The sequence below is a fragment of the Pristiophorus japonicus genome, chromosome 2, assembly GCF_044704955.1.
Source record: "Pristiophorus japonicus isolate sPriJap1 chromosome 2, sPriJap1.hap1, whole genome shotgun sequence".
NCBI classification, from domain to species: Eukaryota; Metazoa; Chordata; class Chondrichthyes; family Pristiophoridae; genus Pristiophorus; species Pristiophorus japonicus.
In genome coordinates, this window is record NC_091978.1 from 88714836 (window position 1) to 88982335 (window position 267500).

A 267500-nucleotide genomic window follows, 5' to 3' on the forward strand; every position below is an offset into this window, starting at 1 on the left:
CCCCCCATCTTCTCTTCCTCCCCCCCATCTTCTCTTCCTCCCCCCCATCTTCTCTTCCTCCCCCCCATCTTCTCTTCCTCCCCCCCATCTTCTCTTCCTCCCCCCATCTTCTCTTCCTCCCCCCCATCTTCTCTTCCTCCCCCCCATCTTCTCTTCCTCCCCCCCATCTTCTCTTCCTCCCCCCCATCTTCTCTTCCTCCCCCCCCATCTTCTCTTCCTCCCCCCCCATCTTCTCTTCCTCCCCCCCCATCTTCTCTTCCTCCCCCCCCCATCTTCTCTTCCTCCCCCCCCCATCTTCTCTTCCTCCCCCCCCCATCTTCTCTTCCTCCCCCCCCCATCTTCTCTTCCTCCCCCCCCCATCTTCTCTTCCTCCCCCCCCCATCTTCTCTTCCTCCCCCCCCATCTTCTCTTCCTCCCCCCCCCATCTTCTCTTCTCCCCCCCCATCTTCTCTTCCTTCTCCCCCCCCATCTTCTCTTCCTCCCCCCCATCTTCTCCTCCTTCTCCCCCCCATCTTCTCCTCCTTCTCCCCCCATCTTCTCCTCCTTCTCCCCCCCATCTTCTCTTCCTTCTCCCCCCATCTTCTCTTCCTTCTCCCCCCCCCATCTTCTCTTCCTTCTCCCCCCCCCCCATCTTCTCCTCCTTCTCCCCCCCATCTTCTCCTCCTTCTCCCCCCCATCTTCTCCTCCTTCTCCCCCCCCATCTTCTCCTCCTTCTCCCCCCCATCTTCTCTTCCTTCTCCCCCCCCATCTTCTCTTCCTTCTCCCCCCCCATCTTCTCTTCCTTCTCCCCCCCCATCTTCTCTTCCTTCTCCCCCCCCATCTTCTCTTCCTTCTCCCCCCCCATCTTCTCTTCCTTCTCCCCCCCCATCTTCTCTTCCTTCTCCCCCCCCCATCTTCTCTTCCTTCTCCCCCCCATCTTCTCCTCCTTCTCCCCCCCATCTTCTCTTCCTTCTCCCCCCCCCCCCATCTTCTCCTCCTCCCCCCTTCCCCATCTTCGCTCTTGCCCCCCCCTTCTCCCCAGTGCTGCAGTAGGTGAGTAGAAATAGTTTTTTATTTATTGAGTGATTTTTTTTTTTAATTAACTTTTTTGAATTGATTTATTGGTTTATTTATTTATCATTTATTATTGATGATGGCTCTTTATTTGTAAAAGTGAAGTGTTTAATGTTTGTAAACTCACCTCCCCATCTTTCGTTCCCTACGCCTGATTTCTAAGTGTAGGCAAGGTTTTTCTGAGCGTGCAAAAATCTACACATACTTCATTCTAAGTTAGTTTGGAGTAAGTTTTCGCTGCCTAAACTGCAAAACAGGCGTAAGTGGCTGGACACGCCCCCTTTTGGGGGAAAAAAAAATCTGTTCTAAAATGAAACTGTTCTAACTCACTGGAACTGGAGCAAACTAAAGACCGAGAATTGCAATTTCGAAGATACTCCATTCTAAACTAGTTGCTCCAAAAAAAATAGGAGCAATTCGGGCCGAAACTTGACCCCTTCAAGTAGCTGGAAATTGGCCCGGTTCTATTCATTCTTTTCTCAATCATCACTCCATTCGAACTGTCAGAGTTTCATCTTCGCTGATATTTCACTATTTGCCAGATTCCTGCTTGTCATCTGCTAACTCAACAGCCCCTCTGACAGTGTTGCAAGGGGTGACCTTTCATGGTACCAAATGCGTAAAAACATTTATCAGCTGCATGTCATTAGCTGCTAACTCCAATATTCTTCCTAGAAAATACCACCGTATCCAATGGAGGTGAATGAGAGACCTTCTGTTTCCTGATTGGAGCCCACATGATCCCAGGTGCGCTTACGCACATGGTGCACTCCTGGTATCCATGGGCCACTACGCTGTACTCAACTCTGCAGCGTCTGACATCAACTTCTTGAAGGAGGGTTTCCCAGCAGTGCACATTCCATTCTGATGCTGGCAGCGTAATCCTTAGTTAGGCCGCCGACTGCAAAATCCGGGCCAATGTGATACATGTTCCTATCTCTGCTCTGTGCATTACTGTACTGATAGTCAGTATCACCAGAGAATGCTGGAAATTTCAGTGTGTCACCTGCTGCAATTTCCAGCATTCTCTGTTTTTATTTCAGATTCCAGATTCTGCATTATTTTGCTTTTGTGTTAGTATCACCATGCCACTTGGAAGAAACCCATAAAGTGTTGCAGCCACTGTTAAATTCTGAGCCCAACCTCAGTGATTCTTTGTAGTAATTTGAGTTGGTTTCCAGAATGCTCCATTTCTGTGGTTTCCAACCAAAACATTTAGACCCCTTGGAGTATTTCTGTTCAGCTGTAGCAGGAGACTGTTGAGGACACTTGGCAGGCAATTGTATTATGTTAACTATTGCCAACTTTTAAATAAAATGTAATTTCCTTTTTAGGAATCTTTAAAGAAGCCTCAATCGTGTATTCCAGCATCCTTGATATAATGATCAACATTCCATTAGCCTTTTTGATTACTTTTTGTATCTATGCAGTAGACTTTAGTTATTTGTGTACGTGGACACCCTTTGCTCCTCCACATCGCCTAGTCTTTCATCATGAGGAAAATATTCCAATTTCTCTTTTTTTTGATCAAAATCTTCATAACCTCGCACGTCCCCATATTGAAGTCCATCTGCCATAGTTTTGCCCATGCATGCAAATTACTGTGCCTCCTAACTTCGTGTCATCTGCAAACTCTCTATTCCCTCATCCAAGTCATTAATATATGCGGTGAAAAGCTGAAGCTCCAATATAGATTCCCTGGAAAACACCACGTCACATCCTGCCAATCAGAGAACGAATGTTTTATCCCTATTCTCCATTTCCCACTTGCCTATCAGTTACCAAATTTGTCTCCAATACTGTATGCACTCATTTTGCTAATTAGCTCTTGTGCAGAACCTTATTAAATGACATTATCCATAGACACTCATCTATCCACCGTATAATGAAAAAAATAACTAAATTGGTCAGACATGACCCACTGTTCACAAATCTTTTGATCAACTGGCATTTATCAAAGTGTGCAGTTACTCTGTCTTTGATGATGGATTCTAATAACTTCCCCTCAATTATCTATTAGTTCATCCAAGTGCGTATTCTTCATGTTGACTGGCTACTTGATCCTGGGGCATCACAGCTGAGCCTGATGTCTGCAGTTCCAGCATGAATGAAATCTCTGGATGATTTTCTCCTAGACTAGATTAATAGAAGAAGAACTTGCATTTATTTAGTGCATTTCATGACCTCAGGATGTCGCAAAGCGATTAACAGCCAGTTAACTACTTTTGAAGTGTAGTCACTGCTGTAATGTAGGAAACATACTTCTTATGTTCTTATGACAGTCTGTTTCTCACCATGCATTTTAGATTGTAAATTAAATTGTACTTTTATATTTTCAGTGGCAGGACTTGGATTTGGAATAATGAGTGGAGCTTTCTCTGTCGTCAACATACTTGCAGGCTCTGTGGGACCAGGAACTGTCGGAATCTTTTGGGATTCTCAGTATTACTTCCTCACATCAGGTAAGACTCTTTCGTATTTCAATCACCCTGCTATTTTTTTTTAAACTGCTGCATACAAATTTCTATTGAATATTGAATTTTCAAAAGAATAAATGACTTAATAACAGACTATTAGAAAGTTCTAATAAAACTCCTAGTTAAACATGAAGTAAAATATATTGGCTCTGAAATTCCGGTCGGAGGGTTCTTTCAGACGAACACCTCCAACCGAAGAACTTTTACGAAATTACCTGGTGGTCCCAGAGGTGCCTGTGATTTGGTGGGGAGGCCTTCTCTTCCCACGCTGCGAAGGGCACTCCTGTCCTTGAGGTTCCAATGCAGAAGGTGCCAGTCACGTGTGACTGTTCAGCTAATCAGGTGCAGTATTCCACAGCTTTCTCATTAATAGCAATGAGAACTCCATATCTACGAGTTCTCACTGCGATTAATGAGAAAAAAACAAACACTAAACACCATAATAAAAAATAAAAAAACACACCTCACATAATTAAAATTAATTGAAATTAAAGTTAATAAATGTCTTTGTAAAAAAAATCGGAAAATCATTTTTTTCTAAGTTTAAAAAAATTATGTTTTAAAATAAACTTACTGTAGTGGGCAGGGTTTTTATGTGTCTTTTAAATTTATTTTATTATGTTTTTGTGTGTTTTAAAACTCTCACACCTGTAAAAGGAGGCTAAGCGCCTGCTTTTATCAGGTGCAAGAGTCTTCAGGACATTTGCCGGACAAAATTGCGGTATTTACCCTTGCTCCCGAGATACGGAGGATCTGTCAAGCTTGACTGATCGGAAAAGCCGGTTTTCAGCGCATATGCATTGTGTGATGATATGAAGGCATCGCAAAAGCCGGCTGAGTCCGTACACACTCTGTATGGACCTGGGGAGGCCGGGATTTCTGGGCCATTTTGTAATTGGCTCTATTTCCACAAACTACCTCAAACTAGAGGGTCCATGAAGTGCATTTAGATGTAATTGTAGACAGTGATATGATTGTTATATTGCTGGTGCTGGAAATGCACCAGTTATAAGGGCTGATTTTATGAATGCAAGCTACCAATAGGAACCTTTACCTCAACACAAAAGCAAAATACTGTGGATACTGGAATCTGAAATAAAATCACAAAATTCTGAAAATCTCAGTGGGTCAGGCAGCATCTTTGGAGAGAGAAACAGAGTTCACATTTCAGGTCGAAGACCCTTCATCAGAACTCCAGTTTTACCTGATGTCCACATCATGGACATTGACCAATCTGGATGTGTTCGAAGAATTCAGCCCTAGTGGGGTCAATCACTTCACACATCCCTGTTGGTACCCCTAATAACCTCCAGATCAATGAAGCACCAATACGTAGACATACCAGATTGCTTGTTTACTCCCTAGCTTCTCTGGTCTTTGCTATGAAAAGGATTGCGCACAGATCTAGATAAGGCAGGACATATTTACGTCACCCTTAATGAGCCGTCTCTGGGTCTGTAGTATTGAAGGCTTGACATCAAGCCGTGATGAGAAATATTTTCTTTGTATAAGCCTTCATTGTTTAATTAGCATTAGTTCTTTCCTTTCCTGGCATTCAGACTGACTAACAAGTCTATTTTGAGGACACATTTAAGTTGATTCTTTTGGCATTTCTCCTACACAGTTATATCTGATCTGACTAGGGTTGCCAACCATCCAGGATTGTCATGGAGTCTCCAGGAATTAAGATTAATCTCCAGAACACTGCTGTGACTAGTCCAGGAGAAAAACCAAAGCACCATTTAAAAAAAAACAATTATGTTTTAAAATTTTCTTTAAACACTTTTGTTTGTTAGTTATAAAAATATTGGAGAAGGGGAAAAAAGCTGTTTGGCTGACAGTCAAGAATCATCCAATTGGGTAACGAAGAGTCTGTTTTCTTTCCAATTGGCCTGGGAAGGGGTGTGCCGTGATGGGTGTGTTAGGCATTCAATGATGGGAGCATAGGGGTAGGCCAGTTCCAGACAGAGGTCATGTGATGAAACCTCAAGGAATGCATCCAGCCAGAGTTGTTAGCCCTAGATCTGTTCATTCACCTTTCCTCTTCACAATTCCATCCCATGCTTGTGACTTATTCTTCAATGGAGCATTTGACTACCAAACAGTGTTTTATCAACACCCTGTCTGGAAAACAATTGATACTAATCCTGTGAAGCGGAGGGAGCTTGATAATCTCAAAAACGACATCTCCGAATGAATGACCAGCACCACCACAACTTGCATTTATTTAGCGCATTTAACGTAATAAAACATCCCCAAGGCAGTTCACAGGAGTGTTATCAAACACAATTTAACAACAAGCTATATCAGGAGATATTCAGACAGGTGAGGTAGGTTTTAAGGAGCATCTTAAAGGAGGAGAGTGAGGGATAAAGAGGTTGAAAGGTGTAGTGAGGGAATTCCAGAGTTTATGGCCTGAATGCACGGCCGCCAATGGTGGGGTGATGAAAATCGGGGATTGCAGGAGGCCAGAATTGAAGAAGCACGTAGATCTTTGAGGGTTCGAGGGGCTTACAGAGACAGAGAAAACAGGGCACCAGTACACCTGGATTTATTAGCCTCAATTGTGTTGCTGGAAAGCTAGTTGCATAATATTTTGCTCCCTAGCTAGTTGCAACTGTCCAGCCTTTGGCCTTCCATTCACCACGACATTTCTTCAGCTATCGATCTGCTCAATCACACCCTCACCACTACCTTTGATGCCCTAGTCTCTATTAAAATAATTACTCTCTTATCCTGGCCGTTTCCACTGCTACAGCCCTGATCTTCGCTCCCTTAAGTCCAAGAGACGCAGACTTGAATGGATTTGCGGACAACTGGTTTAACCATTCACCGCCAGATCTGGCTGGACCACGTAAAGCATTATCGGGTCCTGCTCTTATCTGCCAAAATTGCTCACTATTCCAGAATCATTCCGAATGTAAAGATAAACCCTGGCTTCTATTCTGCACTGCTAACCGTCTTTACCCTCTCTACCCCATTGTCCCAGTCTCTACCCTCACCTCTGAGAATAAGTGTGAGGAGCTCATGGACTTCTTTGTCTCTAAGATTGATACCATCCGTTCGACTGCCTCTGCCTCTTCCCTTCCTTCCTCTAGCGCACACCGGGCCAAACTTGCTCTAAGGATTCCCCCCTGCCCTAGTCCTGACCTCACACCTTTCTCCAGCTACTCTCCGATCTCCCCTCATGACCTTTCTGAGCTCATCCTGTCCATGAGACGCACTTCCTGCTCCCTTGACCCTATTCCCACCAAACTGCTGACCACCCAATTTCCTTTTCTGGCTCCCATGTTAGCTGACATTGTTAACGGGTCTCTCCCCTCAGGTCCTGTCCCGCTCTCCCTCAAATCTGCTGTCGTCATCCTGCTCAAAAAAACAACCCGCGAGCCCTCCGTCCTTGCAAACTACCACCCCATCTCCAACATCCCTTTCCTCTCAAGTCCTTGAACGTGTTGTCGCCTCCCAAATCCGTGCCCATCTTTCCCGCAGTTCCATGTTTGAATCCGGTTTCCACGTCCGCCACAGTACCAAAATGGCTCTTATCAAAGTCACAAATGACATCCTTTGTGACTGTGACAAAAGCAAAATATCCCTCCTCGTCCTTCTTGACTTGTCTGCAGCCTTTGACATGGTTGACGACTCCATCCTTCTCCAATACCTCGCCACCATCGTCTAGCTGGGTGGGACTGCACTCGCCTGGTTCCATTCTTTTCTATCTAATTGTAGCCAGAGAATCACCTGCAATGGCTTCTCTTCCCACTCTGCATTGTTACCTCTGGTGTTCCCCCAAGGATCTATCCATAGCCCCCTCCTATTTCTCATCTACATGTTGCCCCTTGGCGACATCATCTGAAAACACAGCATCAGCTTCCACACATATATTGATGACACCCAGCTCTACCTCACTACCACTTTTCTCGACCCCTCCTCGGTCTCTAAATTGTCAGACTGCATGTCCGACGTCCAGTTCTGGATGAGCAGAAATTTTCTACAATTGCATATTGGGAAGACCAAAGCCATTGTTTTCGGTCCCCGCCACAACTCCATTCCCTAGCCTCTGACTCCATCCCTCTCCCCAACTTCTGTCTGAGGCTGAACCATACTGTTCGCAACCTTGGTGTCATATTTAACCCTGAAATGGGCTTTCGACCACATATCCATAGCATAACTAAGACTGCCTGTTTCCACCTCCGTAACATCACCTAGCTCCGCCCTTGCCTCAGCTTAGCCACTGCTGAAGCCCTCCTCCATGCCTTTGTTACCTCTAGACTTGACTATTCCAACACACTCTTGCTGGCCTCCCACATTCTACCCTTCGTAACCGTATCCTAACTTGCACCAAGTCCTGCTCACCCATCACCCCTGTGCTCGCTGACCTACATTGGCTGCTGGTTAAGCAATGCCACAATTTCAAAATTCTCATCCTTTTTTTCAAATCCCTCCATAGCCTCGCCCCTTCCTATCTCTGTAATCTCCTCCAGCCCCACAATCCCCTGCGATGTCTGCGCTCCTCTAATTCTGCCCTCTTGAGCATTCCTGATTACAATCGCTCAACCACTGGTGGCCATGCCTTCTATTGCCTAGGCCCTAAGCTCTGGAATTCCCTGCTTAAACCTCTCCGCATTGCTACCTCTCTTTCCTCCTTCAAGATACTCCTTTAAACTTACCTCTTTCACCAAGTTTTGGTCATCTGCCCTAATTTCTCCTCATGCAGCTTGGTGTCAAATTGTTATCTCATAACGGGCCGGAAATTGCGGCCTTGCTGGGTCCGTGCTGGGAAATGCGCATGCACCCGGCGAGGCCTAGCAAAAGCCGGTTCTCGGGGCACGATGCGCATGCACCGAGAACTGACTTTTCCAATCTGTCAAGATTTCTTGAGACCGATTCTACGCATTCCCGTAGGAAGGACATCCGCGCGGCAGAGATTGGGCTCTTTGCCCAACTCATGCCCAGCGAAAGTCCTTCAAACTTTTATGCCTGGTAAAATCAGTGTTACACTTTTAAAACATAGAAAAGTTCAATTTAATCATTCATTTTTATATTAAAAGCCCTGTCCATTAAGGTAAGTTTATTTTTTAACCCTATTAACACATTTAAAGAAAATTCCAAAAAATATATTTTTAAAAACATTTTTAATCACATTTAATTTCAATTAATTTTAAATATGTGAGTTTAAAAATTTTTATTGTGCTGTGTTTGTGTCTTAGGGGTTATGCTCATTGATTGTAATGGGAGCCCATACAAACAGAGCTCCCATTTTTATCAATGAGAATACTAGATAGTGATTGGTGGTCCAGGCCCACGTGATTCCAACAGATGCGTTCGTACGTGGAAGACATCTTCCTGTATGCTGTGCAGTGAATGAAGGCCTCCGACCGGAATCCTATGTTCTTCCGGGATCAACAGGTAGATTTCTTTCGGGTCCGAGATGTTCGTCCGAAGGAAGCCCCCGACCACAGTTTTCGGCCCATTACTCCTGTGAGAAGTGCCTTGGGACGTTGCACTATGTTAAAGGCGTTACATAAATACAAGTTGTTGTTGTTGTTCATTGTAAATCTTTCAGCTTTTCAGTGACAAGCTATGAAGATAATCATTACAGCATACATTTTGAGTCATAAATGTATTGCTGGAAAACCTGTTATTAGTCATTGATGGCAACTGTAGAATAAAAGCTTGAAAAGATTATATCTGAAATTTCCAGGACTTTATAAATCAAAAAGGTTCAATTTTACCTCCCTTCCCTGGAGACAGTAGGCAATAAAACTGATGCGATCACAGACTGGTTGAGACGATTTCTTCCTATTCAGCTGATAACTTTATCAGGTTTTCAGATGTGTATTACAGACTTTTTGGCATCCTACAATTCTAATGGTTTCCATCAGACTTTTATTTGGAACCGCAGCATTTATATTTTGAAAGGTCATGAATCATTGTGTGTGTTGTATGGGGAGAATTTTAACAGCAAAGAGTGAGTAGGTTTGGGAGCGGGTGGGTGGTTAAATGTGCTGGAATTGTCCTCGTGTCGGGAAGCCGGCTTCAACCCGCCGACTTCCGCATTTCACTCGGGCGAGTGAGAAATCCTCTCTGGAGAGGCGGGTTACCAATTTAAAGCTATTAAGAGGTGGTTAAGAGTGTTTTTACAGGGGTTTTCAACTTTAACTGTGTGTGCACGTGTTTCCTGAGCTTCCTGGACCTCACCAGTGAAAGCAAGGCGGGAGTACAGTGGCAGTTGAGGGAGCTGAGCAAATGACAGTCAAAAAATCACTCAAGTACTGAGACCTCACACCTGCTTCATTGCAAAAGTGAAAGGCTTCTGCTCACACCACTTGTTCTGAGAGTTTGCTCTCAGTACTTTCCAGGTGATTTCTACAACTTTGGAGGTGACTTTCACTACATTGGAGGTCACTCGCACTACTTTGGAGATTGTGCATTTGATCTCTACTTTCCATCTGTCATATATCAGATCAGCATGGGTGCCGCGTATGCTGTTTCACCTTGGACCTCTGATGAGCACCAAGATGAGCACCACCACCCTTCTTACCGACCTGCCGCACTACAGGAGAGAGGGGATGAGCATGAGGTGCAGCTCGCAGGAGGCAATACCCCCAGGGCAGCGTATATAGGCAGAGGATCAGCATCCTGGACATGACTGAACAGCAGCATCTCAAGAGGCAAGGGGTATCGCGTCAGGTCATGACAGACATTTGTAGTCTGCTGGAACAAGACCTGACGGAGACACGTTACCAGTGACTGTCAAAGTGACCAGTACGCTCAACTTCTTCGCCTCAGGCTCCTTCCAGGGATCTGCAGGAGACATTTGCAGGATTTCACTCACACTTCCATCTCCCAGGTGACTGATACAGTTTTTTCCAGGGAAAGCAGTTATACACTTTGCCACCGATGAAGCAGGCGTTCGGGTTTGCGGCTCTAGCTGGCTTCCCACAGATGCAGGGCATCGTCGACTGCACATGTGACGATCAAGGCACCCTCAGATCACCTAGGAGTGTAAAGAAATAATTTTATATGTGCATCAAAACTTACAGAAACTTATTGTGACATGTCCAGAACCCCCATGTGCATACCCTTTCATCTTCCTTTTCCTATAACTCCTACGACGTGCAACCTCTGGCTTCAGCAGAAATAGAGTCAGGCTGCTCATTTCCCTGCCCTGACTACTCAGAAGCTTTTGGCTGACATCCTGTGGGTTTTGGAGCCTGTGAGGGCCCCTCCAAAGACTGCTCCACTTGCACCTGTGCAGGGGCAGACTCAGCCATCGGGACAGAAGGCACCATGTGGGGCACTGACTGAGGTGGGGGTGGGGGGGCAACTCACTCGGCACTCCACTTATTTCAACTGCCTCCTCCTCTAGCTATGAGCGTGGTGATGACTGGAGGGTCACCTCTGGTTCTCTGCCTCTCCCGTGTGTTCCGTGCTCTCTTCACCTGCAAGGAGGGAAACAACAGACCTTTGAGTGAGAGTGGAACGGATGGATGGGCAAAATCTGTAGAGGGCGACTATGAAGGAAAGGCATGACATCGCATTAAGATGAGGGTGAGTGTCCGTGTTGGATAGTTAGATGGGGATGTGAGGAAGTGCATAGACCGAGAAGGATGGGTGCATCTGCAAGGTACATTGGTGTGAAGAGTGATGTGCAGGAGTAGGCTTGGGAAGGCAGAGTGAAGGGTTTGGGGTGACACAACATCAGGATGCAGTTCAATGTGGCATTGCACTCACCATTCCTGCCCTCATGAGGTCATTAAATCTCTTCCTACATTGTATCTAGGAACGCCCCACCACTTCCTCCGCTATCTGCAGCCATGCCTTCTTTGTAATTGAGTTTTACTTCTTGCTCTCATCAGGGAATAAAACCTCCCTGCGGGCTCTAAAATCTCGCATCAGGAGATCCAGGGAGTCATCAATAAAGCGAGGGGCAGTTGCGGTACGTTGAGAATCCATTTTTATCTGCAACCAATCTTTCTCTCACCTCCACAAACCTTTAACTGTCATCTTTGCAGTGTTTCTTTAAATGCCTCAGCTGAAATAGGCCCCTGCGTGATGTCGTCTCACCCGCTCACATTGATTGGTCGGGAAACCCAGCAGTCAGATTAAAAAGTGTGTGTGTTGCGGTCTTTTTAAGAGTATACATATTTAAATCTCTCTTTTGAGCCTTTGGTAGTGGATAGAATGCAAGTTTTATAAAGCGGGATGAACTTGAGGTACGTCAGCAACAATAACAACTTACATTTATATAGCGCCTTTAATCTAGTAAAACATCCCAAGGTGCTTCACAGTAGTGTTATCACACACAATTTGACACTCAGCTACATGAGATATTAGGGAAGATGTCAAAGAGCATCTTAAAGTAGGAAAGAGGAAGAGTAGTTTAGGGAGAGAATTCCAGACTTTAGGGCCTCAGCAGCTGAGGGGACTCGCAGGATGCCAGAATTGGAGGAGTGCAGATACCTTGGAGGGTTGTAGGGCTGTAGGAGGTTTTTTGTTGGAGTTTTTTTTAATCCTTCTGGGATGTGGGCGTCGCTGGCAAGGCCAGCACTTATGGTTACTGAGATAGGGGTGAGGCTATGGAGGGATTTGAAAACGAGGATGAAAATTTAAAAATTGAGGCATTGCTCAACCGGGAGACAGTGCAGGTCAGTGAGCACAAGGGCGATGGGTGAATGGGACTTGGTGCGAGTTAGGATATGGGCAATAGAGTTTTGGATGAGCTTCATTTTTGGAGGGTGGAAGATGGGAGTCCAGTCAGGAGTGTGTTTGAATAGTCAGGTCCATATGTAACAAAGGCATGGATGAGGAGTTCAGCAGTAGATGAGCTGAGGAAGGGACGGAGTCGGGCGATACTGCAAGGGTGGAAGTAGGCGGTCTTAATTGTGCGATTATAAGAAATAGGAACAGAAGTAGGCCATACGCCCCCTCGAGCCTGCTCTGCCATTCAATAAGATCATGGCTGATCTGATCATCGACTCAGCTCCACTTCCTTGCCTGCTCCCCATAACCCCTTATCCCCTTATTTAAGAAACTGTCTATTTCTGTCTTAAATTTATTCAATGTCCCAGCTTCCACAGCTCTCTGAGGCAGCGAATTCCACAGATTTACGACCCTCAGAAGAAATTTCTTCTCATCTCTTTTAAATGGGCGGCCCCTTATTCTAAGATCATGCCCTCTAGTTCTGGTCTCTCCCATCAGTGGAAACATCCTCTCTGCATCCACCTTGCAAGCTCCCTTGTAATCTTACACATTTCGATAAGATCATCTCTCATTCTTCTGAATTCCAATGAGTAGAGGCCCAACCTACTCGATCTTTCCTTATAAGTCAACCCCCTCATCCCAGGAATCAACCTAGTGAACCTTCTCTGAACTGCCTGAATGTGGTCGGAAGCTCATTTTGGGGTCAGATAGGACACCAAGGTTGTGAACAGTCTGGTTCAGCCACAGGGAGGGGTGGAGTCGGTGCTAGGTAATGGAGTTTGTGGCGGGGACCGAAAACAATGGCGTTCTGTCAAATGCATTATGCTCACTTTGCACCTCCTTGACTCGGTGCTGTTTTAATGGGCCCAAGTTTCCACATGATTCGTGCCTGATTTTTAGGAGCAACTGGTGGAGAACGGACTATTTTAGAAATCGCAATTCTCCACATTTTTTTTTCTGCAGTTCTAGTCAGGTAGAACAGTTCTAGTTTAGAACAGAATTTTTTCTTCAAAAGGGGGTGTGTCCGGCCACTGACGCCTGATTTGAAAGTTTCCACAGTGAAAATGTACTCCAAACTAAAGTAGAATGGAGCCAGTGAAGATTTTTGTAGAACTGAAAAAACCTGTTCTACACATAAAAAAAAATCAGGCGCAGGTTACAAATTAGGCGTCCAGAACGAGGGGGGGGAAGGGAACTCATTAAATTCGACAATAAATCCTTATTTATACTTCTACAAATATTATACAAATAAATCCAACCTGAATAAACATTTATAAGCCAAGAAAAGATTAAATAAACCATCTTCCTATCTGTGTGAAAGTGCTTCAGCCAGGGAGAATTCTGCAACCGTTCGTGCCGCTGAGAGAGGAGGAGGAGGAGGAGGAGGAGGAGGAAGGAGGAAGGAGGAGGAGGAGGAGGAGGAGGAGCCCCGTGAGGCCATCTGCGTGCCCCGGGCCCCTCCCACACAGTTCGGCGCCTGGACCTACTGCACGTGTGTGCCGACTGTAGCGCGCATGTGCAGAGGTCCCAGCACTGTTTCCAGCGCCAGGACCTGGCTCCGCCCCCCCACAGCTCGTGCTGCCTGCGCCGAGGGCCAGAGGCGCCCGTTTTCTCTCTTGTGGAAACTTGGGCCCAATATGTGGTTGAAAATAGCAGATTTGTCTTCATTGCTGTTGTGCAGCCTCTCTTCAGTTTGACATACTTTCCTATGCAGAGACAGCTATCAAATGTTTTTTTTTTACTACATATCCAGCTACTGCTGAAATAAGAGATGTGCAAAGGACATATTTATCAGTTTAGCAGATGTGCCGAAGAGATGTCAATTGTGACATGGAAAAAGCATATCCTGTACATTGTGAAAGGATTTATGTTGTACAGTACAGAAAACATTTCCTCTTGTGATTGTGTCCTACTTAATCAGCTGTAGATTAACTGTTTGAATACTCCAATATCCATTGGAATGTAGGTTAAGACTGGGATATTCTCCATGCTACAGCATTCTTGGAAGTATGTCATTTCATTTTAATTATACCTTTCGCGACTGCCTTGCTTGCGCTAAAAGCGGGGCGGTAGTGAACACAAAATTAAGTGCCTCAAGAGGTACTTAATTACCAATGCTTTAATGTCCATTCCAATTTTCAAGCAGACATGAATCCTGGCAATCAGATTCTGTAGTAAACTGGCAAGAGCCTCATGTATACATGCAGAAAGGAACCTTGTGACGTAATTTAGACAAGGACACATTTTTGTCCGTCACTGCCTGACCAGTTCCTATCCCCACCCACCAGCCATGGGCAGTACAATTCAGGAAGCAGCCATTTAAAAGGATTGTCAGCTGCTGTCAGGTAAGGTTGTAGGGAGCTTTTGGAGACATTGGGTAGGAATTCGTTTCGCAAATCAGGCAGCATCGGATCGGCTGTCTTGTTCAATATTCAATACCTTTTTCTGCAGTGGAACTGAATATTGGGCGGTGCGTCTACCAAGCGGCCGATGCAATACTGCACGTTTTGCGCGACCGCCCAAGACTAAACTCTACCCCATTTTTCTGGCGTTTGTTTAGGGGATTGCACTGTAACGGATTTGATAGTTTATGTAGCTGCTGCTGTAGATTATGAACTCATGTTGCTTGCTGCAGTGTTCCCTCTGCTCCTGATGAAATATACACCTCCCCTTTAAGCTGCTGCTGCTGCTGCAATGACTTGAGAAGCAGCTGCACTGCCTGATATCCCGCCTCCCTAATCGGTGGGCTGTCTGCAGGAAGGGCTTTTCGCGCTTGCAACTTGATGACCGCATGTTAATGAAGGGCAACCAGAAAATCTCACAGGTACCCCGCTGACTTCTTCCCATTTCCTACATGCACACAAAATTGTCACGTAGTCATTGGGATTTGGAGCGATTGTCAAGAGTCAATCCAATCCCAATTATCCTCAGGCAACATAAAATAGAACCATATTAACCCGCAAAACATTGAGTAGAATGGGCCTATATTCTCTGGAGTTTAGAAGAATGAGAAGATTGAAATGTATAAAATTCTTAGAGGGCTTGACAGGGTAAATGCTGAGAAGCTGTTTTCCCTGGCTGGACAGTCTAGAACTAGGGGTCATACCTGAGGATAAGGGGTCAGCCATTTAATACTGAGATGAGGAGAAATTTCTGCACTTAGAGGGTTGTGAATCTTTGGAATTCTCTACCTCAGAGGGCTGTGGATGCTCAGTCGATGAGTATATTCAAGACTGAGCTCAATCGATTTTTGGACACTAAGGAATCAAGGGATAGGGCGGGAAAGTGGAGTTGGTGTAGAAGTTCAGCCATGATATTGAATGGCGGATGGAGCAGGCTTGAAGGGACCGAATGGCCTACTCCTGCTCCTATTTCGTATGTTCTTAAAATATTTCCTAAGTTCTGGTACTATTTTATAATTAGTTTAGTAGTTATGTTACTGGCCTAGTAATTCAAAGGCCTGAAATAATAATCCAGAAAATGCGAGTTCAGATTCCACCATGGCAGTTTGAGAATTTTAATTCAGTATTTTTTGTAAATACTGGGATCAGTATAAGTGACCATGAAGTAGACGGATTGTTGTAAAATCCCAACTAGTTAACTGCCCTCTGAAGTGGCCTAGCAAGCCACTCGGTTGTATCAAACCTGCATGGTTCAAGAAGAACTTCTTGTGATAACTTGGGATAGGCAATAAATACTGGCCTTGCCAACGACGCCTATGTCCTGAGTATGAATTAATAAGCAAATAAAACTACAGACTTGAGTCTTGGAGCTGTGGAGGAGGTAACCAGAAATTGGATATACTTCTAAGACCTTTTCCCACTGCAATCACAGGAGTACATGTAAAGCATTAAATGTGTGCTAAAGTACCAGCCTCAACATTGAAGTCTATGAATCAAAATCAAGTTTTAGCTTTCTGTTTTCTGCATTCTGTCGGAGAATATTTCAGTTTGTTATCCTTCCAGCTACAATCACATAGCTATTAAGAATTGTGAGGGGGAAAAAGGGAGTTATACTGAGTATGTAAGGGATATTGCATAAATTTAAAGGTAAGTGATTGTTAATCAGCAAAAAATATTGTTGCAGTCTTTTCACAGGGCTGTATATATTTTAGTCTTTACCAAGGCTTCAAGGGGAAAAGAAAGAGACTGGCAAAATAAACATGGAGACGTAAAACAATGTCTTGAATCAAAGTCAGTGCAGCATCTGAACAAGCACCTTGTTTGATGGTTGGTGAAGTGGGGATGCTGTTGCACAAGGTGGTGCGAGCTTGACTTGTTTACCATTCTAGAGCACCCTCCTAAAAGGATGGCAATGCAGCCATTATCTGCACTTGATACTGTGTCTGCAGGATCTGAGAACAGGTCGAGAACAAGATGGCATGCTAGAGGGAAGTTGCCAAAGTAAGACTACCCAACAGTATTGTTTACCAGGTAGATGGTCCAATTATGCATCCCACAAAGTGTTGCCTGTCAACATTTACTACTGGCCTGCGCTCTGATGCAGCTTTTTCATTGTATTCCAGCAGACCACATATTCAAGCTGCAACTTACAACTGGCATCCCTGCACACTTGCACCTTTAAAGGGCTTCACCCATAAAATCATTGTGATACAATTGACCTGCATGATGCATGGATGGACACATGAGATGGACTGCAGATGGCCATGTGGCTGTCACATGATCCATCTGCTTTGGGAAATACAACAGTGTGTGTTGCATTCAGTGGGAAAGAAAATTATACTGCTGACCATACTGAACCATCGGCTGGATTTCCGAGGGGTTTACGGGGGGGGGGTTTGTGCGAAAAGAGGCACACAATATTTTGCGCCCGGGCGGAACTTTCGCCAATGGTTTTGCGGCAGTGCTAAAACTTAGCGCCCACCTGATATTTTCACCGTTTGGATGACGTCAATCGCTGTGCTAGCGCCCTGGGTGGAACTTTCAAGCTTATTGCCCGAGTTATCGTCCGCCCGGGAATTCGCCAGCAAAAAGCAGGCGCACCCAGCGCTAACGGCGACATCTTGAAAACGGAGCAGAAGTTGAGTGCATAAAAGGATTGGGAGAAGGCGGCTGCGTTTTTCATACTCTAGTATTATGTGAGTTTATAGTTCATTTTAAAGGACATTTTAAAAGATGGGGACTATACTATGTCAGACATTATTCCTGGCTGCCATATTTATATGGCGTCGAGCTGCAAGGAGGCTTATTGATGATTTTGAACGTAATCGAAGAGGTCGCAGACGTATGGGGAGGAGGCCTTACCCCCAACGAATTTACAGTGAACAGCGCTCACACCTGCAGCTCTCTGAGACACAGTACGTTAGAAGGCTGCGCTTCTGAAAAGAAGTGCTGACAGAGATATGCCAGCTCATAAAGGCAGACCTACAGCCTATCCATCCATTCATCATCATCATCGTCATCGTCATCCATCATCATTCATAGTCATCATCATCATCCCCTCGAACGAGGATGACTTGCTTTCACATGAGGTCACAGATGTTTCAATGAAGGACCCAATATTCCAGTCCTGAACTCCATTTGAAAGGGTGGAAAATGCCTGTGCATGATTTTTTTTTTAACGTGTGGTGACCGTTGCACATCAGCTACCACATGGGCTTGACGGAGCGAGGCCTTTATCCAGTGGCAAGGGTTAACCAGGATGACTGGAGACTTGCTCTGCTGCACGGAGCTAATGCGCACACATATCGCAGTGTGGGCTGGCCCGTGCTGCCCCTGGGCTCTTCTGGGCCCCGTACCCTCATTTGCCGCACCTTCGCCACGATCTGTCGCCACTCCTCCTCCACAAACATTCGCCGCAACTCCACTGCGATAGCTCATCAAGTGGCATCAAGAGTTCATGCGACAAGGCGGCTACAGTCGTGCTGATTTGGGGGGAGGGACATTGGAGACGCCGCCTGGATCTGCTCGAGGCGTAGAAGTCCCGGCATCTGACTGACGAGCCTCTTGATTGGCGTTGCCAGTCACAGGTGCTGTGGGGGGTGTGTCTGGGTGTCACACTGGAAACTGCAATGTGACTGGTGGAGGCCATCAGTAACGTGTGGGCATTGATAGCCTCGCAAAATTCGCGGCCCGCACCAACAATCTGTGACCCTAGCTCCGTAATGATTGCTTTCAGACTGTTGATGCTCGCGGGAATCTCTTCAGGACATCAAGGAGCTGACGGATGAGCTGGGTGCTCTCCCTGGACAGTGCCACTGTGCCCAGTTTTGCGTCTGCCTGTCCTTCAGCAGACAGACTTTGCCGACTCACCCTCTGGAGAGATGGCATACGGGATTCAACCCCAGAACTGCGTTGCTGCACACTACTAGTCCCAGCAGCCTCCGAGATCTCAAAGCCCGGGATGTTTGATCATCCTCGGACAAGATGTTTGCCGGTGGCAAAAGAGGTCATGTAGCACAGGCTCATTTGAAGGACCTCCGCTACTCCATTATATCTAGTCCACAGACACTGCATGACATTGCCCCAACCCAATTCACAGGCACTGCATGACATTGTCCCAACCCTAGTCCACAGACACTACATCACATTGCCCCAACCCAGCCCAGTGAATGTGCAGGACATACCATCAGTATTCAAGAGAGGTCTCCCATGGGCAGTTGCCCGACCTAAGACACTGATTAGACCTGCCACACTCTCCTCCAGGTCGGTGAGTGGCAGGGACCGAGGCGGACCGTCTCCTGTCCGCCGGTGCTCCTGACGGTTGTAGGACTTCTTTGCCTGCAAAGATGAAAATGGGAATGGTTACCAGAGGGTCCATCTGCTCTTGTAGCACACACAGATAGCCACCAAAGCATTTATACTATATTGTGTGATATACTATACTATACAGTCCTCTGTTTAATGGCCTTGGAAGTTGCACATGGTTCGTCAGGAGGACATTTGAAGTGCGGAAACATCTTTTGAGATCTCAGAAAACAATCTTAATAATGTGTAAAGATCATTCATGGCAAATAAGATGCCACATTAAGCCTACCTATGTGTCATGCATTTTAGGAAGCAACCCACAAAGTGCTCACAGCATGAGAACAAATAGTGTGTCAGATTTATATTTTAAGTAATGAAGGAGTGTATCAATAAAAATTGTACTCAAACGACCCTCGAATGATCGTTGAATTTTTTTCCAGCACTGTGTTGCAGTTCTTTGCACAGTGTCGGAGGCAGGGACTTCCTCTGCACTTTGCCTCCATATCTTCTTAAATACTGATGGGAGGGGTCTAGATCCACTCGTCCTGTACAACTCAGGCCATCTACGCTCCACTGCCCCCACGAGAGCCTCAGTTGTCTCTGGGCTGAATCTTCAAGCACGCTGCCTGTTATTTTCCTCCTCTATCATGAAAATCAAAAATAAAATGGCTGAATCAGCCCGGGGTGTACTGCGCAAGTGCGTGACCGCGCCTTGCATTAACGTTTGCGATCGGACAGCAGACCAGAAAAGCCGGGGGGGAGGGGGGGGGGGAAATTTGTGCATGCGCAGAATGACCGACTTTTTTTGGTTGCAACTTTTGGCTTTGCCGCACAAATTTTGTCGTGCAATGCTGGAGTTAGCGCTAATGCCCATCGTGAACTTTGATTTGGCGGAAGTTGCGCGCTCTGACGCTAACGCTAACCCGCCGCTAAAAAAAAAAAAATTGCCGCGATTTGCGCCTGGAAACTGGCGAAACTGCTAACTCCTGAAAATCCAGCCCTATGCATCAATCTTTTTTGCACTTTACATCCCCACCGGCACCTGGAAAATCCCTGGCCCAAGACTGCCCTAAGTGGAGGAAGAGCATCCGGGAGGGCATAGAGCACCTTGGGTCTCGTCGCCGAGAGCATGCAGAAACCAAGCGCAGACAGCAGAAGGAGCATGCGACAAACCAGACTCCCTACCCACCCTTTCCTTCAACCACTGTCTGTCCCGCCTGTGACAGACTAATTCCCATATTGGACTGTTCAGTCACCTGAGAACTCACTTTGAGTGGAAGCAAGTCTTCCTCGATTTCGAGGGACTCCAATGATGATAATATGCGTGGGGAGCATATTGCAATGATCTGCTAAGCCTGTAGAAGGTGGAAGCAAAAGTTGAGGAAGGAGATGATCTTAATTGCCCTGGCATTGTGCATGTTTGTTACAGGTGTTCTTAGAGCAGGTAACACAGATTTACAAGTGGCTTTTTGCTGATCCAGAACTTCCTGGCAGTCATTGCCAAGTCGGTGTGCCAATGGCTACAGATAAGGTTGGTGGCATAATGCAGACAATGCTGCTCTGCTGCTGCCTGATCTTGATGGCATGCCTTTTATCTTGTACCTTTTCAAGATACCCTGTTTTGTGATGCTTCAATACCAACCCTCATAATTAATTTTAATTTGAGGAGCGATGAGGAGAATTTTTGTTTTAACGCAGTGAATTGTTAAGATCTGGAATGTACTGCCTGAAAGCACGGAATTAAATTCAATAGTAGCTCTCAAAAAGGAAATTGGATATATTCTTGAAAAGGAAAGATTTACAGAGCTATGGAGAATGAGCAGGGGATTGGGACTAATTGGCTGCCTCTTTCAACGACAGGATCGGTCGACAGTCCTGTCCGAAGCAGATAGAAAATTGAGTAGTACTTTGTTTAAATAAATTAGAATATTGAAATGATGCAAAAGGTCTTTTTCAGTAAATCTCTAAATACTTACCAAAAGATTGCTCTTGGCACTAAAATGGCACTGATTTGGGTATATGGATGTACGGCGGATTTTTTATGCACTTTCCTTTTTATTTCATTCCTTCGCGACTTTGTGACTAGAAAATCTCTTAAATGAGAGAAGTCCCCATACTCACTCGGAATTTAAGAGCACAGGCAACTTGTTATATCTGGGTCTTGAACTTTGCATATCCTGTACCAATAGATACATCACAGATCGAGAAATTGAGTGCCACTTAGTGTTACTTAGACACAAGAATTTTGAATTTAAAGAAAATACGGTCTTCATAAAGTTATGCATTCTTCTGTGTGCGTTCTGTGACAAGTAGAAACTGTAGCTAAATATCTTTTATCAAGGTTATGCTCAGTTATGTTTCAATACATTACAAAATTCATCTTCAATTCTCCCACAAGACACACCGTTTTGGGTCAAAACGACATTTTTATTCTCTCGTCTTTTTCAGTCAATGTCATGATGCAGCAGTTTCTTTAACCTTTGCAGGAAGAGGAGCTTTCAGAGCAGCCATGACTTTTTTTAAGATGCGTGTCTTGGATGAGAAGCATTTTTACTGCACGGGGCTCCACAATGTTCTGGGTGTTGGACTGAGGTGTGTGGGCAAATTGGAAATTTGCAAAGTAAAGCTCTGATTCATCCAACTTTTCCATTTTAAAACAAAAGGTCTACATGATACAATTGTGGATGCTTTTACCTTTTAACTTTTTTTAATGGTAGTTGTCCATTCGTACTGGTGGAGACTCTGTTTTGCTTTTCATTTTATCATATTTAATTCAAAATGAATGTCTTTATAAGTAAAACAGTCATATTTACTCACTGCCAATGTTTCCTACTAAAATATATATTTGTAGTAACAGCTTTTAAGGTTTTGTCTGATAAATCAGCAAGCTGTTGATTTTCTACGCGTAATCGGGCAACACAGAAACATAAAAATATAGATTGTAAATAGTTGAGGTTCCTTGTGGCACCACACTAGATTGTCAACCAGAAAATGACCCATTTATCCCGATTCTCTGTTTTCTGTTAGTTAGCCAATCTTCTATTTAACAAAGGGTCTTCGACCTGAAACGTTAACTCTGTTTCTCTCTCCACAGATGCTGCCTGACCCACTGAGATTTCCAGCATTTTCTGTTTTTATTTCAGATTGCGGCATCTGTAGTATTTTGCTTTTGTTTACTTCATCTATCTATCTTCCTTTTTATGTACCTGTAGAAGCTTTTACTATCTGTTCGTATATTTCTTGCTAGTTTACTCTCATAATCCATCTTTTTATCATTTTTTTAGTCATCCATTGCTGGTTTTAAAAAAAAATCCCATCCTTTTCCCAATCTTCCACTAATCTTGGCTACATTGTATGTCATTGTTTTCAAACATAGAAACATAGAAAGTAGGTGCAGGAGTAGGCCATTCGGCCCTTCGAACCTGCACCACCATTCAATAAGATCATGGCTGATCATTCCCTCAGTACCCCTTTCCTGCTTTCTCTCCATACCCCTTGATCCCTTTAGTCATAAGGGCCATATCTAACTTCCTCTTGAATATATCCAATGAACTGGCATCAACAATTCTCTGCGGTAGGGAATTCCACAGGTTAACAACTGTGAGTGAAGAAGTTTCTCCTCATCTCAGTCCTAAATGGCCTACCCCTTATCCTAAGACTATGTTCCCTGGTTCTGGACTTCCCCATCATTGGGAACATTCTTCCCGCATCTAACCTGTCCAGTCCCATCAGAATCTTATACGTTTCTATGAGATCCCCTCTCACCCTTCTAAACTCCAGTGTATAAAAGACCCAGTTGATCCAGTCTCTCCTCATATGTCAGTCCCGCCATCTCGGGAATCAGTCTGGTGAACCTTCGCTGCACTCCTTCAATAGCAAGAATGTCCTTCCTCAGATTAGGAGACCAAAGCTGATCACAATATTCCAGGTGAGGCCTCACCAAGGCCCTGTACAACTGCAGTAAGACCTCCTTGCTCCTATACTCAAATCCCCTAGCTATGAAGGCCAACATGCCATTTGCGGCCTTCACCGCCTGCTGTACCTGCATGCCAACTTTCAATGACTGATGTACCATGACACCCAGGTCTCGTTGCACCTCCCCCTTTCCTAATCTGCCGCTATTCAGAAAATCTGCCTTCGTGTTTTTGCCCCCAAAGTGGATAACCTCACATTTATCCACATTATACTGCATCTGCCATTCATTTGCTCACTCACCTAACCTGTCCAAGTCACCCTGCAGCCTTATAGCATCCCCCTCACAGCTCACACTGCCACCCAGTTTAGTGTCATTTGCAAACTTGGAGATATTACACTCAATTCCTTCAGCTAAATCATTAATGTATATTGTAAAAAGCTGGGGTCCCAGAATTGAGCTCTGTGGCACTCCACTAGTCACTGCCTGCCATTCTGAAAAGGACCCGTTTATCCTGACTCTCTGCTTCGTGTCTGCCAACCAGTTCTCTATCCACGTCAGTACATTACCCCCAATACCATGTGCTTTGATTTTGCACACCAATCTCTTGTGTGGGACCTTGTCAAAAGCCTTTTGAAAGTCCAAATACACCACATCCACTGGTTTTCCCTTGTCCACTCTACTAGTTACATCCTCAAAAAATTCTAGAAGATTTGTCAAGCATGATTTCCTTTTCATAAATCCATGCTGACTTGTCACTGCTTTTCAAATGCGCTACTATTTCATCTTTAATAATTGATTCCAACATTTTCCCCACTACTGATGTCAGGCTAACCGATCTATAAATTACCCGTTTTCTCAATCCCTTTTTTAAACAGTGGTATTACATTAGCTACCCTCCAGCCCATAGGAACTGATCCAGAGTCGATAGATTGTTGGAAAATGATCACCAATGCATCCACTATTTCTATGGCCACTTAAGTACTCTGGGATGCAGACTATCAGGCCCCGGGGATTTATTGGCCTTCAAATCCCATCAATTTCCCGCCTAATAAGGATATCCTTCAGTTCCTCCTTCTCACTTGACCCTCAGTCCCCTAGTATTTCCGGAAGGTTATTTGTGTCTTCCTTTGTGAAAACAGAACCAAAGTATTTGTTTAACCATTTCTTTGTTTCCCATTATAAATTCACCTGAATCCGACTGCAAGGGACCTACGTTTGTTTTCACTAATCTTTTTCTCTTCACATATCTATAGAAGTTTTTGCAGTCAGTTTTTATGTTCCCAGCAGGCTTCCTCACATACTCTATTTTCCCCCTCCTAATTAAACCCTTTGTCCTCCTCTGCCATATAACAAAATTCTCCCAGTCCTCAGGTTTGCTGCTTTTTCTGACCAATTTATATGCCTCTTCCTTGGGCAATGCACAGTTTAGCTTTCTAGTGCCAAGTCTATTGTGCTACCAGTAGAGACCATAGACTTTAAAATAAATAAATAATTGGTGTTTGTCAGGATGATGGTTGTGAATTTCCATAATCCCTGTTTTCCACTGATAGCCTTGTATTTTTACTCTTTCCATTTACTCATCTATTGTGGTTCTGACTTGTTTCCCACTTATACCTTAGTACATAGAAATTACAACACGGAAATGGGCCATTTGACCTAGCTAGTCCATGTTTACCCTATATGTGAGCAAATACATCTAATCACATTACCCACCGTATTCCCATAATCCCTTCAACCACTTTTCTTTCGTTACCTAGCCAATGTAATCTTGAATGTTGACACAGTTTCTGCCTCAACCACTAATTAAGTGAATTCCACAGCCTCTCAACTCTGTGAAAAGTTTCTCCTGTTGGAAGTTCTAATTCTCTTAATCATCTATCTATTGTTCTTCATTCCTCAACTACTGGAAATCATCTGCTTCTATTACCCTATCCCATCCTCTCATAACTTTAAACCCTTCTATAATATTGTCCCGTAATCTGCATTGTTCTGACAAAAATAGACCCAATTTTTCAAGTCTTTGTACTTACCCAAACCAGTCAGCATCACTACAAATTATTTACATTGTCGGCAAGCATGGGGACCTGGAAGAGAAGTTGGGTGGTCAGTAATTTATGTTGCAAGTACTAAAAAAAATGTTGGTTAATGCACAGAACACTTGTAATTTTTTTCTCAACAATAATCCATTTTTATATTTATGTACAACAACTTGTATTTACATAGGATATATGGCACAGAAACAGGCCATTCAGTCCAAGCAGTCCATGCCAGCCTTTAATCTCCACTCGAGCCTTCTCCTGTCTTTCCTCATCTAAATCTTATCTGCATAACCCACTAGTCCCTTCCCCCTCATACGCTTGTCTAGCCTCCCCTTAAATGCATCTATACTATTCGCTTCAACCACTCCCTGTGGTAGTGAGTTCCACATTCTTAGCACTCTTTGGGTACAGAATTTTCTTCTGAATTCACCTATTGGATTTCTTATATTGAGGATATTGAGATGTGTAAAGGAGCAGAGGGTCCTTGGATTCTATGTCCACAGATCCCTGAAGGTAGCAGGACAGGTAGATCAGGTGGTTAAGAAGGCATATGGGATACTTTCCTTTATTAGCCAAGTCATAGAATATAATAGCAGGGAGGTTGTGCTTGAACTGTATCAAACACTAGTTAGGCCACAGCTAGAGTACTGCATGCAGTTCTGGTCACCACATTGCAGGGAAGATGTGATTGCACTAGAGAGGGTACAGAGGAGATTTACAAGGATGTTGCCAGGAATGGAGAATTTTAGCTATGAGGAAAGATTGGATAGGCTGGGGTTGATTTCTTTGGAACAAAGGAGTTTCAGGGGAGGCTTAATTGAGGTGCATAAAATTATGAGGGGCCTAGATCGTCATCACAGGCAGTCCCTCGGAATCGAGGAAGACTTGCTTCCACTCCTGAAGTGAGTTCTTTGGTGGCTGAACAGTCCAATATGAGAGCCACAGACTTTGTCACAGATGGGACAGATAGTCGTTGAGGGGGCCCAGGTAGAGTGGATAGGAAGGACCTATTTTCCTTAGCAGAGAGGTCAATAACTAGCGGACATTGATTTAAAGTATTTAGTAGAGGATTAGAGGGGAGTTGAGTAGAACTATCTTTCACCCAGAGGGTGGTGAGGGTCTGGAACTCACTGCCTGAAAGGGTGATAGAGGCAGAAACCCTCATCACATTTTAAAAAGTACTTGGATAGGCACTTGAAGTACCATTACCTGCAAGGCTACAGACCAAGAGCTGGAAAGTGGGATTAGACGGGATAGCTCTTTTGTGGCCGGCACAGAAACGATGGGCCGAAAGGCCTCTTTCTGTGCCATTAATTTATAATATTCTATGATGTTTGCTGCATTTTATCAATAGTGATGTATTGTGTTAAAATAACAATGGGGATTACAAATATCAAATAAGGAGAAGCGTACAGCTTGCTCGAGGAGATCCTACACCATTTTCTGTTTTACCTGATGTGTACTTCTGGCATTCTGTGTTTTCAGATTCCCCGTATTTGCAATCTTTCTCTTGTAGCCTTTCTTTAATTGCCTTAGCTATTGGAATTATCCTATGCCTCTAAAGGGTCCTTCCCTAGTTTTCAATAGAGTATCATAACTTCAGACCTTATTTTAAGTTTAAACTATTAAACATATTTATTTTGCAAAAGGTGAACAAGTTGAAAAACTAGCATGATATAATATCCACGTGTATTTAATAGAAATTATTCTGTCTACTCAAAGTGAATGATATCATACTGTATAATTCTTTTCTAGAGTACTTTTTTGTATTCACAATATTTATTTTCTTGTATTTCTAACCACTGAGGCAGCTGATACAGGCTTAGAATTTCCTTTTGAGAATATCAAACTGACTCTCGAATTCAAACAGCTACAGTCCTTAAATGTCCCTAAAAATAGTTACCAAGAACTGTCCACCCTATTCAGAAATAGCTGCTCACTATGTATGACTGAACAAATCACATGGTCTGTTCAAAAGTAGTTTGGCTCATGTAATGAGCTTTTCAGACAACTGAATAAAGCCGTAGTATTGCATTAAGCTAGGTACAAAATTCTGGTTGCTCTTGAATTCCTTGGGGGTTAAATTAGTTAGCCCCGAAAACGGATGCAAACATCCCATTCAATGGAATGCAGGCAGGACGCCAGCTTGTGCTGCCTGCTAATTATAATGATTTCTGCTTGCAGCCAGCGCTTACCCACGCTGTTCATTAGCTGCACACATAGCAGGGGGCCCAATATTGTTATTAACGTGCACTACTTAAAGCTAGCCTGCGCCTCTTAAAGTGGGTATGAATTGTAGCTGGAGCAGGTGCTTGGAGTCGTTCTTCAAGTGAATCTGACCTGGGAAACAGTGAAGAATGGCTGACCATCAGAGAGCGCAGGGACCCAGGTTTTCAGACGCTGCACTAGAGGTCTTCGTGGAGGAGGTGGAAATGAGCAAAGGTGTTCTGTATCCTCGGGGGCAGGAGACCCTCCAGACACACGATGCGAGGTCGTGGGAACAGACAGCTGCGGAGATTAATGCCAGGAGTATAGCCCCAAGGACCTGCATGCAGTGCCGCAAGAAATTTAATGACCTCACAGGAGTAGTCAACGTCAGTGAATACATCTTCAAATACCATATCCTTGCAACTGCACCACTGCTCAATTTACCACACCCTCATCACTCATCTACCAACAATCTCTATCAATCAGGACTCATACCTAACATTCATATGCTTCGCCTCACCCACTCACACTTAGCACTGTTGCAAGCCTCACACCCACATCTCACAGCTTTCACATACTGTCAGCTATTCAACCATGACCAGCCACATCACCCAAACATATTGCATGGCACTCACTGGCACACTTCCCTCTCTCTTGCTGGAAAAGGTGGCGCGCAACCAAGGCAGCAGGAACTAACCGGAGGGTGAGAGGCGTTCCTACTTGTTCTAACCCCCATGGCGAAGACGGCATTGGCCATCATAGGAAAGCTCATTGCTGAGGCCATGGCCACCGACAGGGCTGAAGCTGTTGAAGATGACGGTATTCTCATACCTAATCCTCCTTCTCACATCCCACTTCTCCCTCATTGCTAACTCTCTTCTGACTTACAAGCAGCAGATGGTGTAAACATGCACTTGTAAATTTCTCCTCTTCCCCTCACCACAACTCAACCCTTATCCCATTTTTTATTTCAAATACCCAAGAACTGAAACCTGCCCAGGCATTGAGGGAAGAACAGAAAGACAGTGAAGATGAAGACATACCGTCACTCAATCTAACACTCACAGCCACCAGCTCAGATACTGACAGTGCGTAATTTAGACAATAGCATAAAGGAGGGATCTGCACATGGTGAGACACCTGGCACAAATGTGCTTCAGCCAGGGCAGGGGGAAAGGAGAGCATAGGTGTGAGGTTGCACATGAGTTCTGCTGCAAAGAACTCCGACAAGGCTACAGAAAAAGGGTGATGGTTGTACATAACAAAATGTTTGTTGCACTGGAAACCCTGCCAGAAAGCCTGCGTTCAATGTCAAGGAACATGGAGGAGTCCAGCACCAACTTAGCACAGGGCTTTGTGCAGAGCTTGGAGCCCATCCTTTCCAGCATGGAACTAGTGGCCAACTCCATCAACACCTTGTGGAACCAACCATGATGCAGCGTCTGATGACCGATGACTCGGCTTCCATTGCAACACAAGCAGCAGCCACCCAGCATCTGAGTGTTGCACTGGAAGCTCAAACTGCTGCCATCATGGCCATGGATACCAGTGTTCAAAGGGGCCTCCAGGGTGTCACAGCAGACCATCAATCAGTCCTCCAACATATTACTAGGATTGCTGAGGCTCTGCCTCGGGGGGTGCCTCAGGATGACAGTATCCGTCCTCACACCACTGCCACTTGGCAAGTGCCATTGTTGTTGCCTATTAGCCAGCCAGCCCAAACTGTTGCCCCAATGCAGAGATGGTGCAGTCTGAAGCTGGGCCTTCTAGGCCCAGAGCTGCTCGAGATCATCCTCCAAAGCCATCTGCAGTCTCTTCCAATGAAAGTCTGCAGCCTTCCACCAGCCAGGCTGCGGTCACTGGGGGAGCACAAGGACAGGCAAAGGCCCACGGAGGACAGGCACTAATATAAAAACAAAAGAACATAAGAATTAGGAACAGGAGTAGGCCATCTAGCCCCTCGAGCCTGCTCCGCCATTCAACAAGATCATGGCTGATCTGGCCGTGGACTCAGCTCCACTTACCCGCCCGCTCCCTGTAATGCAATGGACAAGGGTGATTCATTTATTTTTGTATGCAATGTGGCATAATTTAATTTATAAATTTGGATTGGAATGTGTATTTCGTGTTGGCTTTTATTTTTTCATGTGAGCAAGTGGACGATATGATGGTCAGTGACAGAGGGAAGGTAAGGAATGTGGGACTGTTGGGTGAGTTGGGGTTGAGGTTACTGGTATCGCTCTTGAAATAGTTGTTCACATAGAGCCCGTGTGATACTCTCTTGTAGTCCCAATATTTCATTGTACTTCCCTTTTTTGCAGCTTTTATGACCATGGCCATTATCCTGCTACATACATTCTGGAGTGTATTATTCTTTGATGGATTTGAGAAAAAGCGATGGTGGGCTATCGTAGCAGTTATTGCAACACACTTGCTAGTGTCAGGACTGGTGAGATTTCTACTCTTGGATCTGTTTCAGATATTATGCATGTTAAAGTATGTCTGAACTTCTCCAGTGGTTTGAGGGTTTCTTATTGTGAAATTTATACCTAGTATAATTTAAATATTTTCATTATCACAGCATCATAGAATAGCTTCGTAATTACAGAAACTGCGCATAATCTTCATATCAAATAAAATGGTCTGTCTGCGGAAAGAATGGATTACAGCACAATTACAGTGCCCTTCGGTATATATGAAATTGGACAGGAATTTTGACGGGCTATTTGACTATGGGTGTGTCACAGTTGAGCCTGATCTTGTTCTCATATGACATCCATACAGGTGCACATTCCAGCATGGATTGTCAAGATGTCATTTGACAATTATGAGTGGGAACCTTAGTGGATTTCCCCCCTCTCTCCATAGCTCGAATATGATTAGGTTGATTATACCATTCCTACTGCCCACTCTGTATGAGATCAATTAACTGAGACCAAGGATTAAGTCACTGTGCCATTTAAATGGCATTATAGTATTGAATAACCAATACTGAAATACCTTGTACATTGAGCATCCTCTGTGCACAGACACGATGGGCCGAATGGCCGCCACCTATGTTCTGAATTTCTATGATTACAATTACATTGGTTTCCTCTCCCTAGGGTAGTAATGGTGAGGTCAAATTTAGTGTCCACTTGGCCCCTTGTCAACTAACAGTGCAGACATGGATCACATGTTGGATCTTCCTGGTCTGCATGCCTCACTACAACACCCCATGCTTCTTTTACACATTGTGCCATTGATGAAATTCTCTTTAAAACATTTCAGGTGTTCGGTATCTATTTTATATTCTGTTGCATGTTTTTTTTTTGCTCCATAACGCAATGTAATTATTTGATATTGTATTTGTAGCCCAGCAAATAGACATAACTATACAAGATGTAATGTCAAACATAACTATACTACAGTATTTGTTCTTTCCTATCCTGCAGACATTTCTGAATCCAATGTATGAAAGCAGCCTTATTCCAGCATATGTGATCATGGTCATTATGGCAACTTGGACTTACTTTACAGCAGGTGGATCATTACAAAATCTTCAACACTTCTTCATGTGTAAGTCCATCTTATTCAAATCATGGATCAAAAATGAAAATCGCATTGGGACTACGTATACCAGTTTTAAGTAATAGTCTGCACCATATTTATATTGTAGCAATAATTTAAGCATGCTCTGCAGAAAACAACATTCCAATTTTTACAGAGGACATGAAAATAGAGAGCAATACAGAGAGGATGCAGTTAATAATTTGCAGAAAGATTGTCAGTTATGCAATTGGGCAGACAGATGGAAAATTATGTTTGCTGCTGACATGTAAAGTATTGCACGTTAAGTGCAAAACTGAGACATAAATATACAAAGGAAGAAACTGAATTAGCTTGGAGAGACAGTATGTTTGTCACTTTCAATGTCAAAACAATGTTAAAAAGCAATGAAAAAAAGCAAAAAGAATATTGGTCTACATAGCTAAAATAGTGGAATGCAATTTTCCAGATGTTATACTGAGACCATTATAATGTAATGGTTAGACCATGTTTGGAGTACTGTATGTAATTTTGATCACTAAGCTTCATTGGTGAAGATGCAGAGAAGAGCAACAAGAGTGTTCAATATAAGGGGAATGGGCTATCCATAACAAGTAGATGATGAGTGGAATACCTTTAAAGGAATAATGCTGAGCATGTAGGATAAATACATTCCTGGAACCAACAAGCTCAGACGAAACAAATTATAGAATCCTAGAAATGTACAGCATGGAAGGAGACCATTTCGGCCCATCATGTCCGCCCCGGCCGACCAAGAGCTATCTAGCCTAATCCCACGTTCCAGTTCTGGTCCGTAGCCTTGTCAGTTACGGCACTTCAAGTACATATCCAAGTACTTGTTAAAACTGGTGAGGGTTTCTGCCTCTACCACCTTTTCAGGCAGCGAGTCCTTACCCCCACCACCCTCTGGGTGAAAACATTTCCCCTCAAATCCCCTCTAAACCTCCTACCAATTACTTTAAATCTATGCCCCCTGGTTGTTGACCCCGCTGCTAAGGGAAATAGGTCCTTCCTATCCACTTTATCTAGGTCCCTCATAATTTTATACACCTCAGTAAGATCTCCCCTCAGCCTCTTCTGTTCCAAAGAAAACAAACCCAGCCTATTCAATCTGTCCTCATAGATAAAATTCTCCAGTCCAGGCCACATCCTCGTAGATCTCCTCTGTACCCTCTCCAGTGCAATCCCACCTTTCCTGTAATGTAGTGTCCAGAACTGCACACAGTACTCTAGCTGTGGCCTAACTAGTGTTTTGTACAGTTCAAGCATAACTTATTCTATGCCTCGGCAAACAAAGGCAAGTATTCCGTATGCCGCCTTAACCACCTGATCTACCTGTCCTGCTACCTTTATGGATCCATCAAGGTCCCTTTGTTCCTCTACACTTCCCTGTGTCCTACCATTTAGAAACATAGAAACATAGAAATTAGGTGCAGGAGCAAGCCATTCGGCCCTTCGAGCCTGCACCGCCATTCAATAAGATCATGGCTGCTCATTCAACCTCAGTACCCCTTTCCTGCTTTCTCTCCATACCCCTTGATCCCTTTGGTTGTAAGGGCCATATCTAACTCCCTTTTGAATGTATCTAACGAACTAGCCTCAACAACTTTCTGCTGTCGAGAATTCCACAGGTTAACCACTCTCTGAATGAAGAAATTTCTCCTCATCTCGGTCCTAAATGGCTTACCCCTTATTCTTAGACTGTGACCCCTGGTTCTGGAACTCCCCAGCAACGGGAACATTCTTCCTGCCTCTCTAACCTGTCCAATCCCGTCAGAATTTTATATGTTTCTATGAGATCCCCTCTCATTCATCTAAACTCTAGTGGATACAAGCCCAGTTGGTCCAGTCTCTCCTCTTCTGTCAGTCCTGCTATCCCGGGAATCAATCTGGTGAACCTTCGCTGTACTCCCTCAATAGCAAGAACGTCCTTCCTCAGATTAGGAGACCAAAACTGAACACAATATTCCAGGTGTGGCTTCACTAAGGCTCTGTTCATCTGCAGTAAGACCTCCCTGCTCCTGTACTCAAATCCCCTAGCTATGAGGCCAACATGCCATTTGCCTTCTTCACCGCCTGCTGTACCTGCATGCCAAACTTCAATGACTGATGTACCATGACACCCAGGTCTCGTTGCACCTCTCCTTTTCCTAATCTGTCACCATTCAGATAATATTCTGTCTTCCTGTTTTTGCCACCAAAGTGGGTAACCTCACATTTATCCACATTATACTGCATCTGCCATGCATTTGCCCACTCACCTAACCTGTCCAAGTCACCCTGCAGCCTCTCAGCATCCTCCTCACGGCTCACATCGACACCCAGCTTAGTGTCATCTGCAAACTTGGAGATATTACATTCAATTCCTTCATCTAAATCATTGATGTATATTGTAAATAGCTGGGGTACCAGCACTGAACCCTGCAGCACCCAACTGGTCATTGCCTGCCATTCTGAAAAGGACCCGTTTATTCCGACTCTCTGCTTCCTGTCTGCCAACCAGTTTTCGATCCATTACCCCCAATACTATGTGCTTTAATTTTGCATACCAATCTCTTGTGTGGGACCTTGTCAAAAGCCTTTTGAAAGTCCAAATACACCACATCCACTGGTTCTCCCTTGTCCACTCTACCAGTTACATCCTCACAAAATTCCAGAAGATTTGTCAAGCATGATTTCCCTTTCATAAATCCATGCTGACTTGGACCGATCCTGTCACTGCTTTCCAAATGCGCTGCTATTTCATCTTTAATAATTGATTCCAGCATTTTCCCCACTACGACTGATGTCAGGCTAACCGGTCTATAATTCCCTGTTTTCTCTCTCCCTCCTTTTTTTAAAAAGTGGTGTTACATTAGCTACCCTCCAGTCCATAGGAACTGATCCAGAGTCGATAGACTGTTGGAAAATTATACCAATGCATCCACTATTTCTAGGGCCACTTAAGTACTCGGGGGTGCAGACTATCAAGCCCTAGTAGAGTGGACAAGGGAGAACCAGTGGATGGTGGTGTATTTGGACTTTCAAAAAGCTTTTGACAAGGTCCCACACAAGAGATTGGTGTGCAAAATTAAAGCACATGATATTGGGAGTAATGTATTGACGTGGATAGAGAACTGGTTGGCAGACAGGAAGCAGAGAGTCGGGATAAACGGGTCCTTTTCAGAACGGCAGGCAGTGACTAGTGGGGTGCCACAGAGCTCAGTGCTGGGACCCCAGCTCTTTACAATATACATCAATGATTTAGATGAAGGAATTGAGTGTAATATCTCCAAGCTTGGTGGCGGTGTGAGCTGTGAGGAGGATGCTAAGAAGCTGCAGGGTGACTTGGACAGGTTAGGTGAGTGGGCAAATGCATGGCAGATGCAGTATAATGTGGATAAATGTGAGGTTATCCACTTTGGTGGCAAAAACATGAAGACAGAATATTATCTGAATGGCGGCAGATAGGAATAGGGGAGGTGCAACGAGACCTGGGTGTCATGGTACATCAGTCATTGACAGTTGGCATGCAGATACAGCACGTGGTGAAGAAGGCAAATGGTATGTTGGCCTTCATAGCTAGGGGATTTGAGCATAGGAGCAGGGAGGTCTTACTGCAGTTGTACAGAGCCTTGGTGAGGCCTCACCTGGAATATTGTGTTCAGTTTTGGTCGTCTAATCTGAGGAAGGACGTTCTTGCTACTGAGGGAGTACAGCGAAGGTTCACCAGACTGATTCCCGGGATGGCAGGACTGACAAATGAGGAGAGACTGGATCGACTGGGTCTGCATTCACTGGAGAAGAATGAGACAGGATCTCATAGAGACATGTAAAATTCTGACTGGACTAGACAGGTTAGATGCAGGAAAAATGTTCCCGATGTTGGGGAAGTCCAGAACCAGGGGTCACAGTCTAAGGATAAGGGGTAAGCCATTTAGGACCGAGATGAGGAGAAACTTCTTCAGGGAATTGTGAACCTATGGATTTCTCTACCACAGAGAGTTGTTGAGGCCAATTTGTTAGATATATTCAAGAGGGAGTTAGATATGGCCCTGACGGCTAAAGGGATCAAGGGGTATGGAGAGAAACCAGGAAAGGGGTACTGAGGTGAATGATCAGCCATGATCTTATTGAATGGTGGTGCAGACTCGAAGAGCCGAATGGCGTACTCCTGCACCTATTTTCTGTTTCTAAAAACATCCATCAACCATTACCCTTTGCTTCCTGCCTCTGAACCAATTTTGGATCCAACGTGCCACTTTGCCTTGGATCCCATGGGCTTTTACTTTCGTGACCAGTCTGCCATGTGGCACCTTATCAAAAGCCTTGCTAAAATATACACTACATATATGCTAAAATCCATATGCGCTATCCTCATCAACCCTGCTTGTTACCTCCTCAAAAAATTCAATTAAGTTAGTCAGATATAAACAAAGGTACATCATTAGCAGTCCTCCAGTCCTCCGGCACCACACCTGCAGCCAGAGAGGATTGGAAAATGATGGTCAGAGCCTTTCTATTTCCTCTCTTGTTTCTCTTAATAGCCTGGGATACATTTCATCCGGGCCGTGGGATTTATCCACTTTCAAAGCTGCTAAACCTCTTAATACTCCCTCTCTCATTATGTTTATTTCATCTGATATTTCATACTCCACCTCCCTGATTGCAATGTCTGCATCGTCCCTCTCCTTTGTGAAAACAGATGCAAAGTATTCATTAAGAACTATATCTATTTCTGGCGCCTCCACGTACACATTACCTTTTAAGGTCTCTAATAGGCCTTACTCTTTCTTTAGTTATCCTCTTGCTCCTAATGTATTTATAAACCATCTTTGGGTTTTCCTTGATTTTTCATGCTCTCTCTTTGCTTTCCTAATTTCCTTTTTAATTTCACCCCTACACTTTCTATACTCCTCTAGAGTTTCTGCAGTATTTAGCCCTCGGTATCTGTCATAAGCCTCCCTTTTTTCTTTATCCTACCCTGTATGCCCCTTGACATCCAGGGGACTCTAGATTTGTTAGTCCCACCCTTTTTCTTTAAGGGAACATACTTGCTCTGAACCCTCAAGATCTTCTTGAATGCTTCCCACTGCTTTTGTCACTGATTTACCTTCCAGTAGCTGTTTCCAGTCCACCTTGGCTAAATCACTTCTCAGCTTAGTAAAATTAGCTTTCCCTCAATTGACAACCTTTATTCCTGGACTATCGTTGTCCTTTTCCATAACTACCCTAAATCTAACTGAATTATGATTACTAGCACCAAAATGCACTCCCACTGATGCCCCTTCCACCTGCCCAGCTACATTCCCCAAAACTAAGTTCAGAACTGCCCCCTCCCTTGTTGGGCTTGGCTTGCTACATACTGGCTAAAAAAGTTCTCCTGAATGCATTTGAGGAATTCTGCACCCTCTATACCTTTCACACTAATTCTATCCCAGCTAATATTAGGGTAGTTGAAATCCCCTACTGTTACTGCCCTATAGTTTTTACACCTCAGATATTTGCCTACATTTTTGCTCTTCTATCTCGCTCTGACTGTTTGGGGGTCTATAGTACACTCCCAGCAGTGTGATCGCTCCTTTTTTGTTCTTCAGTTGAACCCATATGGCTTCATTTAATGATCCTTATATAACATATCATCCCTCCTCACAGCTGTAATTGTTTATTTAATACTGCGACCCCCCCCCTCCTTTTTTATCCCCCTCTCTATCCTGTCTGAAAATCCTATAACCAGGAATGTTGAGCTGCCCTTTCAGCCATGTCTCAGTAACAGCTATAATATCATACTCCCAAGTGTCTATCTGTGCTCTCAGCTCATCTGCCTTATTCCTTAGACTCCTTGCATTGAAGTATATACCATTTAGCAGTGCCAAACTCCCTTGTTGTCTGTTGCCTTTGCCTTCCAAATTCACTTTCTAATTTCTGCTTTCCAATTCCAGCTTTGCTTCTCTCCCTTCTGAATCTATTCTCAGGTTCCCATCCCCTTGCCAAGCTAGTTTCATCATCATCATCATCCTAGGCAGTCCCTCAGAATCGAGGAAGACTTGCTTCCACTCTTAGAATGAGTCCTTAGGTGGCTGAACTGTCCAATACGAGAACCACAGTCCCCGTCACAGGTGGGACAGATAGTCGTTGAGGGAAGGGGTGGGTGGGGTAGGTTTGCCGCACGCTCTTTCCGCTGCCTGCGCTTGATTTCTGCATGCTCTCGGCGATGAGACTCAAGGTGCTCAGCGCCCTCCCGGATGCACTTCCTCCACTTAGGGCGGTCTTTGGCCAGGGACTCCCAGTTGTCAGTGGGGATGTTGCATTTTATCAGGGTGTCCTTGTAATGTTTCCTCTGCCCACCTAGTTTAAATCTTCCCCAACAGCACTTCCCACCCACCTGTGAGGATATTGGTCCCGGCTCTGTTGAGGTGCAACCCATCCGGCTTGTACAAGTCCCACCTCCCCCAGAAACGGTCCCAATGTCTCAGGAATCGAAAGCCCTCCCTCCTGCATCATTTCTCCAGCCACACATTTATCTGCTCTATCCTCCTATTTCTGTACTTGCTAACACGTGGCACCGGGAGTAATCCAGAGATTACTGTCTTTGAGGTCCTGCCTTTTAATCTCTCTCTCCTAGCTCCTGAAAATCTGTTTGCAGGACCTCGTCCCTCTTTCTACCTATGTCATTAGTATCAATATGGACCACATTCTCTGGCTGTTCATCCTCCCGCCTCAGAATATCCTGCAACTGCTCAGTGACATCCAGGAGCCCATGTATGCAGCCCCAGTAACACCTGTCTGCTCCCCTAACTATCGAATCCCCTACCTGGAGTCATGTCTGTGGCCGGAGAAACGCCTGTCTGCTCCCCTAACTATCGAATCCCCTACCACTATTGCTCTTCCACTCTTCCTCTTTCCCCCTCCCTGTGCAGCTGGGCCACCCATGACCCTAAATGATTTATGGGGGAAAAAAAGTAAAGTGAAGAGGAAATATAGCCTGGACAAATTCTGTGTGGAGAAAGGAGAATGGGTCCACTGCAATTTATAATAGAAAATATAAAAAATTGTTAAAAGGGTGATCAGAGTGGCAAAGAGTAGTTTAGAATAAGTGCAGCAGCTAAATGTAACAGTAAAAAGGTATTTCGGTACCACAACAGGAAAAAGACAACTGGAGAAAAGGTCAAAAGTATAACAAATACAAATGGGTTTGAAAGTGAGGATGAACATAAAATAGTAAATATTCTGAATGATTACTTCCTCCAAATATTCACAAGGAAAAATATGAACAATATCTCCTCCCTAAACCAAGATAACCTGAGCAAAATCAATGATTTTGTTAGAAATGAGATGGAAGCCTTAGACAGGTAAAAAGGCTCAAAACAAATCAGTCTCCAGGGATAGATGTTATTTACCTTGGAGTGCCGCGAGAGACTAGGAAAGAGGTTTGTGTGGCAATGACAATCATTCTGAATGAATCACTGGATACTGGAAAGATACCAGTAGATTGGAAGCAGGCACATCTTCAAAAAAGGGGAGAAGACAATCACGAACAGTAAAGACCCATTAGTCTTGCTTGCATTCCATGTAATGGAACCAATTAGCAGAAGTGATCTTGAGGACTATTTTGTAAGAAATAGAAAGATTCAGAAAAGGAAGATTTTGCCTGAGCATACCTCCTTGACTTCTTGGAGGAAGTGATGACCCAAGTGCATGAAGAAAGTCCTGGTGTACTTAGACTTCCAAACGATATTGGACAAAGTTCCACACAAAGGGCTATTGGTTAAACTCACATCTGTAAGGACTCTTGGTAAACCTAAGAATAAATACAAAATTGACTGAAGGGTATGAAACAACAACTTATATTTATATAGTGCCTTTAACATTGTAAAACATGCCAAGACGCTTCACAGGAGCGTTCTCAAACAAAATTTGATACCGAGCCACATATGGAGATATTAGGACAGGTGACAAAAAACTTGGTCAAAGAGGTAGGTTTTAAGGAGCGACTTAAAAGAAGAGCGAGGGGTAAAGAGGTGGAGACGTTTAGGGAGGGAATTCCAGAGCTTGGGGCCTATGCAGATGGAGGCTTGGCCACCAAACAACAAGTACTCATTAGAGGACATGTATGGGCAGGCTGAGTGTGGGGGGAAGCAATGTCCCAAGGCTTGGTGTTGGTGTCGATTTTGATTTTCTTTTACATAAATGATTTAAATTCAAAATATCAATGCAAATTTGCAGAAGATCTAAAACTAGACGGGCCAGTAGAATCAGAGGTGGCAGTTCAGAAGTAGAATGTGTTTGATAAAAAATATAATTGGGTAGAAAAATGGCAGATGAAATTTACATAGGCAAATGTAAGATTGGTAATCAAAAATGAAGTGGCAAGTACTTTGTTGTACAGCTTTCTTGCTCTTTTCACATTGTTGCTTTAAACATTGGAGTTATACACACACTCAGTTGTAGTAATGGCAGCATCAGGTCTTTTATTTAAACATTCATACTAATACAAACTAAGTATGAAAGTTACTGAGATACTTCATAAGGCCAGCTATCTGCTTGTTCTGATTTCCAGCAGCTGCTTGTGAGACACACCTTTCGAATTTCCAGTGTCTGGTGTCTAGTGTGTTTCAAACAGCCTTCCTTCTCATCTCTTGTATCAAAAAAGCCTTTGAACTCTTGTTTCCTTGCATAGTACATACATATAATTAACATACAGATGATATGAATTACTGTACACAAACCAGTTCGTTTCCTTGCACAGTAACAAATCATACATCATCATAGGCAGTCCCTTAAATCGAGGAAGACTTGCTTCCACTCTAAAAGTGAGTTCTTAGGTGACTGATCAGTCCAATACGGGAATTATAGTCTCTGTCACAGGTGGGACAGATAACGTTGAAGGAAAGGGTGGGTGGGGAGTCTGGTTTGCTGCACGCTTCTTCCGCTGCCTGCGCTTGTTTTCTGCATGCTTTCGACGACTAGGCTCGAGGTGCTCAGCGCCCTCCCGGATGCACTTCCTCCACTTAGGGTGGTGTTTGGCCAGGGACTCTTAGGTGTTGGTGGGGATGTTGCATTTTATCAAGGAGGCTTTGAGGACACCCTTGAAACGTTTCCTCTGCCCACTGGGGCTCGCTTGCCGTGTAGGAGTGCCGAGTAGAGCGCTTGCTTTGAGAGTCTTGTGTCAGGCATGCGAACAATGTGGCCTGCCCAATGGAACTGGTCGAGTATGGTCAGTGCTTCGATGCTGGGGATGTTGGCCTGATCGAAAACACTAACATTGTCCTCCCAGGGGATTTGCAGGACCTTGCGGAGACATCGTTGGTGGTATTTCTCCAGCGATTTGAGGTGTCTGTTGTATATGGTCCACGTCTCTGAGCCATACAGAAAGGCGGGTATCACTACAGCCCTGTAGGCATAAGCTTAGTGCCAGATTTGAGGGCCTGGTCTTCGAACACTTCAGGCGGCTGAAGGCTGCGCTGGCGCACCGGCGGCAGCGTTGAACCTTGTCGTCGATGTCTGCCCTTGCTGATAATAGGCTCCCGAGGTATGGAAAGTGGTCCATGTTGTCCAGGGTCGCGTCATGCCGTGGTACATTCAAATAATTAACATACAGACGATATCATGAATTACTGTACACAAACCAGGTGATTGGCAAAGGAGTTTCTTTGATTCCATGCATAGATAGTATTGATGATGCATACAAATTAACATACAGATAAATGACCAGCTACCCAGACAATGCCAGGCACGAGACTCCCAAAGCAAAGCACTCTACTCAGAACTCCTTCACGGCAAACAAGCCAAAAGTGGGCAGAGGAAACGTTACAAGGACACCCTCAAAGCCTCCCTGATAAAATGCAACATCCCCAGACAACCTGGGAGTCCCTGACCAAAGACCGCCCTAAGTGGAGGAAGTGCATCCGGGAGGGCGCTGAGCACCTCGAGTCTCATCGCCGAGAGCATGCAGAAATCAAGCGCAGACAGCGGAAAGAGTGGGCGGCAAACCAGTCCCACCCACCCTTTCCCTCAACTACTATCTGTCCCACCTGTGACAGGGTCTGTGGTTCTTGTACTGGACTGTTCAACCACCTAAGGACTCATTTGAAGAATGGAAGCAAGTCTTCCTTGATTCCGAGGAACTGCCTATGATGATGATGATGATGATGATCCTGGAATCAAGTCTCACTGCTTCAATCGACTCCCACCATGAAGTACTGTAAACAAATTAGATAGACACATTTGAATGGCTAAATGGCTCCATATCGTCTAGCAGCCTGTTTTGATCCAAACATCCTCTGTTTTGATCCAAACTTTCATCTTTAACTTTTAACCCTTTCGATTTCTCTAGACTGCGCCGAAGCAAAGTGTTTCAGAAATACAAGCTTTCGCTCCTACATACTTCACTTGTGGATATTAAGTGAGGTTACTGTCTTGTAATGTGTTTAGTTCTTGAATGAAAATATCTCCCACAGCTTATTGGGAAAATTCAACTTACGGTATGGTACTAAGGTCCTTGGTTCAACTCCAGATCTGTGTTGAATTAGTTAATCTCAGCCAGATGTCAGCTGGAGCATTAGAGTTGACTTCAGGGAAAAGACTGAGAGAAAAGAATTACATTTTAACTTATACAAAAAATTCAAGGGAAAACAAGTTGCATCATATGCGAACAAAAAAAAAGGAAGTGCATGTATTGCAGTGCTCGGAGAGTATGAGAAAAAATTGATGTCACAGAAAGATTTAGATTTAATAGCAGTGGGGCTTGGATGGGAGTGGAAAAGGAACGTATCGATTTATAGTATTTTTTAGGAGAGACAGAATCGGTAAGAAATAAGGAGGAATGGCAATATTAATGAAGATGGGAATACGTGGTTTAGAGAGTACTAATGAACATAAAAAAATATGGTTAGAGATCAAAGATTTTAAAAAGAGATTGTTAATGGAAATGAAAGAGGAAAGTTGTAGCCAGATCAGGGAGACGAGTAGAAATAACTAAAAATAATTTTTCTAGGACATTTTAATTATCCATACATTGGATAATGATTGATGATAAACACTGATAAACATTGCAATAACTGGAAACATTGCAACAGCTGGAAACTGAAACAACTGGAAACATTTATCTGGTCATTATCACATTGCTGTTTGTCGGAGTTTGCTTGTGCGCAAATTGACTGCCGTGTTTCCTATATTACAACAGTGGCTACACTCCAAAAGTACTTCATTGGCTGTAAAGCGTTTTGAGATGTTGATGGTCGTGAAAGGCGCTATATAAATCCAAGTCTCTTTCATTAATTGGGAAATGGAGCGAGTAAATAGAGAACGGGGAATAGAATTCTTAAAAATATGTGCAAGGCTTCTTCCTTAAGCAGTATATTTGTATGCCTGCAAGGGGAGAAGCATGGCTAGATCTAGATTTCAGTAATGAAATAGATGAGGTTGGTTGATGAGTTAAATGTTGGCACTTCTTGAGCAGTGACTGAATTTTAAAAAAAAATGTAATTCACTGGATGTGGGCGTCTCTGACAAAGCCTGCATTTATTGCCCATCCCTATTTGCCTTCAAGAAAGTGGTGGTGAGCCACTTTCTTGAACCATTTCATTCCTTGTGGTGAAGGTACTCCCACAGTGCTGTCTTTGTCATAGCAATTTAGCACAACTGAGTGGCTTGCTGGGCCATATGAGGGCAGTTAAAAGTCAACCACATTGCTGTGGGTCTGGAATCACATATAGGCCAGACCAGTTATGGATGGCAGGTTTCCTTCCCTAAAGGAAATGAGTGAACCAGGTGGGTTTTTAACAACAATCCAGTAGTTTCATGGGGCTCAATTTTGGCCAGGAGTTGCTCTGTTTTTTTTTGGAGTAACTTGTTTTTTTTTGCATAACTTAAAAATCCCCATTTTGCACATTCAATTTGCACCAGTGTAAGTGAGTTAGTTACGATTTTTTTGGTTTAGTTTTTTTCTCAAAAGGAGGCATTACCAGCCACCTATGCCAGTTCTACCCATTTAGGCAACTTTGGCCAGCTAATAGTTACTCCAAATCTACTTAGGCCAGCGTATGTGGCCACTTCAGAAAACCCTTGTGGAGAGTTAAGAAATCAGAGCAGGTACGTACGTCGGAGGCCATTCGGCCTGGTATAGGGGCGGGAAGGGAAGCGGAGAGGACCTGCACCTAAAGCACCGAGACTTTCAAAGCACTAAACCTTGGAAACAAAAAGCAATAAGCATTCAGTAAAAATTAAAAATTGAAGTAAGTCCTACCTTCATCTTAAAACTTGGCCCGGGAAGGCAGCGGGCCAGCCGGTACGGGAGGCCACTCGGCCAGGGCTAGGGGTGGGCAAGAGAACTGAGAGTGCTCCTGCCTGGATGATTTCGATCAGTTCTCTTGCCTGCCCGCCCCTAGCCCTGGCCGAGTGGCCTCCCGGTGCGGTTTCTAAGATTAAAGTGATTAAAGCTTCAAATCAAATGGAACTAAGCAGTCCGTGCAATTGCCACTCCATACCCGTACTCACAACAACATTTGGCCAGCATCGGGTCCCACACAGCGACTGCAGCAAGACACGGAGAGGCTGGGGGCGAGGAGCTACTGTGCATGTGCGGACAGTCCACTGCACATATGCAGATGTCCCGCCACTGTTTTCGGCGCAGGACGCTGGCTCCACCCCTGACTCGACTGGCCATGCTGCACGAACACAGGGAAGAGGCCGGACAGCGGCCAAAGTGGGAAGGACATTTTTCAGCGCACTTCTGAATGGAGAAAATCGACGCATCTCCGGTAAGTGCGCCGAAAAACGGGCTGGGCCAAAATTGAGCCCATGGTCACTATTACTGATACTAGCTTACTAATTCCAAAAACGTATTTAATTAACTGAATTTAAATTCCCCCAGCTGCTATGGTGGGATTTGAACTCACATCTCCAGATTATTAGTCCAGTAACATAACCACTGTGCTACCATCCCTGCTATCCTGACTATAATATGATCAGGCTCATGGTCCAAATAGAAAGGGGAAAAGTTAGAGTAGTCAGGAATGTCAGGGTAGATTTTAGAACGATGAGTAGTGAGCTAGCTGAGGTGAGGTGGCTCACAGGACTGTGGATCACGATGAGATATTTTTAAATAGGGGATTGCAAAGGTACAGAATAAAGATATACAATAACAAAAATTCAAGAGGACCTATAGTTATTATTAAAAATGGGTATGAATAAAAATGAGTATAAATAAAAATGGTAGAATATAACAAAATAAGTAAAGAAGTTAAGAGAGAGTATGAGGGGAGCATCTTAAAAAAAACAGCAAAGTATTCTACAAACAAAGCAGTAAAAAGAGAATTGTTAAATGTGAGATGAGGCCCGAGAGGAAAGGAAAATATAAATTGTCAGGTTGCTTAACAAGTACTTCACGTCAGTGTGTACAAAGGAGAAGGATTTTATGGAGGAAGAAATCCTAAATTGGTTAAAAGAGAGATGAGAGATTTTATAATAAATAAAAATAAAATATTAGAGAAATTATAATAGAGAGTTAAGCTAAAAGAGGACAAAGTACTGGTACCTGATGGAATACATACAAGGATCTGGGGGAAATGGAAGCTCGAAGTTATATTGGGGAGAGTGGATGTGTGCTAGAGAACTGAAGAGTGGCTAAAGTAATACCCATTATAAAAAGGAAGACGGCTAACCTTGATAATGAGGCCAGTTCGTCTAACATCTGTGGTAAAGAACAATGTGAAATCTTTAATTAAATATTAAATTACTAAATATCTGAAGAGAAAATAATTCAAAGCAGCCAGCATGGATTTTGCAAAGGAAGATCATGCCTCAGCAACCCGATGAGGTGGCAGATATGCTGGATGGGGAAATACAGTAGATGTTATGCATATAGACCTTCACAAAGCTTTCAACAAGGCACCACATAGGAGACTATTAGAGAAGATTAATGAGTATGGAATTAGCGAAGGCTAACAACTGTATTAAACACTGATTTGAAGGATCAAAAGAGAGATTAAGAGTTAGGGGCAGCTTCTCAGCGTGGTTAGGAAGTGGGTAGTGGTTTCCCACGGGGTTCTTTTGTGGAACCACTTCTGTTCACTGTGTACATCAGCGATTTGGATATCGAGCTGGAGTAAGTAGAGGCCCAAAGCAAGCTGCAAGGGGATACTGATAAGATAGTGGAATGGGCAAAAATGTGACTATAATTCAATATCACTAAATATGAGGTGATACATTTTGGTTTAAAAAAATAAAAATAAAAATTCCACTTTGGGGTAAAGCTGGGTGCTGTGGAAGACCAGTGCCCCATATCCATTAAAACACATGTTTAGTGAAATGTATGAAGAAATAAGCCAAAAGAATGCTTACACACTGCATCAATAATGCCACACTCAACCAGCTCCGTTGGGCGGGCCACATTGTCCACATGCCCAGCACGAGACTCCCAAAGCAAACGCTCTACTGGGAATTCCTACACGGCAAGCGAAGGCCAGATGAGCAGAGGAAATGTTTCAAGGACACCCTCAAAGCCTCCTTGCTAAAATGCAACATCCCCACTGGCACCTGGGAATCCCTGGCCCAAGACCGCCCTAAATGGAGGAAGAGCATCCGGGAGAATGCTGAGCACCTCGCATCTCGTCACCGAAAGCATACAGAAACCAAGCACAGGCAGCAGAAGGAGCATACGTCAAACCAGACCCATCCCCCTTTCCTTCAATGACTGTCTGCCCCACCTGTGACAGAGACTGTAATTCCCGTAATTGCACTGTTCAGTCACCTGAGAACTCCCTTTCAGAGTGGAAGCAAGTCTTCTTCGATTTTGAGGGACTGTCTATGATGATGATGAATAAAGTTAAACCCTATCACAATGTACTATGCTTAAATAAAACTGATCCAGTGGTTGTATGCAGTTTTTCTGCATATTTAGCTGGGGCCCCTGCGCACAGACTTTGTAGGCCCATATGTTAACCCACCCTTGACTAGAAGGATGTATTGTTGAAGGACAATATTTTGCTAATGAGGCAGACAGCTTCGAAAAGAGCTTTTAGTTTCCCTGTCTACAAGCTTAATTCATAATGTCTGAACAGAAAGTAACATGTTAGTTGCAAAGGGTTTATTTTTTGTTTTTCTGCCACATATGAACATTGAGGCTAGAATGGAAGCTAAGAAAAGACCAGAAGTGTTTAAGTGGAAATGTAAAAGTTAGTCTTGCAACAACAAAGCAAAAGTGAGAAAGTAGTATTCACTTTTTTTTAAACCATTCACATCTTCAGGATGTGGCAAAGCACTTCACAGTCAATGAATTGCTTTTAAAGTGTTGATTTTAGGCAAACATTGCAGCCAATTTGCATACTTCAAGGTCCCATAAACTGCAGTGAGGTAAATGAATTTATACCTTGGGCAAGATCAGCATTTATTGCCCATCCCTAACTGTTCTTGAGAAGGTGGTGGTGATCCCCCTTCTTGAACCGCTGCAGTCCCTGTGGTGAAGGTACTCCCACAGTGCTGTTAGGGAGGGAGTTCCAGGATTTTGACCTAGCAACAATGAAGCAATGGCAATATATTTCCAAGTCAGGATGGTGTGTGACTTGGAGGGGAACTTGGCGGTGATGGTGTTCTAATGTGCCTGCTGCCCTTGTCCTAGGTGGTAGAGGTCGCGGGTTTGGGAGATGCTGTTGAAGAAGCCTTGGCGAGTTACTGCAGTGCATTTTGTAGATGGTACACACTGCAGCCACGGTGCACTGATGGTGGAGGGAGTTGACCCAGGACACCAGGAGAACTCCACTGTTCTTTTTCCACCACCTGTACAGGCAGATAGGTGCTCGGTTTTAACATCTCATCTGAACGATGATACCTCCAAGAATGCAGCACTCCCTCAGTATTCCATTGAATGTCACCTCACACGGGGCTTGAACTAACAACTATCTGACTCAGATTGTGCCAAGCTTGCGCACTCATGATTAAGAACATGCTAACATTTTTTCCCTTCTCCTTTGCTTCAGGTAAGAAAAACAAATAGTATTGCTACACAGGCTGGCTCCTGATAGAAACACATGCAACTGTTCCAGGATGAGATCTTGCCAGAAACTGCACAGTGCTGGAATACTAACAGCAGCCTCGATCACAGATGAAGCACTACCACAGCAAATGATAGTTACAGGGAACAATTCTGAACAGAAGACAGGAGTCCATCGTTCTTCTGTTTGACTCTTGTGGGACTGCCTGCGCACTTGTGTGTGTAGGTGTGTGTGTGCAAGAAAACTTTTTTACTGAACAGAAGTTTGCAATTACAAAGCATTGTGCCATGATTGGGGATGGGAAATTTTAGGTTTTGCGGTAATTGATGCGCTATTGCTTTTTATAAATTAGAAATGTAATTCTTATGCAACCTGGAAATGGTACTCTCTATAAAATGTGTTTATGCAGTGCTCAGTATACCAGGTTAAATGTATAAGGTGTATTGTGAACCTGGAACCATTCATGTACCAGGATTTTATTACAGTTTCATCTTTAAAGTCATTTTTTTGACATTATCATGAGTCATGTTTATCAGTGCATTAAAATAATAAAGTCTGGTTATGAAATACTATGTCTTGAGCATTCTTCAGCTGGATTATTATCGCAGCGTTCACATGCTGCCTCGAGGTATCGGAACTATTCCAGGCATTTGGACAGAGAGAGAGCAGGAAATTGAGCTCTGTGGTTCTCACCCAGATACTGCTGTGCAGCCCCTGGCCTGCGAGCACCATCGGAGCAGCGTGGAGACTTAGCCCAGCAATCTGTGGGCCCCCGGTCTGCGAGCACCATCAGAGCAGCGTGGAGACTTAGCCCAGCAGTCTGTGGGCCCCCGGTCTGCGAGCACCATCTGAGCAGCGTGGAGACTTAGCCCAGCAGTCTGTGGGCCCCCAGTCTGCGAGCACCATCGGAGCAGCGTGGAGACTTAGCCCAGCAGTCTGTGGGCCCCCGGTCTGCGAGCACCATCAGAGCAGCGTGGAGACTTAGCCCAGCAGTCTGTGGGCCCCCAGTCTGCGAGCACCATCAGAGCAGCGTGGAGACTTAGCCCAGCAGTCTGTGGGCCCCCAGTCTGCGAGCACCATCGGAGCGGACCGGGGAGTGCAAGGAGCAGCGTGGAGACCTGGCTCAGCAGTCTGTGGGCCCCCGGCCTGCGAGCACCATCGGAGCAGGCCGGGGAGTGCAAGGAGCAGCGTGGAGGCATACCACTTCAGGGAGCGGCACGAGCTGGAGCAAGAGAGCAATGGCCGTGAAGAGTGACGTCATCAAGGTCCAGGTGATTGGAGAGTGGGCAGGTACAGCAGGAGCGATGTGATCAGAGCCCAGGAGAGGCACGAGTTCGGGGCCCGGAAGAGGCGAGGGCCCAGGGGCAGCACAGGCCAGCCCACACTGCGATATGTGTGCGTACTAGGTCCGTGCAGCAGAGCTGGTCTCCAGTCGTCTTGGTTAATCCTTGATAGAGCTAAGTCTTGGTCCAGTAGCAAGGCCATGTGGTGGCTGGTGTGCAACGGTCACCACACGTTAAAAAAATCCAAGCACAGGCATCTTCCACCCGTCAAGATTTAGTTCGGACCTGGAATTTTAGGTCCATCATTGAAACACCTGTGAACTTTTTGACGTGGAAGCAAGTCATCCTCGGTTCGAGGGACTGCCTATGATGATGATGATGATGATGATTGATGATGACTGCTGGAACCATGGCAGTTTAGATTTTGTGATTGGGCTATATGAGCCAGTCCCAGATTTTTTGGGTTATTGATCCCACAGATTACACCACATTGTAAAAGGATTAATGATAAACACAAGATGCTATTTGGTCTCAGTTTTACTCATCAGAGTTAGTATCAAGCTCGTGAGTTAGCTCAGTGGTAATACTCCTGCCTCTGAGCCAGAGGGTTATGAGTTCAATCCCCACTCTAGAGACTGGAGCACATAATCTGGACTGACACATCAGTGCAGTACTGAGGGAAACATTAATCATCATCATAGGCAGTCCCTCGAAATTGAGGAAGATTTGCTTCCACTCTTAAAAATGAGTTCTCAGGTGACTGTACAGTCCAATACGGGAATTACAGTCTCTGTCACAGGTGGGACAGACTGTCATTGAAGCAAAGGGTGGGTGGGGAGTCTGGTTTGCCGCACACTTCTTCCGCTGCCGGCGCTTGATTTCTGCATGCTCTCGGCGACAAGACTCGAGGTGCTCAGTGCCCTCCCGGATGCTCCTCCTCCACCTAGGGCGATCTTTGGCCAGGGACTCCCAGGTGTTGGTGGGGATGCCACACCCTATCAAGGAGGCTTTGAGGGTATCCTTGAAATGACTCCTGCCCACCCGGGGCTCGCCCGCTATGTAGGAGTTCCAAGTAGAGCGCCTGCTTTTGGGAGTCTCGTGTCGAGCATGCGGACAATGTGGCCTGCCCAACGAAGCTGGTCGAGTGTGGTCAGTGCTTCGATGCTGGGAATGTTGGCCTGATCGAGAACACTGACGTTGGTGCGTCCATCCCCTCGGGACCCGCAGAATCCTGCGGAGACATTGCTGGTGGTATTGCTCCAGCAATTTGAGGTGTCTGCTGCACACGGTCCATGTCCCTGAGCTATACAGGAGAGCGGGCACCACCGCAGGCTTGCAGACCACCAGCCTGGTGTCAGACCTGAGGGCTCGAACACACACTTCCACAGGCTGCGCTGGCTCACTGGAGGTGGTGTTGGACCTCATTGCGATGTCTGCCCTTGCTGATAATAGACTCCCAAGGTATGGAAAGTGGTCCACGCTGTCCAAAGCAGCGCTGAGGATTTTGATGACCGGGGAGCAGTGCTATGTGGCGGGGTCAAGTTGGTGGAGGACCTTTGTCTTACGGATGTTTAGTGTAAGGCCCATGCTTTTGTACGCCTCACTGGAGATGTTGAAGATGGCTTGGAGTTCAGCCTCTGTGCACAGATGCAAACGTCGTCTGCACACTGTAGTTCGACGACAGAAGATGGGACAGTCTTGGATCTAGCCTGGAGGTGACAAAGGTTGAACTGGTTCTATAGTTTAGTTCCACTCCAGTGGGGAGCTTGTTGAGCGCGAGATGGAGCATTGCAGCGAGGAAGATCGAGAAGAGGTGCTGTCTGCCCCCTCGGATGTAGAAGATCACATTCCACTCTAGGAACATTTATCCCTTAGCAAACAGATTATCTCATCATTTATCTCACTGCTGTTTGTGGGACCTTACTGTGTGCAAAAATGGGTTGCCATGTTTCCATATGTTACTTCAAAAAACAACGTACTTGGGTGTGAAGTGTAAGGTAAAGACTACTCCCCTCCTACCACAATAAAAACAGGATGGTTTGTAGCAGGCAGTATGTCTCCCATTCCCAATCATTGGTTGTTCCATTGAACACAATCTAATCTGAAGCTTTCTGATTAGGAACGTTTTGCATTATTTTTAGCTGTGAAAACATTGCAGTTGATTTCACACTCTTTTCCTTCCTGCATTTAAGAGCACTATAAAACCTGAAAATCAGGAGGCCCAACCATATTGCGTGCATCTCTAGCTGGCGTGCTCCATGGAAGATAGAAACAAACTACAAGTGGTTAGGAGCACGCACCTTCTGTTCCCTCCATCAGAAGCAACAGTCCTCCTTAGCTTTTAAATTTGCCATCGACATCTCTCAAACTTCATTGGACAGACTGCTGGCAGGAGGATCACAGTATTAGTGACTCTACTGTCAGCAAATGCCGCCTACACCATTCTGCTCCTTTCACCACTAAAACAGTGTTAGAAATAATAAAATCTGGAACAAAGTATACAAAGGTTTTAAAAGAATTCTGAAAAGTCAATCAAAGCAAATATAAACTACAGGAAATGGCATATTACATTAGAGAATAATCATACTTTGTGCTGCTTCAGTTCTTAAACAATAAAGGGTTATGGGGAGCGGGCGGGGAAGTGGAGCTGAGTCCATGATCAGATCAGCCATGATATTATTGAATGGCGGAGCAGGCTTGAGGGCCGTATGGCCTACTCCTGTTCCTATTTCTTATGTTCAGATGGAATAATTCTATTGCTTGCCTGGATCAGTACTCGCTTGTAGCCTGTTCAGAGGCCTTGTCTGTGACAGTGATGGCTGTGGGAAGTACCAGTGGCAGCTGCAGCTATTGAGTGGAAATGAAGAGGCTAGCACTAGGAATCAGCACCATCTCTAGTACTCCCATACACTGTACCCAGGTGACAAATGTATCTTAAAAATCTTGAAATAGATAAAGATATTTGGGGTGATTTTCACCGAATAATTTAGGTGCTAGAGAGGTAAAGAAGTGGCCAAGATGGAGCTCTTAAGCTGAAACGCCGGTTTAGCCCACATTTAGCGCAAGATGCCCTCTTGGTAAAGGAGTTGTAGCCAGCGCTAGAAACAGCTGTCTGAACAACTGATTGCCACTTAAAATGCCTGCTAGCGCTCATTCAAGAGGCTGCACGGCATTTTTGTGGCTGGCATTTTAACTACCGTCCTCTCCAGCTGTTTGGGAATAAACACGCCGTTGATGTGGATTTCAAGTGCTACTTAAAGGGATACTCATCATTTCATGTTCATTGCTACTGGAGTCCGAGGACCTCTGAAACAAATCATGAGACTTTCAGGGACACTGTCAAAACTTCACCAACACTTGAGCAACATTTATTCCGGAAATTCTCTGAGGACTTCACCTAAAAAGATTAGACATCTTATAAGAGTCACCAGGAGAAAGGGCTTGCTTCTTCATGGGCATCTTGTTAGAGGTCCCCCTTGGTCTAGACGAGGAATGGGGGGAGGACATGAGACCAGGCAGAGCAGCACCAGCTGTTGCAGGAGGATGAGGTTGTGTCCTGCATGTACAGGACATCCCTCTTCTAGATCTCCTCCACTAGAACCTCCATTATCGCGTCCAAGAACCTGTGCGCCCTCGGTCCCTGAGCCATCCTGAAACATTCCCCTGTGTGCCAGCCCGAGTACTTCACACCATCAGTGGAAGTGGATGCGAGAAGTCCACATATACTACTCCACGACAATTGCGTCTAATCAGCAACTGAAAGTAAAAATTGGATTAGACCCAAAAACAAACGTGGGGATTTTGATTCGCAATCAGTCCGCACAAGCAATGCAGGCATTCGTGCTGCCTGCTAATTACACTGATTACAGCATTCAGCACAGCACTAAATGTGCTGCTGAGTGGCTGAACACTCAGCAGGGGGCCGAAGTTTGTGTGAGGCCATCTCTAATTAAGGCTTGCCTCCACTTCTTAAAGGCAGTCTGCACCTCTTATAAGGGAATGCATTCTGCCTGCAGTAGTTGCTGGAACTGATTGTGGAGGCAAATCTGAGAAAGAAGACTGAATAATGTCTCAACAGGCCAGAGATAGGGCTCCAAGGTTCTCGGATGCAGGGAGTGGAAAGGAAGAGATAGGTCTTCTATCTACAGGGGGCCAAGAGGCCCTCCAGACCCACAGTGCGAAGACAGTGAGCAGATAGCCAACGCGGTCAATGCTCTGAGAACATAGATGCAATGCTGAAAGAAGTTCAATGATTTCACAGGAGTGGTCAAGGCCAGTGAATGTATCTTCAAATGCCGTCTCCCAGCAACTGCATGACTAGCCTCACACATTGCTCAAACATAGAAAATAGGTGCAGGAGTAGGCCATTCGGTCCTTCGAGCCTGCACCACCATTCAATAAGATCATGGCTGATTATTCACCTCAGTACCCCTTTCCTGCTTTCTCTCCATACTCCTTGATCCCTTTAGCCGTAAGGGCCATATCTAACTCCTCTTTGAATATATCCAATGAACTTTCATCAACAACTCTCTGCGGTAGGGAATTCCACAGGTTAACAACTGTGAGTGAAGAAGTTTCTCATCTCAGTCCTAAATGGCTTACCCCTTATCCTTGGACTATGTCCCCAGGTTCTGGACTTCCCCTCAATTTAATACAGTCCCATTACTCACCCACCAACAATTTCTATCAATCACGACTCATAGCTCACATTCATAACTTCACCTCAGCCTCATACACTTACCATTGTTTGGAAGGACAGAAAGAAAGGAAAAGGAGGTGAGGTAGCTCTATTAATAAAGGATGAGATCAGTGCAGTAGTGAGAAATTATATTGGCTCAGAAGATCAAGATATAGAATCAGTTAGGATGGAGATAAGAAATAATACAGGAAAGAAGTCACTGGTGTGAGTGGTCTATCGGCCCTCTAACAGTAGCTACACTGTCGGACAGAGTATAAATCAAGAAATAATGGACGCTTGTAAGAAAGGTACGACAATAATCATGGGCGATTTTAATCTTCATATTGATTGGACAAATCAAATTGGCAAAGGTAGCCTTGAGGAAGAGTTCATAGAGTGTATGCGGAATGGTTCCTTAGAACAATACGTTGTGGAATGAACCAGGGAGCAGACTATTTTAGATCTGGTAATGTGTAATGAGACTGGATTAATGATCTCTTTCAAATTTAGTTTGAGGGTGAGAAAGCTAGGTCTGAAACTAGTGTCCTGAACTTAAATAAAGGTAATTACAAAGATATGAAGGCAGAGTTGGCTAAAGTTGGCTGGGAAAATAGATTAAAGGGTAAAACGGTAGATAACAATGACAAACATTTAAGGAGATAATTCGCAACTCTCAGCAAAGATATATGCCAGTGAGAAAGAAAGCCTCTAAGAGAAGGATGAACTATCCGTGGCTAACTAAGGAAGTAATGGATGGTATCAAATTAAAAACAAAGGCATGTAATGTTGCGAAGAATAGTGGAAGGCCAAAGGATTGGGAAATGTTTAGAAACCAGCAAAAGACGACTAAAAAAAAATGAAGCGAAGATAGTTTATGAGAGTAAACTAGCAAGAAATATAAAAACAGACAGTAAAAGCTCCTACAGGTATATAAAAAGAAAGAGAGTAGCTAAAGTAAACATTGGTCCCTTAGAGGATGAGACTAAGGAATTAATGGGAAATGGAAATGGCAGAGACTGAACAAATGTGTTGTATCGGTCTTCACGGTAGAAGACACTAAAAGCATCACAATAGTGGATAATCAAGGGGCTATTGGGAGGGGGCAACTATCACTATTGCTAGAGAAAAAGTACTAGGCAAACTAATGGGACTAAAGGTGGACCTGATGGCCTGCATCCTAGGGTCTTAAAAGAAGTGGCTGCAGAGATAATGGATGCATTGGTTATAATCTACCAAAATTCCCTGGATTCTGGAGAGGTCCCAGCGGATTGGAAAACTGCAAATGTAACGCCCCTATTTAAGAAAGGAGGGAGACAGAAAGCAGGAAACAACATCTGTCATTGGGAAAATGCTGGAGTCCATTATTAAGCAAGTAGTAGCAGGAAATGTAGAAAATCATAATACAGTCAAGCAGAGTCAGGATGGTATTATGAAAGGGAAATCATGTTTGACAAATTTGCTGGAGTTCTTTGAGAATGTAACGAGTAGGGTCGATGGGGGGAATCAGTAGATGTCGTGTATTTGGATTTCCAGAAGGCATTCGATAAGGTGCCACATAAAAGGTTACTGCACAAGATAAGAGCTCACGGGGTTGGGGTAATATATTAGCATGGACAGCGAATGGGTTAACCAAAAACAGAATTGGGATAAATGGGTTATTTTCAGGTTCGCAAACTATAACTAGTGGGTTGCCACAGGGATCAGTGCTGGGGCCTCAACTATTTACAATCTATGTTAATGACTTGGATGAAGGGACCGAGTCTAACGTAGCCAAATTTGCTGATGATGCAAAGATAGGTGGGAAAGCGATCAGCAGCAGCGGGCTTAATGTGGACATCAACAACAGCAACAACAACTTATACATTTTACTATGCCTTAACATAGTAAAAGGTACCAAGGCGTTTAACAGGAGCGTTATAACGCAACATTTGACACCAAGCCACATAAGGAGATATATAAGAACTTAAGTACATAAGAAATAGGACCAGGGGTAGGCCATTTGGCCCCTTGAGCCTGCTCCACCATTTAATAAGATCATGGCTGATCTGATCTTGGGCTCAGCTCCACTTCCCTGCCCACTCCCCATAACCTTCACTCTCTTATCATTTAAAAATCTCTCTTATCTCCATCTTAAATATATTCAATGACCCAGCCTCCACAGCTCTCTGAGGCAGAGAATTCCACAGATTTACGACTCTCTGAGAGAAGAAATTTCTCCTCATCTCAGTTCTAAATGGGCGACCCCTTATTTTTAAACCATGCTGCCTAGTTCTAGATTCCCCCACGATTGGAAACATCCTCTCTGCATCTACCTTGTCGAGCCCCCTCAGTATCTTATATGTTTCAATAAGATCACCTCTCATTCTTTTAAACTCCAATGAGTATAGGCCCAATCTGCTCAAACTTTCTTCATAAATCAACCCCTTCATCTCAGGAATCAGCCTATTGAGACTTCTCTGAACTGCCTCCAATGCAAATACATCCCTCCTTAAATAAGGAGACCAAAATTGTTATGTCTTGAATAAAGAGTCAGGCTGGATACTGCGAGCTCAAAGTAAGGTGTGACCGTAGTCCTTTATTGCAGATCTCAGAGTGCCCCTCCAGCCTGTGACGCCTTCTTATATACAGGTGCTCCCAAGGGATTGTGGGATCCCTTGGGACTCCAGGGGATAGGCCCTCTGGTGGTTAGACATGATATTTACAGGTTTACATACATAACAACACCGACCTCCCCCCAAAGTCAATAGTGTAACTATTTACAAACTGAGTCGATCTGGGGCCTTCCTTTCACTGGTTGATTGTCTCAGCGCAAATGCTGGTTTTGGTGAGTCGTTTGTTGGGCCCTCGCTGGGCTGCTGCGCTGCTGGCCTTGCTGGGCTGCTGGGGGTGGTGGGTTCTGCTGGGCTGCTGCGGGTGATGGGTTCTGCTCCGTGGTCAACCGCTGGTTCGGTTGCCACTTGTGTGTGTCTTGGAGGGTTGAAAAAGGTGGAGTCTATTGTGGGTTGTTCTGGATAGTCCGTAAATCTGAGTTTGGTTGGTCCAAATGTTTCCTGCAGGTGAGTCCATTTGAGAGTTTGACCACAAACACCCTACTCCCCTCTTTGGCCAAAACAGTGCCAGGAAGCCACTTGGGACCTTGTCCATAGTTCAACACAAATACAGGATCATTTATCTCAATTTTGCGTGACACATTTGCGCGATTATATGTATTCTGTTGAAGCCGCCTGCTCTCTACCTGTTCATGTAGATCAGGGTGGACTAACGTGAACCTTGTCTTAAGTGCCCTTTTCATGAGCAGTTCAGCGGGAGGGACCCCAGTGAGCGAGTGGGATCTTGTGCGGTAACTGAGCAGGACTCGGGATAAGCGAGTCTGCAGTGAGCCTTCAGTTACCCTTTTCAAGCTCTGCTTGATTGTTTGAACTGCTCGTTCTGCCTAACCGTTGGACGCTGGTTTAAACGGGGCAGATGTGACATGTTTGATCCTATTGCAGGTCATGAACTCCTTGAACTCGGCGCTGGTAAAGCACGGCCCATTGTCACTTACAAGGATATCAGGCAGGCCATGCGTGGCAAACATGGCCCGTAGGCTTTCAGTGGTGGCAGCGGACGTGCTTGCCGACATTATCACACATTCAATCCATTTGGATTATACATGTACAACCACTAAGAACATTTTTCCCAAGAATGGGCCTGCATAGTCGACATGGACCCTGGACCACGGTTTAGAGGGCCAGGACCATAAACTTAGTGGCGCCTCCCTGCGTGCATTGCTTAACTGTGAACATGTATTACATTTGTACACGCAGGACTCTTAAGTCTGCATCGATACTGAGCCACCACACGTGGGATCTGGCTATTGCTTTCATCATTACGATGCCTAAGTGGATACTGTGGAGATCATTAATGAAAGTGTCCCTGCCCTTTTTTGTCACCACTACCCGATTACCCCATATGAGGCAGTCTGCCTGTATAGACATTTCATCTTTGCGCTGCTGGTACGACTTTATTTCTTCCTGCATCTCTAACGGGACACTGGACCAACTCCCGTGGAGCGCACAGCTTTTTTTACTAAGGACAGTAAGGGGTCCTGGCTCGTCCAGGTTCTAATCTTTTGGGCGGTAACAGGTGATTGCTCACTCTCGAATGTTTCCATTACCATCACTAAATCTGCAGGCTGTGCCATCTCCACCCTGTGGTGAGCAATGGCAGCCTACTGAGAGCATCGGCACAGTTTTCTGTGCCTGACCTGTGGCGGATGGCATAGTTGTATGCGGGCAACGTGAGTGCCCATCTCTGGATGCGGGCCGATGCATTCGTATTTATCCCCTTGCTTTCCGAAAAGAGGGATATAAGCGACTTATGGTCAGTTTCCAATTCAAATTTGAGCCCGAACAGATATTGATACATTTTCTTTACCTTGTAAACACACGCTAACGCTTCTTTTTCGATCATACTGTAGGCTCTCTTGGCCTTAGACAGACTTCTGGATGCATAACCAACCGGTTGTAATTTCCCAAATTCATTAGCTTGTTGCAATGCACACCCAACCTCGTACGATGACGCATCACATGCTAGTACCAAACGCTTACATGGATCGTACAACACAAGCAATTTGTTTGAACATAACAGCTTCCTAGCTTTCTCAAAGGCATTTTCTTGGCTTTTACCCCATACCCATTCATCTCCTTTACGCAGTAAAGAGTGCAGGGGTTCTAACAATGTGCTAAGCCCCGATAAGAAGTTACCAAAATAGTTCAAGAGTCCTAGAAATGACCGCAGCTCTGTGGTCTCAGTGCGTTCTTGATTGCCTCCGTCTTCGAATCGATGGGCCTGATTCCGTCTGCCGCGATTCTTCTCCCCAGGAGCTCCACTTCAGGCACCAGGAAAATGCACTTCGAGTGTTTTAGCCTGAGCCCCACACAATTAAGCTGACTAAGAACCTCCTCCAGATTCTGCAGGTGCTCAACGGTGTCCCGACCTGTAACCAAGATGTCGTCCTGGAAGACCACGGTGTGCGGGACCGACCTCAGCAAGCTTTCCATGTTGCTCTGGAATATCGCCGCGGCTGATCGAATCCCAAACGGGCATCTGTTGTAAATGAAGAGACTTTTGTGCATGTTGATGCAGGTGAGGCCTTTCAATGATTCCTCCAGCTCCTGCGTCAAGTAGGCCGAGGACAAGTCCAGCTTCGTGAATGTTTTCCCTCCCGCCAGCGTCGCAAATAGGTCATCTGCCTTTGGTAGTGGGTATTGATCCTGTAGTGAGAAACGATTGGTAGTTACTTTGTAATCACCACAGATTCTGACAGTGCCATCTCCCTTGTGGACTGGAACAATCTGACTGGCCCACTCATTGAATTCGATCAGCAAAATGATGCCCTCTCGTTGCAGCCTGTCCAGCTCGATCTCCACCCTCTCATCATGTAAGGTACCGCTCTCTCCTTGTAATGGATGGGTCGTGCCCCCGGAATCAAATGGATCTGCACTTTTGCTCCTTGGAACTTCCCGATGCCTGGTTCGAACAGCGAGGGGAACTTGTTTAGGATCTGGGCACATGAGGTGTCATCGACGGACGAAAGCACTTGGACGTCGTCCCAGTTCCAGCGTATCCATCCCAGCCAGCTCCTGCCGAACAGCGTGGGGCCATCGCCCGGTACCACCCAGAGTGGTAACTCGTGCACCGCTCCATCATAGGAGACCTTTACGGTAGCATTGCCGATTACGGGCATCAGTTCCTTTGTATACGTTCTCAGTTTAGTACGAATGGGAGTCAGGACTGGCCTTGAGGCCTTGCTGCACTGCAACTTGTCGAAAGTCTTTTTGCTCATTATGGTCTGGTTTGTGCCCGTGTCCAGCTCCATGGACACCTAGAGTCCATTTAATTCAACCTTCAGCATTATCAGGGGACACTTTGTGGTAAATGTGTGCACCCCATATACCTCTGCCTCCTCGGTCTGAGGCTCTGGTTTGTCATCATCCACTGTGGATCTGTCCTCTGTAACATGGTGGTTTGCAGGATTAGCAGGGTTTGCAGCTCGCCTGCACATACGTTGTCCTACAGCCCTTGCAAAATTATCCTTTGAAGTGGCATGAATGGAAACGATGATCATCCCTGCAGCGCCAACAAGGTGTTAATGGCCTTGTATTCACCATGTTGTGTATCTGTAAAGCATGCACTCCCATATTCCGCCACCAGGGAGCGCATCCCCTGAAATCCCAAGGGATCCCAGAATCCCTTGGGAGCACTGTATATAAGCTGGCCCCTAAGGCCTGTTCCTCACTCTGGAGTGTCTTAATAAACACTGAGGTCACTGTTACTTTAACCTCCCTGTGTGCAGTCTCATCTGTGTTAGGAACACAATAACTGGTGACGAGTACACGAATCCACCGCAAAGATGCAGCAAACTGTGGGCATCCTGGAGAAGTTCTCAGAGGGTGAGGACTGGGAAGCCTATGTCGAATGGCTAGACCAGTACTTTGTAGCCAAAGAGCTGGACGGAGAAGGAAGCACTGCAAAAAGGAGAGCGGTCCTCCTCACGGTCTGCATGGCACCGACCTACAGCCTCATGAAGAATCTTCTGGCTCCGGTGAAACCCATAAGTCGTATGAGGAGCTGTGTACACTGGTCCGAGAGCATCTTAACCTGAAGGAGAGCGTGCTGATGGCGAGGTATCGATTCTACACGTGCCAGCGATCTGAAGGTCAGGAAGTGGCGAGCTACGTCGCCAAGCTAAGGCGACTTGCAGGACAATGTGAGTTTGATGGCTACCTGGAGCAAATGCTCAGAGACCTTTTTATACTGGGCATTGGCCACGAGACCATCCTACGAAAACTTTTGACTGTAGAGACACCGACCCTCAGTAAGGCCATTGCGATAGCACAGGCGTTTATGTCCACCAGTGATAACACCAAACAAATCTCTCAGCACACAAGTGCTAGCAATGTTCTTAAAATAACTGGAACTGTGTTTGCGAGCAGAAATGTACAGGACGGAAACCACGAGTCTGCAACTGCCAGTGGCCTCAGGTGACCCAGATGACTCAGAGTCCGCAACAAAGGATGAATGCTAGGCAATTCACACCTTGTTGGTGTTGTGGAGGCTTCCATTCAGCCTATTCATGCCGCTTCAAAGGGTATGTTTGCAAGAGCTGTGGAACAATGGGGCACATCCAACGAGCTTGCAGACGAGCTGCAAGCCATGCAAAATTGCTAACCACAACGTGGCAGAGGAAGATCGGTCCATGGTGGATCAAAGCAATTTCGAGCCTCAGCAAGAGGAGGCAAGTGCTGAAGTACACGGGGTGCACACATTTTCGACGAAATGTCCACCTATAATGCTAAATGTAAAATTGAATGGCTTACCCGTAGCTATGGAACTGGACACTGGCGCTAGCCAATCCATCATGAGTAAAAAGATGTTTGAGAGACTGTGGTGCAACAAGGCATTCAGACCAGCCCTGAGCCCCATCCACACGAAACTGAGAACATACACCAAAGAGCTCATCACTGTCTGGGCAGCGGTCACCTACGAGGGCACAGTGCATGAACTGCCACTCTGGATTGTCCCGGGCGATGGCCCCACACTGCTTGGAAAGAGCTGGCTGGGCAAAGTCCGCTGGAACTGGGATGGCATCCGAGCGCTATCACATGTCGATGTGGCCTCATGTACCCAGGTTCTTAACAAGTTCCCTTCCGTCTTTGAGCCACGCATTGGAAACTTTTCCGGGGTGAAGGTGCGGATCCACTTGGTCCCAGAGGCACGACCCATTCACCACAAAGCGCGAGCGGTACCTCACATGATGAGGGAGAGAGTGGAAATTGAGCTGGACAGCACAGGCTGCAACGCGAGGGCATCATCTCCCCAGTGGAATTCAGCGAGTGGGCCAGCCCGATTGTTCCAGTACTCAAAAGTGATGGCACGGTCAGGATTTGCGGCGATTATAAAGTAACTATTAATCGTTTCTCGCTACAGTACCAATACCCGCTACCTAAGGCAGAGGATCTATTTGCGACGCTGGCAGGAGGCAAGCCGTTCACCAAGCTCGACCTGACTTCGGCCTACACGACGCAGGAACTGGAGGAGTCTTCGAAGGGCCTCACCTGCATCAACATGCAAAAGGGACTGTTCATCTACAACAGATGCCCATTTGGAATTCTGTCGGCGGCAGCGATCTTCCAGAGAAACATGGAGAGCCTACTCAAGTCGGTACCACACATGGCGGTTTTTCAGGACGACATATTGGTCATGGGTCGAGACACCGTCGAGCACCTACAAAACCTGGAGGAGGTCCTCCAGCGACTGGATCGCGTAGGGCTGCGGCTAAAATGTGTCTTCATGGCAACAGCAGTGGAGTTTTTGAGGAGAAAGATCGTGGCGGACGGCATTCGGCCCAGAGACACCAAGGCAGAGGCTATCAGGAACACGCCCAGGCCACAGAACGTCACGGAGCTGCAGCCATTCCTGGGACTCCTCAACTATTTTGGTAACTTCCTATCAGGACTAAGCACCCTTTTAGAGCCTCTACATGTGTTATTGCATAAAGGTGAGAACTGGGTATGGGGAAAAAAACCAAGTAACTATTTTTGAGAAAGCCAGAAACATTTTCTGCTCCAACAAGCTGCTTGTATTGTATAACCGCCGTGTAAAAGACTTGTGCTAGTATATGATGCGTCGTCGTACGGAGTCGGGTGTGTATTACAACAAGCTAACGTTGCGGGGAAGTTGCAACCTGTCGGCTATGCCTCCAGGAGCTTGTCTAACGCCGAGAGGGCCTACAGCATGATTGAGAAAGAGGTATTAGCGTGTGTGTTCGGGGTAAAGAAAATGCATCAGTACCTGTTTGGCCTCAAATTTGAGTTGGAAACCGATCACAAGCCCCTCATATCCCTGTTCGCTGAAAACAAGGGGATAAATACTAATGCCTCAGCCCGCATACAAAGGTGGGCACTTGCGCTATCAGCGTATAACTATACCATCCGCCACAGACTAGGCACCGAGAACTGTGCGGATACTCTCAGTCGGCTACCATTGCCCACCACAGGAGTGGAAATGGCGCAGCCTGCAAACTTGTTGATGGTGGTGCAGCCCGCAGACTTGTTGATGGTCATGGAAGCGTTTGAAAATGATAAATCACCTGTCACGGCCCGCCAGATTAGGACTTGGACCAGCCAAGATCCTCTGCTGTCCCTGGTAAAAAAACTGTGTACAGCATGGGAGCTGGGCCAGCATCCCCGTTGAAATGCAAGAGCTAATCAAGCCGTTCCAGCGGCGAAAGCACGAACTGTCCATTCAGGCAGACTGCCTGTTGTGGGGTAACCACGTAGTGCTACCTAAAAAGGGCAGGGAGACGTTCATCTCGGATCTCCACAGCACACACCCGGGTATAGTAATGATGAAAACGATAGCCAGATCCTACGTATGGTGGCCCAGTATCGACTCTGACTGAGAGTTCTGTATACAGCAGCGTATGTGCTCAGTTGAGCAACGCGCCCAGAGAGACACCACTAAGTTTGTGGTCCTGGCCCTCCAGACCATGGTCAAGTATCCATGTCGACTATGCGGGCCCGTTTCTCGGTAAAATGTTCCTGGTGGTGGTGAATGCTTTTTCAAAATGGATTGAATGTGAAATAATGTCGGGAAGCACCGCCACTGCCACCACTGAAAGCCTGAGGACCATGTTTGCCACCCATGGCCTGCCTGACATACTGGTGAGTGACAACAGGCCATGTTTTACCAGTGCCGAATTTAAAGAATTCATGACCTGCAATGGGATCAAACATGTCACCTTGGCCCCGTTTAAATCAGCCTCCAATGGGCAGTACAAACAATCAAACAAAGCACATGGGATTGGGGGTGGATTGAGAACTGGTTGTCAGACAGGAAGCAAAGAGTAGGAGTAAATGGGTACTTTTCAGAATGGCAGGCAGTGACTAGTGGGGTACCGCAAGTTCTGTGCTGGGGCCCCAGCTGTTTACATTGTACATTAATGATTTAGACGAGGGGATTAAATGTATCTCCAAATTTGCGGATGACACTAAGTTGGGTGGCAGTGTGAGCTGCGAGAAGGATGCTATGAGGCTGCAGAGTGACTTGGATAGGTTAGGTGAGTGGGCAAATGCATGGCAGATGAAGTATAATGTGGATAAATGTGAGGTTATCCACTTTGGTGGTAAAAACAGAGAGATAGACTATTATCTGAATGGTGACAGATTAGGAAAAGGGGAGGTGCAACGAGACCTGGATGTCATGGTACATTAGTCATTGAAGGTTGGCATGCAGGTACAGCAGGCGGTTAAGAAAACAAATGGCATATTGGCCTTCATAGCGAGGGGATTTGAGTACAGGGGCAGGGAGGTGTTGCTACAGTTGTACAGGGCCTTGGTGAGGCCACACCTGGAGTATTGTGTACAGTTTTGGTCTCCTAACTTGAGGAAGGACATTCTTGCTATTGAGGGAGTGCAGCGAAGATTCACCAGACTGATTCCCGGGATGGTGGGACTGACCTATCAAGAAAGACTGGCTCAACTGGGCTTGTATTCACTGGAGTTCAGAAGAATGAGAGGGGACCTCATAGAAACGTTTAAAATTCTGACGGGTTTAGACAGGTTAGATGCAGGAAGAATGTTCCCAATGTTGGGGAAGTCCAGAACCAGGGGTCACAGTCTAAGGATAAGGGGTAAGCCATTTAGGACCGAGATGAGGAGAAACTTCTTCACCCAGAGAGTGGTGAACCTGTGGAATTCTCTACCACAGAAAGTTGTTGAGGCCAATTCACTAAATATATTCAAAAGGGAGTTAGATGAAGTCCTTACTACTCGGGGGATCAAGGGGTATGACGAGAAAGCAGGAAGGGGGTACTGAAGTTGCATGTTCAGCCATGAACTCATTGAATGGCGGTGCAGGCTAGAAGGGCTGAATGGCCTACTCCTGCACCTATTTTCTATGTTTCTATGTTTAAACGAGTCACAGAAGGCTCATTCCAAACCCGCCTGTCCTGAGCACTGCTCAGCTACCGCACGAGACCCCACTCGCTCACAGGGTGCCCCCAGCTGAGCTACTCATGAAAAGGACACTTAAAACCAGATTCTTGCTGGTCCACCCCAACCTGCATGATCAGGTAGAGAGCAGGCGGCAACAACAAAATGTAAACGATGGTCGCGCCATTGTGTCACGGAAAATTGATCTGAATGACCCTGTGTATGTGCTAAACTATGGACATGGTCCCAAGTGGATCGCGGGCACGGTGATAGCTAAAGAAGGGAGTAGTCTAGTCAAACTAGACAATGGACAAATTTGCAGAAAGCACCTGGACCAAACGAGGCTGCGGTTCACAGACTGCCCTGAACAACCCACAGCAGACACCACCTTTTTCGAGCCCACAACACACACCCAAAGGATCAACGACACCACCCCGGACCAGGAAATTGAACCCATCACACCCAACAGCCCAGCAAGGCCAGGCTCACCCATCAGCCCTGCAGGACCAACAACACGCCTGCCCAGCGAGGGCACAGCCAACACACCAGAACAGACATTTGTACCGAGGCGGTCCACCAGTGAAAGAAAGGCTCCCGACCGCCTCACCTTGTAAATAGTTTTCATTTTAACTTTGGGTGGGAGTGATGTTGTGTATCTGTAAAGCATGCACTCCCATATTCCGCCACCGGGGAGCGCATTCCCTGAAGCCTCAAGGGATCCCAGCATCCCTTGGGAGCACTGTATATAAGCCGGCCCCTAAGGCCTGTTCCTCACTCAGGAGTGTCTTAATAAACACTGATGTCACTGTTACTTTAACCTCCCTGTGTGCAGTCTCATCTGTGTTAGGAACACAATACACCACCCTTGATGGTGGACTCTGTGTCATCTGTGGACATGCAGCTGCAGGCGTGTAAGCCCTGCCCTGCACATTTCGATTCGAAAACAACATTACTTTGTTCACGGTACTTGCAGCAGCACTCGTGTGCTGAGAAATTTGTTTCGTATTGTCATTGGAGGGCGATAAACGCCTGGGCTATCGCTATGGCTTTACTCAAGGTCGGGTCTCTACAGTCAAAAGTTTGTGAAATATTACTTCATGGCCAATGCCAAGTACAAAGAAGTCCCTGAGCATGTGCTCCAAGTGTCCTTCAAATTCGCAATGTCCTGCAAAGCGCCTTAGCTCAGCGACGTAGCTCGCTACTTCCTGGCCTTCAGACCTCTTGTACGTGTAGATCCGATACCTCGCCATCAGAACGCTTTCCTTCGGGTTTAGATGCTCCTCCGGACCAGTGTGCACAACTCATCGTATGACTTGCCTGTGGGTTTCGCTGGAGCGAGCAGATTTTTCATGAGGCCATACATTGGTTCCCCGCAAACGGTGAGGAGGATCGCCCTTCGTTTGACAGTGTTCACTTCTCCTTCCAGCTCGTTGGCCACGAAGTATTGATCGAGTCGCTCCACGACGGTTTCCCAATCATCTCCCTCCGAAAATTTCTCCAGGATGCCCATGGTTCTCTGCATTGTTGTGGTGGGGTTCGTCATTTGTATCTCGTCACCAGTTGTTATGTCTTGAATAAAGAGTCAGACTGGATACTGCGAGCTCAAAGTAAGGTGTGACCATAGTCCTTTATTACAGATCTCAGAGTGTCTCTCCAGCCTGTGAGGCCTTATATACAGGTGCTCCCAATGGATTGTGGGATCCCTTGGGACTCCAGGGGATAGGCCATCTGGTGGTTAGACATGGTATTTACAGATTTACATACATAACAAAAACTGTATGCAGTACTCAAGGTGTGGTCTCACCAATACCCTATACAGTTGTCGCAGGACTTCCCTGCTTTTATATTCCATCCCCCTTGCAGTAAAGGACAACATTCCATTTACTTTCCTGATTACTTGCTGTACCTGCATACTAACTGTTTGTGTTTCATGCACAAGGACTCCTAGGTCCCTCTACTGCAGCATTTTGTAATCTCTCTCCATTTAAATAATAATTTGCTTTTTTATTTTGCCTGCCAAAGTGGATAACCTCACACTTTCCCATATTATACTTCATCTGCCAAATGTTTGCCCACTCATTTAACCTGTCTATATCCCTTTGCAGATTCTTTGTGTCCTCCTCACAACTTGCTTACTCACCCATCTTTGTATCATCAGCAAACTACATTACCCCCCGGTTCCTTCATTCAAGTCATTAATATAGATTGTAAATAGTTGAGGCCCCTTGTGGTACCCCACTAGTTACCAATTTCCAACTGGAAAATGACCCATTTATCCCGATTCTCTGTTTTCTGTTAGTTAGTCAATCTTCTAGTTAACAAAGGGTCTTCGACCTGAAACGTTAACTCTGTTTCTCTCTCCACAGATGCTGCCTGACCCACTGAGATTTCTAGCATTTTCTGTTTTTATTTCAGATTGCGGCATCTGCAGTATTTTGCTTTTGTTTACTTCATCTATCTTCTTCCTTTTTATGTACCTGTAGAAGCTCTTAATATCTGTTTTTATATTTCTTGCTAGTTTACTCTCATAATTCATCTTTTTATCATTTTTTTAATCGTCCTTTGCTGGTTTAAAAAAAAATCCCAATCCTTTTCCCAATCTTCCACTAATCTTGGCTACATTGTATGTCATTGTTTTCAAACATAGAAACATAGAAAGTAGGTGCAGGAGTAGGCCATTTGGCCCTTCGAGCCTGCACCACCATTCAATAAGATCATGTCTGATCAGTCCCTCAGTACCCCTTTCCTGCTTTCTCTCCATACCCCTTGATCCCTTTAGCCGTAAGGGCCATATCTAACTCCCTCTTGAATATATCCAATGAACTGGCATCAACACCACTCTGCGGCAGGGAATTCCACAGGTTAACAACTCTCTGAGTGAAGAAGTTTCTCCTCATCTCAGTCCTAAATGGCCTACCCCTTATGCTAAGACTATGTCCCCTGGTTCTGGACTTTTGCAACATCGGGAACATTCTTCCCTCATCTAACCTGTCCAGTCCCGTCAGAATCTTATACGTTTCTATGAGATCCCCTCTCATTCTTCTAAACTCCAGTGTATAAAGGCCCAGTTGATCCAGTCTCTCCTCATATGTCAGTTCTGCCATCCCGGCATTCAATTAGGTGAACCTTCGCTGCACCCGCTCAATAGCAAGAACGTCCTTCCTCAGATTAGGAGACCAAAAGTGAACACAATATTCCAGGTGAGGTCTCACTAAGGCCCTGTACAACTGCAGTAAGACCTCCCTGCTCCTATACTCAAATCCCCTCGCTATGAAGGCCAACATGCCATTTGCTTTCTTAACCGCCTGCTGTACCTACATGCCAACCTTCAATGACTGATGTACCATGACACCCAGGTCTCGTTGCACCTCCCCTTTTCCTAATCTGTCACCATTCAGATAATAGTCTGTCTCTCTGTTTTTATCACCAAAGTGGATAACCTCACATTTACCCACATTATACTTCATCTGCCATGCATTTGCCCACTCACCTAACCTATCCAAGTCACTCTGCAGCCTCATAGCATCCTCCTCGCAGCTCACACTGCCACCCAACTTAGTATCATCCGCAAATTTGGAGATACTACATTTAATCCCCTCGTCTAAATCATTAATGTACAATGTAAACAGCTGGGGCCCCAGCACAGAACCTTGCGGTACCCCACTAGTCACTGCCTGCCATTCTGAAAAGTACCCATTTACTCCTACTCTTTGCTTCCTGTCTGCCAACCAGTTCTCAATCCACGCCAGCACACTACCCCCAATCCCATGTGCTTTAACTTTGCACATTAATCTCTTGTGTGGAACTTTGTCGAAAGCCTTCTGAAAGTCCAAATACACCACATCAACTGGTTCTCCCTTGTCCACTCTACTGGAAACATCCTCAAAAAATTCCAGAAGATTTGTCATGCATGATTTCCCTTTCACAAATCCATGCTGACTTGGACCTATCATGCCACCTCTTTCCAAATGCACTGCTATGACATCCTTAATAATTGATTCCATCATTTTACCCACTACCGATGTCAGGCTGACCAGCCTATAATTCCCTGTTTTCTCTCTCCCTCCTTTTTTAAAAAGTGGTGTTACATTGGCTACCCTCCACTCCATAGGAACTGATCCAGAGTTGATAGACTGTTGGAAAATGACTGTCAATGCATCCGCTATTTCCAAGGCCAACTCCTTAAGTACTCTGGGATGCAGACCATCAAGCCCTGGGGATTTATCGGCCTTCAATCCCATCAATTTCCCTAACACAATTTCCCGCCTAATAAGGATATCCTTCAGTTCCTCCTTCTCACTAGACCCTCGGCCCCCTAGTACATCCGGAAGGTTATTTGTGTCTTCCTTCGTGAAGACAGAACCAAAGTATTTGTTCAATTGGTCTGCCATTTCTTTGTTCCCCATTATAAATTCACCTGAATCCAACTGCAAGGGACCTACGTTTGTCTTCATTAATCTTTTTCTCTTCACATATCTATAGAAGTGTTTGCAGTCAGTTTTTATGTTCCTGGCAAACTTCTTCTCGTACTCTATTTTCCCCCTCTTAATTAAACCCTTAGTCCTATTCTGCTGAATTCTAAATTTCTCCCAGTCCTCAGGTTTGCTGCTTTTTCTGCCTCTTCCTTGGATATGCCTCTTCCTTGGATTTAACACTATCCTTAATTTCCCTTGCTAGCCACGGTTGAAACACCTTCCCCGTTTTATTTTTACTCCAGATAGGGATGTACAATTGTTGAAGTTCATCCATATGATCTTTAAATGTTTGCCATTGCCTGTCCACCGTCAACACTTTAAGCATCATTTGCCAGTCTATTCTAGCCAATTCACGCCTCATACCATCGAAGTTACCTTTCCTTAAGTTCAGGACCCTAGTTTCTGAATTAACTGTGTCACTCTCCATCTTAATAAAGAATTCTACCATATTATGGTCACTCTACCCCAAGGGGCCTCGCACAACAAGATTGCCAATTAGTCCCTTCTCATTACACATCACCCAGTCGAGGATGGCCAGCTCTCTAGTTGGTTCCTTGGCATATTGGTCAAGAAAACCATCCCTAATACACTCCAGGAAATCCTCCTCCACCGCATTGCTACCAGTTTGGTTAGCCCAATCAATATGTAGATTAAAGTCGCCCATGATAACTGCTGTACCTTTATTGCACGCATCCCTTATTTCTTGTTTGATACTGTCCCCAACCTCACTACTACTGTATTGCACAACTCCCACTAGCGTTTTCTGCCCTTTGGTATTCCGCAGCTCCACCCATATCAATTCCACATCATCCAAGCTAATGTCCCTCCTTACTATTGCATTAATTTCTTCTTTAACCAGCAACGCCACCCCGCCTCCTTTTCCTTTCTGTCTATCCTTCCTAAATGTTGAATACCCCTGGATGTTGAGTTCCCAGCCTTGGTCACCCTGGAGCCATGTCTCCATGATGCCAATTACATCATATCCGTTAACTGCTATCTGCGCAGTTAATTTGTCCACCTTATTCCGAATACTCCTCGCATTGAGACACAGAGCCTTCAGGCTTGCCTTTTGAACAAACTTTGCCCCTTTAGAATTTTTCTATAATGTGGCCCTTTTTGTTTTTTGCCTTGGGTTTCTCTGTCCTCCACTTTTACTATTCTCCTTTCTATCTTTTGCTTCTGCCTCCATTTTATTTCCCTCTGTCTCCCTGCATAGGTTCCCATCCCCCTGCCATATTAGTTTAACTCCTCCCCAGCAGCACTAGCAAACACTTCCCCAAGGACATTGGTTCCTGTCCTGACCAGGTGCAGACCGTCCGGTTTGTATTGATCCCACCTCCCCCAGAACCGGTTCCAATGTCCCAGGAATTTGAATCTCTCCCTTCTGCACCACTCCTGAAGCCACATACTCTTCTGAGCTATCCTGCAATTCCTACTCTGACTAGCACGTGGCACTGGTAGCAATCCTGAGATTACTACTTTTGAGGTCTACTTTTTAATTTAGCTCCTAGCTCCCTAAATTCATCTCGTAAGAGATACCATCCTTTACTTCCTTAGTTAGCCATGGATGGTTCTCCCTTCTCTTATAGTCTTTTCTTCTCACTGGAATATATTTTTGTTGAGAATTATGAAATATCTCCTTCAATGTCTGTCACTGCTCATCAACCGTCTTACACTTTAATCTATTTTCCCAGCCAACTCTGCCTTCATACCTTTGTATTGCCAAGATACTGGTTTGAGACCCAACATTCTCACCCTCCAACTGAATTTGAAATTCAACCATGCAATGATCACTCTTTCCTAGAGGATCCTTTACTATGAGATCATTTATTAATCCTGTCTCATTAAACATTATCAGGGCAGATGACCAAAAGCTTGGTCAAAGAGGTAGGTTTTAAGGAGCGTCTTAAGGAGAAAATTTTGGTAGAGAAGCGGAGAGTTTTAAAGAAGGAATTCCACAGCTGACTGCCTTGGAAGCTGAAGGCACGGCCACCAATGGTGGAGCAATTAAAATCAGGGATGCTCAAGAGGCCAAAATTAGAGGAATGCAGATATGTCGGAGGGTTGTGGGACTGGAGGAGATTGCAGAGATAGCAAGGAGCGAGGCCATGGAGGTATTTGAAAACAAGTATGAATCATAGAGTCATAGAGGTTTATAGCACAGAAGGAGGCCATTTCGGCTCATCATGTCTGCACCAGCCAACAAGAGGCCATCCAGCCTAATCCCACTTTCCAGCTCTAAAATGAGAATTTTAAAATTGACGAGTTGCTTAACCGGGAGCCAATGTAGGTCAGCGAACAAGGGTGATGGATGAACGGGACTCAGTGTGACTTATAAATTTCGTCAAGTTTACAGATGGTAGAACGTGATCTCAACTCCAGTTTTTAAAGGGGCAATCCAAACATGCAAGTGGAAGGAGTTGGGAGTTGGCTGTTCGAGAACTGGAAAAGTGTTGCAATGGAGTCGAGACAGGCAAAGGCTGTGCCCCGCTTTACACACACCTCCCCGGATGTGTTGCTGGAGGTTGTGAAGAATTGGAACGAAGAAATCTGCAGCAAATACAAAGAAAACATGGTTGGAGGTTGCCGAGGCAGTCAGCAGCAGGAGCGTGGTGCCACATCCCTGGATTCAATGCAGAAAATGAATTAATTACATAAGCAGGGCAGGAAAGGTGAGTACAGTGCCACATTCACCTGCATCCTGCAGTGCCCATCATCCCACCCCCTGACTCTGCCTTCTCAAGCCTAGTCCTGCTACAACTGTACAGAGCGTTGGTGAGACTACACCTGGAGTGCTGCGTGCAGTTTTGGTCTCCTTATTTAAAGAGGGATACACTTCCATTGGAGTCAGTTCAGAGAAGGTTCACTAGGTTGATTCCTGAGATGAAGGGGTTGTCTTATGAAGAAAGGTTGAGCAAGTTGGGCCTATACTCATTGGAGTTTAGAAGAATGAGAGGTGATCTTATTGAAATGTAGAAGATTGTGAGGGGGCTTGACAAGGTAGGTGCAGAGAGGATGTTTCTCCTCGTGGGGGAATAGAAACATAGAAACATAGAAAATTGGTGCAGGGGTAGGCCATTCGGCACTTCGAGCCTGCACCACCATTCAATAAGATCATGGCTGATCATTCTCTCAGTACTCCTTTCCTGCTTTCTCTCCATACCCCTTGATCCCCTTAGCCGTAAGGGCCATATCTAACTCCCTCTTGAATATATCCAATGAACTGGCATTAACAACTCTCTGCGGCAGGGAATTCCACAGGTTAACAACTCTCTGAGTGAAGAAGTTTCTCCTCATCTCAGTCGTGAATGACCTGGCCCTTATCCTAAGACTATGTCCCCTGGTTCTGGACTTCCCCAACATCGGGAACATTCTTCCCGCATCTAACCTGTCCAGTCCCGTCAGAATCTTATACGTTTCTATGAGATCCCCTCTCATTCTTCTAAACTCCAGTGAATAAAGGCCCAGTTGATCCAGTCTCTCCTCATATGACAGTCCAGCCATCCCTGGAATCAGTCTGGTGAACCTTCGCTGCACTCCCTCAATAGCAAGAATGTCCTTCCTCAGATTAGGAGACCAAAACTGAACACTATATTCCAGGTGAGGCTTCACTAAGGCCCTGTACAACTGCAGTAAGACCTCCCTGCTCCTATACTCAAATCCCCTAGCTATGAAGGCCAACATACCATTTGCCTTCTTCACCGCCTGCTGTATCTGCATGCCCACTTTCAGTGACTGATGAACCATGACACCCTGGTCTTGTTGCACCTCCCCTTTTCCTAATCTGCCGTCATTCAGATAATATTCTGCCTTCTTGTTTTTGCCCCCAAAGTGGATAACCTCACATTTATCCACATTATACTGCATCTGCCATGTATTTGCCCACTCGCCTATCCTGTCCAAGTCACCCTGCAGCCACTTAGCATCCTCCTCACGGCTCACACCACCACCCAGTTTAGTGTCATCAGCAAACTTGGAGATATTACACTCAATTCCATCATCTAAATCATTAATATATATTGTAAAGAGCTGGGGTACCAGCACTAAGCCCTGCGGCACTCCACTAGTCACTGCCTGCCATTCTGAAAAGGACCTGTTCATCCCGACTCTCTGCTTCCTATCTGCCAACCAGTTCTCTATCCACGTCAGTACATTACCCCCAATGCCATGTGCACACCAATCTCTAGTGTGGGACCTTGTCAAAAGGCTTTTGAAAGTCCAAATACACCACATCCACTGGTTCTCCCTTGTCCACTCTGCTAGTTACATCCTCAAAAAATTCCAGAAGATTTGTCAAGCATGATTTCCCTTTCATAAATCCATGCTGATTTGGACTGACCCTGTCACTGCATTCCAAACGCGCTGCTATTTCATCCTTAATGATTGATTCCAACATTTTCCCCATTACTGATGTCAGGCTAACCGGTCTATAATTACCCATTTTCTCTCTCCCTCCTTTTTTAAAAAGTGGTGTTACATTAGCTACCCTCCAGTCGATAGGAACTGATCCAGAGTCGATATACCGCTGGAAAATGATCACCAATGCATCCACTATTTCTAGGGCCATTTCCTTAAGTACTCTGGGATGGAATCTAGAACTACTGGGCATAGTTTCAGAATAAGGGATCTCCCATTTAAAACGGAAATGAGGAGGAATTTCTTCTCTCAGATGGTCGTGAATCTTTGGAATTCTCTACCCCAGAGAATTGTGGAGACTGGGTCATAGAATATATTTAACGTGGAGATAGACAGATTTTGAATGATAAGAGAGTCAAGGGTTATGGGGAGCGGGCAGGGAAGTAGAGTTGAGGCCAAGATCAGATCAGCCATGATCTTACTGAATGGCTGAGCAGGCCTGAGAGGCCAAAGGGCCTAATCCTGCTACTTTTTCTTATGTTCTTATGTCAGAAGGGAGGGGAAAAAGAGGGGAAGGGAAGGGGAGGGGGGAGAGTTTCAACAGCGAGTGAAATATGATCATCTTCATCATGATAACTTGCAACATTCTTACCTTGCCACAACTAATTCATGTCTTTTATCTTCCACATGGCCTTCACGCGTGCAGCAGGTGTCGGTAGATGTGGCAGGCGACAAGTCCTCCCCTCCCCTCTTTTTCCCCTCCCCTTCCCTCCCCTCCCCTCTTTTTCCTAGGAGGCAGCAGATGTCTGCCATCACCTGATGTGACATCCTGAGCCTCCTGAGACACTGATGTTCAGACATGTCAAAGAAACTCAGTCTCTGCCTGTAGACCCTGTTTCGTGGGTATCGCCTCCGATGAGCTGCACCTTTCTGCTTTGCCCTCTCTGCTGCTCCCCTCTCTCTTGTGGAGCTACAGGTCTGTGAGCAGCAGCCTGCTGTGGGTCATGTTGCTGGTCATCTTGGTCCTCATCTGAGGTGAATCTGATGTGATGGAGCAAACCTCCAAAGTGTAGAAAGTAACCTCTCAACAAAAGTACTGTGAACAAACCCTTCCCCAGAAAGCAACTGTGAGTACTGAGTATTTATTGGCATATTTCTCTGAAATTGATTCAGCCCCCTCAATTGCCGCTGTGTAATCATCTTGGTTTCACTGGCGAGTTTCAGGAAGCCCAGGAAACCCATGGCTCTGACATTAAAGTCAAAAGTACATGTTAATATCGCTCTAATTGAACGATTAACAATTGTCAAATCACCTCTTCCGAGGGGGTGTGCACACACAGCCTAACGCGCTCAAATTAAATTTGGAAGTCAGCGGGTTCCCGATGCACTGACAGTTTTCCTGAATTTAATCTTCCCGCTCCCAAACCCATGCAATCTTCCAGGTTAAAAGCCCAATGCATCAGTATTTGGGAATTTCCTCCCTACATTATTAACCTGGATACCCATATTATTTGAGGCAAAGGTCAAAATGCAAGCAAAATGAGTAACTTTTCAAGAAGATGTTTTTATTAGTTGAATGCTTTGTTCAACCACAGTCACTAACATTGCCATGAAACACCTTTTATCTTGAAAGCGGAAAGTTTCATTGTTCAATTTTGAAACAGTGCTCAGAAATATTTCCTTTAAAAACTCCCTTGAAATCCATGTAAAGTGACAAATTGTGGGAGCAGCATAATTAATTAAAGCTGCTCCTATCCGTCCGGCCCATCATGTTGATCTTTATTGATCTACATTGGCTCCCTGTCCCCCAACATATTAAATTTAAGCTCCCCATCCTTATCTTTAAATCCCTCCACAGCCTTGTCTCGCTGCACCTCTGCAACATCCTCCAGCCTTGCATCCGTCCCCACACCCTCTTCATCCCTCTGGCTCAGGGCTTTTGTGTCTCCCCCTCTTCCTTTTGCCCCACCATTGGTGGCAGAGCCTTCGGTCATCTTGGTCCCACTCTCTAGAACTCCCTCCCTAAAACCTTTCAGCACACCATTTTACCTCCCCCTTTATAAGCCTTCTCAAAACGCATCTTTGTGATCAGGCTTGTGGTCAACCCTTCTACACTTTCCCTCCTCGGAGTCCATTTCCCTGTCTAGTTGAATTTGTGAAGCCCCTTGGGACTTTTTGACATAAAAGGCACTCTATAAATCCAAGTTGTTACCCTGAGGGACAGGGTCTTCTCTCTTGGTTTGTGATTATAGTTGTCCTTTACTCCAAAAAAGCCACTTTATTTTAGACTGTAATAGAAATGGCATTGATGCAATTTTTGCCATTTATGGTTCGTAATAATTTTTTTAAAAGGATTTCTCTGTGCCAATCTTGCCAAATTTTTCAGCACAGATTAGTACTGACCTTATAAAATATCATTTCAAAGATAAAAAGCACAAATATCTTTTTGTGCTCCTCCTTTCCCACCCTGTCACAAAATGACACTTGCACCACCAGACAGATATTATTGAGCCCCTTTGTGTAATCAATGTTGCCCACATTCAGTAAATATGCCCAAGCACTCTTCAACAATATTCCTTTCCCTACCACCACCAAGTATATGTGTGACATCCTGTGTCACACAGTAAAACAGATTACAGAACTTGCCCTTATATAGCACATTTAGTGTAGAAAAATAGATAAGCACTCACTAATTCACTTAAAATTGATTAAATGTTTTATACAACTGATCAAAATTGTTTACCATCCTTCTAGTGTACGAAAAATCAACAGCCCGAGTGGAATAGCTTTAGTGCTGTACACTCAGATTACAACATGTTACAATGCAGTATTTTATCAAAGGTTTACTTCCTCCTAGTGCTGCACAGAACAATCTTTATTCATAAGCAGTTTCAAACTGCAGCAAGCCACATCTGAAGCTCCGATGACCGCAGATAATAAACAAGTAATTTGTTCTCTAGAAATGAATAACTTCTGCTCGAATACCCAGGTTCAGTTCGAGATTTCCAGCTGGTAAAGTTATTTGCTGTGATCTCATGCCTCCGTTGTAGCAGCAGGTTTGTAAATCACTTTCTGTCCTGTTTCAGTGTTTGACCTGTAAAGGGTAAAAAATAGTTTGCAATATAAGTGACAAATCACTGTGAAGGGAATTAGAAAGAGAAAATCTGGTAGGTTTTTACAAAGGACGCAGGTTCACCAATTTGGTTTATGATTCAATCACCAAGGCTGTTTCATGTTCAAAACATGGGTGCAAACTTTTAGGCTGCAAAATTCGGTACTGCCCAGTTTGGGGGGGTGGGGGGTAACAGCCGCGAGGCAGGAGTTCCTGTGCCAGGCACAGAAGTCCCACCTCACGACCTATATACGGGTTACCGCCCCGGGAGGAAGTGGAGCACAAAATATCGCACTCCACTTCCTCAGTGGGGTGGGAGCGGGCGCAAAGCTTCCGTGACGTTCGCAGCGGTATGTGGTGGGATATGTAGCGCTGGCGCGTAGACAGGGCCCTCCTCTTCATTAAAGGAGTGCCTGGCTGCAAGATCGCGGCATGAACCCCGCACTCGACCAACAAAAAGGCCGCAACCGGTATGTCGGTCATTTTTTTTTTTACGTTCCACACCTCCCCTTTAATTATCGCCCTGCAAGCGGCCTACAGCCGGTAGGCCACCATGAAGCTGTCACAGGCATCACCGGTGGCATCACCCATGGCAGCTACCGAATTTTTGCTCTGGTGCAAAAACGGGTCACTACGCACGGTGATGACGTTGTCATCGCCAGCGCAGCGGAGTGGGGTGCTACCGGTTACCGCCACCGCTAAGCTCCCACGGGAGTCAGTAGCGGCGCCATGCCTGGGCGAAAAGTTGCTTGCGCCCCGAATTTCTCCCCTTAATTTTACTATTCTTTCTCTTTCATAAGAAATACTTTCAATAGATAAGCATTATAAACATTGAAGGACATTATATTAAAGGAGGCTTGCCTAAAGGGGCTGGTGCAATACCAAGGCATATAGGCCAGTAGGGCCGTCGATTCCTGGTTTGTGCTAAATCAGCCTCCGACAGCTGACGCAGTGCTATAACAAGTCTCAATGCCTCTGGGCTAGGAAAGGGGGACAATCAGCAAAGGACTTGCTCCTGCTCACTAACCAATAATCCCTGCTGCATGTTGTGAGAGAACATGAACATGCTTGGCTGTGATGCCATCTATGTTCAAATAGTCTGTTGGCATTCACTTTCTAGGCTCCCATGGGAAAATGGCACTTGGTCAAGGTACCAGAGGCCTGCCATTACCTGTGCAAGTGCACTCAGCGCCTTCAAGAGAAGAGCAGAGAAAACGGGCGAGAAAATTAGAGAACGAAGAATCTCATCATAAATATTCTTTTCAAAGGGGAAGTTTAAAAAATTGTGATCACCTTTAACCCCCTAGCCCTCCATTCTCCTTGGCCCAGCGTGTGTGCTCTCCACAAGCAGTCAGCTTGCCTTTGGCTGAACCCATTCAGTTTTTGGTGTTCAGCTGATATAAATATGTTGGTCGAGCGCTGGATGGAACTACTGCCTGAGAACTGCAGATCACTTCAAATCAAGCCTGGAAAATTGTACAGATCTTAAGGCCGGAATTTTCCGTAAAAAGAATGGGTGGGATTGGAGTGTGGGGGCAGTTAAATTGTTAAAAATGGGATTCTTGACCTGATCCTGCCTCCAACCCGCCCATTTCCAGTTTTGCCGGAGGCGGGACAGGGGGCAGGCAACCAATCCACTCCCAGGGGGCGTTACCTCAATTTAAATATTGTAATGAGGCTGGAAGCTTCTTTTTCCCCGTCCATTTTGAGTTTAACTGCATGTGGACAGGTTTCACACAATTTGTGAAACTCAGCAGTTAAACCGAGGCGGACACTGTTGCATCCAGGTGGTAAGTGGCTTTATACCTACCTCCTGGATCTAGGGTCCTGACTATACCCACCCCCCACAATCAGCGACCCCCCCACGAGGCCTTCAATTGCTTTCCCAGAACTCCCCGCCGCCCCCCCCCCCAAGCCTCTCTCTCCAATGGTGATGACGTGGACAGCCATGATCATCCGGTGGCTGTTCCCAATCCTCCGGCCCCACCTGCCGATCCTCTGACCCCCGCAATCCCCGGCTGACCCCCGCAATCCCCGGCTGACCCCCGCCCCCCCCCCCACAACGATCCCTGATTCCCCTTCACCTCCCAGCGACCCCGGTCACCCCCACCTGATCCCGACCACCCCCCATTACCTGCCGATCCTGCAACCCCCTGCCGATTCTCTCTCTCCCCCCCTACCGCCCCCCCCCCCGCCGATTGCCAACTTACCTGTTTGCCGATCCCGTCCCGCAGATTCCCTAATCCCCCAATTGCTGACCCCACCCCAATTCCCAACACCTCCTCCCACCGATTCCCGACTCCCTCCCACCAATTCCCTCCTCCCCTCCTGCCGATTCCTGATCCCCCCCCCACCAATTACCGATGCCTTCCCTATTCCCGACCCTCCTCCTGCCAATTACTGCTCCCCCCTCCCCCCACCGATTGCCACCCCTTCCCGATTCCCGACACCCCTCCCGCGATCTCTCCCCCAGACCGACCCCTCGAAACTTGAGGCCTACCCTGAGAGACTGGCTGGGTGTAGGCGGGAAACCAAGGCCTCACATTCAAATTAGGTCCTGCCATTAAAGTCGACAGGTCCTGCAGGAAACCGGGCCTCCAGGATTTCCTGCCTGCCCCGGACATCCCCCCGCCCTCATCTCGCCACTCCGAAGAAAATTCCAGCCTAAAGATCTGTAGCAGTGTTAACAGTGTTAATGAAAGAAACTAGCCCTGAAACAGTCCTGTGGATCCCACTTATTCAGCTTTGAAGTACTGTCCACCTACATTTGGCAGATCAGGGCAGAGTTCCGGCATGACTAGGCTCAGCCCAATTTACCACCCCACTAATCTTCAGCAACTCAGGACATGGCCCTTGGATTGCCCTCCCTCCCAGTGAGGAAAGTGCCTGGTCTCTGCTCTGCACCTCCCCCTAGTGGCACAGTTGAGATTGCAGTTAGCATTGCAAAATAAGTCCAATTTTCTGACTCTTAATTTCTATGCTGACTTTATGCTAGATTTAACTGAGTGATGAATGCGTACCATTGAAAACATCATTATCAGGGGCTACTAGCTCATGTCTGAAAACAATTATTTTATCTTTGGCCAGAGGGTAGAGTGAATATATAATACTGGCTAGGGTGGACAATCGTACCAGGAATGTTAGGTCATAAGAGAATAATTATACTAACTGTGTCAAATCAAGATTGCTGTCTATAATGGTTGACCCTCCAGAAAGGAAAGCAATGTTTCAAAACTAACAGCTGTGACATGAAAAGCGTTGCTTCTGGCCTGACCTAGTAAACGTTCCCCATCTACTCAGGTGATAGAAATACGTTACATTATGATTACCAGCCTGTTGAGAAAGAACTAGCAGCGTCTTTCAGGAAGCCAACCTCTACTTCAAAGGAAGTGGTAAGAATGTCTGGGCAGTAGCCCTGGGATGTTTAGTTCACTTAATTCAATGGAATATCTACATCATGATGGAAAGACTGGAGCTGTATACCAACATAAAGAGTCTGAAAAGAGGCTGAGGTTCAAAATAGATTCTGAAAATTGTGTGTGAGTCTAAAATTGCTCCACTGTAAACAGGCTCACTGGGCTAAATGGTCTACTCCTGTTCCTGTGTGAATTTCTTTTAGGTAATAAACTTGACTGGTAGCTTAGCCTGAACTGCAATACATGACAGTGCAGTGCTTTTCCACCTATCAAAAACATAAGTGTGTGGTGAGCCATGTTTTTCTTTCTTTGATGATTTATAAATACATTTATTATAACTATGATTCTATGAAATGCTGTGTTCAGTTTTAAGTAGATAGTTTGGCGATACTGTGCCATTCTCTATACTTATAAAAGTAAAACTCTCCTAATGGACTAATACATTTGGTTAAATCTGTATATGCTGTTAAATTGCTGTTAACGGTCTCTACTTATTTATGAAGTGGATAATAACTGTTCTCATCGTTCTCACCTTTGTCTTTTCCTTTGTTTCATCACATAAATTACAAAGGCCAAAGCAGTACATCCAAACAGGATCCCAAATATAGTGGCCAGCATATCACCTACAGATACATAACAGATAATTGATTAGAATGCTCATTTAAAAGCAAGAGGCACCAAATTTCCTTTGGGCCAGTGGACGATGGGGGCTTTGTGTTGGGGAATGGTGGGCAGAAGTTCCGCCATCTGCTATTCTTCCTCCTAAGCCCGAGAAAGCTGGACAGCAACCAGATACCAGCATCCCGTTCAGTGGAGCAGAGTAAGTGGGGCTCACAGCGGTGTTCCAGGCTGCAGTGATGGCCTTGAAAACTCCAGGTGATAACAACCAGCCAACGGAATAGGCCCTCTGAGAACAATGTTTCTTCATTTTTAGCTGGTCCTGCCAGCTTTGAGCCCATGTGGCTTTCAATCGCCATATTTTGCTCCCTGCCCCCTGTAGCAATGCTGAAGATGTCCAAATACTGGTACAGGTGTCCACCTGATTTATGGTATTGCCCTATCCCTGCCCTGACCATGAAAACTCTGGCTTATGGTCAACAATTCCCACTCCGCTGTAGTTATGATGTCAGAGTGGAATATTTGGGACACACGGTTAATACCTTCACACACATGGATATATTCGCTTCACAATTAACTCAGTTCTCTTGGTTACAGCCCCATTGAAGGGGCCTGTTTCAGATTGCCATTGAGTCAGCAAACAAAGGGAGCTGTCTAAGGATTTGAGTCCTAAGATTGCTTGGCTTTTTGAATGGATTCCTGCCATAGGTTTAGCAGGGGTTATCTGGAATGGCTGTAAATTTGGCCAGGACCTGGATATGCCTTGTAGTAGTGGTTCCTGAATAGTCTTATGGGGCAGAACCTGCACTTGACGAGGGACATGGGATGGGGGAACAGGAACTCCATAGGTCAGGAGCACCAACTCCTTACTCCTCAATCACGACCCAATGTGGCATCAGCATGGGTCCAAGAACAATTTGGGGACTAGACCCCAAAGATGGTTGGTGTGAGGAGTCAAGATTGTTTTGCTACTTTTTAAGGTCACCTTCTTTGTAAGAGGACTGTGGGACAGTCAGACTGTTTTACTAGGGGGTATCTGGCATACCCCAGGTCAGCCAACTGCTACTGGTGTTTCTAGTAACGTTGGTTGGATTGCCACAGATGCACTCCCAAACCACCAAAAGCCTGTTCCTTCCTCCTCACTACATGAACTTCAGCGGGATGGAGTTCCATGGCATGCATGCTCCCAGTAAGGTTGGTGCAGGCTCGAAGGGCCGAATGGCCTACACCTGCACCTATTTTCTATTTTTTTTCTATGTAACTACTTTTGTGATTTTTGTGGATTCCAGATTTCAAAGGTTTGAAATTTGCAACGATTCACTCAATATTTGGGTCATGCTGTTTTTTAACGCAGCAAATCACAAAGCTGAGTCTCAACTCAAACCCCTGTATCTTCAGAAAATGGTAAAATAAAAATAACAACTGGGTATAGTTCGCAGGTGGAAATGACTGTACAAACTAAAGAAGCCGCATACTGCAGATGATAATTTGCGGAATAGATCGTTACCTAGGTAATGAAAGGCAATTCACTTGAAGTATTCAAAAAAGGGCAGGACTCATTCCAGATTCAGCAGGCAGGGAAATATGGGTTTGGGTCAGGAGACTGGCATTCTCGGTCATGCCAACCATGGCACCCAAAGCAGCAACCTCATTGTAGATGACTCCATTCTCATTCTGGAGCTGAGCAAAACATGGCTCATGGATGGCAATTCCTGCCCCCTCATTGAAGTCTTGTCACCTGGCAATATTTTCCTTCATTTGCCCCATCCAAATCACCACAGTGGCCTCTATCATCTCTCTAGCATCTTCCATTCCTTCAATCACTTTATCCTGTTTCATCTTCTCACCCCAGGCTCCATGCCAATTTCTTTACCAAGATGTCCTCCCTTCTCTCTTCCATTAGCCTTTGCATCAAGCATCAGCTCATCCTTCATTTCACACCTGAACACCTCTACTCCCTCTCCTCTGTCTTTCCATCATTTCATCATCCTAGAAAGGAACATTTTAAATTTACCTGGAAAGGCCTCTTCGGTCTTCAGAAATGGTTGTAGCTGCTGGGGACGGCTGTTGCGGGTGCATCATTTTCCTCTGGGTTAAGATGGCACCAGGGACATTGGCCTTTACGAGACTCTTGCCTGAGTCAGGCAGGTGCCTCATGTGTCTGAACTATCAGGCATTCTAAAATCGAAACCGAGTGAGTATTTTAGCCACTCCATTTTCACTGCACCCTTGTTTGGTTTCCAGTGGGCGCAGGGATTTAAAATTACTCCCAATTATTCCAATGTCCTCCTTTCTGCCCTCCCATTCTTCACCATCCACAAATTCCAAGTTGTCAAAAACTCTAACTGGCTGCCCATCCCCCAACGTACTAAATTTAAAATCTTTGCCCTTATCTTGAATTTCCTCCATGTCTTTTCCTCCTCTTCTCTCTGCTCCTCTACATTTTTCTCTCCTCTTTTAAAAACAACCCATCCTGCCCCACTCCCTTTGGTCTTTGGTCTTTTGCGTGTGAACTCCTCCCTTTGCCCCATTATTAGTGACAGAGCCTTCAGCTGTCTGGAACTCCCTCCCTAAACCTCTCTACCTTTCCACTTCTTTCTTTTCTTTTCCATGTCTCTCTCATTTCCTTTAAGAACTTTCACAAAACCCATCTTTTAAATCAGGCTCACGCAGCCCTTCTAATTCCTTCCTCCGTGGCTTGATGTCTATTCCATTTGTGAATTTCCTTGGGATGTTTTTATGTTAAAGGTGCTATATAAATGCAAGCTTTTGGTATTAAGGGAAATTAAAAATGGCTAGTGCATTTCTATTTAGTTATTTGAACAAAAAAGTTTCCACCTTATTTTGCAACCCCAGTTGACCAGTTTAAGTTTGTCCTAATTGCTAATGTTCGTGCAGTCTTTGAAGTTTATTAAGATATTGTATAAAGTTTGGATTTTTTAGTTACGAGTTCACTGAGTAAACATTATCTGTTCTAACAGGAATATGAGACATCTGTTAACATGTAGCTTTTAGTCAATTCAGGACATGATTTTATCAGCAGCACTGAGTTAGAATCACAAGGACTGAAGAAATGTTTTCTATCAAAAAAACATAGAGAATAAAAACATAGAAGCTTAAAATACTTACCTAAAGTGAAATAGCTGCCATCGACTGAATTAAAAGAGGAAGAAAGAAACAAAAGTTACACATTGTAGAAATAATATGCTAATATAACATTTACCAATAAACATCACAAAGAAATCATTATTTGCCAAGTTTTACTGTTGAAAATAAAATACGCTTTTACACAACACTTTTATAAGAAAGGAAATATCTGGATCATGCCAGCTAACGACAGATACAAATAGCTAAAGCACTTCAGAACTGAGAGTACATTGTGGATTTAGTAAATGATGCAATCTTAAGGTCCAACCCCTGTCAGGAATCAGAATAAATAGCTTTTTTCTGGCCAAGCTTTCAGACCCATGGATTTAGATCAGTAATTTTACATTTTTAGAGGTAAATTTTCCAGTTGTTCTATAAAGTTGTCAGATGTTAATAGCAATGTTTTGAGAATTTCAATGTTTAATTATTTGAGATGTGGGATACTATATATTAAAAAAAAACTACAACTGACTCGCAGTGGCTCAATGGGTAAATGTATTACATAATGTGGTACTGAGCTTTACATACAAAGCTCTCAGGTTTCCTCACTGGCCTGTGTTCACTGAGCTATTTGATCCCATCTGCAGGTGTTGTTGGGGTACTAGAATTGGGAAAACACACAAAACAAATCACTAGGCTTCCCGTTCCTGGCTGTTTTCCAGTATCGCCTGCAAGAAGTTTATTGCTGATCCTGGAAAAGGATAGCATCCGGCTCAGCTTTGACACTTCATTCAGGGGCTCACTGATACTCAAGCCCAGATTTTCTGTTTGGGATCACTCAATTTACAAGTACAAATCGGGTGATCCTTGTAATATAGAGCTCCACCTAGTGGACTACTGTGGTAACGCAACTGCTGATGTATATAATAAAAGGATCATGTGCCAAGGTCGCATGACAAGTTCCTGCAGAGCCATCTTGAGTATGTGCGTGTTTGAGATGTCATAAAGAATATATCACAATCCTGATCCGAGAAGTAGATGAAGATGTTTGCGTTGGATCTCTACTCACTTTGTGTCACACACAATTTCACTTGGATGGTGGACAGTGGGGTACAAACACCCTCCTCGAACAGATGGGCACTTGATTTAAATATTAATTTGAATGCGACGACACCCTAACATTTCATGATGCATGTGCATTTAGACATGGATGTCTAGGATTTTTAGGTAATGGTACTTTCAGTATTTCAGCCATTTCCTAACCATTATTCCTCATTTTCCCCCTTTGATCCTGCTGGCATTTCACATTCACCTAAGCCTTTGTCCCCGTGGTTGGAATGCTTATTTTAGCCCCAAGCATCATAACCCGCACCAATGGGTTTCCCGATGGGAATTCCCTAATCTGAGGAAATAGAAGACCAATGAAAAAATGCCAGATCAGGCTGCAAGACAGGTGCTTTGTGTCCACCCATCAGTACTCACACACCTGTATCTGCAGGCAGAGGTGAACAGACATAAGGACATAAGAATTAGGAGCTTGAGTAGGCCATACGGCCATTCAACACGATCATGGCTGATCTTTGACCATAACTCCACTTCCCTTCCCTTTAAGGGAGAGAAGGACTCTTTGGACACGGTAGCCCAGTGTGCAGCACTGCTGAGGCATCCACCCTGTTAGCACTCCAAGGAGGAAGTGAAGCGCTTGATTTAGAGCTCCACTTCCTTCCAGGGGCGGTAACCTGAATCTTTTGGGAGGGGCAAAACTTCTGCGCCTGGTGCCTCCCAACTGTTACCGACCCCAAACAAGGTGACAGTGAATTTCACCCCCAATCCCTTTTGGTCTGTAGGTTATGATAAAGCAATTTACCTGGAGGTGAATGGTTACAGGACAACCTCTGGGAAATTTCTAACTGTAATTAAGAAGCTTTTCAGGACAGCATTCTGTTAATCTAACATTATTTGATTGCGTTTCACAGACACAGATCACAGACGTTTAATGTCTTATCTCGGGTCTCCTGTCATAGAGCACTACTGAGTAATTGAAACTGAAACACTTCTCATGGCCTGACATTTAGTATCCAATCAGAAACGACAGCATGTCTGACTCTCAAAGTTCCAGTTTGAAAGGGTTGTAAACCTGCACCTAGCATGATAACAGCTAGCACAATAAAACTATTTACAGAAACTATAATAATTCAATAAAGCTGACATCAAGACTGCAAAACCCACTAAACAAAACATCTCTGCCCCATTACACCGCAGAGAGCAGTAGAAGCATCACTGTATTCAGCTTACCAAAAGTATGATTTGCAAATCGCTCTAACAGTGATGTATACTACCTAAATTAACCCAGAACTCTTCTTCTCCTCTTAGGCAGTCCCTCGGGAGTCGAGGATGACTTGCTTCCACATTAATATGAGTTCTCAGGTGACTGCTGAGTCCAATGCAGAACCTACAGTCTCTGTCACAGGTGGGGCAGACTTTGGTTGAAGGGACGGGTGGATGGGGTGCTTGGGTTGTCGTGCGCTCCTTCCGCTGTTTGCGCTTGGCTTCCGCTTGCTCCCGGCGAAGAGACTCGAGGGGTTCGGCACCTTCCCGGATACTTCTTCTCCACTTTGAGTGGTCTTGGGCCAGGGATTCCCAGGTGTCGGTGGGGATGTTGCATTTTTTCAAGGAGACTTTGAGGGTATCCTTGAAACGTTTCCTCTGCCCACCTGAGGCACGCTTGCCGTGTCGGAGCTCTGAGTAGAGCACTTGTTTTGGGAGTCTAGTTTCGGGCAGGCAGACGATGTGGCCCGTCCAGCGGAGCTGATCGAGCATGGTCCATGCTTTGATGCTGGGGATGTTGGCCTGAGTGAGACCACTGACGTTGGTGCACCTATCCTGCCAAGGATCTTGCGGAGGCAGCGGTGGTACTTCTCCAGTGCTTTGAGCTGCCTGCTGTATATTGTTCATGTCTCTGAAGCATATAGGAGGGCAGGTATCACTACTGCTCTGTAGACCATGAGCTTGGTGCCGAGTTTGAGGTCCTGATCTTCAAACACTCTCTTCCTCAGGCGACCGAAGGCTGCACTGGCACACTGAAGGCCGTGTTGGACTTTGTCATCGACGTCTGCCCTTGTTGACAGTAGGCTCCCGAGGTATGGAAAATGGTCCACGTTGTCCAAGGCTTCGTCATGGATCTTGGTAATCAGGGGTCAGTACTGTGTGGCGGGAGTAGCATTTTCTGAGGATCTACTTATATTATTGATAATGTTGTCCTGCAAGGTACATTTTAGACACTGCCTGGGGTTGAACTAAGCCATATTGACCAGATGATTCCAGCTTCAATCGCTGGCCTGTGTTGAGTTTGCTGATCTGTTTGGGATGCTACACTCACCCCTAGTAGGTTAGGAAGGGAGAAAATCAGCCGAGAATTATATAGCATTAAATTCCATCAGTGGCACTGTAAGTTTATCTCAATAATATGTAGCTGCGTTATAAACGGGAGATGGTTTGGATGTTCAGCCTTCCAGTGCTGATCCTGCTAGAGTCTGAGTAATCTATTCATAATAAAGAAACAATTACATAATCTCCAAAGTTCACAAGTCCAGGTGGCTCTCCCCTTCCTCCACCCCACGCACAATGGTGAGGCCTGCTTGTGCCTTTTGGAGACCGGTAACTTCATCTCACCTGTGCTAGCCAACGCCATGCCAGGTCCCTTACAGATCAAGGAAGTGGGAAGCCTGGTGTAGAGAGTCCCCACCACCCAGGAACTAAGGCATAGATTTAAAGTAAGTGGTAGGAGGTTTAAAGGGAATTTGAGGGGAATTTTTTCACCCAGAGGGTGGTAGGGGTCTGGAACTCACTGCCTGAAAGGATGGTAGAGACAGAAACCCTCACCACATTTTAAAAAGTACTTGGATATGCACCTGAAGTGCCGTAACTGACAAGGCTACAGACCAAGAGCTGGAAAGTGGGATTAGGCTGGATAGCTCTTTGTTGACCGGCATGGACACGATGGGCTGAATGATAAATTTCTATGATTCTATGAAGGAAAGTAAGGGATATGGAGATAGTGCGGGAAGGTGGAGTTGAGGTAGAAGCTTAGCTATGGTCTTATTGAATGGCGGAGCAGGCTCAAAGGGCCATGTGGCTTACTCTTGTTTCTATTTCTTATGTGTCAGTGCCCTCATAAGGAACAAGCTTTTATCAACTATGGTCAGGAGCTGGCGCACCTGGGTTCCGATCTTTATCCAAGCCACTCTGCCAAACTCCCACTGAACTACAGCAAAAGTCCAATGTAACAGCCAAGGGAATTTGGCCCCATATGCTTTTTCCCACATTTTTTTTCTGCCAGTAAGACAATCCTGGAATGCTCAGTTCAACTATTATTCATATTGTGTGTCAGATTCTCTAATGTGTAACAAGCTAAAAATCCTCTTACCTCGGTTATTACTGTATATACCTGATTCACCAGATTCTGAGCCTGTTAAAACATTAAACAGAATATTAAGTGTTGGGGAATGCACTGGACAGGAGACTTGAAAACTAATACCAGTTTGAATGTTAAAAGTATTTCACCCAATAATTACAATATCCTTGTGCAGATGAAGATAATGACAAAACGGGTTGGATTTTCTAATCCAGTCTGAGTCCCACAGATCATGGGCAGAACCTACCCATCTCATGGACTACTGACCCTGACCCATCATCCCAGATCAGTGCTATGTACATAACAGAGGAGGGTTGCTGGCAGTATTCCAAGCTGTGCATTGTTGGCCATTTGCAGGGGTGAGGAAAATGTCTGTGGCTGGCTTTGGCCGCCTGCTGCGGAGTCATGTGGTTAGCAGGCTCCAGGGCTGCAGAATAACATTAATTTTTTGATTTTTTTTTACAAACATATTGTGCCTTGCCGAGTGCAGTTGATTGCTCCTCTGCCATTTTAGCAATGCTGGATGCCATGAATGCAATGTCATTTGAATAAGCCCACACAAATATGGGTAGAAGTATTCTGCATTGGCCAAAATCACAGTCGTGGCTGTCGATGCCGGAGACCCAGCAGATGGCGCCTTGGCCCATTTCCCACTACTAACTGCCTCACCTCCAGCTCCACCTGTATGGAAAATCTTGCTCAACCAGTCACCCTTGCTCACCGACCTATTTCTCTGCTATTGACTAGCTTTGACTTGATGAATATGCCTCAGCCGGGGCCAGAGAGAAACGGCTGCAGCAAACATGTAACAGCTTTAACATCGTAAAACATTCATCCTCCTGTGTTTATCTTGAGGCAAAGTCCAAGGTACGTTTTACTGCCACAATGAACTTATTATATGACATCCCACTCGCTTCAGCTATGGCACAGCAAACAACCTATATAAAGTCATAGCCTTCATATAAAAAAGGCTTGTTCTGGCCTTGTTCTTTCATCAACCCTTTGGCCTTGTACCTGAGTGTCTCTGATAAACACTTTACCTATAAAATATATAACTGCTTCAGCACACAAATGATTGCCATATCCGTGCTGGATGTATATTTCGATAGAATTCATTACAACTCTATTAGACTATCTATTATGGTTAATATAATCTTAAGATTAGACCACACGATCGAATATAATCTTAAAATCTGCTTTTGATTTGATTGGTAGCATTTTGGTCTCTAACTCAGAAGGTCATGAGTTCAAGTTACTTGTCCCTGTGGTTCAGGTGGGCTGCATAAGACACTATTTGAATAAGAGCAGAGCGTTCTCCCAGCATCCTGGTTAATATTCCTCCCTCAGTCAACTCCACAAAAACTGGCCATTCATCCAACTGCTGTGCACAAATTGGCTGCCACATTTCCCTACATAACAACAGTCAACACTTCAAAATAATTAATTGTATGTGAAGCACTTTGGGATGTTTCTGAGACATGTGATAAGGGGCTATAAAAATGTAAGCTGCTTCTTTTCAATTTGGCTACATATCTGTAATATATAATATGCTCAGGGGCACAATTACATTTAAAGAGTTGGGGCAGAGAAATTGGGGCAATTTTGTGATTTGGGGGAAGGGCAAGAGGAAGACATAACTCCTGCCACAACAAATCTGTGTGGGATACGTTGCCCTCAATCCCTCCACCATTCTCCTCTCACTAAACTATTTACAGCCATGTGTGCATGCTTAATTCATCCTAGAGGTGAAAAATATATCAATATAATAACTATATTTGAACAATTCTAACATTTTATGCAAATAAACTGTTTATCAATTGTATGTCAAAAATCAAAACAATTTGTTTTTGCTGTTCAAATGCCCTGCAACCACACACACATCTCGTGCAGTCTCATACTCTCTTACTGCTAAAATGCACTCACTTACTAATTAATTTTTATTGTGTTTTCACTGATTTATTCTCACTATTCCAACTTCAAAACTGGATCCCTGGGCAGCTGAATAAAGTCCTGCTCTTTCATTATAATTCGTTCATGCACCATTTTTCTCAATAAGTTTATGGGAGAGCAAGGGACATACTAATTGACATTGGGATTCTAATTGGCTGAAACTGATTTTAAAGTTTCTCAGCGAATCAAAAGGGCAATTTTGAAAGTTTGACCTCAGGTCATCTTGAAGGTAAAAACTTGATGTGATATTTTGGGCACCAGAAACAGAAACAACACGGTGGAACAAAAAATACTTGTTGGTAGCTAGCTTAAAGATGCTGTCAAAATTAATTATTTCATCAGTGGCGCTTGGAGCTTTAAATAGAATGCTCAGAATGATATAAAATTACAGGTTATATTCACAAATCAAAAAAAAGTCCCAGAAAAGCACAATTCAACCGTAACGATTTTTGTGTCATACTGGTCCGTAAATCTGGAAATTATTGTACCTGATTTGTCATCTCCCTCGGATTCAGTGGAGTCTTCCTTAGGAACTGTGGGCACAAAAGTCACTATGTTATTTGAAGTGCTAGATGGCGCTCTCAACTTTTGCTCTTGACTACTAATATCAGATTGAATATTCAGCACATTTAATCTGTAAAACATTCACAATATCATTAAGCAGCAATAAGCAAAGTTTCCATTTGGAGTCCTAGTCACTGTCACTTATCTGCTCATATTTGATTGGTTTATTAGCTGGATCTTAATGGACTAGGATCAGCCTGTCAAAATAACTGAGGCAAACTCCTAACAGCTACGAGGTTATAAAATTTGCATTTTAACTAACATGACCCTGTGCATTTGCCTCAAGACAAAGTCCAATAAAGGTAAACTTTTCCATCACAATTGACTCCGTTTGTTCCATGCAAATATAAGAAAATATAAAGCCATATGACCAATTGACCCTGTTCCCCTCCACAGACCTTGCAAAATACACTCTCTTGTGAACAAGGGATGATTCTCAGCTTCCTTTCCGTCATTTTGGTGATGGTTCTGGGACAGGCAGGGGTGGGAGATAAACTGGGAGAATTGTTCTGCTTAACACCACCACTAACAGGATTTCCTGCCTGAATCAATGGCTGCCTAAGGAGGAAGCGACATGAATACACCCATACAAATTTGGGTGGGAATATTTAAATTAGTCAGCAATAATAGATTGACATTATGGGGTCCAAATTCAGTTACGCCCGTTTGGGGACGGTAACCGAGGTGATGTGGGACTTCCTGCACCCGGCGAGAAAGTCCCCCCCCCCGGCCGCGAAATTGGGGATACCGCCCCTGAGGGGAAGTGGAGCACAATTTTGGGCGCTCCACTTCCTCTCGGGGGCAGGACCGGCGGACTAAGTGGGGGAATTTTCCAGTGCTACGGGATCATTAAAGGAGAGGGCACACTGCGAGCTCGACAGTGGGGCGAGGGGCCTCCACTTCACCACCGAGGATACGGGGTACCGTGGCATTAGCCCGGCACAGAATCGGAGTGCCGGTCTGCATCATCATGGCACGGACCCCGTGAAATAAACATTGGAAGGCCGGACTAGTAAATCAGCCAAGAAAAATAATGGCGCCGCGCACCTCCCCTTTAATTTTAGCCCCGCGAGTGGAGGCGGCTCAGCTTGCGGCCCACGAGGCAGCCTCACGGGGCGCTGCCCAAATTCCGCTGCGCAGCAAAAACGGGTCATTGCGCACGCCGATTATGTCATCATTACTGGCACAGCGGCCCACGGCGCTACCGGTGGGAGCGGGACGCTGCCGGTTTTGTGCCTCCGCTAACTCTCACGCAATTTCACGGGAGCTGGTAGCGCCCCTTTCCTGGCGCAAGACCTCCTCCCCCGGGTCGCAAACGATGCGAATTTCTCCCCCACTGTCTCATTTCTTGTCATTACCGCCATAGCGCTGATCACTCACCAAATTATTTTATTGTATTTTTCCTACCTGGAACTTTATTCTCACTTATCCTCTCTTCAGAACTGAAATCCTGAACAGAATGTTACTGGTGCTCAGCATTGCTAAATCCAGTGAACCCACTTTAACGTTTAAGTCCGCCTTCACAAGTGGAATCAATTCTTGGCATGCCCAGTGAAATGTAACTTTTATTTAAAGAAAAGAGCCTCTCTGGCAACATTGCCAGCTCCGCATCACTGCTGTGGGGGCTTGCAGCCTGTCATACCCATTTTGCAACCTCATTTGAGGCAGGTTCCCTGGTGCAGGCAGGAATCCTACTGGTAGCCCTCCTGAAACATGCTAATTAGGCTGACCCCAAGAATCTCGTTGGGGTCAGTGACAATGAAATTGGGCAGGTGCAAAGCCCACCATGCCAACTTTACATCGGGTATCGCCAAAGCAGAAAATCCCAGTCACAGTCCCAATATTTAAGCTTCTTGTGGTTTTTCAGACTTTTTAAGTCATGTCCCACAATCTGACAACATGTAATGTCATAAAGTCAAAAAATACTACACGACTTTACCACTTTGTTCCTTTACCACCCTTATTTAAGTTAGTCCTTGACGTGGAGCCATTCACATCTTTACTAGCATTGCCCCTGCCCTGCACTACCTTATACTTGTAGATCACTGTTTTGCAAAGCTGCCCTAAAATCACACTGGAAATACAAAAGGTAAAGGGGGCCATTTTAACCCTACTGACTCGGCAGTTAAAATTGCCCAGTTTACTTACTCACCAGAAAGCTACCCTGATCCCGCCAACCGTGACTTTTACTTAGGCTTCTGGCTAAGCCACCCACCCAAATCCTGCAGGGTCCTTCTTCGAAAATACAGACCCGGGGTTCAATTATGTCATCAGGCCCAAAATACAATTTAAACTCGGGCCTGAATGGGGAAACTGGCACATTTTTCCTGCCAGGTGAAGGCCAGTCAGAACCTGCCGGGAAAAGGAAGAAGCCACAAATGTACGATTTACACTTTTGTTGATGGTCCAGAAGGAGCTGGAGTGCTCCTCCGGAACCCACAAGAAAAGTTTAGGTCTCTCCTGTCCTGGACTCTGGCTTCCCTCCCCGAGACCCTCTCAGAGCTCCCTTCCTCCCATCTACCTCCATGCCAGCAGGCGCCAAGGACTGCTCGATTTTCCAGAGCCGATAGCCGCTTCCCGCACACTTGCTGGCAGGGAATTGGCCGGTTGCATGTTAATGAGGCCTGCAGGTTAAAATTGTTGTAGCTTCATTCTCAAGAGGTGGGTGGGAAATTGACGCGCCAGTGCGATTTTCTGCTGGAAACCCGCTGTGAATTAAAATCTACCCCAAAGTATTTTCCCCCTCCTGTAGGGGAGGACGAAAACCCCCTCATTTTACCCAGAAGGAAAAGGGCTGTGGGATCGGTCTGTGCTGTGAATTGAAACCGAGACGGTTTGACCTTGGCAGAGCAGTGATTGGACCGGGAAGGACACCGGAGAGCCAATGGTGGGACAGAGTCAGCCCGAAGCATGGGGCTTTCAAGCCAATGGGAGAGCACTTGCTCGAAAATTGTGGGACTGACTCATCGCCATTATCGGGCTATTGTCTTCTCCATGTTTACACTATGGAAGGAAATTATGCAGACCTTCAGAAAACTAGGGAACCCAAAACAAACCAAGGGTCTACACAATGGCTACAGGAGGCCAACCCAATCAATCCCTACTCAAACCTTGAGAATGTTAACATCAGTGGAAAAAAAACCCGCAATAATCTAAAACTGCTGCATTTTTCAAAATCACAAAGCCCACCAATGGGAAGGATTGATTTCAGCAGGAGAGGCGGACTGGATAATCTGGCTATAAAAAGGGGTTTCTGACGCAGTGTGTGTGGTTCCCTGCTCTCGTGATCCAACAACCAGCAAGCCTCTCGACACTGAAGGAAAACCAGTGTCCGAAGACACCTAAGATAGAAGAAACAAACCACCAGACCTGCAGAAGGCACAGTAGTGAGTATAACCTCTGGTCCCCGGAACTCCCAACTCAGTTAGGCCAGGAAAGGTGGGAGGTTGGGCATTGTACTGCTAAACTTGTGTAAAGATTTTCGTTGTGTCCGGTTAGTGGGATTTAGGGGGATTGTTTTGTTGGTGTATTGCTGTTTGTTGAGATACACCTTGTCAAATAAATTGGAAGCCTAAGTTCCTCTTGGAATCACCTTGTCTCAGTTCTATTGTATTACATCTCCTGATTGTGAGTCTTATGTCAGAACAGTGTAAGGGAAGCTAGGAGTGCCTCGAAAACACTCAACTGTGTGTCACAGGCTAGGGAAGAAGGGGTTAGGAGTGTTTGACACTCACAGGTGCCTCACAGGCTAGGCATAAGCTGTGGGGACGCACAAGTCTCAAAACCCCCTTCATAAGCTGTGGACACAGTCTCTCCAGGGGTGCTCTTGCAGCACTCAGGGTACCTCACAGGCCAGGCATTAGCTGTAAGGGCAGAAGCCCAGAGAGAGACACCCAAGGCACAACAACACTCCCCGAGAACCCCTTACAGAACATGGTGACCGTGGCAGGACATAAGCAAACAGGAGATGTTAATATAACAGATGAAGTGATAAGAGAGGAAACTAAAATGGAGGAGAGAATTTCCTCATACATTTTTGGCAAGGTGAACCTCACCAAACCTTGGGTGCAAGCATTCACACAGGCAGAGCGCCCAGTGGATGCTGCTGCCCAGTGGACAGCAGGGAAGGACGACAACCGCAGGGTGGAAAAGGCCATCTGGCTTATTAGCTTCACCCGCCAAGTCCGAAAGCTCGACCAGCGGGTGAAGGACTTGGAACAGAGTCTTCAGAAATCAGAGGAGCTCTCTGCTATCCGGGATGCGGTTGGGGACAACCTGCTGGCCGAATTAGCTGAGGAGCAGCAAGAGAAGAGGCAGTTGGAGGAGACCTTCTAAAATAGCCGGGACTATCTTCAGTGTCAGGTCACTGAGGCCAAGGATAGTGAAGGGTCCCTCCGGAACAGAACTCTCGGTACACCCAGAAAATTTGAGAACTAGAGAATAAATTAAAAGACGTGAGGCAGCCTATAAAGTGGCCAGCAGCAGTGAGTTTGCAGATCACGGTCCCTGCCAGGAGAGGATTAAAACTCTCACCCACACTCTATCCCAGGCAAAGGGGATGGTCGCCCTGATAGGACCTGGCGGGTCCACAGGGGACAAAGGAGAGTATTGGGGGGTAGAGGAGAATCCAAAGGCAAGAGACGCCCGACCACCTCCTGAGGCACCGGTGGTTTGTCCGGTGGGGTACCAGGAGGAGCGGGGTGCGCAGGTAGTAGCATACCCAGGGCTGGGGGCAGGACCAATGTGTCCCGCTCGGCAGTAGGGATGTGAGGCTCCCGCCGAGGGTCAGTTAAGGGCTGGATCAGGTGACCAGGCACTGTCTGCTGCACCGGGTATGGTGGGACAGCCGGAGGTAGAGGGACCAGTGCAGAAAGATCCTGAACCAGGACGAACCCGGTCAGGCAGCGCAAGTACGGTCCTCCACAGGGAGGTGGCCAAGGTCAGGGAGCGCTGGAGAGCGACTTCATTATTCCCCATGGAGTTCAATCACTCAGGGTCATGGTGGCCCATTTGGCCAAACTCACTCGCAGCGGGGACCCGTCTATCCACTTCATGGAGATGGTGCAGGCAGGGGAAATTAATGGGTGCGACGAGGAAGAGACAGCCAAGCCGCTGCTCTTCTCCCTGGACAGCAAATTGTACCAGGCCCTACTGGTAGAATGCCGGAGGGGGCAGCGCACATTTACTGAGGTCCAGAGGGCCGTACTTGAGGCTATGGGCTTCGATGATGGCAGTACTTTCGAACGGGTCGAAAGGACAAGGCAGCTCACAGGGGAAACCCCGCAGGCATTTGCGGACAGGCTGTGGGTGGTATACCACGCAGCCTGTGGGGAGCTCCTCGACCGGGCGAATCTTTCCGCGGTACAGACTGGCCGCTGGCTGAGGATGCTGGTGGCAAACTGCTTGCCCCGGCTCAAGGCCAGGGCAGAACTGTGGTTCGATTCCCGGGACCCCAACCTCACCGAGGAAGCAGTGGTCAGGCAACTGGCACTGGTCCAACGGAATGGAGGAGGGGAGGAGGAGAAAACCTCCAAAGGTCGGGTAAATGAAGTAAAACCCAACTCGATTCCCAAAAGGGAATGGCACCAGGAGGGTGGCCGCTCGTCTGATAAGGAGGGAGTGTGCTTTGGGTGTGGGAAAGCTGGGCATTTAAAAAGGGATTGCAGGAGCCCAGTAAAGAGATATGGGGGGAGAAGTTCTTCAGGAGCTGCCCAGAGTGGGGGAAGTGGAGAGAGCTCCTCACCATCCCTTGACGAGATAGTAGCTGCAGTGAGGACAGCGCTGGAGGGGACTGGGAAGGTAGCCACGGCAACAGGCAGGGAAGCACCAGCAACCCTGCCTGTACAGAGGCCGTGACTAGCCCAGACCCAACCTGCATACCTGTGCCCACTAGAATACGACCCCTGGGGACGACCCTGGGTCAAGATGGAGGTTGAGGGTGTATTGGGTACTTACCTTTTGGACACTGGTGCTTCCAGCATGATAGTCCATTCGGAGGACCCCGCAACCTCACCCCTATCAAACAGAGTGCCGAATCAACTAGTTGGGTTCACAGGAAATGAGAAGGCTAGGTTTTTCTCAGTCCCGCTCGCAGTTCGTTTAGGAGCACTCCAAACAGAATGGAAGTGCGCCCTGATGAACTGGGAGCAGGTGGGAAAAGGGATCTTGGGGGCTGATTTCATCATCTTGAGGAATCACTGTCTATGGGGCACAGTGGGCACGGGAGCAGAGGGAGAAGTCGTGGTTATTGATAAGAAACAGGGAAAAGGGACTCTGTGTACAATTAAGCCAAAAGGGGGTTACGACCTGGAGTTCTGGCCGAGTACCGGGTCTATGTGCAAGCAAATCTTGCAGCATTTGCCACCCATAAACACGATTGTGGGAGAGTCACAGGAGCGGAGGTTAGAATAGATGGGGATCCCATGTCCCACCCGCAAAAGCAGTATGGCTTTCCCCGAGAGGCAGAAGCAGATTTGGAGACAGCTTTAAGCTCGCTTGTCGAGCAGGGTGCTTTGAGACCAATAGCCACCCATGTCAACTCTCCGCTTTGGCCGGTTAGGAAACCGGACAATTCTTGGAGGGCTACGGTAGATTATAGGGTGCTCAATAAAAACATCCCAGCTTGTGCCCCCACAGTAGCGGTGGTTGCAGATCTGATAGGGGAAATCCCTGCATCCGCAACCACGTTCACAGTGTTGGACATATCCAACGGGTTCTGGTCTATCCCTGTACGGAGGGAAGACCAGTACAAATTTGCCTTCACCTTCCGGGAACAGCAGTATACATGGAGCTGCCTCCCATAGGGCTTTCATAATAGTCTCAGCATCTTTCACCAATGCATGGCGAACTGCTTAAAAGGCTTCAGCCAACCACACCAGCTGGTCCAGTATGTGGACGACCTGTTGTTGTTCACAGACAGCAGTGAGGAACACGGTCCACTGCTGGCCGAAGGCTGGTCTTACTGAAGAAAGGGGGTTTTAAAGTTAACCCCAAGAAAGCCCAGATAGGTCTAGGAGAAGTAAAATTCCTGGGCCTGACGATAAGGGCAGGAGAAAAGGGCCATTGTTGAGGCTAGAAGAAAGGCAGTGCAGGAACTCCCTGTCCCTAGGGATGTGTCGGGGGTAAAGTCTTTCCTGGGAATCACTGGCTACTGTAGGGACTTCATCGAGGACTATACAGCCACTGCCGCCCCTCTGCTCAGACTCCTACACAAGGGGGTCGAGTGGGAATGGGACGAGGGCTGTGAGGCAGCATTTGTCCGTCTTAAGAGAGACCTGCAGGTAGCAACAGCCCTAGGGGCAATTGATGGTGGGGGAGGAATTCTTCCTGGAGGTGGCAGCCAGTGGCGACAGCTTAAGTGCAGTGTTGCTCCAGGAGCGAAACGGTCAGCTGAGACCAGTGGTGTACTCCTCCAGGGTCCTCACGGAGGTAGAAAAGGGATACTCCAATTGTGAGAGGCACTTGCTTGCCACCCACTGGGCAGTAAAGAGAGCTCAGAACTTTACCGGAGTATCCCCCATTACACTTCTCACCCATCATACCCCGACGCAGATGCTGTTGGACGGGAGGATTAAGGACGGGACAGTGAGCAGTGCTAGAATCACTCACTGGATCCTCCTCCTCTCCCAAATGACTTTAAAGGTCAAGGGCCTCTGCGAGCCCAGGCTCGCAGCAAATTTAATCTATCCAGGGCAGCCGCATAGGTGCTCTATGGAGGGGGTATGGGACATCAGCTTTGGATTTCGGGCAGGGATACACCCCACAGGCCGCGAGATCTACGTTGATGGCTCCAGTTCAGTGTCCGCGGGTATAAGACTCACGGGCTGCGGAGTTTGGGATCCCAAGGCAGGGATTGCCTTGGCTCTTAAACTCCCATGCACCCTGAGCGCCCAGCAGGCGGAACTCTCGGCGGTGATGTATGTGGTCACACACCCAGAGGAATTCCCTAACCCATACACGATTTGCTCGGACAGCATGTTCACTTGCAATTCATGTACAGAGTATCTGGCGATTTGGTCACGCCGGGGGTACACCTCTGCGGATGGGAAGCCCCTTTTGACCAAACCCCTGCTAGAAAAGATTGTGGCTGCAGTGGGAGAAACCGGGGATATATATATCCATAAGGTAAAGGTTCACTCCAAAACTGAGCCATGGGGGGAAGGTAACCAGCAGGCAGACCTGCTGGCAAGGGAAGGTGCTCGTACAGGTCGGCCATGGGACCCATACGAGGCAGGCAGGATAGCAGCAGCAAGAAGCAAGCCAGGGACACAAGGGAGCGTAGGGGCGGCTGCGGCCCCGGACCTTAAAGTAGTCCAGATGCAGGATCTGGTCCTGAAGGCTGCCTTGGCTGCTATCAAAAAGGGGGGAAAAGGCGGAGGGCCCATACAGTGCTGCAGATATTGCTGTGCGGGAAGGCATGTTGTTTAAAGGGGACAAATGGGTAAGTGCCGCCACAATACCGGAGGGAATTCCTTCAGCTGGCCCACGAGGGTCCAGGTGCGGGACACCCTGGGCCGGAATCTACCTGGCAATGGGTAGAACCCAGACCCTCAGAAAAGGAAGGTGTCTATGGGACACGTCAGGCGGGTAGAGGGACCGTGGCAGTCGATCCAGATCGATTACATCGGACCCCTACCGGCCGCCAAGGGAGGTTATAAATACTGCCTCATCCTGGTAGATGTGTTTTCCAAGTGGGTGGAAGCCTTCCCTTGCTGAACAGCTACCGCGGTGTGGACTGCAAAAATCCTGGTGAGGGAGGTGTTCTCTCGGTGGGGTCTACCTCAAATCATGGAGTCCGACCGGGGAAGCCACTTCACCGGCCAGGTGATGCAGGCCACCCTAAAGGTACTGGGGATAAGAGCCAAATGGCATGTCGCCTACAACCCTCAGTCCTCAGGCCCCGTAGAACGCCTGAACCGGACCCTAAAGGAAAGGCTGCGCAAGGAGATGGGAGACTCACCGAACAAGTGGGTGGAGGTCTTACCGTTGGTCCTCATGGGAATCCGGGCCAGTCAGTCAAAGAGCACAGGGTACTCACCCCATGAGCTGATGACTGGCCGGATCATGAGAACCCCAGTGCATGTGTTGGCGCCGGTTCTCACTGAAGGGCAGCTTCGAGAGGTGAACCGGGACCACTTCGTCAGGAATCTGTTTGAACAGCTTCAACAGATTCACTGGCAGGTGGCCAACAACATGGGTAAACAGCACCGTGCCAAGCGGCTGCTGCTGGAACCCCGCAGTCACCATGATTGGGAGGTGGGCGACCAGGTGATGGTGAGAAGCTTTGCCCGGGTCGGGGTATTTGAACCACTGTATATGGGGCCATACAGCATAGTCGACAAGGCTAGCCCTATGGTCTATGCAGTTCAATTGCCTCGCCGGGTGAAGTGGTATCACATTAATCAGTGTAAATTGTTTGACCCCAAAAGAGGTAAAAAACAGAGGGGACGAGCAAGGGAAGAGAATCAGGCACTGGGGGAAGAACAGGCCCCGGTTGATTTGAAGGCTCCGGAGGAGGCAGCGGGCCCCGAAGCTCTACAGCCAGGGCTGGTTCATTGCTCCTGTAAGGCTATCCCACCACTGGGTAGAGGTTCCCAGCCCACTAACAGAGGTAGGGAGAAAGGCTCTACCATTAGCAAGGTCCGAGGGGAAGCTGAACCTCCCATGGTGGATCAGCTTGGGCTAGCCCAAGAGGTGGAGGAGATAGCATTGCAGCCCATAATGTGAGACTGCACCGACAGTAAGGAGGAGTGACAGAGTGCCACAGCCCAGGGCGCCGTAGTCCCCTGTTTACTTAGCTCCCCGCCCCAGACCGAGAAGGCGAAAGACAACAGGGAGGGTGCTCTGTTGCGCTAGCAAGGGTCTCCCACCGAATATCCGGGGCTCGGGAGGGCTTTGGAGGACAGCACAAGACTCATTAAGGGGGACTCTACGAGCCCCTCAGCGGAGGGCATCCTGGTCCTCAGGGTACGGTCAGCCGAGTGGTCGATGACGCCTGTACAGTGACAGGATGTAGCCTGGCCACCCGGGGACGGGTGGCGGTGTATATATATTCCCTTCCTGTTTTGTTACTTTGTGTTGTGTGCATATGTGTTTAGGTAAGGCAGTGACTATTGGGTACAGCATTTTTGTGTTTGGAACATGTTACGCGGGCCGAGCCTGGAGAAGTCTCTCAAGGCAAGACCACGTTCTTCTTGCCTTTCAGATGTCAACACCTCCCTACTGGACGTTAGTGATGCTGGTATCGTTAAGGATTTGCACCGGGCACTGAGGGGACACCGAGGACTCCCTGGTTTTCGGATGCTCCGGGGGCAGAGCGTCGACAGTGACCACAGGAAAAGGGACTCCGGCGGCGGATGGCCGGGTCACCTACTCCCACGAGGGGAGATGGCCTGGGTGGTTGGGATCGAACTCCACCAAGTACTCCAACCATAAGGACAATACCTACAGAGAGGCCTCCATCCCCTGCCCGGAGATCACTGTGGCCACTTCCAGAGTGAGAGTGACAGAAGGCAGTAAGGTATGCCTAACTTGCCAAGGGGACATACCTCTGGGACGGTGGTGGTGGCTCAGAAAACATAGAAAAACATAGAAAATAGGTGCAGGAGTAGGCCATTCGGCCCTTCTAGCCTGCACCGCCATTCAATGAGTTCATGGCTGAACATGCAACTTCAGTACCCCATTCCTGCTTTCTCACCATACCCCTTGATTCCCCTAGTAGTAAGGACTTCATCTCACTCCTTTTTGAATATATTTAGTGAATTGGCCTCAACAACTTTCTGTGGTAGAGAATTCCACAGGTTCACCACTCTCTGGGTGAAAAAATTCCTCCTCATCTCAGTCCTAAATGGCTTCCCCTTATCCTTAGACTGTGTCCCCTGGTTCTGGACTTCCCCAACATTGGGAACATTCTTCCTGCATCTAACCTGTCTAACCCCGTCAGAATTTTAAACGTTTCTATGAGGTCCCCTCTCATTCTTCTGAACTCCAGTGAATACAAGCCCAGTTGATCCAGTCTTTCTTGATAGGTCAGTCCCGCCATCCCGGGAATCAGTCTGGTGAACCTTCGCTGCACTCCCTCAATAGCAAGAATGTCCTTCCTCAGGTTAGGAGACCAAAACTGTACACAATACTCAAGGTGTGGCCTCACCAAGGCCCTGTACAATTGTAGCAACACCTCCCTGCCCCTGTACTCAAATCCCCTCGCTATGAAGGCCAACATGCCATTTGCTTTCTTAACCGCCTGCTGTACCTGCATGCCAACCTTCAATGACTGATGTACCATGACACCCAGGTCTCTTTGCACCTCCCCTTTTCCTAATCTGTCACCATTCAGATAATAGTCTGTCTCTCTGTTTTTACCACCAAAGTGGATAACCTCACATTTATCCACATTATACTTCATCTGCCATGCATTTGCCCACTCACCTAACCTATCCAAGTCCCTCTGCAGCCTCATAGCATCCTCCTTGCAGCTCACACTGCCACCCAACTTAGTGTCATCCGCAAATTTGGAGATACTACATTTAATCCCCTCGTCTAAATCATTAATGTACAATGTAAACAGCTGGGGCCCCAGCACAGAACCTTGCGGTACCCCACTAGTCACTGCCTGCCATTCTGAAAAGTCCCCATTTACTCCTACTCTTCGCTTCCTGTCTGACAACCAGTTCTCAATCCATGTCAGCACACTACCCCCAATCCCATGTGCTTTAACTTTGCACATTAATCTCTTGTGTGGGACCTTGTCGAAAGCCTTCTGAAAGTCCAAATATACCACATCAACTGGTTCTCCCTTGTCCACTCTACTGGAAACATCCTCAAAAAATTCCAGAAGATTTGTCAAGCATGATTTCCCTTTCACAAATCCATGCTGACTTGGACCTATCATATTACCTCTTTCCAAATGCACTGCTATGACATCCTTAATAATTGATTCCATCATTTTACCCACTACCGATGTCAGGCTGACCGGTCTATAATTCCTTGTTTTCTCTCTCCCTCCTTTTTTAAAAAGTGGGGTTACATTGGCTACCCTCCACTCCATAGGAACTGATCCAGAGTCAATGGAATGTTGGAAAATGACTGTCAATACATCCACTATTTCCAAGGCCACCTCCTTAAGTACTCTGGGATGCAGTCCATCAGGCCCTGGGGATTTATCGGCCTTCAATCCCATCAATTTCCCCAACACAATTTCCCGACTAATAAGGATTTCCCTCAGTTCCTCCTCCTTACTGGACCCTCCGACCCCTTTTATATCCGGAAGGTTGTTTGTGTCCTCCTCAGTGAATACCGAACCAAAGTACTTGTTCAATTGGTCCGCCATTTCTTTGTTCCCCGTTATGACTTCCCCTGATTCTGACTGCAGGGGACCTACGTTTGTCTTTACTAACCTTTATCTCTTTACATATCTATAGAAACTTTTGCAATCCGTCTTAATGTTCCCTGCAAGCTTCTTCTCGTACTCCATTTTCCCTGCCCTAATCAAACCCTTTGTCCTCCTCTGCTGAGTTCTAAATTTCTCCCAGTCCCCGGGTTCGCTGCTATTTCTGGCCAATTTGTATGCCACTTCCTTGGCTTTAATGCTATCCCTGATTTCCCTTGATAGCCACGGTTGAGCCACCTTCCCTTTTTTATTTATTTATTTATTTATTTATTTATTTTTTTTTTACGCCAGACAGGAATGTACAATTGTTGTAGTTCATCCATGCAGTCTCTAAATGTCTGCCACTGCCCATCCACAGTCAACCCCTTCAGTATCATTCGCCAATCTATCCTAGCCAATTCACGCCTCATACCTTCAAAGTTACCCTTCTTTAAGTTCTGGACCATGGTCTCTGAATTAACTGTTTCATTCTCCATCCTAATGCAGAATTCCACCATATTATGGTCACTCTTCCCCAAGGGGCCTCGCACAACGAGATTGCTAATTAATCCTCTCTCATTACACAACACCCAGTCTAAGATGGCCTCCCCCCTAGTTGGTTCCTCGACATATTGGTCTAAAAAACCATCCCTTATGCACTCCAGGAAATCCTCCTCCACCGTATTGCTTCCAGTTTGGTTAACCCAATCTATGTGCATATTAAAGTCACCCATTATAACTGCTGCACCTTTATTGCACGCACCCCTAATTTCATGTTTGATGCCCTCCCCAACATCACTACTACTGTTTGGAGGTCTGTACACAACTCCCACTAACGTTTTTTGCCCTTTGGTATTCTGCAGCTCTACCCAGATAGATTCCACATCATCCAAGCTAATGTCCTTCCGAACTATTGCCTTAATTTGCTCCTTAACCAGCAATGCTACCCCACCTCCTTTTCCTTTTATTCTATCTTTCCTGAATGTTGAATACCCCTGGATGTTGAGTTCCCAGCCCTAATCATCCTGGAGCCATGTCTCCGTAATCCCAATCACATCATATTTGTTAACATCTATTTGCACAGTTAATTCATCCACCTTATTGCGGATACTCCTTGCATTAAGACACAAAGCCTTCAGGCTTGTTTTTTTAACACCCTTTGTCCTTTTAGAATTTTGCTGTACAGTGGCCCTTTTTGTTCTTTGCCTTGGGTTTCTCTGCCCTCCACTTTTCCTCATCTCCTTTCTGTCTTTTGCTTTTGCTTCCTTTTTGTTTCCCTCTGTCTCCCTGCATTGGTTCCCATCCCCCTGCCATATTAGTTTAAATCCTCCCCAATAGCACGAGCAAACACTCCCCCTAGGACATTGGTTCCGGTCCTGCCCAGGTGCAGACCGTCCGGTTTGTACTGGTCCCACCTCAAGAGGGACTTGGGAGACCGACACTCGGACTGGGACCGTCTGGATAATGATACCTACCGAACCATCATGTGGTCATCTGGCGGGGTCACGGTGTGCTGGGAGAAATGGTGGGCGTACGACCAAGGAATTTATTTGTGTATGTGGGGATCCACTCCCATGTGTTCAGAGGGGGTCTGCATTGCTTTCTATAGGTGGTGGTCAGGATGCCCGTGATGGGGGCGTCCCCACGACCAGCACCCCTGTACCGAGTGGAGAATGTGGGAGTCATTCGTGGAGGGGTGCATGTTCTATTTCAAGAGGTCCCAACTTATGTCACAATGTGGGAGCACACTGTGACAGGTACAGACCTCTCGGGTTGTCGGAGCAGGGGAGCACAGGTAATCCTTTGCCCCTAGCACTTGAACGCTTTTGCAAGGCCACAATGCGGGTTCAGCACTGCTGGGGCAGAGCCTATCAATTGCACAATGGAGATAATGGCCCCTAACCACATGCCTCCACAGGTAGCATATGTAGGCGGTGGGACATATTGTGACGTATGAACACGGACCGGGAAGGTGATGTCCAATACCGTACAGCAGCTTTTGCTTTAAACCCAGGGCAGAGGTTCAAGTGGCACACACCAGAATCACACCCATCCCTGAACCTTCAAGGATTCACCTCACGGTACAAAACAACCTCAGCCACCTACAACAATATGTCACCCATTTTGGCTATCCCATTGCCCCACGACCTGAGAAACTTACAGCCCTCCTCCAGGCAGTGGATTTGTCTCAAAAACATTTATACACCATGGAGCAGAAAACTGAAATTTTAGCAGGGGAGATTGCCCAGATTAAACCCCCAGCATGGTGGAATTTGGGGATATGGGCAGACATACCTGCGTGGATCCGGGTGGGATCGCATGCCTTAGTAATCGGCCAACTCCTGATTGTAGCATATCTGCTAGTTACAAGCTGTAAGCTCAGGAGAAAAAGAAAAAGAAAGCAGTTCCTCAGGCTACTACACAGACAGGAGAATCGTTGCTAAACACTCAAGGCGTGTAAACAAAGCTTGACCGCGACACTTAGACGGTTTTGTTATTCCCAGGGATGACTGCGTTTTCATACATGGCCCCTGGGGAGTTTGCAGGGCAGGTTTCTTTGTTTTACGGTTAAGACTGAAATGAGACTCAATGTACAATTACTGCTGTAACCTTAAGTACATATATGTATATTGCTGTCATATATTGTAACCTGTTGGGATTCTGTGTTTTGTACCGCGTTAAAAGGAATTACAATATATATCGACGGGATCAGTTTAGAGTTAAACTGGGGAAAGTTGGGCAATTTGCGAGACCAAGGATTTTCTCACCACCCTGAACTTTGACACACTCGAGTGGTGCCTGACTGTGTCAGATGGGGGATTATGTAGGGGAGGACGAAAACCCCCTCATTTTACCCAGAAGGAAAAGGGCTGCGGGATCGGTCTGTGCTGTGAATTGAAACCGAGACGGTTTGACCTTGGCAGAGCAGTGATTGGACGGGGGAGGACACCGGAGGGCCAATGGTGGGACAGAGTCAGCCCGAAGCATAGGGCTTTCAAGCCAATGGGAGAGCACTTGCTCAAAAACTGTGGTACTGACTCATCGCCATTATCGGGCTATTGTCTTCCCCTTATTTACACTATGGAAGGAAATTATGCAGACCTTCAGAAAACTAGGGAACCCAAAACAAACCAAGGGCCTATACAATGGCTACAGGAGGCCAACCCAATCAACACCTACTCAAACCTTGAGTAGGTTAGAGAAAACTGAATTGGAGGGAAATTATGCAGACCTTCAGAAAACTAAGGAACCCAAAACAAACCAAGGGTCTACACAATGTCTACAGGAGGCCAACGCAATCAACACCTACTCGAACCTTGAGTAGGTTAACATCAGTGGAAAAAAACCCCACAATAATCTAAAACTGCTGCATTTTTTCAAAATCACAAAGCCCACCAATGGGAAGGATTGATTTCAGCAGGAGAGGCGGACTGGATAATCTGGCTATAAAAAGGGGTTTCTGACGCATTGTGTGTGGTTCCCTGCCCTCGTGATCCAACAACCAGCAAGCCTCTCGACACTGAAGGAAAACCAGTGTCCGAAGACACCGAAGATAGAAGAAACAAACCACCAGACCTGCAGAAGGCACAGTAGTGAGTATAACCTCTGGTCCCCGGAACTCCCAACTCAGTTAGGCCAGGAAAGGTGGGAGGTTGGGCATTGTACTGCTAAACTTGTGTAAAGATTTTCGTTGTGTCTGTTTAGTGGGATTTAGGGGGATTGTTTTGTTGGTGTATTGCTGTTTGTTGAGATACACCTTGTCAAATAAATTGGAAGCCTAAGTTCCTCTTGGAATCACCTTTTCTCAGTTCTATTGTACAACATCTCCTGATTGTGAGTCTTATGTCAGAACAGTGTAAGGGAAGCTAGGAGCGCCTCGAAAACGCTCAACTGTGTGTCACAGGCTAGGGAAGAAGGGGTTAGGAGTGTTTGACACTCATAGGTGCCTCACAGGCTAGGCATAAGCTGTGGGGACGCACGAGTCTCAAAACCCCCTTCATAAGCTGTGGACACAGTCTCTCCAGGGGTGCTCTTGCAGCACTCAGGGTACCTCACAGGCCAGGCATTAGCTGTAAGGGCAGAAGCCCAGAGAGAGACACCCAAGGCACAACAACACTCCCCGAGAACCCCTTACACTCCCCTTAAAAAAATGTTTTGGAAGTGACTGCACTTCACCCTGTTATGCTGTTGGAAAATGGGAAATCACCAAGTATAGAACCATTGCATGTTGCCAGTCTATGCATGACCTATTGGCACAGTAACACAAGTATTGTCAGATTTTAGACTGTTGGCTAAAAGTTAAATAAAATCTGCTATTTATTTTTTAGGAAGATGATTTAATTTTGAATTACTGGAAAAAGTCCTACAATGCCATTAACTAATTTGCTACAAGTCTTTTATGTGATACCTGTATTCCAAATTCCTGTTGTAATACTTTCAACACACTAGGTTCAGAAAGGAACAAACCATTTTGTTTCATGGGCTATAAATATATTGCAAAATATATTAAATAAATGGTGTCAAGAATCTAGCTGCAAATTTCAAAACTGAATGGCGGCAATGTCATTGTAAACATTTTAAAGAGAACGGTATATGTAATGTTGCAAAAAAACTTCTTGCTTAAATTTTTTTATAATTGACATTTTCAAAGTTCTTCTAAATAAATCAAACACATTTGTAAAATTTCTAAAATTTGTATAATTATATAGGCGTTATATAAAGAGCCTGGGAGTCCTGGCCCAAGACCATCCTAAGTGGAGGAAGAGCACGGGAGGGCGCTGAGCACCTCAAGTCTCGCCGAGAACATGCAGAAAGGAAGGAGCGTGCGGCAAACCAGACTCCCCGCCCACCCTTTCCTTCAACCACTGTCTGTCCACCTGTGACAGAGACTGTGGTTCTCGTATTGGATTGTTCAGAGTGGAAGCAAGTTGATTTTGAGGGACTGTCTATGATGATGCTGATGATGATATAAAGAGGGCATGACGCTGAGATGTTTAAAATAACATCTGTTGTGTGAGTGACAAAGGTGACAGCTGAAAGAGGGGCCAGAACAGCTCAGGGAGACTCAGCTACTCACTTACCTCCCACTCTCCCTTTGCTCAGCACTTCTTCCTGATCAAGGACCAAATCCTGGATAGAATTGTGAACAAGGAGTTCCCTCCTGCCATTCTGCAGTTTAGAAATTGTGTCGTTGCAACTGGGCTCCTTTATGCATTTCGAACCTGACACACTATAGTCAACACCACAGTTGGCCTAATATGCTTCAGCAGTTGGGTACTATACACATTACTGCTGCAGGTTAAGACAGGTTCATGTTAATGGAGGTGAAAGTTACTTGTACTTATCAGTGAGGCCTGCTACAGCAAAACTCCAACCCCAATCTGTCTCAATTCCTCAGCAGAGGCAAGGGAGCCTGCCTGCCAAGGCCAGAGCACAGTGGCAGAGGATGCCTCACTGCATTTACCTTAACGTGGTAAAGGCACAAAGGCACACTCTGGTTCATAGGAGACTCCAGTTCCATTTACGTGAGTTGTCCTTGATATGGAAGGCAAGTAGAATATCTAGCGTAAAAATCGAAAGTGTAAAGCCCAATTTTAACTTCCCGTGCTCGGGGAGAACGGAGTGTTAAAATGATAGCAGCACGCACATTATCAGGTCCGTGCTGACCTGGCACCACATGCCATTTTAGCAGGAGTGTTTTGGCCACCCAGCAAGGCCCTTTCCCCAAGCACTGAGGCTCTCATCGAGTTTAAAACTTCTGGTGCAATCGGACCCTGACTCTAATTTAACCTTACATTGTGAGGTGGACACCTGGTGCCAGACCTGTCAGGGTAGCTCGGTGCCATGGAGGGCCAAGAAACGTAAGTATAATTCTGTTTTATGACGAAAGGCAGCAGAATTTGGAGGGAAAAACACTGGAGTGCTATAAAGTAAAGCAAACAGAAGTTTCCTGTAAATGCAGGGCATTTCGCAAGATGAATAAAAGTCCTACTAAAACCCGACAAGTGCTGTGCGAGCAGATACTTATCAGTGATAGTAAATCCATGGAACGTCATAATTAGGAGCCTAACCCAAGAATTGTGAAATGTTTATATTTTCTGATCCTTTTTTGCATTCAAGCACAACTTAAGATGAAATACAGAGTACAGTTTACTCAGTCTGTTGCCACAGTATGTAAATCATGCAACACACCCAGTTATTTCAAGGTAATGGTCTTACAAGCATTATAAAAATTAGAGAGTCTGAATCACAGGTTTGTAAAAGGATAAGAATCATGGGTCATTTTCTCAATCACGCCTTAAACTGTACTTGTATCTAAATGATTTAGGAAAAGGGGTGTGGAAATGATACAGTGCCTTAATATGGGAAAGGAAATTAAATGTATCATTTATCATTTAATTTCCCTTTATTGCTACTATAAATAATCAATGACTTCATTTTTAGCTACTGATTGGATAAATGTACCCATTAAGGGCCATACGATGTGCTACAGCTGTATTACTGATAACTGTCAGTAGTACTGATTGGTTACAACATGCTAAATGGTGATAAACTGAAACCTAAGCTCACTGATGGCCTACCGAGTAAAGGCATTGTCTAGTATAACACGAAAGGAGTAATTTTAACTGCCCGCCCACCCAGCGGAAATCAGGCTGTTAAAATCACCCGTGAGACATAACTGCCGAGGTTCTGGTCTCTTCCTGCAGGTGCCGATTTTAACCAAAGAGAAGTCGGGGCCAGAAGAGGCCCAAAAAGTTTTCTTTCAATTTGTTTGACTTTCTTTGTGGGGCCACGAGAACCGGGAGAGCTCTTCCCACCCCACAACACAGGTATTCTAATTTATCTGGAAAAAAACAACATTTCAGCTTGCCCTTCCTCCCAGTTGCAAGGCCCTCCCAATCCCCCTCACCGGTGACATACCCGAGTGCCGGGCGCCCTTTGAGTGCCTGGCTGGAGCTCCTGTCACCTGATATTCCGCTTCCACCCGCCAGCCAGCTGCCGCTTCCCGTCGGATTTGGGTGGGAACCTGACTCAGCCTATCCAGGTAATGCCTGGGAGTTGAAGTATTTCTGGCCTTGCGCTGCCGAGGTCAGGACGGTTTGTCGCCCATCTCGATGCCCCCCCCACATCCCCCCCCCCCTCCCCACACCCGATGCCCCTCTCCTCCCCCCATCACACGACTCCTGCCCCAAGTTAAAATTGGGGCTTAAATCATACAGGCCAGAGGTGCAAAGTTCAGTTCCTGAGCCAGCTGATCTCCACCACAGCAGTAATTGAGGTGTTACAGTTGGCTTCATCAACCCTGAGCTAAGGAAGGGAAAATTCAGACAGATTTTTCATTTGTAATTGCTATCCAGTGACCCCTGTTAGCAAGGGAATGTGTGGACATTGTATGAAAACATGATCTACCTTGGCTGTTGATGTTATATAGCCTGTTGGTGCCTGCTGTTAGGCTCGTACATTTGGACAAGGGCATTTCAAAGAACCGGCACAGGCATGAAGGGACAAATGGCCTCCTTCTGTGCTGTATGATTCTATGAAATAGGAAATGGAAACTGACAGCATTTAACAGAACTGCGCCCCAGCAAGAGGCAGGAGTGGAGGGATGAAAATTTAATTTAAAAAATGACAGAAACCAAGGCCTGAGTTCAAATTACAGTCCAGTCTCAATCATGTCATTGGGCCGTAACATGCATATGTAAAGAAGGGCCCTGTTGGCTCCGGGTGCATGCCCTTTCTGCCTGCTCAGGAGAGCAGGTTAAAATTGCAGATGTTGTGTTCATGGCAGGTAAGAGCCAGGGCGATTTTAACTGCCCAACCGCCAGGTTTCTGCTGAGTGAGTAGAGTTAACATTGCTGGGATCCCTTCCACCAGCACAAGTGCAATGGAATGGAATCCGTTGATGCACATGCACAAAGACACAGATCCAATGCCAAATTGGAAGCACATGTTTATTTTTATGGCTGGCGCAGGTGCATTGTGCTTGCACCTGCGCCAGCAGAATTCGCCCTTGTAAGGTTTGAATGGCCTAGAGCTGCTCTGCCTGAGGTAGGTTTGTCCGGGAGTCCCCGGATAGCCCAGGACGCTCCTGGAATGGGGGATGGACTTCCCGAGTGCTGCTGTATTTTTTGCAGAGTCGGGAGCAACAGCAACAGCAACGTGATGAGTGGGAGCAGCACTGAGAGAGGAGCTACCAGTAAAGGCTGAGTGAAACCTGGGGACTTTACTGTGGATAAATAGTGAAAGATTGTTTCCACTGGTGGACAAATGGGGAATAAGGGAACGGAGATCGATAATTCTCCAAGGGGAAAGGAAGAAGAAATGTTTTTCAACTGAGGGCTATTAGACCACGGGATGCTTCACTACGAGTGGCTATTGAGGCAGGGCCCATAACAAAATTTAAAAGGGAATAGGATAAATATTTGAAAAGGAAGGATGCAAAAGGATCTGGGAGGATGGGTTTGCAGGAGAGACACCAACATCGGAAAAGGCAGTGGGGTTGACTGGCCTCCTCCAGTACAATATTAAAACTCTCTTTTATGAGTCCAAACCCAAAGAGTGGTTTGGAAATGTTGATGCTGAGCTGAGTTTAGGACAATGCTCCCTGTGAGAAGTATCCCAAACACTGAGCCTGCTGTCCTTTGTGCAAGCTCTCGGTTTGCTTCAGCTCGCTCTGTGCCGGCCAGGTTTAGAACATAAGAAATAGGAGCAGGAGTAGGCCATTTGGCCCCTCGAGCCTGCTCCACCATTCAATAAGGTCATGGCTAATCTGATCATGGACTCAGCTCCACTTCCCTGCTCGCTCCCCACAACCCTTTACTCCCTTATCGCTCAAAAATCTATCTATCTCTGCCTTAAATATATTCAATGATCCAGCCTCCACAGCTCTCTGGGGCAGAGAATCCCATAGATTTACAACCCCCTGAGGAAGTCCAAGTACAGATGGGTTCTGACCGAGGTTCCCAGTTCAGAGTGTCACCTTCACACAGAATCCTAGTCCAAATCAAGGTCCAAGGAGATTGGGCCTAATAAAAGTGTCATCGACTGGGGAGCCTGAGCGGACCTTGTGACTTGGAAATATATTGCTGTTCCTTCATCGTCGCTGGGTCAGAATCCTGGAACCCTGCCTAACAGCACTGTGAGAGCACGGACTGCAGCGGTTCAAGGCGACGGCTCATCTCCATCTTCTCAAGGGCAATTAGAGACGGACAATAAATGTCAGCAACACCCACATCCCATGAAAGAATTTTTTAAAAATCTGTATTTGAATAAAAGTATAACAAACATTATAAAGTATTCCTTATCTTTCCCAATCTATGATAAATTGTAATATTTGTTTTGACTGAAACAAAAAGTGTTTCATCATTTCCTCAACTGAAATTTGATAAATGCGTTTATGATTTCATTACACAATTAGCACATTCAGAAAATCTCCCCCCAATGAGTCAGAGATGACTCGATTGGTAGCTGGGAGTAAATCGATCCTTATTCTTTATCCCTAGTGACTAATTTCCATATCCAGTATTTTCAGATCGTTTTTCCTCCCAGAAACCGGTGAGTGAGTCTCATCTGATCTGTAAATGATCAGAGTTGAAATGCAAACAAGAAGGGGTGAAGAAATAAAAGACATAATCATTAGCTAGTTATTTATTTACCTATTCTCCGTGACGATGCCAACGATGAAAAAGAAGCGAACACAGTCCTTCCATTGAGTGGTTGGACATGTCGAAAGTTAGAATCCAACGTGCGATCACCTGTCTTCAAACTGGTCTCCAATTTGTCCAACTGAAGAAAGGACAGGATAGAGCTTCAGCAACCATACTCATAACTAGAGCTTCAGTAACCATTCTCAGATAACCAGAGCTTCAGTAACTATTCCCAGATAACCAGAGCTTCAGTAACCATTCCCAGATAACCAGAGCTTCGGTAACCACACTCAGATAAATAACAGAAAATTCATTTGTGGGTAGAAACAATAAATTACTATAATGATCACTATAATGGATTCTTTCTTAAACTTCATGCTCAATGAATCAACATTGTTTTTTAAAGGAGTCAGGTTTGTAAAGACAAGTGTGTGACTACTTTATTAGACTATGGATTCCATGGGGGTAATTTTAACCCCCAAAAACGAGTGGGTTGGGGGTCGGGTGATATCGCTCCCGGGAGTCGGGTTGACCATTCCATTATTATAATGAGGCTAGGAGTCTTACATTTAATGTGTCTTACAGGTTTAACCCTGGACAGCTGGGTTTCCCACGCCTCGGGAAACTTGGCAGCTCAAGGGAGGTGAGGACAGCTTTGGGGAAAAGATAAGTGCCCCAACAGCACTGCTTGTGGGGCAGGAGGAGCAGGAGTGCTTCCTCCCAGCCCATCAATATATCTTCTTCCCTGCCAACGGATCATGACCTCTGCCATCGGACCCCCTCCATCCAAAGACCCCCCACCCCCCACTCCTGGGTCAAACCCCAGCCCTGAGACCAAGGATCAGGCCACCCCCAGGATTGGTGATTCGATGCCCCCATCCCATCAGGATCCAACACCCCCTCCACTGAGATCAGATATCAGACAACCCCCTCCCCCGGGATCGGAGCCCCACCTCTGGGGTTCGGAGATCAGATCCCCCTAAGATCCAGAGCCCCAACTCGCTCACACTAACACAGCAACAGGCTCCTTACCTGCTCCTGTGGTTGTGGCCTCCTCCAGAGCATTCCCTGCCCAATAGGGAGCTGAGCCTGTCAATCAGGCTGCCTTCCAGGAAGGGAACGTTGAAAAAAGACCCAGATTTTCGGGTTTCCTGTCCAAAGCTCCGCCTACACAACTCACCCCCTCCTCCCCTGTCAATATTGGGGTCCATGAGTTGATACATTTTTAGACTGATTATTGATGATTCTTACAGACACACATCAGCACAATGGTTCCTCCTTAAAGCATTTGTCCACCACCAGTGTGTCTAATTATAATTATGTCTTTTGGCAAATCAGGTTCCACTTCTAGGTCTGGGTTTGAATCCAACCCAGACTGTTGGGATGAAACTCTCCCTTTGTTGGACAAAACAGTCCTAACTAAAAAGAGCTTCATCAATCTGGCTGCAGTTCGTAGTGATGATTGGTCCAGCGCACAAAACTGCCCACAGTTTAGCACAAACAGGTGACACTCTCACACATAGGGGTGGCTGCCATGAAATGTATAAAAAAAACCTGAAGTCTGCTAAAGTTTACACAGTAGTTCCATTCGATTAATTCGATCTGCATTGCGATTAGATTATTATAGTATTAAATTAAAATGAATTATTATTATTGTTAAGCTATGTCTAACATAATACAGTACAAGATATAAAGAAAATAAGGAACAAGAAAGCAGGTACTGCATAAGAAATATGGCCCCTGGGGCCCACTCCATTATCACTCTTTTTGATTTGTAACCACACCATTGTTTTTATTTGGCACAAGACTCACGGCAGAGCACTGGGCTGCTGAATGCACGACTTGCACACACCTTCTCATTCATTAATGCCTGAGTATAAAAGGCACTGGCTGACGACTCTCGGTGCTTTTGCAGTGTTTCACTGTTAGAAATCTAACTCCTAATTGCCTCATAGCTGTATACATACCTGTGCTTGGGAAATTTGGACGGTTTCGTTGAATACAGTCCAAGTAACCGTTTGAAAGCAGGGTGGAGTTGTCAGAGATCCATTATATCGAAAAAAGTGGTACAGCTGACTCGGTAACAACGTGTTTATATCAAAACCAGGAATGTGTACATTAACACCTGAAATGGAATCAAAGCAACACAGTGGGTTCTGTGTAGAGAGCATCTCGAGAAAGATTTAAATATCAGAAACTGTACAATCCGAGGGCAAATCACAATAATTTATTTTAATACACAATAATTTTGGCTTTGTAAGTAATCTTAGATAATTACTAACCTTTCACCCCAAATCAATCCATGTTAGAAATACTTTTAAGTTATTCACATCAAATGAAATGTAATAAATTAAAAAAAAATCTAAAATACATAATGTCGCCGCAGTTACTTTTTAAAAAGAAGGGATTTATTGTGTGAAATAAACTTGTACTAGGACTACAAAATGTAATGTGGTCAGGTGTGCTAACATCTTTCATCCAAAATGCACACCTTTATGTACATTTCATCCGTGCCAGGTAATGGAGAGGTTTATAAGCAGGTGTGGCAAGTGCTGAATGGGAGAAGCTATCTCCTGAGATTTGAACACGGCTGTATCCTGAGAACTCCTAAACTCAGGCTTTGGGCCAAAATATTGTGCATGAGTCAGATAACTCAGGGGAGGAGGGGAGAGAGAATGGTCAAGAACAAAAAGGAAAAGAAATACAAAGAGGAAGAAAAGGAACGCAAGACAGAAAATATATGAAGTGCAGGAGCTAGAGAAGAGACATGGCAGGCAGAAAATAAAGGTGCAACTTGCTTTCCCCACAAGAAGGGAGAAAATCTGAGGCAATGTCTCCTGAATCCATTCCCAATACCTCCTCAGAGCTGGCTAAAGACCAGGGGGGCATAATTCAGGCATGCCAGAAAGCTGGCGCACCAACAATTTCTTGTCTGGTTTCACCGCCGGGAGCGATGAAGCGAACTCTGGATCGATTTTCGAGATTTTGTACTTTTTTTGACGTCAGACTGGAAATCGGTCATAGTGGGGGCAGAAGTGCGACGGTAAGTCCTGCTGAGGGGCGGAAGTTGGGGCGGGATTGAGTCTCCGCCGCTGTCACTCAGTGGCGGAGCGGTGGTGACATCACCGCGTATGTGCGTCACCACACTCTCTCCCCTCCGATAAAGGGGAGAGAATCGGGCATTTTTTAGCTTCGGCCACTGTGCCACTAGGGAGGGTTTCGGCCGGGCCAGCGGCCTGACACCCAAGATGGGGTGCGAGGCTGCCTGTTGGCGGCCCGGCCGAACTCGTGGGCAATATTTTGCTGGCCGATCAGGAAGTCGGCCGGCAAAAATAAAACCATGGCGGCTGTGGTAGTGCTTCCTCCCCTTGAAGGGCCGCCGCGCTGCCGGGCTGCACATAGGAGAAGGCGCACCGACAGAGAAAGCTGTCGGGGAAACCTAGCGGCGGGGCAACGATTTTATTACTTGAATTTGGGTTGGAGTATTCTGGAGAAGCGGGAGAGCGGTGGTGTGCGTTTTGATGATGCGCTTGCGGTGGTCAGCAGCAACGGGATGGAAGTGGGGACAGGCCGCAAAATCCCCAACCTGAATTTGGGACAAGGTGGCCAATGGACTGCAACATGGCGGCCACTCGATTCCACCACATGGCCGCCGCAAAATGGTGGAAAGGGGTCTTATACGGACCCTGAATTTCGGCCCCCAGAATGGGCAAAGAGCTCGGAGAAAATTACAGCCAGGCTTCTCGGTGGAGGAAACTGCCAGGAAGGCTACGGTTGAAAAAATTGTGATAAACTGATGAGATACATTGTAAAGAAAAGCCATCGAGAATTAAAAATATATGCAGACAGCATTGACAATGCTCTGTATTACAGCAGGACTAACAGCTGACAACACCTGTTAATTTAGACTAGAGCCATATTTAGCTGGGCGGAATGTGCCTAACCTCTGTTTAAGGCCCTTATATCTGCTGCCACTCACACTGTTTGTCAGGTACAAATCAAACAAAAAGTACCTGAACGAGAAAAAACTGAGATGTTCTTTATGGAAATTCAATGCCCCTATCTCATGGCTATTTGTGTCCACAATAACATGTTATCTATCACATTATCACTGCTGCAATCCTGACACTTAGTATCAGCATTCTTAATTACCCCGCACTCAATAACAAATTGCTTTTGGCACACAGGCAGTGGAGCATGAGTGACACTATCAAAAAATGTATGTTTGACTCAGCAACTGTATCCAGTCATCATCATAGGCAGTCCCTCGAAATCGGGGAAAACTTGCTTCCACTCTAAAAGTGAGTTCTCAGGTGACTGTACAGTCCAATATAGGAATTACAGTCTCTGTCACAGGTGGGACAGACAGTCGTTGAAGGAAAGGGTGGGTGGGGAGCCTGGTTTGCCGCACGCTTCTTCCGCTGTCTGTGCTTGATTTTTACATGCTCTCGGCGACGAGACTCGAGGTGCTCAGCGCCCTCCCAGATGCTCTTCCTCCACTTAGGGCGGTTTTAGGCCAGGGACTCCCAGGTACCGGTGGGGATGTTGCACTTTATCAAGGAGGCTTTGAAACGTTTCCTCTGCCCACTTGGGGCTCGATTGCCGTGTAGGAGTTCCGAGTAGAGCACTTGCTTTGGGAGTCTCGTGTCGGTTATGCGGACGATGTGGCCCACCCAACGGAGCTGGTCGACTGTGGTCAGTGCTTCGGTGCTGGGGATGTTGGCCTGATCGAGAACACTGACGTTGGTGCGTCTGTCCTCTCAGGGGATTTGCAGGATCTTGCGGAGGCACCGCTGGTAGTACTTCTCCAGCACTTTGAGGTGTCTACTGTATATGGTCCATGAATCTGCACCATATAGGAGGAGGGGTATCACTACTGCCCTGTAGACCATAAGCTTGGTGCCAGATTTGAGGTCCTGGTCTTCAAGCACTCTCTTCCTTAGGCAACCAAAGGCTGCGGTGGCACACTGAGGCAGTGTTGGACTTCGTCGTTGATGTCTGCTCTGATAGTAGGCTCCCGAGGTATAAGAACATAAGAAATAGGAGCAGGATTAGGCCATACGGCCCCTTGAGCCTGTTCCACCATTTCATACGATCATGGCTGATCCGATCATGGACTCAGGTCCACTTCCCTGCCCGCTCCCCATAACTCCTTATCAGTTAAGAAACTGCTCTCTCTTAAATTTATTCAATGACCTAGCTTCCACAGCACTCTGAGGCAGCGAATACCACAGATTTACAACCCTCTGATAGAAGAAATTCCTCCTCATCTCTGTTTTAAATGGGCGGCCCCTTATTCTAAGATCATGCCCTCTAGTTCTAGTCTCCCCTATCAATGAAACATCCTCTCTGCATCCACCTTGTCAAGCCCCCTCATAATCTTAAATGTTTCGATAAGATCACCTCTCATTCTTTGAATTCCAATGAGTAGAGGCCCAATCTACTCAACCTTTCCTCATAAGTCAACCCCCTCAACTCCAGAATCAACTTAGTGAACCTTCTCTGAATTGGCTCCAAAGCAAGTATATCCTTTCTTAAATATGGAAACCAAAACTGTATGCAGTATTCCAGGTGTGGCCTCACCAATACCTTGTATAACTGTAGCAAGACTTCCCTGCTTTTATACTCCATCCCCTTTGCAATAAAGGACAACAGTCCTTTGGCCTTCCTGATCACTTGCTGTACCTGCATACTAACCTTTTGTGTTTCATGCACCAGGTCCCGCTGCAATTTTTCTCCATTTAAATAATAACTTGTTCTTTGATTTTTTCTGCCAAAGTGCATAAACTCACACTTTCCAACATTCTACTCCATCTGTCAAATTTTTGCCCACTCACAGCCTGTCTATGTCCTTTTGCAGGTTTTTGTGTCCTCCTCACACATTGCTTTTCCTCCCATCTTTGTATCATCAGCAAACTTGGTTATATTACACTTAGTCCCTTCTTCCAAGTCATTAATATAGATTGTAAATAGTTGGGGTCCCAGCACTGATCCCTGCGGCACTCCACTAGTTACTGATTGCCAACCCGAGAATGAACCATGTATCCCCACTCTCTGTTTTCTGTTAGTTAGCCAATCCTCTATCTGTACTAATATATTACCTGCAACCCTGTGAACTTTTATCTTGTGCAGTAACCTTTTATGTGGCACCTCATCAAATGCCTTCTGGAAGTCCAAATACACTGGTTCCCCTTTATTCACCCTGTTTGTTACATCCTCAAAGAATTCCAGCAAATTTGTCAAACATGACTTCCCCTTCTTAAATCCACGCTAACTCTGGCTGATTAAATTATGTTTTTCAAAATGTCCTGCTACTGCTTTAATAATGGACTCCAACATTTTCCCAACCACAAATGTTAGGCTGACTGGTCTATAGTTTCCTGCTTTTTGTCTGCCTCCTTTTTTAACTAGCGGCGTCACATTTGCAGTTTTCCAATCTGCTGGGACCTCCCCAGAATCCAGAGAACTTGGTAAATTACACCCAATACATCCACAATCCCTGCTGCTACTTCTCTTAAGACCCTAGGATGCAAGCCATCAGGTCCAGGGGATTTATCTGCCTTTAATCCCATTGTCTTACTGAGTACCACCTCCTTAGAGATTGTGATTATGTTAAGTTCCTCCTCCCCCCCCCCCCCTATAGCCCCTTGACTATCCACTGTTGGGATATTTTTAGTGTCCTCTACCGTAAAGACTGATACAAAATAGTTGTTCAGAGTTTCTGCCATCTCCATGTTCCTCATCACTAATTCCCCAGTCTCACTTTTTTCCTTTTTATATATCTATAGAAACTCTTTCTATCTGTTTTCATATGGAAAATGGTCCACGTTGTCCAACGCCACTGCCGGCCAAGAACGGGGAGACACTCATTAAGGACACCAAGGCAATCAGGGCCTGCTGAAAGGACCACTTCAAAGGTCTCCTTAATCGAGACTCTGCCTTTGACATGAGTGTCCTCGACTCCATCTCATGGCATGCTACCCGCCACCATCTCAGCAAAACCCCAGCCCTGCACGAGGTAGAAAAGGCCATCTGTCAGCTCAAGAACAACAACGCATCAGGAGCAGATGGAATCCCCGACGAGGCACTAAAGTATGACGAAGAAGCAGTATTGGCATGAATGCATGATCTTATCTGTCTTATCAGGAAGGAGGAGAGCATGCTGGGAAATCTCAAGAGATGCCGTAACCGTGACCATCTTCAAAAAAGGGGACAAGTCCGACTGCGGCAACTACAGAGGAATCTCCATGCTGTCAGCCACTGGGAAAGTCATCGCTAGAATTCTCCTCAACTGTCTTCTCCCTGTGGCTGAAGAGCTCCTCCCAGTCACAATGCAGATTCCATCCACGAAGGAGTATAATGGACATGATCTTCACCTCACGACAACTACAAGAGAAATGCAGGGAACAGCACCAACCCTTGTACATGGCCTTCTTTGACCTCACAAGGGCCTTTGACACTGTCAGCCATGAGGAACTATGGAGCGTTCTCCGTTTCGGCTGCCCTCAAAAGTTTATCACCATCCTCCTCCTGCTCCACGATGACATGCAAGCCGTGATCTTGGCCAACAGATCCACCACAGACCCAATCCATGTCATCGAGCCAATGCTTTTCTCAATCTTCCTCGCTGCAATGCTCCATCTCACTCTCAACAAGCTCCCAGCTGGAGTGGAACTAAACTATAGAACCAATGGGAACCTGTTCAACTTTCGTCGCCTCCAGGCTAGATCCATGGTCGTCCCATCCTCTGTCATCGAACTACAGTACATGGACGACACTTGTGTCTGCGCACATTCAGAGGCCAAGCCATCGTCAACATCTTCACCAAGACGTAAGCATGGGCCTTACACTGAGCATCCGTAAGACAAAGTTCCTCCACCAACCTGACCCCTCCTCACAGCACTGCCTCCCGGTCATCAAAATCCAGTGTGTACACAAAACAAGCAAATCTATTTCCACTCCCCCTCGGCAATCTGTTCCCTCTGTCAAACATCCTGTCCATTTCGAACCGGTTTGCCCCGCTTAACTCTGAACACCTAAAGCACAATGGATATCTGCTTCTTCAACCAATTAGGAAGTTGTGCTTTTACGGGCAGGATTTCTCACTTTCGTTATCTGACCGCTGGGCCAGGTTTTAGAATGGACAGGCAGTGTTTAAGCGCACTGTCTAAAGTTCTAAAATGTGAACTGCACATTATTTTATGCTTTTGGTCATTTTGGGGCTTGGAAAAAGATAGCTAACCTAATAATCTCATCAGGAAGGAAATCCTGCCCCTACTCACCCGGAATGGCTCACTGACAGCCATTGCATCAAAGCAGGTCGCAGTAGCTGGCTCCAGAAATAAATATACAGTTCAGGTATCGCCAAATAGTTTCCAGTTTCAACATAATGGCCCTGAATTTCCATGGGGGTTCTCCTGATCACTAGGCGTAACTTTGGTGAGAGACCAGCAGAAACTCCAGAGAAACTGTGTGAACGGCTGAAAAGAAAGTTATACTGTAGTAGGAATTCAGGACCAATAGCATTAAACTGGAAATTAATGGAACATTTTTCATGCAATTTAATAGCATTTATTATGAAAAATGAATTCACGTACTGGGCTATTCAGAGCTATGTTAGAATAAATAAGAAATCTTAATAAATTTAAAAATGATCACTTTCAGTAAAACCCCTATTTTTCATAGTTGGATGTTTAATAAGGCGACAGGCTAACACTGAAGAGGAGACAGGAAAGACAGTAGAGGACAGACATGAATGCGTCTCATTGGAGAACTCAACATAGCAGATAGAAAAATAGGGGTTGATTTTGCACGACAGACATGGAGTCCTGATGCTTGACGTGTACCCATTGCACATAACTGTGCTTAGGGCCTGTGCACCAGGTGGGTGCAAGGTTCATTAAAGTCTCAAAAACTATGTTAATGTGGTGAAGCTTCAAAATGTGGTTCCTAGCACCTAAACTGCACTACAGTTCCTCAGTACCGATATAAAACAGGCACTAGATGGTAGGCCCTAAAGTCAGCCATTTTGGGTTTCCTTTCTTAGAGGGGAGTCCGCTTGGTATTTGTAGCAAGTCGCTGTATTGAGACTCAACTATTTGTTTGCTTATTTATTGGTTTATATTTGCCTTTAAACCTTCTTAAATCCGTACCACATCTCATATCTGTGGTTGTTTGCCAAAGTAAGGGTAATTCTACTAAGCCCAGATAACATCTCTGGTTGTCCCTATTCAACTGCTGGTTGTAGAAGAGGAAAAGGAGGATTAGAGGAGGCCTGGATGGCAAGTGGGTTTACACCATAAACACTGAAGAAGGAGCTACCCCTACCATGTATACTGGTCAAAGCATATGTAGCTTGACATGTCTAAGGACAATTTACAAGGAAGCTGTGATAGGACTATCATTCCTTCAGCTGCTTGTCACTGTCTCAGCATGCACAGAAATGTGTGTGGGAGCAAGCTATATTCCAATAATGAGGTTGTTTAAAATCTTATGTTATGGTAGCCTTAATATGATTCCCCAGCATGGTGAATCTAGACAAACTAGACCGCTAAAGGTCCAAGGGGACAGATGTTATATACGGCCGTCCAGTGAGGTAGTAGCAGGCTGAAAATGGTATTGGGTCACTTACTGCCAAATTTACACTGGTGTTCCGGCCAATGCTGTCTTAATGGGGGCTTTTAGATGAGTGGTCGGAGCACATGCCTGTTTCAGGCAGGAGGCCACAATTATTGTGGAAATAGGGGTCCTATGATGTATATAGGACTCTGAGTGAAATATTATAGAATCATAGAATCATAAACATTTACGACACAGAAGGAGGCCATTCGGCCCATCATGTCTAATATGTCCTTACTATACAGTATAAATGCACACGAGGCCCGTACTTGAGAAAAGACATTCTGTGACCAGTTACCTTTATTACCAAGACCTCAAGAGGCAGATGGTGGGTGGAGCTTCCCCTTTGAAAACCTGAAAGTTCAGGTTAGGAGTGTCTCCCACAAGTTCACTCTTGTGGTCAGTGTTCTCAAGGTATACAACTTAGGTCAGCTTATACATGGGTTACAATGACAGTTGAATACATGACATCACCTCCCCCTCAATGTCTAATTGGGATCACAGGTTAAGTCTCTCTGGTGGTTTACGCTCCCTTGTAGAGCGCCTGAGTTGGGGCTCCGGTTGTTGGGCGCTGGCCTGAGTGTCTTCTGTTTGCGGTGCCTCAGGCCTGTCTGAACTGCCCAAAGTGACTGGGCTCTCCTCCACTTGGTTCCGGCGTTCGTTCACTCTATGTCGTGTTCTTCCTCTGCTTCTTCTATGGGGTTGCTGAACCTCCTTTTAGTTTGATCCACGTGTTTGCGGCAGATTTGTTCATTGGTAAGTTTAACTACCAAAACCCTATTCCCCTCTTTGGCAATCACAGTGCCTGCAAGCCATTTGGGCCCTGCAGCGTAATTAAGGACAAAAACAGGGTCATTGACATCAATACATATCGCCCTCGCATTCCTGTCATAACGCCTGCTCTCAACAATTTCTTTCAGAGTAGGGTGTATAAGGGATAACCTGGTTTTGAGCATCCTTTTCATTAGCAGCTCTGCGGGTGGAACCCCTGTGAGCGAGTGTGGTCGGGATCTATTGGCCAACAGGAGGTGTGATAAGCGGCTTTGTAGGGAACCCCCTTGGATTCTGAGCATCCCCTGTTTGATTATCTGCACTGCTCGCTCCACCTGGCCGTTTGAGGCCGGCTTGAACGGTGCTGTTCTGACATGGTTGATTCCATTGTCTGCCATGAAGTCCTGGAATTCAGTGCTTGTGAAGCACGGGCCATTGTCGCTGACCAAGACATCCGGTAGACCATGGGCGGCGAACATTGCCCGTAGACTTTCTACCGTGGCAGAGGATGTGCTTGAATTTAAAATGGCACACTCAATCCATTTGGAGTAGGCATTTACTACAACCAAAAACATTTTTCCCATGAAAGGACCTGCGCAGTCCACATGGATGCGTGACCATGGCTTGGCGGGCCAGGACCAGGGGCTAAGGGGGGCTTCCCTGGGTGCGTTGCCCAGCTGAGCATACGTGTTGCACGTGTGAACACAAAGTTCCAGGTCTGCATCTATCCTTGGCCACCAAACATGTGACCTGGCAATTGCCTTCATCATGACAATGCCCGGGTGCTCATTGTGAAGTTCTCTGATAAACACCTCTCTGCCCTTCTGGGGCATGACTACTCGGTTTCCCCACAGTAGGCAATCGGCCTGAATTGAGAGTTCATCCTTGCGCCTATGAAACGGTTTAAACTCCTCAGGGCATGCCCCGTATGTGGCTGCCCAGTCCCCATTCAGGACACATTTCTTAACTAAAGACAGTAGCGGTCTTTATTTGTCCAGACTTTAATCTGACGGACTGTCACAGGTGAGCCTTCGCTTTTGAAAGCTTCAACAGTCATGACCATCTCAGCATCATGCTCAGCTGCCCCCTCAGTGGTGGCTAGTGGTAGCCTGCTGAGTGCATTGGCACAGTTTTCAGTGCCCGGTCTGTGCCGAATTGTGTAGTCATAGGCAGCTAACGTAAGTGCCAACCTCTGTATGCGGGCCGATGCATTTGCATTTATGGCCTTGTTGTCGGCCAAAAAGGATTTTAGGGGTTCATGATCTGTCTCCACCTCAAATTTCCTGCCAAACAGGTACTGGTGCATTTTTTTTACTGCATATACATATGCTAGCGCTTCCTTTTCTACCATCCTGTAGCCCCTTTCTGCCTGGGACAGACTTCTGGAGGCATAAGGTACCGGCTGTAACTGACCATTGGCATTCACATGCTGCAACACACACCCGACCCCATAGGACGACGCATCGCACGTTAAAACAAGTTTCTTACACGGGTCATATAACGTTAACAGTTTGTTGGAGCATAACAAATTGCGTGCTCTATCAAAAGTCCTTTCCTGGCTGTGCCCCCAGACCTAATCGCGACCTTTGCGTAGGAGCACGTGTAGCGGCTCTAACAGCGTGCTCAATTTGGGAAGAAAGTTAGCAAAATAGTTCAGGAGCCCCAGGAACGAACGCAGCTCTGTCGTGTTATGGGGTCTGGGTGCTCTCTGGATCGCTTCCGCTTTGGACGCAGTAGGTCTGATCCCATCTGCTGCTACCCTCTTCCCCAGGAATTCTACCTCTGGAGCTAAGAAGACGCACTTCGCCTTTTTCAGTCGCAGCCCTACCCGGTCCAGTCTGCGTAGCACCTCCTCCAGGTTGTGGAGGTGTTCTTCAGTATAGTGACCCGTGATGAGGATGTCGTCTTGAAAAACCACCGTCCTTGGAATCGATTTGAGGAGGATTTCCATATTTCGCTGAAAGATCGCGGTGGCCGAACGAATCCCGAACGGACATCTGTTGTACTCAAACAACCCCTTGTGCGTCGTGATGGTGGTCAGCTTCTTCGACTCACTCGCCAGCTCCTGGGTCATGTAAGCTGAGGTCAGGTCCAATTTTGAAAAAAGTTTGCCACCGGATAGCGTCGCAAAGAGGTCCTCCACTCTTGGTAGCGGGTACTGGTCTTGGAGTGACACCCGATTGATGGTGGCCTTGTAGTCGCCACATATCCTGACCAACCCATCCGCCTTGAGCACCGGCACGATCGGGCTCGCCCAGTCACTGAATTCGACTGGCGAGATGATGTCTTCCCTCAGCAAGCGGTCCAATTCGCATTAAACCTTTTCCCACATCACGTATGGCACCACTCTGGCCTTGTGGTGTACTGGCCTGGCATCCGGGTTTATGTGAATCACTACCTTGGTCCACATGAAAGTGCTGATGCCGAGTTAAAATAATGAGTCAATTTTGTCCAGGACCGGTGAGCATGATACTCATTCCACAGAAGAAATTGCATTGACATCGCCCCATTTCCAGTTCATGTCAGCAAGCCAACTCCTCCCCAGTAGTGTGGGACTGCCCCTCGGGACAATCCAGAGTGGCAACCTGTTCTCTGAATTTTTGTGGGTCACGACTACCTAGCACTGGAATGATCTCCTTTGTATATGTCCATAGCAGTGCGTCAATCAGCAATAATTTTGGCCTCCTGGCATTGGATACCCACAACCTTTCGAACTGTTTGATACTCATCAGGGACTGGCTGGACCCTGTGTCTAGCTCCATTAATACTGGGATGCCATTGAGGAGCACTTTCTTCATTATCGGTGGCGTTCTGGTATATGAACTGTATATGTGCTCCACATATATTCAGCGAGTTCATAGATAGATTCTATCTATGAACTCGCTGAACTTCAGCTTCCAGCGATTTCCCCCAGTATTCATTTGACCTCATAGGGCTTACATCGGGCCCGTCCTCCTCGTACATCAACCTGGCTGCAGGCTTCCTGCACATACATGCCAAGTGACCGCTGACGTTGCAGTTTCTGCAGGTATATTGCTGATACCTGCAAGCTCTGGCTGGGTGTTTTCCTCCACACCTCCAGCATGAGCTGGAGGCCCTGTTGTTGGAAACAAAAGGTCCATTACCAGTCGATCGCCTCTGACTGTCTCTGTTACTGTCCTTAAGCGCACCATTAACAGGTGTTGATGGCCCCATGACCGGCCGCATTGTTCATTGTGATGGCATGAATAGTCGTTCAGCTAGCCATTGTCTCTGTTGAATTCCCCCTTTGGGTTCGACTGCATGCTGGGGCATGTCCGATTGCCCTTGTCTGCCTAGAGAACTGTGTGCCACGTTAACAATGTTGACTCCCTGGTTGTTTGCCACATTTGAGCCAAGATTTTTGCCATAAATCATTCTGGTCTCTTCCTCCCCTGAAATAAATGTCTGGGCTATCATAGCCGCCGCTTCCAAGGTCAAGTCTTTGGTCTCAATCAGTTTCCTGAAAACCCCAGCGTGCCCGATGCCCTCAATAAAAAAGTCTCGCAGCATCTCCGCTCTGCATGTATCTGGGAACTTACATAGGCTCGCCAGTCGCCTAAGATCTGCCACGAAGTCTGGAACACTTTGCCCTTCTCGCCACCGGTGCGTGTAAAACCGATGTTTCGCCATGTGCATGCTGCTTGCCGGTTTAAGGTGTTCCCCGATCAACTTACTGAGCTCTTCGAATGTCTTGTCCGCCGGCTTCTCTGGCGCTAGAAGGTCCTCCATCAGGGAGTACATTCTGGATCCACAAACCGTCAGGAGATGAACCCTGCGTTTGTTGGCCGAATCCTGTCCCAACCATTCCTTAGTGACAAAACTTTGCTGTAGTCTCTCAATAAAGTCGTCCCAATCATCACCAACACAGTACCTCTCTTCTGTGCTGCTAGTGGCCATGCTCGCGTGGTTTAAATCCCAGTTTCTCGTCGCCAATAATATGTCCTTACTATACAGTATAAATGCACACGAGGCCCATACTTGAGAAAAGATCACTCTGTGACCAGTTACCTTTATTACCAAGACCTCAAGAGGCAGATGGTGGGTGAATCTTCCCCTTTTATACCGGAAAGTCCAGGTTAAGAGTATCTCCCACAAGTTCGCCCCCTGTGGTCAGTGTTCTCAAGGTGTACAACTTAGGTCAGCTTATACATGGATTACAATGACAGTTGAATACATGACAGTGTCTGTGCCGACCACACAAGAGCTATCCAACCTAATCCCACGTTCCAGTTCTTGGTCCGTAGCCTTGTAGGCTATGGCACTTCAAGTGCATATCCAAGTACTTTTTAAATGCGATGAGTGTTTCTGCCTCTACCACCTTTTCAGGCAGTGAACTACAGACCCTCACCACCCTCTGGGTGAAAAAAGTTCTCCACACCTCCCCTCTAATCCTTCTATCAATTACTTTAAATCTATGCCTCCTGGTTATTGATCTATCTGCTAAGGGAAATCGTTTTTTTCAATCCACTCCATCTTGGCCCTTCATAATTTTATACACCTCAATTAGGTCTCCCCTCAGCCTCCTCTATTCTAACGAAAAGCAGCTAAAATTCGCCATGCCTAGCAACATCCTCATAAACCTCCTTTGTAACCTCTCTAATACAATCACATCTTTCCTGCAATGTGATCACCAGAAATGCAGATCCAGAAAAAGGCACCCTTCATCATGTTGTGTGACATTACCACTGTGCTAAATGGGATAGATTCAGAATAGATCTAGCAGCTAAAACAGGGCTTCCATGAGGCGCTGTGGGACATTAGCAGCAGCAGAATTGTATTCCACCAAACCTGTAACCTCATGGCCCGGCATATCCCTCACTCTACCATTACCATCAAGCCAGGGGACCAACCCTGGTTCAATGAGGAGTGCAGAAGAACATGTCACGAGCAGCACCAGGCACACCTAAAACTGAGCTACCAACCTGAGGAAACTGCAATACAGGAATACATGCATGATAAACAACGGAAGCAGCATGCTATAGACAGAATAAGCGATCCCACAACCAATGGATCAGATCAAAGCTCTGCAGTCCTGCCACATCCAGTCATGAATGGTGGTGGACAATTAAACAATGAACGGGAGGAGGAGGCTCCATGAACATCCCCATCCTCAATGATGGCGGAGCCCAGCACGAAAGTGCAAAAGCCAAGGCTGAAGTGTTTGCAACCATCTTCAGCCAGAAATGCTGAATGGATGATCCATCTCGGCCTCCTCCTGAGGTCTCCACCATCACAGACTCCAGTCTTCAGCCACATGATATATAGAAGTGGATGAGCGCACTGGGTGCAGCAAAGGCTATGGGCCCCGATAACATCCCAGCTGTCGTGCTGAAGACTTGTGCTCCAGAACTAGCCATAAGAACATAAGAACATAAGAATTAGGAACAGGAGTAGGCCATCTAGCCCCTCGAGCCTGTTCCGCCATTCAACAAGATCATGGCTGATCTGGCCATGGACTCAGCTCCACTTACCCGCCCGCTCCCCATAACCCTTAATTCCCTTATTGGTTAACATAAGAACATAATAAGAACATAAGAATTAGGAACAGGAGTAGGCCATCTAGCCCCTCGAGCCTGCTCCGCCATTCAACAAGATCATGGCTGATCTGGCCGTGGACTCAGCTCCACTTACCCGCCCGCTCCCCATAACCCTTAATTCCCTTATTGGTTAAAAATCTATCTATCTGTGACTTGAATACATTCAATGTGCTAGCCTCAACTGCTTCCTTGGGCAGAGAATTCCAGATTCACAACCCTCTGGGAGAAGAAATTCCTTCTCAACTCGGTTTTAAATTGGCTCCCCCGTATTTTGAGGCTGTGCCCCCTAGTTCTAGTCTCCCCGACCAGTGGAAACAACCTCTCTGCCTCTATCTTGTCTATCCCTTTCATTATTTTAAATGTTTCTATAAGATCACCCCTCATCCTTCTGAACTCCAACGAACAAAGACCCAGTCTACTCAATCTATCATCTCCGGAATCAGCCTAGTGAATCGTCTCTGTACCCCCTCCAAAGCTAGTATATCCTTCCTTAAGTAAGGTGACCAAAACTGCACGCAGTACTCCAGGTGCGGCCTCACCAATACCCTGTACAGTTGCAGCAGGACCTCCCTGCTTTTGTACTCCATCCCTCTCGCAATGAAGGCCAACATTCCATTTGCCTTCCTGATTACCTGCTGCACCTGCAACTAACTTTTTGGGATTCATGCACAAGGACCCCCAGGTCCCTCTGCACCGCAGCATGTTGTAATTTCTCCCCATTCAAATAATATTCCCTTTTACTGTTTTTTTTTCCAAGTTGGATGACCTCACATTTTCCGACATTATATTCCATCTGCCAAACCTTAGCCCATTCGCTTAACCTATCTAAATCTCTTTGCAGCCTCTCTGTGTCCTCTACACAACCCGCTTTCCCACTAATCTTTGTGTCATCTGCAAATTTTGTTACACTACACTCTGTCCCCTCTTCCAGGTCATCAATGTATATTGTAAACAGTTGTGGTCCCAGCACCGATTCCTGTGGCACACCACTAACCACCAATTTCCAACCTGAAAAGGACCCATTTATCCCGACTCTCTGCTTTCTGTTAGCCAGCCAATTCTCGATCCATGCTAATACATTTCCTCTGACTTCGCGTACCTTTATCTTCTGCAGTAACCTTTTGTGTGGCACCTTATCGAATGCCTTTTGGAAATCTAAATACACCACATCCATCGGTACACCTCTATCCACAATGCTCGTTATTTCCTCAAAGAATTCCAGTAAATTAGTTAAACATGATTTCTCCTTCATGAATCCAAGTTGCGTCTGCTTGATTGCACTATTCCTATCTAGATGTCCTGCTATTTCTTCCTTAATGATAGCTTCAAGCATTTTCCCCACTACAGATGTTAAACTAACCATACTATAGTTACCTGCCTTTTGTCTGTTCCCTTTTTTAAACAGAGGCGTTACATTAGCTGCTTTCCAATCCGCTGGTACCTCCCCAGAGTCCAGAGAATTTTGGTAGATTATAACGAATGCATTTGCTATACCTTCCGCCATCTCTTTTAATACCCTGGGATGCATTTCATCAGGACCAGGGGACTTGTCTACCTTGAGTCCCATTAGCCTGTCCAGCACTAACCCCCTAGTGATAGTGATTATCTCAAGGTCCTCCCTTCCCACATTCCCGTGACCAGCAATTTTTGGCATGGTTTTTGTGTCTTCCACTGTGAAGACCGAAGCAAAATAATTGTTTAAGGTCTCAGCCATTTCCAAATTTCCCATTATTAAATCCCCCTTCTCATCTTCTAAGGGACCAACATTTACTTTAGTCACTCTTTTACGTTTTATATATCGGTAAAAGCTTTTACTATCTGTTTTTATGTTTTGCGCAAGTTTACTTTCGTAATCTATCTTTCCTTTCTTTATTGCTTTCTTCGTCATTCTTTGCAGTCGTTTAAAATTTTCCCAATCTTCTAGTTTCCCACTAACCTTGGCCACCTTATATGCATTGGTTTTTAATTTGATACTCTCCTTTATTTCCTTGGTTATCCACGGCTGGTTATCCCTTCTCTTACCGCCCTTCTTTTTCACTGGAATATATTTTTGTTGAGCACTGTGAAAGAGTTCCTTAAAAGTCCTCCACTGTTCCTCATTTGTACCATCGTTTAGTCTGTATTTCCAGTCTACTTTAGCCAACTCTGCCCTCATCTCACTGTAGTCCCCTTTGTTTAAGCATAGTACGCTCGTTTGAGACACTACTTCCTCACCCTCAATCTGTATTAAAAATTCAACCATACTGTGATCACTCATTCCGAGAGGATCTTTTACTAGGAGATCGATTATTATTCCTGTCTCATTACACAGGACCAGATCTAAGATAGCTTGCTCCCTTGTAGATTCTGTAACATACTGTTCTAAGAAACAATCCCGTATGCATTCTATGAATTCCTCCTCCAGGCTACCCCGTGCGATTTGATTTGACCAATCGATATGTAGGTTAAAATCCCACATGATTACTGCCGTTCCTTTTTCACATGCCTCCATTATTCCCTTCATTATTGTCCGCCCCACCGTGAAGTTATTATTTGGGGGCCTATAAACTACGCTCACCAGTGACTTTTTCCCCTTACTATCTCTAATCTCCACCCACAATGATTCAACATTTTGTTCATTAGAGCCAATATCGTCTCTCACAACTGCCCTGATATCATCCTATATTAACAGAGCTACCCCACCTCCTTTCCCTTCTTGTCTATCTTTTCGAATTGTCAGATACCCCTGTATGTTTAATTCCCAGTCTTGGCCACCCTGCAACCACGTTTCTGTAATGGCCACCAAATCATACCATTCGTAATGATTTGTGCCGTCAACTCATTTACTTTATTTCGAATGCTGCGTGCGTTTAAATAGAGTGTTTTAATACTAGTTTTTAAACCATGATTTTTAGTTTTGACCCCTCCTGCAGCCCCTTTATATTCATACATATTGTCCCTTCCTGTCACCTTGTGGTTTACACTTACCCCAGTGCTACTCTGCTCTGTTGCCTCCTGCCTTTTGCATCCTTTCTTGGGGTCCTGTTCATCTGGGCTCTCACCCACTCTAACTAGCTCAGAGCCCGCTCCTGGGTTCCGAATACTCCTCGTATTGAGGCACCGAGCTTTCATGCTTGCCTTTTATTACACTTTGACCCTTTAGAATTTTGCTGTAAAGTGACCCTTTTTGTTTTTTGCCTTGGGTTTCTCTGCCCTCCACTTTTACTCATCTCCTTTCTGTCTCCATTTTGTTTTCCTCTGTCTCCCTGCATTGGTTCCCATCCCCGTGCCTCTAGTCAAGCTATTCCAGTACAGCTACATCACTGGCATCTACCCGACAATACTAGCATCTACCCGACAATGTGGAAACCTGCTCAGTTATGTCCTGTCCACAAAAAGCTGGACAAATTCAATCCGACCAAATACCGCCCAATCTTCAGCAAAGTGACGGAAGGTGTCGTCGACAGTGCTACCAAGCAGCACTTACTCACCAATAACCTGCTCACTGATGCTCAGTTTGGGTTCCGCCAGGACCACTCGGCTCCAGACCTCATCATAGCCTTGGTCCAAACATGGACAAAAGCGGGTTAGAGTGACTGCCCTTGACATCAAGGCAGCATTTGACCGCATGTGGCATCAAGGAGCTCTAGTAAAATCGAAGTCAATGAGAATCAGGGGGAAAACTTTCCACTAGCTGGAGTCATACCTAGAACAAAGAAAGATGGTTGTGGTGGTTGGAGGTCAGTCATCCCAGCCCCAGGACATTGCTGCAGGAGTTCCTCAGGGCAGTGTCCAAGGCCCAACCATCTTCAGCTGCTTCATCAATGACCTTCCCTCCATCATAAGGTCAGAAGTGGGGTTGTTCACTGATGATTGCACAGTGTTCTGTTTCATTCGCAACTCCTCAGATAATGGAGTAGCCCATGCCCGCATGCAGCAAGACCTGGATGACATTCAGGCTTGGGCTTATAAGTGGTAAGTGCTAAGCAATGACTATCTTCAACCAGCGAGAATCTAACCACCACCCCTTGACATTCAACGGCATTACCATCCCCATATCTCCCCCCATCAACATCCTGGGGATAACCATTGATCAGAAACGTAACTGGACCTGCAACATAAATAATGTGGCAACAAGAGTGTGTCAGAGACTGGGCATTATGTGATGAGTGTCTCACCTTCTGACTCTCCAAAGCCTTTCCATCATCTACAAGGCACAAGTCAGGAGTTGATGGAATACTCTCCACTTGCCTGGATGAGTGCAGCTCTAACAATACTCAAGAAGCTCGACACCATCCAGGACAAAGCAGCCTGCTTGATTGGCACCCCACTCTCCACCTCAAACATTCACCTCCTCCACCACCGGCACACCATGGCTGCAGTGTGTACCATGTTTAAGATGCACTGCAGCAACTCGCCAAGCCTTCTTCGGCAGCACCTCCCAAACCTGCGACCTCTACTACCCAGAAGGACAAGGGCAACAGATGCATGGCAGCACCATCACCTTCACTTCCCCTCTAAGTTACACACCATCCAGACTTGGAAATATATTGCTGTTCCTTCATCGTCGTTGGGTCAAAACCCTGGAACTCCCTCCCGAACAGCACTGGGAGTACCTTCACCACATGAACTGCAGCGGTTTAAGAAGGCGGCTCTCCACCACCTTGGACTGGAAACAGCTACATGAAGGCAAATCAGTGTCAGAAGACTGGGAGGCATTCAAGGAGGAGATCCAGAAGGCTCAGGTCAAACATGTGCCCTAAAGAAAAAGGATGGGAATAACAATTCTAAAACCCCCTGGATGTCTATGTTCTTACAGGGGAGGATAAAGAAAAAAAGGGCAGATTATGTCATATAACCGATGGTTAAATATTATAGAATCTCTGGAGGAATATAGGAAATTCAGAGGTGAAATTAAAAAGGATATTAGAAATGCTAAGAGAGAGCATGAAAAATGTTTGGCACATAAAATCAAGGAAAACCCAAAGATGTTCTATAAATATATTAAGAGCAAGAGGATAACTAAAGAAAAGGAAGGGTCTATTAGAGACCGTGAAGGTAATCTGTGTGTGGAGGCAGAAGATGTGGGTAAGGTTCTTAATGAATACTTTGCATCTGTTTTCACAAAGGAAAGGGGCAATGTAGATACTGCTATCAAGGAGGAGTGTGAAATTCTAGATGAAATAAACATAGTGAGAGAGGAGGTATGAAAGGGTTTAGCAGTTTTGAAAGTGGGTAAATCCCCAGGCCCAGATGAAATGCATCCCAGGCTGTTGAGCAAAGCAAAAGATGAAATAGCAGAGGCTTTGACCATCATTTTCCAGTCCTCTTTGTATTCAGGCATGGTGCCAGAGGACTGGAGGACTGCTAATGTGGTACCCTTGTTTAAGAAGGGAGAAAGGGATAGGCCGAGTAATTACAGGCCTGTCAGTCTAACTTCGGTGGTGGGAAAATTATTGGAGAAAATCCTGAAGAAGGACAGGATAAATCTACATTTAGAAAGGCAAGGATTAATCAGGGACAGTCAGCACGGGTTTGTTAAGGGAAGATTGTGTTTGACTAACCTGATTGAATTTTTCGGGGAGGTAACCAGGAGGGTTGACGAGGGTAGTGTGTACGATGTAGTGTATATGGACTTTAACAAAGCTTTTGGTAAGGTCCCACTATCTAAAGATAGTATTAGCTAACTCCACAATTATTGATCAGAGAGAGCCACCAACAAAAGCCTTGGCAGCAAGGCCCAAGGCCACCAGAGACACAGGCGGCAAGGCTCAAGTGAGGGTGGGAACTAAGCCTGAAAGCAGCAAGTTGTAAGAGAACAAACAGCAAGGCCCGGGGGGATAAGTTCTGAGGGAAAGGGAACAAACACCAAGCCCAATTTGGTACAGCTAGGTAAGTGGCGCCAGTGAGGTCACAGTGGCAGAACATATAGATACATTGGCCAAATATTTGTGGCTCTTCCATCACAGTATTCACTTGGCAGGAATGCACCAGAAGGGGCAGAAATTAGGCCAGGACTCAGATGTGCCTGATGATTGGGAGGATACTGATAGGGTGATCATTGGCTGGGTTAAATATATCTTGTTTTTTGTGGATAAGTCACATCAGAATACCTTCCTCCACTTAAGCACTTTTTTTTCCTGAATGGCTTTTTCTCCCTCCCTGTTCTCCTTGTGCCGTTCATTTTTAAAATGCTGTTCATCAATAATATCTTCTAGTTCTGAGGAAGGGGGTAAACCTGAAATATTAAGTTGTCTATTCTCCCCACAGATGCTGCCTGACCTGCTGAGTGTTTCCAGCATTTTCTGCTTTTGATTTCGATTTCCAGCATCTGCATTTTGTGTATACATGAAGGAGTTGGAAAGTTGGATGCAGACCTGACCAACTATGGAGAGTGTGGGGACATGACAACCCGCAGGCAGAACCAGCGCGAGGCCAACAACTAAGAGAAACAAACTGTTTTTGATGAAATAGCAGCCCGCACAAATTAGGCCCTATCACTGCCAGGAATCTGCATACAAATGATTTCAAGAAAGGCATTGGTGCTTTGGTGACTATATAGTTGAACTTAATTTACCAACAATATAGATAATCCCAATTATGAAGAACTTGCATTCCTCAATCCAAAAAGGTAACTACTTTTGATTTTACATAAGATCGGTCTATCGTGTAAGCAATCAATTACCTTTTTCAGCAACGTCTTGAAGTTTATCAAAAATGTAATCATAGTTTTTATTATCTTGTGGTCCAACCTGCAACACAGACACATTGAGAATGTTTAAAACTCTGGCAGACAGGTTACTGAGAATTTTATTTTGCTCTATAATCAGTTAAATCACGTCAGGTACTGACATCTTACAGAAAAAAATCATAGTGTAATGCCAGTGGCAAGACGTGAACGGATTTCTTTTCCTTGCTGTCCTTTTCATTTCTTTTAAGTTTGAATTCATATTTTACATTATTTTATTTATTCGCTGTGTGAAGTGCCCTCAAATCAGGAGAAACTTTATGAAAGAAGCAATTTAAACTTAACTTCTAATAAGCAGAAGAAAATACACATCAAGAGCAGGTTATTTGTAAAGAAATGAGTGGCATTATCAAACTAGTATTTTCCTTCGATACAGCATGTCATTGTGAACTAGAATATCTTGTCACTAATACTTGAATGAACAGAATTCAGTTCCAAGTACTTATCCCACATTTTTAGTTGGCTGTTTTCAGTATTGCAATTAATTGCACTGAAACATTCCCGTGTCTAGCTTTATCTCCATTTCTGGGAAGGAAACAAATATGACTGGGCTATTTGTCAAGACTCCTCTGGGAAACCAGTGTAACTCAATGTAAAATTTTAAGGCTAGATTTTCAGAGTACTAGTGTAAAGCTTTGGGGTGGTGGCTGGTGTGCAACGGCCACCCCACGTTAAAAGAATTGAAACACCTGTGAACTCATCCCTTTTTGATGTGGAAGTGGGTCATCCTCGATACTAGGGACTGCCTAATACTATACTATACTAAAAAGCTATGGGAACATGACATGTGTTGTGGCCTGTGAGGTTCCTCGCTGTGTGCGAGGACTCAGGGATGTGGTCTACATTCTGAAAATGTAGGTTTATACATTCTACAGATTAGGCAGTTGAAGAACTCGAGTCTTTGTGTAACCCCCCCAGGTATAGTAGATTCAACACTAACCACATCTGATCATTGCAAAGCATCAACTAACAAAGCATGAGTTCATTGAAAAATTACCACATACATAAGGCTGATTCTGTGATCCAGCATTTCCAATTGGGAGCTGCGCTTGGAGGGTAATGGTCAACGGGTGTTTTTGTGACTGCATGGCTGTTTCCAGTGGGGTTCTGCAGGGCTCAAATACTAGGTCCCTTGCTTTTTGTGGTATATATCAATGATTTGGACTTGAATATAGGGGGTATGATTAAGAAGTTTGCAGATGATACAAAAATTGGCCGTGTGGTTGATAATGAAGAAGAAAGCTGTAGACTGCAGGAGGATATCAATGGCAGAAGTGATAGGAGGTTTAGAGGGGATTTGTGGAGAAATTTTTTCACCCAAAGGGTGGTGGTGATCTGGAACTCTGCCTGAAAGAATAGTAGAGGCAGAAACCCTAATAGTATTTAAAAAGTACTTGGATATGCATAACTTACAAGGCTACGGACCAAGAGCTGGAAAATGGGATTAGGTTGGATAGCTCTTTGTTGGCTGGCACGGACACAATGGGCCAAATGGCCTCCTTCTGTGCTGTAAATTTCTATGATTCTATGATTCTATGATTTGTAGTCATTACTCAAATTGAAATAGAACTCAGGCTTAACCATTTCTATTCCACTCAAAGCTATATAAAGTTCCCTCTTCTTTAAAATGCTAAAGAGTCCAAGGTTTTCAAACCTTTCCTCTGTCTTCTGACACTAGGGATCAGCTTTGTGGCCCTTCTCTGCACTGGTTCTGAGCTGTACCCATTGCTACCTCTGAGCCAATTTTAAATCCAACGTTCCACTTTGCCTTGGATCCCATGGACTTTTGTAACCAGTCTGTCATGTGGGATCTTATCAAAAGCCTTGCTAAAATCCATATACACTGCATCAAATGCACTACCCTCATCGACCCTCCTTGCTACCTCCTCAAAAAATTCAATCAAGTTCGTCAGCCATGACCTTCCCTTAACATATCCATGCTGACTGTTCTTCATTAATCTGTTTCTTTCAAAATGAAGATTTATCCTGTCCCTCAGAATTATTTCCAATAATTTTCTCTTCACCGAGGTTCGGCTGACTGGCCTGTAATTACTCGGTCTATCCTTTCCTCCCTTTTTAAACAATGGTACAATGTTAGCAGTCCTCCAGTCCTCTGGCACCACACCTGAAGCCAGAGAGGATTGGAAAATGATGATCAGAGCCTCTGCTATTGCACACATTACAAACTGATAGACGACACATTCAGTACTGATATCACATAGCATTTCTTCACACAAAAGGTCCATTATTATCTGGAATGATCTCTTGGGTAAGGTAGAGGATGCAAAACTTGGGTGTCATTCAAATGTCAGCTAAATGCTGTGATGGAGGTTTCTATGGAAGGATGAATCAGATAGGCCAAATGGCATCCCTCAGCTGTACTTATCTTTGTGACAAGAATTCAGTAGAGCCAGTCTGAAAGGAAAAAGTTTTCATAGCACTTGCATACTGGTTTTATGTGCCTAATCTTTAATGCATCCCACCTTTTGCCTCACCATTGGTGGCTTTACTTTCAAGCGCCTAAGCCCATGTTCTTGATTACCCAGCTAAATCTCCCCATCATCCTCTCATAAGAACATAAGAAATAGGAGCAGGAGTAGGCCATTTGGCTCCTCGAGCCTGCTCCGCCATTCAATAAGATCATGGCTGATCTGATCCTGGCCTCAACTTCACTTCCCCACTCGCTACCCATAATCCTTGACTCCCTTATCGTTCAAAAATCTGTCTATCTCCACCTTAAGTATATTCAATGACCCGCCTCCACAGCTCTCTAGGGTAGAGAATTCCAAAGGTTCATGACCCTCTGAGAAAATAAATTCATCCTCATTTCCATTTTAAATGGGCGACTCCTTATTCTGAAACTATGCCCCCTAGTTTTAGATTCCTCCATGAGGGGAAACATCCTCTTTGCATCTACCCTGTCAAGTCCCCTCAGAATCTTATATGTTTCAGTAAGATCACCTCTCATTCTTCTAAACTTCAATGAGTATAGGCCCAACTTGCTCAACCTTTCTTCATATGACAACCCCTTCATCTCAGGAATCAACCTCGTGAACCTTCTCTGAACTGCCTCCAATGCAAGTATATCCTTCCTTAGATAAGGAGACCAAAACTGTACACAGTACTCCAGGTGTGGCCTCACCAATACCCTGTACAGTTGCAGCAGGACTTCCCTGCTTTTATACTCTATCCCCCTTGCAATAAAGGACAACATTCCATTTGCCGTCCTGGATTACTTGCTGTACCTGCATGCTAACTTTTTGCATTTCATGTACAAGAACCCCCAGATCCCTCTGTATGTATCATTTTGTAATTGCTCCCCATTTAATTAATAATTTGCTTTTTTATTTTTCCTAACAAAGTGGATAATCCTCAAATTTTCCCACAACTTGCTTTCCCACCTATCTTTGTATCATCAGCAAATTTGGTTGTTACACTTCGTCCCTTCATCCAAGTCATTAATATAAATTGTAAATAGTTGAGGCCCCAGCACTGATCCCTGTGGCACCTCATTAGTTACATGTTGTGTATCTGTAAAGCATGCACTCCCATGTTCTGCCACCAGGGAGTGCATCCCCTGAAGTCCCAAGGGATCCCAGCATCCCTTGGGAGCACTGTATATAAGCCGGCCCCTAAGGCCTGTTCCTCACTCTGGAGTGTCTTAATAAAGACTGAGGTCATTGTTACTTTAACCTCCCTGTGTGCAGTCTCATCTGTGTTAGGAACACAATATTACAGTTTGCCAATCTGAAAATTACCCATTTATCCCGACTCTCTATTTTCTGTTCGTTAACCAATCCTCTATCCATGCTAATATATTATCCCCAACCCCGTGAGCTCTTATCTTGTGCAATAACCTTTAAGGTCTCCTTTAAGACCTTTCTTTAAATCCTCCCTTTTGACTAATTTTTTGATCACCCCAACTAATAGTTCCTTTTTTGGCTCAGCCTCTCAGAGGGTGGTGAATCTTTGGAATTCTCTATCCCAGAGGGCTGTGGAGGTTCAGTCTTTGAGTATATTCAAGATGGAGATCGATAGAGTTTTGAATATTAAGGGAATCAAGGGAATGGGGAAAGTGCAGGAAAGTGAAGTTGAGGTAGAAGATCAGCCATGGTCTGATTGAATGGCAGAGCAGGCTCGAGGGGCTGAATGGCCTACTCCTGCTTCTAATTCTTATGTTCTTATCCATTCATTTATGATAATTTTCTGTGAAGAGCTGTGGGACACTTTTCTACATTCAAGGCGATATATAAATGCAGGTTGTTGTTGGCGTTGTTATGCATGATGTACCTTGGCAAATTTTAAATTGTGTGGTTTCAATACTACTTACATCACCAACATAACGTTCTAAGAAAGTTGAGTAGAATTTTAGCCAGAATTCTGTAAAAAAATTTTGACTTGTAACTGAATAATTAACAGTTTTACAGCAATGATATATTACAACAGGATATTTGCCACACAATCATATTTAAAAGGACATGGACACTGTGGGCTTTGACTGGAAGGCCTGGTGCTGGCTACAGCAATCCTTAAATTAACCACATCTAAAAATGCCCAAACTGCAACATGTGAGCTCATGTACACAGTAATCAGTGTTTCCTGACTGCTATCAGATTTTCATGATAGAATAGGACATTACCCATTATATTCCTTGCATACATAAATGAGACTGCACCAAGAGTTAATTCACATCCATGTTGTACCTGATGTGTGCAAGTTCTTTATTATTATAGAGAAAACAAGGTGAAGACCAAGGCCCTTGGTGAAGGACACCACCAAGGTTGAAAATATTGATGTGATAAATTAATAGTTAAATGTATAAAGCGTAGGTTTTAAAAGCCCATAGATTGCTGGATAAAGAGATAATAAAGTTCATGAGATTGAATATATAAGTACAAAGAAAATAGATCAGATGGGGGAGAGGGAGAAATTTAAACATCTCTTAATAAAAAGCAGTCTCTTAATGAGAATGAACAAAGCTCAGCCTTGGCATGTTGATGACACCTTACCTGAAAAAGTACCCCCAACACAGCAAGACCATCAGCTTTCTGTGCTGCCTCCGCCAAACTTCCATATTTGGCAGCATAATGAACAACGTGCATCTGCAGCAATAATAAATACAAATTACCACCGCAAAGATTCTTGCTATCGAGTTCATGCATATTACTGCAATGGTGTGAGTTTGATTCAGGACGTCTGATCAATACTGGACATAAAAAGAATGGCCATTTTGTAGCTGCATATTTTGATGAACTAGTGTCTTAATTCCAAGCCTTGCCAGCAATTCCTTCTGTTATTATTTTATCTGCATACATAAGTACATAATTTTTATAAACTGCCACAGAGGCATTCCAGTATTCACTCACTAGTGAGTTTTAAATAAGCTATGACACTCATGGTATCCTTGTTCAGGCATCCTATTATTATTTACATGAACTATTTCAGCTCAAGACTCTTAGGCCCTGATTTATAGTGGGGACGAGAATGGAACGAGTGACCCCTGAAGTGAATAGCAAACCCAGGGAGTCCAAGGTGTGGCGGCCTTGCCGATCTTAACTCCAATACCTGGCCGGTGGGTGGGAGTGGGAGACAGTAGGATCAGTCCCCAGCTGTCAATTGAAAGGGTGGGGCTTGAGGTGTGGTCGGAGGGAAGGAGGGGGACAAGAGAAGCCCAAGGATTCCTTGTGAGGCCAGGAGGAGCACTCATGCTCTTCCTGGCCCACAAGAAAACCTAAAAGTAAATGTTTCAAACGTACCTGCTGAGCCTCTTCTGACCCACAATCTACCTCCTGACAGATCGAGCCTGACGGGGAAGCAGTCATTGTTCCTTGCTTAGGCCTCCAACTAATATTATTGCAGTCTCTGTATACTTAAGGGAGGACCTCTCTTCCTCCCTGCAGGTGTACTGCTCGCCTGCTCAAAAGAACAGGTTACGATTGGGACACAGCGGGAAAGCAGCGGGATCAGAGGGGGTAAATGACTGGCCTCATTTTAACTACCGCCCCCCGGCTGGTTCCCGCCAGGCAAGGGAGTTAAAATCGGGCCTTTAAACTTGCATTTAACACCTGTGCAGCATTTGTGCATGGTTTCCTGTCTTCACTCGGGTCTAGGGAGCCACCAGCCGTAGGCATTGTGGAATCTGTCTTTAATTTGAACCCGACCCAGAAAGCAAACATGTACGGCCAGCTCACTGTATTTACCTAACTAATACTGGCTTCCTTATCCTGCTTGCAGAACCGTATGCTTATATCTTCCAAATTGAAGGAGAGCCTGTATTTACAGTAAATTGAACTCTATAGTGTAAAAGCAGCTTTTACCACAAATTTTGGTGTATTAATGCAAAGTTTCCACTCTGAAAATCTGAGGTGTGCTTGGTGACCAGGTGTGACTTAGGTAATAAAAGCTGAAAATGCTGGAAGTACTCAGCAAGTCAGGCAGCATCAGTGGATGTTTCTCTCCCCACACAGATGCTGCCTGACCTGCTGAATATTTCCAGCATTTTTGGTTTTTATTTCAGATTCCCAGTATCCACAATGTATTTCTTTTTCCTTCAGCTATGTAATGCTGTAGGTTTAAAAGTCACAGATGGTGAATTTTACATTGTGTGATGAATACACTAATTTCACACCCAATACCACATCTATATTCAGAAACTACCTTATCAATCTCTACTAGAATTTCTTTTAATATTCCCTACAACGTCAGTAATTATACTACTTAATATATCAGGAGGAGGCCATTCAGCCCCTCAAGCTTGTATATCGAGGCACTGGGGAGGGTACAAATATTTTTTACAAGCATGATACCAGAAATGCGAGGTTCTACCTATCACCTGAAAAAAGAAGACTGAGGGGTGACCTGATAGAGGTCTTTAAAATTATGAAAGGTTTTGATAGAGTGGATACAGAGAGAGTGTTTCCACTTGTGGAGAAACTAGAGGTCATCAATATAAGATAGTCACCAAGAAATCCAATAAGGAATTCAGAAGGTGTTTCTTTAACCAGAGAGTGGTGAGAATGTGGAACTCGCTACCACAGGGAGTAGTTGAGGGAATAGCTTAGATGCATTTAAAGGGAAGCTAGATAAGCATATAAGGAGAAGGGAATAGAAGATTATGGGAATAGAGGATTATGCTGATAGAGTTACATGAGGAAAGACGGGAGGAAGCTCAAGAGGAGCATAAACGCCAGCATGGATTGGCTGGGCCTGTTTCTATCTGTATATCCTATGTAATCCTATGTAATATAACTTAGATTGTATTTAGCATAAAATTGTAAGCATTACTTCATTGAATAATGATTTCAATTATAGATCAATTTTTTAAAATAATTTTTTGAAAGAAATGAATGCAATGTGAAATCCATCTCACCTTCAATAATGATTAACAAAGTAGAATCATAGAAATTTACAGCACGGAAGGAGGCCATTCAGCCCATCATATCCTGTCGGCTGACAAAGAGCTATCCAGTGTAATCCCACTTTCCAGCTCTTGGTCCGTAGCCTTGTAGGTTACGGCACTTCAAGTGCGTATATTCACTGATTTTTGTATAATAAGTAAACAAACGCTCATAGTATTACCTCAGCAGCAAACTGGATGCCATCCACTGTGTGTTCTGATCCTGGAGTGATTTCTGAGCCCCAATGAAAATGCAACTGAGCTGCTACATATTTCTGTGAGAAACCACTGCTTATGCTCATTGAATCTGGGAGTAAAAGCGCAACTTAAGGAAAAACAAAAGCATAACAAGGTTATCACCCTTTGCTACTAAACCAGAGCGAGATCATACATGAGTGCTCTATCACACTTTCTAACATAGAACATAAGAACATAAGAAATAGGAGCAGGAATAGGCTATTTGGCTCTTTGAGCCAGCTCTACCATTTATCAAGATCTTCTATCTCAACACCTTCCCACACTATCCCCATATGTCTTAATTCCCTTTGTTCCCCCAAATTTATCGACCTCTGTCTTGAATATGCTTAATGACTGAATATCCACAGCTCTCTGGGGTAGAGAATTCCAAACATTCACAACCCTTTGAGTGAAGAAATTTCTCCTCATCTCAGTCCTAAATGGTCGATCCCTTATTCTGTGACACGTGACCTCATATTCTAGATTAGGTCCCTCTAAGTGCAAATATTTCCCAATCTCTCACCATCCAAAAAATATTCTGCTTTTTTGTTTTTCCTACCAAAATGAATAACTTCACACGTCCCCACATTCTATTCCATTTGCCATGTTCTTGCCCACTCAGTCAACCTGTCTATATCTCTCTGTAGGCTCTTTGCATCCTCCTCACAATTTACGTTCCCACCTAACTTTGTATCATTGTTATAATGATTTATGAAGTAGCACTGATTGAAGCCTAGAATTACGGCGTGCTTCTGTTCCAGTCTTGTTCACCTTGGTTTTGTTGGTGTTTTGGGAATGTCTGGAGTGTTGATATAAGGGGTATTTCACAGAATTCAGAAAATGTTCACCAGTTTAATTCTCATATTTGGAGCCATTACCAAACTCTTACATAGAATTACATATAATTTACAGCAGAGAAACAGTGCATTTGGCCCAACTGGTCTATGTCAGTGTTTATCCTCCACATGAACCTCCTCCCACTCTTGAATGTGTTATAGTTTATATAATACTGTACACAATTTTTATTCAATATGTAGTAGCTTAATTAAATTTTACTATTCAAGCAGATTTCCTTTAAAAGCTACTGTGATATATACCGCATATCAGTGAGGAATGCTATACATCTATAAATTGTAAAAATGTTCATTTATGGTCGACCTCCATTGGCATTGCTCAGGGGAGTGAAGACCAAGTGTAGTCTTCAGGTGAAGTAGGGTTAGAGGGCAGGGGATAGTTGGATCAGAGAATGCTGCTGTCCCCATTTTAAAGATCTACATTCTCTCCTCATTTTGTACAATACTTTGGCTTTATATGATAATTAATATCTAAGTAGCAAAACTATCAGCAACTTATTTCTGGAGCATAGGAGTTTCTATAGGGTACGGGGCTGCTGTAGCATCATCACTGAGAGGAGGGTGTAATTACAGTGTGACACTTACATAGACAGCTACAATTATAAATGATAGATTATCATAAGCGTACATCTCACATCATCAATTTTCAAACATGGTGTTCCTCATAATGGGCCCAAATTTGGCCCACCCATTTTTTTGGCACACTCACGTGAGATGCATCGACTTCCTAGGATCAAAACGGCGGCAAAAAGATGTCCTTGGATTCTGGCTCCTCTGTCAACTCTCCCGGGGCTTGGCATGGCATGGCGAGTTCATTGGGGGGTGAAGCGAAGGCCCTGCGCATAAAAGAGTGCCGGCAGCTGTCCGCATGCGCAGTAGCTCCTCCCGTGATGATGATGCGTGCCTGCAGCGTGGGACCCAACACGTCCCGCCCCTATCCCGGGCCGAGTGGCCTGCCGCACAGGCTGGCCCGCTGCCTTCCCGCGCCGAGGCTACAAAAAACAGGTTGGTGCAGGAGACTTTTGATGGTGGGGGGAGGGGGAAGTCTTTTGATGGTGGGGGGGGAAGGAGGAGAGTTTTGATCCGGGGTGGAGGAGGGAGGAGAGTTTCGATGGGTGGGGGAAGGAGGAGAGTTTTGATCCGGGGTGGGAGGAGGGAGGAGGGAGGAGAGTTTCGATGGGCGGGGGAAGGAGGAGAGTTTTGATCCGGGGGGAGGAGAGAGGAGAGTTTTGATGGGGGGAGAAGGAGGAGAATTTTGATCCGGGGGGGAGGAGAGAGGAGAGTTTTGATGGGGGGGGAAGAGAGGAGAGTTTTGAATGGGGGGGAGAGAGGAGAGTTTTGATGGGGGGGGAAGAGAGGAGAGTTTTGGTGGGGGGGGGGGGAAGAGAGGAGAGTTTTGATTGCGGGGGGGGGGAGAGAGGAAAGTTTAGATGGGGGCGGTGGAGGGTGTGATAACTGTGTAGCCAGAAATTTTAATGAGCTTACTCAAGACTTTCCTTAACCCTGTTGATGAAAATACTTTCCTTCGAGTAGGAGGTACTTCTATTTTTTATTTGGATATTTTGAAAAAATTATGTAAATATGTTTTGTCTCATTACTTCTTTTATTGTTGTAGATTAAGCTTCCATGAATGTTTCTGTTGTATAGTAAATTAACTTTGCGAAGTTTGTCAGTCCTGTATAGTTGTTTGATCCTATTCACATTCTTTAGTCAAGTCATTAAGTATCTGCCTGCGCTGATTTCTTAACTCTCCGCAAGGGTTTTCTGTGCGGCCACAAGTGGTCACATACGCTGGCCTAAGTTAGTTTGAAGCAGCTATTAGCTGTCCAAACTGGCTTAAATGGCCAAAACGGGTGTAGGTGGCTTGTAACGCCCCCTTTTGAACAAAATGAAACTAAACTAAAAAAATCCTAACTAACTCACTTACACTGGCGCAAATTGAATGTGCAAAATTTTTAAGATACTCCAGAAAAATCAAGTTGCTCCTGGAGCAACTCCTGGGCCATTTTGGGCCCAAGAGTTGAAGGTTACACTGTTGTAGGAGCAGGAGAATTGCTGGGATAGGGAGCTGGTGAACATTTGTTTTTATTTATTCGTTCGTGGCATGTGGGGGTTGCCGACAAGGCCAGCATTTATTGCCCATCTCTAATTGCTCTTAAGAAAAACCATTGTTCTTTTTGTAACGGTTTTGTACAACTGAGTGCAGTTAAGAGTCAATCACATTGCTGTGGGTCTGGAGCCACATATAGGCCAGACCGGGTAAGGACGGCAGATTTCCTTCCCTAAAGGACATTAGTGAACCAGATGGGTTTTTGCGGCAATCCAGTAGTTTCCTGGTCACATTACTAGCTTTTTTTAAAATTCCAGATTTATTTAACAAATGAATTACAATTCCTCAGCTACCGTTATGGGATTTGAAGTCATGTCTCACAGATCATTAGTTCAGGTCTCTGGATTACTAGTCCCGTAACATAACCACTATGCTACAATTCCCAACATCTGCACTGAAATTATGTGGAAAGATGTTTGTAGGAGATGGGCTCAGAAACAGTGCAGTTAGGATTTTTAAGTGGTTCGTAGAAAATAAAGAAGTAATGTTTTCTTTACCCATTGCAGAGTAGATCAATAAATACATTTGGTTCCCTCATATACCAGTTACATAAATAGCTAAATCTGTGCATGTGACATGAGGGGTGTGGGAAAAGGCACTCTGAAGTGTGAGGGCCAAGATTGAGCTACACTGATATGTTACCCTCTCTATCCATCCTCTACTCTCAAAGGTGATCCCTGGGATGAGAGGGTTGTCCTATGAGGAGAGATTGAGTAGAATGGGCCTATATTCTCTGGAGTTTAGAAGAATGAGCGATGATCTCATTGAAACGTATAAAATTCTTAGAGGGCTTGACAGGTTAAATGCTGAGAGGGTGTTTCTCCTGGTTGAAGAGTCTAGAACTAGGAGTTTTAGTCTCAAGATAAGGGGCTTGCCATTTAGGACTGAAATGAGGAGAAATTTCTACACTCAGGGTAATGAATCTTTTGAATTCTCTACCCCAGAACACTGTGGAAGCACAGTCGTTGAACATATTTGAGATGGAGATCGGTACATTTTCAGAACACTACGGGAATCATAGGATATGAGGTTAGGGCGGGAAAGTGGGTTGACGTAGCAGTTCAATCATGATCTTATTAAATGGTGGAGCAGTCTTATGGACTACTGCTGCTCCCATTTCATATTTTTTTTATTCATTCATGGGATGTGGGAGTCGCCAGCAAAGCCAGCAATTATTGCCCATCACTAATTGCCCTTAAGAAGATGGTGGTGATTCATCTTCTTGAACCGCTGCAGCCCGTGTGGTAAAGGTACTCCCACACTGCTGCCCTTGTCCTTCTAGGTGCTGGAGGTCACGGGTTTTGGAGGTACTGACGAAGAAGGCTTAGCGAGTTGCTGCAGTGCATCTTATACATGGTACACACTGCAGCCATGGTGTGCCAGTGGTGGAGGAGGTGAATGTTGAAGGTGATGGATGGGGTGCCAATCAAGCGGGCTGCTTTGTCCTGGATAGCGCTGAGCTTCTTCAGTTTTGTTGGAGCTGCACTCAACCAGGCAATTGAGAGTATCCAGCACACTCCTGACTCATGCCTTGTTGATGGTGGAAAGGCTTTGGGAGGTCAGGAGGTGAGACACGCCATGCAGAATACCTAGCCTCTGACCTGCTCTTGTTGCCACAGTATTTATATGGCTGGTCCAGTTAAGTTTCTGGTCAATGGTTACCCTCAGGATGTTGATGGTGGAGGATTTGGTGATGGTAATGCCGTTGACTGTCAAGGGCCGGTGGTTAGATTCTCGCTGGTTGGAGATAGTCATTGCTTGGCACTTACCACTTATAAGCCCAAGCCTGGATGTCGTTCAGGTCTTGCTGCATGTGGGCTTGGGCTGCTTCTTATGTTCTTATGACTAGTGAAACTAACGTGTAAAGAGGAATACCACAATTTCACACTTACCAGTGTGTCCATTATTGGTTAAAGTGAGTGATTCTGTTTCTGGTAGTTTGTATCCTTCAAGAGTGATTACAGGAAGGGTTTTGTCAGACAAGGTTTTTCTAGTGTCGATATTGATAGGAGACTGTGATTTCCCATTACATAGCTTGTGGTCTTTGCTCCAGTCTTGATCTGAAGAAAAACAAAGCACCATTGGTTGTGATTTACTGTACTGGGTGTGTATTATCACTGCTATACAGATTTTTGCCAGGAGTACTTTACATACATAGTATATAATTACTTCATAGGGTGGAAATTCCAATTGGAAAATTTACATATAAATACTTAACACATTCACACTACATTCCTGTTTATGTAACTATGAATCTATTTATAATAATTTCTAACCATATGAGCAATTAGATTATAGATTATTTAGAAATATGTTACGATAGATGCATGGGATTGCCACCCATTTTCTTGCACAAAAACAATTTATTTAAAATAGTTAACGTATACTACATTACCTTAATAAACAGTGCTAAAATTAACCTTCTTAAAAAATGTTATATTATTACTAACTTTAACACGTTTTTATTTATTTTTGTCAAACAAAGTATTTTCTCTCCTACTTTATTCCACCAGTTTTATCCCTGCCCTGAAGTTGTTGACTCAACTAGGGGATACAATTCCAATGTGATGCTCCTTGGTGCTCACCAGAAGAACATATCGCCCATGAGTATCTGTCCATTAAAGTTATGAATGGAAAATTGCGGGCAGGGACTGGCAATTTTGCGATACATGCTCTTGGCAAGCACTGACCAGCTGTTCAGAATGATTGCCACCTGTTTCCATGGGTACCAGTTGCTCTCTAGTACCTTGCGAGCACCATTGGAGCAGTCCGGGGAGCGGAAGGAGCAGCGTGGTGGCCTGGCCCAGCAGTCTCGTGGTCCCCAGCCTGCGAGCACCATCAGAGCAGGCCGGGGAGCAGAAGGTGCAGTGTGACGGCATACCGCTCCAGGGAGCAGCATATGCTGGAGCAGGAGGGTGACAGCAGGAAGGGAGCGACTGGATTGGACATCACCAAGATCCAGGTCGCTGATTGGAGCGTGGTGCAGGTACAGCAGGGGTGGTGAGGTCGGGGCGCAGGAGCGGCGTGTGATCATAGAACGACATGATTGGGGCCCAGGAGAGACGTGAGTTTGGGGCCCAAAAGAGGCATGGGCTCAGGGGCAGTACGGGCCAGCCCACACTGCGATATGTGTGCGCACTAGGTCTGTGCAGCAGAACTGGTCTCCAATCGTCTTGGTCAATCCTTGCCGCTGGACCAAGACCTAGCTCTGTCAAGCCCGTGTGGTGGATAGTGTGCAAAGCCCACCACACCTTAAAAAAAATCCACGCACAGGCATCAAGGTTTAGTTCGGGATCTGGAATATTAGGTCCTTCATTGAAACACCTGCAAACTTTTTGGATTCGATTCGAGGGACTGTCGATGATGATGAGTACCTTGCCCAATTGGCCACTCTTTACTTTGTATGTGAGCCTAATGTCAGCAGAGCATTCGAGTATATAGCTCATCGCAGTTGAGCAAGTTCCCATCCTCATCTGATATCCACACCTCCAATCTTCCAATAGACCTTGCTGAATACAGATCAGGAATCGTAAACCTGAATTATTTTCTCTCCCTAAGCCAGGGGCTTTGAGGCCAATTACAATACATCCCAACTGAGATCAGCTAACTCAGAACAGACTATAGATCGAATCTGAGACCTTTGTGGGCTCACCATTGAAATGCATTGAACAGTGTGAAGTTGCTGTACTTACATAGTAGATGCAAACTAATATGTTAGAGCTGGCCAGAAGTGGTGCAAGGAACCTGTTTCGGAGCCATTTAAGGTCTGCGCATATTTAATTAAACCATCTGGATTAGTTGTCAGAGATTCTTTTAACAATGTGCTAATCGAAGCACTGACCACATTCGACCAGCTCCATTGGGTGGGCCACATTGTTCGCATGCCCGACACGAGACTCCCAAAGCAAGCGCTTTACTCGGAACTCCTACACGACAAACGAGCCCCAGGTGGGCAGAGGAAACATTTCAAGGACACCCTCAAAGCCTCCTTGATAAAGTGCAACATCCCCAATGACACCTGGGAGTCCCTGGTCTCAGTGGAGAAAGAGCATCTGGGAGGGCGCTGAGCACCTCGAGACTCGTCGGTGCGAGCATGCGGAAACCAAGCGTAGACAGCAGAAGGAGTGTGTGGCAAACCAGACTCCCCAACCATCCTTTCCTCCAACAACTGTCTGTCCCGCCTGCGACAGAGACTGTAATTCCCGTATTGGACTGTTCAGTCACCTGAGAACTCACTTTTGGAGTGGAAGCAAGTCTTCCTCGATTTCGAGGGACTACCTATGATGATGATGAATTGTTAATTAGCCCTAAGCAAGACCCGGCAGACAGGGGAAGGCCAGCTCAAGGAAGAAGAATGCTGCCTCCAATGCTGTGATAAAAAATGAGCTAGTTGGACGTCTCAGAGACTCCCCTTGCAGATTAAACGAATGCCTCATTACCCTGCAACTCACCCTAGCCTGGAACCAGTGCGGTATGGGCATCAGTGCGTACACCCCAACACTGGAAGCTACAGACGAGACCAAAGAGCAATTCTACTCCAGCCCGAACATTCCCTGTCCCGAGCCCCACTGGGCGACAAGTTGATCCTCCTCGGTGACTTTAATGCCAGAGTTCCAAAGGACACAAACCTCTGGGGAGGTGTGATCGGCAGAGAGGGGATAGGGAAAACCAACTTCAACAGTACCCTCCTCCTGACGAAATACCTAGAACATGGTCTTGTCATAACTAACACCTTGTTCCATCAGAGAGAAAAGTACAAGGATTCATGGCAACACCCTCGCTCCAAGCACTGGCATCTGCAAGACTACGTCATCGTCCACAGGAGGGACCGCAAGGGCATCCGCATCACCCGCGCCATGACAGGAGCCGACAGGACTGACCACCACCTAATCCGCTCTGTCATCTCCATCAATATAGCCCCAAAATAGTGGTGGCAACAGAAACGCTGCCGCAGGAAAATCAACGCTGGAGCACTCAAAGACCCTGCTAAGAAAGCCCTATTCAGCCAGTGCCTCACAACCAACCTGACGACTTCCAGTGAACCGGAGATGCAGAGTGACCACAGCACTTGGTCTGCCCTCAAGGCCTCCATAATTAGCACCTGTGAAGAGACGCTTGGTCACTCCGCCAGGAAACACCAAGACTGGTTCGACGAGAACGACCAGCAGATCCAGGAGCTAATAAGCCGCAAGCGCAAGGCATACTTGAACTGGAAACAGCACACAACTCAAAAGCAAGAAAGCAGCTCTATAGTCATCTGAAGGCCAAGGTCCAACATAAAACTCGCGACCTAAAGAACAGATGGTGGGTGTAAAAAGCGCAGGAGATCCAGCAACTAGCCAACAACTACGATGTGCGTGGATTCTTCAGCGCAATCAAAACCACCTATGGCCCAAGCACCCAAAGCCCTGCCCCACTGCAGGCCAAGAACAGAGAAGTACGCATCAAGGGCAGAGAGGCAGTCAGTGCCCACTGGAAGGAGCACCTCGAAGATCTCCTTAACTGAAACTCTGTCTTTGACATGAGTGTCCTCAATCTATCCTGCAGCATGCTACCCTCCACCACCTCAGCACAACCCCAGCCTGGCATGAGGTTGAAAAGACCATCCGACAACTGAAGAACAACAAGGCCTCAGGAGCAGATGGAATCCCCGCCGAAGCACTAAAGCATGGCGGAGAAGCACTACTGGCATGAATCCATGACCTCATTTCTCTTATTTGGAAGGAGGAGAGCATGCCGGGGATCTCAGAGACGCTGTAATCATGACCATCTTCAAGAAATGTGACAAGTCCGATTGCGGTAATTACAGAGGACTATCCCTGCTGTCTGCCACAGAGAAAGTCATTGCAAGAATTCTCCTCAATCGCCTTCTCCCAGTGGCTGAAGAGCTCCTTCCAGGGTCGCAATGCGGATTCCACCCACTAAGGGGTACAATGATCTTCACCGCACGTCATATTCAAGAAAAATGCAGGGAGCAGCACCAGCCTCTGTACATGGCCTTCTTTGACTTCACAAAGGCCTCCGACATGTTCAACTGTGAAGGATTATGGAATGTCCTCCTCAAATTTGGCTGTCCTCAAAAGTTCGTAGCAGTCCTCCACCTGCTTCAGGATGACATGCAAGCCGTAATCCTGACCAACAGATCCACCACAGACCCAATACACATGTGGACCGGGGTCAAGCAAGACTGTGTCATCACACCAACACTCTTCTCGATCTTCCTTGCTGCAATGTTCCATCTCACCCTCAATTAGCTCCCCACTGGAATGGAGCTAATCTACAGAACAAATGGGAAACCTCCAATGTCTCCAGGCCAGATCCAAGGTCGTCCCATCCTCTGTCATTGAATTACAGTATGCAGACGATGCCTGCATTTGCGCACACTTGGAGGTCGAACTCCAAACCATCGTCAACACCTTCACCAAAGCATACGAGAGTATGGGCCTTACATTAAACATCCATAAGACAAAGGTTCTCTACCAACCTGCCCCGGCCACAAGGCCTTGGACAACGTGAACCATTTTCCATACCTCAGGAGCCTACTGTCAAAAAGGGCAGATATCAATGACAAAGTCCAATACCGCCTTCAGTGTGCCAGTGCAGCCTTTGGTTGCCTGAGGAAGAGGGTATTTGAAGACCAGGACCTCAAACCTGGAACCAAGCTCATGGTCTATAGAGCAGTAGTGATTCCCACACTCCTATATGCTTCAAAGACATGGACTAGGTACAGCAGGCACCTCAAAGCACCGGAGAAGTACCACCAACGCTGCCTCCGCAAGATCCCTCAAATCCATTGGCAGGATAGGCGCACCAACGTCAGTGTTCTTGCTCAGGTCAACAGTCCCAGCATCGAAGCATTGACCACGCTCGATCTGCTCCGTTGGACGAGCCACATCTTCCACATGCCCGATATTAGACTCCCAAAAAAGCGCTATACGAGTTCCGACATGTCAAGCGTGCCCCAGGTGGGCAGAGGAAACACTTCAGGGACACCCTCAAAGCCTCCTTGAAAAAAATGCAACATCCCCACCGACACCTTGGAATCCCTGGCCCAAGACCCCTCAAAATGGAGGAGAAGCATCCGGGAAGGCGCCGAATACCTCAAGTCTCTTCGCCGGGAGCACGCGGAAGCCAAACGCAAACAGCAGAAGGAGCGCACAACAACCCAAGCACCCCACCCACCCGTCCCTCCAACCACCGTTTGCCCCACCTGTGGCAGAGACTGTAGGTCCCGCATTGGACCTATTGTATTCTTGTGGAAGCAAGTCATCCTCGACTCTGAGGGACTGCGTCAGAAGAAGAAGAACTGCCAATGATCCTCTCTGGCACCGAAAATTAACTATTACAAGTATGGAGTCTCATTCCTTCAGGTTTCAATTATTGTTGGATCTTTAAAAAATGTGAAATTTATAATTTATATATATATTTTACTTTTTCTTTCTGTCTCTTTCTCTCTCTCACTTAATCCAATCTTTCTTTCCCTCTCTGTATTTCTCTCTGAATTCACCCTCTCTATTTACTTTATTATCAGTCCATGAGCTGTTTCTTTCACAATTCTTCAATCCGATTGATTAAGGAGATACACATTGCCACACAAAAGGTTACTGCAGAAGATAAAGGTACGCGGAGTCAGAGGAAATGTATTAGCATGGATAGAGAATTGGCTGGCTAACAGAAAGCAGAGAGTCGGGATAAATGGGTCCTTTTCGGGTTGGAAATCGATGGTTAGTGGTGTGCCACAGGGATCGGTGCTGGGACCACAACTGTTTACAATATACATAGATGACCTGGAAGAGGGGACAGAGTGTAGTGTAACAAAATTTGCAGATGACACAAAGATTAGTGGGAAAGCGGGTTGTGTAGAGGACACAGAGAGGCTGCAAAGAGATTTAGATAGGTTAAGCGAATGGGCTAAGGTTTGGCAGATGGAATAGAATGTCGGAAAGTGTGAGGTCATCCACCTTGGGAAAAAAAACAGTAAAAGGGAATATTATTTGAATGGGGAGAAATTACAACATGCTGCGATGCAGAGGGACCTGGGGGCCCTTGTGCATGAATCCCAAAAAGTTAGTTTGCAGGTGCAGCAGGTAATCAGGAAGGCGAATGGAATGTTGGCCTTCATTGCGAGAGGGATGGAGTACAAAAGCAGGGAGGTCCTTCTGCAACTGTATAGGGTATTGGTGAGGCCGCACCTGGAGTACTGCATGCAGTTTTGGTCACCTTACTTAAGGAATATCCTTAAGGAAGGATATACTAGCTTTGGAGGGGGTACAGTAACGATTCACTAGGCTGATTCCAGAGATGAGGGGGTTACCTTATGATGATAGATTGAGTAGACTGGGTCTTTACTCGTTGGGAGTTCAGAAGGATGAGGAGTGATCTTATAGAAACATTTAAAATAATGAAAGGGATAGACAAGATAGAGGCGGAGAGGTTGTTTCCACTGGTTGGGGAGACTAGAACTAGGGGGCACAGCCTCAAAATACGGGGGAGCCAATTTAAAACTGAGTTGAGAAGGAATTTCTTCTCCCAGAGGGTTGTGAATCTGTGGAATTCTCTGCCCAAGGAAGCAGTTGAGGCTAGCTCATTGAATGTATTCAAATCATAGATGGATAGATTTTTAACCAATAAGGGAATTAAGGGTTACGGGGAGCGGGCGGGTAAGTGGAGCTGAGTCCACGGCCAGATCAGCCATGATCTTGTTGAATGGCGGAGCAGGCTCGAGGGGCTAGATGGCCTACTCCTGTTCCTAATTCTTATGTTCTTATGTTTGTCCTGCTTATTCGTGTCCCAGATGCCTGGTTTTCTTCATCGCGGGTTTTTCAGCTCGCACTTCCAGACACTTGTGGCTCCAAGTATCAGCGAGATTAAACGGGCAAAGCCAAGTCTAACTGATGGCAGGTGCCATTAGGTTCAACCCGACAGCAAATTATAGCCCATTATATCTGTACCCACAGAGTGTTAACCAAACACATGGTGATATATGATGTGTCACATCAACAGTCAGCCTATTAAGGACATAGTCTCCTTATCCACATTTGTAGACAAAAATCAATGCCGCTCCATCTTCCTCCCCTCATCCTGGATCCTTTCCTCATGCTACTCCCAGCTCCTACCTTATGTTGCTACTCCAGGAGATTGCGAGATCAGGACTTGCTGGCCATAGTGGCCAGCAATATTCAATCACTCAGAGCAGCAGCAACAGGGGGAGATAGGAGCTAGGAGAAGTGGTATGGGGGAAGGGAGGCGAGTACCAGTTTGAACTGAGGAGAGACAAAGAAGATTACAGCATGGACTGAGGGCAAGGAGAAGAGAGTGGGGGGTAAAAGTGACATATCACCACTTTTAGAAATGTCCCGAATGGATCACTAACAGCCAGTTCTCTCCTGATATTTAAAACACTCCATAATTCTCACAGTTCTTCCTGTCGAAAATTAGGTCCCGAGAGGCACGCACATCGCATTTGAGACTTTATCATTCACATTGCATTGCTTTGTGTACCTTGTATCATATGTGGCACAGACAGTTCGTACATTACGCAATGTGTGCGATAACATCACAAATATGATACATATGCATCTTAGTACTCAATTATCAGCAGGGAAAAAAGCTAATTATTTGCAATTTAACAGTGGGAAATGTTTTACTGCCTCGTTTGATTCTTCACAGGGAGTCTTAGCAACTAAACCAAGCTGAAACTTGAGAGTGAAAAAAGAGCCTCCATGGACTGGGGGAAGGAGGGAGATGGAAAATGTCTGTGTCAATGTAACAACTGTATAAATAATTTTAAAATAAACAAACAATATTTTTAGCAACAAATAGAACTAGAGCACATCCATAATAGTCTGTAATTTCTTGGCAAGAAGTGAAGGAAATTCTCTGCAATGTTTGACACTAGCTTCCATTATACAAGTGATGGAATGTTGTGTATACCTGTAGCTTAAGAACATAAGAAATAAGAGCAGGAGTAGGCCATCCGGCCCCTTGAGCCTACTCCGAGCATGGACTCAGGTCCATTTCCCTGCCCTTAAGTTATGACAAGACCAAGTTTCAGTGCACTTTCAGTGCAGCCGTATGTCATAAAGTTATATTCAGCACATATTTCTATGATCTTGGGGCTGAATTTCTTCTGTTTAGTGCACCATGTGCACCTGGCTTTGAGGCATTTGTAAGAGGAGACCTGGTACTCAGTGTTTCTGTCCCCCTTTGATTGACACACATTTCTAGAGACACTAAGCAGCTTGGCCACCTAATGCCCTCAAAATACTTTATTGTATACATAAAATTATTTTGATTTGAGCTGTTATTCCATCAGGGACTGGAATCCTAGCTTGATTTTTTTTCTCCAAAATAAAAATGTTTGGAGTATCGCTTCATTTTGGCACCTCTCCAAACCGGCATTACACCAAATGTCATTGAAGTGAAAGAAGCAAGGCTTGCAACACTGCCCCAATGTGAATATGTCAACACTCTTGCAGTAAGCCTGTTGTGATGATGCCAAAACATTTTCTCTTAAAATATATCTTGTCCACGACAATAAACAACATTCACGAAAATTACAGACACAAAATTCAGGTTTAGCGCTGGTAAATGTAGCAGTACAGAGTCTGTTGGGAATTTCCTCAGGGCCACTGTCATCGGCCTCTGTAACTTCAGCAGATAGATGTGTGATCTTCCACTGAAGTCACTGCTGGCTGATCGAGAGGCACCTCGGAAGGAATTCCTGGCGTAGCTTTTTATTTGCCCTCTTTAATCACGGGACAGCAGCAGCTGTTGTACATTCATTATTAATCTTTGATGTTACTGTTAAGGTCAACTTAGAATCAGGCTGTGCATTCAAACAACTATTAGTACCTTCATAATTCCAATGGTCGAGCATATTACCTTAGGGAGGAAGCAGAAAAGAATCATTAATGTGATTGAAAAGCCAATAGTTGTTGCCAAGAAAGATAACAACAGTTTTAAGATTAGTTGTAAACAGCAACCTTTTAAAGCCCTTGAAACGTTTAAAAACTTGCCTTGGGCCATAGCACAAAATGGGCCATAGTGAATCACAGGTCGTTTTACACTGTCCGATTTTACAAGACCAATTTCACCCCCTTTGACTGGAGTTTCTTTATGATAAACATCTGAGGCTTGAACAGACGCACTACTGTGTATGTGTAATTGAGATTGACAATCATAAGTCCAGAAATTGCTCCTCTTGTGCGATTTTGGAGTAATTCTGATGGGGCAGAGTCAGAAAATAGGGCAGAACTCAAATCTGATGGGTTTCTGCTCCTTTTACACTACTCAACGAATTACACTTCAGGGGTGAGCATTTCTGGCCACCCCGCTCCCACCACTACATCATAGCAGCACTTTGGGGACATTTCTGAGGTCAATCCCAGGCCATAAGGACCCTTGATCAACATCTGCTGTGAGCAGATTTGGCTACATTAAAGCCTAAAGTCGGAAAGGCCAACAGTAATCAATACCAGAAGGATCAACTGCTGTTGCTCTGCGTTCCTGCTGTCTCCATGGGGCTGACCTCCCCTGTTACACCACTGCAAGTGTGGGCTTCCAAACCTATTGTTTAAGTAACCCTGTCCTAGGGGTCGTGGTGTCAGCTTAGTGTGAGGAAGAAGTTCAGTTGCACTGTATCTCTGGCGGTGCAATGGCACCGTGGGACTTTGGCCTATATCATTTACTATACACCGGCAAATGAAAAAACTTGGATCGATGTTATAGATGTATGTTCCTTTAAGTATACCACCGAAAGCTGCAAAGACATACTTGCTACCTACTCTGATTCTGCATTGAAATTTGGAATTAAGAAAATGAGGAGTTCAATGTACCTCTGACGTACTTAAAAGGGATGGAAAGTCTAGGGGGATTATAGTTCTTAAAGGAATCACTTCAGGTCAGGATATTATGATCCCCTTAAACTGAATATTCGTTTCAACTTACCTCTCTTGCCAGTACTTTAAGTAAATGTTGGCCTTTTATGATAGTCTTTCTCGGTGAATTGTCAAAAATTGGATAACATGTAGAGTTCCTGTCCCAACAAATCAGGACTCTAATCTATAGTTTCAAAGTTCAGGTTAATTCCAGAAACATTCTGTTTGAAAGAGGAGTGTAAAGCACACTGATGGCCTTTGAAAACATAAGCCTTGATTTTCTGATGGGAACCTCCCATTTCACTTGTTTAAATTGGATGGCCTGGATTGGAACATGGGCCAGAACTCTGCCCTTCAGCATCCACTCTCTTTCCCACTATAATTTCCAGTGGTCTGAAACAGGCAGGAGTCACTGTTATGGGTGTCCGCCGCCCATGCCCCTGACTCAATTTCCATCTGTCTAGACGATTCTTTGTGCTCAAACATTAAAAAGGGAACTCTTTAAACCTATATCATTTCAAACTGTTTTTTTATTCCTGTGAAAGTGGTTATAAAAATACAATAAATGCCCTTGAGCTCTAGCTATTGGTCAGGGAAATAGGCCAGTGTGGCATTATTGCAGGCTGTGGGTCCTTGTTCTCAGCCCCTAGAATGAGGTTTCCTGGCTGAGAAAACACAAAGAAACCCACAAAGACCACAGAGAATAAAAACGGGCTAACAACTCTTTTTTTTCTCTTTTTCTCTCTTTATCAAGGCCGGGGCTCTTAAATAACATCTCTGCACATAATTCAAATTAATTTCACTTATTGCTTTAAACAGATAAAATGGCCTACTGGGATATCCAATCTCAGAGTTAGAGGAATCTCCATTTCAACAGGTATGCAGGTAATGGTTATGTTACTGGACTAATAATCCAAAGGCTTTGATTAATAATCCAGAGAATTTGAATTCAAATCCCACAATGGCAGTTTGCGAATTTGAATTCAGTTTTGAAAATATCTGGTTGCGGTTCACAGACCCGATACTAAGTGGCAGACCAGCCAATTAACATCATTAAGAGGTAGTTTAAAGGTACAGTTGAACCTCCTTTATCCGGGACTCCCTTATCCGGCACCACCCCTCGTCTGACACCATTCCCGGTCACCAGGTGGCGCATGCGCAGAACTCCAACATGAACAACTTGAACAAATTGAAGTCCTTCCTTGCTGCCGATTCTCACAATCGCTCGCCTGACCCCGCGATCCAACGCCGCCCCTCACGATCTCTCTGCCGCACTCCCAGCCCTAAGCCAGCCAGCCCCAATATCCCCTTGCTCAGTACCTGTACCATCCAATTTAACGTGACCTACCCTCGTCCGGCAAAATCCTTTATCCGGCATAGGCCAGGTCCCGAGGGTACCGGATAAAGGAGGTTCAACCTGTACTTAAAAATAATTTTTACCACGTACTTACCATTTTTCCAAGTTTTTGAGCAGCCGCCCATTACTCGGGCTTCATGTCAGGTAAGTATGTTGGGTTCTCAATTACTCTCCTTTGCTTTGACTGGTTGACAGCTGTAAAAAAGCTACTATTTCACAGCTGTTCACTTTCCAATCTCAGAAGCTGTAGCCTTCAGATTTTGGAAGACACGTTTGAATAGTATACAATTTGGAAGTGTCTGCAGTGAACGCTCTATTCACTGTCACCTCCTTAGAGCAACCTCTCTCACCATTGACAGATCGCTTCTGTCATCTCAACTTCAGCTGCCATCTATTCCAGCAGCATCGGTGCCCTTGAGAAAATCTCACCTTGGTCATCAGAATCCCACCACAATCTGCCCCAACACCAACATCACTAAACACATCAGAATCACCAACAACAACACCAAACTTCTCCGCAATCACCTGATGCTGCACAGAACACAGGACATCAGCACCCGACCCCATTGCTACACAGGACACCAGAGATGGCCTCACCATAGAATCATAGAAGTTTACAGCACGGAAGGAGGCCATTTCGGCCCGTCATGTCCATGCCGGCCAACAACAGGCTATCCAGCTTAATCCCACTTACCAGCTCTAGGTCCATAACCCTGCAGGTTATGGGACTTCAAATGCATATCCAAGTACTTTCTAAATGTGGTAAGGGTTTCTGCCTCTACCACCCTTTCAGGCAGCAAGTTCCAGACCCCCACAAACCTCTGCATGAAGAACGTTCCCCTCAAATCCCCTCTAAACCTTCTACCAATTACTTTAAATTTATGCCCCCTGATTGTTGACCTCTCTGTCAAAGGAAATAGGCTCTTTCTATCCACTATATCTAGGCCCCTCATAATTTTATACATTTCAATGAGGTCTCCCCTCAGCCTCCTCAGTTCTAAGGAAAACAAATCCAGCCTATCCAATCTGTTCTTATAGCTAAGATTCCCCATTCCAAGCAATATCCTCATAAATCTCCTTTGTACTGTCTCCAGTGCAATCACATCCTTCCTGTAATGTGGCGACCAGACATGCACACAGTACTCCAGCTGTGGCCTAACCAGTGTTTTATATAGTACAAGCATAACACCCCTGCTCTTATATTCTATGCGATGGCTAATAAAGACAAGTATTCTGTATGCCTTCTTAACCACCTCATCTACCTGGGCTGCTACCTTCAGGGATCTGTGGACATGTACTCCAAGGTCCCTTTGTTCCTCTACACTTCTCAGTGTTCTACCATTTAATGTGTATTCCCTTTCCTTGTTAGCCCTCCCCAAATGCATTACCTCACACTTCTCTGGATTAAATTCCATTTGTCACTGTTCTGCCCACCTGACCAGTTGATTGATATCTTCCTGCAGTCCGCAGCTTTCTTCTTCATTATCAACCACACAGCCAATTTTAGTATCATCTGTAAACTTCTTAATCATAGCCCCTATATTCAAGTTTAGATCATTGATGTACATCACAAAAAGCAAGGGACTTATACTGAGCTGTGCAGAACCCCACTGGAAATATCCTTCCAGTCACAAAAACACCCATCAACCATTACCCTTTGCTTCCTGCCTCTGAGCCAATTTTGGATCCAACTTGCCACTTTGCCTTGGATCCCATAGGCTTTTACTTTCGTGACCAGTCTGCAACGTGGGACCTTATCAAAAGCTTTGCTAAATTCCATATACACTACATCTTACGCACTACCCTCATCGACCCTCCTAGTTACCTCCTCGGAAAATTCAATCAAGTTAGTCAGACACGACCTACCCCTGACAAATCCATGCTGACTGTCCTTGATTAATCCGTGTCTTTCTAAATGAAGATTTATCCTATCCTTCAGGATTTTTTCCAGTAATTTACGCATGGAGGTTAGGCTGACAGGCCTGTAATTACTCGGTCTATCACTTTCTCCCTTCTTAAACAAAGGTACCACATTAGCAGTCCTCCAGTCCTCTGGTACCACACCTGAAGCCAGAGAGGACTGGAAAATGATGGTCAGAGCCTCTGCTATTTCCTCCTTTGCTTTGTTTAACAGCCTGGGATACATTTCATCCAGGTCTGGGGACTTATCCACTTTCAAAGCAGCTAAACCCTTTAATACCTCCTCTCTCACGATGTTTATTTCATCTATTATTTCATACTCCTTTTCCTCGATAGCAGTATCTGCATTGCCCTTTCCCTTTGTGAAAACAGACGCAAAGTATTCATTAAGAACCATACCCATATCTTTCGCCTCCACACAAAGATTACCCTCATGGTCTCTAATAGGCCCTACCCTTTCTTTACTTATCCTCTTGCTCTTAATATATTTATAAAACATCTTTGGCTTTCCTTAATTTTACTTGCCAAGAATTTTTCCTGCTCTCGTTTTGCTTTCCTAATATCCTTTTTAATTTCAGCCCTGGACTTTCTATACTCCTCTAAAGATTCTGCAATATTTAGTCCTCAGTATCTGTCATAAGCTTCTCTTTTTTTCTTTATCCTACCCTGTATGTCCCTTGACATCCAGTGGTCTCTTGATTTGTTAGTCCCACTCTTTTTCTTTAAGGGCACATATTTGGCCTGAACCCTCTGGATCTCCTCCTTGAATGCCTCCTACTGCCCTGACACTGATTTACCTTCAAGTAGCTGTTTCCAGTACACTATGGCCAAATCACCGCTCAGCTTAGCAAAGTTGGCTTTTCCCCAAATTAGAACTTTTATTCTTAGTCTATCCTTGTCCTTTTCCATAACTGCCTTAAATCTAACTGAATTATGGTCACTAGTACCTAAATGCTCTCCCACTGATATCCCTTCCACCTGCCCAGCTTCATTCCCTAAAACCAAACCCAGAACCCCCCTCTCCCGTGTTGGGCTTGCTACATACTGGCTAAAAAAAGTTCTCTTGAATGCATTTTAGGAATTCTGCACCCTCTATACCTTTCACACTAATTTTGTCCCAATTAATATTAGGATAGTTGAAATCCCCAACTATAACTGCCCTATAGTTTTTGCACTTCTGAGAAATTGGCCACATAGTTGCTCTTCTATCTTCCTCTCACTGTTTGGGGATCTATAGTACACTCCCAGTGTGATCGCTCCTTTTCTGTTTTTCAGTTCAACCCATATGGCCTTGTTTGATGATCCCTCTAACATATCAGCCCTTCTCACAGCTATAATTGTTTCTTTAATCCTCCCTTCCTTTCTAACCCCCTCTCTATACCATCTGAAAATCCTGTAACCAGGAATGTTGAGCTGCCATACCTACCCCTCTTTTAGCCATGTCTCTGTAATAGCTATAATATCATACTCCCAAGTGTCTATCTGAGTTCTCAGCTCATCTGCCTTATTCGCTATACTCCTTGCATTGAAGTATATACTATTTACTACAGCCAGACCTCCTTGTTGACTACTTTCTAACCCTTGTTTCCTCTGTCCTTCAAATTCACTTTCTACATTTTTGTTTTTCAATTCCAGCTTTACTCCCCTCCGTACTGAATCTATTCTCATGTTCCCATCCCCTGCCAAGCTAGTTTAACCCCCCGCATCCCCTTCGAGGATATTAGTCCCGGCTCTGTTGAGGTGCAACCCGTCCGGCTTGTACACCTCCCCTAGAAGCAGTCCCAATTCCTCAGGGATCTAAAGCCCTCCCTCCTGCACCATCTCACCAGCCACGCATTCATCTACTCCATACTCCTATTTCTGTACTCACTAGCTCGTGGCACCGGGAGTAATTCGGAGATTACTACCTTTGAGGTCCTGCTTTTTAATCTAGCTCCCTAAACTCTGCCTGCAGGACCTCATCCCTCTTTCTACCTATGTCATTGGTACCGATATGGACCACGACCTCTTGCTGTTCACTCCTGCCAGAATGACCTTCACATTTACTTCACTTGACGCTATAAACACTGACTGCCACATGATGTGCCCATGCCACACCATAAGGCATCCCTGCAATGACCCAAGCCATTCCTTTCACACTCATCACCATTGCAGGAGGTACCTTTATGTCTCACCTTTCACTACAGCTCACTAAGCCACTTCTGAAGGTTCATACATATCTGTCCAAGAATGCAAAATGTTCAAAATAAAGATTTCATTGTTTGAGAACACATTAACAGAAACTCTACATGAACATTGGCTAAAAAGACCCAAGTTCCTACCTTTGTGTGTTGTTACTTTATATGATTTACAAGGATGAGGGTGAGTGTGAGGTGTGGCGAGTGAGATGGGGAAGTGATAGAGAGTAGAGAGAGAGGGATGGGTGGATGTGCAATGTAAGTTGGTGTGAGTGAGGATGTGAGGAGTAGGGTAGGGAAGGCAGAGTGATGGGGATGTGATGAGCAGCACAGCAGGATGAGGTTGAGTGTGGCTTTGCAGTAACGTTTTGTGATCTACTGCGATCATTGAAAGGTTTGTGCCACTGCAGCCAGCTCCTCCTGATCACATCCTTGCTTGTGCCCTTCTGTACAATGTGCAACCAGGCTGTGTTGGTGTCCTGGGGAGGTCTCTTCCGCCCATTGGAAGGGAAATTTCAGGTCATCCAAAACTCGGTGGCCCGTGTCCTAACTCACACCAAGTCCTGCTCACCCATCATCCTTGTGCTCACTGACCTACATTGGTTGACTACATAAGCAACGCCTTGATTTCAAAATTCTCATGCTTGTTTTCAAATCCCTCCAGGGCCTCGCCCCTCCCTTGCTCTGTAATCTCTTCCAGCTCCACAACACCATCCTCCCGAGATATCTGTGCTCCTTTAATTCTGCCCTCTTGAGCAACCCTGATTATAATTGCTCAACCATTGGTGACCGTGCCTTCTGTTGCCTAGACCCTAAGCTCTGGAATTCCCTCCCTAAACCTCTCCGCCTCTCTACCTCTTTTTATTCCTTTAAAACACTCCTTAAAACCTATCTCTTTGACCAAGCTATTGATCATCTGCCCTAATTTCCCCTTATGTGGCTTGGTGTCAAATTTTTTAAATCTCATAATACTCCTGTGAAGTGCCTTGGGATTTATTACGACGTTAAAGGCGCTATATAAATACAAGTTGTTGTTGAGAAGCACCCTTTGTCGATTTTTTTTTTTAACTCAAGATAATTTTACTTTTAAAGTGGCTCAAATACTGTATTCCACAGATGGTACAAGATTGAGGGAGGCATGCCAGGGAGATAAGCAGACACCAGACGATAATTTTAGACTTTGATACAATGATCTGCAAAAGAGCAAAGGACAACTGCCTCTTTTGCATCTGGTCAGCAGAGAATCAATTGTAGAGCGGAGTGCCTGCTATCTGCAGCAAGGATACTTGCAGCCAAGTTGCAACATGGGAATGCCACTGCTCGTGGTGAGCAAGGTATTCACTACCTTAACTGTTAAGGCTGTGGCTCAATTTCAGCTAGCAATGCAATGTCAGGTAGTGCCGCCAGCAATTTCATCTCAAGCATCATGTCATGGCTACCCACTTCATCATGTTGCTGCATTTTCCAAGGTATAACAGGTATATGCCTGGCCAGATATAACAGCAGACAGCCATCACAGAGAATGAGATCAGACAGTATCGCAGAGTGAAAACAGGCAGCAGAGAATGAGAGAAGGCAGTGTCACAGAGAGTGTGAGCAGACAGCAGAGTGTGGAAGTAGACAGCAGAGAGTGAGAGCAGACAGAGTCACAGAGAGTGAGAGCAGAGTCACAGAGAGTGAAAGCAGACAGAGTCACAGAGAGTAAGAGCAGAGATTGAGAGCAGAGAGTGGGAGCAGTGTGTGGGAGCAGAGAGTGAGAGCAGAGAGTGGGAGTAGACAGTGAGAGCAGAGAGTGAGATTTTGCTCTTACTGTGTCTTTAGGGGTTATAGTTCTTCGTGTAGAGCTACAAAAATCAAAATAATTGTAAGGAAATTCGTGGTCTATGGATTATTCAAGTCCTATCATGGCAGTTTGAGAAGTTGAATTAAAAAAAGTTAAAATGAAGAGCACACAATTCCATTGTTTCTTTCAGATCTGCTCCCCTATGAAAACAGAGTGTAGAACCTTGTGAAATGCACACTTGTGATCTATTCTAAGCATACTTTGAAGCTCAGAATTTTGTTTTTTTTGGGGGGTTAAACTTCCTTCTCCAAATCAGATATCTGGGTAAACTTATCTGGTATATCTAATAAGAAACCAAAGAATGTATGTGACTGGTTATTAAAAAATTGATGTTGAAGATTAAATGTGATTATTCTCTTCAACTAGGAAACATAGAAACATAGAAAATAGGTGCAGGAGTAGGCCATTTGGCCCTTCGAGCCTGCACCACCATTCAATATGATCATGGCTGATCATGTAACTTCTGTACCCCATTCCTGCTTTCTCTCCATACCCCTTGATCGCTTTAGCCATAAGGGCCACATCTAACTCCCTTTTGAATATATCTAACGAACTGGCCTCAACAACTTTCTGTGGTAGAGAATTCCACAGGTTCACAATTCTCTGAATGAAAAAGTTTCTCCTCATCTTGGTCCTAAATGGCTTGCTCCTTATCCTTAGACTGTGACCCCTGGTTCTGGACTTCCCCAACATCGGGAACATTCTTCCTGCATCTAACCTGTCCAATCCCATCAGAATTTTATACATTTCTATGATATCACCTCTCATTCTTCTAAATTCCATTGAATATAAGCCTAATCGATCCAATCTTTCTTCATATGTCAGTCCTGCCATCCCGGGAATCAGTCTGGTGAACCTTCGTTGCACTCCTTCAATAGCAAGAATGTCCTTCCTCAGATTAGGAGACCAAAACTGTACACAATATTCAAGGTGTGGCCTCACCAAGGCCCTGTACAACTACAGTAAGACCTCCTTGCTCCTATACTCAAATCCTCTTGCTATGAAGGCCAGCATGCCATTTGCCTTCTTCACTGCCTGCATGCCAACTTTCAATGACTGATGTACCATGACACCTTGGTCTCGTTGCATCTCCCCTTTTCCTAATCTGTCACCATTCAGATAATATTCTGCCTTCCTGTTTTTGCCACCAAAGTGGATAACCTTACCTTTATCTACATTATACTGCATATGCCAATATTTGCCCACTCACCTAACCTTTCCAAGTCACCCTGCAGCCTCTTAGCATCCTCCTCACAGCTCACACTGCCACCCAGCTTAGTGTCATCTGCAAACTTGGAGATATTACATTCAATTCCTTCGTCTAAATCATTAATATATATTGTAAATAGCTGGGGTCCCAGCACTGAACCTTGCGGCACCCCACTAGTCACTGCCTACCATTCTGAAAAGGACCCGTTTATTCCTACTCTTTGCTTCCTGTCTGCCAACCCGTTCTCTATCCACGTCAATACATTATCCCCAATATCATGTGTTTTAATTTTGCACACTAATCTCTTGTGTGGGACCTTGTCAAAAGCTTTTTGAAAGTCCAAATACACGACATCCACTAGTTCTCCCTTGTCCACTCTACTAGTTACATCCTCAAAAAATTCTAGAAGATTTGTCAAGCTTGATTTCCCTTTCATAAATCCATGCTGACTTGGACCGATCCAGTCACTGCTTTCCAAATGCGCTGCTATTACATCTTTAATAATTGATTCCAACATTTTTCCCACTACCGATATCAGGCTAACCGGTCTATAATTCCCTGTTTTCGCTCTCCCTCCTTTTTTAAAAAGTGGGGTTACATTAGCTACCCTCCAATCCATAGGAACTGATCCAGAGTCTATAGAATGTTGGAAAATGGCCACCAATGGTTCCACTATTTCTAGGGCCACTTCCTTAAGTACTCTGGGATGCAGACTAACAGGCCCTGGGGATTTATTGGCCTTCAATCCCATCAATTTCCCTAACAATTTACTGACTAATAAGGATTTTGTTCAGTTCTTCCTTCTCGCTAGACCCTTGGTCCCCTAGTATTTCCAAAAGGTTATTTGTGTTTTCCTTAGTGAAGACAGAACCAAAGTATTTGTTCAATTGGTCTGCCATTTCTTTGTTCCCCATTATAAATTCATCTGATTCTGACTGCAAGGAGCCTACATTTGTCTTCACTAATCTTTTTCTCTTCACATATCTATCGAAGCTTTTGCGGTCATTTTTTATATTTCCTGCAAGGAACTAAAACCTAATCAGATATCAGATCCCGAGAATGTGGTGCATAGACTTCAAGACATCAAAAGGTTCTGATTAACATCAAGAAATCATGAGGAGAAATTCTGAGTACTTTATCAGTATAATTTCTGAACACCAAGATCTATTACAATTAGCAGCTTGAGAGATGGGAACAAACTGTGCAATTCATACAAACTTCATGATGATTTTGCAAATTTGCACTCATGATGTGCCGGGAGTGTGGAGTTCAATATATCTTGCACAACTTTACATCCATGAATTTTAATGGATAGAAAATGCCGGGCCCACTGATCTCTATGTTAGGATTTACAATATGTATTTCAGGCACACAAAGCTCCACATTGAGAGCACACATACATAAAATCGACCCTTATGAGCTGCAAGGTTCCATCATGTGAATCTAAGTGGACCACATGGGAAAAATCTCTTCTGCCTTAAAACGATGTCACTGTTCTTTTCATTCAAAGTACTCTCCCTTTTAAGGAAAAAAAATCACATAGTTAGGAAAAGCAGGTTTGTTTTCTGCATGGATATTGTCAACTTCATAGAATTATATAAATTACACCACAGTAGGAGACCATTCAGCCCACTAGAGAGGTACTGGTGTTAGATCCTCAACTCCTTTGCTTGCACCTTTACCTGTATCTTTTCAAATTATTTATATCTTCCCCTTTGTTCATCTAGTGATACTCCTGAGTTTATTGTTCCCTTCTTACCAAATTCAACAATCAATAGAAACAATCTATCAGTTTCAAAAACTTTCATTGAATTAATCTTCACTGTACCAATGAAAAATGGAGCGAAAAAGCTCCGTTCCCCAAGCCTTTCTCTCTATCTCTAACCTCTAATTCCCGAGACCATTCCAGTAAATCTTTGCTGCATCCTTTCTTGGTTCCAATCTTTTTCCTGTAATGGGGTGGCTAGAACTGCACGCAATACCCCAACCACAGCCGAAGCAATCTCTTGGACAAATTCAACATCACTTCCTAGTTGTTGGATTCCACATGCCTATATATAAAACCCAGAATCCCATTTTATTTTGTATCTGCACTCCCAACTTTAAAGATTTGCACCCCTCAAATTCTACTCGGTCAAGATTCCTCCACTCTGTTAACAATCTTGCCAATTCTTTGAAGGAATCAGATAAGGAGAAAGGGTAGGAAGGGAAGGGAAGAGCTAGGCAGATTGAGGATGAGGGATCCTCTGCGAGCGAGCATGAGTTGGGGGAGTGGTTGGAGGGTTAAGGATGAAGTGAGTAACAGCAGAGTAAGAAGGAGGGGAAAATACAGGGACTAAGTAGGTGGCTCAAAGGTGAAGAAGTAGAGGTAGTGGTGGGAGTGAGGAAGTGGTAGGAAGGGAAGGAGACAGTGGGAAGGTGAAGAGGCAGGGTATGTAATGAGAACAGGAGGTGGAGGAAAGAATGAATAATTGGAAGAGGGGATGGGAAGAAATGGCAACCCCATATCCTGCATTTTCCACATCCATGGCCATTGGCGAGCTGCCTGTGAGTGGTGCTTCAGGCTTCGTAGCTCACCAATCCCATGTAAATGAGGCCTGAAGTGCAACACATCAACCTGTTTGCCTGCCATTTTGAACTCCAGCCACTGGGTAGCATTGAGGAGCAATATTCAAGACTGTCTCTAACCACCATATTTTCTCCTGTTGCAGATAAAAGGTTGTGGGAGTCTGAGAGAACAACTGTAGATTCTAGATAGCCTTAAAGCTGAAATATGCTATGCTGAATTTATACCTCAGGAAACAATTTTCCATTAAATTTTGTGTGCCCTATCGAGAATGCTTTCCCACTGTGCTACTGTACTCGGTATTGGCCCCGTGCATCAGTCCCCACTTCTATGAACTGAAAGGAATGAGGAAGAGTCATGGGGAAAGAAGCATTACTTGGAATTAATCCCAGTGCCCAGACAGAACAAGCTTAAAATATAATATGGGTTTAGAGTTTGTTTCATTCTATCAGGTCAGTTATTTAGCAGCAGCATCCCTGCATGTCCTGTCCATGTTCATTCAGTTATTTTGGACAAACTGAAGAAATTCAGATATGTTTGACCATTTTATGGTAACAGGCATAGGTTTGTTGACTGCCAAGTTCAGATAATTTTGAGTTTAATTTGGATTACAATGTAGATTATGATATATTGGATTGATTTCAGTATGTTCATAGAATCATTGAATCATAGAAAATTAAGATACAGAAGGAGGTCATTTGGCCCATTATGTCTGTGTGGTTGAAAAAGAGTTACCCAGCTTAATCCCATCTTCCAGCAGTAGGTCCATAACCCTGTAAGTTACGGTTCTTTAAGTGCACATCCAAGTACCTTTTAAATGTGATAATGGTTTCTACCTCTCTCACCTCTTCTGGCAGTGAGTTCCAGACTCCCACCACCCTCTGGGTGAAAATATTTCCTTTTCTCCCCTCTAACCCTTCTACCAACTACTTTAAATCTATGCCCCATGGTTATTGGCCCCTCTGCCAAGGGAAATAGGTCCTTCCTATCCACTCTATCTAGACCCCTCATAATTTTATACACCTCAGTTAAATCTCCCCTCAGCCTCCTCTGCTCCGAGGAAAACAACCCCAGCCTATCCAATCTTTCGTCATAGTTAAAGTTTTCCAGTCCTGGCAACATCCTCGTAAATCTCCTCTGCACCCTTTCTCATGCAATCATATCCTCCCTGTAATGCGATGATGAGAACTACACGTGGTACTTGTCATGTATGTATGCTTGGGTTTACCAGCCACCAGATGGCGCCACTGTCGGAGGTCATTGGGCTGTGCGCACGTGTGTGCGGCCCAGGTATAAAAGGTCAGCCATCTTGTAATGTAATCACTTTTGGCTCTAATAAAGTAGAGCCAGGTTTGTACCTGTTCGGTATTCAGTATTCAGTCGATTGAGTTATTGCATATGCAACATTTGGCGATGAGGTAACAAGAACCTTCACATGCAAAAATGAGCACAATTGGAATTCTGGAGCGATTCATGGAGGGAGAAGATTGGGCAGACTTTGTAGCCCGCTTGAACCAGTACTTCGTGGTCAATAAAATGGAGAAAGAAGCAGACGCAGTTCAGCGCCGGGCGGTCCTCCTCACGGTTTGCGGTCCGAAACTCTATGGACTCATAAAGAATCTCCTCTCCCTTAAGTCCAACAGACAAGGACTATGAAACATTGTGTGCTCTGGTACGTAACCATCTTAAACCAGATGAAGGCATCATCATCTCAAGATATCGATTCTATACGCACGTTCGTTCTAAGACGTCTAGCTGGACCGTGTAAGTTAGAAACTGCATTGACAGACATGCTGCGGGACTTCTTTGTAATCGGCATCAATCATGAAGTGATCCTGTGTAAGCTACTGGCGGCGGAGATGCTGGATTTGAGCAAGGCCATCACGATTGCCCAATCATGCATGACGACGGACAACAGCTTGAAGCAGATATCATTGAAAAATCAGAACTCGGCAAGTACTGTAAACAAGATAGTATCATCGTTTGGCAGAGCTGCATATGGCAGGGTCTACCAGACTGTGTATGCGAAACCTGTGGCTGCACAAAGTCTGCCAACAGGAATTAATCCAATATCACCATGTTGGCATTGTGGGGGAAATCATTGGCATCATCAGTGTCGGTTTAAACAGTATATTTGTAAAGGCTGTTCGAGAGTGGGGCATCTCCAGCGCACATGTCCGCAACTGAGCAAGCGTGCTGCGACACATCACGTGAAGGATGATGACCAGTCTAGCGCGGATCCGGATATGCAATCTGAGATACCAGAGGAGAAAGTGTATGGACTGTATTCGTTCCTAACAAAGAGCCAACCGATATGATTAATGTAAAACTTAATGATGTGCCGGTATCGATGGAATTGGACACGGGTGCGAGTCAATCAATAATGAGCCAGAGGACATTCGACAGGCTGTGGGATACTAAAGCTTTGAGGCCGAAGCTGAGTCCAGTCAATGCCAAGTTGCATATATACACTAAAGAACTCATAACGGTGATTGGCATTGCAGTAATCAAGGTGTCGTATGTTGGTGCGGTTCACGATTTACCATTTTGGATTGTTCCAGGCAATGGTCCAATGCTGTTCGGCAGGAACTAGTTCGAAAAAATCAAACGGAACTGGAATGAGATCAAAGTGTTGTCGTTGGAGGAGGATACTCCATGTGCTCAAGTGCTGATCAAGTTCCCCTCGCTGTTTCAACCAGGCATCAGCAATATCACGGGAGCCAAGGTGCAGATCCACGTGGACTCGGATGCAAGACCTGTCCATCATAAAGTTCGGGCAGTTCTGTACATGATGAGGGAGGTTGAAATTGATCTGGACAGACTCCAGCATGAAGGGATCATATCACCGGTCAAATTTAATGAATGGGCCAGCCCCATTGTTCCCGTGTTGAAAAATGATGGCACTGTCAGGATTTGTGGAGACTACAAGGTTACGATCAACTGAATTTTGAAACAGGATCAATACCTGTTACCAAAGGCTGATGACCTGTTTGCAACGCTAGCCGGGAGGAAGTCATTCACAAAACTGGATCTGACGTTGGCCTCCATGACACAGGGGCTGGTCGAGACATCGAAGAAACTTACGAGCATCAACACTCATAAAGGACTGTTTATCTACAACAGGTGCCCTTTTGGTATTCGCTCGGCTACAGCTATATTTCAGAGGAACATGGAGAGTCTACTGAAGTCCGTCCCCAGAACCGCCGTGTTCCAAGATGACATACTGGTCACAGGTCGTGACTCCACCGAACATCTGAACAACCTGGAAGAGGTTCTACATTGTCTGGACAAAGTGGGACTCAGACTGAAATGCTTGAAGTGTGTCTTGCAGACAAATGTAGGTCCCTTGCAGACAAACGTAGGTCCCTTGCAGTCAGAATCAGGTGAATTTATAATGGGGAACAAAGAAATGGGAGACCAGTTGAACAAATACTTTAGTTCTGTCTTCAAGAAGGAAGACACAAATAACCTTCCGGAAATACTAGGGGACCGAGGGTCCAGTGAGAAGGAGGAACTGAAGGAAATCCTTATTAGGCGGGAAATTGTGTTCAGGAAATTGATGGGATTGAAGGCCGATAAATCCATGTGGCCTGATAGTCTGCATCCCACAATACTTAAGGAAGTGGCCCTAGAAATAGTGAATGCATTGGTGATCATTTTCCAACTATCTATCGACTCTGGATCAGTTCCTATAGACTGGAGGGTAGTTAATGTAACACCACTTTTTTAGAAAGGAGGAAGAGAGAAAACGGGTAATTATGCTTTGCGGTTACGGTTAGCCTGACATCAATAGTGGGGAAAATGTTGGAATCAATTATTAAAGATGAAATAGCAGCGCATTTGGAAAGCAGTGAGAGGATTGGTCCAAGTCAGCATGGATTTATGAAAGAGAAATCATGCTTGACAAATCTTCTAGAATTGTTTGAGGATGCGACTAGTAGCATGGACAAGGGAGAACCAGTGGATGTGGTGTATTTGGACTTTCAAAAAGCTTTTGACAAGGTCCCACACAAGAGATTGGTGTGCAAAATTAAAGCACTTGGTATTGGGGGCAATGTACTGACGTGGATAGAGAACTGGTTGGCAGACAGGAAGCAGAGAGTAGGAATACTACATTTTCAGAATGGCAGGCAGTGACTATTGGGGTGCCGCAGGGCTCAGTGCTTGAACCCAGCTACTTACAAAATACTTTCATCTAAATCATTAATTTATAGAGTGTAATATCTCCAAGTTTGCAGACGACACTAAGCTAGGTGGCGGTGCGAGCTGTGAGGAGGACGCTAAGAGGCTGCAGGGTGACTTGGACAGGTTAGGCGAGTGGGCAAGCGCATGGCAGATGCAGTATAATGTGGATAAATGTGAGGTTATCCACTTTGGTGGCAAAAACACAAAGGCAGAATATTATCTGAATGGTGGCAGATTAGGAAAAGGGGAGGTGCAATGAGACCTGGGTGTTATGGTACATCAGTCATTGAAAGTTGGCATGCAGGTACAGCAGGCGGTGAAGAAGGCAAATGGCATGTTGGCCTTCATAGCTAGGGGATTTGAGTATAGGAGTAGTGAGGCCTTACTGCAGTTGTACAGGGCCTTAATATTGTGTTTAGTTTACTATACAGTTCAATATACCTGGAAAATTGTGTTCAGTTTTGGTCTCCTAATCTGAGGAAGGACGTTCTTGCTATTGAGAGAGTGCAGCGAAGGTTCACCAGACTGATTCCCGGGATGGGAGGACTGACATATGAGGAGAGACTGGATCGACTGGGCCTGTATTCACTGGAGTTTAGAAGAATGAGAGGGGATCTCATAGAAACATATAAAATTCTGACGGGACTGGACAGATTAGATGCAGGAAGAATGTTCCCGATGTTGGGGAAGTCCAGAACCAGGGGACATAGTCTAAGGCAAGGGGTAAGCCATTTAGGACCGAGTTGAGGAGAAACTTCTTCACTCAGAGCGTTGTTAACCTGTGGAATTCTCTACCACAGAGAATTGTTGATGCCAGCTCTTTGGATATATTCAAGAGGGAGTTAGATATGCTCCTTACGGCTCAAGGGATCAAGGGGTATGGAGAGAAAGCAGTAGATATGCTCCTTACGGCTCAAGGGATCAAGGGGTATGGAGAGAAAGCAGGAAAGGGGTACTGAGGTGAATGATCAGCCATGATCTTATTGAATGGTGGTGCAGGCTCGAAGGGCCGAATGGCCTACTCCTGCACCTATTTTCTATGTTTCTATGTCTACATGACACCGGAAGTCGAATTCCTGGGGAGGAAAATTGCTGCTGCCGGTATCAGGCCTATGGACTCGAAAACCAAGGCCATCAAAAATGCACCCAAGCCGCAGAATGTGACGGAGCTGCATTCGTTCCTTGGTCTACTCAACTACTTTGGTAATTTCTTACCTAGATTGAGCACCTTATTAGAGCCACTGCACATGCAACTGGTGGCAAGAAAAGGTGGCAACTGGGTTTGGGATGTATCTCATGATAGAGCTTTTGAGAAAGCTACTAATCTGCTTTGCTTTCAAGCTGCTGGTACATTTTGAACCGTGTAAACATCTAGTATTGGCCTGTGATGCTTCATCATATGGATGTAGTTACGTGCTCCAACAAGCTAATGAGTCGGGCAAATTACAACCTGTTGCGTATGCTTCAAAAAGTTTGTCAAAGGTGGAAAGAGCCTACAGCATGGTAGAGAAAGAAGCACTAGCCTGTGTGCATGGGGTTAAAAAGATGCATTAGTACCTGTTTGGACTTTGGTTTGACTGGAAACAGATCACAAGCCACTCATTTCATTGTTTTCGGAAAACAAAGGTCTCAATACCAATGCATTGTCTCGCATCCAGAGGTGGGTGATGACATTATCTGCCTATGATTATGTCATTCGCCATAGACCTGGCACTGAGAATTGTGCCGATGCATTGAGCCATCTGCCATTGCCCACACTGGAAGTGGAAATGCCACAACTGGCAGACCTACTTTTAGTCATGGATGCTTTTGAAAGTGACCAAAGTCACGGCCCAACAAGTTAAGACCTGGATCAGCCAGGACCTGATATTATCGGTTGTGAAATGTTGTATCCTTAGTGGTGATTGGTCTGCCATACCCAAGCAAATGTTTGAGGAGACCAAACCTTCCATCCATCGCATCATCAATCAGATTGTATACTGTAGGGTAATCGTGTTGTTATGCCCAAGAAAGGCAGAGAGAAATTTGTGCATGATCTACATAGCAAGCATCTGGATATTGTCATGCTGAAAGCCATTGCCAGGTCTCATCTATGGTGGCGTGGAATTGACTCTAATCTGGAATCATGTGTGCATCAGTGCAACACTTGCCTGCAGCTTAGTAAAGCACCAGCGGAATCACTGCTGAGTCTGTGGTCGTGGCCATTTAAACCATGGTCCAGGATCCACATCGACTTTGCAGGTCCCTTCCTGGGAAAGCTGTTCTTAGTTGTGGTGAATGCTTATTCTAAGTGGATAGAGTGTACAATCATGTCATCCAGCACGTCCACAGCTACCGTTGAGAGGCTTCGTGTCATGTTTGCTACGCATGGTCTGCCTGATATCGTTGTAAGCGACAACGGATCTTGCTTCACCAGTATGGAGTTTCAAGAGCTCATGAAACTCAATGGTATCAAATATGTGAGGTCAGCACCATTCAAACCCGCATCCAATGGACAAGCAGATTGTGCGGTCCAAACCATCAAGCAGAGTATGAAACGTGTAACTCAAGGTTCACTGCAAACTCGCTTATCACGCATATTGCTTAGTTACAGAACAAGGCCTCATACACTTACCGGGGTCTCCCCTGCTAAACTATTGATGACGCGAGGTCTCAAGACCAGGCTCTCTATTGTTCACCCTGACTTGAATAATCATGTCGAATACAGACGTGAAAGTCAGCAAAGGTATCATGATCGCACTACTGTGTCACGCGACATTTATATCAATGATCCTGTGTATGTACTGAATTATGGTCAAGGTCTCAAATGGATCGCCAGTACTGTTACAGCCAAGGAGCGTAACAGAGTGTTTATCGTTAAGCTCAAGGATGGGCAGACATGCAGGAAACATGTCGATCAGATAAAGCTGTGGCACATGGATGAACCGGAACAGTCTGAGGAAGACAATCAGTGACCAACCAACCTACCCTCAATCATCAGAGGATTCCGCTGTCATCAGTGAATCTGGACTTTCAATCACTGACATGGTCAATGAATCTGGACTTTCAATCTCTGACATGGTCATTGCCACTCCCATCAGATCGGCTATCCAGCCCCCAGTCATAACAGACTCAGAACGCTCACCCAAGGCTAGAGTTGAACTGAGACGATCAACTTGGGAGCGGAAAGCCCCGGACTGTCTCAATTTGTAAAAAGACCGTTGCTAATATCTTAAAGGGGGATATTGTCATGTATGTATGCTTGGGTTTACTAGCCACCAGGTGTGTGCGGCCTAGGTATAAAAGGCCAGCCATCTTGTAATGTAAGCACTTTTGGCCCTAATAAAGTAGAGATAGGTTTGTACCTGTTCGGAGTTTACAGTATTCAGTCTATTGAGTTATTGCATACACAACAGTACTCAAGCTGTGGCCTAAATAATGTTGCATACAGTTCTAGCATAAGTTCCTTGCTCTTGTATTCTATGCCTCCGCTAATAAAGGAAAGCATTCCGTATGCCTTTTTAACTACCTTATCGACCTGTCCTGCTACCTTTAAGGATCTGTGGACATATAATCCAAGGTCCCTCTGTTGCTCCACATCTCTCAGTATCCTCCCATTTATTGTGTGTTCACTTGCCTTGTTGCTCATCCCCAAATGCATTATCTCACACTTTTCCACATTGAATTCCATTTGCTACTTTTCTGCCCAACTGACCAGTTCATCAATATCTTTCTGCAATCTAGAACTTTCCTTCTCACTGTCAACCACAAGGCCAAGTTTTGTATCATCTGCAAATTTCTTTATCATGCCCCCTATATTCGGTATACTTGCTGCTGGGTTCTCAACTATTTACAATCTATATTAATGATTTAGATGAAGGGACCGAGTTTGCTGATGATACAAAGATGGGTGGGAAAGCAAATTGTGAGGAGGACACAAAAAATCTGCAAAGGGATATATACAGGCTAAGTGAGTGGGCAAAAATTTGTCAGATGGAGTACAATGTGGAAAAATGTGAAGTTATCCACTTTGGCAGAAATAATAGAAAAGCAAATTATAATTTAAATGGAGAAAAATTGCAAAGTGCTGTAGTACAGGGACACCTGGGGGCCCTTGTGCATGAAACACAAAAAGTTAGTATGCAGGCACAGCAAGTAATCAGGAAGGCAAATCGAATGTTAGCCTTTATTGCAAGGGGGGATAGAGTATAAAAGCAGAGAAGTTCTGCTACAACTGTACAGGGTATTGGTGAGGCCACACCTGGAGTACTGTGTACAATTTTGGTCTCCATATTTAAGGAAGGATATGCTTGCATTGGAGACTGTTCAGAGAAGGTTCACTAGGTTGATTCTGGAGATGAGGGGGTTGACTTATGAGGATATGTTGAGTAGGTTGGGCCTATCTATACACATTGGAATTCAGAAGAATGAGAAGTGATCTCATTGAAACTTATAAGATAATGAGGGGGCTCGACAAGGTGGATGCGGAGAGGATATTTCCAATCATAGGGGAAACTAAAACTAGGGGTCATAGAATAAGGGGCCGCCCATTGAGATGAGGAGAAATTTCTTTTCCCAGAGGGTTGTACATCTATGGAATTCTCTGGCCCAGAGAGCTGGGTCATTGAATATACTTAAGGCGGAGATAGACAGATTTTTGAGCGATAAGGGTGTTACACTCATAATAAATGGTGAGGCTGAGTATTGTGTGTCATGAGCAAGTGTGACCTTAGCTCCTTTATTACAATTCCAGAGTGCAGGTACCTCTTGGGTGGCTTGCTTATATACTGTGCTCCCAGGGGATGTTGGGATCCCTTGGGACTCCAACAGATGGGCCCTCTGGTAGTCAGATGTGATGCAGGTTACTAAGGGTTAAATACATAACATCACTCCCCCTTGAAGTCAACAGTACACTTATTTACAAGGTGAGACAATCTGGGCTTTGCGCTCCCTTGTTGATCATCTCAGTATAAATGCTGGTGTGGATGGGTTGGTCAGTTCTTCACTGGGCTGTTGGGCAGCCGGCTTTGCTGGGCTGCTGGGGATGATGAGTTCAGTTTCGTGGTCAACTATGATGTCAGTTGCCACTTGTGTGTATGTTGGAAGGTCAACGTTGGTGGTGTCCTCTTCGGGTTGTTTGTAGCTGTTGGTGAACCGCAATTTGATTCGGTCCAAATGTTTTCTGTGCATTTGTCCATTGGTCAGTTTGACCTGAAACACCCTACTCCCCTCTTTGGCTGTGACCGTGCCAGTGAGCCATTTGGGACCATGTCCATAATTGAGCACAAACACAGGATCATTGATCTCAATATCGCGTGACAAATTTGCGCGGTCATGGTACATCACTTTGTTGATGCCGCTTGCCCTCCACGTGATCATGGAGATCAGGGTGGACAAGAGGGAGCCTTGTTTTAAGCGCCCTTTTCCTAAGCAGCTCAGCTGGGGGAACCCCCGGTGAGCGAGTGGGGTTTGGTGCGGTAGCTGAGCAGTACTCGGGACAACCGGGTCTGCAGAGAGTGTTCCCACACACGTTTCAAGCTTTGCTTGATGGTCTGAACTACCCGTTCTGTCTGGCCATTGTATGCGGTCTTGAACGGGGCAGATGTGACATGTTTGATCCTGTTGCGGGTCATGAATTCCTTGAATTCAGCACGAATGAAGTACAGCCCATTGTCGCTGACCAGGACATCTGACAAGCCATGCGTGGCAAACATGGTTCGTAGGCTTTCAATGGTGGCCATGGATGTGCTTACAGACATTATCGCACATTCAATCCATTTTGAGTAAGCGCACACGATAACCAAAAACATTTTGCCAAGGAATGGGCCCGCATAGTCTACATGGATCCCCGACCAAGGTTTGGATGGCCATGACCACAAACTTAGCGGTGCCTCTCTGGGTGCATTGCTCAGCTGAGAGCAAGTGTTGCACTGGCGCACGCATGAATCTAAATCTGAGTCAATGCCAGGTCACCAGACATGAGATCTGGCTATGGCTTTCATCATTACGATGCCTGGGTGGGTGTTGTGCAATTCGCAAATAAATGTGTCTCTGCCTTTCTTGGGCAAGACCACGCGATTGCCCCACAAAAGACAGTCCGCCTGCAGGGACAACTCGTCTTTGCGTCTGTGGAATGGCTTAATCGTTTCCTGCATCTCCACTGGGACACTGGACCAGCTTCCATGGAGGACACAGTTTTTTTACCAAGGACAGTAATGGATCCTGGCTCGTCCAGGTCCTGATCTGGCGGGCCGTAACAGGGGACTTCTCGTTCGCAAATGCCTCCATGACCATGAGCACGTCTGCTGGCTGTGCCATTTCCACCCCGGTGGTGGGCAATGGTAGCCGACTGAGAGCATCTGTGCAGTTCTTTGTGCATGGTCTGTGGCGGATTACATAGTTGTATGTCGACAGAGTGAGTGCCCATCTTTGGATGCGGGCAGAAGCATTGGTATTAATCCCTTTGCTCTCCGAGAATAGCGATATGAGCGGCTTGTGGTCAGTTTCAAGCTCGAACTTGAGGCCAAATAAGTACTGGTGCATTTTTTTTTAAACACGCCAGAGCCTCCGTTTCAACCATGCTGTAGACCCTTTCGGCCTTGGACAAACTTCTGGATGCATACGCAACCGGTTGCAAAATCTCCAATTCATTAGCCTGTTGTAACTCACACCCGACCCCGTATGATGACGCATCACAGGCTAACACTAATCGTTTACATGGGTTATACAGGACAAATATAGAAACATAGAAAATAGGTGCAGGAGTAGGCCATTCGGCCCTTCGAGACTGCATCACCATTCAATAAGATCATGACTGATCATTCACCTCAATACCCCTTTCCTGCTTTCTCTCCATACCTCTTGATCCCCTTAGCCGTAAGGGCCATATCTAACTCCCTCTTGAATATATCCAATTAACTGGCATCAACAACTCTCTGCGGTAAGGAATTCCACAGGTTAACAACTGAGTGAAGAAGTTTCTCCTCATCTCAGTCCTAAATGGCCTACCCCTTATCCTAAGACTGTGTCTCCTGGTTCTGGACTTCCCCAACATCGGGAACATTCTACCTGCATCTAACCTGTCCCGTCCCGTCAGAATCTTATGTTTCTATGATATCTCCTCTCATCCTTCTAAACTCCAATGTATAAAGGCCCAGTTGATCCAGTCTCTCCTCATATGTCAGTCCAGCCATCCTGGGAATCAGTCTGGTGAACCTTCGCTGCACTCCCTCAATAACAAGAACGTCCTTCCTCAGATTAGGAGACCAAAACTGAACACACTATTCCAGGTGTGGCCTCACCAATGCTCTGTACAACTCCAGTAAGACCTCCCTGTTCCTATACTCAAATCCCCTAGTTATGAAGGCCAACATACCATTTGCCTTCTTCACTGCCTGCTGTACCTGCATGGAGGCATTAGTTACTGTAATTGAGGCCAGATGGCACGAGCTGAACACCAGCAGAGATCACATAAAAGTTCCACCAAAAGAAATGAAGAAAGGCTGGAACCAACTTGCATAGAAACATAGAAACATAGAAAATAGGTGCAGGTGTAGGCCATTCAGCCCTTCGAGACTGCACCACCATTCAATAAGGTCATGGCTGATCATTCCCTTATTACCCCTTTCCTGCTTTCTCTCCATACCCCTTAATCCTTTTAGCCGTAAGGGCCATATCTAATTCCCTCTTGAATATATCCAATGAACTGGCATCAACAACTCTCTACGGTAGGGAATTCCACAGGTTAACAACTCTGAGTGAAGAAGTTTTTCCTCATTTCAGTCCTAAATGGCTTACCCCTTATCCTTAGACTATGTCCCCAACATCGGGAATATTATTCCTGCATCTAACCTGCCCAGTCCCGTCAGAATTTTATATGTTTCTATGAGATCGCCTCTCATCCTTCTAAACTCCAGTGAATACAGGCCCAGTCAATCCCGTCTCTCCTCGTGTGTCAGTCCTGCCATCCCGGGAATCAGTCTGGTGAACATTTGCTGCACTCCCTCAAGAGCAAGAATGTCCTTCCTCAGATTAGGAGACCAAAACTGAACACAGTATTCCAGGTGAGGCCTCACTAAGGCCCTGTATAAATGCAGTAAGACCTCCCTGCTCCTATACTCAAATCCCCTAGATATGAAGGCCAACATACCATTTGCCTTCTTCACCGCCTGCTGTACCTGCATGCCAACTTTCAATGACCGATATACCATGACACCCAGGTCTCATTGCACCTCCCCTTTTCCTAATCTGTTGCCATTCAGATAATATTCTGCCTTCGTGTTTTTGCCACCAAAGTGGATAACCTCACATTTATCCACATTATACTGCATCTGCCATGCATTTGCCCACTCACCTAATCTGTCCAAGTCACCCTGCAGCCTCTTAGCATCCTCCTCACAGCTCACACTGCCGCCCAGCTTAGTGTCATCTGCAAACTTTGAGATATTACACTCAATTCCTTCATCTAAATCATTACTGTATATTGTAAATAGCTGAGGTCCCAGCACTGAGCCCTGCGGCACCCCACTAGTTACTGCCTGCCATTCTGAAAAGGACCCGTTTATCCCAACTCTCTGCTTCCTGTCTGCCAACCAGTTCTCTATCCACGTCAGTGCATTACCCCCAATACCATGTGCTTTAATTTTGCACACCAATCACTTGTTTGGGACCTTGTCAAAAGCCTTTTGAAAGTCCAAGTACACCACATCCACTGGTTCTCCCTTGTTTACTCTACTAGTTACATCCTCAAAAAATTCTAGAAGATTTGTCAAGCTTAATTTCAAAAATCCATGCTGAATTGAACCGATCCTATCACTGCTTTCCAAATGCGCTGCTATTTAATAACTGATTCCAACATTTTCCCCACTACTGATGTCAGGCTAACCTGTCTATAATTACCCGTTTTCTCTCTTCCTCCTTTCTTAAAAAGTGGTGTTACATTAGCTGCCCTCCAGTCCATAGGAACTGATCCAGAGTCGATATACTGTTGGAAAATGATCACCAATGCATCCACTATTTCTAGTGCCACTTCCTTAAATACTCTGGGATGCAGACTATCAGGCCCCGGGGATTTATCGGCCTTCAATCCCATCAATTTCCCTATCGCAATTTCCCACCTAATAAGGATATCCTTCAGTTCCTTCTTCTCACTAGAGCCTCGGTTCCCCAGTAATTCCGGAAGGTTATTTGTGTCTTTCTTCGTGAAGACAGAACCAAAGTATTTGTTTAACTGCTCCGCCATTTCTTTGCTCCCCATTATAAATTCACCTGAATCTGACTGCAAGGGACCGACGTTTGTCTTCATGAGTCTTTTTCTCTTCACATATCGATAGAAACTTTTGCAGTCAGTTTTTATGTTCCCAGCAAGCTTCCTCTCATACTCTATTTTCCCCCTCCTAATTAAACCCTTTGTCCTCCTCTGCTGAATTATAAAATTCTCCCAGTCCTCAGGTTTTCTGCTTTTTCTGGACAATTTATATGCCTCTTCCTTGGATTTAACACTATCCTTAGTTTCCCTTAGAAACATAGAAACATAGAAAATAGGTGCAGGAGTAAGCCATTTGGCCCTTCGGGCCTGCACCACCATTCAATGAGTGCATGGCTGAACATGCAACTTCAGTACCCCATTCCTGCTTTCTCGCCATACCCCTTGATCCCCCTAGTAGTAAGGACTACATCTAACTCCTTTTTGAATATATTTAGTGAATTGGCTTCAAAAACTTTCTGTGGTAGAGAACTCCATAGGTTCACCAGTCCCTGAGTGAAGAAGTTTCTCCTCATCTCGGTCCTAAGTGGCTTTCCCCTTATCCTTGTGACCCCTGGTTCTGGACTTCCCCAACATTGGGAACATTCTTCCTGCATCTAACCTGTCCAAACCCGTCAGAATTTTAAGCGTTTCTATGAGATCCCCTCTCATTCTTCTGAACTCCAGTGAATACAAGCCCAGTTGGTCCAGCCTTTCTTGATATGTCAGTCCCACCATCCCGGGAATCAGTCTGGTGAACCTTTGCTGCACTCCCTCAATAGCAAGAATGTCCTTCCTCAAGTTAGGAGACCAAAATTGTACACAATACTCCAGGTGTGGCCTCACCAGGGCCCTGTACAACTGTACTAACACCCCCCTGCCCCGTAGTCAAATCCCCTCGCTATGAAGGCCAACATGCCATTTGCTTTCTTAACCGTCTGCTATACCTGCATGCCAACTTTCAATGACTGATGTACCATGACACCCAGGTCTCGTTGCACCTCTCCTTTTCCTAATCTGTCACCATTCAGATAATAGTCTGTCTTATGTTTTTACCACCAAAGTGGATAACCTCACATTTATCCACATTATACTTCATCTGCCATGGATTTGCCCACTCACCTAACGTATCCAAGTCACTCTGCAGCTTCATAGTATCCTCCTCACAGCTCACACTGCCACCCAATTTAGTGTCATCCGCAAATTTGGAGATACTACATTTAATCCCCTCGTCTAAATCATTAATGTACAATGTAAACAGCTGGGGCCCCAGCACAGAACCTTGCGGTACCCCACTAGTCACTGCCTGCCATTCTGAAAAGTACCCATTTACTCCTACTCTTTGCTTCCTGTCTGCCAACCAGTTCTCAATTCACGTCAGCACACTACCCCCAATTCCATGTGCTTTAACTTTGTACATTAATCTCTTCTCTGGGATCTTGTCGAAAGCCTTTTGAAAGTCCAAATATACCACATCAACTGGTTCTCCCTTGTCCACTCTACTGGAAACATCCTCAAAAAATTCCAGAAGATTTGTCAAGCATGATTTCCCTTTCACAAATCCATGCTGACTTGGACCTATCATGTCACCTCTTTCCAAATGCACTGCTATGACATCCTTAATAATTGATTCCATCATTTTACCCACTACCGATGTCAGGCTGACCAGTCTATAATTCCCTGTTTTCTCTCTCCCTCCTTTTTTAAAAAGTGGTGTTACATTGGCTACCCTCCACTCCATAGGAACTGATCCAGAGTTGATAGACTGTTGGAAAATGACTGTCAATGCATCCGCTATTTCCAAGGCCACCTCCTTAAGTACTCTGGGATGCAGACCATCAGGCCCTGGGGATTTATCGGCCTTCAATCCCATCAATTTCCCCAACACAATTTCCCGACTAATAAGGATTTCCCACAGTTCCTCCTTCTTACTAGACCCTCTGACCCCTTTTATATCCGTAAGGTTGTTTATGTCCTCCTTAGTGAATACCGAACTAAAGTACTTGTTCAATTGGTCTACCGTTTCTTTGTTCCCAGTTATGACTTCCCCTGATTCTGACTGCAGGGGACCTACGTTTGTCTTTACTAACCTTTTTCTCTTTACATATCTATAGAAGCTTTTGCAGTCCATTCTAATGTTCCCTGCAAGCTTCCTCTTGTACTCTATTTTCCCTGCCCTAATCAAACTCTTTGTCTTCCTCTGCTGAGTTCTAAATTTCTCCCAGTCCCCGGGTTCGCTGCAATTTCTGGCCAATTTGTATGCCACTTCCTTGGCTTTAATACTATCCCTGATTTCCCTTGATAGCCACGGTTGAGCCACCTTCTCTTTTTTATTTTTATGCCAGACAGGGATGTACAATTGTTGTAGTTCATCCATGCGGTCTCTAAATGTCTGCCGTTGCCCATCCACAGTCAACCCCTTAAGTATCATTCGCCAATCTATCCTAGCCAATTCACGCCTCATACCTTCAAAGTTACCCTTCTTTAAGTTTTGGATCATGGTCTCTGATTTAATTGTTTCATTCTCCATCCTAATCTAGAATTCTACCATATTATGGTCACTCTTCCCCAAGGGGCCTCGCACAACGAGATTGCTAATTAATCCTCTCTCATTACACAACACCCAGTCTAAGATGGCCTCCCCTCTAGTTGGTTCCTTGACATATTAGTCTAGAAAACCATCCCTTATGCACTCCAGGAAATCCTCCTCCACTGTATTGTTTCCAGTTTGGTTAGCCCAATCTATATGCATATTAAAGTCACCCATGATAACTGCTGCACCTTTATTGCATGCACCCCTAATTTCCTGTTTGATGCCCTCCCCAACATCACTACTACTGTTTGGAGGTCTGTACACAACTGCTACTAACGTTTTCTGCCCTTTGGTATTCTGTAGCTCCACCCCCATACCGATTCCACATCATCCAAGCTAATGTCTTTCCTTACAATTGCATTAATTTCCTCTTTAACCAGCAATGCCACCCCGCCTCCTTTTCCTTTCTGTCTATCCTTCCTAAATGTTGAATACCCTTGGATGTTGAGTTCCCAGCCTTGGTCACCCTGTTAGCCACGGTTGAGCCACTTTACCCGTTTTATTTTTACTCCAGACAGGGATGTACAATTGTTGAAGTCCATCCATGTGATCTTTAAATGTTTGCCATTTCCTATCCACCATCAACCCTTTAAGTGTCACTCGCCAGTCTATTCTAGCCAATTCACGTCTCATACCATCTAAGTTACCTTTCCTTAAGTTCAGGACCCTAGTCTCTGAATTAACTGTGTCACTCTCCACCTTTGTTAGAACACAATACGTTTCTGGTTTTCTTAAAGGCAGTCTCTCGTGAATTCCCCCATACCCAGTCGTCTCCCTTGCGCAGTAGCGCATGCATGAATTCTAGCACGGTGCTTAACCTAGATAGAAAATTACCAAACTAGTTAAGGAGTCCCAGGAACGACCGCAGCTCCATCACGTTCTGTGGTCACGGAGCGTTCTTGGTGGCCTCCATCTTGGCGTCGGTGGGTCTGATGCCGTCTGCAGCGATTCTCCTTCCTAAGAATTCGACGTCCTGTGCCAGGAAAATGCACTTTGAGCATTTCAATCTGAGCTCCACGCAATCCAACCGACTGAGAACCTCCTCCAGATCTTCAAGTGCTCCCGACCTGTAACCAATATGTCAACCTGGAAGACCACTGTACAAAGGATCAACTTTAGCAGGCTCTCCACGTTCCGCTGAAAGATCGCTGCAGCCGACTGAATCCCAAACGGGCACCGGTTGTAGATAAACAGACCTTTGTGCGTGTTGATGCAGGTGAAGCCTTTTGAAGACTCCTCCAGCTCCTGCATCATGTAGGCCTAGGTCAGGTCCAGCTTGGTGAACATCTTCCCTCCAGCCAGGGTCGCAAATAGATCGTCTGCCTTGGGTAGCAGTTACTGGTCCTGCAGCAAAAAACGGTTAATCGGTACGTTATAGTCCCCGAAAATTCTAACCGTACCGTCCTCCTTGAGTACTGGGACAATCAGACTGGCCCAGTCGTTGAATTTCACCGGCGTGATGATGCCTTCGATTTGCAGCCTGTCCAGCTCGATTTCCACTTTTTCACGCACCATGTACGGTACCACCCGAGCCTTGTGGTGGATGGGTCGCTTACCGGGAACCAAATGGATCTGCACTTTCGCCCCCGAGGAGCTTCCAATGCCTGGCCTGAATAATGATGGGAACTTGCTTAGAACCTGGGTGCATGAGGACTCGTCGATGGACGTAAGCGCTCGGATATCGTCCCAGTTCCAGCGGATTTTCCTCAGCCAGCTTTTGTCAAATAACGCGAGGCCATCCCCTGGCATAATTCACAGCGGGAGATCATGTACTGCTCCATCATAGGAGACTTTGACTTCAGCACTGCCAATTACAGGCATTAGTTCCTTGGTGTAAGTCCTTAGTTTGGTGTGAATGGGGCTGAGCTTGGGCCTGTGTGCCTTCTTTCCCCACAGCCTGTCGAAGGCTTTTTTACTCATTATGGACTGACTTGCCCCTGTGTCCAGTTCCATAGATACTGGAATGCCATTCAGTTCAACTTTCAACATTATTAGTGGGCATTTCGTCATGAACATGCATACCCCATACTCTTCTGCCTCCCTAGTGCGAGTTTCCAATTCTGTCTGATCCACTGTGGATCGATCTTCCTCTGCAACGTGGTGGTTTTCAGGGTTTGCAGGGTTAGCAGCTTGCCTGCACATTCATTGGAGGTATCCCATTGTACTGCAACCATTGCACGCATAGTGCTTAAAGCGGCATTGTTGGGGCCGATGATCACCTCCGCAGCACCAACAGGGTGTTAACTGCCTCGCATTAACAGATGATGGTGGACTCTGGATCAATTGAGGTTGGGCCACAGCAGCCGGCGTGTACATTCTGCCCTGTACATTTCTGCTCAAAACCGACGTTACTTTATGCACAGTACTGGCCGAAACTTCTTTGTTCTACGAAATCTGATTGGTGTTGTCGCTGGTGGACTTAAATGCCTGGGCTATCGTTACGGATTTACTCAGATTCGGAGTTTCTACAGTCAACAATTTGCGAAGGATTGTCTCATGTCCGATGCCCAGTACAAAAAAGTCTCTGAGCATTTGTTCTAGGAATCCCTCAAACTCACAATGTCCTGCGAGACGCCTTAGTTCGGCGACATAGCTCGCCACTTCCTGGCCCTCCATATGTTGACACATGTGGAACCGATATCTCGCCATCAAAATGCTTTCCTTAGAATTTAGGTGCTCCCAGACCAGCGTACACAATTCTTCATAGGATTTCTCTGTTGGTTTTGCCGGGGCCAGGAGATTCTTCATGAGGACATAGGTTGTTGCCCCACAGACAGTTAGGAGGATCGCCCTTCATTCGGCCTCTTCCAGCTCGTTGGCCACAAAGTATTGGTCGAGTCTCTCCATGAAGGCCTTTCAATCGTCCCCTTCTGAGAAACTCCAGGATGCTGACTGTTCTTTGCATTTTCGCATGGTTGTTCTTTACTTCATCGCCAATTGTTACACTCATAATAAATGGTTAGACTGAGTACTGTGTGTAATGAGCAAGTGTGACCTTAGCTCCTTTATTACAATTCCAGAGTGTCGGTACCTCGTGGGTGACCTGCTTATATACTATGCTCCCAAGGGATGCTGGGATCCCTTGGGACTCCAACAGGTGAGCCCTCTGGTGGTCAGTTGTGATGCAGGTTATAAAGGGTTAAATAAAGGGAGTAAAGGGTTATAGGGAGCGGGCAGGGAAGTGGAGCTGAGTCCATGATCAGATCAACCATGATCTTATTGAATGGCGGAGCAGGCTCTAAAGCGAACAAAGTGATCTGGCCACCAGCTCATAAGTTAAACAAACAAGTAGCCCTGGGAAACAGAACAAATCAGGTAGGAGCAATTAAGATTATCGACCCAGAATGGGATAAGAAGGGACCATGGGCGATCCCATGCAGAGAGTATATTGGGGTGTGGGCAACACATAAGCAAGATTATGGATTAGTCCAAACCCCCACGGTAAAAATACTGGGACCAATGCATCGCCCACATAAACAATATCCTTTAAAGGAGGAAGCCAAAGCAGCAGTACGGGACATAGTGTTTGAATTAATCAAACAGGGAATCTTACGGGAAACTATATCCAAAACTAATTCCCCGGTATGGCCAGTAAAGAAACCAGATGCATCATATCGACTGACAATTGATTATATGGCACTAAATAAGGTGACCCCAAAGGAATACCTGATAGTAGCAAGCCTGGCTACAATTTTCAATGGGCTAAAACCAGAACACAAAATGTTTACAGTACTAGACATTGCAAACGGCTTCTGGTCCATACCATTGGACAAAGAATTGCAAGAGAAATTTGCCTTCACACTAAATGGGAAACAATATACTTGGACGAGGATCCCCCAAGGGTTCCATAATAGTCCAGCTATATTCCATCGATACATGGCTAGGGCCCTGGAGGAAGTAGAACTAGAGGAGGATGGCAGTACCATGTTACAGTATATCGATGATTTACTGATAGCTTCCAAAAACACTCAGGGGCATGCTAAGGCATTGTCCAAGATTCTGAAGGCACTCCAGGATGCAGGATTTAAAATAAACCCCACCAAGGCTCAAGTAGGGAAATCAGATGTAACCTATCTGGGCTATCATATGCGCATGGGCAAGTGAACCATGCCAGAAGATCGGAAAAGGGCCATAAACGATATGCCCAAACCTGTAAATGTAAGGGGAGTACGACAAGTCCTGGGACGTTTAATTACAGTAGAAACTTTATTGAGGGGTTTTCACAACTAGCTGCACCCCTGTATGAATTGACCAAAGGGGGAAAAGCTGCAGAGGAACCCATTGAATAGACAGATTTGCAGTCGGGGGCCTTTACTAAGCTAAAATAAGCACTCACTGTCGCACCAGCCTTAGGGTTACCTGACATGGGGAGGCCATATCATATCTTTTGTCTCAATCATGGGGGATATTACAATGCAGTGGTAGCGCAAAAACATGGGGATTACATGAGACCTGTAGCCTACTATTCGATACGATAGTGGCCGGCATGCCAAGATGTGTTGCCGCGATTGATTGTGCACAGTGGTCAGTAACCCATCGTAATGATGGGGGATATTGTGTTACATACACAACACACCTTAGTGGAATTGTTGAACACTGGATGATTAAAAACCGTCTAGAACGGCCAGAAGGCTGCTTGGGAGGCTGTTCTGTTACCTAAAGACAAATCTGTACAAATAGTTAGAGATATGAGCCAAAACCCCGCATCTATGATGGGAATTGAAGGAGAGGAACACTGCTGCACCAGTGAAGAGGAATTAGGTTATGTAGATATGATCAGGGAGTTACCTTTGACGGAACCAGACTTAGAGTTATATGTGGACGGGTCCCGTAAATATGTTAACGGGACACCACGGACAAGCTGGGCTTTGGTAGTGGGAGATGGCACCATCCAGAGGGAAGGAAGATTACCAGGGGATAATTCAGCACAAGTTGCAGAGCTAATGGCATTGATAGAGGCATTGAAATTGTCAGAAGGAAAACGTGTGAATATCTATACCGCTAGCTGCCATGCTTTTGGCATAGTACACGATTATATGGCAGCCTGGAGTAGAAGGGAGTACATCCCCTCGGGGAGAAAACACATACAGCATGAGGATTTAGTAAAGAAATTATAGCCGCCTCAGGATTACCCACTGAAACCGCAGTAGTAAAGGTAAAAGCCCATCAGCGGGGGAATTCCCCCACAGAAAAGGGAAATAGAGCCGCAGATCACGCAGCCAGAAAGGTGGCAGAGCAACAGATTGTGGCGGTGAATGGGATCGGAACAGAACCAGAGACGCAGATAGACATAGCTGCTATTATGGCATTGCCAGAGGATATAGACATATCCAAATTACATAAAGAAGTATCCCAGGAGGAGAAGCAGTTATGGGAACGAAGGGGTGCAAGAGAAAGGACGGGGGGAATATGGAGGAAAGATCAACTAATATATACACCCAGCTGTATACAACAAGGGGTAATGGAATTATACCATGGTAGACAACACCCGGTATATCCAATATGTTGAACAACCTGCAGCGATGCTGGTGGTGGCCCGGAATGAAACAAGTTGTGGACAGATTCTGCAGACATTGCCACTTATGTGCACAATATAATACAGGGAAACCTGTCAAGGTAAAGTGGGGACATCAGCCGAGACCAAGAGGTCCATGGGAGAAGTTTGCAGAAGATCAGTTTACTAGATGGGTTGAAGCATTTGCTACTAGAGATTGTATAGCTACGACAGTGGCACAAATAATGACAGAGGAGGTAGTACCACGATGGGGAATCCCGGAACAGATTGATTCAGACCAGGGAACGCTCTTTACGGGAAAGGTCATAAAGGAGACATGTGCCCTATTGGGTATTAGACAGAGGTTTCACATACCATACCACCCTCAGAGTTCAGGGGTGGTAGAAAGGATGAACCGAACGTTGAAATTATCATTAGCCAAAGCAATAGAAGACACAGGGAAGGAATGGGCAGAATTACTTCCAAGGATATTAATGAGACTTAGGGCAACTCCGAATAGAACGACGAGACTGACACCATTTGAACTAATGACCGGACGAGCAATGACACTGCCAGAAGGAGTCGTCACCGGAGGAGAGGATATAGGACCCCTGAAGGACAGAATCGCGAGGTTTATTGAACAATTGTGTACGCAATTACACGCTCTCAGACATGAGGCCAAAGACCAACAGATTATACGGGACCTAGAGCAGGATACGCGAGATGACAAGAAGGAGGTCCCAGCGATAGGTAGCAAAGTGATGGCAAAAATAATAGCAGACAAACCAGGGCTAGCACCCAAGTGGTCAGGACCCTACGAAGTATTAATGAACAGTGACACATGTACGTGTATAGATGAGTCCGGAACTGGTAAAGGAAGATGGAAACACTGGACTCAGCTAAAGGTATATAAGAAGGCCGATGAGTAGATCAGGAATTGGAGATACTCACATGATGGGAGGAACAATGCGAAGGGGGAAAATGTATCTTGGTGCAGTTTAGAGGGGCGGATAAGACTAGAATGATTCTAACCGGCTAGTGACGACTGGCCCTTTGTTTTCCTTGCAGGAATAGCGAACTCGTAAGAAGATGAAGTGGAGCATCACTATCGCGATTCTAGGGATAGGTTTAAGCGCGGTGGTAAGGAAAGGGGACATGACACCCATCCTAATTTTCGGCACAAGCGGCGGCGCAACCTGTGCCAAAGGTATAATAACGGCCCCAAGAGGGATAATGGTCTGCGTAGGATGTACCTCGGGCACCCCTAGTTTCACTGGACAAAAGGCAACAACGGGAGGGACGCGGGCATGCACGAACAGCACCAACAGGTGCGTGGAAAGCGGGTGCACAGCTGTGCAATGTGTAGAACGGGGGTCCGATAACAGCGGCCGTCCTGTTTCCTCCCCAGATGGAAACAAGGAGACGTGTGGCGCACCGCCAAATAGCCAGGGTTACTGGAGGATCTGCGGATCACACCCGTCATCAACTACCACCGCCACATCCCCTGCCGCGACGACCACCCCGCAACCTTCCACAACCCCATTAACATGCCCGTCAATGGAAGAAGGGGCAGGAGGAGGTTTAGTAATAAGGAAAACACAGGATGAGGTGTATTTTAGTGCAGCACATAGAATCATTAAACTTGCTATCGATATGAGTACTTTTGCTATGCCCGCGATGTGTAATAATTATACCAAACAATTATGGGACTCCCTGTGGATGAAACAATTAGAGGGTCCACAGGGAAAATCTATCTTGCAGAGACATAAGAAGCAGGGAGTATTGGAAATGGCCGGAGTAGGATATGCGGCCAGGTTGGCAACAGTTAATAGCTTTGACATAGAAGGAGTGGGGGAAGAAGTAGAAGAACTACAAGCGAAAATAAAGAAGCTACTAAAGCAAGCCACTAAAATTGGACAACAAATGGCACTGACAGGAGGACAAACGGCGAAACAATTGTTGGGGGTGGAAAGGGTAGTAGCCCCCCATGTGGAAACAATTGACACGATTATTGATTGGGTCAGCAACGCATCTCGCCAAACCCATAAGGAATTGTTATGTGCCATGTATGACTCATGGCTACAGTCCAATGTCCAGCATAACATGAAGCAAATAAATAATGGACAGATCCCCGATTGGATTACTAATAAGGATCTGGAACCTTGGATCGATACAAATAAGAGTCTATGCAAGGGGCGTAAAATGGCACAAGTATACAGGGCAGGCAATTGTCTGACCCCACGGACTAAGGTGATTGGTATTGTATTGGCCGTCCCACAACTCCCAGAAGAGGGCCAGCCCCTGTATGATGTGGTTAATATAGGAGAGGTACAGAGGAAGAGTTGGGTTAAATATCATGGTGTCCCTGACAAGGCCATATGGGGAGGGGACGAAGATAGTAACCTTAAGGGGGGTGGTGATGGACGGATGCCACCGCCAGAGAAGGACTTGGTTGTGCACATCCCCCCCCACCGAGGGAGACACAGCCGAGTGCGGATTTACGAGAACCATTAATTGCACCCTTGAAATACGCCCAAGGGGAATACACCGAATGAGGGTAGCACCTAGGAATACCGGGACATTTTGTGTCACCACAGTTGAACAGAAATATGAATACCAGGATCTGACTTGTCCCATTCCCCAGCCAAACTTTTGTTTTTACCCAAAGATACCTACACAGATAGGACACCAATATATACACCCACAAAGACCGCAAGAAGAGAAATGTTTTTCCCTTAATAATACAGGACTTAATAGGGAAATTGAAACTTATGTCACATCAGAGCCCAAGGCAATTCCGGCATTACACGAACAGGAGAAGTGGAAGGAATTACAGCAGGAAACGAAGGAAATTATAAAACATTATCATAAAATAGAAGAAGATCTAAAGAAACAACTTAAAGACATCGAAACTGACTTGGGGAAACGGCCTTGGTATGAGAAGATCTGGAACTGGGGATTGAATGTTAATGTACATCCCTGGATTAGGATTATGTCTCACGTGCTGGTAGTAGTTCAATTATTAATGTCATTATACATTCTGGTGGATTGTTGCAGGAGATATCGTAAGCAAAAGAACCAGAACCTAGCCAGAGCCATAACTGTACGGTTAAAGAAGGAGGAAGAGGAAGGAAAACTGTTGCTAACCACTAACAAACTTGGGGGAGGACGGGAGAGAAATTACCATGAAAACTGTGTTTAGGATTGTGGAACTATGAATACCAGATACCCTGGGTTGGTACCACCAGGGCGACAGGAGCTCATAGCAGACAATCTTAAACTGTAGGATACTGGCCGTATTGGGTCAAGGTGACCAATGGGCCATATGGGGGGGCTGAAATAACCAAGTTTATGTAGCGCTTGAATTTATGTGTAAATATGTTGAGCTATAGTATATCACCAGTGTGCTTGGTGAAATGGGACAAGAGGTAGCGAATCGATCTATGATTAAGAGGACTTGAGGACATGCTCGGGCAATTAAACAGTAAAGGATGCACTGTGTGGATAGCAACATGGCTCATAGCTGAAGTCTGATAAATGACTTACAGCTGAAGTCTGATAAAATTAACCACGATAGTTGACTTACAGCTAAAGTCTGATAAAATTAACCATGATATGCTTGCCTTACAGAATTAACATGAGCATGTTACCTTAAGAAAACATGCTATCGGACAAGGCCATCTGGCAAAAACAAAGGGCGATTGTTACAGCAACAAAGTTGCAAGAATAGATAAGAGGAAGGCCCCAATGACAAAAGGAGCTGAAAATAAGCTTACAAGAAGAAACAAGATTAACCGCGAATATAGGGAATAGTGTAAGATGTCATGCGGGATAGGCAACGGAAGTGATGGACTGTTAAATATATAAATATGAAATTTGCTAACATCTCGGTGGAGTCGGATCTGAGAGCGGTCTCAGAAGGTTCTCCCCAGGCCTGTGAATAAAGACTGCTTTGAACCTCCAATCGAAGTCTGTCATCTCTACTAGTCGAGACGTCGACTTTGTATTTCACTTAGTCTGTCCAGAGGGGTATCAAGGCTAAGCGTCGATCTTGTATTTCACTAGGTCCACTCAGCTTACATCAATGACCAAGGCTGGGAACTGAATAATCAGTGGTATTTGACATTTCGGAAGGATAGGTAGAAAGTAAAAGGAGGTGGGATAGTTCTGTTATTAAAGGATGAGATCAGTTCAGTAGTGAGAAATGATATTGGCTCAGAAGATCAAGATATAGAATAAGTTTGGGTGAAGATAAGAAATAATAAGGGAAAGAAGTCACAGGTGAGACTAGTTTATAGACTCCCTCACAGTAGCTACACTATAGGACAGGGTGTAAATCAAGAAAAAAATGGAGGCTTGTAAGAAAAGCACGGCAATAATCATGGGTGATTTTAATCTTCATATCGATTGGACAATTCAAATTGGCAAATGTAGCCTTGAGGACAAGCTCATAGAGTTTATTTAGGAAGGTTTCTTAGAACAATACATTGTGGAACCACTCAGGGAGCAGGCTATTTTAGATCTGGTACAGGTAATGGGTAATGAGATAGGATTCATTAATGATCTCATAGTAAAGGATCCTCAGGGAAAAGTGATCATAGCATGTTCGTATTTCAAATTCAGGTTGAGAGTGAGACACTTGGGTCTCAAACTAGAGTCCTGAACTTAAATAAAGGCAATTACAAAGATATGAAGGCAGAGTTAGAATCATAGAATCATAGAAATTTATAGCACGGAAGGAGGCCATTTCAGCCAATCGTGCCTGTGCCGGCCGACCAAGAGCCTAATCCCACTTTCCAGTTCTTGGTCTGTAGCGCTGTATATTATGGCACTTACGTGCACATCCAAGTATTTTTTTTAAATGTGATGAGGTTTTCTGCCTCTACCACCCTTTCAGGTAGTGAGTTCCAGACCCCTACCACCCTCTGGGTAAGAAATTTCCCGTCATTTCTCCTCTAAACCTCCCCCCAATTACTTTAAATCTATGCCCCCTGGTTGTTGACGCCTCTGCCAAGGGAAACAGGTCCCTCCTGTCTACTCTATCCAGAGCCCTCATCATTTTATATACCTCAGTCAGGTCGCCCCTTAGACTCCTTTGTTACAAAGAAAACAGACCCAGCATTTCTGATCTTTCCTCATAGCCAAAATTCTCCAGTTCAGGCAACATTCTTGTAAATCTCCTCTGCACCCTTTCCAGTGCAATCACATCTTTCCTGCAATGTGGTGACCAGAACTGCACACAGTACTCCAGCTGCAGCCTAACCAGTGTTTTGTCCAGTTCAACCATAACCTCCTTGCTCTTGTATTCCATGCCTTGACTAATAAAGTCAAGTATTCCATATGCCTTCTTAACCACTTTATCTACCTGGCCTGCTAGTTTCAGGGATCTGTGGATCTGCACTCCAAGGCCCCTTTGTTTCTCTACACTTTTCAGTGTCGTGCCATTTAATGTGTTTTCCCCTGCCTTGATAGACCTCCTCAAATGCATTACCTCACACTTATCTGGATTGAATTCCATTTGCTACTGTTCTGCTCACCTGACCAGTGCAATGATATCTTTCTGCAGTCCACAGCTTTCTTCTTCATTATCAACTGCACAGTCTATTTTAGTGTCATCTGCAAACTTCTTAATCATAGCCCCAACATTTAAGTCTTCGTCATTGATATATACCACAAAAAGCAAGGGACCCAGCACTGAGCCCTGCAGAACCCCACTGGATACAGCCTTCCAGTCACAAAAAAACAACCATCAATCATTACCCTTTGCTTCCTGCCTCTGAGCCAATTTTGTCCTGGATCCCAGGGGCTTTTACTTTCGTGGCCAGTCTGCCATGTGGGACCTTATCAAAAGCTTTGCTAAACTCCATATACACTACATCATGTGCACTGCCCTCATCGGCCCACCTGGTTAACTCCTTGAAAAATGCAATCAAGTTAGTCAGACACGGCATCCCCTTAACAAATCCATGCTGACTGTCCTTGATTAATCCATGTCTTTCCAAATGAAGATTTATCCTGTCCCTTAGGATTTTTTCCAATAGTTTTCCCACCACTGAGGTTAGGCTGACTGGCCTGTAATTACTCAATCTATCCCTTTCACCCTTTTTAAACAAAGGTACAACAATAGCAGTCCTCCAGTCCTCTGGCACCACACCTGTAGCCAGAGAGGATTGGAAAATGATGGTCAGAGCCTCTGCTATTTCCTCTTTTTCTTCTCAGAACAGCCTGGGATACATTTCATCTGGACCTGGGCATTTATCCACTTTCAAAGCTGCTAAGCCCCTTAATACTTCCTCTCTCACTATGTTTATCTCGTCTAATATTTCACACTCTTCCACCCTCATTGCAAAGTCTGCATCGCCCCTCTCTTTTGTGAAAACAAATGCAAAGTATTCATTAAGAATCGTCTTCTGCCTCCACACACAGATTTCCTTTGTGGTCTCTAATAGCCCCACTCTTTCTCTAGTTATCCTCTTGCTCTTAATGTATTTATAAAACATCTTTGAGTTTTCCCGGATTTTACTTGCCAACATTCTCTCATGCTCTCTCTTTGCTTTCCTGATATCTTTTTTAATTGCACCCCTGCACTTCTTACACACCTCTAGAGTTTCTGCAGTATGGAGTTCTCGGTATCTGTCATTAGCTTCTCTTTTTTTCTTTATCTTACCCTGTATGTCCCTTGCCATCCAGGGGGCTCTAGAGTTGTTAGCCCCATCCTTTTTTTAAGGGAACAGACATGCTCTGTACCCTCAGGATCTCCTCCTTGAATGCCTCCCACAGCTCTGACACAGATTTACCATCAAGTAGCCGTTTATAGACCACTTTAGCCAAATCCCATCTCAGCTCAGCAAAATTGGCTTTACCCCAATTGAGAACTTTTATTCGTGGTCAACCTTTTTCCTTTACCATAACTACCCTAAATCTTACCGAATTATGATCACGAGCACCAAACTGCTCTCCCACTGATACCCCTTTCACCTGCCCCATTTCATTCCCCAAAACCAAGTGCAGACAGTTAAGGAGAAATTTCATAACTCTCAGCGAAAATATATTCTAGAGAGATACAAATATTCTAAGAGAAGGATGAACCATCTGTGGCTAACTAAGGAAGTAAAGGATGGTATCAAATTGAAAACAAAGGCATACAATGTTGCGAAGATTAGTGGTAGGCCAGAGGATTGGGAAATTTTTAGAAACCTACAAAGGACGGCTAAAAAAATAATAAAGAGAGAAGATAGATTATGAGAGTAAACTAGCAAGAAATATAAAAACAGAAAAAGCTTCTACAGGTATATACAAAGGAAGAGATTGGCTAGAGGATGAGGCTGGGAAATTAATAATGGGAAGCAGGGAAATGGCAGAGACTTTGAACATGTGGAAGACACTAAAAAATCCCAATAATAGATAATGAAGGGGCTATAGGGAAGGGTAACTTAAAACAATCACTATCGCTAGTGAAGAAATACTAGGCAAACTAATGGGACTAAAGGCTGACATGTCCCCTGGACCTGATAGGGTCTTAAAAAAATGGCTGCAGAGATAGTGGATGCATTGGTTGTAATCTACCAAAATTCTGGGGAAGTCCCAGCCAATTGGAAAACCGCAAATGTCACACCCCTATTTAAGAAAGGAGGGAGATAGAAAGCAGGAAACTATAGACCAGTTAGCCTAACATCTGTCATTTGGAAAATGCTGGAGTCCATTATTAAGGAAGTCGTAGCAGGACATTTAGAAAATCATAATACAATCAAGCAGAGTCTTGAACCACTGCAGTATGTGTAGTGAAGGTTGTCCCACAGTGTTAGGGAGGGAGTTCCAGGATTTTGACTCTGACGATGAAGGGATGGCAATATATTTCCAAGTCAGAATGGTGTGTGACTTGGAGGGGAACATGGAAATGGTGGTGTTCCTGTGTGCCTTCTGCCCTTGGCATTGGTGTGGGAATGGAGTCACATATAGATCAGAATGGATAAGGATATCAGTGAACCAGCTGGGCTGTTGCAACAATCCAACAGCTTCATGGTGGCTTTTACTGATACCAGATTTCTTTAAAACTGAATTTAGATTCTCAAACTGCCATGGTGGATTTGAACTCCTGATCATCTGGATTATTAGTGCAGAACTCTGTATAATTAGTCCAGTAACAGAACCACTACACTACTGTACCCTGAGGGCAGAAGTTGATTTTCTATTGGATTTATGGGCATTTAATGGACAATGCTGCAGGAGTTTCTCAGGGCAATGTCCTAGGCCCAACCATCTTCAGCTGCTTAATCAATGACCTTCCCTTCATCATAAGGTCAGAAGTGGGGATGTTCACTGATGATTGCACAGTGTTCAGTTGCATTCACAACCCCTCAGATAAAGAAGCAGTCCATGCCCGCATGCAACAAGATCTGGACAACATTCAGGCTTGGGTTAATAAGTGGCAAGTAAAATTCATGCCACACAAGTGCCAGGCAATGACTATCTCCAACAAGTGAGAGTCTAACCACTGCCCTTCGGCATTCAATGGCATTACCATCACTGAACCCCCCCACCATCAGCATTCTGGGGGTCACCATTGACCAGAAACTTAACTGGACCAGCCACATAAATACTGTGGCAACAAGAGCAGGTCAGAGGCTGGGTATTCTGTGGGGAATGTCTCACCTCCTGACTTACATAATAAGAAGATAAGAATTAGGAGCAGGAGTCGGCCTTTCAGCCCTCGAGCCTGCTCTGCCATTCAATGAGATCATGGCTGATCTTCTACATCAACTCCACTTTCCTGCACTATCCCCATAATCCCTTGATTCCCTTAATATCCAATGATTCCCTTTATATCCATCTACAAGGCACAAGTCAGAAGTGTGATGGAATACCTTCTGGATGAGTGCAGCTCCAACAATATTCAAGAATCTCGACACCACCCAGAACAAAACAGTCCACTTGATCGGCACCGCATCCACCACCGATGCACCGTGTCTACAATGTGTACCATCTATAAGATGCACTGCAGCATCTCACCAAGTCTTCTTCCACAGTACCTGCCAAATCCATTACCTCTACCACCTAGAAGGACAAAGGCAGCAGGTGCATGGGAACACCATCACCTGCAAGTTCCCTTTCAAGTTCCCTTTCAGGGGTATTCAACATTCAGGAAGGATAGAATAAAAGGAAAAGGAGGTGGGGTAGCATTGCTGGTTAAAGAGGAGATTAATGCAATAGTTAGGAAAGACATTAGCTTGGATGATGTGGAATCTATATGGGTAGAGCTGCAGAACACCAAAGGGCAAAAAACGTTAGTAGGAGTTGTGTACAGACCTCCAAACAGTAATAGGGATGTTGGGGAGGGCATCAAACAGGAAATTAGGGGTGCATGCAATAAAGGTGTAGCAGTTATAATGGGTGACTTTAATATGCACATAGATTGGGCTAGCCAAACTGGAAGCAATACGGTGGAGGAGGATTTCCTGGAGTGCATAAGGGATGGTTTTCTAGACCAATATGTTGAGGAACCAACTAGGGGGGAGGCCATCTTAGACTGGGTGTTGTGTAATGAGAGAGGATTAATTAGCAATCTCATTGTGCGAGGCCCCTTGGGGAAGAGTGACCATAATATGGTGGAATTCTGCATTAGGATGGAGAATGAAACAGTAATTTCAGAGACCATGGTCCAGAACTTAAAGAAGGGTAACTTTGAAGGTATGAGGCGTGAATTGGCTAGGATAGATTGGCGAATGATACTTAGGGGGTTGACTGTGGATGGGCAATGGCAGACATTTAGAGACCGCATGGATGAAGTACAACAATTGTACATTCCTGTCTGGCGTAAAAATAAAAAGGGGAAGGTGGCTCAACCGTGGCTATCTAGGGAAATCAGGGATAGTATTAAAGCCAAGGAAGTGGCATACAAATTGGCCAGAAATAGCAGCGAACCTGGGGACTGGGAGAAATTTAGAACTCAGCAGAGGAGGACAAAGGGTTTGATTAGGACAGGGAAAATGGAGTATGAGAAGAAGCTTGCAGGGAACATTAAGGCGGATTGCAAAAGTTTCTATAGGTATGTAAAGAGAAAAAGGTTGGTGAAGACAAACGTAGGTCCCCTGCAGTCAGAATCAGGGGAAGTCATAACGGGGAGCAAAGAAATGGCGGATCAATTGAACAAGTACTTTGGTTCGGTATTCACTAAGGAGGATACAAACAACCTTCCGGATATAAAAGGGGTCAGAGGGTCTAGTAAGGAAGAGGAACTGAGTGAAATCTTTATTAGTCGGGAAATTGTGTTGGGGAAATTGATGGGATTGAAGGCAGATAAATCCCCAGGGCCTGATGGCCTGCATCCTAGAGTACTTAAGGAGGTGGCCTTGGAAATAGCGGATGCATTGACAGTCATTTTCCAACATTCCATTGACTCTGGATCAGTTCCTATGGAGTGGAGGGTAGCCAATGTAACCCCACTTTTTAAAAAAGGAGGGAGAGAGAAAACAGGGAATTATAGACCGGTCAGCCTGACCTCAGTAGTGGGTAAAATGATGGAATCAATTATTAAGGATGTCATAGCAGTGCATCTGGAAAATGGTGACATGATAGGTCCAAGTCAGCATGGATTTGTGAAAGGGAAATCATGCTTGACAAATCTTCTGGAATTTTTTGAGGATGTTTCCAGTAAAGTGGACAAAGGAGAACCAGTTGATGTGGTATATTTGGACTTTCAGAAGGCTTTCGACAAGGTCCCACACAAGAGATTAATGTGCAAAGTTAAAGCACATGGGATTGGGGGTAGTGTGCTGACGTGGATTGAGAACTGGTTGTCAGACAGGAAGCAAAGAGTAGGAGTAAACGGGTACTTTTCAGAATGGCAGGCAGTGACTAGTGGAGTGCCGCAAGGTTCTGTGCTGGGGCCCCAGCTGTTTACATTGTACATTAATGATTTAGACGAGGGGATTAAATGCAGTATCTCCAAATTTGCGGATGATACTAAGTTGGGTGGCAGTGTGAGCTGCGAGGAGGATGCTATTAGGCTGCAGAGTGACTTGGATAGGTTAGGTGAGTGGGCAAATGCATGGCAGATGAAGTATAATGTGGATAAATGTGAGGTTATCCACTTTGGTGGTAAAAACAGAGAGACAGACTATTATCTGAATGGTGACAGATTAGGAAAAGGGAAGGTGCAACGAGACCTGGGTGTCATGGTACATCAGTCATTGAAGGTTGGCATGCAGGTACAGCAGGCGGTTAAGAAAGCAAATGGCATGTTGGCCTTCATAGCGAGGGGATTTGAATACAGGGGCAGGGAGGTGTTGCTACAGTTATACAGGGCCTTGGTGAGGCCACACCTGGAGTATTGTGTACAGTTTTGGTCTCCTAACTTGAGGAAGGACATTCTTGCTATTGAGGGAGTGCAGCGAAGGTTCACCAGACTGATTCCCGGGATGGCGGGACTGACCTATCAAGAAAGATTGGATCAATTGGGCTTGTATTCACTGGAGTTCAGAAGAATGAGAGGGGACCTCATAGAAACGTTTAAAATTCTGACGGGTTTAGACAGGTTAGATGCAGAAAGAATGTTCCCAATGTTGGGGAAGTCCATAACCAGGGGTCACAGTCTGAGGATAAGGGGTAAGCCATTTAGGACCGAGATGAGGAGAAACTTCTTCACCCAGAGAGTGGTGAACCTGTGGAATTCTCTACCACAGAAAGTAGTTGAGGCCAATTCACTAAATATATTCAAAAGGGAGTTAGATGAAGTCCTTACTACTCGGGGGATCAAGGGTTATGGCGAGAAAGCAGGAAGGGGGTACTGAAGTTTCATGTTCAGCCATGAACTCATTGAATGGCGGTGCAGGCTAGAAGGGCTGAATGGCCTGCTCCTGCACCTATTTTCTATGTTTCTATGTTTACCCACGATTCTGACTTGGAAATATATCGCCGTTCCTTCATCGTCGCTGGGTCAAAATCCTGGAACTCCCTCTCCAGCAGCACTGTGGGAGTACCTTCACCACACAAAATGCAGCGGTTCAAGAAGGCGGCTCACAACCACCTTCTCAAGGGCAATTAGGGATGGGGCAATAAATGGTGACCTTCCCATATCGCAGGAATGAATTTTTAATAAATTATTGGTCTACACTTGTTCTCCCATTTTCCACTTTCACCCACATAAGCTTTAACGGCTCAATATTCAAATGAATGTACTTTGTTACTCAGGGTGCCTTGTCCAAGTGACCATTTTATATACGCGAACCAGTCCATTGAACAGTGAAGAGCATTAGAGCTGATACTGTTTGCACCCAAAATCTACACATGCACATTTTCTTTCATGGATCTTGTTTATCAGTGGCTCAGTTGGTAGCACCCTTGCCTCTGAGTCAGAAAGTTGTTTGTTCAAGTCCTGCTCCAGAGACTTGAGCACAAAAATGTTGGCTGACACTCCAAAGACTGAGGGAGTGCTGCTCTTTTGGATGAGATGTTAAACCAAGTCCGCTCCATCTGTTCTCTCAGATATCTCTAAAGAATCTCATGGCACTATTTTGAAGATTCCATGGCACTATCCCCAGTGTCCTGGCCAATATTTATTAATCAATCAACATAACAAAGGCAGATTATTTGGTCATTGTCACATTGCTGTTTGTGGGAGCTTGCTGTGTGCAAATTGGCTGTTGTGTTTCTCACATTACAACAGTGACTACACTCCAAAAAAAAGTACTTCATTGGCTTTGGGACGTCCGGTGGTCATGAAAGGCGCTATAGAAATGCAAGACTTTCTTTTCTTTATGGATCTCTGGAACTTGGTCAGGACCTGGAACTCTGGATGATTTTCCCTTAACCAGCACAGGTAAACCAGTGCCAATGATAGCACCTCAGACAGAGATCAGCTAACTCAGCACTGACCTGGAATCATCCAACCTATACTGTTTAGTGCTTAACATTGCGTACCCATCAGGACAGTGTGTCATGGAGCTTTGATTCAATTTAAGCTGATGTCTCTTCTCTATACTAATATGCCTTTTACTGCCAACAGAGGAAGATAACAGCAACAATGAATGGAACTGTTTCGTAACAGCAGCAAAACCAACCTTCCACCCCCAACTTACTTTTTATTTTTTTTAATTACTGTGAAATCTTGTTTATTTGGGTTTTTTTCTGAATAAAGGCAAAAAATATTGAAAAGATTTATTCAACAAACCCATCAAAATCACAGAGCTGAGGAGTTTTGGCCGATACGTTTAGCACCAAACTAGATTATAATAGTTTATATGATAGACGGTTTGAACTGTGTCCGTACACAACAGAGGGAATGTCTCATTATTTGGCGAGTGAACGGAGATTCAGCAGGTCAATATCATTTTAATTTTGATGCCCATGTGCTCCTTAATTATTCTACAGCTCCTTATCTTACAATAGACAGAATTTAGAATTTCATTTTTAGTATTAGAGTCCTTGGGTTCAATTTTCCCCAATGTTTTTTGGCGTATTTTAAGAGTTATGCCAGTTTTTTTGACTACGCCAAAAAAAAAGCTTGAAAGTTTCCCCGTTCTAATTTTTGAAATTGGCGTCATAAAGCCTGTCCTTTAGCTTCGGGAGGGTGGAGCCTAATGTCTGCGCCAAAAAAAGGATGCCTCCCCCCATTCTGTGCATGCGTGGAAAAAAAATAATGTTTTGTACATGACTGCTATGGATGCGCATGCTCAGTACACCTCCCGGTCTGCATTCAGCCATTTTTAAAGAGCCAGTTGTGTGTGAGAACTTTTAGTGGTGTTTGAGAACTTTAATACTTAGTGGAAAAAATTGGAGCTGCAATATGCAACACTGCTCAAGGACCAAGAATTTCTCACAAGACGAAGTGGAGGCCCTGGTTACTGTAACTGAGGCCAGGTGGCACAAGCTGGACACCAGCAGAGGTCAAATAAAAGTTTCACCAAAAGAAATGAAGAAACACTGGAACCAACTTTCACAAGATTACTGTGCAATGGTGACCACCCTGAGGTCCGGAGGCCAGTGCAATAAGAAGTGGCAGGACCTTGGTCAAGTAGGTAGTATCAGTAATATTTTTATTTATTCACTGGAATTGCAATTGTAAATGTGACCATCTGTATGTCCCACCTAGCAGAAAGACACCCTCTCTAAAAAGTTATATTTTCATCTTTGCCGAGGAAGGTGGCACACAAAAGAGAGAGAACTTGAACAGGAGGAGGCCCGGCAAATCTGCACCCACTGACATACTTGGAAGACAGGGTCACTGCTTTGATTGGTCCTGCCTGGAGAAAAGCAACCACCACTGCACAAGCTGGGCCCACACTCGAGGGAGAGGGTAAGTCCTGCAAATTCCACCGTCTGGCTTTGCTAAAAGTTAAGAACTGCGTGGGCTAGCCATGCTTCGGCTCATGGGGATGTCTCCATCAGCTATGCTTCGGTTAATGCAATGTGCTATCATTCATCGTGGTCCTTCAAATGAGCCTGCTGCCTGCGCTGTGTGAGCCTACTCATGCCACCCTGCCCCCTCCTCTGCTGTTAACCATTTGTGTGTTCTGTTATATTTTGCAGAACTTGACGCCAACCCTGATGAGGCTGAAGCCGGTGCAGAAGAAAATTCAGACACAGACGAGCCTGAAGAGGAGAATATTTTCCAATCCCACCTTCTAGACCAAGAGCATGAGGGTGAAGGTGAGGATGAAGGCCCCACTGTTGTACTCACTCTGGAGGAGGTGCTGATGCTGCCCATTGAGGTGACACCCCCTTTCCTGAGTGGTACGAGTGTTGGGGCATTTCATGGTTTCACACAGTTCAAGGCTGTGGGTTCCAGTGGGGAACAGCGAGGCACCCCCAGGGCCCCACCGTCCGACGCTGTGGGTCGCAGTGGGATGCAGCGAGCCACACCCAGGATGAGGAGGGGAAGGAGAGTTCAACAGCATTCTCCTGAGGTGCAGAATCTAACAGATGTGGTTCAGATGATGGCAATGAGTGGGGAGAGCATTGACCTTACGCGATCATTTCTAGACACCATCAATGGGGTGGGTGGTGAGGTATCGGGACTGTCGGGAGAAGTAACAAGACTCTCGCAAGAAATGGGAACACTGCCCGAGCACATTAGGGATGGAATGTCGCAGGTAGCTGATACACTGTTGGTGAACATGAGGGAGGGAATGTTGCAGGTAATTGAGACACTGTCGTGGCACATGAGGGAGGGAATGTCGGAGTTAGCTGCTGCAATAAGGGAACATACCCAGACCCTGCGGTCATTAATGGGATCAACTGCCACTCCCACTCGAATCCCCAGACCAACCTCTGAAGAGCCCAGGCCGGGCCTTCAACATTACCGCCTGCCCACGCCCCACATCAAGAAGTGCGCATTACACGAGATGCTCAAAAGAATAAGCTTGGTACTAACCCGAGAAACGCTGCGCCACCGCCTGTGGGCAGGGGTGGAGTCACCAAGACCAAGCGCAGTGGGCAGTCTTAGAATAAGGTGGAGGAGAGATGGGTGCAGCCTTTCTTTGCTGCTGTTGTTGTTATTATTGTTGTTAATGTTGTACCTGTTCTCAAATTAAAAGTTTTTTGTAAGTGATGTAAATTTACAAGTTTAAAAGTTTGTAAGTGATCTTAAAGTTTGTAAGTGATCTTAAAGTTTGTAAGTGATCTTAACTGAAAACTTTAAAGTTTGATACAAGAATATTTTTATTAAATTTTACAAACAAGTGTTAAACTTTTGAATAAAAAGTATTTTAAATTATAACTGAATTATTTACATTATTTGTTCCATTATTTTCACAACTTTTTGAACTAAAGAAGAATCATTTACATTATTTGTTCCATTAATACAACACAACATTACAGGGCAGGTCCAAACAGTAAACATGATCCATTTGGAATAGTTGCCGCTGAGCCGTCAGGCAGCAAAGTGTTCATGGATGAGCTGCTGGTGCAAGGCTCGAGCAATCGTTAAAGGGGCACGATGGCCCGCCGTCATGGCTTCCTCGTCCTCCTCCTTGTCATCTTCATCTTCCTCCTCATTATCAGCCACTCTCACCTCAGGTACTACTAGCTGCTGCTGCCTCATGATGGCTAGGTTATGCAGCATACAGCACACAACAGTGAACTGACTGACAATCTCAGGGGAGTATTGCAAGCAGTCTGCAGAATGGTCCCACCATCGGAAACACTGCTTCAAGCTGCCAATGGTCCTCATTATTATGCTGCGCGTCGCAATGTGCGACATGTTTTATTCCTGGTCAGTTTCTGTCCGGATCACGCATAGGGGCGTCATGAGTTAGGTGGCGAGGCCATACCCTTTGTCCCCCAGCAGCCAGCTCTGCCCTTCTGGCTGCTGCTGAAACATGGCACATATAGCGCTCTCGCATAGGATGAACACATCATGGATGCTCCTATTGTATCTCGCATCATTTGAAATTCACAGAGTGGAAGCCTTTTCTGTTCCTGTACATCTCAGAATCCTCCAAAGGTGCTCGCAAGGCAATGTGGGTGCAATCAATGCAACCCTGTACCATCGGGAAGTCAGAAATCCTGGAGAAGCCCACAGCCCTGTCACGCATTGCCTGGGTGGTCATGGGGAATTTGATGTAGTCATTCGTCCGGGCATATAGTGCAGCAGTCACCTGCCGAATGCAGATATGTGTTGCGTGTTGAGAAATGGCGCACACGTCCCCAGTTGTGGCCTGGAATGATCCAGATGCATAAAATGAAAGTGCAGCTGTAACTTTTACTTCAACTGACAAAGTAGTCCTCCTGACGGTTCGAGGTTGCAGGTCTGCATTTACTAACTCACAGATCTCAGTTACAACTTCTTTGCGGAAAGGTAGCCTTCTCACACAGTCTGCATCACTCAGGTGCAGGTATGAATGCCTGTCTCGATATACCCAATGTGGGTAAGGCCTCCTGCCCATCATCCTACGTGCTCTGAGGTTCCTCATGCGATGCTGTCGAATGAATCGTCTCCTCCATAGCACCATCATGCAGAAGGCTTGCACGAGGTATGGCATTGTCAATTTTGCCCCCATAATTTAATTGTAGTTTTGCAAGAAGCTCAAAACAGCAGGACAAAGCACTCACACCTTTTTTCCTTTCTCTCTCCCCAAGGTGGATGCCCTAGTATGGACCATACCCTGGTCTGCGCATGCGCAATAGGTTTGCTTAGAACGAGAAGCTTTAGGCATTCAATGAAGACATTTGGGGCAATGTCGTCTAATGCGATTCCTTATTTTTAATGTTTTTCAAAGTACCACCCCACTACTGAACGTCACCTTACCGGGCTCGAGGGTCGGAGCGTCAGCCAACAGAATCGCTCCCTCGCCCGGACACAGGGGCTCAGCTTCTACCACCCCCCACTGGGCTCCTTTCGAAACTGCTGTATAGCCCAAGGATTCTCATCCCTTATATAAGTGGCTGACTGTTCAGCTTCCGCCCCACCGTCTGCCGCCCCGCCGCCCCCCCCCCCCCCACGGGCTTCTTTTGAAGCTGAGCCCTGAGCCCGTGTGTCTGGCGAGGGAACGATTCTGCCGGTCAACTCTCCGGCCCTCGAGCCTGGTGAGGAGATGTTCGGTGGTGGCATGGTACTTTGAAAAAAAAATTAAAGAAATGCATTAGACTTCCATTTTCTCCCTTTTGACTTTAAAACAATTAAGATTTATGATGCCTTCTTGACTCCCTCCAAAACTTCGCCTAAAAACAATGGTGTCTTTCTGCACCAATTTTATAATGTGCGCTGCTTTTTTTTTTAAGTGCCCAGAAGGTTTTTTGGGAGTGGTCACATACGCCGTCCTTGGAAAGTTGTAAGTTGGCCAAACTTGCTTAAATATGAAAAACTGCCGTAGACATCAGGTTATGCCCCCTATGACCCAAAAAAATCGTAACCTAAAAAAATCGTACCTAAGTGAATTACGCTGGTGCAGAAACTTTAGGGAAACTTGGAGATTTTAATTCACTCCAAAAAAATGGGACATACCCAATAAACGGCGCAGATAATTGGGGAAATTTGAGCCCTTGAATATTCCTTTAAAACAACAAATAGTTTCTACCTTATTAATCAGTAAACATCCTGCTTAAAAATGTGATTGTCATGCTTTGAATTTCAGTAATAGTTGGAGGTTCAATCTCAGATGTATTTTCAGGGCCTGCACTATTGTATTGTTGCAAAGATCACCCATGTTCTTTCTCTGTGCTGATTTCTTTTTCTTTTTAATTTAAAGTGATTGAATAAATTAAAAAAGTGACATAAAGCTATTTGCAGAAATGTCTGAAAATGGATTATTAACAACTCATGAAAACAGATCAGTAATTGCAGGCCACTCTGAACTATAACATGATTCTTAGCAACTTTACTGAAAATGTTACCTCCTTAACAATATAAGTCAGGGCTGGAAATTAGGTGGACCGTTTTTAGAGGTGTAAGTGTCAGGTGGTGGATAAATTTAGCGCTGGGAAATGGTTTGCGTCAGCAGCCAAAGAATTCAGAAGCTGCGCCCTGACAGTGGAGTACAACACTAAGGGAAACATTCCGCACTTATCTTAGGACGCTAGACCAGAATATCTGGAACTAAAGAGCCGGCTTCATAGCGCCTTAAGAGAGGCCTCCCTGCAACAATAAAAATTTGGAACAAAAAACATTCCCTATAATTAATCACCCCAAATGAAGTTAAATCGCAAAAAAAGAAACAAAACAATCACACTTACCTCCTGCAGTCAATTCCTTACCACACTGCCGCCAGGACAGCTCTGCACGCCAGCTTTCTCTGGCGGGGTCACTATGGGGCGCTACAGGTTCAGCGCAAAACACATTTTTTAAGTGGGTCGATACCGGGGGCATTGTACACCGGTGTGACGCTCCCGGATGGTACTCCTCTGCGCCGCCAGTCCCGGCATACTGAAATTGCCGAGCGATGCGAATGCTGGCGCTCGCGGCTGCCAACCCTTTAGTGTCCCTGTTTGGACCATTGCGAGAGGCCATATCCCAGCGAATTTAGCAGGCAAAAGGTTTACCAATACAGATGTGGCTGAATGTGAAACACACTGGGTAAATCTGCGCAGACGTGGTACTGGATACTGTTATTTGGATCTCTGAATCCAACACCTGGATAGGGATTTCTTAGTTGTCACAGCACTGGCTGCATGCTTACCTGCAATGTGCAGATTTGATGTCTGAATTAAACTTTATGGAATGCATTTTGTTCAAATATGAATAGTTCTGGTTGACTCATTACTACATACTAATAGTTTTTTAGATTGGTGTTGAAATCTTGCTGGGCGCTATTGGTGACACACATATTAAGGCATTTGAATGAAATTCCTCTGTACACACTTTTAACAAATGCATTAACTGTTTAATTAAATTTGTTAACACCTTTTGTCACTCGAGAGAATTAATCAATTTCATACTAAAATCGGTTTCATAATACAATTTCAATTTGGGAGTGCTACACAGCAGTTTCACATGCAAAAAACATGTTATAACTTTCAACCACTTAAAATGGACTTGATTAGATTTTCACAGAATCATTCTAGGCTACAGGTGTCAACCTTGGCTTAGGGTTATCACTCTCACCTCTGAGTCAGAAGATGGTGGGTTGAAGTTCTGCTCCAGAAACTCAAATGTATATTCTAGACTAACATTTTAGTGCAGCACTGTTGGCGATCCTGCCTTTTGGATGAGATGTTAAACAGACCATATCTGCATTCTCAGATGGATGTAAAAGATTCCATGCCACTATTTGAAGAGTTGTCCTGGTAAACATTTATCCCTCAATCAACAAGAAAAATAGATTACCTGCTCATTTATTTCATTGCTGTTCTGGGACCTTGCTTTGTGCAAATTCACTGCTGTGGTAATTGTCCGACATTACAACTCTTAAAATGTAAATAATGGGCTGGGAAGTGTTTTATGATGTTTTGAGGTCATGAAAGGTGCGATGTTCTTTCTTTATAGTTCTGGTGTACTTGATAGACTTTACATTCACACATTACATTCTTGTATGATGACAGATTCCTGATTGTCTGTTTGTAGATCACACCACTATAAAGAATAGAGATTGTGAACACATAGTCAATAAACTCCAAGGAAACGGTACCGCAAGTGAAGTGTGTCTGTTAACCATTGTGTACTGTACATTATTTGCTGATGGATGTTTTCATTCTGTTCTATTTGCTCTATATTCAAAGCACAAAAAGAAAAATTAATTGATGCCACAGGAAAGAAAATCCTGATTTGTTCTGTGATACTTAAAGACGGGATAATTTTTTGGCGTCGAGCTACATTACGTGGACGACGCTTGAGTTTGCGCACATTCATAGAAACATAGAAACATAGAAACATAGAAAATATGTGCAGGAGTAGGCCATTCGGCCCTTCGAGCCTGCAACGCCATTCAATAAGATCATGGCTGATCATTCCTTCAGTGCCCCTTTCCTGCTTTTTCTCCATACCCCTTGATCCCTTTAGCTGCAAGGGCCATATCTAACTCCCTCTTGAATATATCCAATGAACTGGCATCAACAACGATCTGCGGCAGGGAATTCCACAGGTTAACAACTCTCTGAGTGAAGAAGTTTCTCCTCATCTCAGTCCTAAATGGTCTACCCCTTATTCTAAGACTATGTTCCCTGGTTCTGGACTTCCCCAACATCGGGAACATTCTTCCCGCATCTAACCTGTCCAGTCCCGTCAGAATCTTACACGTTTCTATGAGATCCCCTCTCATCCTTCTAAACTCCAGTGAATAAAGGCCCAGTTGATCCAGTCTCTCCTCATATGACAGTCCAGCCATCCCTGGAATCAGTCTGGTGAACCTTCGCTGCACTCCCTCAATAGCAAGAACGTCCTTCCTCAGATTAGGAGACCAAAACTGAACACAATATTCCAGGTGAGGCCTCACTAAGGCCCTGTACAACTGCAGTAAGACCTCCCTGCTCCTATACTCAAATCCCCTAGCTATGAAGGCCAACATACCACTTGCCTTCTTTACCGCCTGCTGTACCTGCATGCCCATTTTCAGTGACTGATGAACCATGACACCCAGGTCTCATTGCACCTCCCCTTTTCCTAATCTGCCACCATTCAGATAATATTCTGCCTTCATGTTTTTGCCCCCAAAATGGATAACCTCACATTTATCCACATTATACTGCATCTGCCATGCATTTGCCCACTCACCTAACCTGTCCAAGTCACCCTGCAGCCTCTTAGCGTTCTCCCCACAGCTCACACCGCCACCTAGTTTAGTGTCATCCGCAAACTTGGAGATATTACACTCAATTCCTTCATCTAAATCGTTAGTGTATATTGTAAAGAGCTGGGGTCCCAGCACTGAGCCCTGCGGCACTCCACTAGTCACTGCCTGCCATTCTGAAAAGGACCCGTTTATCCCGACTCTCTGCTTCCTGTCTGCCAACCAGTTCTCTATCCACAGTCAGTACATTACCCCCAATACCATGCGCTTTGATTTTGCACAGCAATCTCTTGTGCAAGACCTTGTCAAAAGCCTTTTGAAAGTCCAAATACACCACATCCACTGGTTCTCCCTTGTCCACTCTACTTGTTACACCCTCAAAAAATTCCAGAAGATTCGTCAAGCATGATTTCCCTTTCATAAATCCATGCTGACTTGGTCCAATCCTGTCACTGCTTTCCAAATGCGCTACTATTTCATCCTTAATGATTGATTCCAACATTTTCCCCACTACTGATGTCAGGCTAACCGATCTATAAATTACCCCTTTTCTCTCTCCCTCCTTTTTAAAAAACTGGTGTTACATTAGGTACACTCCAGTCCATAGGAACTGATCCTGAGTCAATAGACTGTTGGAAAATGATCCACTATTTCTACGGCCACTTCTTAAGTACTCCGGGATGCAGACTATCAGACCCCGGGGATTTATCGGCCTTCAATCCCATCAATTTCCCTAACACAATTTCCCGCCTGATAAGGATATCCTTCAGTTCCTCCTTCTCACTGGACCTACTGTCCGCTAGTACATTCGCAAGGTTATTTGTGTCTTCCTTCGTGAAGACAGAACCAAAGTATTTGTTCAATTGGTCTGCCATTTCTTTGTTCCCCATTATAAATTCACCTGAATCTGACTGCAAGGGACCTACGTTTGTCTTCACTAATCTTTTTCTCTTCACATATTTATAGAAGCTTTTGCAGTCAGTTTTTATGTTCACTGCTAGCTTCCTCTCGTACTCTATTTTCCCTCTCCTAATTAAACCCTTAGTCCTCCTCTGTTGAATTGTAAATTTCTCCCAGTCCTCAGGTTTGTTGCTTTTTTTAACCAATTTATATGCCTCTTCCTTGGCTTTAACACTATCATTAATTTCCCTTGTTAGCCATGGTTGAGCCACCTTCCCCGTTTTATTTTTTACTCCAGACAGGGATGTAGAATTGCTGAAGTTCATCCATGTGATCTTTAAATGTTTTCCATTGCTTTTCCACTGTCAACCCTTTAAGTATCCCTTGCCAGTCTATTCTAGCCAATTCATGCCTCATACCATCGAAGTTACCTTTCGTTAAGTTCAGGACCCTAGTTTCCGAATTAACTTTGTCACTCTCCATCTTAATAAGGAATTCTACCATATTATGGTCACTCTTCCCCAACGGGCCTCGCACAACAAGATTGCTAATTAATCCTCTCTCGTTACACATCACCCAGTCTAGGATGGCCAGCTCTCTGGTTGGTTCCTCGATATATTGGTCTAGAAAACCATCCCGAATACACTCCAGGAAATCCTCCACCACCACATTGCTACCAGTTTGGTTAGTCCAATCAATATGTAGATTAAAGTCACCCATGATTACTGCTGTACCTTTATTTCACACCTCCCTTATTTCTTGTTTGATACTGTCCCCAACCTCACTACTACTATTTGGTGGCCTGTATACAACTCCCACTATCGTTTCTGTCCTTTGGTATTCCGTAGCTTCACCCATACCGATTCCACATCATCCAAACTAATGTCCTTCCTTACAATTGCATTGATTTGGTCACTCTTTAACCAGCAACGCCACCCTGCCTCCTTTTCCTTTCTATCTATCCTTCCTAAATGTTGAATACTGGATGCTGGATGTTTAGTTCCAAGCCTTGGTCCCCCTAGAGCCATGTCTCTGTGATGCCAATCACATCGTATCCGTTAACTGCTATCTGCGCAGTTAATTCGTCCACCTTATTCCAAATACTCCTCACATTGAGGCACAGAGCCTTCAGGCTTGTCTTTTTAACACACTTTGCCTCTTTAGAATTTCGCTGTAATGTGGCCTTTTTTGTTTTTTGTCTTGGGTTTCTCTGCCCTCCACTTTTACTATTCTCCTTTCTAGCTTTTGCTTCTGACTCCATTTTATTTCCCTCTGTCTCCCTGCATAGGTTCCCATTCCTCTGCCATATTAGTTTAACTCCTCCCCAACAGCACTAGCAAATACTCCCCCTCAGACATTGGTTCCGGTCCTGCCTAGGTCCTGTTTGTAATGGTCCCAACTCCCCCAGAACCGGTTCCAATGTCCCAGGAATTTGAATCCCTCCCTTTTGCACCACTCCTCAAGCCACGTATTCATCTGAGCTATCCTGAGATTCCTACTCTGACTAGCACGTGGCACTGGTAGCAATCCTGAGATTACTGCTTTTGAGGTCCTACTTTTTAATTTAGCTCCTAGCTCCCTAAATTCGTCTCGTAGGACCTCATTCCATTTTTTACCTATATTGTTGGTACCTATATGCACCACAACAACTGGCTGTTCACCCTCCCTTTTCAGAATGTCCTGCACCCACTCCGAGACATCCTTGACCCTTGCACCAGGGAAGCAACATACATAGAAACATAGATAATAGGTGCAGGAGTAGGCCATTCGGCCCTTCGAGCCTGCACCGCCATTCAATGAGTTCATGGCTGAACATGCAACTTCAGTACCCCACTCCTGCTTTCTCACCATACCCCTTGATCCCTTTAGCCACAAGGCAACATCTAACTGCCTTTTGAATATATCTAATGAACTGGACTCAATAACTTTCTGTGGTAGAGAATTCCACAGGTTCACCACTCTCTGGGTGAAGAAGTTTCTCCTCATCTCGGTCCTAAATGGCTTACCCCTTATCCTTAGACTGTGACCCCTGGTTCTGGACTTCCCCAACATTGGGAACATTCGTCCTGCATCTAACCTGTCTAAACCCGTCAGAATTTTAACGTTTCTATGAGATCCCCTCTCATTCTTCTGATCTCCAGTGAATACAATTCCAGTTGATCCAGTCTTTCTTGATATGTCAGTCCCGCCATCCCGGGAATCAGTCTGGTGAACCTTTGCTGCACTTCCTCAATAGCAAGAATGTCCTTCCTCAAGTTAGGAAACCAAAACTGTACACAATACTCCAGGTGTGGCATCACCAAGGCCCTGTACAACTGTAGTAACACCTCCCTGTACTCAAATCCCCTCGCTATGAAGGCCAACATGCCATTTGCTTTCTTAACCGCCTGCTGTACCTGCATGCCAACCTTCAATGACTGATGTACCATAACACCCAGGTCTCGTTGCACCTCCCCTTTTCCTAATCTGTCACCATTCAGATAATAGTCTGTCTCTCTGTTTTTACCACCAAAGTGGATAACCTCACATTTATCCACATTATACTTCATCTGCCATGCATTTGCCCACTCACCTAACCTATCCAAGTCACTCTGCAGCCTCATAGCATCCTCCTCGCAGCTCACACTGCCACCCAACTTTGTGTCATCCGCAAATTTGGAGATACTACATTTAATTCCCTCGTCTAAATCATTAATGTACAATGCAAACAGCTGGGGCCCCAGCACAGAACCTTGCGGTACCCCACTAGTCACTGCCTGCCATTCTGAAAAGTACCCATTTACTCCTAATCTTTGCTTCCTGTCTGACAGCCAGTTCTCAATCCATGTCAGCACACTACCCCCAATCCCATGTGCTTTAACTTTGCACATTAATCTCTTGTGTCGGACCTTGTCGAAAGCCTTCTGAAAGTCCAAATACACCACATCAACTGGTTCTCCCTTGTCCACTCTACTGGAAACATCCTCAAAAAATTCCAGAAGATTTGTCAAGCATGATTTCCCTTTCACAAATCCATGCTGACTTGGACTACCATCCTGGAGTCTCAGTTGCGGCCGCAAAAACACCTATCTATTCCCCTTACAATTGAATCCCCTATCACTACAGCTCTCCCGCTCTTTTTCCTGCCCTCCTGTGCAGCAGAGCCACCCATGGTGCCATGAACTTGGCTGCTGCTGCCCTCCCCTGATGAGTCATCCCCCTCAACAGTACCCAAAGCAGTGTATCTGTTTTGCAGGGGGATGACCGCAGGGGACCCGTGCACTACCTTCCTTGCACTGCTCTTCCTGTTGGTTACCCATTTACTATCTGGCTGTGTACCCTTTACCTGCGGTGAGGCCAACTCGCTAAACGTGCTTTTCACGTCATTCTCAGCATCGTGGATGCTCCAGCGTGAATCCATCCGCAGATCCAGTGCCGCAATGCGGTCCGTCAGGATCTGCAGGCGGATGCACTTCCCGTCCACGTAGTCGTCAGGGACACCGGAAGCGTCCCTGACTTCCCACATAGTACAGGGGGAGCATAACACGTGTTCGAGCTCTCCTGCCATGACTTAACCCTTCGATACTCTTAAATTGGCAACAACAATGCTAAAGGTTACTTACTTATATAGAAAAGAAAAAAGAAAAACTACTCACCAGTCACCAGCCAGTCACTTACCCCCTTGGCTGTGACGTCACCTTTTAATTTCTTTCTACTTCTTTTTTGCCTCCCTGCTGAAGCTGCACCGGCTGGGCCTTTATAGGCCTCCAGACTCCACCAATTCCCGCCTCTCGGACTGCCGCCGCCTCTCGCTGCCGCTGGGCCTTTATAGGCCTCCAGACTCCACCAATTCCCGCCTCTCGGACTGCCGCCGCCTCTCGCTGCCACTAGGCCTTTATAGGCCTCCCGACTCCACGAACTCCCGCCTCTCGGACTGAACTCCAAGTCATCGTCAACATCTTCACTGAGGCATACGAAAGCATGGGCCTTAGACTAAACATCTGTAAGACAAAGGTCCTCCACCAACCTGACCCCGCCACACAGCACTGCCCCCCAGTCATCAAGATCCACGGCGCAGCCCTGGACAACGTGGACCACTTTCCACACATCGGGAGCCTATTATCAGCAAGGGCAGACATCAACAACAAGGTTCAACACTGCCTCCAGTGCACCAGCGCAGCCTTCGGCCACCTGAGGAAGAGAGTGTTCGAAGACCATGCCCTCAAATCTGGCACCAAGCTCATGGTCTACAGGGCTGTAGTGATACCCGCCCTCCTGTATGGCTCAGAGATGTGGACCATTTACAGTAGACACCTCAAATCACTAGAGAAATACCACCAACGATGTCTCCGCAAGATCATGCAAATCCCCTGGGAGGACAGACACACCAACGTTAGTGTCCTCGATCAGGCCAACATACCCAGCATCGAAGCACTGACCACACTCGACCAGCTCTGTTGGGCGGGCCACACAAGACTTTCAAAGCAAGTGCTCTACTCGGAATTCCTACATGACAAGTGAGCCCCAGGTGGACAGAGGAAACGTTTCAAAGAAACCTTCAAAACCTCCTTGATAAAATGCAATATCCCCACTGACACCTGGGAGTCCCCTGGCCAAAGACTGCCCTAAGTAGAGAAAGAGCATCCAGGCGGGCACTGAGCACCTCAAGTCTCATTGCCAAGAGCAAGCGCAGGCAGTGAAAGGAGCGGCGACAAACCAGACTCCCCACCCACCCTTTCCTTCAATGACTGTCTGTCTCACCTGTGACCGAGACTGTAATTCCCATATTGAACTGTTCAGTCACCTAAGAACACACTTTTAGGGCCCAAGTTTCCACATGATTTGGCCTGATTTTTAGGAGCAACTGATGGAGAACGGACTATCTTAGAAATCGCAATTCTCCACATTTTTTTTTCTGCAGTTCTAGTCAGTTAGAACAGTTTCACTTTGGAACAGAATTTTTTCTTCAAAAGGGGGCGTGTCCGGCCACTGACGCCTGATTTCAAAGTTTCCACAGTGAAAACGTACTCCAAACTAACTTAGAATGGAGCAAGTGAAGATTTTTGTAGAACTGAAAAAACCTGTTCTACACATTAAAAAATCAGGCGCAGGTTACAAATTAGGCGTCCAGAACGAGGTGGGGGGGGGAAGGGGGGGGGAAGGGAAGTCATTAAATTCTACAATAAATCCTTATTTATACTTCTACAAATATTATACAAATAAATCCAACCTGAATAAACATTTATAAGCCAAGAAAAGATTAAATAAACCATCTTCCTACCTGTGTGAAAGTGCTTCAGCCAGGGAGAATTCTGCAGCAAGCCTCACAAGTTGAGGAAGCCGTTCGTTCGACGGCGGGCGGGGGGGGGAGGAGGAAGCTGTTTGTTCCCGCGGGGGGGGGGGGGGAGGAAGCTGTTCGTTCCCGCGGGGGGGGGGGAGGAGGAAGCCGTTCGTTCCCGACGGCGGGCGGGGGGGGGAGAGGGAAACGGCTGCCTCAACTTTCTGAGGCTTCCTGCAGCCTTCTCACTGCTGCAAGAAGCCTCAGTGCTGATGTGCTGATGGCAATGTGCTTTTATTAAAAAATGTTCAAAAATTAAACAGCTACAAAGAACTACAAAAATGGCCGAGTGCCAATGTTTCTTTCACACTACGCGTGCGCGAACGCTCCAACGCGCATGCGCAGCGTTGCCGGCAGGAAAAAAACTAATTTAAATGGTACCTGCTCCCTTCCACTTACAAAATCGGCGCGAGTGGTAGGCTCCGCCCCCCCTGGGTGCCGCGCCAAGCAGACATGGAGCTGCAGGGCGCTCCAGAATCGCGCGTTTTTTTTCCGGCGCGAAAAACGGGCGCCCAGCTCGGAGGGGCGCCCGTTTTTTATCGTGTGGAAACTTGGGCCCTTAGAGTGGAAGCAAGTCTTCCTCGATTTCGAGGGACTGCCTATAATGATGAATTTTTAAACTAAAAGGTGTCCTGTTCTAATAGAACCATGAAGAAAGTGTATTTATTCCAAGTTTTAAGATTAATCATAATGTTTAACTTAAAATAAGTGTGCAGAACTGGCAATCTTCCACAGCTTTACAGTTTTTCTATCAAGAAGTACCGGGACCATTTTGTAGATGATTAAGTTACAGTGTTTAGTAATAGAAAAGGTAAATGCTTCCAAATATAAAGCAAGTGTATTTCATACTGTATTATGGCACTGTCAATGCATTTAAGTTTTGGCTTTTAGATCATAAATAAATAATCCACATCATGAATGACAAAGACAATAATAGAATTATCAGTAGTACTTCAATCAAATCCAGAGATTTTATGACCTGTTCCTGGCTTACATTTTAATCAGTTAGATATGGCTGGGTTGTTTTGGATGGTGAGGTTTTTTTAAACATCATATCTGCTCTCCCTTTTCTTGAGTCTCCCTGAGATAGTCGGTGGTTAACTTCCTCCCAAACCTTTGCTGATGCCACTCCGATAATGGCCGCTATTCAAGCATGAGAGCATTCCAGGTTATTCTCTTGTTCATTTTCCCTTCATACTTTGAGCATGGTACTTGCCATTCATTCAGGGTTTCCCACGAGAATATGGGTTGAGGTTAGGAACTCAGCACCTGGGTGATCTTGGGGATGACCTCACGCCATGCTGCATAAACTATTTTTAAATTTTCTAATCAAATATGTTTCTGTAGTTATCTTATTCTGCAGTAATATTCTGCAAGACATCCCATGGTCCAATTGCTGAGTGGATATGGTGCCAATTTATAAAAATGCATTGCAGTCAAATTTAAGATATGAAAGAGAAATCATGCTTGACAAATCTTCTACAATTTTTTGAGGATGTAACGAGTAGAGTGGACAAGGGAGAGGCAGTGGATGTGGTGTATTTGGACTTTCAGAGAGAGGATTAATTAGCAATCTTGTGCGAGGCCCCTTGGGGAAGAGTGACCGTAATATGGTAGAATTCTTCATTAAGATGGAGAGTGTCACAGTTAATTCAGAGACTAGGGTCCTGAACTTCGATGGTATGAGACGTGAATTGGCTAGGATAGACTGGCGAATGATACTTGAAGGGTTGACGGTGGATAGGCAATGGCAGACATTTAAAGATCACATGGATGAACTTCAACAATTGTACATCCCTGTCTGGCGTAAAAATAAAAAGGGGAAGGTGGCTCAACCGTGGCTAACAAGCGAAATTAGGGATAATGTTAAATCCAAGGAAGAGGCATATAAATTGGCCAGAAAAAGCAGCAAACCTGAGGACTGGGAGATATTTAGAATTCAGCAGAGGAGGACTAAGGGTTTCATTAGGAGGGGGAAAATAGAGTATGAGAATAAGCTTGCAGGGAACATAAAAATTGACTGCAAAAGCTTCTATAGATATGTGAAGAGAAAAAGATTAGTGAAGACAAACGTCGGTCCCTTGCAGTCAGAATCAGGTGAATTTATAATGGGGAACAAAGAAATGGCAGACCAATTGAACAAATACTTTGGTTCTGTCTTCACAAAGGAAGACATAAATAATCTTCTGGAAATATTACGGGACCGAGCGTTTAGCGAGAAGGAGGAACTGAAGGAAATCTTTATTAGTCAGGCAATTGTGTTAGGGAAATTGATGGGATTGAAGGCCAAAAAAACCCCAGGGCCTGATAGTCTGCATCCCAGAGTACTTAAGGAAGTAGCCCTAGAATTAGTGGATGCATTGGTGGTCATTTTCCAACATTCTATAGACTCTGGATCAGTTCCTATGGATTGGAAGATAACAAATGTAACACCACTTTTTAAAGAAGGAGGGAGAGCGAAAACAGGGAATTATAGACCGGTTAGCCTGACATCGGTAGTGGGGAAAATGTTGGAATCAATTATTAAATATGTAATAGCAGCGCATTTGGAAAGCAGTGACAGGATCAGTCCAAGTCAGCAATGGCTCCCGGCAGGCCCGCGCCTGAATTGTGCGCGCGCAGCTCGGACACTAGTTTGGATACAAGACAGCTCCCATTGCGCTGAAAAACAGGGCACTACAGAGCTGAATTTCTATAGAGTCTGTAAGACCAAACTTCAACAAAAGTTGATGCTTTTAGGAAAGGAGGGGTGACAAGTGGAGCCAAAGTTTCTTCTTAACAAGGTGTTACATCTGCAGCTATTCAATTCAACTTTAAATACTTGGGGTTGGAATTGTTCTGTGCATTATTAGTAACAAATGTGTCAACCTATGCATATCAAATTCTTTTTTTGATAGTTGAATAAATAGCATACTTCATTATTTCAATCCTTTGGCCTTTTAATGGAGGCACACTAGACCTTCTGATACATACGTTGCCCAAACCCCTGTTATTCACTGTTTGGCATATCCAGTGAAGTGATGTCAGGCAAGGGGCCCTGTTGGGTTGGTACATGTAGGAACATGGTTGGGTTGGAGGACTGGAGCAGCACAATTTCAAAGCATGGTTTCCGAATGGAGACAAGGCAATTAAGTACAGTTTATCTGTGGAAAAGGAGAGTGCTTTTTGCATTTGGTGGCCTTTTCCTTTTTCTAAAAGTTCTTATGCTCTTATTTGGTAACAGTCCAGTGTTAGATGATTATATATTACATAGAGTCCAGATACAGGCCATTTGGCCCAACTGGTCTATGTTGGTGTTTATACTCCACACAAGCCTTCTCCCATTCTAATGACCTCTTTCTATCCTACCCCCGTATCCCTTCTCCCTCATGTTTGCATCAAACCTCTCCTTAAATGCATTTCTGCTGTCGGCTTCCACCACTCCATGTGGTAGCAAGTTCCACATTCTCACCACTCTCTGTGAAAAGATATTCCAAGGTTCATCACCATTTTGATACAAAACTATACGCTATGTAAACAGGAAAAATGAGAGATCAACTTACTTTGGTCAGTTCCATCTATTATAGTCAACAGCTCAAGCGCCACTTACAGCTATTACATGTGACCACGGCTGGATGCACATGGATGGAGCAAAACCTTTTGAAAACAGGAAGATTTAATGCTTTTGTTGAAGTCATTCTTGAGCTGACCAATGCCTGAAAAGTCTTGATCATGTTCCTTGTACAATGATTTTAATCATTAGCCTGATGAATAAATAATGGTTACTGTAGAATACCAGTTTTATTAAATAAGTGAAGAAAACTGCATAATTCATGAGTAACAAAGTCTAAGTTGTCCAAAGGTTTTCCCCCTCCCCAAATGGGAGAAAGTGGTACTCTACATATTAATCTTAATGCGGCTATTATATAAATGCAGAGTATTTTAATACTTCCCACAGTCCTGTGAGAGGCTTTCACCAGTACTTGGATATGTTTGATTATTTTTTAAGTATTTATTTTTCTTCTTTTCCCTCTTTCTTGTTCCTTTGCATCATCTCCAGTTACAAGGTCAGAAAGACTTCCCTGTTTATGCAGCTGCGCTGCTACATCCTGTCTCAAGCCAAAGGCCTGACTGAATCTCAGAGACAATGCTTCACACACCATTTCTCCTGTCTGTCAAACCTTTATTTTCCCAGGGAATGTTGATTGTAGCTCTGCATCTGCGTCAGAAGTTCAAATAAAGACTCAACCATCAGTTGCTGACCTTGGGTTATTGGAGTGTGGATTGGGCGATGGCTTGCTTGTTGACCAGCTGCCGAGGTTCTAAGCTCTGGAATTCACCCCCATAATCTCTCCAGGTCTCTACCTCGCGCTCTTCTCCTTTAAGACGCTCCTTAAAACCTACCGCTTTGATCAAGCTTTTCATCACCTGTCCTAATATTTTTGTATGTGATAAAGTTCCTGTGAAGCACCTTGGGATGTTTGATTATGTTAAAGGCACTATAAAAATGCACATTGTTGTTGTTGATGCCCAGAACAATTTCTTCAAGTTTTTCTCTGCTCCTAGCAGCCACCAGAATCAAATTCATGAGATATCTGCCCTTGTTACAATTGTCTCCGGCACCCGATTATTATAATACCTAATATATACAAATAAAGCATCTTCAGTAGGGTTGTCAAGTGAATAAAAAAAAATATTCGCGATTAAAATTGTTAATATTTGTTTTATTACTGATGCTATTATTATAATTCAAGAAACAACCCAGCATAAAAGTCCTGAGCAGGAACAGCTTCAAACCGGAACCACGGCAACACTCTCGGCTGCAGGCCATGAATGGTGTTCCATGGAGCAGCAGGCCAGCAGAGGACCATGGCTGACAGCTGGCCTCAGGCTCTATGATGATCACCACTGACAGACACTGTTGCACTCACACTCTACTGTCACCATAGCAACGTCCCACCTGTAGGGTTTCCAACTCTCCTGGATATATTCCTGGAGGTTTCATCACATGACTTCGTGCCTCCAACCGTCGTACCCGGTCAAACAGCCTTTATTCTCGTTTTATAATGGCCCGGGTTTTCCAGGGCCTATGCATGCAGCTGTAAGTGCCCCGCAAGTTCTGGGTTTCAGCAGATCTGATTTGCGATCTGTCAAGATTCTGCTTAACAGATCGTATGAATCCGAAGGAAATGGGCATTCGCTGGTGCAGAGTTGGACTATTTGACCAACTACTGCCCAGCGAATGCCCATGAAATTCTTACGCCTGGTAGGTGTAAATAAATATTAAAATAATTTTTTTTTTAATTTTAACATTCAAAAATCTTTAAGATTGGTTTAGGTTATTTCTGGCCCTTTTTAAAAAATATTACATTTGTTTTTCCAAAAATAAAATTTTTGTTTTAAATGTTTAATTCCGGTTGCATTAATTTTTAACGTGTATTGATTTATTTTTATTTAAGTGCTGTGAAAGTGTTTTTTATGTGATTCCTATTATGCTTATGAAGATTCTGTCCGTAAAGGGAATTTACGTAATTCCGAAATGGAATTCCGTAAGTGGAATGTGATTGGTTGGGCTGGCCCACTTGATCCCAGGGATGCTTACGAACTGTATGCGCCCCAGGGATACGTGGGCCTTTACGCAGGCGAATGCCCGCAGGCTTAGCACCGCAAGATTCCGAAGCTCCGGAGGTACCAGGTAGGTGCGCACTTTTCTTGCGGATCGGAGGCATTCGTCCGCGGGAAACTGCTGACTGTAATTTCCAGCCCATTATTTTTATAAATAATAAGCAAAAATGTTCCAAAAAATGAGGAAGGAAGCCACGTGGGCTGAATTTTAATGGGGAAGGTGGGGGTAGGGGGCGGTTTGGGGCTCCGAGGCGGTCGGGAAAGTTTCCCACAGGCCCTGCTGAATTTAACAGCAGGGCCTGATTAGCATGGGAAGCCTCAGTTTGTCTCCGGGTGGGTAGGTCTGCAGCACTAAGCTGCACAGAGGAGGGTGGGAGGGTTCGGGTGGGGGCCGGGGTCGGCCAGATGAGTGGGGGTGGGGGGCAGGGGGAGGGATTCTGAAAGTATTGTGGCAGCCGGGGGAGCAGGGGAGCTGATCTGAAGGCATCGGGGGCAGTTGGGGGAACAGAGTGAGTGGGATCTGAAGAGATCAGTGACTTAATTTCAAATACATTCAACAAAGAAAATGTTCTCCGTCATGAACTATTTTGCTGTATGATTTTAACTTGCTGCAGTTTTGGTATATGGTAATCTATCAATGTCATGCAACATAGTACACAGTTGACATTTATAGTTTATGATCATCCTACTCCCAGTATTCTCACTGTTGAAATCAAGACTTAAAACTGTGCAGCATTTTACCTTCCTCAGTCTTGTAATCTACAGACTTTTAAGGGTGCATTTACAGTACAAGTTTAGCTTGGCACAGTGCAGCTTTGCTTCACCCTGATGCTGTAGTTCTAGTCTAAAAGCAGTCTGAAATAGACCTCAGGTCCTTGATTTACACCCCAGGTTTTGCATCGTTCAAAGCACAATTTGCACTATTGCTAAACTTGTGCACTTTCAGATCCAAGGTTGGCATTGCCTGATCACTCATTCATGATTTATATCATCTTCTCTCATGCTTCCTTTAACACGTGCAGACCTGCTACGATGAGCCTTGACCTTATAGCTGCATTCCTCAAGATTAAGGCATTTTGAAGGATGAAAGTTAATTACGGTGGAATCTGAAAACCGCTTGAGCTTGGGAAAGATTATTTGCTTTAAAGTTTGGGATTACAATGCAATATAATGCTGTTTGCAATATTTTGTGGCGTGTAGCTTTTGCAGCCCCTGACTATTTGAAGACTGTCGCCAGACTGTGTTACCACAACCAAAGTGAGGCACAATTAATGCACTTTCTGTAATTACCCTGCTCGGGGATGCCTGGAGGAGCACGCCAGGGGGTGTGGGCGGTTAGGGGGTCTGAACATTGTGATCACGGGCTGGGATCTGCACGGAAGGGGACTGAACATCGCTGTCGCAGGCCGGCTGGAGGAGCGGGGTGTGGGGGGAGTGGTCTGAACGAGTAACACATCGTGAACTTTCACGCCGTTATGGCTACCTTTGGTATTCTTGAGAGATTTGTTGTGGGTGATGATTGGGAAGCCTTCATTGAGCATCTTGACCAGTACTTCGTGGCCAACGAGCTGGATACGAACAGTAGCACGGTCAAGCGCAGGGCGATTCTCCTCACCGTTTGTGGGTCCACGATATATGGCCTCATCAAAAATGGATAGGGCGCTGCAGGAGAAGCAGGGGAGGGGGATCTGAAGACATTGAGGGCTGGAGCAGCAGTACAGAAGGATGTGGTGGTGGTGATGGAGGGGGTAGGGGCAGTACTGGGGGGGAGGGGCGGGGGAAATTGGAGTCCCTGGGGGGACAGGGGAGAGGCTGAGGCGGAGGGGGGTTGCGGGGATCGGAGACCCCGTGGAGGGGTCATGAATCGTGGGGCTGGGTGAGGCAGGGACCCTGGATTCAGGAGGTAAGTGTAAAGGCACTTATCTCTTGGAACCAGCAGTCCTCACCTTGCATTTGCTGACGGGTTTCATGAGTTGTACAAAACCTGACCAGTTAAAGTTAAAGACAAATTGGAGTTTAAAGAAGAGGCTTCCAACCTCATTACAATGATTTAAATAGTGGACCCACCTCCTGTCCCGCCTCCGTTAAAACTAGAAGTGGGCGGGTTTGAGGCGGGTTGAGTTCGGGATTCATTTTTTACCACTTTAACTACCCCCATGCCCCCAACCCACATGTTTTTTTTAGGTTAAAATTCCCCCACAATTCTTTTTAATATCCTATGAATTTTTTTCCCAGGCCACTCGCAGCTGTGTCCTGGTGATTAATCTTTAATTCCTGGAGACTTCAGGACAATCCTGGCATCCTTGGCAACCCATGCACATGCGCAGAACATAATGTATGGAAGCTTATGATGAGAAATTGTGAAATGTACTGCAGGCACTCCCTGCGTAACTTCCACCATTAACCCACAAAAGTTAACCGTAATTAATTGATAGCCCTAATCTTCAATAGATGCTGAAATGGGGTGACTGAAAGAGCTTTCTGGCTGGATAAATTAAGATGGGCTGAATGACCTTTCTCATCCATAGTAACCTTGTGATTTTGTGTCCACTGCGAAAGCTGAGCCTTTCAGCATATTCGGGAGATTTTCTGTTTTACCTCAAACCACTTGTAACTTTATGTCGGCAAGCACACTACTAGTCTTGAAAAACAAGCTGTTGCAACAGTTATAATGCAATGGGTATTCTTTTACAGTTTGTTATTCTTGAGCCTTTCTCAATTGAGGTGTGAAATTTATAACAGGGGGTGAAAAATCCGTTTGCTGCCAATTTCCAACTGGGCCTGGGAAGGGTGGGACTTCCGTTTCCCCCCACCCCCCTCTTCCCTCCCCCGTATATGACCCATGACCATGAACATACATAAGAAATAGGAACAGGAGTAGTCCATTTGACTCCTCGAGCCTGCTCCGCCATTCAATAACATCATGGCTGATCTGACCTTGGCCTCAACTCCATTTTCCTGCCCTCTCTCCATACTGTCTGGGCAAATGAGACTCTGTACCAGCAATTTGGCCCATCTCTCATATTGTAACATTTATTAAAATTCATGTTACAAGACATTATAAAAATTACCCATGTAATGAAATAGCTGAAACCATTCCCCATCCCAATTTACCTCCGTTCCGGTCCCAGATCACTGCTCTCTCGGTAAGTTGGTGGGTGGTTCTGAGAAGAGCTTTTGTGTTGTGCTTGATGGAAAGAGTCAAGTTGTTCAGTCGCCGACTCCATAGAGAGTGCGGCCATGAAGGGATATGATATCCCAAGTTGGGAATTTCCTTAGCCTTGGTCTGCCTACTGCCCAGTGAACTGGGCTCCAAGATACGTTTAGCAAACCAGTTTGACAAGGGGTTGATGTGAGCCCCACTGGCCTGGACAGCCTGGAAGCTGTTGCCTGGATCGGCAGTCTCCCACCCCTACTCCTGCCCCTCCTTCTCTTGTAGTGGCACCACGATATTCAACTTACGTCACCCCGCTGTGACCCCAGAGATTCTGGCTGTGTCAGGAGCTGAAATCCACTGCGGCCACTCCACTGCACTTACAGTGACATAGTGGGACTGAGGATTTTTGGTCCCAATCTATCAACTGGTAACATAGAAATGTTCAGGATCGGAAAAGATATTTGCAATCTGCTTGGCCAGTCCCAGTGTCTAGCAAATATCATCTTCCATAATATTTGTCATATTTGTCTATCAATTTTTTTGTCAGATCCTTATCCAGCTCTTTGTTGAATTTGCTGATACAATTGGGCCCCACGGCCTTCCTTGGCTGTCCGTTCCATACATTCACCACCCTCTGCATTAAATATCTTTTTTTTTTACCTCCTCCCTTCCAGGTTGAGATTCTGCACTTTTCTAGACTTCAATTTTTTATTAATCATAGAAGTTGCTTTGTACCAAATGCACAATGGGATAACTTCATTCTATGGAGTCCTTATGCTAAGATGACAGCTCTGTAGCTATCAGGCGAAATCAATTTTTTTTTAAAGAGCTGCTGTAAAGATATAAATAAGTTTGGAATTCCAAAAGGCATGTACTTTTAATTGACTTAAAACAAATCATATATTCATTAATAGAAGGTTTGCATGCAGAGTAATGTCTTTTATTTAAATGGATCATTGCCCTGGTTACCCATAGCATCTTTAGCAGCAGCGTTCATTTTGCAATTACTTTATAGACTGCAATGTTTTACATAGAGTTACATAAAGTCGACAGCTCAGAAACAGGCTATTCAACCCTACTTGTATATGCTGGCATTTATGCTCCACACGAGCTTCCTTCCACCCCTCTTCAGCTAACCCTACATTTATTGGTCGACTATTGTCGGAGCTTCTGTGACTGCCCTCCATACCTCTATTTGTAGCAGCAGCCTGAATTCTGGTGTTGTGTTTCGGACTGTCCATGGTCGTTCTTTCATTGACTTGTTATTAACTGCAGTACGTCACCTCTGGCAGATTATGGATGTCATTGGCCAGTTTAAGAATGAACTCATCTAACTTTCCATAGCATTTCCTCCATCAAGCATCCCACTACGCTCTTCCAGGTGCTCATCCTCCCAAAGCCATTGGCATTTTCTAGAGGTGGCCAGGTTACTTACCCATCGCCTGGCAGTCAGCATTGACCAGTCACAGGTAAAGAAAGAACTTGTATTTATTTAGCATCTTTCATGACCTCAGGATGTCCCAAGGCACTTTACAGCCAATGATGTGTACTGTCTACTGTTACTAAGGTAGCAGGTTTTAACATCTGACCTGACAGAGGTCTGTTACTCTGGTGCCGTGCAAAATTAATGATGGAATAATTCTATGAAGTTTTGTTGCTGCGACAACAACCCTGTGAGTGTTCAGGAGAATCAATTGATTACTTATAAAGAATCTTTGTAAGTATAATAAAAATGTAATTATATAGAATGTTCAGGCTAGGTCTGGACAAAATCTATTACAAATTTTGATCATTTTAGTTTAGGCGCCATATTGAGTTTGCAGTTGCTTTTTATACCTTGTAATTATGGGGTAGGTTTTAAGCTGCTTCTTAAAATGGTGCGGGAGGAGGGGAGGTGGTTGCATAGCGTTCCCGAACAGTTCCCCTCGCCTCCCACCCACCTTTCTTACCATACATAAGAGCAGGCACGGAGGGCTGTCTGTCCCTGGTAGGTGGGGACCTACTGTACATTAGGAAGTCGCAGCACGATGATGCCTTCGGCGCCAAAATGTCATTTTAACTTCTGGATTTAGGAGGCCCGCTCAGGGTCAACTAGGACAGCTGAACCAAGGCGGGAGTCACGGAGAGGTCAGAAGAAGCCTAGGTAACTGTAAAAATGTAACTTTTCCGTGGAATCCTTCTGAACCAGGAGGAGCAGGAGTGCTCCCCCTGGCCCCACAAGGAGTCCTTGGTTCTCCCTAGCCCCGGACTTGCCTCTCCCACCCAGCAATGGCATTGGCTGCCAACTGCCCTCCCCAGTGCTTACTTTTTGGCAGGACTCATTCCCTTGGGTCCCCGGCGTTCTCGGGCTCCAGAACAATTTTTTCTCCCCTCTGTCCGCCCTGACATCGCTCCCACCAGTTTTGGGCGGGAGACTGCCTTGCTTTATTCAGTTGAGGCCTGAGAGTTAAAATAGCCCAGACGTTGTGCTAAGCTCCCTGCACGAGTTTCTGTCCTGCACCGCATCTCCGCTCCCCTCAAAGGCGCCCACAGTTAAGTTCAACTACTCTATGTCAACATCCAGCATTCAAATATTAATGGAAGATACCATATTTAGGAGAGAGACAAGTGAGGACAGAGAAGTGGAAAAGAACATGACAAGTCCTCCAAGGTTTGGGCTATCGGGTTTCAAAACAGCTACTGAGAGTTTTAAAGGTTATGTCAAAAAAGATTACAGATTTGCCAATCATTTCAGTGGCTATTTTTAAGATGTCAAGACCTTACTCCACCAATTTGGGGCCTTGAATTGGAGAGAGATACAAGCAAGGAAAGAAGAACATTGAAAGAGAGGTAGAGAAAGAAACTCTAGTACAGAGAAAGCACAGCAAAAATAAACATTGAGGAAAGAAAGATCAAAGATAAAATAAGGAAATGCGTGCTATGTATAATGTCATACTATATATACATATTTAGATATTTTTATTTATATATATATATATACATATAGCACTTTTCACAACCTCAAGGCATCCTAATCCTTCACAGCCAATTAATTATTTTTGAAGTGTAGTCATTTTGTAATGTAGGAAAGCATGGCAGACAATTCATTCATAGATCCCACAAACAGCAATAAGATAAATAACCAGAAAATCTGTTTTTATTGAGGTTGGCCACTATACCAGGAGAACTTTACTGCTCATCTTCAAATAGTGCTGTGGGATCTTTTGCATTCACTTGAGACAATAGATGGTGCTTTGATTTAACAACTCATCCAAAAGACGGTACCTCCGACAATTTAGCACTCCCTCAGTTTTGTATATATATGCATGGACACAGAACTGTATTATTTTATTTTTCCTTAGTTGCCTTTGTCTTTATATGCAAACCAAGGCTAGAATCTATATTATTTTGCATATATAAAGACAGAAAAGGTTACTCTTTCTGTATACTTCGCATATATATAATTTTTTTTTCTTTACATTTTCCTGCATGCAGCACCTTTGATGAAAGTCTCTTAACAGTCTGAATACTTATCTAAGTTCTTCATTGTGTCTGTGTATACTGGGAAATATATAAGAAGCCAGGAAAATGCAGGAAAAATTAATTATTGGGAAAAACTGATTGCAATCTGGGAATGCTTACACACGTTGCATATATGCAGACACAATTAGTCGTGGTAAATACTAACAAAGAAATGGTAATTTGTACTGAAAGCATGACTAAATACATTCAAACTTGCAGGCTCAATTTGCATTTTAGAGTGTGATATTTGAGCCTCAACCAACTGGAATAATTACAGTGTGAAAAACTATATACAAAGGTCCTGTCAAACTGTTTTATACCCTTTAGATATCTGACAGTCTTTGAATACAGCATTCCACTTGATAGCTTGGAAACTGAGTACTTTATACCTCTTGTTAAAATTGACTAAAAATCCTAAAATATAATCTAACAATTTTAAATCTCATTAAATTTTCATTCCTTTTCTTATTGAAATAGGTAGAATACTTTGACATTGCTTTGCAAGTAAACAACTAGCTGCTTAAAGTACATTTCTAAGATTTCCCAAGCAAATACAGGAAATGAATTTGTCCACCCTCGTACGATTGTTTAAATCAATCAATGATATAATATTGCTATCTTTGCAACAAATCATCTTACCTTCATGTTTTTCTTCATGTTCAGGACCTGGATTTGTATCACATGTACCAGTTGTTAAAAGCTGAGCCAGAATCAGAAACACTAATCTCTGCATTATACTAGGAGTTGTATGTTTTTGCCTTAACATAAAAAGTCTCCAGTGAGCTCACCACAAACTTCTGTGGTTCTCCCAAATCTATTCAGTTAATTTGTGGTTTCACTGGCATTAAGAACTCTAGTAAGCTGCCATTTGAAGGTCTGCTTCAGTGACTCTGCCTCCTCTAATGGTTTCTGTGTTCAACGTCAAGTGAATGGCAAGCTGACTTAAGTACCTACTAACAATTAAAGGTGATAGCCCACCCTTGTGTCCACATTACATTTTTTTGCCAGGCAGAAAATAAGCCTTTGCTAGAGAGCCACAGCATGTAATGCGATTCCACAGACTGTGTAACACTGATACAATGGTGGGAACAAAGTGCAGGATTAAAGGTGATTTTCTAGTGCAGGGTGGTTTAAAAGGAATAGCAGACGTTCTTGACCTACTGAATGTGTAAATGAATGTGTTGCAATAAAACAATCTCATAGCAATTCATTTTAATAACATGTCATTTGAATAAGCTTAATGTAAAAAAAACAAATACCAAGAACTTTGAAAAATGGAAATGGATAGCAAACTAAGAGGGGAGCGATCAGGGGGCTGAAAGCTCGGTGAAAAGGATGAGTTTCAGAAGATATTTTTTTTAGAGAAGAAAACCGGGGAAAGGAAAATGACTTGGGAAAGGAGTTCCAGAGAGTCTGGCTGATGGCTCTCCTATTACTGGTGGGGCAAAGGAGGGGGACTCACAAAAGTCCAGGTGAGAAAGTTGGATCTCAAACAAGTGTCCTAAGCTTAACATAAGAACATAAGAAATAGGAGCAGGAGAAGGCCATTCAGCCCCTCGAGCCTGCTCCGTCATTTAATACAATCATGGCTGATCCGATCATGGACTCAAGTCCACTTCCCTGCCCGCTCTCCATAGCCCCTTATTCCCTTACCGTTTAAGGAGACTATGAAAGCAGAGTTGGCTAAAGTAGACTGGGAAAATAGATTAAAGTGTGGGATGATTGATGAGCAGTGGCAGACATTTAAGGAGATATTTCATAACTCTCAACAAAATATATCCCAATGAGAAGGAAAGACTGTAAGAGAAGGGATAACCATCCGTGGCTAACTAAGGACATCAGGGATGGTATCAAATTGAAAACAAGGGCATACAATGTGGCCAAGACGATTGGGAAATTTTTAAAAGCCAGCAAAGAACAACTAAAAAAATAATAAAGAGAGGGAAGATAGATTATGAAAGTAAACTAACATGAAATATAAAAATAGATAGTAAGAGTTTCTACAGGTACATAAAAAGGAACAGAGTGGCTAAAGTAAATGTTGGTCCCCTAGAGGATGAGACTGGGGAATTAATAATGGGGAACAGGGAAATGGCAGAGACTTTGAACAAACATTTTGTATCGGTCTTCATGGTAGAAGACACTAAAGCATCCGTATAATCGATAATCAAGGGGCTTTAGGGAGGGAGGAACTTAATACAATCACTATCACTAAAGAAGTACTACTTGGTAAAATAATGGGACTAAAGATGGACAAGTCCCCTGGACCTGATGGCTTGCATTCTAGGGTCCTAAAAGATGTGGCTGCAGAGGCATTGGTTGTAATCTACCAAAATTCCCTGGATTCTTGGGCGATCCCAGCGGATTTGAAAACCTCAAATGTAACGCCCCTATTTGGGGCCCAGAAGAGACGAAGGCCAACCCACACTGTGATATGTGTGCGCACTAGGTCCGTGCAGCAGAGCTGGTCTCCAGTTGTCTTGGGTTATCCTTGCCACTGGACCAAGACCTAGCTCTGTCAAGACTGTGTGGTGGCTGGTATGCAATGGCCACCACACGTTAAAAAAATCCACGCACAGGCATCTTCCACCTTTCAGGATCTAGTTCGGGATCCAGAATATTAGGTCCTTCATTGAAACACCTGTGAATTCATCCCTTTTCGGCATGGAAGCAAGTCATCCTCATTTCGAGGGACCGCCTATGATGATGATTTAAAAAAGGAAGGAGACAGAAAGCAGGAAACAATAGATCGGTTAGCCTAACATCTGACGATGGGAAAATGCTGGAGTCCATTATTAAGAAAGCAGTAGCAGGACATTTGGAAAAGCATAATTCAATCAAGCAGAGTCAGCATGATTTTATGAAAGGGAAATCGTGTGTTTGACAAATTAACTGGAGTTCTATGAGGATGTAACGAGCAGGGTGGATAAGGAGGAACCAGTGGATGTGGTGTATTTGGATTTCCAGAAGGCATCCAATAAGGTGCCACATAAAAGGTTACTGCACAAGATAAACGTTTACAGGGTTGGGGGTAATATATTAGAATGGATAGAGGATGGCTAACTAACAGAAATCAGAGAGTCAGGATAAATGGGTCATATTCCAGTTGGCAAACAGTCACTAGTCGGGTGCCACAGGGATCGGTGCTTAAGCCTCAACTATTGACAATCTATATTAATGACTTGGATGAAGGGACCGAGTTTAATGTAGCCAAGTTTGCTGATGATATAAAGATGGGTGGGAAAGCAAATTGTGAGGAGGATACAAAAATCTGCAAAGGGATATAGATAGGCTAAGTGAGTGAGCAAAAATTTGGCAGATGGAGTATAATATGGGGAAATGCGAGGTTATCCACTTTGGCAGAAAAAACAGAAAAGCAAATTATAATTGAAATGGAGAAAAATTGCAAAGTGCTGCACTACAGAGAGACCTGGGGTCCTTGTGCATGAAACACAAAAAGTTAGTATGCAGGTACAGCAAGTAATGGCAAATGTAATGCTGGCCTTTATTGCAAGGGGGATAGAGTATAAAAGCAGAAATGTCCTGCTACTGTACAGGGTATTGGTGAGGCCACACCTAGAGTACTGTGCACAGTTTTGGTCTCCGTATTTAAGGAAGTATATACTTGCATTGGAGGCAGTTCAGAGAAGGTTTACTCGGTTGATTCCGGAGATGAGGGGATTGACTTATGAAGATAGGTTGAGTAGATTGGGCCTATACTCATTGGAGTTCAGAAGAATGAGAAGCGATCTTATCGAAATATGTAAGATAATGAGGGGGCACGACAAGGTGGATGCAGAGAGGATATTTCCACTCATAGGAGAAACTAAAACTAGGGGCATAGTCTCAAAATAAGGGGCTGCCCATTTAAAACTGAGATGAGGAGTAAATCTATGGAATTCTCTGTCCCAGAGAGCTGTGGAGGCTGGGTCATTGAATATATTTAAGGTGGAGATAGACAGATTTTTGAGCGCTAAGGGAGTAAAGGGTTATGGGGAGCGGGCAGGGAAGTGGAGCTGAGCCCATGATCAGATCAGCCAAGATTTTATTAAATGGCAGAGCAGGCTCGAGGGGTCAAATGGCCTACTTCTGCTCCTATTTCTTATGTTCTGGGGATGAAACGGTGCAGGAGAGGATATAAAACAAGAGAAGGCTGTGGTGGTAGGACAGGATATGTGTGATATTTGTGAAGCAAGGTCTTCTGTAGGCATATAACCAATAAATAATTGTTAGTTGAGCAATAGGACCAATTAGGGACCAAAATGGAGAATTATTGCTGGAGGCAGAAGGCACAGTTGAGGTACTAAATGAGTACTTTGCATCGGTGTTTAGCAAGGAAGAGGGCTTTGCCAAAGCTGTGGTAAACGAGGACGTTGCTGGGATACTGAATAAGATAAAAGTAGATAAAGAGGAGGTGCTGGAACGACTGCCGGTAATTACAGTGGATAAGTCACCCGGTCTGGATGAGGTGCATCCTAGGTTACTGAGGGAAGTAAAGGTAGAAATTGCGGAGCTGCTGGCCACCTTCCAATCCACATTAGATACAAGGATGGTGACAAAGGACTGGAGAATTGCAAATGTTATACTCTTACCTGGCAATTACAGGCCAGTCAGTTTAACGTCAATGGCGGGGAAGTTTTTAGAAAGAATAATTCGGAAGTAAATTAGCAACGCAAGCATGGATTTGTTAAGGGCATATCATGTTTGAATAACTTGATTGAGTTTTTTGATGAGGTAACAGAGAGGGTGGATGAGGGAAGTAAAGTTGATATTGTGTATATGGACTTTCAAAGGGTGTTTGATAAGTACCACATACTAGGCTTGTTAATACAATTGAAGCGTATGGGATAAAAGGATACTAAATTGGCTATGAGATAAAAAACAGAGAGTTGTGTTGAATGTCTGTTTTTCGGTCTGGATGGAGGTATATAGTGACGTTCCTCAAGGATCAGTACAAAGACCACTGCTGTTTTTGATACACATTAATGACTTGGACTTGGGGGTACAGGGCACAATTTTGAAATTTGAAGATTACACTAATATTAAAATGTAGGAAATAGTGAGGAAGATAGTAATAGATTTCAAGAAGACATAGGCAGGCTGGTCGACTGGGTGGACAAAGCTAGTTGGGAATGTAAGTTGTGAGGAGGATGCAAAGAGGCTTCATGGGAATATAGGGCTCAAAATTGCCCAGGAGTTGTTCAGTTTTTTTTGGAGCAACTTGATTTTTCTGGAGTATCTTAAAAATTCCCATTTTGCACATTCAATTTGCGCCAGTGTAAGTGAGTTAGTTAGGATTTTTTTAGTTTAGTTTAGTTTTTGTCAAAAGGGGGCATTACTAGCCACCTACGCCCGTTTTAGCCATTTAGGCCACTTTGGACAGCTAATAGTTACTCCAAACTAACTTAGGCCAGCATATGTGGCCACTTGTGGCCGCACAGAAAACTCTTGCGGAGAGTTAAGAAATCAGTGCAGGTAGGTACATCGGAGGCCAGCAGAACTTAATGACTTTGACTAAAGAATGTGAATAGGATTCAACAGCTATATAGGACATCATATGACAAGCTTCGCAAAGTTAATTTACTATACAACAGAAGCATTCATGGAAGCTTAAACTACAAAAATAAAAGAAGTAAAGAGACATATTTACATAATTTTTTCAAAATATCCAAATAAAAAATAGAAGTACCTCCTGCTTGTAATTCTTATGTTCTTATGTTCTCCCAACCGCCTAAACTCACCCACCGTCATAGAAATATTTTATACCATATAGCCAGGAAATTTACTGTTTGTTTTATGCTTTTAAATATTTTGAAAATATTCGAATGTTCAAGAATTGATTATGATGTATTTGAAAGTATTTTCTATTAACTTGGCTAGGAAAGTATTTTCATCAACAGGGTTAAGGAAAGTCTTGAGTAAGCCCCAACCCCCCGCCCCCAGATCAAAACTCTCCCCCCCCCCCCCACCCTGAGGAAAAATGTAATTGAGTGTGTGGAAAATTAAACTGGCAACCTAATGACGTTTATAATCGTTTTTCTACAAAAATACCTGGATATAACTTTTGAGATGGATTTCAAAATAGACAATTTTACCTGAACCTTTGCATGGCAATGTCCTCAAGTCTTCATGTTGTGTGTAGAATATTGACAGCCAACAAAAGAACCAAGTGCTTTGGAAGAAGGCAGGCTTCTCTATCAAAGTCTCGTTACTGTGCGGCAGGTCACTTGGCCCGGGATAGGGGCGGGACACATCGGGTCCCACACTGCAGCACGCACACAGAGGCTGGGGGCAGGAGCTACTGCGTATGCGCGCACACTCCAACGCACATGTGCAGAGCTGCCGGCACTGTTTCTGGCGCAGGGCCCTAGCTCCGCCCCCCCCAATCGACTGGCCACGCCATGCCAAGCCCCGGGAGAGGCAACACAGCGGCCAGAATCGGGGGAGATTTTCTAAGCACCATTTTCAGCCCACAATGTCGGCGCATCTCTGGTGAGTGTGCCAAAAAAAGGGGTGGGCCAAATTTGAGCCCATAGACAGGCTATGTGAGTGGGCAAGAACATGGCAAATGGAATATAATATGGAGAAATGTGAAGTTACCCCGTTTGGTAGGAAAAGTAGAAAAGCAGAGTATTTTTTAAAAGGTGAGAGATTGGGAAATGTTGTTCAGCGGGACCTGGGTGTCCTTGTACATGAATCACTGAAAGTTAACATGCAGGTACAGCAAGCAATTAAGAAAGCAAATGGTATGTTGGCCTTTATTACAAGAGGATTTTAGTATAAGAGTAAAGAAGCAATTATATAGGACCCTGGTGAGACCAATCTGGAGTATTGTGTACAGTTTTAGTCTCTTTGCCTAAGGAAGAATATACTTGCCATAGAAGGGAGTGCAACGAAGGTTCACCAGACTGATTCCTGGGTTGTGATGATTGTCCTATACGGAGAGATTGAGTAGATCAGGCCTATATTCTCTAGAGTTTAGAAGAATAAGAGGTGATCTCATTGAAACATACACAATTCTTGGTAGATGTAGGGAGGATGTTGCCCATGGTTGGGGAGAAACATAGACATAGAAACATAGAAAATAGGTGCAGGAGTAGGCCATTCGGCCCTTCGAGCCTGCACCGCCATTCAATGAGTTCATGGCTGAACATGCAACTTCAGTACCCCCTTCCTGCTTTCTCGCCATACCCCTTGATCCCCCTAGTAGTAAGGACTACATCTAACTCCTTTTTGAATATATTTAGTGAATTGGCCTCAACAACTTTCTGTGGTAGAGAATTCCACAGGTTCACCACTCTCTGGGTGAAGAAGTTTCTCCTCATCTCGGTCCTAAATGGCTTACCCCTTATCCTTAGACTGTGACCCCTGGTTCTGGACTTCCCCAACATTGGGAACATTCTTCCTGCATCTAACCTGTCTAAACCCGTCAGAATTTTAAGCGTTTCTATGAGATCCCCTCTCATTCTTCTGAACTCCAGTGAATACAAGCCCAGTTGATCCAGTCTTTCTTGATATGTCAGTCCCGTCATCCTGGGAATCAGTCTGGTGAACCTTCGCTGCACTCCCTCAATAGCAAGAATGTCCTTCCTCAAGTTAGGAGACCAAAACTGCACACAATACTCCAGGTGTGGCCTCACCAAGGCCCTGTACAACTGTAGTAACACCTCCCTGCCCCTGTACTCAAATCCCCTCGCTATGAAGGCCAACATGCCATTTGCTTTCTTAACCGCCTGCTGTACCTGCATGCCAACCTTCAATGACTGATGTACCATGACACCCAGGTCTCGTTGCACCTCCCCTTTTCCTAATCTGTCACCATTCAGATAATAGTCTGTCTCTCTGTTTTTACCACCAAAGTGGATGACCTCACATTTATCCACATTATACTTCATCTGCCATGCATTTGCCCACTCACCTAACCTATCCAAGTCACTCTGCAGCCTCATAGCATCCTCCTCGCAGCTCACACTGCCACCCAACTTAGTGTCATCCGCAAATTTGGAGATACTATATTTAATCCCCTTGTCTAAATCATTGATGTACAATGAACCTTGCGGTACCCCACTAGTCACTGCCTGCCATTCTGAAAAGTCCCCATTTACTCCTACTCTTTGCTTCCTGTCTGACAACCAGTTCTCAATCCACGTCAACACACTACCCCCAATCTCATGTGCTTTAACTTTGCACATTAATCTCCCCAAAGCGAGAATCATACCCCGAGAGTCTAGAACCAGGGTCACAGTCTCAGAATAAGAGGTCCCAAAACAATACCGTTGCAGCATTACCACCTGCAAAAGAGTGCCTGCTTCCTGATGTTCAGTTGGAGGAAGTTGTGACTTATTAAGACTTATGGGAGGAAATTAATTCCCTCTGCCTAAATCAAGGCAGTAGACTCTCTGTTGGTTTTCCGCCCTGCTGCCATCTTCCCGCTGTTGGGTTAATAGCTGGCTGAGGTGCTCGCCCGACTCGGTCTTAAATTAATACATTTAAATCGGGGTCTTATTACACAGATAGGACCCAAAAGCCATTTTTACGACTAACTGGGTACAGTATGCGCAGGAGTGCACCTCCGAGGCCCACAAGAATAATTTGGGCTGCTGCAAGCTGCAGTGAGGTGCCAATTAGGGGGGCAGCTTGTGGTTCTATTCAGATGGTATAGGCCTCCCATGGCATCTGCAGGGTGGTTGGTCTGCCTGTCCGGCAGCTGTCCTAGGGTCTTAAGAAAAGTAGTGGCAAGGATAGTGGATGCAGATTACCAAAATTCCCTGGATTCTGCGGAGGTCCCAGCAGATTGGAAAACTGCAAATGTAACAGCCCTATTTAAAAAAGGAGGCAGACAAAAAGCAGGAAACTATAGACCAGTTAGCCTAACATCTGTGGTTGGGAAAACGTTGGAGTCCATTATTAAAGAAGCAGTAGCAGGACATCTGGAAAAGCAAAATTTGGTCAGGCAGAGTCAGCATGGATTTATGAAGCGGAAGTCATGTTTGACAAATTTGCTGGAATTCTTTGAGGATGTAACGAACAGGGTAGATAAAGGGGAATCAGTGGATGTGGTGTATTTGGGCTTCCAGAAGGCATTTGACAAGGTGCCATATAAAAGGTTACTGCACAAGATAAAAGTTCACGGGGTTGGGGTATTATATGAACATGGATAGAGGATTGGCTAACGAACAGAAAGCAGAGAGTCGGGATAAATGGTTCATTTTCGGGTTGGCAATCGATAACTAGTGGGGTGCCGCAGGGATCAGTGCTGGGACCCCAACTATTTGCAATCTATATTAACGACTTGGAAGAAGGGACCGAGTGTAATGTAGCCGAGTTTGCTGACGATACAAAGATGGGAGGAAAAGCAATGTGTGAGGACACAGAAAATCTGTAAAATGACATAGACAGGCTAAGTGAGTGGGCAAAAATTTGGCAGATGGAATACAATGTTGGAAAGTGTGAGGTCATGCACTTTGGCAGAAAAAAATCAAAGAGCAAGTTATTATTTAAATGGAGAAAGATTGCAAAGTGCTGCTGTACAGCGGTACCTGGGGGTACTTGTGCATGAAACACAAAAGGTACAGGTACAGCAAGTGATCAGGAACGCCAGTGGAATCTTGGCCTTTATTGCAAAGGGGATGGAGTATAAAAGCAGGGAAGTCTTGCTACAGTTATACAGGCTTTGTTGAGGCCACACCTAGAATACTGCATGCAGTTTTGGTTTCCATATTTACGAAAGCATATCTTTGCTTTGGAGGTAGTTCAGAGAAGGTTCAGTGGGTTGATTCTAGAGATGAGGGGGTTGAGTAGGAAAGGTTGAGTCGGTTGGGCCTCTACTCATTGGAATTCAGAAGATTGAGAGGTGATCTTATCAAAACATATAAGATTATGAGGAGGCTTGACAAGGTGGATGCAGAGAGAATGTTTCCACTGATGGGGGAGACTAGAACTAGGGGGCATAAGGGGCCGCCCATTTAAAACTGAAATGAGGAGAAATTTCTTTTCTCAGAGGGCTATAAATCTGTGGAATTCGCTGCCTCAGAGAGCTGTGGAAGCTGGGATATTTAATAAATTTAAGGCAGGGATAGACAGTTTCTTAACCGATAAGGAAATAAGGGGTTATGGGGAACGGGCAGGAAAGTGGACCTGAGTCCATGATCGGATCAGGCAAGATCGTATTAAATGGTGGAACAGGTTCGAGGGGCTGTATGGCCTGCTCCTATTTCTTATGTTCTTCTGTCTGCCCAAATAATAAAATAGTGCCTTTCGTGTCAGACACAAAATCTGACAGCATGGAGTCATTCCAGAGTAGAGAGGGGTGTTGGAGAGGTAAAGTTAGATGTTCTCAGCATAGATATGAAATCTGACCTGTGCCTGAGGATGACGAACAGCATGTAGATAAGGAAGAGAAAAAGGCCAGGATCAATCATTGCGGGACTTTGGAAATGACAGTGCAAGGGCCAAAAGAGAAACCATTGCTGGAGATACGCTGCCGATATTTGGATGGGTACCATGCAAGGGTAATCTCACAGATCTGGACAACGGAAGTGATGCGATGGAAGATGTCATATTTTACCATTTAAGTTGTGGAGGACAGGAGTGATAATGCATTTACAAAAAATGTCATGTGTGACTTTGGCCTGGGCTGTGAATAGACTGAAGGGTTCAAACAGGGAGATTACAATGAAATGTGTATGGAGCTGGGAAACAACAACATGCTTGAGAATCTTGGAGAGGAAAGGAAAGATAGGCATGGGGTGATAGCTGGAGAGGATAGATGGGGGAAGGGTAAGTGTTTTGAGGAGGGGTGTGATGTTGGTTGTTTTGAAAGGGGGAGTGACAGTACCTGATGAAAGGGAACTATTAACAATGTTAGCTGACATGTGGGCCTGGAGAGGATCTAAATGATGCAGTACATTTAGGAAAACTGTGGAATACATAACAAAAGAAAGGAATGAATAAGAAAGTAATACGTGGGGGGTGGGGAAGCAATCTTCAATACAATCGAACGGAGAACACTTCAAAAGGATCCTTGCTATAGAAGGTCAGGCATCAATCCAGACTAGTGTCTGGTCAAGGACATTGTGAGCAGCTCACAAACAGAGACACTAAATCAAAAGAAAAGAAAGCATAGCAATGGGAATGAAGGAAAAGCAATGTTGATTGAGGGTGAAACCCTAGAAATAGGTTAAGAATAGAAAAGGCTGCTTTTGAGTGATAGGGAAATCCAAAGGGCCGCTGCATTTCTATTGCCCAGCAACTCCTTGTGGGAAGGCATTCAGACTATATCCAGAACCCTGTGGTCTGTTGCAGGCAATATTTCCAAACCTGCAGGCATTAGGTTTGACTGAGCTAAATCTGCTCTGACTGGGCTGCTTTCCAGTGTATCTGGATTGAGGCAGATTTTGTTGGCAGCCCTGTTTGTCTCCACAAGACTGGCATGCCGCTCCATTCAACAAGTAAAAGAAGGTCAACCAAATTACCCACGCCAGATTCCAATTGGATCTCCAGTATGAGTCCTGACATACAGTTATCCTATGCTCTGGCCTGAATGTCAGCAAGCTATTCAACAATGGAGGCCAGCACAGCTGAATTTGATTGCGTATCTCACCTGGTGTCCTTATAAAGCACTTTCCAACAGGGGTCACTAGACTGCGATCAGAAGCAAGGACCTAAAGTGATGTTTCCTCTCACTGGCTCATAATAACTACAACTTGCACTTATATCGTGCCGTTAACATAATAAAATATTCCAGATCATAACAACTCACTGTGTAAAAAAATCTCATCTTCCCTCTGTTTTTTTAGCCAATTAAAAAGTGTACGTTTTTTCTGAAATTGGCCACTGGCATTATTCTCTATTTTTGACGGTCCAGGAGTTGGATTGCTGGTGATGCTACTGCATAAGATATGGAGAGCACTGATTGGCTCTTCTTGACCATATTTTTGTACATTTGTATTTATTTGGGGGCCAAAAGTCACATTTTTAGTATTAACATTAGGATCTCAAGGGTCACCTTAACGCCAGCAGGGTCCAGACTAAAATGGCATTTTGATACCAAAAGATAAAAGGGCAACCATGGAATGTGCAGTGATCTTCACAAGATAGGTCCTTTGATCCTGGTTGACCAAAAAGGGTTTAACCTATGACCTACACCCCAGAGGGTAAGCTATAAATCGGAAGGGGAAGGAGAATCTTGCAGAAATAGAACAAGAGGAGACATCAGTGGGACGAGGTTATATTTTGTGGGAGAATGCTGAACTGAAAGAGGTGGTGTAGGGAGACCAGCTACACTCAGGCATGTGGTATGGCTGGAAGCAGATTTGGAATCGGTTAGGTGGGTCAGGTGTGAGAAGTAGAAATTTAGGTGGATAATTGTGTGGGAATGGCCATTGGGGTTGCAGGAAATAAGAAGGATAATTTACTTGAATAGGAAAATTTTACGGGGTTAACTAATTAGCTACGTCATGCCATAAAGTTAGGTAGTGATTCATGCAAGATTTACAGAGTCAGTAAGTGCATATTTATTTAGTCATTGGTAATTTAATTACTATGTTTTACCCAATATTTGACATATGAAAGTAAGGGATTATGGTCCTGAGGTAATCTGCAGGTCACTAAAATATCCATGGTACTGAGCTAAACTAGGGAGGAGTGAAGATTCTGAGGGAAATGAACATATAAATAGTTTCCTCTCCTCAACTGAAGCCCTTGAACTCCTTGGCTCCCAAATTTGTGCACACTTTCCTGGAAGTCCTTATTTGAATCCCTCGAATCAGATGGGGATGCTAGGTTACCTTCCTGGAAGGACATTAGTTGGGTTTTTACAAAAATCTGGCAGCATTTATGACCATTTTTTTCTGATGTTAACCTATAACTTTCCAGGTTTATTGGATTCAGTTTCCCAACTTGCCATGATGGAATCTGAACTCCTAACCTCTGATTGTTAGTCTCATGCCATTACCATTAGGCTACCATATCCATCTGTGCACATTGCAATGAAAGTTGAGAGCACTTTATCTAAATATCAATCTGTTCAGTACTTTGATGGTTCTGTCAGAATTTTGCTTCTATTTTTAGTTTCCTTTGCAAGCAGTATGGTTTTGGCCTGGGAGTATTGATTTCCCAATGGGTATGCTTCTATTCTTTAGTTACAAAGAGGAGGATAATGAGGAGCTGAAAGTGTTTTGTTCAAAGCATCTAATGAATCAATGGTAGCTGCCACTCTGGAAACTATTGCAGTCTTTAGTATCTCCTCTTGGTGCCTTGTTGCTGAAGAACTCTCCCTCCCAGATAGTCATTTTCTCCAGGATGTTGTGCAGATCGTGAGAAACTACCTGCAATGCATTGCAGATGTGATTAATAGACTCACCCGACTTCTCTGTCATCCCAGCCATATGTATGGAAACTGTCTCCATTGTCTTCACATCAGATTGATGCTCCCTAATCATAGCTCTTTTGAAGACTGGGTCCCCGAGGAGTGGGTCCCTGAGGACTATATCTCTGGGCTCCTCAGCCAAGGCCAATTGTTTCTCCACCCTCCACAGAAGAACGGCACTCTCCCACTTCCATTCTTAATCTCATTAGTGCTCTATTTCACCTGGTGAAAAATCCAAATACTTCCTCCCCAGTGGGAGTCTTTGGGATACCACTTGTGTAGGGAACATGACAGTGTTAGTGATGAAGTGGCAGGAATTACAGGTCTGGAAGTGACAGTGGGAGTGTCTCTGAAAGTGCCTGGGTGGTCATTAGAGTGACCAGCCTCTTCCTCCATGGCACCCTCTATGATATGAAATTCGGACGAGCTTGGTTAACTGTGAACTTTGTGACATTTGCCCTTGAAGAAATAGCAGATGAATGTAAGAGCATTACAATACTTTGAAAAAGCACATGAATCTGACACAAAGCACATCAACTTGCCAAATTGCTGCTCCAACCCTTGTCTCCACATTTACTATCTCCTACGGCCTCTCCTGTTTGTCTGTCTATTATTTTTAGAGCTACCTGTTCATGGAGACTCAGGATTTTCATGTTGGTGTTCTTCTCCCAGTTGGCATTCATTGTCAGTGCTTGCATATCATCTGTCCTTTGTGCAGAGAGGAGACATTGTTGAAATACTGTGAGTGGTATGGGGATTTATGTTTCTTAATATAAGCGCATGACAGTAGGAGGTACAAGTGCATTTTCCCTTTAAATGAAGTGTCTTTGATGATTACCAGAAGCCCTTGTTGATAGAGTGGTTGTGGCTTCAGATGATGCTTGAGTGTTTGCAGATGTTTTCCTTTGCATGAGCCTAATCCCACTTTCCAGCTCTTGGTCCGTAGCCCTGTAGGTTACGGCATCTTAAGTGCACATTCAAATATTTTTTTAAATGTGAGGGTTTCCGCCTCTTCCACCCTTTCAGGCAGTGAGTTCCAGACCCCCACCACCCTCTGGGTAAAGAAATTTCCCCATACATCTCCTCTACAGCTCTTGGCAATTACTTTAAATCTATGCCCCCTGGTTGTTGACCCCCCTCTGCCAAGGGAAACGGGTCCTTCATAAGTACATAAGAAATAGGAACAGGAGTAGGCCATACGGCTCCTCAAGCCTGCTCCGCCATTCAATAGGATCATGGCTGATCTGATCATGGACTCAGCTCCACTTCCCCGCCCATTCCCCATAACCCCTTATCGTTTAATAAACTGTCTATTTCTGTATTAAATTTATTCAATATCCCAGCTTCCACAGCTCTCTGAGGCAGCAAATTCCACAGATTTACAACCCTCTGAGAGAAGAAATTTCTCCTCATCTCTGTTTTAAATGGGCGGCCCCTTATTCTAAGATCATGCTCTTTAGTTCTAGTCCCCCCATCAGTGGAAACATCCTCTCTGCATCTACTCTATCCATACCTCGGGAGGCTCTTATCAACAAGAGCAGGCATTGATGACGAGATTCAACACTGCCTCTAATGCGCCAGTGCAGCCTTCGGCCGCCTGAGGAAAACAGTGTTTGAAGACCAGGCCCTCACCAAGCTCATGGTCTACAGGGTTGTAGTAATACCCGCCCTCCTGTATGGCTCAGAGACATGGACCATGTACAGTAGTCACCTCAAGTCGCTGGAGAAATACCACCAACGATGTTTCCGCAAGATCCTACAAATCCCCCGGGAGGACAGACGCACCAACATTAGCGTCCTCGACCAGGCCAACATCCCCAGCATTGAAGCACTGACCACACTTGATCAGCTCTGCTGGGCAGGCCACATAGTTTGCATGCCAGACACGGGACTCCCATATCAAACGCTCTACTCGGAATTCCTTCACGGCAAATGAGCCAAAGGTGGGCAGCGGAAACGTTACAAGGACACCCTCAAAGCCTCCCTGATAAAGTGCAACATCTCCACTAACACCTGGGAGTCCCTGGCCAAAAACCGCCCTAAGTGGAGGAAGTGCATCTGGGAGGGCACTGAGCCCCTCGAGTCTCATCGCCGAGAGCACGCAGAAATCAAACACAGGCAGCGGAAAGAACGTGTGGCAAACCAATCCCACCCACCCTTTCCTCAACGACTATCTGTCCCATCTGTGACAGAGACTGTGGTTTTCGTATTGGACTGTTCAGCCACCTAAGAACTCATTTTAAGAGTGGAAGCAAGTCTTCCTCGATTCCGAGGGACAGTCTATGATGATGATGATGATCCAGGCCCCTCAATCAGGTCTCCCCTCAGCCTTCTCTGTTCTTGGGGCAAAAGGTTCTGCAACTTCTCCCTATATAGTCAGACCCATCCACTTATCGGGCCCCCATTCTGTGTCCAAAGGTTGATCCTTTTTTGCCCTGACCTCATGCAGAAACACCTCCATTGATGTATCAGATAATCTGGGAGCCCTACCTGTTGCTTCCCCTGCCCACAAGGCTGCCACTCCTGCAGATATCTTGCATTCTCTGCTGCTCTAAAAGTGATATACCCCTTTTACTGATTGCCGCTTTCTAAAGGCTTCACTAACACTGAACTGCCCTCCTCCTAATGGCAGTAACCCTATCAGGGGTGGAATCACTGTTTCAACACCACCTTGCTTGTAAATAAAGGTACACGAGGAAACGTCAGCAGGTTAGCAGAGGAGTCACGTGGGTGGGCAGTGATCACATGGGCGGGCAGCAGTCACATAGGCGGGTGGTGGTCACATGGGCGGGCGGTAGTCACATGGGCAGGCAGTAGTCCCGCTCTGCTGTTTACTCACCAACAGGAGGACAATCTGCTCAAGTTGTCAAAATCACTTTTAAAAAGAAACAGAAGTTCTGAGATAAAAGTGTTAGATTAGAAGGCACCTCTTAAGGAGTGGAAAATTATTTGCAGTTGGACTTGGGAATGCAGGCATTGAATTGAGGGACACGGTTTTTATGCACTGAGGTCCTGTAGTAAAGCGGTAGCTGGAGGAAACAGTGAGCTGCTGCCACAGAATAGAAACTGATGGAAGGATTCAACAGCTTGTGCAGCTGTAGCAACCACTCATAAATACTGTTGGCTGTACTCTGACTTGTATTAGTCTTGTGCTGTTACCAACGTCAGTGTGGAGAGAATAGCTATTTATATTAAACAACAACTTGTATTTATGTAGCATCTTTAACATAGTTTACGTAGGGTACAATGTGGGAGGCCAGCTATTGGAATAGTCAAGTTTAGAGGTAACAAAATCATGGATTGCAGCAGTAGATTGAGCTGAGGCAAGGGCGGAGACAAGGTCAAATATAAATCAAGATAAAAGGTCATTGACCTGAAACGTTAACTCTGTTTCTCTCTCCACCGATGCAGCCTGACCTGCTGAGTATTACAGCATTTTCTGTTTCATTCGCTATTTATATTATTACATTGACCTGAGTATTCTGAAATGCATTTATTAAAGTAAATAAGATAAGCACTTGTAAGGTGCTTTTGGAAATATGTGTGTGTGCATATATGTATGTACATAGGACCTGTAAATGAATATATACAGTATAGCAATAACAAAACTTTACCAAATCATTCATTATAGTCTGAGAATGTAAAGTCTGCCATGCTTGGAAATGCCTGGCAAGTGAATGAATCATAACTAAACTCCAAAGTAAACTAATATTGGAGTGAAAAATTAACTTTATTGTAAAGCTAATTGTGGGCAATAAGTTGACAGAGATGGGTGGTGGTTAATTAAAAACGGATTTAGCTAAGTCATGACAAATAAAAGAATGATGATACCCAATCTTATTACAGTTTATAAAGTAATTATGGTTGAACTGTGTAGAAATCAGTTACCAAATTTGCTTCGCAGGAAGAAAATACAGGATATTTGCAAAAGAAAAGGCTGTCAAAGTATAAATGAGACAATAAGCACATCCATAACTGGGAATCTGATAATGCAACCAGAAAAGAGCAATGTCATAAAAAGGCAGTCTCTCTTTCACCATTGGCTTTCCCAAGGGCGGTTAGACATCCACTTTTGATAGGGGTGACTTCTTCAAGATATCAGATGGCAGTGCAAAACCCTTTCAGGCATTAGGTTAGTGCACCAATAGATGGTCGATATTCTTGAATTGCTCGAAATAGTACAATCCATAGTTAAATCCCGCAAGAATGTTTCAGTATCTTGGGCTATTTGCAGACTCCCTCCACCCCAATATACCATTGCTGTCTCATTCTTACTCATAATCAATACTTCCTGATTTTACCTTTTTGATTCTTTTCAGTTTTGGATTGTCGTGGATTACATGCCTTGGTCCTTCACCTAGGTTTCGTTAATAAAATAAAATCCACCAAATCCATTTGCAAAGAAGCTAAAATATTCACTTTGGAGAAGTTAGGTCATGTTTTCTCATTTTGTGAGATAAATGTCTCATCTATGTGACTGTCATCGTCCATCTGTTGATCAGTCACTGACAGAGTGTTTGCTTTTTCAGAATAGAAAGGAAGAATTGCATTTATATCGTTCCTTTCATCACCACCAGACGTCCCAAAGGGCTTTACAGCTAATTAAATACTTTTTGAAGTGTAGGCACTGCTGTAATGCAAGAAACGTAGCAGTCAATTTGTGAACAGTAAGCTCCCACAAACTACAATGTGATAATGACCACATAATCTGCTTTTAGTGATGTTGATTGAGGGATAAATATTGGCTAGTTCATCGGGGATAGTCCCCTGCTCTTCTTCGAAATAGTGCCATAGAATCTTTTATGTCCACCTGAGAGGGCAGACAGGGCCTCAGTTTAACATCTCATCTGCCCACACTATTTGTTGTGCTTTGTGCTACAGGTAGATATTTAATTAAATTACTCATTACTTAATCCAGATCAATTAAGAAGTCAAGGAATTAAACTGTAAACAAAATTACTTAAATACAAATTTAATTACATTTAATGAAATATGTCATATAGGGATGGCAGTGCAGGTGGTGTGTCACAACTGCAGCATGTGGGAGTTTGTGGAGAGCATTGTGATCCTGGACAACTACGTTTGCAGTAAGTGCCTGCATCTTGAAGAACTTCAGCTCCGAGTTATTGAGCTGGAGTCTGAGGTGCAGAAATTGTGGGCATCAGGGAGGGGGAGAGTTACCTGGACACTTTGATCTAGAAGGCAGTCACACTTCCTAGGTTAGGTAATGGTACAGGTCTGGTTAGTGGTCAGGGACAGGAGGGCGTGATTGCAACTCAGGCAGGTAAGGGGATCCCAGGTGCAGTGCTGGAGGAGCCTCGGCCTTTGCTCTTATCCAACAGGTATGAGGTTTTTGCTGCCTATTTGGATGAGGGAAAAGCCTGCAGGATGGATGAGCAGACTGACCATGGCACCAGGGTGCAGGAGACGATCCAAGTGAGGGGAGTGAAATGGAATGTAGTTGTTGTAAGGGACAATATATTAAGAGAGATAGAAGCTGTTCTCTGCAGCCGCGACTGGGAGTTCCGAAGGTTGTGTTGTCTGCCCAGTGCCAGGGTTAAAGACATCTCCTCACAGTTGGAGAAGGACTTAGAGTAGGAAGGGGAGGATCCAGTTGTTGTGGTCCACGTAGGAACCAACGACATAAGTAGAGTTAGGAATGAGGTTCTGCTGAAAGAGTTTGAGCAGTTGGGGTCCAAATTGAAAAGCAGAACCTCAAAATAATTATCTCTGGATTGTTACTTGAGCCACGCGCCAATTGGTATAAGGATAAGCAGATTAGAAAGTTAAATGCGTGGCTCAAAGAGTGGTGTGGGAGGCAGGGGTTTTGCTTCATGGGGCATTGGCACCAGTACTGGGGAAAGAGGGAGCTGTTCCGTTGGGACGGGCTCCACTTGAATCAGGCCGGAACCAGTGTCCTGGTGAATTGAATAACTAGGGCAGTAGACAGCTCATTAAACTAATGCAGGCGGCGGAGGGGGAGGATTCAAAAAGAGTCAATTTAAAAGCAGAAAGAGAAATGTCAAGGCTCTAGAGCAGAGCAGAGTTTGGGGTAAAAATAAGCAGAGTGGGTCAGGAGGGACAGAGAGAGTAACAAAGGGAATAGGGCATCAGTGACTAAGGTGACACCAGGGAAAAATAGAAAAAAGTCAAAGCGAAAGGCACTACATCTGACTACACGAAGCATTCTCAACAAAATAAATGAATTAATAGCACAGATAGAAATTAATAGGTTTGGTCTAATAGCCATTATGGAGAAGTGGTTGCAAAGTGACCAAGGTTGGGAATTAAATATTCCAGGATTCTTAACTTTTAGTAGAGATAGGCAAAATAGAAACTAAGGCGGGGTAGCCCTGATAATAAAGGATCGGATAAAGACAGTAGAGAGAAAGCATCTTAGCTTAGAAAATCAAGAAGTTGGATCAGTTTGTGTAGAGCTAAGAAACAGCAAGGAGCAGAGAACATTGGTAGGAGTAGTTTATGGGCCCAAAACAGTTGTTGTAATGTAGGGCACAGTATAAATCATGAAATTAGAGGTGCTTATAACATGGGGGACTTTAATCTACATAGACAGTGATAGTATGGAGGACGAATTCATGGAATGTATGCAAGATGGCTTTCTAGATCAGTATGTTGACGAACCAACCAGAGAACAGGTTATATTAGATCTAGTATTGTGCACTGAAAAAGGGTTCATTAATAACCTTGTAGTAAAGGGGCCATTAAGAAAGAGTGACCATTATATGATAGAATTTTACATTAAGTTTGAAAGTGATTTATTTAAATCCGAAACTAGGGTCTTAAATCTAAACAAAGGAAACTATGTAGGTATGAGGGGGGTGTTGGCTAAGATAGATTGGGGAACTACATTACAAAGTATGATGGTAGACAAGCAATGGCTAGCATTTAAAGAATTAATCTACAATAAACATACATTCCTTCAAGGTGCAAAAACCCCACAGGAAAAGTGGCCGAACCGTGACTAGCAAGAGAAGTTAAAGGTAGCATTAGATCAAAGGAAGATGCTTATAATGTTGCCAAAAAGAGCAGTAAGCCCGAGGATTGGGAGGATTTTAGAATTCAGCAAAGGAGGACCAAGAAATTGATAAAGAAAGGGAAAATAGAATATGAGAGTAAACTAGCGAGAGACATAAAAACAGACTGTAAAAGCTTCTATAGATATGTAAAAAGGAAAAGATTAGCAAAAGTAAATGTGGGTCCCATACAGGCTGAGACAAGAGAAATTATAATGGGGAATTAGGAAATGGCAGAGAAATTAAACAAATACTTTCTGACACTCTCTTTTCCTCTTTTCTTCCTGAAAGTTTTGATTTCTTTTTGGAGTAAATTTTCATGGACCCAAGTTGTCTTTCTCGACTAACTAACATTCATATGAACCTTGACAATGAGTATCAGTAGGGTACTTCACCTTAGAGGGCATAACAGTTGATTGTGATCCAGTTGTCACCTGCCATCCACACATGTACATTTCCAGCAATGGTTTCTAGATAGTAATCAGGACAGGATTGGTTGAATAGCTTGCCAACACTTGTCTACACTTAAAGTACTAGATCTCATCTAATGCCCGGCAAGAGTTGGCATCTTTCGGATAGGAGGAGTAGGGGGGGGAAATTGCCTCTGTCTGTTTATGTATCTTATGGGCTGGATTTTTGGGTCCTTTGCGCTCCGGGTTCCCATTTTTGCACCACGAAAGTCATACACACCTCCCTTTGCGCCACACCCCTGGCGCAGGGCCCAGATGACAAAAATTTCTCCACACAGCGCAAACATTACCCGGGCGGTAACTTTCCCGCCCCAAAACGGCAAAATGAAAATCCAGCCCTATATATATAAACTCTACATATAAATGATCCATCTATTTGTATATTTCATAGAATTACACAGCCCAACCAATCCATGCTGGCCTTTATCCTTCCTCATCTAACTCTATCAGCTTAACCTTCTATTCCTTTCTCCCTCATATGCTTAACTAGCTTCCCCTTAAGTGTATCTATACTATTCACTTCAACTGCTCCCTGTGATAGCAAGTTCAGATTTGCATCACTCTTTAGGTAAAGAAGTTTCTTTTGAATTCTTTATTTGATTTCTTTGTGACTATCTTATATTGATGGCCTCTAGTTTTGCTCCTCCCCACAAGTGGAAACACTCTGGGGAAGAAATTCGATCACACCTCATTTGGGGCGGTAACCCAGGCGGAGTGGTAATTTTAGCGCCTTGAAAAGGTTTTCGTCCTCCGCCCAGAAATTCATCAGAATCAGTCGAAGAAATGACAGAGGCACTAAATCAACCGTTGCACATCAATGTTGGGAGAGTGCTATCGAAAATGCTGGCGCTAAATTTAGTCGAGTCATTGCGCATGTGCCAAACTCTGATTCAGATCCCGGGAAAAGCCAAGTCTTAAAGACGCGGCATAGTAATGCACCCATTAAAGTTTTCAAAATAACTTTTTCTCAAGCTGAACTCTTATTTCTGTCTGCCGTTGCAAACTGGGAAGTTCACCACCGTGCTGTGTGTAAACATTGCACTAACTGTGATCTCCGACAGAAGCATTTCCTCATTCCTTTAAGTAGCCACCAGTTAACGACTCTGTAAGCCTGTACCGACTGTTTTTCCAGACGTTGTTCTTGGCGGCCGCTAAATGAGATGGCTGCACCTAATTTTCTGACCGGGGCGCGAGTGAAGGCGTTGCACCAGGAAGATGAGAAGACCGGAGTGATCGTCATCAGCCAGACGCTACTGGTTTGCGCCGCTAGTGAGCCTCTAATGATTTTCGGTCGGGGCGCTAAACGCTGTGCTCCCGGTCGGTCAGTAACCTCTTACCTTTGGCCGTTAACTGATCCAGCCCTCTGTGTCTCCTCTATCAAAAGCTTTCATAATTTTGAAGACCTCTATTTCGTCACCCCTCAGCCTTCTCGTTCCAAGAAAAGAGACCCAGGGGCCGAAATTCACCATCTCTGAAGGGATGGCTACCGCGGGGTTTGGGCGGCTGATAGAAAGAATCGATCGGCTGCCGAGATTGGGTGTTTTTCCCTCCCCGAGCCATATTCAGCTTGGGGGGGATTTGAGCGGTGCTCACTTCCGCCGGAAACGGCGCGGGGGAAGCTGCTGTAAACGTACATTTCCAGCGTTGAGCTCAGCAGCTCAGCACCAACTTGAATACCTTGTGGGGGCACTGCCTGAAGAAGTCCTACCTTTTGGTAGCTGAAAATCCCTGTCAGGTATTCAAGTTGGTGCTCGAATGTGACACCGCTGAAGTTTTGCCACGATCGTCCCCTTTGGTAGGGAAATAGTTTTATTAATTTTTAGTGTTTTTATTTCAGATTCCATCCTCCGCAGTATTTACATTTTCATACAGTTTTATTAATTGTTTTGGTTGCAGTCTTCAAGTTCATTCCATAAACATACTTTGTTATGTAGCTACGTCCTTTTATAATGCAGAACATTTGTACTGCTAAATGCTGCTCAGAAGTTTGCACATACCCCTGTACCTTTGTACAACTTTCAGGTCTGACTCTTTAGTGGAGGCCTGTGGGCTGCAGAGGCATGCTTGGCAGGGTTCACCCCGAGGATGGGAGGAGTGTTGGGAGGGCGAAAACTGGTACACCTGCTCAGAAGCAGGGTGGCACGCAGGAGAAGGCATCGTCGTCAGCAACGTGCAGACAGGCAGCGGGCAAGGGAGACAGCAGCCATGATTCATTCATTCTGCGCCAGACCAGTGTTCTTCACCGGCCCGAATCAGGATTGCGGTTGGCTGCTTGGGGACAAGGGATATCCCCTGTCCACTTGGCTGCTCACTCCACTGTGGAACCCCAGGACGCTCATTGTGCCAGCAGGTGCATTATCGAGCAGTGCATAGGTATCCTTAAGCAGAGGTGCTGGTGCCTGGACCACTCTGGTGACACCTTGCAGTACTCTCCTCATCAGATCTCCATAATTGATGTGGCCTGCTGCATGCTGCACAACCTAGCCATCATGAGGGGACAGCCGCTGGAGGTTGAGCCAGCAGTACCACCTGAGGAGGAGGAGGAGGAGAAGGAGGAGGTACAGGAGGAGGAAGAGGATCCCCGTCGCCCCAGAGCTAGGAGGTGTCGACCCATCGCCACCCTGGAAGGGCCGGGTACAGACTGGCTAACACCCTCCTGGGAGGGTGCTTCCTCACATATATGGAGGTACCTGACACCTTCCCTGCAATCTCCCTCCATGCATTATATACTGGTGGTCTGCCAGGTCTCCCAGGAAACAGTATTCTTCTTCTGTATTCCACACCGTCCATCAATGAACCTGCTGGCTCTCCTTGCACCTCTTACACCAGCCATCCTTCCAAACTGCTTCCATACTACTTTCCCCCTCAGGGCCTTGTTGTAAACCTGGCCTTTGCAGCTCGCTCATTAGAAAACGTTACCTGCATGCTGAATTTCTCAGTGATGATAAAGCTAAAATTAAGACAGCCACACTACTGAAAAATCCACTTTGGAAGGGTTCATTAGCGCTGGAACACATTTGTTCACTTTTGGAGCTGAATATGGGGTGGCTCAGCCACGAAAAGATTTTGGCACTAATGGCCTCAAAAAGGTGGGGGGAACACCAACTTTCCAGCGGTACTGAATTTCGGGTCCCCAGTCTGTTCATCATTTCCTGATGGGTATAACCTCACAATTCTGGTATCATCCTTGTAAATCTGTTTTGCATCCTCTCCACTGCCTCTATATCCTTTTTATAATATGGCGACCAGAACTGTACAAAGTATTCCAAGTGCGGTCCAACCAAGGCTCGATACAAGTTTAGCATAACTTCTCTACTTATCAATTCTATCCCTCTAGAAATAAAACATATGCTTGGTTTGCTTTTTTTATGGCCTTGCTAACCTGTGTCACAGATTTTTAGTTATTTGTGTATTTGTGCTTCCAGATCCCTTTGCTCCTCTACCCACTTTAGATTCTTATTTTCCAAATAATATGTGACCTCCTTATTTTTCTCAGCAAAATGTAATACCTCACACGTATCTATGTTGAAATTCATTTGCCAATGATATGCCCATTCTGCAAGTTTCTCAATGTCTTCTTGTAATTTGTTGCAATCCTTCTCAGTTTTGACTACCCCCATCCCCAATTTGATGTCGTCTGCAAATTTAGAAATTAAATTGTGTTTTTGATTCCAAAATCATTAATACAAATTGTGAACAACAATGGTCACAGCACTGATCCTTGTGGGTCCTCAATCTCATTTTCTACCACTCTGAATAGCAACTCTTCATCTCTACCCTCTGCTTTCTGTCTTGCAGCCATCTAGCTATCCATTCTGCCACTTGTCTCCTGACTCTGCTTGCTCTGATCTGTTCATTAGTACCTTATCAAAGACCTTTTGGAATTCTAGATATTTTACATCTACTGCATTACCTTTGTCTACTCTCTCTTTTACTTCTACAAAGAGTTCAATGAGGTTGATTAAGCAAGACTTTTGAAATCCATGCTAACTATTTATTAATATATTTTTGCGTTCTAGATGTTTTTCTATTTTCTCCTTTAGTAGGATTCCATTATCTTTCCTATCATCGATGCTAAGCTGACTGGTTTATAGTTCCCTGGACATGTTCTATCTCCCTTCTTAAATATAGGTATAACATTAGCTATCCACCAGTTCTCTGGTACTACACCTTTTTCTAATGAATTATTAAATATTTATAATTGCGCCTCTGCTAACTCTTCCCTAGATTCTTTTACAATGCATTCTATCTGGACCAGGGTTTTTATAGAATCATAGAAATCTACAGTACAGAATTAGGTAATTTTATCCTCTGAGTTTGATTAGTTATTCAATATTTCTCCTCTTTATTTTAAAGTGGTTATATCATTTCTAATCTCATCTTGCGATGTCATGTCCACCTGATCTGTCTCCCTGATAAATACTGAAGCAAAATAATCATTTAATATTTCAGCCATTTCGCTGTGATTTTATCCTGTCTGTCCCTTCGTGGCCCTATTCCCATCCTGACTTTCCTTTTTTTATTTATGTGCCTGTAGAATATTTGACTATTTTGTTTTATGGTCCCTGATAAATTAATTTCATAGTTCCTCTTTGCCTTCCTAATTTTTTATGACTTATCTCCTGAACTCTTTGGGGCCGAAATTGGTGAAGGCCAAGGGCCACCCAAGTGCCAACCGAAGGAGCGCCGATGGCCGTTGAGACACCTGACGGTACTCTGGGCGGGGTTTTTGGCAAAAAGGTCCTTGAAAGGGCGGCTGCTGGCAAAAGAGGGACTTACGCCGTCAATCTGGGCGGCAGCGGGCGAGAGCTCTCATTCTCGGCAGCAAAGGCATTTGCCGCCCAAGTGTCGCCGAGGATGGAGTCGGGTCCAGGGAGGGTTGAAGAGCTGCAAATATAAAGCAGCAAAAAAAAACATCGCAAGACCTTCAGGGGACTCAATCAAGGTAAGTTGCTGTGAAGAAAATTAAAAAAAAATATTTACTAACCTTTTTTTTTCTCTCACTTTATTGTTAACCACCTTTTTACAGTCTTGTTCTATATTTCTAATTATTTCCTGGCCATTTCTGTCCTCCCTTAGTTTAGTCTGTCCTATGCTCTTCTTTCCTGTTTCATTTATATTTAGGCTTATTACATTTCTTGTAAATTCCTTTCACCCCCACACCCAACCACCATCTTACTAGTTTAAAGCCTTTGCCATCATATATTTACCCTTTCCGCTAAGATATTGGTCACATTCCAATTCAGATGGAGCCCATCTCATCGGTAAACTCCTTCCAGTCCCAGTACTTGTGCCCATGCCCCATGAAAAGGAACCCCTCTATCCCATACCAAGTCATGTTAACTCTCCTGATTTGTCTATCTCTATGCCAAAAATGCTTATAAAGGCCAACAGCTTGTTTGGCAAGGATAAGGTCAAGTAAGATACTTCCTCATGTTGGTTTGCTCACCATCTTACAGAGGTCTATTTTGGCAGCTATGTCTTTCAGGATTTGGTCAGCTCGACCAGTGGTAGTACTACAAAACCATTCTTAGTGATGGTCATTGAACATAAGAACGTAAGAAATAGGAGCAGAAGTAGGCCATTTGGCCCTCGAGCTTGCACCGACATTCACTAAGATCAATGCTGATCTGATCATAGGTTCAGCTCCACTTCCCTGCCCCCTCCTCATAACCCTTTACTCCTTTATCGCTCAAAAATCTGTCTATATCCGCCTTAAATATATTCAATGACCCAGCTTCCATCCCTCTCTGGGGCAGAGAATTCCACAGATTTACAACCCTCTGAGAGAAGAAATTTCTCCTCATCTCTTTTTAAATGGGCGGCCCCTTATTCTAAAACGATGCCCCCTAGTTAGTTGTAGATTCCCCCATGGGAGGAAACAACCTCTCTGCATCTACCTTGTCGAGCCCCCTCAGTATCTTGTATGTCTCAATAAGGTCACTTCTCATTCTTCTGAACTCCAATGAGTACAGGCCCAACCTGTACAACCTTTCTTCATAAGTCAACCTCTTGATCTCAGGAACCTTCTCTGACTGCCTCCAATGCAATTACATCCCTCTTTAAATAAGGAGACCAAAACTGTATGCAGAACTCTAGGTGTGGCCTTACTAATACACTGTACAGTTGTAGCAGGACTTCTTTGCTTTTATTGCAGGCGGATATCAATCTACTGGTCAGGTGGGCAGAACAGTGGCAAATGGAATTTAATTTGGAGAAGTGTGAGGTAATGCACTTGGGGAGGGCTAATAAGGAAAGGGTATAGACATTAAACAGTAGGCCATTTAGAAGTGTAGATGAACAAAGGGACCTTGGAGTGCTTGTCCACAGATCCCTGAAAGTATCAGGCCAGGTGGATAAGGTGGTTAAGAAGGCATATGGAATGCTTGCCTTTATTAACTGAGGCATTGAATACAAGAGCAGGGAGGTTATGCTTAAATTGAATATTAATCTGGTTAGGCCACAGCTGGAATACAGTGTGCCGTTCTGGTTGCCGTATTATAGGAAGGACGTGATTGCACTGGAGAGTGAGCAGAGGAGATTTACGGGGATGCTGCCTGGAATGAAGAATCTTAGTTATGAGGACAGATTGGATAGGCTAGGTTTGTTCTTCTTGGAACAGAGGAGGCTGAGAGGAGACCTCATTGAGCTGTATAAACATTTTGAGGGGCCTGAATATAGTGGATAGCAAGGGCCTATTTTCCTTGGTGGAGGGGTCAATTACAAGGGAGCATAGTTTTCAAGTGGTTGGTGGAAGGTTTAGAGATGATTTGAGGGGAAGCTTCTTCACGCAGAGGGTTGTGGTGGTTTGGAATTCACTGCCTGGAAGGGTGGTAGAGGCAGAAACCTTCACCACATTTAAAAGGTGCTTACGGACCTAGAGCTGATAAGTGGGATTAGACTTGATAAACTCTTGTTGGCTGGTGCAGATATGATGGTAAGTACTTCAGGGAATTGAATACGGACAGAGTGATCTCCTAGACTAATTTTAATCGCCTGGATGGGTCGGAGAAGAATTTTCTCAGATTTTTTTCCCCCAATTGGTCTGGGTTTTTATCTGTTTTTTTTTGCCTCTCCCAGGAGATCGCATGGCTCCGGGGTGGAGTGTAAAATGTTGCGATGCATGGGGTATCGCAGTTGTGTGGGGCGGACTGGTTCAGTTGGATGCTCTTTACCTGTCCGCCATTGTTCATTGTTCCTAGGTTTATATGTAATCTTCAGGGCTGCTGACCGAGGGCCATGTAGCTCTTTGTCGGCCTCCTTCTGCGCTGTAGATTTCTATGTTCTTTCTATGTTTTATACTCCATCCCCCTTGCAATAAAGACCAACATTCCATTTGCCTTCCTGATTACTTGCTGTACCTGCATACTAACTGTTTGTGTTTCATGTACAAGGACTCCCAGGTCCCTCTGCACTGCAGCATTTTTAACATTTTTCTCCCTTTAAATAATAATTTGCTTTTCTATTTTTTCTGCCAAAGCGGATAACCTCACACTTTCCCACATTATACTCCATCTGCCAAATTTTTGCCCACTCACTTAACCTGTCTATATCCCTTTGCAGATTTTTTGTGTCCTCACAACTTGCTTTCCCACCCATCTTTCTGTCATCAGCAAACTTGGCTACATTACACTCAGTCCCTTCATCCAAATCATTAATATAGATTGTAAATAGTTGAGGCCCCAGCACCAATCCCATTGGCACCCTGTTTGCCAACCGGAAAGTGACCCCTTTATCCTGACTCTCTCTTTTCTGCTGGTTAGCCAATCATATTACCCCCAACCTGTGAACTTTTATCTTGTGCAGTAAACTTTTATGTCCCCTACTCAGAGTTCCCTCCAATAATAGACCAATATTACCTTGAGTTAGTTTCTTGAAACTGGTGGGCCCTGAGTTCCATAGGAAAGAAAATTCAACCCTGAGGTGACCCTTATTTTGTTTGTAGAAAAATAGCATTTTGGCCTAATTGTAATTAATTGTTGTTCCAGCCAGTGGAAGTTCTTATTTATGACCTACTTATCACCTAGATAAGAATATATTTGACAAATAAGCTGATCAAATGAGATAATGCGATGATTCTTGTTTTAACTTCAGTGGTTAAAGTGAAATTTGATGAGGAGGTACCCACCCTGCCCTTTGCCTGTGAGTAAACTTTCACTTTTGAACTGCTGGCTCACATCCACTTTAGCATTCATTCCATAAAGGTCTTCATTGTGGGATTAAAAAAAAAGAAGTTTTCCCTCAACGGGACCAGCGACACTGATCCCGGCAAAGTTATAAGGGTCTTAAGCATCTTAACCTGGACACTGTAAATGCTGATGATTTTAGGGAGGGGTTGGCCTGGCATTCCTCTTGTAGTGGGGTAAAATGTTTGCTATCAAGTTCAAGGCCTTGATTCAAGTCTAGGTCTTAAAAGAAGTGGCTGCAGAGATAATGGATGAATTGGTTGTAACCTACCAAAATTCCTTGGATTCTGGGGCAATCCCAGCAGATTGGAAAACTATTTAAAAAAGGAGGCAGACAAAAAGCAGGAAACTATAGACCAGTTTGCCTAACATCTGTCATTGGGAAAATGCTGGAGTCCGTTATTAAGGAAGCAGTAGTGGGACATTTGGAAAAGCATAATTCAATTAAGCAGTCAGCATGGTTTTATGAAAGGGAATTCATGTTTGACAAATTTGCTAGGTGGATAAGTGGGAACCAGTGGATGTGGTGTATTTTATTACCAGAAGGCATTCGATAAATGCCACATAAAAGGTTAATGTATAAGATAAAAGTTCATGTTGGAGGTAATATATTAGCATGGATAGAGGATTGGTTAACGAACAGAAAACAGAGAGTCGGGATAAATGGGTCATTTTCTGCTTGGCAAACAGGGTCTAATGGGGTGTCGCAGGGATCGGTGCTGGGTCCTCAACTATTTACAATCTATATTAATGACTTGGATGAAGGGACCGAGTATAATGTAGCCAAGTTTGCTGATAATACAAAGATGGGTGGGAAAGCAAATTGTGAGGAGGACACAAGAAATCTGCAAAGGGATATAGACAGACTAAGTGAGTGGACAACAATTTGACAGATGGAGTATAATGTGGGAAAATGTGAGGTTATCCACTTTGGCAGAAAAAATAGAAAAGCAAATTATAATTTAAAGAGAGAAAAATTGCAAAGTGCTGCAGTACAGAGAGAGCTGGGCGTCGTTGTGCATGAAACACAAACAGTTAGCATGGAGGTACAGCAAATAATCAGGAAGGCAAATGAAATGTTGGCCTTTATTGCAAGGGGGATAGAGGAAGCAAAGAACACAAGAACATAAGAAATAGGAACAGGAGTAGGTCATATGGCCCCTCGAGTCTGCTCCGCCATTCAATAAGATCATGGCTGATCTGATCATGGACTCAGCTCCACTTCCCTGCCCACACCCCATAACCCCTTATCCCCTTATCGTTTAAGAAATTGTCTATTTCTGTCTTAAATTTATTCAATGTCCCAGCTTCCACAGCTCTCTGAGGCAGTGAATTCCACAGATTTACAACCCTCTGAGAGAAGAAATTTCTCCTCATCTCAGTTTTAAATGGGCGGCCCCTTATTCTAAGATCATGTCCTCCAGTTCTAGTCTTCCCCATCAGTGGAAACATCCTCTCTGCATCCACCTTGTCAAGCCCCCTCATAATCTTATACGTTTCGATAAGATCACCACTCATTCTTCTGAATTCCAATGAGCAGAGGCCCAACCTACTCAACCTTTCCTCATAGGTCAACCCCCTCATCTCTGGAATCAACTTAGTGAACCTTCTCTGAACTGCCTCCAAAGCAAGTATATCCTTTTGTAAATACGGAAACCAAAACTGCACGCAGTATTCCAGGTATGGCCTCACCAATACCTTGTATAGCTGTAGGAAGACTTCCCTGTTTTTATACTCCATCCCCTTTACAATAAAGGCTAAGATACCATTGGCCTTCCTGATCACTTGCTGTACCTGCATACTATCCTTTTGTGTTTCATGCACAAGTATCCCCAGGTCCTGCTGTACTGCAGCACTTTACAATCTTTCTCCATTTAAATAATAACTTGCTCTTTGATTTTTTTCTGCCTCGCACTTTCCAACATTATACTCCATCTGCCAAGAATGAGAAGTCCTGCTACAACTGTGCAGGGTATTGGTGAGGCCACACCTCGAGTACTGTGTACAGTTTTGGTCACCATATTTAAGGAAGGATATATACTTGCATTGGAGGCTGTTCAGGGAAGGTTCACTAGGTTGATTCCAGAGATGAGGTTGACTTATGAAGATAGGTTGAGTAGGTTGGGCCTATACTCATTAGAGTTCAGAAGAATGAGAGGTGATCTTATCGAAACATATAAGATAATGAGGGGGTTCAAAAGGTGGTGCAGAGACAATATTTCCACTCATAGGGGAAACTAAGACTAGGGGACATAGTCTCAGAATAATGGGCCGCCCATGTAAAACTAAGTTGAGGAGGAATTTCTTCTCTCAGGGGGTTGTAAATCTATGGAATTTTCTGCCCCAGAGAGCCATGGAGGCTGGGTCATTGAATACAATTAAGGCGGAGAGATACAGATTTTTGAGCGATAAGGAAGTAAAGGGTTATGGGGAGCAGGCAGGGAAGTGGAGCTGATTAGTTTAGCCATTATCTTATTAAATGGCGGAGCAGGCTCAAGGGGCCAGGTGGCCTACTCCTGCTCCTATTTCTTGTGTTCTTATGTTAGATCCTCCAGGTGCGTCCCACTTCTGCCACTCAAGCAGCTGCTACGCCTGCTTAAACTGGGTGTATGTAGCAATTCCTGGCATAGTGTGTCTTTGCTCCCCGTCCCCTCCAACACAACTGGCCTTACAAGGCTCATTGAAACCCCCCCTGCATCAGACCGAGACTGAATGCATACTGGACTCGGCCTAATTTCTGGCATTTTCAGAGCACTCCTGCCAGAGTTATGACAAGAGTGCACTGGGGAGCACCAGTTTTCTGCCCCAAAGAATTCATTATGTGTTTTTGGAAGAAAAGGCATGGTGAGATTTTTAGTACATTCTCTTGGTGCGAATTGGTTGGGGATACATTTGACATTGTTTGGCTTGTTTACAATTCCTTTGAATCATGGGCCTTGCTATTAACCCCTACAATGTGAAATGCGATCTGGAGGCGTATGCGCCTGCCGCCATTTCTACGGCAGCGGGTAGCTTGCCGTGCAAGTGTCCACCTTAGGGAAGCTCGCATTAACACATTTAAAGCAGGCTCCCAGAGTGCAGTTAGGATTCTGATTTAAATGTAACTACTGCTGACTACCTCCCCAGCACCCCGTAAGTATTGGGGCCATTGTGTTGATGTTGGATTTCCAATTAGGTGTCAAAATTATTGCAGCTGGAGCCAAAGGGCTGCGGAAAGTAACACTTCATAGCTATTCTATCAATAAACTGCGAGCTAAATATTTGATAGCCCCCAACAAAGGGCACGGGAATCACGGTGCATGATTAATTCACGCCCGTTCAAAGTAATGTAGGCAACACGCAAACTTCATGCTGCCTGCTAATTTAAATGATAGTGGCATAATGCCCGGTGTTAAAGGTGCTGTTGATTGGCTGCGTACTCAGTAGGGGGCCCATGTTGTGCGAGGCAATTAAAGTTGGACTGCAGTTCTTAAAGCCAGCCTGCATCTCTTAAAGTGGGGGGGGGGGGTTGCAATTAGATGATACCAGGTACTGGAAGTAATTGCAGAAGGGAGTTAGAATCATAGAATGGTTACAGCACAGAAGGAGGTTATTCAGCCCAACGAGCCAGTGCCGGCTCTTTGCAAGAGCACTTCTGCTGATCCCACTCCCCTGCCCTTTCCCTATAGCCCTGCAAATATTTTTTCTTCAGGTACTTATCCTTTTGAAAGCCATGATTGAGTATGCCTCCACTACCCTTTCAGACAGTGCATTCCAGATTCTAACCACTCGCTGCATAAAAACGTTTTTGATCATGTTTCCTTTGGATCTTCTGTCAATCACCTTAAATCGCTCAGGATACCGAGCACTGACTTGCATGATGCGCCGAGTATGGTCGCACACCAGCTGGACATTGAGTGGAATTCTTTCTAGTTGTGCTACATCCCGAATTGTGGATATAACGAGCATGGTGGATAGAGGTGTACCGATGGATGTGGTGTATTTAGATTTCCAAAAGGCATTTGGTAAGGTGCCACACAAAAGGTTACTGCAGAAGATAAAGGTACGTGGAGTCAGAGGAAATGTATTAGCATGGATCGAGAATTGGCTGGCTAACAGAAAGCAGAGAGTCGGGATAAATGGGTCCTTTTCGGGTTGGAAATCGGTGGTTAGTGGTGTGCCACAGGGATCGGTACTGAGACCACAACTGTTTACAATATACATAGATGACCTGGAAGAGGGGACAGAGTGTAGTGTAACAAAATTTGCAGATGACACAAAGATTAGTGGGAAAGCGGGTTGTGTAGAGGACACAGAGAGGCTGCAAAGGGATTTAGATAGTTTAAGCGAATGGGCTAAGGTTTGGCAGATGGAATACAATGTCGGAAAATGTGAGGTCATCCACCTTGGAAAAAAAAAACAGTAAAAGGGTATATTATTTGAATGGGGAGAAATTACAACATGCTGCAGTGCAGAGGGACCTGGGGTTCCTTGTGCATGAATCCCAAAAAGTTAGTTTGCAGGTGCAGCAGGTAATCAGGATGGCGAATGGAATGTTGGCCTTCATTGCGAGAGGGATGGAGTAAAAAAGCAGGGAGATCCTGCTGCAACTGTATAGGGTATTGGTGAGGCCGCACCTGGAGTACTGCGTGCAGTTTTGGTCACCTTACTTAAGGAAGGATATACTAGCCTTGGAGGGGGTACAGGGACGATTCACTAGGCTGATTCCGGAGATGAGAGGGTTACCTTATGATGATATATTGAGCAGACTGGGTCTTTACTCGTTGGAGTTCAGAAGGATGAGGGGTGATCTTATAGAAACATTTAAAATAATGAAAGGGATAGACAAGATAGAGGCAGAGAGATTGTTTCCACTGGTTGGGGAGACTAGAACTAGGGGACACAGCCTCAAAATACGGGGGAGCCAATTTAAAACCGAGTTGAGAAGGAATTTCTTCTCCCAGAGGGTTGTGAATCTGTGGAATTCTCTGCCCAAGGAAGCAGTTGAGGCTAGCTCATTGAATGTATTCAAATCACAGATAGATAGATTTTTAACCAATAAGGGAATTAAGGGTTATGGGGAGCGGACGGGTAAGTGGAGCTGAGTCCATGGCCAGATCAGCCATGATCTTTTTGAGTGGCGGAGCAGGCTCGTGGGGCTAGATGGCCTACTCCTGTTCCTAATTCTTATGTTCTTATGTTCTTATGGCTCCCAAAAAGCGACATGTGTGCAGTCAACGCACTATGGGAAAGCCTGTGAAGTGGAGTATTTGAAATAAACACTTGACACCAGGTCTGCGTTCGAAGATTCAAGCTGTCTTCATTCGCACTGGTAGGGAAAATGAGCTGCTATGGGACTAACCAAGTCGCTATACAATGTTACATAAGTTTCAACAGTTTTTTATACACTTGCACACTTGATTAGTTTAAAGCCCGCGTACACGGTGGCTGGTTAATCCTCTTTCGCGTCACATAATCATCACCTATGTTTTATGCCTAGCTCGCGTAACATTCAAAGTTTGACATTTGAAGCCGTTCTTGTTTCTTGGAACTAGCAAACCATGCCTTTCACAAACCATACCCCGTGCTCTGCTTCAGAAATTATTTCAGGGGATTTTCTTTAGCTAAAGCCTGTCTGTGATTTATGTGTACGTGCTGTCTCAGCCGTTGCAGCTAGTTTGCAGATTGCATTGTTAACCCCTTAATTCCTGAAGGACGCAATGTCCCACTTCACCTGCTGTCCTGAGGAAGTCTCATGCTCGCTCCACCTACTTCTCTCTGGCAAGAGAAAATGAAATGTATTCTTATGTATTCAGCTCTCTTTGCATATAGAGTCTCATTTACCTCCCTTATACAGAAGTCGACGCTGAACTGAGAGATGTTACAGATGTCAACTGCTCCAGCCTGGAAGGAGCCTTGCGTGAAGATGTTCAAGGCCACGGTCACCTTTACAGCCACTGGCAATGTCGTCCTCACCCTGGACTGAGCTTGTAGGTCTGCCTGCAGCAAATGACAGATTTCAGCGAGCATCTCCTTAATAAAATGGAGACGTCGCATGCACTGTTTCCCCTAATATTTTTTGGGTGCATGACCCCTTTAAGCAGCTGCACGGCCCATTGTAAGAAATAGTTAAATCTAAAAGTTAGGGGCTTAAATCCAAAGAACTTGCGAGTTATAAAAGAGATAATAAACCTGCAAAGAAACAGGCTTTACAACCCAGCAGCTGGGAGTTAATTGAAGAATTCCAGCGACATCAGAAAGCATAGAGGGCTAAAGGTTAACACAAGAATAAGACCTCCTTAGACATAAAGGAAGACAGGATGGGACGGTAGCACAAACAAGTGTTCCTAGGAATACCTAAAGAGAGACTGTGTGGAGCCAGTAAGTCAATAAAGTATCTTTTAAAAACATAACAAGACTTTTAGCACATAGATAAGAAAGAAGCTGGCCTCTAAGCACAGAGATAAGAAAGAAGCTTTTCTCAGGAAGATGGGAGGGGACTGTCGGTGATGCCCTCTCACTTGTAACTGGACTATAGAATGGGTAAAAGATGAGTGACACCAGGTACCCATCAGCCCATCGAAATAAAGTATAAAAATGGGTGACCAAGAGGGGAAAACAGGCAGTTAGGGGCAGAGGCTTCTCTGAGGTGAATGTATGCAGGCTAATAGCCTAACACCTTGATTAAGTCTTAGCCTCTGAGGTGAACACATGCTGGCTGATGGTGCAACACCTCCTACAGCTCGAGGAATGACCCAACAGAAGTGACCGCTGTCGCAGGCTGCAGGGATCCACCAATCCGAGATACTGCTCTGCCTCGCCATTAGTCCATCTGTCTGTCTCTCTGTCCGTCTGTGTGTCCATCTGCCTGTCTGTCCATCTGTCTGACCTTCCGTGCATCCATCCGTCTGTCTGTCTGTCCGTGCGTCCGCCTGTCCGTCCGTCCATCTGTCTGTCCGTGCGTCCGTGCGTCCGTGCGTCCGTCCGTCTGTCTGTCCGTCTGTCTGTCTGTCTGTGTCTGTCCGTGCATCCATTTGTCTGTCTGTCCATCTGTCTGTCTGTCCGTGCGTCAGTCTGTCCGTTCGTCCATCTGTCTGTCTGTCCGTGCGTCCGTCTGTCTGTCCGTCCATCTGTCTGTCCGTCCATCTGTCTGTCTGTCCGTGCGTTTTCCCGTCTGTCTGTCCGTGCGTTTGTCTGTCTGTCCGTCCATCTGTCTGTTTGTCCGTCCGTGCATCCGTCCGTGCGTCCGTCCGTCTGTCCATGCGTCCATCTGTCTGTCTGTCCGTCCATCCGTCTGTCTGTCCGTCCATCTGTCTGTCTGTCTGTCCGTCCGTCCGTCCGTGCGTCCGTCCATCTGTCCATGCGTCCATCTGTCTGTCTGTGCGTCCATCCGTCTGTCTGTCCGTCCATCTGTCTGTCTGTCCGTGCGTCCATCTGTCTGTCCGTCCGTCCATCTGTCTGTCTGTCTGTCCGTGCGTCCGTCTGTCTGTCTGTCTGTCTGTCCGTGCGTCCATCTGTTTGTCTGTCCTAGCGTCCATCTGTTTGTCCGTGCGTCCATCTGTCTGTCCGTCCGTCCATCTGCCTATCTGTCCGTGCATCTGTCTGTCTGTCTGTCCGTGCATCCGTCCTTGCGTCCGTCCGTCTGTCCATGCGTCCATCTGTCTGTCTGTGCGTCCATCCGTCTGTCTGTCCGTCCATCTGTCTGTCTGTCTGTGCGTCTGTCTGTCTGTCCGTCCGTCCATCTGTCTGTCTGTCCGTGCGTCCGTCTGTCTGTCTGTCTGTCCGTGCGTCCGTCTGTCTGTCTATGCGTCCATCTGTCTGTCTGTCCGTGCGTCCATCTGTATGTCTGTCCGTGCGTCCATCTGTCTGTCCGTCCGTCCATCTGCCTGTTTGTCCGTGCGTCTGTCTGTTTGTCTGTGCGTCCGTCTGTCTCCGTCCGTCCATCCGTCAGTCTGTCCGTCCGTCCATCTGTCTGTCTGTCCGTGCGTCCATCTGTCTGTCCGTACGTCAATCTGTCTGTCCGTGCGTCCATCTGTCTGTCCGTGCATCCGTCTGTCTGTCTGTCCGTGCGCCCGTCTGTCTGTTTGTCTGTCTGTCCGTGCGTCCATCTGTTTGGCTGTCCTAGCGTCCATCTGTTTGTCCGTGCGTCCATCTGTCTGTCCGTCCGTCCATCTGTCTGTCCGTCCGTCCATCTGCCTATCTGTCCGTGCATCTGTCTGTCTGTCTGTCCGTGCGTCCATCTGTCTGTCTGTCCGTGCGTCCATCTGTCTGTCCGTGCGTCCATCTGTTTGTCCGTGCGTCCATCTGTCTGTCCGTCCGTCCATCTGTCTGTCCGTCCGTCCATCTGCCTATCTGTCCATGCATCTGTCTGTCTGTCTGTCCGTGCGTCCATCTGTCTGTCTGTCCGTGCGTCCGTCTGTCTGTCCGTGCGTCCATCTGTCCGTCTGTCTGTCCGTCTGTCCGTGCATCCATCTGTCTGTCCGTGCGTCCATCTGTCTGTCTGTCCGTGCGTCCGTCTGTCTGTCCGTGCGTCCATCTGTCTGTCTGTCCGTGCGTCCATCTGTCTGTCCGTGCGTCCATCTGTCTGTCTGTCCGTGCTTCCGTCTGTCTGTCTGTGCGTCCATCTGTCTGTCTGTCCGTGCGTCCATCTGTCTGTCCGTACATCCATCTGTCTGTCCGTGCGTCCATCTGTCTTTCCGTGCATCCGTCTGTCTGTCTGTCTGTCCGTGCGTCCGTCTGTCTGTTAGTCCGTGCGTCCGTCTGTCTGTCTGTCTGTCCGTGCGTCCGTCTGTCTGTCTGTCCGTGCGCCCGTCTGTCTGTCTGTCTGTCTGTCCGTGCGTCCATCTGTTTGGCTGTCCTAGCGTCCATCTGTTTGTCCGTGCGTCCATCTGTCTGTCCGTCCGTCCATCTGTCTGTCCGTCCGTCCATCTGCCTATCTGTCCGTGCATCTGTCTGTCTGTCTGTCCGTGCGTCCATCTGTCTGTCTGTCCGTGCGTCCATCTGTCTGTCCGTGCGTCCATCTGTTTGTCCGTGCGTCCATCTGTCTGTCCGTCCGTCCATCTGTCTGTCCGTCCGTCCATCTGCCTATCTGTCCGTGCATCTGTCTGTCTGTCTGTCCGTGCGTCCATCTGTCTGTCTGTCCGTGCGTCCGTCTGTCTGTCCGTGCGTCCATCTGTCCGTCTGTCTGTCCGTCTGTCCGTGCATCCATCTGTCTGTCTGTCCGTGCGTCCATCTGTCTGTCTGTCCGTGCGTCCGTCTGTCTGTCCGTGCGTCCATCTGTCTGTCCGTGCGTCCATCTGTCTGTCTGTCCGTGCTTCCGTCTGTCTGTCCGTGCGTCCATCTGTATGTCTGTCTGTGCGTCCATCTGCCTGTTTGTCCGTGCGTCTGTCTGTTTGTCTGTGCATCCGTCTGTCTCCGTCCGTCCATCCGTCTGTCTGTCCATCCGTCCATCTGTCTGTCTGTCCGTGCGTCCATCTGTCTGTCCGTACGTCCATCTGTCTATCCGTGCGTCCATCTGTCTGTCCGTGCGTCCGTCTGTCTG

At 45.1% G+C, this 267500-nt stretch overlaps 2 protein-coding genes across 4 annotated transcripts in view; one reads left to right on the top strand and one right to left on the bottom strand.

Annotated features, from left to right (window-relative positions):
* The window catches only part of LOC139231007 (gamma-secretase subunit Aph-1b-like), a 106428-nt gene extending 59236 nt beyond the window's left edge, over positions 1-47192 (top strand). The window contains exons 4-7 of the mRNA XM_070862483.1: positions 3393-3515; positions 29425-29552; positions 30538-30661; positions 46609-47192. Of these exons, the coding sequence (XP_070718584.1) occupies positions 3393-3515; positions 29425-29552; positions 30538-30661; positions 46609-46625 (392 nt within the window). The 3' untranslated portion in view covers positions 46626-47192. The remainder of the gene's footprint in view (positions 1-3392; positions 3516-29424; positions 29553-30537; positions 30662-46608) is intronic.
* Positions 47193-73935: 26743 nt separating this feature from the next.
* On the bottom strand, positions 73936-229817 carry ca9 (carbonic anhydrase IX). Of its 3 annotated transcripts, none has more exons than XM_070862484.1 (13): positions 229561-229817; positions 155692-155721; positions 146730-146897; positions 141819-141961; positions 139250-139342; positions 134178-134244; positions 113534-113691; positions 111576-111705; positions 89477-89521; positions 87051-87092; positions 82667-82690; positions 79452-79542; positions 73936-75485 (listed from the first exon to the last, which is right to left on the bottom strand). In XM_070862484.1, the coding sequence occupies exons 1-13, from the start codon at positions 229685-229687 to the stop codon at positions 75425-75427; spliced, it is 1179 nt and encodes a 392-aa protein (XP_070718585.1). In that variant the 5' UTR covers positions 229688-229817; the 3' UTR covers positions 73936-75424. The 3 variants fall into 3 exon arrangements, with proteins under 3 accessions (XP_070718585.1, XP_070718587.1, XP_070718586.1); XM_070862486.1 differs by lacking the exon at positions 229561-229817 and adding an exon at positions 207954-207995; XM_070862485.1 differs by lacking the exon at positions 155692-155721.
* Between the last annotated feature and the right edge of the window lie 37683 nt (positions 229818-267500).

Excerpts from the sequence above, each read along its gene's own strand:
- ca9 (XM_070862484.1), bottom strand. The coding sequence starts at position 229,687 with ATGTTAAGGCAAAAACATACAACTCCTAGTATAATGCAGAGATTAGTG. Across the intron at positions 155,722-229,560 it reads ACATGAAGAAAAACATGAAG|GTAATATGCTCGACCATTGG; the intron begins GTAAGATGATTT and ends TTCCTCCCTAAG. Across the intron at positions 75,486-79,451 it reads AAACAAAGGAAAAGACAAAG|GTCAAACACTGAAACAGGAC; the intron begins GTGAGAACGATG and ends TACCCTTTACAG.